The sequence below is a fragment of the Myiozetetes cayanensis genome, unplaced genomic scaffold, assembly GCF_022539395.1.
Source record: "Myiozetetes cayanensis isolate MyiCay16 unplaced genomic scaffold, myiCay2020 scf17, whole genome shotgun sequence".
NCBI lineage: Eukaryota > Metazoa > Chordata > Aves > Passeriformes > Tyrannidae > Myiozetetes > Myiozetetes cayanensis.
The window spans coordinates 14,456,161-14,698,742 of record NW_026087378.1 but is presented as its reverse complement, the minus strand read 5'-3'; the positions used below and the strand labels follow the sequence as shown (position 1 = coordinate 14,698,742).

Genomic DNA, 242,582 nt, shown 5'->3' with positions numbered 1-242,582 from the left:
CGCTTTCATCCTCTGGAGCGGAAAGAAAATGATGTAATAGGTCGGTAAATGTGTAGTCACGACTGTTTTATTCATCACAATAAGTCTCTTGAAGGAGAAAAAAAGTTCAAGAAAATAATCAGATTTCATGGAAAGCCATTTGGGAATCCTTCCTGGTTATTGCCTGGGAAAAAGATAAACCTCCAAGAAAATAATCACAGAATGATCTGGGTTGGGAGGGACCTTAAAGCTCATCTAGTTCCAAAGGCCCTGTCATGGGCAGGGACACCTTCCACTATCCCAAGTTCCTCCAAAACCTGTCCAACCTGGCCTTGGACACTGCTAGGGATGGGGCAGCCACAGCTTCTCTGGGCAACCTGTGCCAGGGCCTCCCCACCCTCACAGGGAACAATTCCTTCCCAATATCCCATCTAACCCTGCCCTCTGGCAGTGGGAAGCCATTCCCCCTTGTCCTGCCCTCCAGGCCCTTGTCCAAAGTCACAGCAGAGCATCCCTGTGACTGCTGGAGCACCATGGAGATGTCCTTGCTGCCAGGGGTGTGTAAAGGGATGGCTTGCAGGCACACGGCTTGGAGGTGGGGTGAGTGGCCAGCACAGCTGCTCAGCACATCCCCCAGAAACTGAGAAGAAATCTCAAAATGCCTGTAGAATCTCCCTCTCTTCCTGAAAAGGGCTGGACCGGAATATCCCACTTCAAAAAAGGGACCTAACAAAGGGTTCATTGTTTGGAAGGTCCAGTTTCATCGAGTACCTTCTCACTGCCCAGTTTCTGTGAGTTTGATTTATGTCACTTTGCTGGTGACACGGGAGGGTTTGTGTGACCCTCTCACTGCTGTGCCCGTGTTACTGGGCTTTGCTCTGAGGCAGGGGGGAGCTGTAACTTTTAATGCTCCTGAGCTGTCCTGCAGCTTTGGGATTTAGCAACGAACCCAGTGCTGTGTTACAAACCTGAAACACAGTGTACTTTGTTTGCTTTGCTAGAAAGGTGCCTGCAGAGGAGAGGTCCGGCTGCAGGCGGTACCAGCACAGCTTCCCACTGCTCTTTGTTCCTCGCAAGCATGTGCCTCCACCAGGAGAGGCTCCCCAGGCTGACTTTTGTCTGGGTGATGAATCATACCTCCTCATTCCAGCGTGATATCACCCAGCCTGCAGCAGCCTGGGAGTAGGCTGGTCTGAGGTTTCCTTGCTTGTGTTAGAAAATCCAAACAGCAAAATTCCTCTCACAGAGAGCTGGAGGAGTGGTTGCTGTCCCGCTCCTCCTGCTCTCACTGTTTGGTGACAAAGAGAATTCTCTAAAGCATCGAGTTAAAGATGTGCCCAAACACGGTGTGTCAGCGTCAGCATCTCCTTCCTCTCAGCAGGGAAAAGAAAAAAATCCTTTCTCTGAAAGACACGCAGTTTGCTGAAAAATAGGAAAAATAAAAACCAGAGATATGGAAAAAAGAAGAGAAAACCCGAAACCTGCAGTTGTGTGGAGTCAAACATTTCCCTGTGGCATCCAGTGGGGGTCCGTTCCCCAGGGGTGCTCTGAGCTGCACTGTGCTGTGAGGGGCAGCTCTGCTGGGCAGCAAAGCATCAGGGGCTCAAAGTGATTCCCTGGCACAGGCAATAGAGGATCAAAACACAGAAATGCCCTCTATTAAAGTATTCATTTCAAAAGCAGACAGGAAACTGCTGGCTCCAAGGCACTTTCTCTTCAAGGCTTTTTGAATGCTCAGCCCAGATCACCCCTCATGGAACTGACAGCTCATCGAGAACTTAACCCAAGTAAAACACAATTAGCCACACTGGTAAAAATTGGTAGGTGTGCTTATTCCAAATGACACTATATTACAAAATGCATCACACTGAGTGAAGTGGAGGCAGTTTTACTCTGGATAAAACTGTCTGCAGTTGAATTGTTACTGATGGAAAGTGTCCACATGCAGAGCAGCCCTCAGGTTTCAGAACTGTGTCAGGAATAATGTTGCACCCCTCTGTCATAGAGGTTTTTTCCCAGGATGCAGGGAATGAGAACATTATCCAAAGAGCCCCACAGTTCACAGAACCCTGTGTTCTCTCAGCTGCTCACACACCTTTTCACACTAAAGCCAACACAACTCTGCAGCCTGCAGAGGACCCACTCAACTCCCAATTCAGCCAACCAAAGTGGGCTCATAAATTTCTGATTTTGTCTTTGAATCATAGAGTCACAGAATGGCTTGGTTTGGGAGGGACCTCAGAGATCAAGCCATTCCAACCGCCTGCCATAGCCAGGGACACCCTCCACTAGATCAGGTTGCTGAGTCAGAATTTTTGAATTCTAAACTAATTTTATTTCTACTTCTGGCTGAGAAATCAACAGGACCAACAGCAGATGAGCTGAACCTTGCTGAGGGAGCTGAAATACAGGATCACCAAGGTGCTCATTCCTCATTTGAGTGCTGAAACCCTACAGCGAGCTCTGACAAAGACCACACATCATTCAAAGAGAGGTCAAACACGTCCATGAATTCAATCACATCACTCCATTCACTTTATCTTTCCCCTCGCTGATATTTTCCTTGATGTTTGTTTCCAGCAGTTTTCCACCCCAAAGCCTTATCACCGCTTTGTTTCTGTTTTCAGTATTCCATTCTGGCTCTCCTTTGCCACGGGTGACACTCTCAGCTTCCTTCCTCTGTTATCACAGCCCCACTGGGGAAACCACAGACAGTCAGCTTTGTGGCCCATTTTGAGTCAGCATTCAGGTTTTCCATCTGCCCCCTCCCAATGTCTGGCAGAGGTCTGTGCTTATCTGGGAGTCCTGGTAATGACCCTCCAATGCTGGTTTTGAGCATCTGTCCATATGGGAGTGTTTTAAAGCATCATTGTGGCTTGATAGTTCCTCTCCAGGTCTTTTCTTGCTCTACAAATTGTCTTCTTCTGGATATGGCTGTTTCTGCTTAGAGCCATTTCAGGAGGCTGAAGTCATCCATCCCTGGAAGTGTCCAAGGCCAGATTGGACGGGGCTTGGAACAACCTGGGATAGTGGAAGGTGTCCCTGCCATGGCAGAGGGTGGGACTGGATATTCTTTAAGGTCCCTTCCAACCCAAACCATTGATTTAAAAGTAGCTTTAAGCATCAATCCAGCTGTTACCCTGTGTCTTAGCCTTCCTAACAGCCACACTCCTGTTAAAATTGTGTGTCACATTCAGTGGCTCACGGTTTGTGTTTGAAAATCATTTGTTGTGAATGCTCATTTGCAGGTTCTAATGCTGGTTGCTCCTCTTCATATTTGTGATTGGAAACGATCCCTGAAAGTGATGCTGATCACATGAATTCAAAGTCCTTGTGGCAGCGAAGACTTTATGGCATTTGTGCAGTTTGTCCTCTCGGATTACTTTTCCTTTCTTACATTCATCAGTAACCCTTGACTTTTTCATGTTCATTTCCATTGTCCTTTCTGGTGCCTTCCTATCCTGATGGGATTCACATGCAACAGATTCTTAACAGTTCCTGTTTGTACCTTTAATTAATAGTTAAAAGATAAAAAATATCCAAAACCCCAACATCCTGTGAAAACAGTTAAATTTGAAGCTCATTATTTGGATTAAGTCCAAGCACATCTCAACCCTATGGCAGCTTTAGCTGCAGGTTTCCAAAGGATTACTTAATTTATAAGCTTTGCAGGATCTCTCAGATCTGAGTTATTATTTTGGCTTTTGGAAGTTCCTTAGCGGATGCCCAAGTGTTGGGAACTGTCACTCTGAATTCTGTTTAATTCATTTGTTTGTCTAAATCATTTCTAAGAAGTTTATCTCATAGATCTAAGCATCCCACAGAGAAAAATCCAGCTGTGATAGAAATCATTAGGATAATGAAAGAAATCTTGTTGCTCTAGTAGAATTTCTTCTTGGTAATCACCTTCAGATGGAGCAGCAGCTGCCTCCCAAGGCTTTGGGGCTTTAAGGAATTGCTATGGAGAAAAACTGAAAGACAGTAGGTGTAGTTTAGATATTAGGAAGAAATTTTCTGTTATAAAGGTGGGGAGGCCCTGGCACAGGTTACCCAGAGCAGCTGTGGCTGCCCCATCCCTGGCAGTGTCCAAGGCCAGGCTGGACGGGGCTTGGTGGAAGATGTCCCTGCCTGTGACAGGAGGGTTCAGAGATGAGCTTTGAGGTCCCTCCCAACCCATAATGTTCTGTGAGTCCATGAAAACTGGGTGCAAGAAGCTGCACTGGGCATGGCCAGATCCATCTCTGATTCCCTGGAACGCTGTGCAGCAGGAGCAGATTCACAGAAAGGACAAAGGCAAATCCTTTGCCTTTGTAAGATGAGCTCAGAGGGTAAAACCACAGCGGGGCCTGACACAAAATGCAGTTTATTGTTCTGTTCTGGCAAATGTTCACGAGACAACTTTTACACATTATTCTGAGTTTTGCTCATCAGGGTACCAGTCATCTACCAGAAATTCCTGTGCTAAGCGGCAAGGATGAGTCTCTACCTCCCAAACACTGCAGACTAAACACGAGATAAGAGCCTGTGGCTGGATTTCCCGAGGGGAACACCGGGAAGCAATGACACGGCGTGGCTGGCCCGTGCCAGAGCTCAGCAGCCTGTCCTTGATAACAGCAGCTCTGCAGGAGGCTGTGGACAAGGACAAGGCTCACGTCAGGGCTCATGGAAAGGTCATGACATGTTCAAAACATTACAAACAAAACCCTTTTTTTAAAAATATATTCGCTTCTTCCTATCAATGTTTCTGGAAAATGAGTTGGTTCCACGTTCACCCTGTTCCCGGTTCCAAATTTCCATCTCAGGAGTCAGAGCAAACAGATGCTTGTTAGGTCAGGTCTGACCTTACTCATGGCCTTAATCCCCAGACTGAGACTAACCCAGTGACGAGCCTGGGCAGCACCAGGCAGGCAGGTGGGGACTGTCCCTCCCCCCTGCCACTCACTGCTCTGCACCAGAGCAGATCCTTCCACCTCACCTGTGCAGCTGCAGGTCTGGGACACATGGACTGTGTACAGGGAGCTGCTCTGTTTGCTTTGGGAGCAATGACCCCCTCCCCACGGGCTCAGCTGCTGCTGACAACGAGGGCAGGATTAACCCTGGCTCCTGCCCTGTGCGAGCTGTAACCTTTTCACGGCGCTGTGACCAATGAGCGGCAATTGAGAAAATAAAGAGAAATATTGGCAGAATATTGTCAGCAGGAGATGGGATTACAAGCGATCTGCTTTTTCTATAAGGCTAATTGTTCCCATTATGGGATTAAACTGATTGATTTCCCGTCAGAAACGGTGCCTGGAAGAACAAAGTCGAAACCTCTGGTCTAGTGTGAGTCACTTTGCTGAGCAGCTAAACACTGAGATTTCTGTTGGCTTTTCTCTTGTGAAATCATGACAGATGGCAGCTGTTGGTCTATTCTGCAAACAAATTTGGCCCATTTTTAGCATCGTTATTTCACACAGCAGAGTCCAAGTGATTGTACCTATCCAGCAGAGGAGGTCCCCAGCCTTTCTTGGGGATTTCAGTATTTATCACCCTCTCTCTTGACCCTGTTTATAGTGATGCTTCCTTTTTTGGGTGTTGTACAGCTCCAGAATGCAGACAACTGGAGAAAATTAAGCTGAATGTTCCCAATTTATGCAGGTCAAGGAAAGTTTGCCATTTATCGTTCAGAGATAAGCAGGACAAGCTAACTCTTTTTGCAAGGCTCAGTTCCACACGTGCCGACTCTAAGGCTCGGTGATCACCAAGGTTTCTGGAGGTGGCTTTCACAGGAGCTTTCCCATTCACTGCTTGGTTACTGTACAGAAACAAATAGCCTAAGCCTTCCTCTCACTACCAGGGCTTGCAGGCCAGAATTAAGATGCTTTGGTGTCCAAATCCTGCCATTTCTGGGAGTGAATCTCATGGGCACTGAGACCAAAAAACAGGCAAATAACATGCAAATATAATTTTAAAGATTACCCTTACAATTCAAGATTGGTCTTCTGATTTACTATGTCTCTTGTCTTAGTTCTCTCTGAATATTCCCAAAGTTTGCACTTGTGCACCCAGATTACACAAATGTAACAGCACAGATCCCAGCCCTGATTATGGACAGTGACTTTACCGAGTAGGCAAAAAAATCAATGTAATTGCCAATATTTGTATTCTAACACATAAGCAGGAATTCATAAGGGCTTGCAGGAATGTAACATATCAACCTCCTTAAACAGTCATATCCTGTTTCTTTTGTTTCCCTCTCTGCCTTTGCAGTGACTGTTGCTACAACACCATCCATCACTGCTCCTTTCATCTGTCAGGCCCTCCAGCCTCCTGCCCGCTCTCTGTACCTGCCCCCTCAGGTCTGAGCTGTCTGGATTTCCCCAACGTTTCAGGGTGTAGATTCCCCTCCTGGGGAGCAGGAGCCGTGTGGGTGATGAGGTGATCCCCTGCTGTTCCCTCCCAACCTGCTGGGCTGGTTGCATGAATAGGCTTCAGTCAAGAGGGATGAGTTCCAACAGGTTCTGTCACAGGGTGTTTGAGCTGGGACCTCAAAGGGTGGTTAAATGGGCATGGTCTGGGCTGAGCCTGAGAACAGGGTGGCTGCAGTCAGAGGACAACACACATGCACATCCCTGGGCAGAGAGGTTCAAGCACATCTTTTGTCTGGTGTTATTGGCCTGTTGACACAGAACTGCGTGGCTGATCAGCTGCAGGCTCCTGCTGCTGAAGATGTTCCTCTGGTCTCTCCAGAACATTGCCCTGGGATATCTTCTGGAGCATATTCCTTGAAGGAACTGACTGTGTACAAACAGTAGTTTAATTTTCTTTTTCCCCTCATTCCAAGCATGCAGTTCCTGGGAGGTGGAAAAGCTGAGCCTGAAATAAACATTTAAAATATTTTGAAGGATTTGTCATTACTCAGAGAAATAGATCTGACATTCACTGGAGTGCAAGGAAGTGGAGAGAGCAAAATGGGTTACTCAGAAACTTCACTGGCAGGGCCAAAGTTCTGCCCTTGGCTGCATCTGGGCAACTCATTTAGGCTGAGAGAGCTGTGTCACATGAGCAGAGCAGAATCTGCCCTCAGAGTTTAAATAACATGCATGATATTTAAGAACCTGCAAGGCTGTTAGGTGATATTGTACAAAACCTTGCAGAACAGCACTGAAAACTTCAATCCAGGATTGGCTGATGTCAGCAGAAAAGCTCCCACCAGTGAGGGTGGGAATGTCGATTCAATGAGCAGCTTGACCACTGTGACAAATGTCCAGTGGGCATTTGGATAACCAGGGATTCCACATGAAAAAGGGTCAGGTCTCACTGTTCCTTTTTCACACGTGCAGCCTGTTACATTCTTCAGCTTTTCCTGCCTTTTTTTAGGAAAGAGTATGACCTGACTATGGAATAAAATGCCTTATGTCTGAAAAAATAAGAAAAATCACTTAAAATCCAAGGAGCATGGAAAGCAAATTATTAACATTGAAGTATTTGTCTACTACAAGAACAGTATTACATTATGATAATGAATTTATGTCTGTACCTTAATTTATTATTAAAAAAATGGCTCCCATTTGCTTCTCTAACCAAGGCATTTGAGGCCCTTCTGCAAACATTAGCTCCAAATCTGTCCTTGCACACAAATGGATAAATGATGTTTAACACATAAGTGAGATTGTGGCATCCAGTGGGTAAATCACCAATTCCAAGATGAACAGTCATGCTGGAAATTGTACCAAACCTTCTAATTCACTCTCCTGTGGTTTAAGTAAAAGATGGATGTGTCTGAAAGACCCATGAGGGACTGAGGGTCCTCTTCTGTCCCATCAGTGGTCCTGAAGTCCATCTGGATGCACTGCCAGTTCGCAGGAGAAGTTAATGGTGTTCCACCCAAAATATTTCACCTGTTAAAGATACCACAGAAAATAACCCTTGGTTGCCAAAGACTATGATATTTTATGAATGTTTAGGCATGCAGGGTGAGGTGTCATGAGATCAAACAGGTCCCATGCTCATAAAATGGGCAGGAAGGATGAATCGTTCAGCCTTTTTAATTCCTCCATGTCCCTTTGAAGATTTAATATGGGGTTTTTTGGTTGGCTTTAAATCTTCACAGTACTCCAGAGCTCATTATTTTTTCTCAGCAACCCTCAGGTTCTGCTGGGCCTGGCCAGAGGGTGCCCATCCCCATGCCATGGCCTCAGCCTGCCTTTTCCCAGGAAAACCTCATCAGGCCCAAGTTCCATTGTTTTCTTTAGTTCACCACAAGAACCATTCGCTGCTTCCTTCAATATCTTCATTTCAGCACCACTTTTAAAATCATTAGTGTCGCTGCTGAGGGAGAGAGAATACAAATACTTGGCCCAGGTGGATATTTACTTTTCTGTTTTCATGGATGTGGAGTCAGTTGTGCCTGTTTGGAATGTCTCAGGAGAAGCATGAATAGTTTAAACATGTGTTCAAGGAAACTTTTTAGTTTATGGATCCCCAGGTATTTTTCCAAGTTGTACTTTTGAAGAATTTCTCAAATAGGTGAACTGTTGTTCTTCTAAAAGAGACTGAAAAATAATTCAGGACACAAGGAGGATTCTGGACCTCACTTGGCAGAGGAGGTGACAGTGCTGACAGTGCTGGGGGCAGCCCAGCGTGGCTCCAGCCCCTCTCCTGCCTGGCTCCCTGGGAAGGCACAGGCTGGCCAGCTGCAGCCAGTGGATCATCCCTGCAGGGCAGGCTCAGGTTAGATCAGGCAAAAGGAAGAAATTCCTCCCTGTGAGGGTGGGCAGGCCCTGGCACAGGCTGCCCACAGAGGCTGTGGCTGCCCCATCCCTGGAAGTGTCCCAGGCCAGGTTGGACGGGGCTTGGAGCAACCTGGGCTGGTGGAAGGTGTCCCTGCCCATGACAGGGGACCTTCCAACCCAAATCATTCCATGATTCTATGAAGGAGAGTTGTATAATGCTCCTGAAATGCCACAGAAACCTGGAGCGTCTCGGTGGTTCCTAAGCTGAAACCGGGACGGAGCAGGCACGTAGCTGAGTTAACAGCAGAGAGCTTTCTCTGCATCCTGCACTCACTGAGCATCAACTGCTGATGAGTCATTTGGAAATGATTTGCTGGCAGCTTGTCCCCAGCCAGCACTCAGCCTCCATCCACTGCTCCCACAGCCCCCCTGGCTGCACACGCCGTTTCCGCGCTGTCGGGCAGGGCTGAGATCCTGATCTCTGTGCTGACAACAGCAGATACCAGGGGGAAAAGTCCCCACGAGTTTCTGATTCTGGGAGCGATCGGACAAAGGAAACAGTGGGAGTCCCTTCGCTGAACTTGGCAGAAAACATTTGGATGGTGCTGTTCAGGAAAATATTCTTCACTGAACGAGTGATCAGCTTATTAGGTTTTTTGTCTATTTTTTGACTATGAGGACAGAAATAATGAGTAAGAGGCCCTTGCAGGCAGTGTCCAGCTCACCATTACAGCATGCTGAGGGAAGCACGCTTTCTCTTTCCCTTTGGACAGCCACGGGCGGTATTTTTAGTCCTGACAGTTTTCTGCTCTGTGATGACGTAAGGTTCCTGTTAGCTCATCAGAGTGGGTCGCCCACTGCAAAAAGCTAAAAAGAGACAAAATTGCAACCCCATCATGTCTGAGCCTGGGCCCGAGGCAGGAGGAGACTTCTGGCTGCTGAATCAATCGCACCCAAGAGGAGGAGCGGGCAGGACACAGAACCCAAACAAACCACAAAGCCTGATTCTGGTTTGAACTGAGCTCCTGTTAATTTATCTCCATTTATGGAGTTATTTGATGTTAGACAGAATATTAAGCTACTTTATGGCCGCTTCATTAGAGAGGAAATATGTGATGACCTAAACAAATACCAAAATCCACAAATTATCCCCAGGTGGCAAATTTATTGTTCGTGTTTTTAGAAGCCTTTTTTCTATAATCCTCCTCGTGGGCGGCTGATCAGCGAGGCTGGATCCCTGGCTGGTGTGAGCCAGGGGAGCTGTGTCCAGCACACTCATCCCTGCTGCGTAGTGCCAGCTAACAGTTTGCCTCACGTATTTTCATGTTCTAGTGTTCAAGACCAGGTTGGATGGGACTTGGAGCAACCTGATCTAGTAGGAGGTGTCACTGCTCATGGCAGTGGGTTGGAATGATATGAGCTTTAAAGTTCCTTCCCACCCAAACCATTCCATGTCTCTATGATTCTCTGTGGCTGGAGATCTCCACTTCTCCCAGTTCCCACTCCCAGTGTTGTGTAACTCCGCTATAAAGCGTTATCAGGAGGGTTTTTTCTGTCTCCTGTTTTTTCCTCTCATAGGCAATCAAATCACATTCACCTAAAGCTTTCTATGCAAGAAATTAAAGTAATTTCCTTTGAACATTCAAGTGAGGCTTGCTGGTTTATAAAGAAATGTGGTTCTCTCCCATCGCCCTTCCGAGGCACTTCCTCCACATTCCTGGCTGGCCTGTCAGTAGGAAGTGCAGGTGCCTCAGCCTTTGGCTGCTGGCACTGTCACCGTGGGAGAACACAAGTGTGAAGTTGTGTGCCTTCCCAGCACGGAAAGTTTGCAGATTCTAATTAGAGATGCTAAGCACTCTCAAAAAATATATGAATGTTTTCCTATAGATCTCCAAAATATAGAGCGTCAGTTCCTGGTGCACTGTGAGCCAGCATTGCCCTGGGGACACAACAAATGGCTGCTGTGCCCTGCTCTGCATGGGGACACTTCCAGGGTGCTTTGTATAAAACTTGGGGTTTTCTTCGTTGGACATGTGGCACCTCCTTGGCTGACCCAGTCACTGAAAGCAGCAGGACATTTCAGGTGGATGAACACAGACAGATACGAGTTCCAGGGGGTATGTCCTTCACAGACATCCCCAAATAGTTTTGGGGGGTAGAGAAGACCTTGCTGTCCCTTTGGAGGTGCCTGAGAGGGAAGTTTCTGAGTGGGGCTGGAGCCTAAATAGGATTTACTGTTGCTGAATGCACTGAGGGGCCCCTGAAGACTTTGTGTATTGGCTCCAGTCCAAGCCACGTGAGCGTTCCATCAGCGTGGCTTTCGGGGCTGGCAGGAGAAGGAATGGGCTGCTTGCGATATTTCCCAGGCATTTGCTTTATAGTCACTGCAGACAAAGTGTATTTGGTTTCTAATGAAACAGGGATGTTTCTCAGCACAATGAAGTTCTTGCCCTTGTTTTTCTTCTTGTAGCCCAGCATTATGTGCCATATAAAACCACCCCATTTGTTTTCCATTGCCTGGGAGTAAATTTCCCAGTCAGACCACCACTGAGCAGATCCTATCACAGGGGCCAGCCCTGCTCCCACATTCCTGCCTCCCTGTCTCCCTGGACCCCCAGCCCTGGCTTATCTAGCTGCAGAGCATTAGTAGTGGGTGATGCTGGGTGCATTCAGTGTGTCCACACACACTTCCTGGCATGGGGTATCCCATAGCCCCAGCTCTGTCAGCAATGTGTCACTCTTATGCCACAGCACGTGTCTAGTCCTAATTTCCATGGGCCTTTTTCAGCCAGATAGGCCCCATACTCCATCCCTCAGTACAGCTGGATGTGCAAATGCCTGTAACATTTCTGGGTGAGTGCAAATGCATTTGCTTTGTTCAGAATGGTGCTTCATCTCCTCCAGAGGCAGAGCACACCTGTGTCATAAACCATGACCATAATAAATTATATGATGAATAAAATCATGGTGTGGATGTGAGTGGGGAGTCAGCGCCACTCCGGGAGGAGCAGCCAAAGCCAGCCAGGGAGAGTCACACCTGGAGAGGATGGAGGGTCCTCTTGGTGCTTGCTGCTCTCCCAGCTGGGTATTTCCAAAGCACACAGAGAATCCAGCAGGCCAGGATGGATGTTTTCCACCCGAATCCTGCTTGCCAGAGCTTATGGGCTACGCTGGGTCTCCATTTCCTTCGGTGTCTGGAAGTCACGTTAGGAGCACCTGCTTCTCTTCATGGACAATAACTAACACAGTCCTATATTTCTGCTGCATTTAATGAAGGAATTACTCCCTACAGGACTGAGTACGAAATTCCTGTGTTGTTAGAGATGTGCCAACATTTTATTCATGAATCTTTGGTTCCCACTGGAGTGAGTGGAAAGATGGCTTTTAACTTGCTATGGCTGTGCTGGGGCCCTAAACTGAGTTCATTTCAGGATAACCCTAAGGAAACCTGTTGTTTTCTAAATATGGAAGAAATCATATATTCCACTTGCTGCGATTGCCAAGGAAAAAATACAAAGGTTTTTTTTTTAGCTTTAGGCTTTTTGCTTTTATGCTGCAGGACCAGGTGCTCACAAATGCTCGTATGCTGGTCTAAACTGTCGGTGTAGTGCCACTATTAATAACAACCTGACCAGAAAAATGAATCTGATCCTGTTAAGAAAATGAGCTACACAACTCTCTATGTGTCTTGTGTATCTTGCTCTTTATTTACTTATTCCTTGAGCCCAACCTGCAAATGTTTTCCTTTTTTTATTGTGTGACTGTAACCAAGAGGGACGTTACAAATCTCAGGCTGCAGCATTTTGGTAGTCAGTCTGTTTTTACAGCAGGAGATAAGTCACGGTTGCCACTGGGGTTGTTTATCTGGAATCCTGTTAATTAATTGCTGAAGATACGCTTTGGGTTTACATCCCTTGGTTGTTGTTGGGCTGTGCTCACTCTGGCTAAACACGGTTTATTTTCAGCTGCTGCCCTCTCCTTCCCTTCCAGCTGTTCACGTTGCTGTGGCCCAGCATGAAATTCGTGGAGGCATTTTAGCCAGAACCCCAAATTTCTGTCACCACCTTCATGGTGGCTGCAGCTGTGAGTCCTGGCTCGGGAGGCTGGGCTGACCTCGGCCGCTCACGGGGGATCAGCCCCTCCACGGCCCTTCCCTGCGGCTGGAAAGTGCCCGTGGGATCAGTCACTCCCAGCTGCCCTGAGCAGCCCCCTCAGCCTCTCTGCTCGCTTTAGTCTGGGGAGCACCTGTGCTGATGAAGCTTTGCCAGTTTGTCTCAGCTAAGCTGCCGGCCCCAGGAGCTGACTCACTGCTCATTGTTTATTTGAGGGAATCAGCAGTGGCTCTTAAATGTGGGCTTTTACTGGCACAGACAACGCAGGAGTCTGGACTCTCCAGTGTAGCCTTTTCAGACGTGGCAGAGAGGACAGGCCCAGCCAAGGACCACGGCCAAGGAGGATTCCTTCTGCTCCTGAAAGGAGCCTGGTGGGTGCACCAGTGGGGACAGGATGGGCTGTCCTCTGGGGAGGGCAGAGGTGCAGGGGACCCCAGTGAGAGAGCAGGGAACACGTCCTCACTTGTCACCAAGCCCGTCCAGGGTTGCCATCCCTGTCTGAATGGAGTCTGATGGCTGGCTCTGCTGCAAACACCCCTTCCACAAACAGCTCCACATGGCTGGGCTGCTCGTGCTGTGCCAAGAGCAGGGTGGTGGTGCAGGAGCTGGGGCAGGTCCAGCCCCTGGCCTTGCCTGCTCCTCCCTCATCCTGTGGGACACGGGGCTTCCTCCTCATAAGGGTCATGGAATGGTTTGGGTTGGAAGAGACCTTAAAACTCACCTTGTTCCACTCCCCTACCATGGACAGGGACACCTTCCACCAGCCCAGGTTGCTCCAAGCCCCATCCAACCTGGCCTTGGGCACTTCCAGGGATCCAGGGGCAGCCACAGCTTCTCTGGGCAACCTGTGCCAGGGCCTGCCCACCCTCACAGGGAAGAATTTCTTCCCAATATCTAATCTAAACCCACCCTCCCTCAATTTGAAGCCAACCCCCCTTGTTCTGTCCCTCCAGGCCCTTGTCCAAAGTCCCTCTCCAGCTCTCTTGGAGCCACTTTAGGCACTGGAAAAGTCCACCCTGGCAATTCCCAGCAGCTCTCCTTGGGGCTGCTCCCTGCTTTGTTTTCCAAACTTCTCTTTAATAAATTCAGAGAACTTACAGAGACAGAAATGCACTTGACTCTAACTCCAGGGAATGTGATGCAAACTCAGGAGCAATGGGACCTTGTTTCTGGTCTCTGAGATGGACAACAGATGTGAGCAGGGACTTCAAGCTCTCCTGATAATTCAGTGTGATAATGGTGTTAGCCATTGCTAACTTGGTTGTGAATGAAAATGATCACCCTGCCAGAGCATTGCCATGAAAACTGTAAGAGCAATGAAAACAGACTGGTCTGGAATGAAACCCGCTCATTGTATGAGAATGACCATAACATGTTGTCCATATTCACTGCCAAGTACATTGGCTTTTGGGTTATTTGACAAAATATGGCCTCAGCTGCTCTCTGCTGCTTGGCACCATGTCTGGAAAACATGGAAAACAGGGAATCCCTCCTGTTCCACAGGCTTTTAGAAAGGTGGTGAAAAAAAAAGGAAAAGGTCAGCATAGGATGATTTTTACAATAGCACTGATTACGCAAGCAAGCGATTTGATGGATTTTGTGTGATTTTTGTTTCCTGGCCACAAAAGGGATTTTTTTTTATTTTGTTGGGAAGAGTGTTCATAAAGCCTCTTTGCTATTTATCCCTTTGACCTCTGCATTACCCCAGCTGTAGCTGGGATGACAGATGCACTCAGAGTTGTGAGGTTAAAAGGAAAAGTGACTCATCCAATACGAAATCCCCAGGAAAAAATCCCTTCAGATGGAGAGAGGTGTTAGACCAGCAGCTGAATTTTGGCCACTCTCTGGGTTGACCTAGTGCTGAGCATCCAGGGCTGTTTTGGAGTGGACTAAGTCCTTAGAAGCCCAAGTGCTCACTTCTGTTTGGAAGAGGTGGGGGCAAATAAATCCCCAGCTGCACGAGTCCTGCTGGGACACATGGCAGAGCTTGGTGAGAGAGCACTGAAGGAACCCTTCTGCTGTGCCTGCTGGGGGAGAGGCCCCAGCTGGTGAGGATGTGAGTCATGCAAGCTGGTCCTTTTTAGGGCACAGACATGAAGTAAATGGCCTTTGACAGCCTTTCGTTGACAATTCCACTTTTTGGCACTCTGGGCATGATCTCTCCATTTCTGTAGTTTGTAACTAATGATTGAAATCAGGCTTTTCCTGTGCTTTTGGCTTAAAAAAAATCCTGACTTTATTTTTAGGGAGCAAGAGTGGCATTTACAACTGTCTCTGTGCAAACCAGTTTTACTACAACCTCTCTGAGGACAGTGTCATCCTCTGGGTCACAGTTCTGTGTGTGGGGATGTCATTCAGTAACCCATCCACAAAGATTCCCATGGTGGAGGGAGCAGCTTGAACTACAGAACCATCCCAGGACAGGTATTCAGCACTTTTGATGCTGTAAATGAACAGACAGTAGAGCTGACCACCATCACCTACATCTGGTTTACACCCTTTAATTCACTGATTTTGGTGCTCTTTCCCAATGTCTAGAAGTTCTCAGCTGCCTGGGCAGCCTGGGGTGACTTTGGCACCACTGCTTGAGAAGCCACATGGTTTCTCTGCCTGTCCACCCAGCTTGCTGTTGGGATGTTACCACCACAGTCTGTGTTTCTCTAAAGCTGACCCTTCAGTTTATTGCTCTGTTTGCTCCAACACTGCCAGAATTCTTGCCTGCCCACATGCTTGGATCCCCTGGTCGCTCACAGAGCCCTCTGTCCCGGGGAGAGGGGAAATTGCAGGATTGTATGGAAAATCCCAATAATGTTGTTGAGTTTTGTTGCCATGGCAGCGGGGGCTTGAACCAGAGTTGCAGCACACGAGGGCGGGAGGCTGCCTGTTGAGAGGGATGCCCAGAATTCTGTCTTTAAACAATGACATGGAAAAGGAATGAGACATGAAAGGCCAAGAGCTGCTCTGCTGGTTAGTCTTCTGTTTCTTTTGACCTTTAACTATAAATTGTCCCTCTTATGACTGTCTCATAATATAATCTTATACTGTACGTGATTTTTCATGTGCTTGGACTAATAAATGAGGCAATGTATTCCTCTTTCTTTCTCTGTGTGACTTTCTGTGAGTAAAATGCTTCATCAAGAAATGAAAGATTCTGTTTGCCTCCAGCTCACATAAATATCTTGTGTTAACATACTAATGCACAAGTGTCTGCAGTCTGCACCCAGATGTTGGCCATGATGGCTTTTCATCTTTCAGTCTGATCACTGGTTGCTTTTATTCAGGAATGAGTAGGATTCAAAGAGGAGTTGAATAGTCCTGTGGTTAGTGAGCACATCTGGAGCTATGGAAAGGCCAGGTCACAGCAGGGTAGGAAGGTCACACTGCACCATCCATGTCCTGCAGACAGCAGGACTGTGTGAGCTCCCTGGGGCTGGTGGAGGGGCTTTGAACAGCCAGGGCTGGTTCCCACCAGTGCCAGCAGAACGGAGTTCAGTGTCACACCCAGCTCCAGACCCAACGTCCTCTGTCCCCAAATCCTTTCCCACCGCTGGGATTCACCCTCTGCTAAGGTATAGCTGGTCTGATGGGGTTAGAAGCAGACTATGGACTCCTGCAGCATTGCAGTGAGGTCATGGTGAGGAGCCAGATCCCATCATTTCTGTGTTGGGGCATTCCCACCTGCTCGAGTGAGAGGCAGGGGAGTGCAAGGCCCTGATGCTCCAGTTCAGCCGCCATCCCTGCTGTGCCAAGGCACAGAAAACACCCAGCAGGAGGTGGGCTCCCAGCAAGGCCCCTGATGAACACTCACAATGACTATTTCTTCGAAGCCGGTGGGAATTCTCTCTCCTGGCTCGCAGCACGCCCATCTGCGATGCATCCCCGCAGTCACAGCCGCCAGGGAGGAGCAGCACAGCTCGAGCAGCAGCAGCAGCAGTGTCCAAGGCAGGGTGGAGCCATCCCCCCCCAGCTCCTCGGGCTCTGGGTGGGGGTCCTGGCTGAGCCAGGCTCGTCTGCCGGCGTGGGGAGCAGCTCACGCGTGGCTGTCAGACCTGCCCACGTCAGGCAGCGTCACAGCTGGAGTCTGGAGAATGCTTTTCTAAAATTGTGTGGGGAGGTTGTACTAAACATACTGCCCGGCTGACAGGAGTGTCTGCTCAGGACTGGCTGCGTTCCTGCTGTGGTTTTAACCTGTTCATTGCCCTGTGTTAGCTGTCAGGGCCTGGGTTACATTTCTTTTTTACTTTGTCTCTCAAGGCTTTCAGCCCCAGATGCTCTGTCCTCTCCCAAGGGGTAGAGGTTACATGCAGAGTGTGTGCCTCAGGCTCTGCTTGTGCTGAGCGAGTGGCTGATGGTGGTCGTGCTGCATGAGGGGAGGGAAGGTCTGAGCCAGGGCAGGCAGCAGTGGGTCCCCCAGGCTCAGCCATGCTCCAGGATGCACACACAGGGTTAGCAGGCAACCCCATTCCTTCTCCCTGTCCATGATTCCTCTCTGCTCCCTCTGCACCCTCCTCCCACAGCCAACCCCAGATCAAGGCCAGGAGGAGAAGGGAGAGGAGCTGGTAGTCAGTTCACAGCCAAAAGAGGAACAGAGATGCAGGGGAATGTCCAGGCAGCAACAGGATGAACTTTGGTGTCTCTTCACTTTGCCTTTCTTGAGAAAGTGCCTCTAAGACAACAAAAATAAATAGTTCTGCCGTGTCTCAATTGCTTTTTCAGCCAGCAGTCTGTGATGCAACTCCTGGTTGGCTGGGGTGAGGTCAGACACTGAGCGGCTAACTCTGACTTCCTGCTCACCTGAATTCCCACCCACAAAGTAACTATGCCAGTTTAAGTAAATTAATTTAGAAACAGGCTCTTTCAAGCCACACAGTTTCCGTAGGTCCCTGGGGAGTGAGTGCCAAAGGGGAGCTCATTCTTTCCTGGCCACCCTGTCAAAGTGGTGACAAAGGCTGCATTTAGCAGGATCTGTGGCAGCAGCTGATGCCATCCAGATATCGCTCTGCTTGTGCCAGTGAGTCACAGGAGCTGTCACAAACTGCCCTCCCTTCGTGGCCAGCAGATTTCCCTTTCAGCTTTATCAGATTAATCCAAAAATAATAGTGCCAAGTTCAGGAGAGAGTAACCCTGGCATTACCCATGAGGATGGCTGAATTGATTACTGATCCCATCAATTCTATGCTTCACTGTCAAGCTGCTGAGTCAGTCACTGCTCTGTATTTGTGTATGTTTAATGTTTTTAAGGACAGAACCAAGATCCTCAGGTTTTGCAGAACACAGTTCCATCCTTTTGCTTTAAAATAAGCAGGGCATACACCCTAAACACAAAAAATACCTAATGCTTTCCAGTTGGGCTGTAACAGAACTGCTGGAACTGTTAAACCTACTTTCTGAATTTTGGGCCAGTTACTTTGTCAGTACCCAGCTACATATGGCAGATGCTGGAATCATGTTAAAAATCCTTAGTGTAACCTGTAGTGAAATATATTGCTTACGTGTGCAGCCCCAACATGCTGGTAGAATGTGAACTTTTATTTCAGTTTGATATGAGGTAACAAATACTTGAGTATTATCCACTTCTGCTTCCTTGGCCAGCCAAGGCTCTTCCCTTTGAGGGTAATAACCATTTTACCACAGCCACGTGGAGCCAGCACAGCTACCGGGGGGAACGGATTTATCCTGAGCACCTACAGCGAGCAAAGTGTTCGTTATTTCAGTGTTAACTTTCAGCTGTGGAGGTTTTTAGGCTGGGAATGGATTCGCTGGAATGTGGGGCTGGAGAAGGCATCCAGCCCCTCGCGCTGCTGCAGGGGGTGAATGGTCTGGCTGCTCCCGAGCGCGGCCGCTCCTGGATCCGGGCTCGGCGTGCTCCCTCCCGGCCGCTCCGGGAATGGCAGCGCTGGGATGGGGATGAGGAGCCTTGTTTAGTGCTGCCCGAGGAATAAAGCGGGGTGGTCCCCGGGGTGAAGGAGAGGGGGCTGCTGGCCGGCAGCCAGGGGGGAGAACAGCTCTGACACCCTCCTGCAGGGAAGGGCACGCAGCTGGAGCCCTTGGGGAGGACAATTCCCAGGGATGCCGGGGAGCTGGGTGGCAGCTCAGGGTGAAGACAATTCCCAGGGATGCAGGGGGAGCTGGGTGGCAGCACGGGGTGAGGACAATTCCCAGGGATGCCGGGGGAGCTGGGTGGCAGCACGGGGTGAGGACAATTCCCAGGGATGCAGGGGGAGCTGGGTGGCAGCTCAGGGTGAGGATAATTCCCAGGGATGCCGGGAGAGCTGGGTGGCAGCTCAGGGTGAGGACAATTCCCAGGGATGCCAGGGTTGCTGGGTGGCAGCTCAGGGCCAATGCTGTGCCAGACCCACATTAGAAACCACAGGGCTGCCCTGAGAAATAAGCTCCTGTGAAATGAGCTGGTGATCCTGCCACAGTGAGGCAGGACAAGTCACTTTGCAGGACCGAACGTGCTCTAAGTTCCAGAAGTGATTGGACAATCCCTCAGACACGTGATGGGATTGTTGGGGTGGCCTGTGCAGGGTCAGGAGTTGGACTCGATCATCCTTGCAGGTCCCACCCAGCTCAGGAACCCTCTATGGTTCTAAGGGAACTTCCCAACAGCCCAAGAGTGCCCTTTAGTTTCCTGCAGCAAAATGATCCCTGCAAGTGATGGGGAAGGGCAGCCCTGGCATGTGAGGCCCTGCAGGGATGCCCTTGGCTGCCCATGGGCAGGGGGTACAGTGGGGTGTAAAACCACGGCAGCAGAGCTGTGCCAAGGGCTGCAGCCATCAGGGCAACCCAAAAAAACAGCCATCAAGGCAACCCAAAAACTGCTTTTGCCCAGGGCAAGTCGCTTCATTTTTGGCTTCTCAAAATCATTTCAGGGACAGCTTGTTAGGCCACAATACCAGGGTCGGATCCACAGCTAATTGAAAAAGATCTTAATCTCTTGGGGCCTGAAACTTCGTTAATTAGAGTCTTTCTCCTGAAATTATTACGGGTTTGTAACTTGTGTGAGCTGAAGATTTGTCTGTAGGGCTAAAATTATTTACCTTGTGACAGTTGCCTCTGTCACACCCATGCATGCAATATAAGCCAGATTGAGCAGGCTGGAAAGGTGAATGAAGATTTATTTTGGGGTCTTTTAATGTGTTTTTTGAACCAGAAAGGAGACAATATAATTGAATTTTCTTCTGAATTTCCATCCAGCTCTAGACAAGTAAAAAGCCAAGGGACATTTTTTATGTTTACAGCAGGTATTGTTATCAGCCTCTTGCTTGTATTAATACACATTTTCCAAACATACTATTTTTCTTCATCAAACATGGAGCTTTAAGTCTTCATTAACCAGAATAGCTCGGCTCAGTAATTGCTAAATAGAGCTGAAGACATATTCAACAAAGAGCACACTAGGAAATAAACCCACAAAGTTATAGCACTGCAATTATACCAGGAGTTATGAAAATGCCTATAAAGAACCCTGAAATGTGTTCAAATGTCGGAAATTTTTAAGCTCACATACTTTTTACAGACATGCAACTGCATTTCTTGCAGTCACAGTTTAAATCTGTTGCCTCTCTACTTCTTTTATTCCTCTTCTTGTTGATGATTTTCTAATGTAAGGGAAGAACCCAGCCCATCCTGACTGAAGCTCTGGGGTTTATTCAAACGTGCTTAGTAAATGAGGAGCTGAATGTTGCTTCCACACTGCTATTTACTGCAGAACCAGCCACTGTGGGAGAAGGCTCTGCCTCCTGCCCTTCCCCAGATCGTGCCAGGAATGAACTGCCTTGTGTGTCCTATCACAGGCAAAGGAAAAGGGTTTGCTCTGGGACAGCCCCAGCAAACGAATGGTGTGACTTTACCCATGGAGTTGGAGCATGGGCACATGTAGAAGATGTGTTTTCCCCTTCCAGCAGCTGCAGTGAAAGTAGTTCACTGCCTTATTTAATACCTCCACATGAATGTCCGTGCTCAGGCATTCTCTGTTTACTTATGCTGAGTATACAGTGCACACACTGGACCTCTTCTTCTGCCTGGGAAGGAATAAAGATCTACTGTTCAAGTCAGCCACATATTTTTAGGATGGAGTGACGTGCCAGAAAGGATTTCAGGAACTGCAGAAGTTAACAATTCCACCGCTGCATTTTGCTGAGCAGATGTTGCTGCTCAGAGGAGCAGGACTCACACTGCCAGGCTGGCCCTGCTTCAGCACTGACATGGGAATTCAGGAAATACCCTTTGCAGGAGCAGCTGCAGATCAGACAGGAGAGGAGGGACCTCTGGGAAGAAGAGTGACCCTGCTCCCTTCTGGCCTGAGTGGCTGTGCATGAACCACGAACGAGATAAACCTCAAATGAAGGGACCTTGTGTGAGAATGATGAGAAGCTTAAGGACCAAGTGCTCTGCGGTTGGAGGAAAGATGTTCCCCTTGCTTGCTGGCTGCTGGCAGGCCTGGAGGTCAGGAGTGTGTCAGAGCAGAGCTTCCACCTGGGATGGATCACGTTGAGCAAGGATGCTGCCATCCTCCCCAGGATCTCTGTTCTCAGCACAAAGCTAACGAGTCCTCTGCAGGAGCTTTTTTCATCAGCTGGGTTTCCCTTCCAGGGTGTCTGTAAAGTCAGTTGTGCAAAGACAGGATGTGACAAGCCAGCACAGGCTGATAATGAATGAGTAAGGACATGGAGCTGAGAGTGCTGGAGCCAGTGAGCAGTGAAACCACAGTGAGCAGTGAAACCACAGTGAGCCAGGCTGCTCTCTTTAGCAGAAAAAAAACACAAATGTAGTGACCCTTTCCTCAGCTGAGGAATCTTTTCTGGATAAATATACCTCAGTTCCATGTGGAAAACCCACACACATAGCAGGAGCTATGCCCAGCAGATGATTGCCACCTAAAGTTTAGTGACTACAAATTACCCTCTCTCCAGAGAAGAAGATTTCATCCAGATCTGACTTCAGCCTGGTTCAATATGGGGTATTTTAGGTCTGTTTCTTCATTCACTAATTAGTAGCCTAAATAAAATGAAAATTGAGATTTTTGTGGATTTTTTTTATGTTTTTGTAATGCCTTTTACCCACATTTCTTAACTACAACTTTCCCCAAACCTAAAACTACTAATGTGACTGGCTGGCCTTTCCTATTTCTGGATTTGATTTATGCTGGAGTCTGTGAAGGAATGACTCACAGAGCCTTTACAGAGGCTGCTCAGCCTTGTCCAGAATTTGTGTTGAAATCCAGGGCATGCAGAGGAAGGTCCGCCCAGTGCAGTGTGGGATGACCCAGTCCTTTCACATCCCCTCTTGGACTTCATTCTGCAGCAGAATGTGCTTCTCCTCCACAAGCTCCTGTTTTTAAAAGTGTCTCAAGGTTAAATCTCTTGCAGGTTGCTTTCTGAGCTTCAGCAGGGGTGATCTGGCTGTGTTCCTTCCCAGCCTTCATTTCTCAGGTAGCAGAGATCCCTGCTGTGTGGTGAGCACAGAGTGCAGGTGGGCAGTGCTTGCAGGTGCCTGCTTGCCCTGCACCCAGGTACGTTCTGTACTGCTCACACCCAGCCCTGCTGGCTCAGGGAGATGGGAATGTGTCTTTCTGCAGAAATCAGCATCTTCCTCAGGCTCCGACCACTCACAGCATTTCCTTCTGAGTTCAAGCAGGGAACACAGGGTGATTCATCATCCCTGCCAGCGAAGTTTACAAAAGAGTTTATTCATTTGCTGAGACGGGGGACAAACTTTGATTAAAAAGCATAAAATGTGGATAGGATTTAAATAGGATTTAAAAATGTTTCAGCCTGCACAGTGCCTTCTTTGCAAGTAAACCACAGAGGCCACAGTCCCTCAGAGCTGTCCACCCTCAGTGCCCACAGAGAGATTTCAGAGCAGAATACCAGAACATCATTTACAGAAGCTGCCTCACTCCCTACAAGCCCCTCAGATGCTTTGCAAGGCCTGTGATTTGCATCCCTGCATCCCCTGGTGCTTTTGGGCATCCCTGACCAATTTGGAAAATCTAATTAAAACACGGGCAGTGTCATTTTAAGTGAGAAGGGGAGAATGTGAGTCTTTTCCCCTCCCTGCAGCCAGACACCTCTAATTCTGCATGGGTGCACTCGGGCAGTTCCAAGTAAGGCAGGCAGGCAATTACCAGTTATTTCTGTGTTTGCAGGAGTTCCAGTGACCTTGGGGACGTGCAGCTGGGCACGGCTCAGAGCGCTGCCAGACCAGCCCCGGCTGCACCACAATTACACTGAGCAGGAACACGAGCCCTGGGACTCCTCCCCAGCTTCCCCTCCTGGTGAATCCAGCTTTAGTCTCCCAGACCTGGCACGGAGACAGCTGGAGGTGCCGCTCTGTGGGACAGACCCTGTCCATCCGAACGCTGTGTGTTTATCTCACGCTGAGCCTCGTCTGGATTAACTGCAGCAGAATTTAAGGCATAAATCCCGTCCTTTCACTGCTCTCCATTGCACTTTGGTGTCCTCAAGGGGTGCAGCCCTGAATAACACTGAGTTATTCATGACTGCCTGCAGCCTCCCAGCCAGCTCAGCTCAGCTGCACTGGCACCAGGGTGGCTCAGGGCCTCACAGGACTGAGCTCCCAAATCAGGGCGAGGGCAAAGGGCCTCTTGCCTGTTCCAGGAGAACCCTGGCACAGGTCAGACTGCTCGGGAAACCCTCAGAGCTGGAGTTAGTTTGCAGCCAGGTTCTCTGAGTTTTGTCAGAGGAAAGAGTGGCAGAGTTGATACCTCAGTGTTTCACAGACTGGGGGTTGGTTTAGCCTGTGCAGAGACACCTGAGCTGGCCTGAGCTGCCTGCTGGACAAACTCACCTGCAGTCCAGAGAACAGGTGCTGAGCAGGAGCAGTGGGAGCATGTGGAGCTGTGGGTGGGCTGTGGAGCTGCACTGTGGATGTACAGTGACCTGGTGTAGCTTCTCATTGACACTGTGCACACTATGTTATTCCAAGAGGAAATCATCCCCAACCTGTTCACTGGGAGCTGTGCATGTCCAGCCACATAGCCTTTTTCCAGTGTTTGGCCAATCTTGCACCTTAGTCCCACCTTCTCCCTATGATGGAGATGTTTCTGCAATGCCCAGAGGGTCTGATTCAGGATGGCTTCCTGACAAATGCTCAGGAAATTTGCTGTCAGATGGGTACCAGGCAGTGCTGAGCTCAGAGGTGCAGCTGATGCAGGAGACCCATCCCAGCCCATACTCCCTTTTCCCACCTCAGAAGCCCCCCTGCTTCTGCCCATCCCCACCAATGTTTGTATTTCCCTTGGTGTGTGTGCCACATCCTCAGCTCGTGAGATCCATCTGTGCACACACTAAAGGAAGGCTAATGATTAGATGATACTTCAGCAGACAGCACCTCCACAGCCTGGCAAGACCTTTTAGTTATGGCTGATGCAAAGACACCAGTCAGAATTTTGGCTGGATCTTTGAACAGCAGAGACTGGATGTTGCCATGCCCTGGCTTTTGGCTTCCATCCTTGCTCTTCTAGGATCTGCTGTGATTATTTTTTCATTCATGAGAAACAAAGGGAGAGTGACAGACACACAGCTAAATTTAGAATTTTACACATGTACTTTTTAGCTACAGTTTCAGGGAGAAACCTGAGCTGTGCTGAGGTCAGAAAGAGTTCTGTTGTCCAGACAGATCTGTGCCTCCCCCATCCTGACTCAGTGCTCTGTTTTATGGGAAATGCTATACACCATGACATAAGTACTCTTCAGATAGTTTTGATATTTCCTCTGCTGAGGTCTCGGACAAACCCTTGTAATATGAGAGACAAGGGGGCATCCAGAAATACTTAGGTGTGCATTCGGCAGCCAAGCTCTCCACAGAGGGATTTTTACTCCACTTTTAAGGCACCTAAGGGCTTGAAACACCCACAGGATGTTTGATTCTCCTGGTTTTAAAGCAGATCTCCATGTCACAGCTCCCCAGGCCGAGTTGTTCCTCTCACATATTCTCACTCCTCTCTCTGGCTGCAGTTTTGCTGCTTTGTTTTTTCCCCTCTTAAACACATGAATGCTGCCAGCATTGCCCATGGGCTCAGCCTTGTCCAGCAGTGGGTCCCTCCTGGAGCCACTGCCATTGGCTCCGTTGGACAAAGGGGAAGCTTCCAGCAGCTCCTCGCAGAAGCCACCCCTGCAGCCCTCCCAAAACCTTGCCATGCAAACCCAACACACTTCTGCAAACACATTTTTAGTCCTTTCCAGTAAAACAGAGGAAGAAAAAAATCTATTTCTCTGTAACATAAGGGTAAAAAGTCTATAATATAAATAGGTTTACAAAGAAGCATCAGAACTAAGGAATCTGGCTCTGAATCATGTCATTGTCTCTGAAGACTAATGGTGTTTTTACAGTCTCTAAAATGTACTAATATTTTAGTGCCATTGCAGATTCACAGCTCACTTCTCTCATTGACAGTAATGCATTTTTTTCTAAATATGTGATGGAAATTAACTTCCTCCTAACAAATGTTAATGGACAAAATGTACGTACATGCAACATATGGAGCTGTGTTAGGATGTTCTGATGATAGGACAGCTGGACCCTTTTATTACGGTTTATGATATTAGCAGTTGCTAAAAGCTTCAGTGAAATTGCACCCTTATGTTAGATATTATTTCCCTATTTTCCATTTTCCTTATGGACTTTGATATAGTGAGTCATCCCTCAAAATCTTGCGTTTTCAGTTGGGTTTTTTTGCCAGATCTCTGTTTAGGGAATGGACTGGTGATGGAGTGAATTCAGAAGGCAAAAAGTAGCTTGTTTTTGCAATGTCTTGCAATGTCTGCTTTGGTTTCTGGTTCTATTTATTATTGGAAAGATGCTCTTTTTGGCAAAGGTAATCGTGACGATTGGGAATGCTGATGATTGCTCTGTATTGGTGGGAATACTGATTTGTGGGGAGGAATCACAGGAAGTCAGATGTCCTGCTGAGCTGGGGGATGTCCTGGTGAGCCGTGGGATGTCCTGGTGAGCTGGGGGATGTCCTGGTGAGTCGTGGGATGTCCTGGTGAGCCGGGGGATGTCCTGGTGAGCCGGGGGATGTCCTGGTGAGCTGGGGGATGTTCTGCTGAGCTGGGGGACGATCTTGTCTCAGTCCCAGCCGTGCCGGTGTCCTGTGCCGTCGGTCCGCGAAGCTGTGCCGCGATCCCAGCTCTGTCCTCGGGGAGCCCACGCGGAGCCCGCCCGTTCCTCCCCGGACCCGCCACCTGCTCGCAGGGCCCGGTCACCCTCCGGCACTGACATTATTGTCCTTCATTTCCATCCTTTTCCTCCTTCCCCGAGCCCCGCGGCTGTCCGGGGCTCAGGAGGCGCTGGAGACTGGGTGCAGTGCCGGAGTCGCAGGAGCTGCGAGCCTGCAGGGAAGGCGTGCAGCCCGGGCGGGCTGTCCCACGGCTTGGGCTGGGTTCCTGCGGTGTTCGATTCCCTGGGGATGCCTTTCCAGCCGGGAACACCCGCCGCGAGCCTGGGGAGCGCCGGGACGGGGGAGTTTGGGGTGTGCGCCGCTACTCGCGGCATTACGGCGGAGGGGAGGGGCGGGGGCGGGGCCTCAGACGTGGCGGCGGCTCAATAGGAGCGGGCCCGGCGGGGGCGGGGCCAGCAGGGGGCGGGGCCCGAGCGGCGGCGCGGCTGGAACGGCCCGGGCGCTTCTAGAAACGGGGGGAGCGGAGCGGAGCGGTACGGCACTGCGGTGAGGGAGAGGAGGAGACCAGCACGGAGCGGGACCCGGTGAGGAGAGGAGAGACCAGGTGAGGGGAGCGGGGACCCGGTGAGGGAGAGGAGACCCGCACGGAGTGGGACTGCGGTGAGGGAGAGGAGCGAGCGGAGTGGGAGGGGGACCCGGACCCGGTGAGGGAGCGGGAGTGAGGGACGGGACGGGACGGGGGCTGAGGAGCCGGTCCGGGGCTGAGGAGCCGGTCCGGGGCTGTGCCGGTGCCGCAGCCCCCGCGCTCGCAGCGGTCCCGCCTGCGGGAGCTGAGCCGGGAGCGCTGAGCCCTGAGCCGCGCTCGGTGCTGGCTCGGCGGGTCCAGCCCTGCCGTGCTGAGTTCAAGCGCTCGTCCGGCCGGGCAGTGCCCGCTGCGCTGCCGGGGGCTCGGCGGGTCCGGGGCCGCCCGGGCCGGGCGCTGCGGGTTCCTTTCCAGTAAAACAGAGGAAAAAAATCTATTTCTCTGTAACATAAGGGTAAAAGTCTATAATATAAATAGGTTTACAAAGAAGCATCAGGAACTAGGCGAATCTGGCTCTGACAGATCATGTCATTGTCTCCTGAAGACTAATGGTGTTTTTACAGTCTCTAAAATGTACTAACATTTTAGTGCCATTGCAGGCTCACAGCCTCACTTCTCCCATCGACAGTGATGCATTTTTTTCTAAATATGTGATGGAAATTAACTTCCTCTAACAAATGTTAATGGACAAATACGTACGTGCATACATACATGGAGCTGTGTTAGGATGTTCTGATGATAGGACAAGCTGGACCCTTTTATTACGGTTTATGATATTAGCAGTTGCTAAAAGCTTCAGTGAAATTGCACTCCTTATGTTAGATATTATTTCCTATTTTCCATTTTCCTTATGGACTTTGATATCGATGAGTCATCCCTCAAAACCTTGCGCTTTCAGTTGGGTTTTTTTGCCAGATCTCTGTTTAGGGAATGGACTGGTGATGGAGTGAATTCAGAAAGGCAAAAAGTAGCTTGTTTTTGCAATGTCTGCTTTGGTTTCTGGTTCTATTCTATTATTGGAAAGATGCTCTTTTTGGCAAAGGTAATCGTGACGATTGGGAATGCTGATGATTGCTCTGTATTGGTGGGAATACTGATTTGTGGGGAGGAATCACAGGAAGTCAGATGTCCTGGTGAGCTGGGGATGTCCTGGTGAGCCGTGGGATGTCTGTGAGCTGGGGGATGTCCTGGTGAGTCGTGGGATGTCCTAGGCTGAGCCGGGGATGTCTGGTGAGCCGGGGATGTCCTGGTGAGCTGGGGGATGTTCTGCTGAGCTGGGGGATGTCCTGGTGAGCTGGAGGACGATCTTGTCTCAGTCCCAGCCGTGCCGGTGTCCTGTGCCGTCGGTCCGCGAAGCTGTGCCGCGATCCCAGCTCTGTCCTCGGGGAGCCCACGCGGAGCCCGCCCGTTCCTCCCCGGACCCGCCACCTGCTCCGCAGAGGCCCGGTCACCCTCCGGCACTGACATTATTGTCCTTCATTTCCATCCTTTTCCTCCTCCCCCGAGCCCCGCGGCTGTCCGGGGCTCACCGGAGCGCTGGAGACTGGGTGCAGTGCCGGGTCGCAGGAGCTGCGAGCGCACGGGAAGGCGTGCAGCCCGGGCGGGCTGTCCCACGGCTCGGGCTGGGTTCCTGCGGTGTTCGATTCCTGGGGATGCCTTTCCAGCCGGGAACACCCGCCGCGAGCCTGGGGAGCGCCGGGACGGGGGAGTTTAGGTGTGCGCCGCTACTCGCGGCATCACGGCGGAGGAGGGGGCGGGCGCGGGGCCTCAGACGTGGCGGCGGTTCAGCAGGAGCGGGCCCGGCGGGGCGGGGGCCAGGCAGGGCGGGGCCGAGCATGGCGGCGCGGCTGGACGGGCCCGGGCGCTTCTAGAAGCGGGGGAGCGGAGCGGAGCGGCACGGCACTGCGGTGAGGGAGAGGAGAGACCAGCACGGAGCGGGACCCGGTGAGGGAGAGGAGAGACCCGGTGAGGGAGCGGGACCCGGTGAGGGAGAGGAGAGACCCGCACGGAGTGGGACTGCGGTGAGGGAGAGGAGCGAGCGGAGTGGGAGGGGGACCCGGACCCGGTGAGGAGGCAGGAGTGAGGACGGGACGGGGGCTGAGGAGCCGGTCCGGGGCTGAGCCGGTCGGGGCTGTGCCGGTGCCGCAGCCCCCGCGCTCGCGCGGTCCCGCCTGCGGGAGCTGAGCGGGAGCGCTGAGCCCACAGCCGCGCTCGGTGCTGGCTCGGCGGGTCCAGCCCTGCCGTGCTGAGTTCAAGCGCTCGTCCGGCCCGGGCGGTGCCCGCTGCGCTGCCGGGGCTCGGCAGGTCAGGGCCGCCCGGGCCGGGCGCTGCGGGTCGGCGGCTCGGCAACGGGGAGAACATCCCAGCGGGTGTTGTCAGTGTGTCAGGGTGACAGACACCGTGCAGCGGCTGGCTCCCCTTTTCCCTGCCCTGGGCTCGGTAGGGCTGGTGTTCGCAGCTGGATGTGCCAGCCGCGTTAATTGCCCGTGCGCGGTCCCTGCCTGCCGTAGGCTCGGCACGGAGCGAGCGATGCTTCGTGAAGGTGTTCAGAGCGCCCTTGCTCTGCTCACGCCTGGTTCTGTGCCAGCCCGGGCTGTGCTGTCCCAGAGCAGCCCGTCCCGGGTGTCGGGGCACACACCGTGCATGCCCTGCGCTGGGGCCGGGGCAGGGACCGCGGCCGGGGCAGGGACCGCGGCCGGGGCAGGGACCGCGGCCGGGGCAGGGACCGCGGCCGGGGCAGGGACCGCGGCCGCCGCGGGAAGGCTGTGAGAGCTGAAGGCACTCGGGTGTTATCGCAGCTCAGCTGGGCGCCCAGCAGCTTGTTATGTCATAGTAATGCAAAACATGCCTTTGACCAGACAGCAGTGATTTTATTCCAGGCAGCAAAGAATGTCCTTGTAACCTGGAAGCAGGGAGGATGTGTAAATAAAGACTATTTTGGAGCTGTCCGACTTTGTGATGTTTGGTGTTCTAGCCAGTAAGCACCCCTCTTCCTCAGTAGTAAATACTGAAGGTAAGCTTCCCCAGAAGACATTTTTTGTAACAAAATCTCTTTGCTCTTCAAATTTCATAGGTGCTCTGTGAGGGTGGAGCTGGAGCTGAGTGGCCACTGCAGCACATCTTACCAGGGTAATACTTCATCTTTCTGACACATTAAGGACTTGGAAATAATCCCAACAGGTATGAAGGGGAGATTTATATATACAGCAACCAATAACTGCCACTCACATTTCGCAAGCAGAGCGTTGTTCTGCAGCTGGTCCTGGTGAGCCGGGGGATGTCCTGGTGAGCTGGGGATGTTCTGCTGAGCTGGGGATGTCCTGGTGAGCTGGAGGACGATCTTGTCTCAGTCCCAGCCGTGCCGGTGTCCTGTGCCGTCGGTCCGCGAAGCTGTGCCGCGATCCCAGCTCTGTCCTCGGGGAGCCCACGCGGAGCCTGCCTTCCTCCCCGGACCCGCCACCTGCTCGCAGGGCCGGTCACCCTCCGGCACTGACATTATTGTCCTTCATTTCCATCCTTCTCCTCCTCCCCGAGCCCCGCGGCTGTCCGGGGCTCAGGAGGCGCTGGAGACTGGGTGCAGTGCCGAGTCGCAGGAGCTGCGAGCCGCAGGAAGGCGTGCAGCCCAGGCGGGCTGTCCCACGGCTCGGGCTGGGTTCCTGCGGTGTTCGGTTCCCTGGGGATGCCTTTCCAGCCAGGAACACCCGCCGCGAGCCCGGGGAGCGCCGGGACGGGGGAGTTTGGGTGTGCGCCGCTACTCGCGGCATTACGGCGGAGGGAGGGGCGGGGGCGGGGCCTCAGACGTGGCGGCGGCTCAATAGGAGCGGGCCCGGCGGGGGCGGGGCCAGCAGGGGGCGGGGCCCGAGCGGCGGCGCGGCTGGAACGGCCCGGGCGCTTCTAGAAACGGGGGGAGCGGAGCGAGAGCGGTATGAGCGGACTGCGGTGAGGGAGAGGAGAGACCAGCACGGAGCGGGACCCGGTGAGGGAGGAGGAGAGAGCCAGTGAGGAGCGGGACCCAGGTGAGGGAGGAGGAGACCCGTCACGGGTGAGGACTGCGGTGAGGGAGAGGAGCGAGCGAGAGCTGGGGGGACTGGGACTCCGGTGAGGGAGCGGGAGTGAGGGACGGGACGGGACGGGGGCTGAGGAGCCGGTCCGGGGCTGAGGAGCCGGTCCGGGGCTGTGCCGGTGCCGCAGCCCCCGCGCTCGCAGCGGTCCCGCCTGCGGGAGCTGAGCCGGGAACGCTGAGCCCTGAGCCGCGCTCGGCGCTGGCTCGGCGGGTCCAGCCCTGCCGTGCTGAGTTCAAGCGCTCGTCCGGCCCGGGCAGTGCCCGCTGCGCTGCCGGGGCTCGGCGGGTCCGGGGCCGCCCCGGGCCGGGCGCTGCGGGCCGGCGGCTCGGCAACGGGGAGAACATCCCTTGGGTGTTTGTCAGTGTGTCAGGGTGACAGACACCGTGCAGGGGCTGGCTCCCCTTTTCCCTGCCCTGGGCTCGGTAGGGCTGGTGTTCCCAGCTGGATGTGCCAGCCGCGTTAATTGCCCGTGCGCGGTCCCTGCCTGCCGTAGGCTCGGCACGGAGCGAGCGATGCTTCGTGAAGGTGTTCAGAGCGCCCTTGCTCTGCTCACGCCTGGTTCTGTGCCAGCCCGGGCTGTGCTGTCCCAGAGCAGCCCGTCCCGGGTGTCGGGGCACACACCGTGCATGCCCTGCGCTGGGGCCGGGGCAGGGACCGCGGCCGGGGCAGGGACCGCGGCCGCCGCGGGGAAGGCTGTGAGAGCTGAAGGCACTCGGGTGTTATCGCAGCTCAGCTGGGGCGCAGCGGCTTGTTATGTCATAGTAATGCAAAACATGCCTTTGACCAGACAGCAGTGATTTTATTCCAGGCAGCAAAGAATGTCCTTGTAACCTGGAAGCAGGGAGGATGTGTAAATAAAGACTATTTTTGGAGCTGTCCGACTTTGTGATGTTTGGTGTTCCTAGCCAGTAATCACCCCTCTTCCTCAGTAGTAAATACTGAAGGTAAGCTTCCCCAGAAGACATTTTTGTAACAAAATCTCTTGCTCTTCAATTTTATAGGTGCTCTGTGAGGGTGGAGCTGAGCTGAGTGGCCACTGCAGCCATCTTTACCAGGGTAATACTTCATCTTTCTGGCATTAAGGACTTGGAAATAATCCCACAGGTATGTTGTGAGTATTTATATATACAGCAACCAATAACTGCCACTCACATTTCGCAAGCAGAGCGTTGTTCTGCAGCTGTAAATTGGCATTGCTCTGACACTAACAGACGAGAATGTGGCTTCTTGCTAATGCCATCATTTCTCGAGATTCAATTTTTTAATGTGATTAATCATACTTTGGGAAGCAATGCAGGAATTGTGTACTTCAAAGGCAGTGACAGCAGAGGGAGCAGGATTTGCCAGTTAGCATAAGAAGTTTTCCAGTCGAGGTTTAAGTCAGGAATTCAATCTGTTTATAATTTCCATGTTGTGCACATTGGCAAACTTCCAAAGAAGCAAGCTGTAAACATAGATATTTTTCCTATGAGTAGTTCTGATTTTTGTGTATGGTTTTCTATATGTCAGAGACATGGGAACGTGGAGTATGGAAAGTGGGCACGTTCTAGGGTGATGTTAGAGCAAAGACAACCCCCACAGCTCTGAGATAATGTCTGATTTTAATTAAATTGCTGATATTAATGGGAAGAAACAGTTCACTGACAGAACTTTTAATATTAAGAAAACCCCCAGTCTAATCTCTGAACAGGAAGATGGTTTTTTCTGCTGTATGGGAGCAGGTTATGTTAAGTATGATGATATACCAAAGTTATGGGCTTTGCACAGTAAAATGCAGTCTAAATGCTAATGCTGAAAAAACAAGCTGTAGTGGAAAGAGAGCATGGAGTCTTGCTGCCTTCACTGGCAGTGTGGGATCTGACTGCAGGCTGCTTCATATGGGCAGAGCTTGCAGAGCAAGGTAAAGGCAGATTTGCTGTGCCTTAGACTGGCATCAATTTTATTGTCTACTGGAGTGTGGAAGAAACATTCTTTGCTGTGGCTTTAAAAAACTGTGGGGAGCTAATCAAGATGATTATGGCTTCTAAGGTAGTTGTAATTTATTTTGTATTAGAAGAAATGCCTGCAGTTGTGTGTGAATGTGCTGTATCCTTGTTAATGCTTGCAAATGAGCAACTTTCCCTCATTTTCTTTTGGCTTGCCATGAAAAATGCAAGGCAATTGTAATGTATTATTTGCTAGGCAATTATAATTGTTTTCAGGTGCACATTAAACCCTTTGTAAAGAAAGGTGGTGATGTTGGCACAAGCTGCTTTGAGCAGTAAAGCCAACATGCACTGGGGGAAGGGATTGGGATGCAGTTACTTGATGATGAGGAGAGAACTCACCTGTGAGGAGGCTCCCAGTGCTGCAGGGGAGCAGTGCCTGGTGTGTCCCTGGGTAGGACTGAGGGTGAGTGTGGGCTGCTCTGGCAGTGAGGTGACTCCTGGCATGAGGCCCAGAATAAACCAGCAGGGTCTGTGGGGCTCTGACAGGTGTTTAAATCAAGAGTTCTTTGGGTCAGAGGAGGGGTTGAACACTGGAGCATCTGAGTGCATGTGGGTAATGAATTCCAGGTCTCAAGTACTTGTTTCAGAGTCTTCAGGCAATGCTGTAGGTTTTTTTCTTAGGATAAAATGAATCTTTCCTTAGCATTTAATAGTTTCTAAATAGTTCTATAGCTGCTATCATGTGTCAGACTAATCTGCAAGACTTGAAATACTGCTACAAGCTGGATGGTTTTCTTGATTGATATTGAGAGAAGCTCTTCCATGGCAACATCTTGAAAATCTGTTTGCAATTAAGCCCTTCTTTTGGCTCTAAGCAAGCAGTCTTGCAGTTTTTTGTTTGTGCCATTTTCCACTGAAATCTAATTAGCCTTATCTGCAGTCAGTACTGATAGCAGGTTGTTGCCTCCTTTGGAGCTCCATTGTTTGTGGAGGGGATGGGGATGAAGCCATCTGCAACCACTACTTCTTGCTGTGTCTGCAAGCAATAGGACAGGGTGGGAAGCACTGGCATTTGGAGAAGCCCCAGAGAGACCTGTCTGGTCCAAGAGTCTGACCTCGAGCTGCTGTTTGAGGACGGGCCATACCTCAGAGCCTGGCCTGTGTGCACCGAGAATTCATCTGTGCCCTGAGGTGACCTTGAAGTAGTGATTTGCTTGTTGGACTTCACCAGAGTATTTTAAATTTAGATACATGTGGAAGCAGCTGTTTTAGGAGTGCTTTTCCAGGTGTCTTTGATAGCACAGGCAAGCACAGAGGAGGAGGCAGGCTGTAACCCTCGCTTGTCAGCAGCTTGTACATTGTATTCTGGTAGTTTGGAAAAATGGTATCTTAATCAGATTTTGACAGCATCTAGTTGGGATACTTTGTCTCCCAAACTTTATGCTTCAGTAGCAACCTGTGGGTCTGTAAGAATGGAGCCAGCCTAGGGAACAGTGGTTTACCTTAATTTCTTGGAAGAAACCATTGCTGTATGCTCTGAAAAAAATTCCACCCACACCTAGCCCTTGGAAAGAGAGGTGACTTTGGTGGTAGCAGTTTGGAGCAGCTACATCCCATCCCAGATCCACAGCTTCCCTAGAGAAGCCCCATAGCAAAGGGAGTGCTGTCACCCCGAAGTGTGGAGTGGAAGAACCTTATGGGGTTTATTCTGGAATTCATGTGAGAAAATGAATGTTCACGTAAGAGCACGAGTCACACTCTGGCCTGATTTACCACAATAAGGAGTATAACTGTAATTCTTTATGTTACACAGACTGATCTTACATTGGTTCCACTTAATGTGATTCTTCTGCCTGAGAGGTGTGTGCAAGTTTGAAGCCTGGATGAGGGACTTGCTTTTTTAGTCCCTGTTCCTACTTAGACTGTCAGGCAGCTGGAGGACTCTTGTTCTGTGGTGAACAAAGGAGATTGCAGCATATCAGTTTGATCAGAAGTTGAGTCCTAAAGGCACTGAATGAGTAATAGGTGTTTGTTTCCTCTTCTGACCTGAAAAAAAGTCCTCCCTCCTGGCTCTGGGAGTTGGCTCGAGTCTCCTGTGACTGGAGATTGGATTCTGAGCGGGTGAGGAACTGATAACCCTGGTAGGTGTGCAAGCAACTTTTCTCTTATGGGTCAGCTCTGTATTTTTATATCATTGTGATTAAGAGCTTTTATTTAAGAAAGAATGCAGTTTAACTTGTGAATTAAAATTCCAGCCTGGTCTATTTTGCCTAGAAGGACCTTCTTTCCTGCTGCCAGTGCTCTCTGAAGCCTGACAGCACTCTTTCCAGTGGGAGCAATGATTCATTAGGGTACTACACTGTAAAGATGTAAAAAAAAAAAAAAAAAAAAAGCCAGGAACATAGGCAGTATTTGTTCTACACAGGCTTATTATCTGGCATTTGTTTGAATAAACCAGACTGGCTTTGTAAATATTTGTCTCCGTTATTGAGGCAGGAGCTGTCGGTGCCCCTTCTGCCTCTCTTGCCCTCTTTGTTGGCAGGTGGTTCAGCTGGGCTGGGGTGGGCAGGCATACGTGTGTCTGTGCACACATGCTCCTGCTGTCTGAGACTGGGGTTATTCAGCCTCCTGTAACTCATTATTTGTGCTGGGTTTCCCAGTAACAGCTGTGAAAAGAATGTGTACAAACAATCTGCAAACCCTGCAGCCAGGTGTCCTGCTTGTTCAGCAAGAGCTGCTTTCTCTGTTTACTGAAGTTTCTGTTTATTGACTCAAGTAAAACTGAGTAGGATGGTAAAGCTGTTAAAGATCTGCTATAAAGACAAGCTGCTAGCTTGTAAGTGTACTTCTTGGCAGATATCCTCAGCCATGAGAGAACATGGTGAGGAGGTGCAGCAGAATGTAGAACTGTGTTGTTTTAACTGGAAAATTCCCTTGTAATTGTTCTCCCAGGCTTTCTGTTGTGCATCCAAAAAACCACTCCATTAAATGATGACAGACTATGCAGATGGACAGACAAGGCTTAATATATCCAAATTAATGTACTTCCCAAGTGTTCTCGACTCGCTGGGCTTTCTGCTACATCACTTATTGTGGCTTGTAGTATTGGCAGACCTCTGCATGGTACTGTTCACTCAGCTTTGCTCAATTCTCAGATTACCCATGTACTAGTTCTAAACTAACTTCAACAAGCAGTTTGGGAATATGTGGTTTGCAGGGGGGTGAGAAACAGAAGAGAGAAAGGAGAAGACTAGTGATGGTGCTGTGAGACATTTTCCTGCTTACTCATGCTTGCAAACTGTTGTGGTAAATGTTTCTGATTGCTTGTGTAGTCTTGTAAAGCAATCGAAAGAATAATTTAGAAACAATTATTTTGCCATATGGTAATACACAGCAGGGTAATAATTTAAAACCAATTATTTTGCCATGTGGTAATACACAGGGCTATTTCTGATGTTCTCAGTGATGCTGGTGGCACTGGTGTGTTTGGTGTTTGTGGCCCTGGCCCTCAGCTGAGGGTGAGGGTTTCTGCTGTTCTGTGGGCTTGATAATCCCGGAAGGAAAGGGCAATATCCACTTTTCATCTGCTGCCTCCTGTCATGCAGGCAGATGTGTGGAGCCCAAGGGAATAACAAGCTAGAGCTTTTCCAGAATTATCTTATTTTAATATCTTCCTACTTGCTACATTGCTTGAAATGTTAGGATATTCCATGTATTTTCCCTTCTCCCCTCCATTCCCCTTTCTCGTCAGATTAAGTGGTTCCATTTTGTCCCAAATAGCTGCATTTTTGCTGTGTTTGGTTGCAGGCTGCAGGTGGTCATTTGCAGCCACCGGTGTACCCAGTTCCACTGGGTAGGGAACAGGACTAATTGCTTGTTGGATGAAGGTGAAGAGCTGCCACCTCCCCTCTGACGCTGTGCAGGGGTGTTCCTGAGCTTGCTGTTGGAGCAGCTGTGCTCCTGCTCGGGGCTGGCTGTGCTGCCTGCTCCTGCTTGGTGAACAGGGAGCTGTGGGCTGATCCAAGTGCATCCAAGCACCTCATAAATCCACTGGAAATGGTGATCCTGGCCCTCAGATCTCCCAAGAGGATTCCAGCTCGCAGAAGGCTCTTCTGTACACACCTTGCATCCCTTACTTCACCTGGCCCTGTCTGCTTGGACTGCCTTTCCCTTCCCTGCTCCCCCAGGCCGTGCTTTTGGAAGCACAGCAATCTGCTTTCAGCCTCCACCTCTGGGGCTGGGTTTCTGAACTGGCACAGCCTTGGAAATACAGAAGTCATAAGGCCTGTGCCCAGAGGCCAGTATGCTGAGATGATGCATCTTGAATAAGCAGAGCTGGAAATTTCACTTTTAACTTTTCCAACCGTTGCTGCCACTCCCATGCTACAAAATGCTCTATTTCTCTATTTGGCTTTCTCACTATTTATGTTTCTAGACAGGTTTTATATAACTGAGTTTTATAGCATGCTGTAAGTCTGACCATTTAATTTAGACTTATTATTATTGGAATATAATACAATTTTGTGAGTCTCATATTTTCCAGCTCTAGTTATGCGTGACATGGAAGGCACTGAGCTGCTCTTGCAAAAGAGCTTGTTCTCACTGTCTCAGTGGACAATATATTGCTTCCATTCCTTCTCTCCTGTGGGCTTTCCAGTGCCTTTCATGTAAATCCCAAAGAGTATATGAGATAGCATTTAAGACTGTTAAGTAACAGCTTTTGTGGTTGAAGACTTTTTTTCAAGCTTTACTAATTAGAGTTCAGTCTTTCAAGGACATAAATAATTTTCATGAGGATAAAATGACTGAAGATAAAGATTAATGCCTTGGCTTGTTTTCTCACAAATAAATTAACTAATTTTACTCCTCCTGTTTTCTTTTAATTTGTTACAGGTTTGAGCTGTCTGGAAGATGAAGCCCTGGCTGCAGTTGGTGTTCTTCACCTGTGTTTTGCTCTGGCACACAGAAGCAGAGTTCTTCACCTCCATAGGTCTGGAAAGAACCAGTGCTGTGATGGGGTTACTGGGATTGCCAGGACTGTTCAAGTTTGCAGTTGAAGCATATGGCTTTCTTCACATGGCCTGTCAAACACTGTATTAGGAAACGCTGCTCTTCTGCAGCATCAGTGCAGTTTGTTTGCAGTTGGGTGATTTAGCACACTGTGACCAACAGGATACGAGTTTCTCTGGGGCCTCTGTCAGTAAAATGAGACAGGGTCTGTGTTCCATTAAGAACTGTGCATCTGTTGTTATCTTTAACACAGCACAACTTTATGCTAAAAAGTTTAGTCCTGAATTTGATTTATGAAAACAATTTAAATGATAAGTATGTGAAATATGTGTTTTCACAGTACCTGATGTCTCCTGTTTTCCCAAAAAGTTGGAGTTGGGTGTCAGACGTAAAAACTAATAACCCTCTTACCTTGTGTGTTTTGTTAGGCCTGAGTAAATCCTGAATTCACATTATTATAAATCCTAAAACCAAATTGATCTTTGTGACACTTTAGTTCCTGTGTTCTAATAGCTGTGATACAACCAAGTCTGATTGTGGTAGAGCCTCAAAATAAGCACAAACAGAGTTTTCTGCTGTTCCTTGGTCCAATGTTTTCCCATGGAGCAGTGTGGGGACTTCCCCTCCATAAGGGCATTAGAGGCTGATTAACTACCACTGGCTGTTCTCCAGGACCTTCTCTGAGTCCGTGGAGCTGTGTTTGTGAATGGCAAAGCTCAGAACTCCTGGTGGGTTATTTTGCACCCCTGTGGAACCGCTCAGCTGGAGCCAGGCAGAGCGAGCAGTGTTCCCCTGCCAACCTCCTCACGTGCTCCTGGCTTGGCTAAACAATATTTAACTGCATGTCCACTGTTTGGCTCTCATTTTCCCAAGTTAAGGAGATTTTTATACAAAGTTTCCCTGAAGGATCACCCTTTCTTTCCACTTACCTGTTTCTGAACCTTTCCTAACTCTGAAAATAGCACAGCCTGCTGCCTTCTATCTGCTTAATCATGCCTCACTAATAATGACTTTGGAATGCTGAAGCCAAAGCTGTGGCTGCATTTGCAAATCTCATCCGGTCTTTCGGTCTGGGCTTTGAAAAGCCAAGTTTGTCATAGCAATTAGGACAGACATGTTAGCAATTTCCACTAATGCTAATCAGGAGAGAGCCTGTGTGTCAGTCTGTGGACATTAGTCTGAAATTCCTCTGTACTTAATGTTAGGTTGTGTTTCCACAGTTACCCATATTGCAGAGCTGTAAATTTAAATGATGCCAGTGATTAGGTTAATAATTTGTTAGTGTGACCTAATCTGTATCCATATGTAACACAGATGCTTTGGCAACTCTGGCTCTTTTATTGCTTTGACTCAATAGCTTTATGAATATCAAACCTTTATTTTCATTGTCCTGCATACACTTGCAATAGTAAAAGTGAGTGGGAGGGTCACAGCAAAGCTACACGAGCCACCGAAGCTGGGACTTCAAAAACCCCTTGAAGGATTTGAATGCCAGACTTGTATGTCTAATAGCTGTTGTGGTTTACAGGCACTGAAGTGCACACCCTTCATTTGTCTGCTGTTTGTGGTGGTTTTCATAGCCCCAGAGCATTTAAGGTTTGTCTTCTGTGCACTTGGAAATCACCCCTTTTTTAGATCTGATGAACATTTGCTCCTGTCTCTTTTTAGGTCAAATGACAGACCTGATTTATGCAGAGAAAGACTTGGTCCAGTCTCTGAAGGAATATATCCGAGCAGAGGAGAACAAGCTCTCTCAGATTAAAAGGTAGGGGAGGAGGTTTGTATAATGAAAGGTGACAAAATAGCTCATCTCTGTTCAATCACCCCACCTTTCTGTCACCACTCTGTGCCGTTGGTATTTCCCCAGCAGATGATCACAGTGAGACCACAGGTACTAACTCTGCTTAATTTCTGTCCATAAACCTGCAAGGAAGGGTCCCTGCTTTAAATAGAATTTAGAATTTGCTTCTCTAGAAAGGGTGGTTTGCTGGGCCCTTCTTTGCCTGGTTCTTGTGCCATCACAGAACTCCCGTGGAGAGGACACAGGTCACATCAGAGCAGTCTTGCCATGTGAGCTGAATGCCTGTGTGTGCCAGTGCTCTGTGCTACCTGTTGTTTGATGCCATCAGCCCTCCTTACAAGGGCAAAGTGTGCCCCTGGCATTGTGTGGTGGTGCAGACTGAATCCCTGGATTCCTTCCCGTGCTGGCTTTGCCCTCAGACCCCCCTCAGGGGCAGTTCTCCTACCTTTTTCCCTTCAGTTGTTGACCTGGCTGTGGCACATCTCTGACATTGTCCTGATTGCTTGGATCACTTGAAAGGCTCTTGCTGACAACTGCTGTTTTCTGTGTCCCTCAGGAAGATTGTTAATGCTTATCTAGCCAAAAGCAATGTCTGCTAGGGTGTGACACTAGGGTAGTCTAAATGAGGGCCAAGTTCAGAAGAGCCCAGTGCTCTGAAAGGAGCCAAGCTTGCCAAAGAATTTCTGAACTCCAGGCTGTACGTGTCAGTCTGAGCTCCCCTTGGGAGTGCAGGGTGAGGATGGGGCTATGGAGTAGTGAAATTGTAGGAAATCTGGTGACATATACACAAAATGTTCTTTTCTTGAAAAGCTGCCCTTGGGAGGAGAAGCAGTCTCCTCAAGATTGATAAAGACAATGCCTGTTCATTCTGTGTATGAACTGGTGTTTTTATGACTCTTGCAAGTGAGATGCATGCCAGCTGTAGTAAGGTTTAAAACATGAAGCAGGGAAATTATTTCCTTTTAAGAGAGACAACTGTAATTTTTAAAAATCCTCTTTGTACTTCTGAAGTTGAAAGGTTGAAAGCTGCTTTTGATAGCAAAAGCAGCAGTAATTTGACTTAGGTGCGTAATGGGAATAACTTAAGGAAGATGTGCATTCATGAATTGTCCTCAGGCTGAGGTGCACACTTCTCATTCCAGCTGGGCTGAAAAAATGGATGCATTGACCAGCAAATCAACCTCTGATCCAGAAGGGTACCTGGCACACCCTGTAAATGCGTATAAGCTCGTGAAACGTTTAAACACGGACTGGCTGGAACTGGAAAACCTGGTTCTTCAGGACACAACAAACGGTAAGGAGTTCCTGGGGAGCTGCTGGGAGGCAGCCTTAGGACAGTTGTGCACCCCTCATGTTCTGGCAAACCACAAGCTCAGCTGTGCTTTGAATTGCCAAGTCAAACTAATGACTGGCCTCTTGTGTACTGGTGAGCCAGGGAAGTGAAAGCTGCCACTGAAACACTCCTCAGGGAAGACTCAAAGTGTTACCTGGTTTATTTGGGGAAAAGGGAGAAGTGGATATGCTAAAGTTGTCAGCTGTGGTGGCAACTGTTGTGTTATGTTCCTTTATACATAAACTACTTCATCTGCTTTCCCGGTCTGTTCCTTCTCTCGTTGATCTTTGTTTTTTTAATCATGTTGATCAATAGATAAGATTAAGAATCAAAATGAGTCCCACACTGAATTGGTGAATGAGTTTGTGTCACTGAGTTGGCAGATGTTCAGTCAGTCTGTTGATAACAGTGGCTATCTGTAAACTTATCCTTGTCAATCAAATGCTTCCAATACTAATCCTTGGGTTTGCATCGTATTGTCAAAGGGTCTGACTGAATTTGCCTCCCTAGTTTTTTGGGGTTTTTTAAAGGTTTATTTTTACTGGAGTCCTTGAAAGTGAGGGAGAGGTGGCAATGTTTTTCAGGCAGAACACTGCATGTTTTCCCTTTCTACTCTGCATATGCTAAAGTTTAGGTACTTGGAAGTTTTTTGCAGCCAAGACTTTTATTGCCTTTTGGAATAGTCATCCTAGATGGAAATAAAATGCTCAATTCTTTTGAGTACTTCTGTCACTAGTTCTTTTCCTAAAGGTTTCCTTTTATACTTTTTCTTGCTGCATGAGTGGAAATGGTTGGTTTGTTTTCCTTAAGGTGATGGCTCCAAGTTCTGCCCAGCCAGCCTTGGATATGTTATGTAGTGCATTTAATTTTATTTCTGAATGCCACCTGGCTTTACTTGTCAGATTTAAACCTCTCACTGGATAAGGTCCTACCCTACTAAGGGGATCCTGCAAGAGGGTCTCTGTCCCTTAAACTGAGATTTGAGAAGCTTTTATGGCTTTACAGGTTGGAGTTCAGAGCTGGATATCCTTGACCAGTACTATAATCCACAGTTGTCTCTATGGATATTGCAAGAGAACTGATGAAAACTATTTATAGTTTCATGCCAAAAAGAGACATTACAGGAAAATGAAGATTGCTAGATTCACATTGTACTTCAGTAATTGTGTGACAAGAAAACTGAGGGGTTTAGTTATTTATCCTTTGTCTTTTGCTCATTAAGTGTATTTCTTAAAATGGGACTGACAACAATGTGTTTATAACTTATGAGCCTAATAAGGCTCTAAATCTGGATTATTTGAATCTCATTTCCCAAGCCAAAGCAGATGTTTCCTCTTCTGTGTTAATCTGGTGCTCATATTTATTCAGGCTCTGGAAGTAACCTCTTTCCCTTTTACTGCAAAGGCTTTATTGCAAATCTCACGATTCAGCGGCAGTTTTTCCCCACTGAGGAGGATGAGACTGGAGCTGCCAAGGCTCTGATGCGCCTGCAGGACACCTACAAACTGGATGCTGAGACCCTGTCCCGAGGGAACCTACCTGGTCAGTGCTCCAAGGTCTCCTCTGCCTCAACAGGGAGTGGGAACATCCTCCAGCTCTCTCCAAAAGCCCTTTATGAAATGGGGATTAACAGTTTTTGCCACAGATGTTTTAGGAAGTATGGAGACGTGGTGGGATGTCTTGGTAGCTGAGACCTGATAAATGTTTGTGCTGCTGATGATGAGAGACTTACTGAAACAGCTTGTGGTTACTACCAACATGCTGCTTACAAACTGAATAGGCATTGTCAGAGTGCAGGTAGGGGAGCTGACACAATGGTTTTAGCTATTATATGTGGGGGTTTAACAATGAACTTAGTTTTAAGTCTTATCTGTGTATCTGTTGAGCTGGAGCCAACTGGAGAGCAATGCATTTACAGTCAGATGGATACCCAGTTTGTCCAAATAACCATCAGCTTGCTTATGCACAGATATAGATCTCCAGTAAAGAGAAACAAGCTGGCTCTGCATGTAGTCAGGCTTCTCTGATCCCCTCCCAGTGTTAATCTGTAGGTTTGGTGAGGTCTGTTAAGATGTTAGTCTGCTCTGCTTTTGTCTATAATAGAAAACATAATAGCTGAACACTATAATTTGTTAAACTTCTCTTGGTTTCCAAAGGAATTAATTAAATAGAATTAGGATAGAATTTTCTCTTTAATTCTGAAGGTGACCATTTTAATACTGAACTTTAAATATTGCCAAAGAGCTGCCTTTTAGAAACATTTTTGGACGATAAAAATATGTACTTACAGATACTCCTCAATGTGTCCCATGTGTTTGAAGGCAAAGGTGCTTGTGTGTGGATTGCTCAAAGCTGTCTTTTTGCTTTTAGGAACAAAATATAGATCCACCTTGACAGTAGGGGACTGCTTTGGCATGGGGAAGGCGGCCTACAACGATGGGGACTATTATCACACCGTGCTCTGGATGGAGCAGGCCTTGAAGCAGCATGACGAGGGGGAGGAGACAGCAGTCAGCAAAGTGGAGATCCTGGATTATCTCAGCTACGCTGTGTTCCAGTTTGGGGACTTGCACAGGGCCATGGAGCTCACCAGGAGGCTGATATCCCTCGGTAAGAACAACAGGCACCTTTGTCTGCCTGGGCAGTGTTGCCAGCAGAGCTGAGAGCAGTCCTGGCCCAAGCACGTTGTGAGCTGACTGGGGGGAGGTCCTGACAGATGGCTTAGAATAAATGTGGGTCCTGGAAAAATTTCAGTTATTTATATATGAAGTATCTTTAACAAACTGTTTTCTGGTCCCTGCTGTTGTTACCTGGAGCCCCAGGTGTGACTGCAGTACCTGTGTGCTTTGCTGCAGTGTGCTGAGCCTGTGCTTGGTAATGGTTCAAACATTGCTTGTCTCAAGTGGAGATTGGGGCTGCCACACACTTGGGCAGAGTGCTGCACCTTCTGTCAAGTCTGACTTCAGATACTCCCTTTTTTCCCCTCAGTGCAGATACTCTTTGATGCCAAATACTTTGCCTGAGATCTTAAAGTATTAATTTCTGAACATTCAGAACAAATTGAGTTTCTTAAAACCTGCTTTTATTTCTGGACTGTTTCTGACTTTCTCTTGAGTAAGCAAATAATCATTGCTTCCTATCCAGCTTTGCCTGCTTCCTGCATTGGAAAGGTCTGTCCTCCTCAATTAGAGTTAGCATTTACTGTGTTATGTAGTTGTTGGGTTTTTAATGAGCTGTGGTTCTTAGTTTAGATGTTAGCAGCATCCTGAGTGTGGGTGAAACCTTCCTATTGAAAAATGTGTATTAGTCTAATTTCTGCAGATATTAGGATTCTTAGATGAAAATTTACAATACTGTGAATATATATTGAGTCTAGCTCCCCCTGCAATGGGGTTTAGCACTGATAGAACGCAAATCCTTATCAGCAGCAAACAGTGAAGCAGACTTGGCATTCTCCCCTGGGAGCAGCAGCTTCCTCTGCTCTGGGCTCAGCTCCCTTATCTGGCCCCTGTGAGCCTGTGCTTTAGTGAGTGGTGGCTGCAGGGGCCTTTGGGGTTGGTTCCACAAGAGAAACACAATAAGCTTGGGAGGGCCAGAAAGGAAAGAACCTGTTCTAGGTGCCAGTGTCCAGAAACACTGGGGAACAGGTTCCTTCTTAGGTGTGCAGGTTAAGGATCTGTTGATGTTTGATTCATAGCAGCATCACTAATGACATGTCAAAGGTGCTGTGATCCCAGATAGCTCCCATACAAACCTGGGACAGCAAGGGATGGGTGCTGCAGGTGGGCTATAAGGTGGTAACACACACCTTGGAGCTTCCCAGTGCGGGGGAAGTCTTTGGAACTGAAGGTTGGCTGGACTCCACCACAGCCTCTGGAGGAGTGCAGCAAGAGTGCTGGCCTGATCTTGGCTGATGAGCTCCATGATCTGCTTATCTTGGGTAGAACTGGGCAGAAAAGTTGGGAGAAAAGGAGGAATGTGAAGACCAAAAACTTCTACATTTTTTTTTCTCGGAATACAAGTTTTGTGATGGGTTTTCTCAGAAAAGATTCTTTTGCACACCATGCCTGTCTTTCCTCTGCGAAGACAGAAACTTCCCAGTGCTGGTTTTCAGTGCAGACTGGAGCCTGATAATTGGTTTAGGAAGGGAAGAACTGTTGCTGTCTTGGTTCAGAGGCTTGTCTGTACTAACAGCTCCTGAGATTGCAAAAGTCACTGGCTGTGTCTGCTTTTCTCCCAATGAAGACAGCACTCACGAGAGAGCAGGCAGCAATCTGCGCTACTTTGAGAAGCTGCTGGAGAAGGAAAGAGAGGAGGAGGAGAGAGAAAAGTCAGTAAACAAGACTGTGACAACGACAGAAGCTGTGGTGCAAAGTGGAGCCTACGAGAGGCCTCTGGACTACCTGCCAGAGCGGGACATCTATGAGGCCCTGTGCAGAGGGGAAGGGGTGAAAATGGTAAGAGAGAGACAAGAATTTCCTGACTATGCTGCCTTGGTATAAGGGTGGTCAAGCTTGGTGGGACATGGTGAGTCTTTACTCCTGTAAAGCTGTTTTTAGAAGAAGTTAAATGTGGTTCTGCCCAGGCTGAGGTTTGTACCTTATGTCTTGGCTTCTCCATCTTTAGCTCTTAATCCTAAACACACAAACAGCTCTCAGCTGTACCTCTTAAAGGTTGTTGAAAAGTGATTCTCCTCAGTCTGTCTACTCAGCCCTTTCAAAGCCAGCTGGACAGATATCCAAGGAGGCTTTTTCCCCTGAGAGCTGGTTATACTTTGCCACACTTATGGAATAACATTATTCCTTCCTTTTTGCATCTTAGACATGTCCTTCTGTGGTGACTGTTTTGACCAACCAGTCTTCAACACCTCTCAACAAATATGGCTTTAATTCTTAGTGCAGGGAAAAGAATCAATTTATTCCATCTGCATAATCTTAATTATAAAACCAGGCTTTTTTTACAGCTGGTTGCTTGTGTAGTTCTTTGCTTAATGTGTAACCTATTATGATTTGATTCCCCTAAAGGTTAGTGTTTCAGATGTTGTTCAGTGGCACTTTGATTGGAATACCTTGGTTTTTATTAGCAGTAAATTGCAGAGTCACTCCTGCTTACCTCTCATATCTCCTGGCCAGCTGATGGCTTTTACAGTGTTTGTGGAATGAAGCTCATTTTCTTTACTTGTCTTACCTGTTTTTCGTTCATGAAGTGTTTGAGCAAACAATGCTTTGTTTGGCATTTTGTTTCAGACACCTCGAAGACAAAAAAGGCTGTTTTGTAGGTACCATGATGGGAACAGAAACCCTCACCTGCTCATCGCTCCCTTCAAGGAGGAGGATGAATGGGACAGCCCTCACATTGTACGATACTATGATGTCATGTCTGATGAAGAAATTGAGAAAATCAAACAACTAGCTAAGCCAAGGGTAAGTTTCCATTTTTCCATCTCACTGATGACTGCTAATTCCATGCTTTAATCTCCATTAGCAAAGGCTAGGCCAAGGATTTGCAAGCTCTGGTTTCATGCCACAGATGATACACTGCAGCTGTGAGCCTAAGGGGAACCATTTGGAAACTGCCTGGTGATGTAGGACCATAAAGCCCAGGCTCCCGAAGGTATTTATGCATTGTTGCACTTAATTATGCAAAGCTCTCAGTAAATGGCTCAGAAAGCTTTTAAGAAATTAATGACTAGACCTGAAAAGGTGGATGGTGAGTGACTTAGCGATAGCAGTAGGTGTGCAGTATGCCTTAAGTCTGCCTTTTGAAATGGAGCCAGACTTAAACGAAATTTAAGAAGCCCAAATCTCAGCAGAAGTGGGAAGGAAAAATAGGGATTTTTTTAAAATTGTGCTAGAAAAATACCTAGAGGCTTGTGTTTTTTGCTTAGAGGGTCCTGGAATCCACTGCTTCTGTTTTAAGCCATAGGTGTTGCCTGTTAGGTGTGATGTGAGTTCTGTGACTCTGCACACGATAAAAAAACAGCTGCCTAATGCAAAGGTAGTAACTACCTCATTGGTTCTTCTGGAGGTGGAATTCCCTCCCTGTCACCTGTCTGGCAGGAGGAGTTTGGCAGTGTGACAGTAGTGACAAATGCTGCAGCTGAGTCTTTCTGTCAGGTCTCAGAAGCATGTGAAACACCTCTAGATGAATGGTTCATTTTAGCCTTCTTTGGGCTCCTGCTCTGAAATATGGGACTAAAATTCCAGTGGAGGATCACCCTTCTGTATGCATTTCTAAATGCAAGCATAAATAGTTAGAAACGGACTGAGAAACTGATGCTTCCCAAGAACACTAATAATTTGGGATGTTTGTGAAGCTGGACTTCTCTGACTGGCAGCCAGCTCTGGGAGTGTTGGCAGAACACTCCTGTCCCAGGGAGGACTCTCACCTCCATAAATGGAGACTTTTTCCGATTACATCATACTATAAAACTTCAAGAGCTTCAGATAAAATGGAAGCATTCACATAGAGCATATCACTTAATCTATTTTATCAACTAAAGAGCTTGCTAAAGGCAGCTTCTTTTTCTTTTCCATTTTTATTCAGAATTTTATGGAAAGTCTTAAGTCTTGCTCACAGAGTTCTGCTTATACTACTAATGTCAGAGGAATTTTTCATTTAATCTGTGCAGTGTAGAACTGGGATCAGTCCCTGTAAGAGTAGGTAAATATTATAGTCTAAGATTCAGATGAAACTTTTTGATTAAAAAAAAAAGGCAACCATTTTGAGGGTGGGGTTTGTTTATTTGTTTGTTAGATCTGTCTATAGCTCAGCTGCAGGAATAGCTTTATATTCTGTAGTACTACTGAAAGAATGGAAAATGCAAGTCCTGTGGTGAGATGGTCCTTAATAATTACAGCTTGATTTTAGTTAGTAATTATGGAAGCTTTTAGACAGAAGTCTGAAGTGGTATTTTAGTTTTAGGCTCAGAAAGATGAGCACTTTCTTTATTCTAAAATACATTTGCAAGAAATTTCTACTTTTGAGTCCAAGCACTTTAACATTATCAGCAGTTTACACTTGCCAATACTTTGTGTAGAGAAACAACATCTGTATGTGATTGGGAGTAGCTGTAGTCAAGTGGGTTTGCATGCTTGCTTTGCAAAATGTAATCACTCTTACTCCTCTTCCAAAGAAGAGTTCCAGCTTTTCAGGCAATCAGAGCTGACTGGGGAGAGTCAAGGAAATTCTTAACTCTGATGTGGGTAGCATTGAGACAGGTCTGCCATCAAAGTATGAGAACCTTCTTCCCAAAATTCTGAATGTTGCCTGCACCCCAGGCGTGTCTGAAGGGGCAGAGCTCTGACCTGGAGCTGGGGGATGGGAATCTCTCTCAGCTTGGTGCTGCAGGGCTCCAGCAGTGCAGAATTTCAGAAGGAAAAGCCAAGGGAGTGCCTGCTAAACTAAACACAGACTCCCAGAGGAAAACTGGATGAGGTTCTGGCCAATGGAGTGTGTTATGAGGATTCTTCAAAGCCCAGCAAATGCCTGGTATAAAACTGATTTCTCCATCCTGAGAGAGGAAGCCTCACAGTTATCAGCTGATTATACCAACTTGTATGTCTTACATGAAGAAACCTGTCTATCAGAGCAGATGGGAAATAATATCAGTGTTGGTTCTGATTTATTTAGATCAAATGCTAGGTGCAGAAATCAAGCAAGCATAAACAAGCTTGAAAATGGCAGCAGAATGAAAAGTTTGGGAAGCAAAATTATATCCCCAAAGCTGTGCTTCACTGTACAAGTGGAGAACAACATTCAGTCAGCCTGGCTCGTCTGTTATGATTTATGCAGGAGAAATCTGGAACCAAATAGCAGTGAGTCAGAATTACAGCAACAGCTGTGCCAGGAACTCTTGTATGGGGACAAGACAGCTGACATGGATTGTAAAGTTGGCTGGAGGCTTATTTGAGGAAAAATGAAGGAAATAATGACTGCATGCTCCAAAGAAGATGGCTTTTCAAATAAAAGGCTTTCTGTAACCTGTAATTAAGTGGAAGGAAGGAGGCATGATTTCAAGTGTTTGTGGTTTGCAGGAGTTAAATTTAAATGTGGTCTGAGCTTACAGTCAAAGACAGGAGTGTCCCAGTTTTTGTTCTCAGCTGCAAGTATGAAACCAAAGTGACCTAGTGTGTTGTTAGCAGTCATCTGTCACTGACACCACAGCAAACCTCATCAGTTTTGCCAAGTTCCAGATTTTTCCTGCAAATCTGGTGATATGGCTTAAATGAGGTGATAACTGTTTAAAATGTATAGGTGAGCTGTGCTCTTTGCAGAGTTATCTTCATCATGTAATGACATATCTCAAGCTGTCTCTGAACTAGATGTTCCAGGTATCTTCCAGCTGGAAAATCTGAGCATGGGAATGTTGCCCTCAGGAGTTTTCTACCACTGTGGATTTGCCTGCCCTGTAATTTGTAACTCATTCTGTAAAAGTTTTCACTTGTTATTTTTCATTTGAGAATGAGGTGGGTTTTTTAAGTCCACATCAGGAGCAGGCTGGTTACATTTCTGGAGTGTCCAATGATTTTTCTCTCTGCCAGGAACTTGGGCTTCATATGTTCTTAGCTTTTGTTGTTGTTCTCCCTTGCTAATATTGACTCCAGCTGTTTAAAACAGTGCCTTCCAAACCTGTTCAGCAAGGAACTCATGGATTCAATGAATATCATGGCTTGTGCACTCAAGTCAGACCATTTTTTCCAGGATCAAATGCAGGTGCTGGATTGTGCTTGTGTTTCTGCATGTGCTGTTTGAGCATGAAATCAGAACCAACTCTAGGTGGGAGCTCTAACCTTCATCCAATGATATACTGAAGTTGGACAAACCAAGTGTTGATTTTGGTTGAGATGAGATAAAATTCCTGTGCTGTAGTTGATGTGTTTCGTCCCTCTTGGGATTTTTTTTGACACAGCTGGCCCGAGCCACAGTCCGTGATCCCAAAACCGGTGTGCTTACAGTGGCCTCCTACAGGGTGTCCAAGAGGTAAGAGAGAAGAGTTCAGCTTGAAGGTTTTTGTGCTTCCTGCCTACAGCTGAAAACTTGAACTGCTCTGCATGTAACCAAAGCTTCCCCAACAAATACATGGAAAGTGGCTCTTATAGCCATCTAACTGAGGGCAGAACAACCCTTCTGCCTTAGGAAACGTGTTCTTGTGGTTGGTATTCCAAAATGACGTGTTCTTATCCTTCCCTTATGCCAGCTCATGGTTGGAGGAAGATGACGATCCTGTTGTGGCCAAGGTGAATCAACGAATGCAGCAGATCACAGGGCTGACAGTGAAAACAGCTGAGCTATTGCAGGTCAGTGCACTGGCTTCATCCTGGGATTAGCTGGGGTTCTGCTGCAGGGGGCTGTTTTCCCTGAGGGTGCTTGGCAGAGAAGGGTGGAGATATCAAAGAAATGGAAGATAACTTTGTGCAGGAATCTGTGATTTACCAGTTTGAGAAAAATGCCTGCTGCTTTTTTTCAACTCTGCAGAAGCAGAACCTTTTTCCTATTTGAACCTTTCAAAGGCCCAAATACTTTTCATAGTCTCATGAATTCTGATCACTGGCTGCTGGGGAGAGGAAGGAGAGTAGCAGTGGTACAGCACTGCCAGAATAGCTGTTTGCTGCTTCTCTTCCTCCACACTCCTTGAGTTCCTGTTTCAGAGCCTGATTAAAGTCCTTTGATTACAGGATATCCACAGAAACCAGGTAATTGTGTAGGGATCTGGGAGATGTGTTAAATGCAGCCTCAGAGAAGCTAAATCACATGATTTGTGGTGGTCAGGTAAAGTGAGCAAAGGGGTGCCTTTAATCTACTTTTGAGCCTTCTGTGGTCCTGGAGGGGCATGTGGATGTAAGAAATCATACAACAAATCTAATTATCTCCCAAGCTGGACACAGAGAATTGAACACACTCAGCTGCCCTCTCCTCAGAGGAGGGAAGCAAGAGGATGGTAAAACTATTGCTGCTAATTCCCATGAAACAGGCTGGTTTAGTCATAAGTAGAAACCCTTCAACTACGAGAGGGAAAAGCACTGAAGTTGTTTCTCATCTGTGTACCTGCTGGTCTAGTGGTAAAGGCGCCGCGCTATCACCGCGGAGACCCGGGTTCGATTCCCGGTCAGGGCCACTCCCGGGCAGGTGGGGCTCGTTAGCTCTTAAAGGCAACCCACCTACGTCCTAAGGACCTCACTGCCACCGTCCAAGCTCGCTTGGCCCCGGCAGATGAACCTTAGGATTAAAGGGTGGGCTCAGTTCCGCGCACACTGTGTCTCACCTAAAAAAATCCAATGCGCAGGCTGGAAGGTGGAAAGACCTTCCCCGGATCTTCGCTCGCGAAGACTGGCCATTATTATTAAACCTCCCTTTTGGCAATCTAAAAAGAAATGAAGTGTGCTATAGATAACAATCTTGCCACAAAGGGCTGTTTCTCACAGCATGTTTTGGGTTTCTGTGAGCAAATGCTGTTCAGCAGCCCCTTGCAGTTCAGTGGATGTTTGTGCTTCCTTCCGTGCTGTAGGTTGCCAACTATGGAATGGGAGGGCAGTATGAGCCACACTTTGATTTTTCCAGGGTAAGATCACTTGCAATTGTTTCTTGGAGGGATGGGGAGGGGGGAGCAGCTCGATTTGAGAGAACACTGTTGAAAGTGTTTTTAGTTCTAGCAGTTAACGTGCAGGCCTGTTGCATGGATGGATTGGGACTCGTGAAAAGCCTTTGCTCTGCCTTCTCTGCTGAAAGTTCAAGAGAACAGTGAACAAATCTTCCTGCATACCTTTGTGACCTTGATTCCTTGCACAGTACAGGCAGTAAAGGAGCCATGGAGCACTTGAATGTGCTCTTTCCAGTGCTTCATTTGTAAACTGGGGTCTGCAAGCCCTGAGCTGTGAGTCTGCCTTGTTCCACTAGGCTTTTGAGTTCAACAAGGCTGTCCAAATCCTGTTTTGCTGGATGTTTTAAAGCATTTTTCAGGAGGTGGCTTAGAAGAGAGATCCTCCACCGTCCCTCCAAAAAAGCAGTCATTAAGGAAATCCCCATGGGTAACACAGCCCTTCTGGCAAAAGCCTTAATGTGACTGCAGCTCTGGGATCTCAGGAGGGTATTTTGATGGTAGTTTTTAGCATTTGGACAGTGTCCTGCTCTGTACTGTTCCTGCTAGGAAGGATTTCTTCAGAAAGGGTGATGAATGCTGGAATGGGCTGCCAGGGAGGTGGTGGGGTCACTGTCCCTGCAGGTGTTTGAGGAAAGGCTGGACGTGGCTGGTTCACACGGTGCTGTTTGGTCACAGGTTGGACTCGAAGATCTCAGATCTCTTCCAGCCTCACTGATCCGGGGTTTCCTGGGTCGGTGTTGAGGACAGTGCTGCAGGGAGCAGGGGAAGGTGCCGGTGGTGGGTGCTGGATCCACACCAGGCACTAGAGGGCTCTGCCTGGCAGAGAACAGCTCTGCTTTGCTCCGGGCTGGGAGAAAAAGAGCAGATTCTTAATACTTACCCCGAGCCAGTTCATGGACCTGCTCATTGTACTGAAGAGCTGTGGTGACTGGTAGCTTCAGATATAAACCCATCTGATGCCTGGGTCTCTGTGGCACTTCAGTGGAATCGGGCTGAATTCAGACTGGCTGGGTGGTTTTACCTGGTAAAAGGGACTGCTGCAGCACACAACCCAATAGCTGAGGGCAGAACTGAAGCCACCCAACTTAGCACTGTTTAAAAAATAAAACCAAGAAATCCCGAGTTTCCACTCGGGGAGCTCATATTCGTTAGCTTTGGCCACCGAGACGATTTTCCTGTGAACTTCGGCGGCTTCGTTTCCTGAGTCAAAACAAATGCTCTCAAATTCTCTTCGAAGCCTTTGAACTCAAGGGACCTCAGGCACCAAATTGGCCAGTGTGGACTTTGCAGTTGGAAGAGGCAGCTGGGGCAGAGCAGCACTTGGAGCACACCCCTGGCTGCGGTGTCAGCTGAGGCCAGGCGGGTGCAGAGGATGCCGCAGTTCTGGTCCTGCAGGCTCTCTGTGCATCCCAGATTTCCAGTGCTGGAGTGAGGGGCTCCTGTGTCTCCCCAGCTCCTGAGCAGCCTTGCAGCTTTTTGGTGCCTCACAGTTCTCAAGCAGGGGCACTTCAACAGTTGCATATTGCAACTTGGAGATTTTATTAATTGTTCAAGTTAGAGATTTTTGCTCTTGAAGTTCAGAAATTCATGGGTTTCACATCAGTGGCAGTAACTGGGGAGTCCCCTGTATCTCAGTGCTCCTATCTTGGCTCTTTTGGGTTGAATTTGCACATGCAGAGCCTTGGGGGTTCTGTGAACCCATTTCAGGAAAGGCCTCTTATTTCTTAAAATGTATTTCAAGTAGATTGAACTGTAACACCTTAGAGACAGTGGCTGTGGCTTTCCTTACTGTTTGTCTTTTTAAATACTGATTTATTCTTTAAATGTTAAATATTGTTGTTGTGTGTAAGAATGCACCCGAAGATCTCCTGACTGAAATGATTTCCTGGCTATTAGCAATGTAAATAAGCTTTTAATTTCATTTGTTTGAAGATAAGAGACACTGGTGTTGTAGGTGTTCTTTCTGCTCCTAAGCTGGCACCAGTGAGATCTCCTACTTCGACAAATGAAACTCAATTTTTCTTACAGATTAAAGACAATTTGATCCTTTTGATGTGGTCCTTAGTTATAGACAGGCAACCACCTGAAAGAAGTTCATTATTGCTACTCAACAGTTTTGTCTGCTGGCAAAGAAATGCATTTTCTCCTCTCATGACAGTATTTCTTTGAGTTGCTATGTTGATGAGAATCTGCTGTGTTATCTAGAGCCAACTGAAGATTAGCTTTTTTGGCTTCACCTCAGCTGTTGACTTTGGATCAGTGCCCAGTGGGCTGTTGTTGACCTTCCCTGGATAACGTGTGTGCCCCAGGCATCGCTGCTCTGCCCTCTGAAGGGCTCCCGTGCTGCTCTGTGCATGCAGCTGCGTGCCCTGCCTGCAGCTTGGCATGGCTTCCACGCTGCCCCTCTCCATGGCAGCTCTCTGGGCTGGGCTGAGGGGTCCCTGCAGAGCTGCCTGTGCCCATCCGTGGGAGCCGGGGTTAAAGTTGTTGTCTGTTGCAGCGCCCCTTTGACAGCACTCTCAAAGCGGAAGGAAATAGGCTAGCGACGTTTCTTAACTATGTAAGTACCTCTGTCTGTCTGTCTGCCGTCTGGGAGCTTGAAATTTGCAGTTGTTCTCATTTAATTTTATAGAAAGATGAGCCAGATGCTTTCAAGCGGTTAGGGACTGGAAATCGTGTGGCCACTTTTTTAAACTATGTAAGTATGATGATCCTTGTGCATCGAGCATAACTGAGCAGCATCTTGTTTACAGCCTGTGCAGTTGGTTATTTGTAGAGAAACCCTGGCATCTGCAAGTAGGGATTTCGTTATTCTTGCAGCATCAGGTGCTGTCCCATCTGAATTGATAGAATTCTGGTGGTATTTAACCTCAGAGCAGAAAATTTGAATTTAGGACCTATCATGCCCTTTTGGCCACCCTGCTATGGAATCCTTTACTTACTTTGATTCCACGGGGGGAGAGGAGAATTTGGCTTATTTCCCAAAGGCAAATGTGTGGGGTACTCTCATGTGGTATGATGCTGGAGAACTTGACTATCAGTCAGCTAATGAGACAGCACTTGATGGTGTGGTGTGTCAGCCTCCCCCCAAAGCCAGAGTTGCTCTGGCACAGCTGCTGCTTCAACAAATGCAGGAGGCAGAGCTGATTATGAACTTGGTGCAACTGTGTTACAAGTGCAGAATTGGAAGATCCATTAGTTGCATGCGTTCTCCAGCCCACAGACCATGTACACTGGAATCCTAAATCACTGCCACCACGGCCTCAGGCTTTCACAGCAGTCTCCTGACAGTATTTTATCTATCAACATATGCTCACTATATCATTAGGATCACCTAATCATCTGTGTTTAACTTCTGAGTGATACAACTTTAAAATTCTGTGATGAAAAATTTGTGGCTGAGCTGGTGTTTTGAGTGTGAAATACTGCTCAGAACAGAATCAGAAATCCTTTTGCTAGGGGGGGGAATAAACTCTGAAACAAGAACTGGAGTAAGATAGGTAGCTGTGAAATAGTCTGCTGCAAAGAGGTTTTCATTTTAAAGTTAACTCAATCTGTATGTTGTTTGCTTCTTGGAATTTTGGACAAGCTGTGATTTAGAGGGAATTACACACCCCTTATTCCCAGCCAGCTGTACATGGTCACAGGCTCTTTGCCCTTGTTCCTGCCACGTAGAACACACCACACATGTGCCAACAGCCCTACTGAAAAGCGTGACTGTGTTGCTGAGACACAGGTATGAACCTGCAAAGGAGCATGCACAGGTTTTCTGGTTGGAAGGGGCAAACACTCTGTACCTGTGGCACCTTTTATTGTAGGTACCAAGCAGGAGGACACCAGAGTGGTAATAACATCTGCTTTAAACAGAAACCCAAGTTAAAATAGAGAATGTGGGGGCTTGGGGAGTATATAAATGGTAGTTTTGAAGTTCAGTGGGAGCTGGATCTGAATCTGACTCATTTGTTTCTTTTGATCAGGATGTGACCCAAAACTTACTGAAATCAGTGGAAATGCTCTCTGTTTTTAATGGGAGTGTTTCCAGGAACTTTGGTGGGTTTTGGATCAAGTCTAGAATTTATAATGAATCTCTTGCTACTGATGGATTCAACAGGGTTAAATTCATGCCAGTGTAGAAGGGCAAAGCATGTGTTAAAGCTTGAGCTGCATAAAGCTCTTGTAGTGGTATAACACTGCTGGTGAACAGCACAGAAACAGTGCAGAAAGTGAGGTTTTCTAATAGCTTGTATAGTTTTTGAAGTGGTTGACCAAGATGCATAAACTAAATCATGAAAATTATTTCCAAAGGCATGGTTTCAATTTAGGAGGAAACATGTGGTTTAACAGACACTTGTTTTCCTAATTGGATCATAAACTGGAATGAAATTCTTGAAACACTGACTCTAGTCCTTTCTCTTGTCCTAGAGTATTAGCTCATTAACACTGCAGGTACACAACTGCTAGTGGATAGTTAAACTAAACACTATATAATCTAGACATATGTAACCTGGACAAAAGCCTTCAGCTGAAATAAAATTCTTCAGCAACAGGTACTGCTTCTTCTGCAGTTGGTGCTGGTTGAAGTGCATCCTTTCTCTTCAGTGGCCCCTGTAGAGGTGCAAGTAGAAATCCCAGGCTTGGGGCACTTTGGCTTGTGGGACTGCACATATAAAAAACCTTTAAATTGACAGTCTGTGGGCTTTGTTTTCTCAGATGAGTGATGTAGAAGCTGGAGGAGCTACAGTTTTCCCAGATTTTGGGGCAGCAATATGGCCCAAGAAGGTAAAGCCTGTTTGTGTTTTGGTTGGTTTCCTCTCTTAGTTACTGTCTCTGCCTCAGCACATGTAAAAGTCAGCTGATGTGACAAAGCGCTCTGCGTTGCTGATCTTGCAGACTGAAAGGCATCTCCCTTTTTTTGTAATGTACAAAGTGAACAGTTTCTCTGTACAGCTGCTTTTAACAGAATAAATGTGTGTTCAGATAGAACTCTGTGCTCTGAACATGGCTGTTAGAGTGGCACTAAAGGTTTCTCATGTGCTGTCAGTGGTGACCTCCCCAAGTGCTTCCTGAGAGCCTGTAGGTGAATTCAGAGGCACTCCCTGCCCTTGGTGTGACCTGTGCAGTTTTACTGACTAGCCCTGATTAACCCACATCTGATTTCACTTTTCAGGGAACAGCAGTGTTCTGGTACAATCTCTTCAGAAGTGGTGAGGGGGATTATAGAACAAGGCATGCAGCTTGTCCAGTACTAGTAGGGTGTAAATGGGGTAAGTAATTCTCCTTTGGAAACAAAACCTCAGGAAGGCTCATGTGTGTGCAGTTTGGGGATCTACTGACCCCTTGTAACAGCCTTTAATAACCTGGGTGTTGCTGTTTGAACTAGCAGAGTCATTTGGCCATAAGGAAGTTTCCCACCATCAGTCTCATGAAGCATTAAGCAGCTGCATTGTTTAGCTGTAGCTTTTCTAGTGAGTTTGTTTTGTTGTCAATGACAGCACAAAGTGTAAGAATGTCACTGGTTTTTGTAGCATCAGCATCAGGATGACTTGAATTATCATTTGACCAGAATCAGGTCTGTTCTTACAAAAATCTGTGCATAGTTTTAACTGCAAAAGGATGAGAGCTCCTTGTAATGTAGATGGGAATATCTAGGAATTTCTGCTTAATGCTGAAGCTTCTCAAGCTTCACGTCATCCCTTTCCACACCTGCCTTCCCCAGCCTCCCAGGGGTTCCCCTGGAGTGCCAGAGCGTGCTGGCCTGTCAGTGATCCCAGAGCACACTGCTCTGCTGCTCCAGAGCTGTGCAATTGGGAAGATCTCTTCTTCCCCAGCCCTTTGCATTTTGGATGTATTTCCCCTGGGGTGAGCAGAGAACTCCAAGCAAGGGTGCTTGTAGACATGAGATGAGATTTTACTTGATGTAACCATCTGGGTTGTGGTGATACTCACACTGTGTACATGGTGGTAACTAATTCCACTTCCTTCTCTCCACAGTTTCAAACAAATGGTTTCATGAAAGAGGAAATGAATTCTTAAGACCTTGTGGGAGAACAGAGGTTGACTGAACCCCAGCCCGCTGCAGACCTTTGTTTTTGTTTCCTTTTCTACTGTTGGTTGTTCCAATTCATTTCTAAGAAATGATCCATCTTTTTCTCCAAGAGTCCTGGCACTTTACACAAAAAGGACAACAAATTATGTAACACTTGTGAAAGAAAGTAAATGGCATTGTACACATCCCTGTGTTTTGGGTGCTGTTATTTCCATGTCCCCCTTCCTTCCTCCCTCCAGTCTTCCTCTGCAGTAGTGGTGCAAACAGTGCTGTGGGCAATTCAGTGTTTGGGTGCTTGGTCTTGTGCCTTTTGTACCTCAGAAGATTTAGGTGTTAAATATTTGTTTGAACCAAAGCTGTTTGTTTGTTTCTTTTTTTAAAGTTTTGTGTACATGTTGATTTTATTGTATTTCTATGGATCACAAGTTTTGAAACAAAAATAAATGTTCTTTCCGTAAGTGATTCTCTTATTTGGTGTCCTTAATAGGTGCTTGGTTTGGGGAACAGTGGACCTTTCCTTTTTTCTTTGAGGGCCTGTAGCTTTGTTGCCTTTTCCCTGTAGAACCTGTCATCCATTTACTCTGTCAACCATAAAGCAATGTGCCTCAGCACTACCACTTTGTGCCCCTGTATTTCATATGTGAGGAGCTGATGAACTTGAGGGTTATTGCTTTGTTTACATGCAGCCTGCAAGTATCTGTATTCACTCAAGTTTTAATTCCTCCTGCTAAACATCCACAACTTACTGAAGAGAGAGGTCTTAGACTGCCCAGGCAGGGACTTGCTGAGCTCCAGTTGTTCATGGTACAGAAATGAGAATTAGTCTTGTAGATAAGCTGTGTGTGGATGGTTACAGCAGGTAGCTGTAGCAATTGCAGTATTTTTCCCAAAAGCTGTAATAACCTGGCACAGCACAGCTCAATAGCTGCTCTCCAATCTCCCTGGGCGCTCCTTTGCTTGCCATGAATTTTGTGGTTGCTGGCTGGGTGTCCAGAATATTTCATTGTTGACCTCCAGTTTTCTTAGTAAAATCCCTCATCATAATATAAACTTGGGAAATAAGGAGCTTTGCTTATACCAAAAGCATTTAATATATAACAGTCTGAGATGGGAAGAACAACTGCTGAGGAGCCAGAGCCACAAGCTCTGCTTGGAACACATGGGGTTTCAGGGGGAGGAGGAGGAACCTCCTTAGACTTTCTGTCAACGTGGTGTGTTGACACATAAAGTTCACATCAGGGCTCTGGCCAAACACTGCACATCCCACTTCTGAAATACCATAGTTGGCTGCAAAATACCACTGTTAACTGTGTGTTATCACACTGAACTTCTAAAGATAATCATACTTGCTTGTTTTCTCTGGGAAAAATCCAGTCCTGTCCTCTGAGTTGTCTTTTACCTTGCTCCCATCTAAAGTAGGAGGCGATGAGTGTGGATGCAGAACTGCTGGAATGTTAAACTGCCTTTAATGCTGTGTGCAGGATTTGCTTACTGCTAATCTGATCTGAGGAATAATAGATAATAAATATAATAACTTGAGAGAAAAGAATGTATGTGGCTTGTGGGATTCAGGAACCTCCCAGGCATGTTTGTGTAGCCTGGCAGATTCTACTCCCTGTTCTGTCTCCTATCATTGTAGAAGATGACCAGAATGTGGCAGTTAACTCCTTTCTCCATGTAGGCACAGCTGATTTTCTTCCTGCCAATTTGTGAACCTTTTGCAAAAGCAGGGAGAGAAAAAGCATTTAAATTATCTCACTGATTCTGTGAATAAAACTAGACTGTGGGAAATGTGGGAGCCAAGAGAGACATGTCCCTTCTGGGTTGGAATGCAGGAGGGAAGAGCTGCGAGACACAACCTGGGCAAAGAGGGATGGAGTCAGGGTGTTTGCATGGCCAGCTCACCCAAGATACACAGCCAGGCTGCTCAGGCAGGGAGCACCAGGAATCCAACAACATTTGGTTCTTTGCAGATGCTCTCTGAACCACTGGGACACAAAGCCACACCAGTGCCCCCAGCAGTGGGATTCCTCTCTTTGGTAAACCCATTTTTGTCCTGTTCAGTCCTTACCTTGTGAACCTGCCAAGCCAACGAGCAGATCCCAGACTTGCACAGGTGCTTTGGCTTTGTTGGCCAACAAAAGAATTGGAGAGCTGTCAGGAGGAAGTGATTTAATGATGAAATGCCACTTTTAACTCATGCCTGGGAAACCACAAGCTTGAAGCTTCAAAGAGATCAGAAGCTGCTTGCCAACCCTCACCTAATCACTGCCTCTTTTTGGCACTTGGCATTCAGTTCTGCCAAGGTGCTGCTCTGACTGTGCTTGCACTTTCTCCTCTTTCAGAAACAGCAGCTCTGAGCTCAGGAAATCAGAAGTGTTTCTTGTACCAGCTGGGAGGTTGGATTTTACAAGTCTGGAGTAGGATTGGTGTTCCCAGGAATGCTCCTCTCCCTCAGCTCTCCTGCATATTTTAGTCCAAGGTCTGGCTTCACCTTCCAGCACTGCCCTGCTCCTGCATTCCTGGTGGGATGCTGCCAGCTGGGGTTTGTCTCACCCAGTGACTCCTTAGAGACAGAGGAGGGATGCAGGCACTGCTGACCTGTAGGGAACAGCAAAGAGCTTGGAAAATACCTTTCCCTCCATTGGATCAGAAAAGGCACCATCAGGATGGGATGAACCAGTGCATGATGGTCCACCTAACCACGAATAAACCCCTTCCTTTTCACAGCTATTCAGAGGCACCTCTCTGGTTTTTACTGAATCAGCACAGAAATTATTGTTAGAGCTGAAAACAGATAAAAAAGGTCAGGAAGATTTTTGTCTCTAAGAAACCACCATCAGGCACTCAATGTTCTCTAAGAAAGGCTCTGGGGATGGATGTACAGATAAAGGCAACCACATCCCCTCAGTTACCAGGGGGACAACTCAGCACTCCTCGGTGCCAGCTGTGCAGCCAGGGGCACTGGGGGGTTTAGCACCTGTGTCCCAGCAGGGCTGAGCACCCCGAGGCTCCATCCTGTGAACGTGCCCACAGTTACCCCAGCAGCACTGTGCTAATCCCACTTTTCTTCTAAATCCTCGTCAGGTCAGATCCCTCACGTGCCCTCGACCACAGAGATGGCCAAGACATCCCTTTCTAAAGAAAGGATCTGCCAGCCACGCTTGTGTTGTCAGGAAAATTTCCTGAGCTGTCAATACGTAACAGCCCCTGTTAGCTGGACACTTGACCCATAAAGTCACCGTGAGCTTGCAATTTGGGTTTGATCCTATTGGAAAGATCACTTTGGGAAATTCTTCAAAGGCAGCAACGTCAAACACATCCCCTTTGCCCAGAGCTTGTGTGCAGGGTGTCCCATCCTCGGGTCCTCTCTAAGTGCCCTGGCCTGTGCTGGGGCTGCCACGTTGTCACGAGCGTGGCTCGAGAGCTGTGCAGGGAACAGGGGGCTGATCCCATCCAGCTGGGCCAGCTGCTGGCCAGAGAGGCTGGATAGTGTGAGAAGGAACACTTGGAGCTTGGGAGGGAGGAATTAATGGAATTGTTCAGCTGGAAGGGACCTGCAGCAATCATCTAGTCCAACTGCCTGACCACTCCAGGGCTGAATCGTTTCCTAGGAACCAGCTTTCCTTTTTTGGAAGTACTTTCATAAAAAGCATCAACACCAAACAACTTTAAAATAAGCCAAGTGTTATTAAAAACAAATTCCTTGTCAATAAAATGCTAAATTATCTCCTGTGAGTGATGCTCATCCCTTGGGTGCCTCTGAGGAGCCTGTGCAGTGCTTGGCAGCAGGAGCAGTGGCCAGCATGCCATGGTGGCCCCGAGCCATGGCCAGGTGAAAGGACAAAGCAGCTGTTGGGAACTGCACATTATTATATGCACTAAATGGCACTTCCACAGAACAAGCTGAAGTACCTGATAGTTGTGCTCAGCCTACACAATGTCCTTTGGAGAGGGAAACAAGTGACCTTGTCTCCCTGGCATGTTACCTGGAGTAAATAGAAGATATTTTAGACATTTTAGCAGCTTTTATAACTCACAGTGGAGTTGCCCTGAGCTGTGAAGGCTGTGGGTGGGATCTGAGCCCCCCTGCAGTGGAAGCACAGCTGGGACCTGTGTTGTTCAGCACATCAGACAGGGCAGAGCGGAGCTGAACTTGTTCTAGAGCATCCCCCACCTTAGCCCTGCCATGTGTCAGTGCTCCTGGGGTACTGGGTGACAAGGACCCTGTGGTTGCCTTGGCTTGTTATCAACAGAACACTTTTTAACCCTGCTGACAAAAGTAAATCATTGAGGAGCAAAGTGGTGTGGCCAGGGCGAAGGGACAGGGGATGGAGAGGGAGCTTTCTGAGGGGCTGCCAGAGGAAGCTTTGCTCTTCTCCAAGTCCCTTCCCAGTCCTGCTGTGTGCTACAGGCTGTATTTCCAAGTGGACCCAGGATTTACATGTAGAAACTGGTACTAATATTCCATTAAAAATTGTTGGAAATTAAAATGGAATTTTGCTATCCAGAGCTACTGTTTTGCTAACACTGAAATCTGCACCAGGTGTGAAACAGCTCTTGCAGAAACTGCTGGGAAGCAGCTCAGGGGTTGCTGAGGTTGTGTCTGATGGCTTTAGGGGAGAGCAGCTGTGCAGGTTCTGCGAGTGTCAGTCTGGCAAAGCTTCTCACCTGCTGTGCATTGCCTGGGATGAGCATCCCTACACCCAACAGCTGCAGCCTGAGCTGCCCTGCAAGTGACATGGTGCTGGCTGTGGGGCTGAGGGTGAGTGCTCAGAGCTGCATCTTTGTGCCTTTTCCCTCAGATAAGGAGGTGTTGTTGTAACTGGAAAGCCACAGAAGCAGAAGAGCTGCTGGGCAGGGATGTGTTCTCTAGAACTGAGAGGCTCAGTGAGTAACAACTGGATAAAGGATGTTTGTGATGACTGATTTGAATCCTGATGAGACTGCAGAATGACAAGCTCGTTTGAGCTTCTGGAGATGGGGTTATACTTTCTGCTGGATTGCCAGTCTGCAAACCAGACCTGCTACTGGGGGCCTGAGCCTGCCCGGTGTTTGCAGGCTGGCAGAGGATGGGAACCAGCTGTGAGAGCCCTCCCTTCAGCGTGGACTGGGGAGCCAGGATCCATCCCTGGGATGCAGATCCCTCACCCAGGGTTGTCCATCCCCAGCCTTCCAGCAGCACTGCATTCGAGTCAAAAACTGAAGTAAGTTCATTTTAATTCCACTTCGTGTGCTGTTGGGGAGTGAACTGTGGAGGGGGCAGGAAGTGGGGAGGGATGACCACGGGCTGTGCTCAGCTCCCACCACCTCAGCCACAGCCTTATCTCACCCCTCCATCTCGGGGGGGAGGGAGGTCTCTCTCAGTCTATCACTCCTCTTTCTGTTTTGTTTTCTAACTTCCTTTATAGCTTTTCTAAAGGTAAAATACTTTTAAAACCTCTCCCATCACAGGCTATCCATGACCAGGGGTGACTCAGTTCTGTGGAGCATTTGGAAAGAACAAGGAAGCAATAAGGTAAGCCCATTCCCATGGTGTACTTTGGCAATTACCAGATATACCCAGTAGCCTTCTGGCCACCAGGAGAACGTTTGGTACCTCTGACTCTAGCAGTTGCATTTTTTCCACAATTTATTTGAAATATGCAATGTTTAAGCTCAGAAGAGCAATCATTATGGTGATGTGTTTGAATTTGCCAGCAGATTCCGGGGGCTGTGGCTTTTCAGGGACAGGGGTCTGGATTTATGGAGAGTGGATGCAGGTGATGTGTGTCCAGAGGCCGTGCTGGCTCTGCAGGGAGGTGGATGGGATGTGCCTCCTGCTTATCTGCAGGGCTGCTCGAGTCAGAGAGAACAGGGGTGATGCTGGTGCAGATAGCGGTGGGAGGCAGGGACGGGGCTTTCCCGTTCTTTCTGTTGGTTTCTTTGCTCATGGAAGGTGGTTAAAAGTGCACTCAGGTCACTGCAGACTTCTGTCCTGCACCCAAAGCGTAGACCCTGCCGTGAGGACAGAGCAGGAACGCTTAATTGCAAACAATAAAAATTAAAAGCCCTTGCATGTGAAGTGGATCACAGATAAAATATGCCTCGAGACACGCGGGCCCAGGACTTATGGAAGTTATTAGAACACAGATTGTGCTGCTGCCAAGAACATTAGATCCAGATTTCTTTTTTTTTCCATTGCCTTTGAGAATACTCAGAGCATTGCACTTAAGAAGCTTCAAAGTCTGGATGAGGATTCAAATAACTCAGGAAATTGGATGTAGAGAATTAGGGTTGGTTCAGGATTGTATCTGACCAGACTTAGATGGGGTTTCTGTAGGTCTCACATCTTTGGGAAATAAATTCTTTACACTTTTGCATAAGGTTACTGTTGATGATAACCAGACTTACAGTCTATGGATTGCTGATGTGCTGTGAGCACAACCAATGATTTAATACTTGCCATTTCTCCCACTGAATTTTTTTCCATTTCTTTTTTTTTTTTTTAATTAATTATTTCCCATTCTGTCCTGTAGTCAGGGCTATTATTATCAGAGAAGGTTATGGTTTCTTTTAATTAGAGTGTATTCTTTGCCTGCTGTAGCTCATGGCATTTGTGACTCAAGGATGTGGCTAACAGCTCTTTGTGTCTTAACACACAACAAAACCGAGTTTAAAATATTTCAGCTGTGACAAACAGGCCCTGCAGCCTCAGTGCCTGTTGTATTTCTCCACTCTGATAAAGTCACGGGAAGAATTTACAGGCTGGAGTTTTCTGACTGCATTTCCTTTGGGTTCAGTCCTGGGGGTGAGACTTGTGTGAGTCCTCTCTGACACAACTGAGAGCAGGAGGGCTCTGGAAGCAGCTTCAGATTGCTGAATGGTAACAGGAATCACCTGAAGTCATGTCTCTTCTTGTTTCTATAGCAGCACTGGCATTAGGTATAACCTGAACCAGAGTATTTGAAAAGCTTTGGTTGTTTTATCCCAGCATACACCCTGACATCTTAAAAGGACACCAGGGCACTGGAGTGGTATTAATTTTCTGCTTGGTTGTTTTACCCTGTAGAAGCACGAGGAACAACTGGGCATGGCTTTGACCTTGAGGTTCTGCCTGGAAAAGCAGATATCTGTACAGGGGGATGGCATGGATTCAAGAGTGGGTGTAGGAGGGCAGGGTTTTTTTTCTCTCGTTATGAACTTAAAAATCCAAATATGCGTCATGCTGGGGGTGCTACCGGACTTTCTGGTCAAGTCAGTGGGATACCAAGCCCAAATGTCATCTCAGAATTTTCAAAGAATCTTCCAGGAGCTGCTGCAGTAGGTGGGTGCCCAGCAGGAAAACCCAACAGTATCTCAGCCAACCTGACCACAGGTGATAATAAAAAGATGTTTTCTGATAAGAACTCCTTAAAACCATGAACCGCTGCAGGGTAAATGTCTTTCTGATGACTCTTGTGTTGACCATCCCAGTTGAAACACTGGCTGGGGTGGTATCTCTGATCCTGTGAGATTCTACAAAGCTCTGACTGTGTGTGTGTTGAACAGGGCCAGCTCGACAGTGTTGTGGTTTGATCTCTGCTTTCTCCTAGGGCTGGACAGGAGCACTTTGTTAATCTCTAGGATTTGTGAAACCAAACAAAGCACTCTTCAGTTTCTTTCTGGTTTTTAGACTGAGTTGTCCCTTGAGGTGGCTGGGCTGGGTGGGGGAGGGAGCTGCATCTGCTCAAGGAAACCCCTGGCACTAAGGTGAGGTCAGATACATAACATTAAACAGTGAGCCAAGAATGAAAAATGTTGGAAGACACTCAGTTTAACAGTGGTTTAAGTGTGTTTCAAACCCTCTAGGACTTGGGGGGGGGTGTGTGTGAATATATGAGCAAACTCAGGTATCGCTCAGCAGCTGCTGCGGGTGGAAGGACAGCAGTTGATTGCATTCACTGGGTGTGCTGTGAATGACTCCAGGACAGCTGTTCAGCTGCTTTGCTTCTTTGTGTCGGCTGTGCTGGATTTCCTGTCTGTGGGTCAGGGCTGGGTTTTGTGTCCCGTTGTGCAACCCCCCAGACATCGAGCCTTACTGTGCACCTCTGGTGACATAGCAACACTTCACATTTGATAACTGCTCAGAACGAATGACAATACTTGGCCGTGCTTGTTAGACAGAGCTTTAATCGCTGGGTGCAGTTTTCATGTGCATTAGCCAGCAAAGATTAGCATTAATTAGCATCAGAATATTCACATTAATTAGCAAAGACTCTGCTTTGTAAGAGCCATCTCTCCCCCTCCCCTTCCTCCCCAGCCCCGCAGTGCCTGGGCAGCTCTTCCCTAGCCCGAGGCTTGCTGGGGTTTCCAGGGATGCCGGCAGGTGCATCTGCCATCCAGGTATGAACCCCACTCGCTCCTCCCGATGTCTCTGCAGTCCAGCTCCTGGTTGACCCATCTCAAGAATTCTTCCAGACTCTCTTTAAATCGTGAGAAACTTGTTTTTGCCGTCTGTGAGCATCTTTTGTCTTTGGATGGAGATTTCTGAGAGGAAAGGGCACATACTGATGCAGGAGTTACAGAACAGTCCCTCCCAAACACTGCACGTTCCTCCTCAGCTCTCTGGGGTGGAGGATGAGGCTGCCCCTCACAGCCCCCAGGACATTCACACAGTTCTTAGAGCTCATTCCTCATTAGCCACTCTCTTTGCCTCTCAGGATCCTGCAGATTTTGCTGGGTGGTGTTCTGGGGGCAGGGAGGTCCCCTGGCAAACTGGGAGAAGGGCAGGCAGGTCCGAGGGTTTCTCCCATGGCACCCGGGGACAGGGAGGGAGTGTGGGCTGCTGGCTGGCTCCCAGCATCACACCTGCACTGTGGGGACCCAGCACACGCTGGGGGATGGCAGCCTCAGACAGGGCTTATTCTGCAGCTGCAGTGGTTACAAACTGGTGCTTCCCAAAGCCTGTTCCACTGTTCCAGGGAACTGGCCAAGCACAGTCACTGCTGCAGGTTCAGCCACTGCTCCATGCAAGCCCAATCTTTTACCCTCTTGGTTTCTCTGTCTTTCTCTCTTTGGCACTCAAAAGGCAGCTCCTTTCTCTGCAGTATTCCTGATCTGCATCTTTTCTGCCCTTCGTTGCCCTGTCCTTCCTGAAGGACCAGCTGTACAGGTCATTACTGATTGCACCTAATAAATAATCTTCATTACTGCAGGTCTAAATGAACTATGTTGATATCAGCTTTATAAGATTGATTTTGTGCATGAGACACAAAGTTTGATATCCTTCATTGGAACTTCAGCTGGTCCAAAATTAAAAATGAGTGACAATTTCATTGCTAAAACATGAACGTGGTAAATCCCTTGGTGTTAAGCGGATAATGGATAAATGGATAATTACAAGAAAATGTTGGAAAGTCAAATCTAACAAATAGTAGAAGCTTACCTTCAAAATGTAGCAGTTTTTCTCTAGCCTTTGCATACCTTTCTCCACTTTCCTCATGCATTTCCACTTGGGAATCTTTTTCAGTTCGTGAATAAATATTTCGGTGTTATTATGTGCACAGCTTAGATTCTAAGAGGAAAAGGGAAAATAAATAGTGTTCTGGTTTGTAACTAGAAAGCTTTTCTGTCAGTGGTGAACGTGACCACATTGGGAATTCGATTCAATCCCATCTAAATCAGAGAGTGATTCATTTTTCTTTGCCTTGGAAGTAGAACACTTATACAGAATATGGTTGAAGCAGCTCTTTCTATTGCCAGTCATTTGGAGACCAGGCTTTGCAATCACCAACAGAAATATCTCAGGGAAAGCATTTTAAAGAACTGATACAAGCTGAGCTGGGGTACTATGAATATTTGGTAGCAATTTGAACGATCAGTAGCCACATTCTCATATTATCTTAAAAATATGGCATTGCATCAGTATTTTGGGACAGCATTTACATCTACAGCAATTACAGCTTGCCTTTAAATGTCCTCAGACTTGCTATGACAAAGTTATGCTCCAGATTCCCTTTGGAGACCCTGAATGATAACAATAGAATGAGAAACAACAGGTTCTTACCAGTACGTGGAGTGGTCTGAAGAACTTCTCCTGGAAACAACAGAAATCCGTTAGTCAGAAGTTAGAAATCATCTCAAAAAGTAAATCTGCTGCAAGGGAAGTGGAAAATTATTTACATTTATGATCTCATTTTCAGCCTCAAGCAAACAGAGCATTTCATCAATCAGTGTGTATTTAGTCTCATTCTGCAGATGAGGCATTTCCTCCAGGGGGACAAAGTAACTGGACACCCCAGAGCTCAAGAGTAGCAAGAACAAGTAAGGGTGCATTTTAAAAGTGTTGATTTGGGAGCTTGACCCCTGTAATCTGAAATGGGCTTTGAATTCAAGCTCATCTCTCTTGGCAGATACTAAACTGGCTTATATAGAGAAGCTGAGTAAGTGCAGGATGTGATTACCATCTTATCTCATTCATAAATCATGAAAATAAGAAAGCAACAACAACTTGGTGAGTTGAATTAGCAGCATATCTGGTTTAAGAACCTTTTCTGGTTAATGTTCTGTTAAATTCCCTAATGCTGTAACCTAGGAGCAACTCTTTGATGCCACAGCCACGTGCAAGGGCACAAACAATATATGAGAGATCATAAAAGAAAAACATAATAACCATGAAATCATAGAACCACAGAATGGTTTGGAATGGACCTTAAAGCCCATCCAGTGACAGGGAGGGCTGCAAGGACAGTGGCACACTGTGTGGTGGAGAGCCAGGGGTGCTTTGGGGTAGGAGCCCAGCCAGCCCAGGAGGGAGCCAGGGCTCTGCCAGCACAGTCAGCTCAGAGCAAACACACGAGGCTGTTCCCTTCCAGAGAACTCTCTGGTCAAAAGTGCAATTGCAGAGCCAGAACTTTGCTGATGTGAAGGTAATGCAAAAGGCTGATTTGTTCCGTGCTCTGTGGCAATTAATATTTCTGTTAATAGAAGAAGTGAGAAGCTATTTCTGACCACCAAAGAAAGGGAAATTGTTGATCATCAGCCTGCCATCAGTGCCAGCCCCACCTGGCAGTGCAGGGGGAGGTTTCATAACCCGCCCTGGGGCACCTGGGCTGCCTCACCTTGGCCGGTGCTGAGGAAGTGGAAAGAGCTGGCAGGGAGCCCTTGTTCAGTGCCCGAATAAACTTGTTTGGAAAGGGTGAGGAAGGAGCCAAACTCTCAGCTGGAGCACATCAGCACCAAGCTTGGCCAATATCCACATCAGCCTGGGCCAGCTGATTTAGGGTCTCCCCTAAGTATTTCCAGTATGGCCCATTTTCTGTTCTAAATCTCTATTTGGTTTTGAGATAAGGTATTCCATAGAAAATGTCTGATCAAGCACAGAAGTGGTGGATGAGTTTTTCCGGGTTTGAGCGGGGAAATTTTTTGTTGAGTCAGGGATACATTTCCCTTTGGATAGTCTTCTAAATAATAATAGTATGAATATTTGAGACTGGATGATGTTCTAAGTTCTTTGTCTGGGTATGTTTCAGGTTGTCCCTACTTTAACATGCAAGTTTGCATGTTAACCATGGCCATGTTATTCACTATGCATTTACCTGCTTTGCACACTGGAAAAGTTATTTATATTTTCCAGCCCTATGTGAAAGGTTCTTACAGTATAACCCACGTGGGGAATGATTGTCATGGCTGCACTTTCCAGCCCTGCTTTGGTTCTGTTCTCTGATGAGAGGTCTGAATCATTCTCTCAAAGGAAAAACTTCAGTGTTTGGTCCCCTGATGTCCAGACCCCCTCATTTCCCACCCAGGCTGTTAGGAGACCAAATAGCATTAGGCATCTGCAAGCTCTTTTCAACAAAGTGGTGACAAATAATGGACAGTAAGGCCTGGCAGTTGTTCACACAGGGATGCCTCACCCATGGATTTAACGGGGTTCTGCAGGGGGGACCTGAGGCACACGAGCCCTTTTTCAGGTTGGCTCAGAAAACAGCTCATCTGAAATCTTCCTTCACCTTTCCGTGACACTTCTGCGCTCTCTGGAGTAATACTGAGAGCAGATGATGAAAAGCTCGAGTGGGGAACCCACAGGCGAGCTCCTGCTCTGGAGTGATGCACACACACAGAGCTCTGGAGGGATGCACACACACAGCTCTGGAGGGATGCACACACACAGCTCTGGAGGGATGCACACACACAGCTCTGGAGTGATGCACACACAGCTCTGGAGGGATGCACACACAGAGCTCTGGAGGGATGCACACACAGCTCTGGAGGGATGCACACACAGAGCTCTGGAGGGATGCACACACAGCTCTGGAGGGATGCACACACACAGCTCTGGAGTGATGCACACACAGCTCTGGAGGGATGCACACACACACAGCTCTGGAGTGATGCACACACAGCTCTGGAGTGATGCACACACACAGCTCTGGAGGGATGCACACACAGCTCTGGAGGGATGCACACACACACACAGCTCTGGAGGGATGCACACACAGCTCTGGAGGGATGCACACACACAGTTCTGGAGGGATGCACACACAGCTCTGGAGGGATGCACACACACACAGCTCTGGAGGGATGCACACACAGCTCTGGAGGGATGCACACACACAGCTCTGGAGGGAGGCACACACACACAGCTCTGGAGGGATGCACACACACAGCTCTGGAGGGAGGCACACAGAGCTCTGGAGGGATGCACACACACAGCTCTGGAGGGATGCACACACACAGCTCTGGAGGAATGCACACACACAGTTCTGGAGGGATGCACACACACACAGTTCTGGAGGGATGCACACACAGAGCTCTGGAGGGATGCACACACACAGTTCTGGAGGGATGCACACACACACAGCTCTGGAGGGATGCACACACACAGCTCTGGAGGGATGCACACACACAGCTCTGGAGGGATGCACACACACAGCTCTGGAGGGATGCACACACACAGCTCTGGAGGGATGCACACACAGCTCTGGAGGGATGCACACACAGCTCTGGAGTGATGCACACACAGAGCTCTGGAGGGATGCACACACACAGCTCTGGAGGGATGCACACACAGCTCTGGAGGGATGCACACACAGAGCTCTGGAGGGATGCACACACAGGGCGGGCTGTGCCGCGGGCCGGGGCTGCCACCTACAGAGCAGCGAGGAGAGAGGCACTCACAGCTCTGCCTTCTTGGGGGGAACCGCGGGACAGAGAGTGCGGGCAGCGACGGGCAGTGCCTGCCCCGGGACTGACCCAGAGCTGAGCATTGGCCGAGGAAGGTGACTGGATAATAGTGATAGTAATTTAACTCGAATTTGAACAAGTGATTGGGAAGGCAGTGGCTGGGGGGGGATTTGTGTCTGCTGTCCCCCTCGTGATGGTGGTGGGTTCAGCCTGCTCCAAGAGGACCATTAGCACAGGATCATAGAACCACAGGCTGCTTGGGCTGGAAGGGACCTTAAATCTCACCTTCCACCAGCCCAGGTTGCTGCAAGCCTTGTCCAGCCAGACCTTGGGCACTGCCAGGGATGGGACAACCAGAACCTCCCAGAGCAGCCTGCCCTGGTGTCTCTCCATTTTCCAGCCTTCCTTCCCCACCATGAGCGATGATCCACAGCATCTCCTGGTAGTCCTGGCCCACTGCTCTGTCTCCCTCTCAGAACAACTGTGCTAGCAAATATAAAACCTTATTTGGAAGGGGACCGAGCCTTTTGCTATCCTCCCATCCCACAGGGTTGTGGCCCCTTCCCTCCTCAGAGGTTTGTAAGTGTAGCTCCCTCTTGCACCCCATTCCAGAGGAGGGACTGGCTTTGGCTGCAGTGTTTTGGGTTGTGCTCCTGCTCTCCAAAGGGCTTTCAGCCTTTGAGCTGGAGATCAACAACCACCCTTTCAGACCAACTTTTCAGCAGGCTGTGTGCCAGCCCTGGGTGATGGGACCGGAACATTCCCTCGGGTCCCTCACGAGGCCTGTCCTAATGGGCCTTGCAAGCTCCATCCCAAAGCGTGGATGTGCCCAGTGTCACCCTCCTCCTGCCCTCTGACCCGCCTGCAGGATGAGCTGCTTTAACCTCAACCCACTAAAAGAGTTGAACCCCTTTTCCTTTGCACTCTGTGTTTTTGTAGGTATTGGTTAATGTTTTATTCCTGACTATTTGGGGGTGGCAGAGAGAGGATGACTGAACCTGTTGGTGGGTTGTGGTTTTCTCCCCTGTTCATACAATGACTGCTGTGTCTGCCTTCCCCCACGCTCAAGAAACTCCTCTTCAGGCATTGTTAAAAATATTGGCTGATTTCTCTTGAGTTACCTCAAGGAATCCCTGCAGATTCCAGCCTGGATTAACCCACCCTTTCCTGCAGACAGTGTGGTGTTTGGGGGATCCCACAAGCACACCACAGCGTGCACAACCACTGCTCTCTGCTACAATCTCCACGAATCATGGGGTTTAGGGAAATTCTTTGCAGGTGCTCAGTGATGCCGGCAGAAGTAGGGAAATATGCTGGGCTAGGTTGGATTGCTTCCTGCAGGTGAAATGCCAGTGGGAGAATCCCCTGGGAAGGCAGGGTGTGTGTCCAGCAGTCCTCATGGGCCCTGACGGTGCTGCTCCCCCATCCCAGCCCCAAACAGGATTTCTTTTTTTCTGTTTGCTACCTTTTTACTTTCTCCTGCATGGGTGAATCTTGCTGAAATCAGAATATTCACCTGGGTGGAAAAAGGGAGATGCTGGAGGGAGACATCCACAGTGAAGTGATGCACAATTAAAGTGCTACTTTTACCCAAATTTGAAAACACTGCTAGTCTCAGGTGGTATCTGGACCTAAGGATGGTGATCCTCTGCACACCCTTGTCAGTCTTCTATAACGATATAATCACCTTAGAGATTTCTGAATATAATACCCTGCTGACACTGTCCCAAACTCACTGGTAGAAGACACTGATTAAATCAACCTAAATTTTTTTCAGACAGAATATTCCTTAAATCACTATAAATAATATATATTTATACTAAAATATCTATCTCTTTGCAGTATATATGCCACAAAATAAAAACTGCTGAGAGTTACATCTTTGTGCAAGAAGTTTATTTTGCATAGATTCTGTTTAGAGTCTGGGTAGTTCCATAGAGTTCTGCATACAAGTTTCCCACGTGTTTGACTGCAGAAGATGCACAAGTCCTGTGGCAGCAGCACAGAGCTGCAAGGAGAGCAGTCCCGTTGACACCATTTGCACTTCACATTCTTCAGTTTTTGGGATGATTGTCGCTGCATTTGTGGCACAGTAGCAGTTCTCAGTTGAAATAAGTACTTAGGCATAATTTGAACCATTGCAGCCTTTCCCAAGGCTGTCCCCTGGGGGGTGACACTGCTGGCTCTGTCCCACGGGCTGGCCTTGCCCTGGCTCAGGGGACGCAGCCCTGGGGCTCTGGACTGGGATGATGTGTGAGGGAAATAGTGTGTCAGCAGGCCCCAAACTGGATGCCCAGAGCAGCACTTCACACACCATCACACAGCAGTCTCCTAAAGCAAATCATTGTTGCTTTTCTTCATTGTAAAAATAAATAATTTGCGGTTTTCTATAAATAAATAGAATAAATAAATAACGATAGAGATCTGAATAAATAACGGCTCCCACCAGCCTTGCTTGAAGGAGGATATGCTAAGCTCAGGTCTCCTGGCAGGCTGGACAGGTGCATTGAACTTCTCTGAAGCTTATGTTTTTTCCTCTGGGAGGGCATTGTGACTCAGGAACCTTAAGAAATATTCCAAATTATCGAAAAAATCGTACTCTTCCACTGCATTCCACTGGTGCTCCTTGAGGGCAGCCTGAAAGGAAAGGAGTTAAAAGAATCAGGACATTTAAATTACATTCTGTTCCTTGACTGGTTGTTTTTTTCCTAAATAATAAATTTCAAGACCATGAAGGCTCTGAGGAAGACATTGGGGTAGGAATTCTGGAGGAATGTGTTACAAGTTGCACCCTGTGCAGCTGCGTCTCAGCAAGAGCAGCCTCAGGCGGGGGCACGGCTGGGGGCTCCGTCCCCCCCTCACCAGGGCACCTCTGCCAGGTGAGGGAGTTCCTCTTGGCAGAGACACTGGCAGGAGGGAGCAGAGAGAGGGGGCAGCAGGGCCAGCTGCTGCTGGAAGCTGCTCCTGTTGCCACAGGGCCAGAAGGGAGCGTGTGCTTCGGTCAGGCACTCGTCCTCAGTGCAGGCAGGACAAGGACCCTTCACGGCCACCTGAGCACCAGGAGGGAGCAGAAGATCAGCCCAAACCTACCATCCACCCGGTGCAGGACTGCCCATAGGTCTGGATCTTCTGCAGGTTCAGAATTAGGAGTTTCTGCTCCACGCTCTCTTTGCTCTTTTCTAGGGCTTCGATAAATCCTTCCAGATAGGTGGTTGCGTTCCCTCCTGCCTCCATCGTGTTGTTCTGGAATAACAAAGTTTCGTCGTTTTGTCTTTTCTGTGCTGTATTGCTGGCACAGATTAATGCCTGCTACAAGAAATAATGTTGCACAATAATTTTAGGCCCGAATTATATCATAACTTTGGCACTTTAGAGTAGGTAACCAAATCTGCAAGCCAGTGCTTTCCTCCCACTGAAGGCTGACGTTGCTTTCAGAAGCTACAGAGTGAGCCTGTGGAGGTGGAACTGGGCAGGACTGGGCACCACTTGCTTTTTTATTGCCTCCTTAGTGCCCTCAAACATGGGAAGACAGTGATTCTGAGGGGCATCTCCATCCTCCAACCCTTCTACCTGTGCTTTGCTTCTCCTGACCTTCCCCAGATGTGCTGCTGCTGGCATTGGTCTCTAACAACAAAGATTTTGTTCCCCAAAAGGCAGGGAAAGAGCCTGTCCCCTGCTTCCCAACGGCAGCGAGGCACCTGCCTGCTCCTGGCTCTGGAAGTTGGTCAGTTCAGATTGCCCACCTGTGCAAAGAGAGGAATCCAGCTCTGCTGGGAGCCAGCAGTTCTGCACCCTGCTCTGAGGGCAGAGCCTCCAGCACTGAGGGTTCAGGGAGATCTTGGCTTGATAACTACAGAGGAGGAGGAGGAAGAGGAAGCCTCGTCCTGGGCAGCAGAGCCCTGCACATCCTCTCTCAGCACACACAACCCCAGCACTGCTCCCAGAAAGCCCATGGGGGACTCAGCTGATGGCTGAGACCTGGCTTTGGAGCAGGAGAGCTCGCATCCTGCAACAGCAGCTGCTTTCCCCTTCCCTCTCCAAAAGCAAGCAGCCACCCCACAAGCACAGAGCAACGTGAGACACAGAGGGACCTTACCAGAGGCACCACTTCACTGCTGCCCTGAAAGAGATGGATAAAAACCCCATTAGCAGGTTCCCCACTAACCCACACAGTCAGAGGTGGGGTGCAGAGAAAACAGACCAACCTCAGAGCTCAGGTCCTGAAGGACCTGCATGGTCTCCTTGAAGAGGGCCATGGCAGGGCAGGCTGTCCGTGGGGGCAGTGGCACAGGGGTTGCCAGGCACAGCCCAGCACAGGCCAGCACAGCCCAGAGCAGGCACAGCATCGTGGCCAAGGGGCTGCACTCCCCTCCTTGCTCTGCCTGCCTCTGGCTCCAGGCTGCCTCTTATAGTGCTGTGGTGCAAGGAAGTGATTAATGCCTCACCACAAATATGCCTAAACTGAAGGCGAGTAGTCACCTGTAGAATGGAAGCTGTTAGTTTCTTATCTGATTGAGGAAACTACCTGTTTCTAAAATAAGGGCTCCCCAAAAGTTCAATGAGAGCTGCGTAATTTGGATCTTTGAGCCCGTTAAATGCTGAAACCTTTTTATGAACTGATATTGTCTAAAGATTAATGCAAGTTAACCAGATCTCTCAGATCTTTACATCCACATTTGCCCTAGTTACTATTGCAATTACACTAAATAATACTCTCACTTTTATTAACTATTTCTCTGACCTTTTTCTGTGTGCTTGTCATTAGAACCCCATGAATTACTCAATGGTACCGTGCTCAGACATAAGTGACAAATTTGAGAGCCCTCCCGAGACCATGCAATGCCTGTGCTGGGAAGAGGGACCAGCCAAGGGCTTCTGGAGCAGCTCAGCATAAAAGGGGGCATAAAAGCTGCTCCTTTGCTGCTTTTTAAGGAGCATTTGTCCAGTTTCTGTGCTCTCCTGAGGAGGTTTAATCCATTTGGCTGGTATCTCACTACGCTTTGTCTGCAGGAAGTTTGGGTGATGGGGTGCATCCCACTGATGGCAGAATTGCTCCTCGAGCTGTGGGTGGGCTCTGGGGTGGCCACAGCGGGTCCTGGGTGTGCAGAGCCCTCTCCTGTTCCCCAGCCCCACAGAGCCTGCTGGGGAGGAGAGTGGGGCTGCCCTTGGCCCTGCTGCACAGCTCCTCTGGAGCAGGAGCCAAGAGGAACGAACCGTGCCAGGATTACACCCACAGGACGTTGGGTCTTTACCGTCCAAAACCTCAGAATGTTTTATTTACGTGTTTTTGCTGCAGTTTAATTTGTGCTGTTTCAATAGTGCAGGAGTTTTATTATGTAACTGACACTCTTTAATGTGCAATGGGTTTCCTTAACAAGACCCAAGAGGTTCATAGCTCGAGTGACTGCTCTGTGCTCCTCCCCCGGGGCAAGGGCAGGGAGCCCACGCACACAGGTGCCATCCAAGCCCTGGCTTGGATGCTGCTTTTCCCACACTCGTGGCATTTTCCTACTGGTCCCTAGAGGAACATGTGTTATAGCTCTGCTGGATTCCTTACGTGATAGTAATTAAAGCAGAAGGTGCTGTCGTGTTAGCTACAAACCGGGTCTTGGAGATGCTGCTGGGCACCTCTCTCCCCCGAGGAGCCTCCTTGTTCAATCCTTGGTTTTGAGTCATTTTGCTAATTGTTTGGTGGGTGAGGCACCTCCTCTGCCATTCCCACAGCTCAACCTTGGGTAGCCTTTGCTGGATGAGCTGCCCTGGAAGCAGGAGCTGGGTGTGGAGCAGACCTTGCTGTGTGCCCCAGATCTGCTGCTGTGGGAACTGGGGTAGTTTTCCTGCCTTGCTGGAGTCACACTGATATTCCCAATATTTCCCTGTAACCAGAAGATTGGTTTTAGTCCAGAGTTGAGGTTAACCCACTGTGTGTTCCCTCGGTAGGGCAGCATCCATTGGAATGCTGGTTTGTGCCATCAGGGGATTTGCATCAGCTCAGGCAGTGGGTAATACCGGTCTCTGTGGTGCACACATGGTCTCTTCTAAGAAAACACTGAGATTCTCTTCATTTTGATGAGTTCAGGAATAGTGTGGACCCTTCCTGGGACACTGTGCTTTGAACACCCCGGGAAGCAGAACTGCAGCTGAGACCCAGGAGCTCACTCCCATCTTCGCTGCCTTCGCAGGGAATGGCTGGTTCAGGACTTTGTGTGTCCCTGGCACCGCTGTGGCTGTGAGATAAAACAGATTACAGTAGGGTTTAAAGGGAAAGAATGGATTGGATGTATTGAATCATGGAACCAGAGAATGGGTTGGGTTGGAAGGACCTTTAAAGGTCATTTTGTTCCAACCCTCTGCACAAGACTGGGTTGCTCAGAGCCCCATCTAACCTTACCCTGCCTGGCTGGCTGTGCCTGCTGATACCATATATTGTAGACAAATTCAAATTGCAGGGAAGAATTTCTTGCCCTGGAAGAGGCAGCAGAAGTTAGGGCTGTAGCTAAATGCACCAGTGAGCACTGGGGATTTTGCTTTTATCTCCAAAATATCTAAAGAAATGAGAGTCCCTGCAGAGAGGGCGGGAGGGAAAGGTGTGGGCAGGATGAACTTCTACTGCTGGAAAAAACAGAATTGTGAAGGTGGGACTCCCCCTTTTTCTCTTTATTCTTTTTATAGCCACTAATGACAGGCAAATGCATTCTTAGATTGCAGCCAGGGTGGAAAGATAAAAAAAAAAAAAGGGGGGGTGACAAAACCAGAAAGGAAGATGGAACTTGCGGTCTGCTTGTGTGCGCACATCGATCAGTCCATCTCACACACTGACTCACCTGCAAACAGTCCCTCAGAGATAAAGCCACTGTGACCACCCTGCTCCCCTCATGGTGGGATCAGCAGTGACCTTTCTTTCCTGCTCCCTGCTGAGGGGGTAGCAGCTGCAGGAATCCGTCGGGGCAGCAGGGAGTTTCCAGCCAGCAGCACCTCCGTCCAACTCCACCTCCCCCAAAAAATCCGAGGAGGATTAGCACTGACGAGATGGAAATCACTGATATGATTTCACTTCTAGGCAGGGCTGTCTGAAATACCCACACCCTTGTCAGATATGGAATTAAATTAATGAACAGAAAATGGCCTGGCCCATTAGGAATTAACTAAAAGCTTCATAGAAAATTAACTGAAAAACTGAAAAGATAACAGAAAATTAACAGAAATGTTCAGTTTTCCAAGGCTGGAGAGATGGTGAGCTGCAGTTTAATGAGTTGAGCTCTGCATAACTAGAATGGAAATCCTGGTGAGAAGTCTCAGGATAGCGATGGGACAGAGACTGTTTTTATTGTGAGAAGGATTTGGAGAACTTCTGGTTCATCACCACCATAAGTCATCATCACACCCATATAACCCACTGGAGTGGAAGTTCAGCCAGCTGAGGGGTGACACGAGCATCTCTTGTGAGGCCTCCTGTCCTATCAGTGGGAAAGCAAACAGTTTTGGCAGTAGTTTTACTAATTTTGATGCTCCATCTCAAAGCTATCTTCTTGCTGTAGTTCCTCTGTGAAAGGATTGATCAGTGCCTCTTTTCTCTCCCCTGAGTATCCTCATCACACACATGCCAAGTTCACCTCTGTGCGATTTCTCTCAACCTTGAAGTGTTTTGATTTCTCCCCAGGCATTGCCTCTGCCACATTTCTGGCTGGCAATTGCACTTGGACATCTCTGAGCACACCAAACCATCAGGCCCCTCAGTCTTGATGGGCTCCCTATTCCCCTTGTTGAGTCTCTTCCACTTTGATTTAGTCTTGACCGGGAGGCTGAAATGATTTACAGTGTCCTTTGCAGCTCAGCATCGACACCATCTCCCCTGGTGCTGGAAGGAGTTAAGCAGTGTTGTATCTCTGTGGTCTGCCTCTGCAGAGAGGAGGAAACCTCTCCCTGCCCTGCAGAGTGGCTTTAATGCAGTTCAGAGCCAGCAGAAGCTGAGATCGTTGTCGCTGGTGACTGTGCTCGGCCGGGGCAGATGCAGCAGATGTGCAGCTCTGCTCCCCAGCCCAAGGACATTCCTTTTGCATTTCGTGCTCTGGCTGTGGTTGCTGGTCTGTGACCAGCTGTCTGGCCAGTGGGCTGTCATCCTTGGAAAGTGGCCCTTGGAGCATGGGGCCAAGTCAGGCTGATTGAAGAGCAGAGGCTGCGCATTTGGAAATAGGCTCTGGAGGCAGAAAGAATTTTGAGTTAATCAAAAGGTATTCCCCATGGTTTGTATGACTACTTGTGCAGCTCCTCAAGAAAAAGAAGCCTGTGAGTCACAAAGGCATGCCCTTCCCTTGCAGGACCCCGTGGGGGAGTTGTACAGACTCATGAAATCAGAAATGAATCCAAAACCGACTCACTCTGCACATCTCAGCCCTCTGCTGTAATCCCTTTGTCTGTCGAGGCTCTGCCGAGGTCTCCCTGTCTGATGGGGGTCAGCAGGGCCTACCCTGTCTCCTTTACCCGAGAAAGGATGCCTTAGGACTCAGAGACAGAACTTTTTGTAGCTACTTAACTTTGGGAAAGCAAAAACAATCTCCTTGCTTGCTTGGAGAGATGTCCTGGAGATCCTCAACAAATTCCCTACCTTTCAGGCAAAATTAGAGATGTGATAACTTGTGGATTTCCATGTTAAATTCTAAGAAGTGAGGTGCCTGTTTGATTAGGAAAGATCTCCTGGGCAGCCTCTGTGCCTCTCCAGCCCCAGTGATGGCAGTTTGGTGCTCATGGCACAACACACGTTATCACGAGCACACTTGACCCTCCAGAGAAAATAAAATAGTCTTCCCTTGTTTTTTGAAAGAAATCATGTCTGCAGTTTCTTATATCTTATCATCCATTGGGAGAAATAGCAAAACATCTCCAGAATTCAGTTTATAGTGTAAAACCCAGACAAGCTGCCTCAGGACCTCACGTGCCCCCAGGGAGCAGCCAGCACTTTGCACCTCTGACATCTTTGAGCTGAGCCTGTCACTCGTGTGCCCTGACCTTGGCGGTTGTTGACGAGCATCCAAAGGACAACTACATTTAATGATGAGTCATTGCATTCTCAGTCACTTGTCTGAAACCAAGTGACTGAGAGAAACACAGATGATCAATCCAAACAGTCTGTAATGGGTGTTTTCAAGTCTCTCTCACTGACCTGATGAAATTTGGCTCTAGAGATGGGGTGGCCAGAAAGGGACACTTCACTTTCTCAGTTGCAAAGACACCATGTATGAATGAGGTAAAAAAAAAGGGTGTTCCAAAGCCTATAAAAGTGGGATCATGTTCTGCAGAAAACAGAAACAATTTGTGAATCCTGACAAGTGACTAATGAGAACTGGAGGTGAAGGAAGTAAAGTATCAACAGAAAGTGAGTAATAGTATGTTTCAAAAAAAGAAAACAGGGGAATTACCCTTGTAGAGTATTAGCCCAGATTTAGCTGCTGATTGCTCCTTGAGGGAGCTGAGGCTGCTGTCATCTGGCCACGATGGCATCACCCTCCTCTGTGCACAGCTGAGCAGGGGAGCAATGCATGATCTCCATTTCCATCCTCAGTGCCAGGAAATGCTGGCAGGTAAAGCTGGGACAGGAGGGGAAGGATGGGGCATGGGGACAGCATTTCCATGTCCAAGCTGTCTTCTGTCAGCTCTGCCCTGGCACACGTGAAGGGGATCTCCCCTGCAGGCTGGGGCACAGCTGCCTCCCTTGTGGCTGCTCTGCAACATCCCCTGGTACAGGAGGAGCTCTTCCAGACCCATCTGCAGCCTGGAAAGTGGGACTCCAGGACAGACACCCCTGCACCAAGCTGCTAAACATGGTCTTTAAATGCCGGTGTCTGTGCAAGGGTGGGGTGTGTTGTGTGTGCCACATGCTCCAGAGCCCCATGTGTCTTGGGAAACCTTCCCCCAGCCCTGCTCACGGTGGTGGCACAGGACAGCTGCCACCATGAAGGATTTGGAGAGCATCCAGAAGACTGTGGCTGGTCCTACACAGGATGGACAGGTTTTTCCCACCTGGAGAGCTCATCATGGAGCCCATGGGCACAGGCAGGTCTAGACATGGGCTGTGCACCCCAAAGGGGTTGGGCAGACTGGAAGGGGTCTGCTGTCCTGCCACTGCGTTGGGGAGATGGGTTTTACCAAGAGTAATTTCTTGCTTATCAAATGGGGAATGCTAAATATAACTCACACCTACAGCTTCTAAAAGTAGAGCAAGCCTCTGTGAACAGACCTTCCCCCACTGTGCCACCAGCTCACTCGTCCTGTCCCCACCTGGGGCTCAAGGAGCTGCCTTTCCTGCCGTGGTGCAAGAAATGCAACAATCATTTTTTAACAAAAAATCTGCTTCCTATTCCAACCAGTCTGCAGCAGCCCTATAGAGTCAAAGGCGTGGCTTCACCAGACATCAAGGCCTGTGTGTTTACTGTGTTATGATGATGCAAGATGCTTATCAGGGCTGTTGAGCTGCCATGAAGCAGTCGAGGTTGCCGTGCAGTGCTGTCACGTGGGGGTACAACTGCACCTCCTGCTCGGGGCCAGGCACTCCCTGCACTCCCTGTCACCTGTCTGGTGACACTTTCTGGTTTAATGCTGTCAGGTTGTTTCAGGGCCTGTGTGGGATGGGAGATGGCAGCAGGGCTCTTGGCAGCCCCAGCCAAATGGACTTTGCCCCTGGCCAGGGCAGGGCAAAGTTCTCCTCTCCGAGAGGAGAAAGGGCCATGCCGTGCTGGAGAGCAGGACAGGGTGCTGCTGGCAGCTGGGCTGGGAGGCTCCATCTGGAGCTGGGACCCTGCATCCCTCTGCCTGCATCCCTCTGCCTGCATCCCTCTGCCTGCATCCCTCTGCCTGCATCCCTCTGCCTGCATCCCTCTGCCTGCACCCTGCAGGCCAGCAGACCATCCCGGTGCTTTCCCCAGCAGTCTGCTGCCCCGGCAACAGCTCCGGCTGCCTCTGCCTACAGCCAGCCCAGTGTTGACTTTGAGTTATTTAATGCTTCACTTTTCCCTCCTGTCTGTTTGTCAGAGTTTCCTGGACTGCCACGCCAAGAACGCTGAGCCCGATTAATGTTTTGTACTCAAGAGCCTGACGCTCTTCTCCTTCCCACATACCTGTGATTCTGAGACTGCCCATTTGTCTGAAGGGTGAATTTAAAATTTAATGTGAAACATTTAAATGTAATTTCAAATAATGTATCTGAAATATTAAACACCTCATTGCTAATGAAAACTTCGAAATTCAATGGCAGGAAGAGTTTCTTCAGGGTGGTTCTTACTACTCCTAAACTATTACAACACTGAATGAGACAGAGCTCAGGAGCAGAGAGTTTCCTGACTGTTTAACTTGAGGGAGTCCAGCTGGACGTTCACTCATTCCTCTGATCTTGGTAAAGATTCAGGGTTTGGTTTGATTTACAGCTTTCCTGGTTCCTACAAGAGTTCAGTACAAAGCAGTGCACCGTGACCTTGCCTGTGGAGCCCGGGCAGTTTGTGGTACCCAGGGATGCTTGGGGTCCTTGCCCCTGTACAGGGCTGGTAGTCATGTCCCCACTGTGGGGTTTTTGGAGCTGCTGCCCCAATGGTGGGGGATAAAGTCTGTCTGTCCAGCCTGGCTGGGCTCTGTCACACACACTGTTTGCACGGGGGAGATGCTGTGCCAGTGCAAAGCTGCTGCTTTTATTTTGACCACTGGAAGTGTCTATCTGAAAAATGGGATGTGCTCTGCAGCGTGGGAGGATGGAGGAGCTGCAGTGAGCTCTGTCTGGGGCCATCATGCCATCAGCAGGGGAAAACCACGTTTTTGGAGGTTTCTGCAGGGCATTCTGTGTTTGGCTCCGTGGGTGTTTGCTGTGGTGCTGCACTTCTCTGGCTCTTTGAGCACTCATTCCTGCCCCAGCTGGGCTGTCCCTCCATCCCCATCCTCTTGGTGGGCGCGGCTGCTTCGCAGCTTTTCGGTGCTCGGAGCTCCTGCGCTGGTGAAGGCGAGGGGACAGGTCCCAGCTGTGACAAGTGAAAGCTCTTCTGCTTTCACTGCACTGCAAAGTTGGCAGGGACGTGAGTCATCCCAGCTGCTGAGAGGGCACCTCGTCTGAAAAGCTCCAGCACAGGGTGACTCAGTAGAGATGAGCTGCGGGCCAGGCTGGGCTGCAGGGCTCTGGTCCTCAGGAAGGGACACGGCAGGGCAGATGGGGGTGCTTGTCCTGACATCCCCCTTTGCTGGCAGCATCCCTGTGTCCATCCCACCTGGAAATCCCACTCAGCTCCCCTGAGTAGCACCGAAACCCCTCACCCTTCACAAATAAAGCACTCCTAATTCTGGAGGAAAATTTGTTTATTTTTGTAAAGGTCCATTTACATTAATGGAGGGTTGCAGACATTCAGTAACGGATAGGAAAGTACGGGCGGCACATGGAAGGTGTCCTTACAAATCAGCCCATGCAGGGACATTCCCCTTCAATAGTCTTTTATTAAACATTAACTTTTGGAATCTCAACTGATAGCTTTACATGGGCATGCACTTTGTGAGCACCTGCCATAGCTATGGCTACTTAAACAGTTGCAAAAACAACATTGTCTGATTCAGTTCAGTAGAATTCAGCTCACACGAGACGTAGGAAACACCTCATATCAGCTGAGTAAACTTGGAGGAAAAACAAACAAGACCTCTTTGCTGTTGTGTCACCCGGATCTTGGCTGGCTTTGGCTGCGTGGCTCTGCTTCCTCAAAAATAAAATGTGTAGTGGTTGAAGCTGTCCTGGATCTCAGCGCTCGAGGAGGGAATGGAGGTGGGAGTCAGAAATGAATCTTCTCCAGCCCAGGGATGGTCCAGGAGCAAAGGGCAAGTGAAAGTGTGGGGTGGCACCAATGGCCCATGGAGTGGCTTTGCCCCAGCTCTGAAAGCCCTGTGGCTTGGGACAGTGAGAGAGAAATAGTGTGACAGCAAACCCCAAAGTGGAGCCCCAGAGCTCCTCCTCACACACCATCACACAGCAGTTCCCTAAAGCAAACACTTAAATGCAGCAGCATCACAATAAATATCTCAAAATCTCCATAAAATAAATAAATAAATAAATAATTTCTCTTTCTTTAGGAAAAACAGACATAAGTTAAAATATTAAAACAATATAAAACATTTAAATATTTAAATATTTGTCTTTTAAAAAAGCAGCATGTTTCAATCATTATAGAGAACATGGCTGCTGTGATAACATCACTTTTTACACGTATATATTTAAATAACTTATACATATATTTATATATATATATATATACAAATGGCTATATTCCTGAGGATAAGTTAATTAAATCACATTTTGGTTGCAGTAGAGTTCAGGTTCTCCTTTTCTTCTTGGGTTTGCTGTAGCTGTTTTATTCAAGTGTCTTGAATTTTCTCAGAGAGCAATCTCAAGAACCTCTCTAGTGTGTTCAGGAAGTCATCCCATGTTACTTGTGCAGTCTTACATTCCTTATCGAGATCCTTTAAAAAAAAAAAAAAAGAGAAGGTAACATAATTCAGCCACAGAACTTGAATGTCATATTTAAGTTTACAGTATTTGATACATCCACTTTCTAAAGAACATGGACAAGTGGGCTGTAATATCCCCAGCACGTTTTGGAAAGCTGGGTGAGCTGCTCCCTGGGAGCAGGGTGAGGATGACGATGTGCTGATGGGATGATGTGCTGATGTGATCATGTGTGGGTGATAGCTGATCACCTGGCAGCACTGCAGAGGATGCCCTGAGCCCCACTGCTGTCCCAGCTTACCCTCACATTTGGGTTTTTTTCATATTATTATCACTCTTGCAGTGGAGATTAGCACAGGAAAAGGTGTCAGAGAGCGCTCCAAGAAAGGCAGCAGAGGTATTTACACTCTTCTTAATCATATCAGTCTCCAGAAGAGATTTGCAGTTGCTCTGTGCCATCCCAGCTGCCGTGTCCCATCATTGAACAGCCTCTGGTGAATATTTTGCTCTTAAACAGCACAAACTTACTTTGGGGAGGATGTTTTTGTGGATGCTAACGCTGTCCAGTTTTCTGGCGATGAATTTGCTGTGAGTGTTGAGAGCTGCCAAAGTGCTAACAAAGGTTTTCAGGTGGCTGTGCATGCATCTCTCCACCTGCAAAGAAAGCAGTGAGTTATTGCAACAGTAATCACTGGTAGCACATAAATAAAACAACCATAAACCCCAGGAATTTACATACCCATGAAAAACAATAACCTACAGGAGTTAAGAGCTGTGTTTCCAAACACAAGCCCTGAATCTGTATTCAGCAATTTACTGGACACCAAACTCAGGAAAGCATGTACAATCTATAATTTTCACTTAAAAGCAGGCCAGGGTCCAAAAACTCCCCACTGCCCTAGGTGGAAGTTGCAGGTGCCACCAGAAACTGGGCATATAAAATTTGGAGGTGTCCAGTACTGGAGATACTTCTTCCTCAAGGGAAAGGAAGGCCAACCCTGCACTAAAGCTTCATGCTTTGCTATCATGTCTCTCTTGAAACTGGATCAGAATTGTCTTAATTAAATACAAGTAATTATTGCTGCTGGTGTGAATTTTCCATTTTTCCCCCTGAAACTAAGAGGGGCTGAAGCCATTTGTTTTCTGTTCACTTTAATAGTAGATTGGCTCCTGTTTCTCGCTGGTAGTGCTCGGTGTTCTTCATAAAAAGCTCATTTTTTTCCACTAGATTGCAGGAAAATACAGAAATGAATGGGTCTGTATGGGACACAGACCAAACAGCTTTTCTAAAACTAAGAGATCAAAGTGAATTTGTGAGGCTTCCAAAAAGATGGTGCACACATAAGACCTTTTCCTACTGAGACAACCACCGAGGGATTTTAGCATGGGCAGCAGCTTTCTGTAGGTTCTTGCAACAGCTTTGCCTTTCCCTGGGTTTGTAGAGAAACTCCTGGTGCTATCAGAGTTCTGAAGTGGGAAAGAAATTTGGGGACTTGAGAGAACAATTTGAAACAGAAGTTCTGTGGTTCCTTACCGTAGCATTCACGGTTACAACGCTGGGAACCTGTCCAAGAGAAAACAGTTAGAAACTTCAGAACACAACCTGCCTCCGAGGGACAGCCAGGGGAAAAGCTGGTCAAAACAGAGCCACTTACTGCATTTAAACTCAGTCTCTTCATGTCTTGGAGGAGCTCTCGAAGGATCAGCCCCACCAAGGCCCTGGAGTGCTGGTCCTGCAGCGCGTCCCCCCCGGGGCCGGTGGGTGCTGAGCTGCCCAGCACCCCCAGACCCAGCAGAGCCAGCACCTGCACCAGCATCCTCAGCTCTGCTCCTCAGCTCTGGACTGTGTGTGGCTCTGCCTCGGGCTCCTCTTATATACACAGTGCTGCAGGAAATGATTAATATCTCACCACAAACATGCTCTTGCTAAAGGGGAGGCGGGGAAGATTTACCTGAAGAATGGAATCTGCTGGTTATTCAAATGAGTAAGAGCCTCTGTGCTTTCTGCATCAGGAGCAATTTTATAGACTGTCCACCTGAACCCCTTTGCAGTCTGTGATTCCAGGATGAGCTGCAGAACCCTTTGGAGTGGGTAAAGTGTAGACAGATACCTGCATCCATCTGTGAAGTTATTGATGTATTCAGAGATTGTACATAGACATATAGACACATGTGCACACACTTGTGGATGCTGGAGAACTAAATCTTGGTTTGTATGAACTCATCAGCACTTCCAAAAATTTGGAAGTCATTTAAAGAAAGTATACAGCCTGCCCCAGAAAACTGGGGTTATACTACAGTATTTACTTTTTTTTTTTTTTTTCCCACGTTTATAATAAAACTACCAGAACTATCCTGTAGAGTTTCTATAGGGAATTCTGTGCCTAATTCAGGAAATATATTGCAACTTACTAAGTCAGGCCAGAGATTCCAAGGTGTTGGTGTTCTTAGGAAAGGCACTGTAGCCACAGGGTAGATTTCTCAGCTGTCTGTGGAGAAAACAACTTGAATAGCAACTGAGAAAGTTTGCAATCAAACTTCACTTAATATGTGTAAAGCTGCACAGGACACACTAATTATGAATATCAAGTGGAGAAACTTGGTAAAGAATGATTCAGAAGTCTGGTGACCTGTGAATATAAAAAAATCAGATTTCACAAGAGCAGCTGTCCTCTGGTTGCATTAGAGGGAGATTCCCATGGATGTTGGAGCCCTGGCAAAGAGAGCTTAGATCAGCTCTACCCTGCACAGAGTGGCTGTGTCATCTCTCACTGACTTGGGCTACAAGTGGAGATGAGAACCAAGCAGTAGTTTTCCATGTTTTATTCTAACATATGAAAATGCAATTTCCAAATCAAAGTATTGTCAGGATATTTATTAACTCCTGGATGCACTTGTGGGTGCTGGATGAGGTTCTAACCATCTCCTGGGAAGGCAAAGGAACCCTGTGCTCAGCGGTTTCCCCAGCACAGTTTGAGAACCAGTAGCAGGAGTGCACACTCTGTCATCCAGAAATTTTATTAGGATGTACTTTGCTCTTTAGTCCAAGAAAATCCTGTGAATGAAAATCCTGTGAATGAAAATCTGACTAATGCTGGACCCAGACCAGCTCCTTACAGCCAGGGCTAGGTATGACCTTGCAAGCTGATGGTGAGCTGTTTTGTCCCTGTTTGTTTGAGCAGTGATATAATTAACACAGCAACTGCAGTCCTTTTCCCCTAGTTTGTGTATGAAAACATGCTGTAGTCTTGGGCAAAAATGGGAATAAATGGTTTTCTACTCACCAAAGCAGAAGTCCAAAGAGCAAAACGTTATGTTTGACATGATCTGCTTCGCTCTCTGTGTGTTTGTTATTGTCCTCTGGAAATGAAAGAGCTGTTAAAAGCAGGTTGTGCCTTGAGGAGTCGAGTCATTATTCTGGATGGACCGAGCTGAGTGATCTTCAGGGAGGGCAACACTCCCTTGCCTACCTGCAGGTGCTTTATCACCTGCAGCTCAGGGAACTGGATGCTCCCTCTCATTTTAGCTCCTGTGTGATCAGATATGTTCAAGTCACACATAGTTTTGCATTTTCCCATCTCCCAGATCCATTTTGTTGAATTCACTGGATACATTCCTCTCCTGAAAAGTCAACCCCATGATAACAGTCTGCTTTTCTCCTGTTGTGTTACTCGACCTTGCATTGAGACAAGTGTTTTGTAGATGACTCTGTGAATTTTTATAGTCTTTAAACAACGTGAAATCAGAGGACAAAGGAGAAATCATATCTCATAAGTCAGTGTTTTATCACATCATCAGTAAGCTTTCTTCCAGCCACCTCTCTTCCTCCATATCTGTATGGTTCATCTCAGGGGTAGTTTCCAGCAATGAGCTAAACTTTCCTCATCATTTTGCTAATATTTCAGCTGTGATTAACAATTCCTTCCACATTCCTTCAAAAATCTATGACACTTCTCTGGTAATTCCCAGCTTTTTTAGTGCAGCTGTCAGGGTTGTTAGTATTCCAGGGTGAATTTTTTAGAGTCCTGGACATACTTTCACGGCAAGGCAGGGGACAGGTGTGCAGGGCAGAGGTGGAGACTGGCTGAAAGCCAGCTAACAAGTGTAAAATGTGTTAGTAAGAATACTTCAGATACAGCAAGTGATTTACAACAGGCCAGCACAAAGCAGTTACTCACACAATCACTTCCATCCTGCAATCAGGACACTTGCCAGAAACGACAGAAGCCAGTGTTAAAATCTGACATGATAATCTGAGATAAATGCCAGGACTATGACTTTTACAACTACTTTAGTGGACTCAGTCTAGAGCATTGGAGTAAGCAAATAGCTGTGCTGAGGAGGTGGTGGAAAAACAGCGTTGCCATCCGGTGAGAGCATCATTGCTCTGAGGGAGCCTCATCAGCCTTGTGCAGCACAGGAGCAGGAGGCTTGGTTATGTTTCCAGGGATGTGCAGGGCATAATAAGTGTCTGTCATGTCTTATATCTCCACAGCCTGCTGGTATGTCCCACAGGGAGTGTGCACATTCATGAAATGGGAAGCAGGAAGAAAAAAAAATGGAAGGAAAAAAAAGAAAAAAAGGCAAAATTCTGCAGCAGGCAAACCTAGGTGGTGTTTGTGATCCCCCAGTGATGTTTGGCCACTCTGTGTGTGTGTTTTGGCCATTTGCCTCCCCAAGTGTCACACTTTATGCCTTGTCTTCCCAAGAAAACATCACACTCAATTCTGATAAGGATTGTCCCTGGTTTAGGATTCAAACTGTTCATTGTTATTTTTTTCTTTTTTTAATCATATCTGGGTCAGGAAACTGCCTGTGAAAACCACAGTGTGTTCCTTCTGTTCGATAGGAAATTGTCCACAGTGATGAGACATTTCATCCTCTGCAGAAAATGTCTTCAAACATTTCAACATTTCAGTCTCCAACCCGTCCTACCAGTCCCTGCCAGAGCTCAGCAATCCCTTCGCCACATCAAAGCACAGTGCAAGTGTGAGGAACAGATTGTGTCACCCCAAATCCATACTGACTATTTTAAAATGCCCCAGCCCTGGAAACGTTCAAGGCCAGGTTGGGTGTGGGTCTGAGATACCTGGTCTAGCTGGAGAAGTTCCTGCTCATGGTTTGGACCAGATGACCTTTAAAGGTTCCCTCCAGTGCAAACTATTCTGTGCTACATGAAAACTCATCAATCACTTTATTTTTAGTAGGAGACTGACAGAGAACTGGTTCCCAAATCCTCCCACAGCTCAAGCTGAACTGGTTGCTCTATAAGCACCTCAGCTTTCTACTGGTCCCAGGCTGTGTTTACCTTTCTCCACTCCCAGAAATTCCCAGAGTCCTCTGGGTTTCCCAGGATTGTTAGCAGTCATCCACCGTCCTGCTGCAGAGAGCTCAACAATTAATTGCATCATGTCCTGCAGACTCAGCTCTGGTTTTCTTATTCAAATAGTCTCTATGGGGGGGATTTTCTATGAGGAGAACTCATGGTTTTTGTTGACCAGATCACCTACATACATCCTGGTTTACAGAATCTTTGCTCCAAGTTTCTGCAATCGATGAGTAATAACAGCTGTGTGTTGGTGGCAAGGGAAGAGCCTCAGAGAGACAACCCAGTTACAGAGGGCTACGTGGTCAGCACACAGGTTGTCCTCTACAAACACAGCTCAGAGTCTGGCCCGTTTGGTGTTTAGTATCTGCAGCCCTAAACTTGAAACTGAACGGTGTTTTACAGCATCTTGAGCATCCAATCACCCTGCCAGCTTTTGCAATGTGTGAAACTACAGATTCCTCCCAGATAATGTGCAAGTCTGTTCTGAGAAGCCTGCAAAAGCCCTTTCTAGGAAACAGGGCACCTGTGGCAAGTTAGCTGTGCTGACCTACATTGGGGAGCGGTGGAGGGGCGGGTTTGTGCACAGTCACTGGTGGCACTGACACCAGGCCATGGCCATTCCTGTGGGCTCAGAGATGTGCAGAGTCCAAGAGGATCTTCTGGTCACGGAGAACAGGGCTGAGGACGTGGGGGGAGGAAGGGTGCCCTCTGTTCCGGCTCCAAACACAATCCCACGAGAATGAGATGGATTTAATTTCCCTGGACGTAGCCTGTTGTACCAACCTTGTGCTCTCAGTGCAGTAAATACTGAAAAATCCATGTATTTCAGTCCATAACCCACGTGCACAGCCGTCAGTGCTGTCCACTACACACAGCCATGTAGGGAAGTGTTTGATTTCTCCAGCAGTGTTGGGGTTACTGGAAACCAGGTGGTGAAACGTGAGTGAATCAATGATCAACTGTTGCCCTGCATGACACTGAGTTGCTCTCACACTCAGCTTCCCACCCAGCTGAGCCCAAGATTTCATTATTTTTGGGATGCCCACTCTGGAGGGAGCTTGTGCAAAGTGTTACATTTCTTTAATGCTCAGTAATCTTGATTTATTTACTCTCCTTCCAATGACTTACTCTGAAATGTGTATATATTTGCAAACATACAATGCTTTCTCCCGGGACTATTCAGACTTACTATTGGGTGATCTTGATTAAATAATGCCATTGATTATATTTAATTAACCAAATTCCCAAGGGAATACAAGAGTGGAATCACAGAAACATGGACTCAGGGAATGGTTTGGGCTGGAAGGGACCTTAAATATCATGTCACTCCAACTCCCCTGCCATGGGCAGGGAACCATGGGCAGAGTAACAGAAATATTTGTGTCAGGAAATAAATTCAGCACACATAGGGTTTATTTCCAGCCTCCTATGGAAGCTTTACAGATGCTTTGTCATAAAAACCACAAGTGCAGATACCAACTGCACTTCTGTGCTCTTAGCAAACCCTGTGCAAGGTCAGATCAGGACACCAGATGTGCAGTGGTGGGATGGCAGCCTCAACTGCCAGCCCTGATGTGCAAGCAAATTGTTGTTGCTGGGGAACGGACCTCTGAAAAGGTTGCTCTGAGTCACATGAAGGTTTCCAGAGTTTAGGAGGGATGTCCTGGGGTTTCTCAGCCCGATGTGAAAATGTTCCAGCTGGCAATACTTTGGTGCAGTGGCTGTGCACAGAATGGGGAGTACAGTGGGAGTTGGCACTGTGAGAATGAGGGACACCAACAGCAGCAGGGGAGGAAAATGAGCCCATAATTGTGATCTGTCCAGAAACACAAATCAGGGGAGGTCCATCAGGTCGACCTGGCAGCCAAGGATGATTTAAGTACAGCAAGTAGTTTGGGATATTTAGCATAATAAATGCAAAATAGAATTGAAATTGTGACAACCTGATGATGTTCAGGCCCTTGTCAGCAGTGAGTGTAAAAATCACTCCATTTTCCTCCAAACCCCTTGTGATGTGTCAGGCAGCCTGAGGCACACTGGGACACAGGTGGTGGAGGGAAGGGGCTGGAAACTCCTCATCCCCAGTGGTGGTGAGCTGATGATGCTCAGAAAACATGCGGTGGTTTCCGTTCCGGAGGAGGAATGTCACCCATGCACAGTGACTGCAGAGAGAATGGAAAGGTCATTTTTACAACTACTTGTGGATTTATTCATGAATATATTCAATTCAATGAACCTTCAGACCCCAAGAGAAGAGTTATCAGCATAAAGCCACAGCTGCTGACAGGGTCCTTTTAGCCAAGGGTTTCACCTGAGCATTTTTTACAGGTTTATCTAGGATAAAAGAAACCTGATAACAGGTTAAAAAATCCATCTTTGTCTTCTTGTCTGTGTGTTGAATCCTTTGACCACTTTTTATACCTTATTGCTAATAACACCAAAGTTGAACACTCAGGAGCTTATCTTAAAGGTCTTTTCCAAAAGAAATAATTATATAATTTCTAAGAAAGAAAATCCTAAAATGAGATTTGCTTATGTCACCATATATTAGTTTCCTTACATTGTGCCTTCAAACTTTCTTATTTATATTTTGCACATTTTTTCACATGGAAAGTTTGTTCAGCCCCTACTTTGCTCAGGGTAGGCCTTTCTTGGGTGGCAGTTGTCTTGCTGTAGCATTTTCTAACACTTAAGTTGTTGCTTGGCAACCTTAATAATCCTTTCAGGTAATTCTTTCCTATGTCATTTTGGTTTGTTTTTTTTTTAATCAAGTAAACCAAAACCCAAAATCCCAGGCAGAGTACCTTGTGGAGTCACAGTGACACCACCATGGTTAGAAACTCAGTGAACTGCACTATATAAGGCCGTAGAGATTTCAAACAAAAAGTCATTTCACGTTTTCAGTCTTACTAAGCAACTTTTTGAACTTGGTCCTATTTTTAGAACCTACTGAACTGACGACTTCAAGATGAGCTCCCAGTCAGCACTGCAAATCTTGCCCTGGTGATTAAACATTGATAAGTCTGTTGGAAAAAGAAAACAACCGACAGTACGTGAGGCTTCCCAGGAAAAAGGAAAAGATGCAACTTTCGGAAGTGCATTCAGAGAGAGCATCACCTTCAACTTGGTAAAACCAGTGGGACTCAGCACGGTGGAAAAAATACCTGTGGCTGTGTGGGGGCTGGTGATGCGCCCCAGCATCTTGATGACAAAAATGTCAGGGGTTAAAGAGCCCCATATGGAGTTTGTGGAGTGAGGTGTCTGCAAGACACAGCAGCTGCAGGAGACCCTGCTCGGAAGATTAATCACATCCTTTGGAAGCTTCTGACGTCTCCAAATCAGCTGAGAGGAACACCAGTGTTTAGAATTGCTATGCTGTTTTTAAACAAACAAAAAGAGAGACCATTTATTCCTGACCCCTTTCGAACAAGCAGGGTGTTTTTTCCTCTCTGTCCCACAGCCTGTCCTCCCCACAGAGCCACGGGGGTGGCAGCGATGCCCGGGCCATCGCTGGGCACTGAACAGGCCAATCTGCAGTCCCATTTCTGCAGGAAAACTGCAGAGACAACACAGAGCTGCCAAATCAAACATGTCTCAGAGTTGGTTTATTCAGCAGAGAAAAAAAAAAAGGAGGACATTTCAGGTTGCTGTGAGGATTTCAGTCTGGTTTTCCACACCTGAGTGCTGAGAAACAGCTTTCTAGATCTCCTTTGACTGCCTAATAAACTACAGCGTTTCAACACCTCTCAGCCTTCAGAGAAGAGAAGGAGGCTGTGAGAGTCAGTGTGTTATTTTAGAGCAAGCAGCAGACAGTGCCTGCACCATCATTAGGCAGAAGTGTCACAGGCAGCACAAGATGCTTTCTGCTGCAGTGCTGCTGCCTGGCAGCTCCAGCTGCTCCCGCTCTGCTCCTCTGCAAGGCAGCAGGAAACGCTGCTGTCCAGGGAACAGCTTGGCCTGGCTCAGAGAAGATCTCAAGGCCTCCTGTGCTTAAAGGCCAACTGCTTTAACGTTCAAGAGGTGCTTTTAAAATACTACCATAAATGGAAAATAGAAGCCCTCAGCCATGGAAAGCAACACGTGCCTGCACTCGGCAGTGACCTGAGCCGAGCTGCCATCTCCTCTGGGGCACAAGGGGTTTGGCTCAACAGAAGTGCTCCTGGTGTCATTAACAGAGTTAATTCCCTCTCTGTTGTACCTAGGGATGAGATGTTTCCTGGTGCCTGTCTGTGCTTATCAACACCGAGATCTCTGTGCCATCTTCTCGCCCAGTCACTCCTGTTTGTGAGATCCTGCTACACCTCATGCTCAGCTTCAGAGAGCACTTGGCTTCACTCCACGCTTTCTTACATTACACCCACCTCCTTTTCCAGAGAATATTAAGCAATGCAGGTCTTTGCTACTGTTAATTCTGGCTTTAAATGCTGAAACATGCTCTTATGAGTAATAACTGTTTCATGTAATGGTTTTTCCCTTCGACAGAAGCAATCCAAACCTCTTATCACTTTATTTTATTTATGCCCTTTTTTTGCACACTCATTCCAGCTAGGATTTCTTCCCATTACATTAATTTTATTAGACCATACAGTTTATTTCACTCCCTTGAGAGAAATATCCTTTGATTCAAAATATTAATGAAATATTTACTCTTTCACGACTACTTTTGCTGTGACCTTGGTAAACAGTGAGTTTTTAATGTGGAACAAACATGGTGCTGATGCTTCTACAGTACTCCTGTGGTAGCTGCCACATTCAGGTTCAGCTCTGATGTTCATACCTTCTTTACCTTTTTTTTTTTATTGAGCAGTTTTCTAAATTCTTAACTCTGGTATTATAAAAATTCCATGACTTATCAATTCTACTTTTTAATTAAACCAATAGGCAACTGGCAGCTGATCATGGCAGGAAGGCAAATGTCACCAAAAGCCCTGATAGAGCAGCTTAAAGAGCTTCTTATCTGCTATGCAAATGCTTGTTTAAAAGATGCTCTATTTGAGGACAAGCTAAGTATAGAAAATCATGAATAAATGTGTGAGATGATAGACAGGAGTCAAGTAAGAAGTCATATAAAAAACATTTCAGCCTGCACTCTCGATGGGGCCATTTCTGCAGCTCTTTGACTTCTGATGCTTTTAGTGGAGTTGACTCTGTCCCAGCTGTCTGAATGAGCTTCTGTCAGCAGATGGCATCTTCCTCCAAAGCAGAGTCCAAAAGGGACTGCTACAGGAGCCAGCAAGGCAGAAAGCTCTGCCCTGCTCTGCCAGTCTGCTGCCAGTGCCGAGGGCACACCGTGGATCAGTGGCACAACTGAGGATGTGTCCCCTGGCAGAGGCTGGGGAAGCAGAGAGCTTTATTGGAGCACTTACAGCTCAAAGGAGCCTGGGTGCATTTGAAACAATTGGAATGACACTTCAGTGGCTCAGAGAAGAGTCTGTAGCTTTGCAGCCCCTGCACAACCTCAGTGCCCACAAAACGCTGCTGGGAACAGGTCAGCAGCAGCTCCCCATTCTGCTGCCTCCTGGTGCTCATCCACAGGCTGGGCACGAAGGGACAGTGAAGCACAGGCAGTTTAACAGCTGGTATAAAACCATCGTACTCTGGTGAATCCTCCAGCCAAAATCCGTGTCAAAATTACTTAATATACATAAATTATAATTTAAATCTCTACTGAAAGGAACTCTGAGCTTTCCTGTGGGCTCAGGAGAGGTGTGGCCCACGAGCCTCAAGCTGAATCTCAACCTGTATTTGGCCATTTTCCAAATCCAAAGCAAAAAGCTTCTGTCTAATGAAAGCTCAAAGGTTGTTACAATATATATTTATGTTTATGTTTATGTTTATTTTTATTTTTATATAAAGGGGTTTAAGCTTTACTTCCAGGCTGATGGAGGTCTAACACAATTTCCTTCAACAGCATTAAGCTCTTCTGCCCATAGCAGAACTGTGACCAGAGTTTGCTGCTCTTTTGTTGACAGGATCCTTTTGGATTCGAGCTGTGAGTGTGTCCTCTAAGCCAGGAGAGGCTGAGCTGAATATCACTTATTTGCTTTATGTGATTTCAGCATAGCTGGCATGAAGGGTTATGGGATTAAATGACTTCTGGCCAACTCTGATATCTTAATTTGTTCCGTAACAACTATAATAGAACTACTTGTTTTCTCCTTTCTTACTGTAACATAGGAAGAGTGGGTCTGGGATTTGTTTTTTTCTCAAAAAAATCTCTTTTTGCTTTGTTTTTGCAGCTGGGAACTCACTGGGGCAGCATCAGAGCAGCACTGGCACCCACACTCTCCTCATTTAACCCATCCAGAAGCAGTTCAGAGAGTTCATGGTGATGAATGGCTGTAAACAGAAACCAGAAGATCAAACTAGGTCATCATACCATTTAATGCCTGTTAGTATTTTTTGTATCCCCAAAATGAAATATTCTGGTTCTCCTACTTTTTTTCAGAGTCAATCAAATGATTTTTCCTGTGAATAGTTAAGTGGAGGTTTTGTCTCCAGCCTTTTCCTTATAGCCAGGAAGATTTTTGGCACTAAAGCCATTGATCTCAACTGACAGTCATGCTTATGTTAAATTTTACTAAATTAATGGGACATATAAAAATTTGCACTCAAAAATTGCTTCAGAGTCAAAAAGTTATAATTTCTCGGTGTGTGTATACGCATTTACCAAATGAAATGTATTTACTGTGAAAGTTTAGCAGCTAAAAGACTGTTAATTAGTGCTATTACAGAATCACGTGGGAGACAAACATTAAGAGACAGCTCCTGCAGCAGGAGGTTTTCAGCTGTCAGAGTCCTGAGGGCTCTAACAGGCTTTGATGGTCCTGGCCAGCCTCTCCTGGGCTCCTGCCACACCCTTCCCATGGGCAGCTGAGATGAATAATGCAAGAGCTGGGAATGCTTCAGGCAAGTCTGTAGGGGTCAGAAGTAGTTGTTTCTATCAGCTTGAGGGAATGTTTATCTTGGATTTCAAAGGGTTGATTTCACCTCTTTTATTTAGCCAAAATACGTTTCTCTAAATCTTCAAGGTCAGGCAGGTATGGAGAGCTGGCACCATGTAGTGTGTTTGTGTAGCTTTCAGCAGCAATTTGAACTGTTCTCTTGGCTCTGAGATGCAAAACAAATTTATTGGCATGGCAGTCCTACCTCTTCATCCTGATTTGGGCTGCCAGAGAGCACTGACCTGTGTGCTGTGCCCCTGGTAAGGAAATCCTCTGCTCATCCTGGACGTGCATGCTGCCTCCAGGCCTCATCTCATCTCTGAGGTCACCACTGGGAAGTCTGAGGAGCGGCTGGGGGGGCTCAGCCTGGACAAAAGGTGGCTCAGAGGGGACCTTCTCACTCTACAACTCCCCGAAAGGAGGTTGGAATCAAGTAGAATTGGTCTCTTCTCCCCCAGAATAAGCAGCAGGACAAGTGGAAATGTCCTCAAGTTGCACCAGGGGAGGCTTAGAGTGGACATTAGAGGAAAATTCTTCACTGAAAGTGTGGTCAGGCACTGACACAGGCTGCCCAGGGCAGTGGTGGAGTCACCATCCCTGCAGGGACTTAAAAGATGTGTCAGTGTGGCACTTGGGGGCATGGTTTAGTGGTGGCCTTGATGATCTTGGAGACATTTACCAACTTAAAGGGTTCTGTGCCTCCAAGTGGAAGATGGATTTAATTATCTTCTCTTCCACAGGCATCAAGAAAAAAAAAATGGCCAAAGAAGGGTTCGGTGCTGAAGCAGAAGGTGGGGAAGGAACTGCAGCTTCTGGGGTAAGTCATTAATCATGTCGCTGTCTCTGACACCGGAGGTAACACAGAGCACAGCGGGAGCCCATCCCAGCCGTCAGTGGGGGTTAATTACTGCCGGTAATTACACGGGCCGCTGTCCGTGGTGCTGGAGGCGTCCCCGCCCCGCTCCGGCCGCCACCGCCTCATCTGCCCCCTGAAACACCCCAGCAGCTCCCTGGGGGAAGGGCCTCGAGCTTCCCGTGGGATGGCAGGATTGGGACGGCTCGGAACAGCTGAAAGAAAAGTGAAAGAAACCTGGGGAGCTCGACAGGAAAATATTCTTCCTCAGGTGTGTTTTTGCCTTCCGTATATGAAAGAGCTATCTTAATGTTCATGAAGTGCACTGGAAAAGTACCTTGGCCCTTCCCACAGATATTTGCTAAATTGTTTGTTGTAAATCTGTCAGTTAAAATTTAGAAAGTTAAGAAATGACCTCAGCTGAGATCCCCAGCCAGCCAATTTAGACTCACTTTCTTCCAGAATGTCACAATACAGATAAAGCAATTACCTCAGCTGCAGGAAAAGCCATGATGAGAGAGTTCACACCCTTCTAGCTCTGGGGAAATCCAAGCATGAGATGGGGAAACCACAGGCTTTCCAGGTTCTACTCCTATCAGAAAGAATTATTTCTAAACTGATAACTTGCCAAAATCTTTTCATGCTTTTGTATTTGACAAATTGGGCGAGTGCAGTGTACAGGGAATTGGCTGGGTGGTCACACTCAAAGAGTTGTGGTCAACAGCTTGATGGGTGTGATGAGTGGTGCTCCTCGGGCTTCAAATGATGGAGGGCAGAATTAGACTGGACAAAATTCTTCCCTGGGAGGGTGGGCAGGCCCTGGCACAGGCTGCCCAGGGAAGCTGTGGCTGCCCCATCCCTGGAAGTGTCCAAGGCCAGGTTGGACAGGGCTTGGAGCAACCTGGACTGGTGGAAGGTGTCCCTGCCCATGGCAAGGAGCTTTCTGTACAAAAGGAAGAGGGGCTTCCTCTCACAGTCAAAATATCCCAGTGTGTTTGGAGCTGGGCATGCTGTGGTTTAATATGAGATGAACTCACCTGGCAGTGGGTAATATAAAGCTCCAAAGAAACACTGGGAGATGATGGAAATAGTTCAAACATCTTTGTGACAAACACAAAAGGAAAGCTGAAATAGCATCCTGAATAGGTATGATCTTTATTTAGCAGATACTCTGCATTGATCCCATCAATAACTGCTGAATTTCACAAGGGAAGAATTATCTTTTAAACATCATAATTCTGCAGTGAAACAATAAAGAGAAGACAAGGTTATCATAAGAAACCAGAAGGGCAGACAGAGCTGCTACTGAAACGTGGGGGAGTGCTGAGTCACTCTGCATTAGGTGCTGCCATAGTAACTATTTACCAGCTGGTTGGGAATGAGGAGAGACTGAAAAATCTGAAATAAAAATCAGGCAAGTCACAGCTTGAAACATATTGCATATGCTTTTTGAAATATTTAACAGAATGGAACACTTCTGAAGGTTTTTTTATATTGGTGTTACTTGGGACAAACAGACTATATTGGATTACTGAATAGACACATAAGTGTATTCAAGGAGTAAACTGATTTCTTCCCTGCTAGGCTATTGTTACTGTATCTAATTGTGAGAGTGAGCAGGAGTCACTTTGTGTATTCACGGGGAGGTGCCACAGCACACGTTCTCTATAGCCCAGCCCAGGCTGTGATGCAGCACAGAACAGGAGGGTTCTGGCAGTAACAGCTCTGAGGGTGAACTGGAAAACTTAACAGAGTTTAGAGAGGTAGAAGCTCAGACTCCTTGGCCAGTTTTTTTCCTGAGGCTGTTCTCTGCTCTGTTAGGAAGATCACTGTTGGTCTGTGGCTGAAGCGTGTCCTCTGCAGGGGAGAGAGCTCTGTGGTGTGACAGTGGTTTGGGGCACTTCTGCCAACCGTAAAATTCTGGGTAGTTTCTTATCATGGAAAATTTCAGCATCATGATGACAGGTGTGTGTCACTGTGACACTTCCAAAGGCAGAATCTCCATTCCTATAATGGCAGGAGGTGACAGCACTTTAACTGACAGCTGTCGAGGAGTGGAGAACTTGAGAAAACAATAGCTGGGCCTTTTGCGAGTCACTTGGGCCAAGCTTGCCTTGGGCTCCAGTGTACAGAGAAGCAGAAAGCTAGTAAAGGCTTTAAAGTCAAGAACTAGAGAAAGGTTTATGAAAACGCTGCAGAGAGGCAGGAAGTTTGTGGTGAAACGCAGGAAGTCACTTGTCTTTTAATCTGCAGGAAGCTTGGAGGAGCTGCTGCAGGAGATGCTGAGGTCAGGAAAGCTGTGCTTTGTAGAGCACAGGCAGACACCTTGTGGCTCCCCAGAGCAAGAGCATGGAGGTCCAGGGGGATTTGTTGTGTCAATGATCTTCACTCTGTGTTAGATGGAGGAAAGGTGTTTTCAGGACTCACTGTGCAACTGCATGTGCAAATCTGTTTGCTGCAAACCTGCTTAGTGGAGCTCTGGGAGCAGAACTCTTCAGCCAGTTTCTACGGGGCCTTCAACTTCCCCAGGGAAGTATTATTTGAAAAGGTCCATCTCCTGAAAGATCAAGAGATCCCGAATCATAGAATGGTTTGGTTGGAAGGGATCTTTAAAGGTCATCTAGTACAACCCCTCTGCTGAGAGCAGGGACACCTTCAACTGCTCAGAGCCCTGGCCAGCCTGGTCCTCAATATCTCTAGGACAACTTGTTTAGCTGTATCTGTTAGCTTCAGTATTGTCATTTCTAGCTAACAGAGGCTTTCAGGAACCCAGGAGCAGGGCTCAGGAGACAGAACTGGTGTTTCAGGGAGAAGTGTGGGCTTGCTTAGACACAGGAACAGTAGGATCTGGGTATCCTGAAGAAGATAAGACATGCTGACAACCTTGCATCCCAAAATTTGCTGCTGGGAGGCAAGTCAAAACTGGTGTGGAGACTGTTTTTTCCTTCTCAAGAAAGAGAAGGCCTTAGGAACAGCCTACAAATGCTCTTAAGTAAAATAGATTGTGCAGTATTTAATCTATAACCTATTTTACTCTTAAGCAAAATAGATTGCTGTAGATATGATTTTACCAAGTCCTATTTTATAGCTGTTTTATTTGACTTTGACACTTGAAGGTGTAGCTGAAGTCCCAATTGCTTTAGAAGCACTTACAGTGAGGACTGCAGTCTGAGGAATTAGATACAGTTTTTCTGGTTCCCAGCTACTTTGTTAGTGTGCTTGATGATGGTTTTCTGCCTCGACCATGGATCTTGGAAGCCAAGTAGCCCTTGAGTAAAATGGATGTGACAATTTTATAAAAGCTTTCAAGAGGGTGCAGTGGTGACACTAACACAGATTACATCAGGTTTAATCAGCTGCTGGGCTTCTATGCACAGGGAAGTTTAAGTCCTCATGTTGAATCAGAAGGAAACTACATGGTGAAAAATGTTGGTCATGGAATGGAAATTCTTTGTTTCCATCCGCTTCATTCTCGCCTTTAAGGAAACCAAAAGCTTTTTATCTCCAAAGGAAACGTGTGCTCTGCACAGCTGTAATCATACCCCAGCTAGTGCTAATTCCTGGTACAGGCAGGGAATTTTATAGGTTCACCAAGAGTTAAACAGCTGCGTGTCACAGCCTGGAGCAGGCAGAAGTGCCTGCTGTGCAGACCTGCCATGTTAGTCACTCAAAAGGCTGAAGAAAAAGACAGCATCTCTTCCACCCCTTGGCATTCCTGTCCTGTTTACCCCAGTGGCACTCAGATTCCCAGAGGGATGCAAGATGTGCTCTCACCACTGGTGCAGCTCTTTTAGTCTTTTTTTGCAAAGCCTTCCATGTACCGTGGAGTTGGAGATTAGTTTTCCTACAACCAGCTTCAGGCAAAGACGGAATCCTCAAGAACACAAATTTACTCTTCTCCCTACCTATTTAATATCACATGCACAATTTGCCTGCCTTTTTTTTTTTTTTTTTTTTTTAAGTAGCCACTGGGTGTATGATGGTGAGACATGTCTAACCAATGCCGAGCTGCCTCTGCTGATGAAGCTGAGCGTGTTTCAGCATCTCTGATGGTCTCTAGTACCGCTGCTGTGCCGGTCCCCGCTCAGCGGCAATTTCTTCGGCCCAAGGCGACAGTAACAGCCGTAAGGGTGTAAGTTTATCCCCCTCGCCTCCCTGTCCGCTCCCGCCGCCGCTCATGGGTCCGAGGGGACAGGGATGCTCTGACGAGCACCGCCGGCAGCATCGCCCCTTTTAAGAGGGATCTGGAGGGCTCGGCAGGGATGGGGAGAGGAGGAGGGCTGCTAAAAACACCGCCCTCCGCCGGGGGAGCTGCGGGGAGCGTGCGGGCCCGGCGGGCCGGGCCGGCGGGGTGCGCAGTGCGCGCCGCAGTGCGCGGAGCGGGGCGGAGGGGCCGCGCCGCAGGGATGCTCGCCCCGCTCCTGGGCTCGGCGGGCTCCGGCTGCCTGCTGCTGGGTGAGTGCTCCCCCGAACCGCCTCGCCACCGGGGCTTCGTCCCCTCCCCGCTCCGCTTTTCCCGGCTCCTTTCCCGCAGCGGGCGGGGACCCGCTCCCCGCCCCGGCGCGGTGATACCGGCCCGAACCCTTCGGGACGGCCTCTGGGCCCGCGGTCCGGCTGCCCATCGCCCTCGCTGCTCCGGGAGAAAGGGTATTGCAGGCGCTTTGGAGGGAAGAGGCAGGCGGGAGCGGCACTGTGCCGTGGGGAGGGGTCGGGCTGGGATGATGCTCTGCGGGATGCGTGCGGTGGCGAGCGGGCACACGAGCCGCTATGGCAGCGGGGCGGGCAGCTCGGCCGCTGCATTACATAATTTCTCTCAAACCCTCTTGCGGGTTAATTCTGTCGGTCCATCTCCGGTGAATTTGTCGGGGCACTTTGTCTGTAGCGGGTGTGTGAAATAGGGCAGCGCGCTCGCAGCGGGGTGTGTGCGGTAGAGCTGTTGGGCAGAGTGTGATGCTCGATCCCATTGTTTTGTGGGCAGGCGGTGACGATTCCAAGTGTGTCTGCATTAGGAAATTCTTGCAAGTCTGAAATAGGAGGATCTCTGTAAGGTATTTAACGGTTCAGCTTGAATTGATCTGCCAATGTGAAATCTGGTCCTTTGAATTTGTGCAAAGTGTCTTTCCCAAGCAAAGGTAACGTTCAATGTCTGTGCTATTTCCCTCTTTATCTGTGAAAGAGCTTCCCTCTACACAGGCAGACTTTCAAGGGGAAGAAGTACAAAGGGAAAAATGTCTTTAAAAGACAGCATCTTAACATAATTAGGTAAATAATCCGAGGGGGAGTGTTGATAACAGAAAACATCGTAATTATTTATGTTCATGTCTACTTGCTATTTTTTGGTTATGAAAGGGATGTTTCACACTAGGGGAGAAAGGAAAAAAAAAAAGGGAATTTAATATTGCTGGCCTGAATTTTGCCTCTGAAAATATCCTGGTGGCTCCCATTAAAGGCAGTGGCTTTACAGCTGCTTATATCAGCAGCTTGAATCAGCTGCTTGACAACTGTAGCAAAACTCATGCAGTGAAATATGGCCCAGAGGGAATTACCTGGGTGAAGCAGAAAGGAGCATGTGGCTGGGAGGCTGTGGGCAAGTGTTTGTTAAAATATTTTGGGCCCCAAGGCCCCAGGGACTGCTCTGAAGCACACTACTGGCTACACCAGGCTTGTTTATGACAACAGGAGGAGAACAGGACCCACTGGGGACAAGTCTCCTGTGTGAGCTCCTGCCCTCAGGCCTCCACATCCACCCTGGGGTATTGATTCCTGTGCTTCACACCTCAGAGTGTGTCTCTGCTGTGTCCAAGCTCCTCTCCATTGTGCATCTTGCTCTCCCAAAATGTGTGTCTGTCCAGATACGGCTCTGACTCAGGGCCAAGGTTTAGGGTTTTTAATGCCATGCTCACTTTATTTTAGTGTGGACATGACTTTAGCCTAACGATTTTGTCTACAGAATAGGGGCCCTTAGAAGACACATGTGCTGTTGTTGCCTTTTGCAGTGGCACCCTCAGCAGCAGCCAAAATGTTTGTCAACACAGGTCATCTCTGGGAGATGGATCCCAGTGGGTCTGCCTGACCTGGCAGCGTGGCACTTGCTCAGCCCTGGAGCAGTGGTTGTTGCTCTCATGCCTGGTTTTGGTTTTCTGGTGGCCCCCTCCCATCAGACACCACTCTGTGCTGCAAAGGAGCCACTGTGGCTGTGCTGATTTACTGAACAAGGAGCTCTTTGGCCACCACAGCCCAGTGCAGCATTCTTCTTTAATTTGATATAATTTCTGGCACCAATAGAAAGGTTTTAACAAGCTGAGAACAGGTCTATAATATTCCCCTCAACGAAATAATGGTAGAAGTCACCGAAAGACAAAGCTAATTATTTCCTAATGTGGAGTCTTGGACAGACTGTAGGATGCAGAGAGTGATGTAGCAAACAAAACACAAACTTAACAACAAATTACCCCAGGGATTTGCACCTTGCTGGCTTGGTTGAAGCAGTTCCACTTTACCCTTTGTATCTCTGGGATTTCCTGCTTTTACTCATCTGCTCTTCTCCCTCCTGTGCCTGCAGCCCTGAACTGCCCTGTCAGTCCTGCCTTACAGTGAGGAAGAGGGAAGAGGGGCCTTTGCTCTCTTGACTCCTGGCAGCAGCTGGAGCCCAGTGGGCACCTGCACCCATGTGTGGGGGCACAAGAGAGGAACTCTGCCAGCAGTGTCTCTTCCCACCAGCACCTCCAAGTATTTCCCAGTGCACGCTTGCAAAGGGAGCGGGAGGTTCATCTGGGGTCACAATAGACTTGTCCCACTCCTCATCCTGGCTCTCACCCCGTGCCACAGGAGTCCTTGGTGATGCCAGTTCAGGTCTCTGGATAAGACCTCCTTCCTGCTGTGCTTTGTGTGTGGAGCAGAGCAGATGCCCAAGGCTGCTCAGCCCAGCCCGTGGAGCGCCGGCTGCTGCTCGAGAGGCAAAGCCCGTGGTGTTTGATGAGGTATATTTAGTTGCTTTTATTCTCCATCCCTCTATTACTGCTCCACTTGAACAGTTGCTAGATACCATCTGAAGGAAAGAGTAGATGTATTTGGATTTCCCTGCTCCCTCCCAGAGACAGCACAAAGCAGTTTTTCTCTGCTGCTCTGGACTAATCTAGACATTTATGTGACTCGTGTTTCCATGCTACTATGGATATTACAAATATATTTAAGTAATAAAAAGAGGAGAGGAGCTTTGAAGACAGATGGTAAACTGAATTAACTGCATACCCACAGAAATGGGAAAGCAGACTTGGGAGCGAGCCAGGAACAAAGAAATACAACATTACCTCAGCAAGGGTATAATTGGTGTTGTTTTGATGTCACCAAACACTGCAGAGCACCAGAGGGTTTAAACCTTTCATCATGAGTACATTTCTGAGAGCTCTTTGAGAGAAATACCAGCATCTTCCTTCTTCATCACTGCACAGCAACCAGCACATGGATGTGCTGTAGGTAACTGGAGACAAGACTGGGTGAGATGAAGAGCTGGTGGGTAACGTGACACAGTCGGTTACCTCCTGATGGGTGCACAGGCATCCAGGGCAGCTCCTTTCCCACGGCCCTATTCCTGACTCTGCCAGATCATTTCTTCATACAGACCCAAACAAAGTATCTTTATCACCCTCTTTCTGATCAGAAATGAACAGAAATGAAAAACATTTATGAATACACTTTTTAATTATTTTTAAGTGCTCTGCATGCGTTCTTTGGGGATGGGTCAATACAAGTAACGAGGTTTTTTTCCATCATTGCTATTTCTGTCTCCTGTGCTTCCATGCGAAGCCAAAGCCCTGCAGGTCCTTGGCACTGGGGACCCATCTGTGCCTGCTGCCATCCCTGCAGGGCTGCAGGTGCCAGGAGCAGGGACAGGGCCACCGCAGTGGCTCCTGCAGCTTGGCCTTGTCCCCTCTGGAGAAGGTACCCGTGTCCAAACTGCTTCATCCTCTCTCCTCTTCTCCCTTCTGAACCCAAGGGCTTACAGACACCCTCTGACCCTGTGAAACCAGTCAAATGCAGTGGAGAAAGGTGTAACAGGCAGCATGTGGCTATAAAATAGAGATAAATACACTTGAAGGGTGTCTGTAAAACCCATGAATCCCCCGTGGGAGCCCTCACGCTCCATTCCACACTCTCCTGCAGTTTGCTGTGAGCCATGCCTGGCTCTCCAGGGGCTTTTCCTCCCAGATGTGCTGATTCAGAGTCTTTGTGAATCCTTTTTGGAAATTCCAAGGAACTGAGCGCTGATGCTGTACGGTGTGACACAGGTGAATGTTTTGCTGGGCTCGGATTGATTGCTATTGTGTGCCATTGACAACAAGCCATGTACTGTGTCAAATCCTCCTTGCACTGTAAACATTGTCACAGAGCCTCCAAGGTGACCTGAGGCTGGTGGGGAGGGAGGGGACCAGAGGCTTTGCCTTGTTCTGCTTCTCCCCTCGTGCTCTGTACACAGGTAGAATTATAAATATTTTCCTGTTCTGCTGGAGGCTGTGCTGTGGAAAGCGTGGTGGCTGGTGGTGAGAAAGAGGAAGACACTGAGATGAGTAGGGATTTTCGGTCAGGAAGGAGTTTCAAAGCAGCAGGGGTACTTCAGCTCCTGGTGAGCTGGTCCCAGGTCCCTGTGCTTCACCACCCTGCACTCACTGCCTGGGCTTTTACAAGCACTCCTGTAGCTACAGTGTGGAGCAGATGCTTTGGAAAACACAGCTAAAAATGCAGCCCCTGTTTGATGTCCATGGCTTTGGAAAGACCCCACAGTGATTCCCCCACAAACCCCAACCCAGTGCTCACTGTCCCTCAGACTCCCCTGTCAGCCACACAAGGGGCTTTTCTGTCCTCTATGCTGTGTGGGATATTCCGCTCTCAGAAACATGGGAAGAAGATAAATCCAACCACCTTGTCCAAGTCATTTTTTCTGCACCACAGGAAGAAAGTGTCACTTGTTAATTAAAAAAAAAAAAAGAAAGTGTATCATCCAGTGGAAATCACCATGTCAGTAGGAAAGCCCCAGCTCAGGGAGGAAAAGCCTTTCTATTTAGGCCTGTGTGCCGTGGTGTTGCAGAGAGCAGCTCTCATTTCCATTTGCTCACGAAGTGGCTGTGGTGGTGCAGATACAATCTCAGAGTCACCACATGTGAACTGCAGTGAGGAGTTTCCACGTCAGCACTGCACAGTAACTGCAAAATCAGTGCAGGAGGAGTTGGTCTCCTTGGGGCTCCAGAGGTACTTGGGGTTTTTCAGGTGGCTTTTCTTGCTGAGGTCAAATGTGTCACTTGGCCCAGGAGCAGCAATTCCAGGTGTTGGGTTATTTGGAAAAACACCAACCCCAGCAAAGGGTCTTTTGTCCCCTGTTGTCTGTGGCAGAGGACCTGTGAAAGCCCATCTTCTAGTGGCCAAATTCCAAGAGAACCTTCACTGCTCTCACTGCTGAGGGTTTTGGTGATGGCAGGAAGGTGAGGAGCACCTGCCCCACACCTGGGATGTTCCACCCAGACACCTGAGGTTGTGCTTGGACCACAGGTGAAGGACAGAAACTTCAAAGCTACCAGCCTGATCACAGCCACTGCAGTGGGACTTTTTTGTGCCAAAGGGGGCTTAGGAAAGATTTTTTCATGGAAGGGGTGGTCAGGCATTGCAATAGGTTGTGCAGGTAACTACTAGAGTTGCCATCCCTGGAAGTGTTAAAAAAACAGGTAGATGTGGCACTTGGGGACATGGTTTACTGGTGGTTTTGGCAGTTCTGGATTAACAGTTGGAACTGATGATCTTCAGGGGCTTTTCCAACCATAATGATTCTGTGATTTCTGAGGTGCAGCTCTGGCTCCAGGAGTAGAAGTGCTGTGGTGGCAGGACCCTGGTGCGTGGTGTCACCTCGGCTGGCCCTTCCACAGAAGTGTGACTCTCCCTGCTGTAAATATACTTTCACTTGGCAAACTTGTTCTAGAAACTTTATCTTCAAAGTCTTCCAAGTTACCGCTCAGATTTGCTTATGACTAATCCAAATCCTGCTTATTTGGATGCCAGTAGCACGTCTCAGCCAACCTATTTGTTTTTCCCGTTTTCACCCCGGATCATGGCACAGCCTCCTCTCTGGGACAGTTTCCCACATGGTAGATCTCTGCCCATCCTGTCTGCTGCTGGGGTTGTGCCCTCTGTTCAGGCTGGCAGCTTTGGCCCTTGGAAAGGATGAGTTTTTCCTGCTGTGGAGAGCACAGGTAGTGCATGGGTGGGTGCAGAGGGCACCGTGGCTTGCTTTGGGCTGCTGCTTGACCTGTCATTAACTGCGAGGCTGCACAGCCTTCCTTTCCTGGGGAAGCCACTGTGCTTGTTCACAGCCAAGAATCAGAGGGGCTGAGAAGATCTGTCCTTCACCCTCCAGACATTAAGAAATTGAGGCTGAGTTGCCTCCACGTACCAGGTGGAGCACCCCTGGGCTGTGCCCAGGAGGAGACAGGGACCCTGGAACAGCCTCCTCAGGGAAGGACCTGCACTCAGCTCAGGTCAGAGCCACCCTCCCCTCTGCCTCCAGAGCAACAGGGAGCTGCTTTCTCAGGGCTACCAAACCCCTAAAACCACCTCACAAGCCATACAGACATCGCTGTGACCACCGGGGGGTTCCAGTCACGGCGATGGCCCCAGCCAAGAGCCACAGCAGGGAAGGCACCGAGCTGTTTGCTAGGCTGCACAAGTATGAGCTGGTCGGCACAGGAACGAGCACTGAGGTTGCTAAACTGATTTAATTTACTGTTTTTTAATTTATCCTCCTTGAGAAAGTATCTAGATAAAGAGCCAATCATTCTGCTGTTGATTGAAGTGAGTTGGAAGTGATCTAAGCCAAGCTTGCACTGAAATTACAGAAGATGTGAATGATGCAGATTTAAATGTCTTTTCTGCAGAGAAACAGTATTTAGATATAAAAAGTGGAGAGATCATTATTTAGAGTTTGCTTCAAGATCCTTTGCAATGATGGAGAAAGAAAGACAAATATATTAGAATCCTTTTGAACCGTTAAATATACTTTATTTAGTATTTTTAATATAGCTCAGTTTTAGATAAAACAATTCTCCTGTAACTCCAGGTAATCTTATTCAGAATTATCTTTTCTTCTGCAAAATGTTCAAATAACTTCTTGGAGCCAAGAGCAGCTTGTGAGCACCAGCCTGTGAAAGGTCACCCAAGGTATGCCAGTGCCCTGATGTCCCTGAAACCTTCATTCACTCTTTCTCCCTTGCACACTCTGCTCGTGCTTCCACAGGGAAGGGACACCTTCCACCACCTTCCACCAGCCCAGGGTGCCCCAATCCCCATCCAACCTGGCCTTGGACACTCGCAGGGATGGGGCAGCTTCTCTGGGCAACCTGTGCCAGGGCCTGCCCACCCTCCCAGGGAACCAGCCGGGCTTTTGAGGTGTCGGGAGAGCCGTCCCCAATGACCTCCTCCCTCTGCCCCCTTGGAATAGCCAAGTCCTGGTTTTATTCTGCCTGAAAAGGGTTTTTTGTGCCTCCTTCTCTGGCCCGGCATCCCCGCAGCTGAGAGGCTGCTGAGGGTGGTGTGATGCTCTGACCTGCCAACAGCAATTCAGGGCTGTGTTTCCTTTCGGAAAAGGCATTTGCATATCCTCTATTCACTTATTTGGTTAAATACATTTGAAAAGGCAAAAGCTCTGGGTCATTGAGACTGAAGAATGGGCTGTCTGGGGGCCTCCCCCACCTTAACCCTTTGGAACCTTGCTGCAGCGTCTGGGAGAGACACGGCTTAAAACATCCAGAGAAGCGAATTTAAAGAGGGTTTTTTTGCAGCAGGGATGGGGAAAGAGGCTGGAGGTGAGGGAAGCCCTTCCAGAAGGAAGCAAAAAGGTGCCATATACCTCTGAACTGAAAACTTGCTTACGTGCAGCCATGGATAGACTTGGAGAGAGTTTGCAAAATTTAGCATGCACGGAAATGTCTTCATGGGGGACTTGAAAATACCTGTGGAAACAGGAGAGCAGAAGCAAGTTACAGCAGTGTCAGGCACAGAGAGGTACAGGGTGCCTCAGGGTGTGGAGTCAGAAAGAGCAACTGCCTAGAAACAAAAATACAAATAGCCTAATTGCTGCTTTAGTTAACAAAATAAATAAATAACCCGGAAGCAACAACAAAGATCCTTAAACATAAACAGAGTGTTTAAAAACATTCAAACAATGTAACCGCTTGTTATTACTGTCAGGAGAAAAAAGGTTTCAGCGAAGTATTTAACTTGGAATATTTAAGGACATCTCAAATCACAGCCCAACCACAGATTTCTCAAAAGCCCTCCGTGGGATGATGCCAAACCCCCCTTTTCCCTCATTTCCCAGCACAGTGCCAGGCCCTTGCTGCCAGGGGAACTGGAGCTGGGTGTGGGATGAAGTTGGGGTCCCTGGCTGGTGGGTGCCAGCTCTGCTGGTGTGTCAGAGTGCAGAAGGGGCCCCTTTGGTGCCCGTGTGCCAGGACATGTCCCCTGCACCTCTCTGCACCCACCAAGCTCAGCTGCAACATGGAGACTGTGCTTCGGGATGCCTGCAAAGTGTTTGGAGGATGACAGCTGGGGAGAGATGAATAAGCAGTAAATGCATCATCGTGGGTTTATTTTTGTTCCTTTGCCATCCATTGGCATCCCTGCAGTGTAAGGAAATTGAGGGCTAGAGGGAGACAAGGCAGAAACACTTGCCTGGTAGCCTCTTATTAATGTCTCTAATTATTGAATTGATCCTCTATTTGTGCCCTATGCTTCCTTCCTGCTGCTCTTTGGAAGTGGTCAAAATATAGGCTGTGTAATCATAAAAGCATAATATCTGACCAAAAGACTTAGAAAGGAAAAAGAGGCCACTAAAAAGAAACACGAGGCAGAAAAGTTCGCCCATCTTACACAACTTACATTATTTGAATTAGTGGCTGTTTTTTATCTCTGCTTGAGGCAGGATTATCCACAGATGGATCTTAAGGAATGTGGAGGTACTGTTGGCTTTCTGTTCTGTAACCAAAGCTATTGCCCTGGTTTATGGGAATGTCCTGAAAGACAAAGCAGCAGTTTTTATTGAGTTTTCCTCAGAATTTTGGAGGACCATTTGCGACTGTTCCATAGAGTGTTCTTTCATTTTGCATTTGGCTGGGAGCATTAAAAGCACTATGATTCACTGACACACCTTTTTTTTTCCGCCTGGACAAGTGAGATCTCGGCCAAATCCCATAAAAGTCCTTTGAAATCTTTCCACTGATTTTACTGGTAGTTGAGTCTCACTGGGCTGAAGACTGAGCACAAAAGGTGAAGTCTAATTTCTTTTGTACTTGTATAAGCACCCCTGCTACTTAATGTTCTAAGAGGAGCAGAAGCTTGGGGCAGATTTCTACAGAAGCAGAAGTCACCTAAGTCCTGGTTTGAAGCTCGAAGGGCTTTGTGGCTCCTCTTGCCTTGGCTGGGTCCTGGGTGCTCAGCTCCTCTGGGCTCAGCCCCACCAGCCCTCAGCCTCCTGTTCCACAGGGCAGAGCTCAAACACCTGCAGGAGGATCTGAAAACAGCCTTAAACTGCCCTCTGCACTCCCATGCCAAAGGATCTCAGAGTGAATCCCTGTTTATGGAGAACTGCATGCTTCCCTCAGCTGTGAATCCAAAAAGGACATTGTCTTCCCACAAAGCACTGTCCTGACCACTCTGCTCTGCAATCACCCGGCAGAAAACGCTGGGGCACAAAAAGCTGAAGCTCTTATTCTGTGTATTACTTGGAGCATGCTTACATCTTTTTTCCCTGGAGGTAGGCAGCCTACATGCAGCTTCCTTGCTTTGTTCTCCCTCATCTTTCTCTCTCGACTCTCTGAGAGTTGTTCCAGAGAGTGAGTCCATATGCTGTGTGTATGTGCAAGGAAGGCAAGAGAGAGGGAGTTACTGCTCAGAGTGTTTATGGAGGAGGTAAAAGGGTCAGAGGCTGTCCTGAAACACATGTTTTACTGAATCTCTCCACATATGCTGAGAGATTAATGGAGGTAGGCAAGACCATCCCTTAATAGCGGGAGCTTGAAAGAAGAGCTCAGTAGCACAGTAACTTGCTTTTAATCCAGTATTTATTTAAAATCAGTATTCCCACATCCCCTTTGGGGCACTCCATCAAGATGTGTTTGTGGGATTCAGGCACTGAAGGGCCCAGCCAGCCCAGGGCTGCTCACACACCTGAAATATTTCCTGGCTACAAAGTTTCTCTCAAGCTCATAAGGAAGAAAGGGGCAGGAATTTGAGCTGGTGGATATTGCTGAGGCCCCGTTTAGCAGCACTGTGATGCTGATTTGCACCTGCAGACCATTCAGTACTCCCTGCCCTACCCTGGCAATTTGATGAATTAAGCCTGATTGCAGAACACCCCCAGTGTGAGCCAAAGAAGTGATATTTAAAAAGCTTGCCTGAAATCTCACTGAATATTCTCTTCGTTCACTAGTGTTAACTGTTTTTTGAGAATTCTCCATTATGCACTCCAATATCATAAGTACAATTTAGGACAGGTCAGACAGAAATTTTATTAACTATGGTAAGAGTGAGTGTTCAGACAGCCTCTCCCATCTGCTCCCCACTTTTCTGCTAAGCAATTGTGGAGATGCAGCCTACATACAATTTCAGGAAAAAAAAGAGAGAGTTGAGGAATACAATAATTTCAGTGTTAATAAAGGCAGATATCCAGCCCCTGAAGGGATGGACTCCTCAGGTGCCTTCCTAATGGCCAGAGTTCTAAGAAGAGATCGAACAGTAAATAATAACAGTAAATAACGCAGTGATATGGACCGAGGGCTCCCGGGGGGCCCAGGGCTGGCACACCCTGTGTTATCTTTGCTCAGAAGCTGGAGGGAGTTGGACGCTGACAGACACTGCTGGCTTTCAGTTGAAAGGAATGTTTTTTTAGTTAGGAGAAACATCTCAGCCAGACCTCTCAAATGTAAATATTAATAGTTTACCGACACTTGGACACTTCCAGGGATGGGGCAGCCACAGCTTCTCTGGGCAGCCTGTGCCAGGGCCTGACCACCCTCACAGGGGAGAATTTCCTCCTAACATCTAATCCAAAGCCTGCCTTCTGTCAGGGAGAAGCCATTCCCTCTTGTCCTGTCACTGTCTGCCCATACTCAGCTTATAAAGTTTTTAATCCAGCAGACCAGGACTGGCAGTGCAGACTTTCTCAGTGTCAGAAACTTTCTTTTATGATGACTTTTCCCCAAGAGGGAGGAGGGATGGCTGTTTTTAATTTTAAATTGAGCATTTGCAGGAAGGCTTTGCAGTTTTACACCCAAAAGCCTCGCTCGGAGCCTGCGAAGCCTCCAGCATCCCACAGGCGTGTGAAAACCCTGCAGCATTCGGGAGCCGAGGGGTGGGCTCTCTCCCGGGAAGGCGGCTCCCAGCGCCGGGCTGCGGAGCCTCAAGGGTTACAGCGGGCACCGCCGCTGCTGCGCTAATACAGCCTAAGCCGATATTAGCCAAGCTTAACTTCTTTCAGCCGCTCGCGGATGGGAGGGGGCGGGCCGGGCTGCAGTCAGCACTTTGAGCGGGGAGCGGGCGGGCACAGCCGGGCCATGAGCTGAGCGGCAGCGGCGGGCGGTGAGTGCTTGAGGGCCCGGCCCTGGCCGGCGGGCGGGGAGCGCCTCAGGGCCTGGCTGAGGGAGCCGTGCCTCCTGGGAGAGGAGCCGGCACGGCCCGAGGGCTCCGGGCGGGACCCGGGGCTGCGCCATCCCCCGCAGCCCCGCTCCGGGATGCCGAGCAAGGCAAGATCGCCAAGAGCGGGGCTGCGGGAGAGCCGCTGTGCGGAGGGACCCCGGGCGGGTGGGCTGGCCGCCTGCCGCGGGGGGTGCGGGACAGCCGCGGCACGGGGGGCACCGGATTGTGGCTTTGGAGGTTTGCTGCTGTTCGGGGTGTTACCAACAGCCTGAGAGGGGAAAGAGCTCCCGCCCGGCCCCGCCTGGAGCTCCCCGCGCTGGGGCAGCGTCCCCGCAGGGAGCTGCGGGTGTGGGGTCGGGGATCCCCGGGCACCCCCGGGCTCAGCGGTGAGGGCAGCCCTGCCCGCACCCAGCCCCGCGGGAAGGGCACTGGGGTGATGCGGGGCAGGCTGGGGCTGCCCAGGAGGACTCGGCCCCTTTGGGCTCATTCCCCCGGACCCCTGGCCCCACAGCAGGAGCTCTGCAGAGCCCCCCACACGTGTTTAGTTGTGGTTGACCTCGAATCCTGAGATGAGTTTTGGGCCCCTCGCTCCAAGAAAAACATTGAAGGGCTGGAGATTGTTCAGAGAAGGGAACAGAGCTGGGGAAGGGTCTGGAGCACAATTCTGATGAGGAGCAGCCGAGGTAGCTTGGGAGGTTCAGCCTGGAGAAAGGAGAAAGTAGGCTCAGAGGGGACCTTGTCTCTCTGCCAGAAGGGAGGGGTAGCCAGGTGAGGGTTGGTCTCTTCTCCCAAGTAACAAGTGGAGGGACAAGATGAAGTGGATTCAAGGTGTGCCAGAAGAGGTTTAGGAGGAGTTATCCAAACCTGGAACAGGCTGCCCCGGACAGCGGTGGAGTTACCATCCCTGGAGGGATTTAACAAATGTGCAGATGTGGCACCTGGGGACATGGTTTAGTGGTGGGCCTGGCAGTGCTGGGGGAATGGTTGGACTTGATCTGAGAGAGCCTTTCCAACCTGAACAGTTCTGGCATTCTGTGACAAGCTGCTGGTCTCTAGGCTTTCTGTGCCCCCAGACATCAGTGTAGGCTCTTTGCAGTGTATGTCCCTGCCTGAGGGATCTCCTGCTGCTGGTGCCATGAACCTCTGCCAAAGCTATGCAGCGGTGGGTGGTTGCAAGTGTTGGTATCCTGTCGTAGTGTCCTGTGTGATGTGCATTCACACCTTCCTCGAGCATGGAGCCACGAGTGTGCAGCACCCCCAGGGAAGAGCCTGCTGGTGTGTTGAGTGCTGATGGGGGTGTGTTCTGGTGTCAGGGGCAGACCCTGGAAACCTTATCAGTAGCCATGAAATCCCCACTTTGGTTTCTTGCTTGCCGTGTTGTGTTATCATGTGCCAGTCCTTGGTGCATTCCGTCCTTTGGCGTGCTGGGGACAGGTGGGCTTGGGGATGCGAGGAGAGTGGGAAGATGATGCTTTCAGTAGTTTCAGCGAGGCTCCTGGAAGGAGCAGGGTCCCTGCTGGCTCCTGTGGGTGTACAGTGGGGTGGGTCAGGCATGGCCCTGGGTACAGCTGCCAGGGTGGCTGCTGCAGCTGAGGGGCCTCCTTGGAAAATGTTCTGCACCAACCCAGACGTGGTTATTTACTGTTTACCCGGGCAGGGAGAGCGGCCCCAAGTGCCATGGCTGTTTCTGCAGTGATCAGCCTGGTTTTACTGACCTCACACAAGAGAGAAATGTGAAGTTGTGCTGGTTTAAAAGCAGGGTGACACTCGTGCACAGAGGAGGGTATTTTGAGCAGCTCTGGCTGTTTGCAGGCAGTGTGTTGGTGCTGACCAGAGGCTGCTGGCGCGGGGCCCACGCAGGCAGAGGGCACGGTGGGAGCCGGCAGGTCTGTGCAGCGGGCAGGGCTGCTGCATCCCGCTCATCCTGCCCCACCTGCCATCCCACTACTGTCCCCCCACCTGCACGGAGAGCGGGGAGTTGCTTTCCTTCGGGGCTTTTTGGCACACGACCTGCCTCTTAATTTCCTTGTCCCTTATTGCACTACAGGGTTGCCAAATAACCCTTGAACAACTTTCAAAGGCGCCTTCAGGTTTGTTTTGGGATAAAACCTGGACCAGAGTCAGGCAGTCATGTTCTATGTGCACAGGGTCTGGATAAAACTGTGCTCTGTCCAGGTGTACTTAACCTTTGGGGTCTCCTCACTCCTTCCCATCTGCACAGACAGGGTCCTTTAGAAAAGCACTGCAACTACAGGGACAGGTTGGATGGAGCCCTGAACAATCTGATCTAGTGGGGGGCATCCCTGCCTGTGGTGTGGGGAAGGTGGAACTGGATGATCTTTAACCAACCCAAACCACTCTGTGATTCTTTGAACTTGCAGGGCACTCGATGGGTAATTACCTGGTCTAATTATGGCCAGATTACTGTAAGTGAGGGATACACTTAGATTGTATTTATTGTAGTTAATGACACTACTGTCCTTTCTTTATAAGCTCCCATTTGCAATGTCATTTTCTAGTTTGTTTCCACTGTGACAATTGTAACACCGTCCTCACGAGCATGTGTTTGACAGAGAGCTGGCAGGTCTTTGTTCATATGGTTCTGCTTGTACTGCAGTGGCAGGTCAGTAAGTACTGGAGCTCTTTGAGCTGTAAGATTGGCTTCAGGAGAATTGCTCCTTAAAATAATAAAGGCAGTGCTTAGCTATGATATGGCACAAGCTGGGAGGCCTCTGTCTACCTCTTCTGCAGCAGCAGATGAGAACCTGTGGTGTGATAGTGCATGGGCAGCATCCTGCAGACAGCAACAGGCCTGGTTACCAGGATCTGCCTGGCTGGAGGCAATGCCAGCTGCAGTCTGTCTGTGTCATGTCTTAACTGTAGTGGAAGGTTTTCTGTTCTGAGCCTGTCCAGGTTTCTGTGTCAGGCTGATGAACATTCCCAGGGCCGCTGTGCTCTCCTCAAGGCAGTGGCCGGGCAGGATGCTTGGACTGTTATTCAGGAACCACTTTGTTCTGGTACTGCTGCCAAAAGAAATGGCAGCATGAACCCAGAAAGGTTTGCAGCTGGATCAGTAGCTGTGGGCTGGTGCCTGGGAAGGGCAGGGTTGGGTGTTGGAATGGTGGAGGAGGCAGCTGGTCAGGAGGGCTCCTTGCATCCCGGGGCTGTCACAGCCTGTGAGTGCTCCAGGCAGGGGCAGGTGGGTGAGTGGTGGGTCAGGGAGTCATGCAGGGAGGGCACGGCACCAGGATGCCATCTGGTCGAGCCAGGTGGGGATTTGCTTGGAAAGTAACCATATTTTCCTGGTACTTTAGCAGGACGGTTAGTTTTGTGCCAACAGCCACGTGCCCCAGGGTGGGCATAAGGCAGGGGGGAGCTCCACAGCCCTGGCCAGCAGTGGTGTGGATTGGGGCACCCCATCCCACTGTGCAAGCAGCCAGCAGGAATCGGCCCTGTGCAGTGTGAGACACTGTGGGAGAGCAGCCAGGGCTGTCCCTTCAGCTGTCCCCCTATCACTGGGACCCGTGTGGCCTGTAGTGACCTGCAGATACAGCCAAGGGCAGGATGTGAATGGTCAGGGAGAGCTGGGAGCTGGCAGTGCAGGGACCTGCCTGTGTGTCTGTCCTTGCCTGGCACTGACCTGCCATGGGGACAGCAGAGCCAGCCCCCAGCAGCCAGGGCAGTGTGCGCTCATGTACCCGCCTCATTCCTGCCTGGGCACGCAGGCGTGGAGAATTTCACCCCAAATCTCCTTTCCTCCATCCAGCCCTGGCTTAGGGGCTTTGCACACTGGAATGGTCTGGCTCTGGCATGTTCAGGTGGAGAGACTGAAAATGAGCCCTGCAGTGAGCTGGAGAGGAGAGTGCATCCCACCTGGGCACACTGAGGGGGTGTCCACCAGTGGTCCCTGCACGTCTGCACTGCCCAGCACTGATGCTGCTGCAGAACCTTCAGGTGACTGGGGTTCTTAGCTGGACCAGGGCCTCTACAGACAGTTCTATGGCTTCTTTAAATCCAACCAGTATTTAAAGGAAAGCATAAAAACTTTCCCTGGCAACAAGCCATCAAGGTCTTTGTGGAGCACCTTCGCATCTCTGCTCTTCCAAACCAGCTGTCAGGGGTGCAGCTCCCTTCTCGCTCTCCATTCACTGCTTCTCTTTGTACTCTGCCCCAGATAACTATTTTTATGCCACTTTCTAAGCTGTTTGTTTGCTGCATGACACAGAGTATTCAAGAATCATATGGTATATGGGACAATCGACCATCAATGTCACTATAAAAATATAAAAACAACAAAAACCCCAATCCCAACCCAACAAACCTCCCTCTTTGCAAGAGCTGAGATTTACAACTGGGAACGGGGGAGCTTTGCAGGTGCTCTGTGAGCAGTGTCCAGAACTGAGCCCCAGGGCTGGCAAAGGCAGTGCAGGGTCAGGATCCAGCCCTTGTGACGATGCCAGCACAGGGTGCTCCAGCATGAGCCCCAGAGAACATGAACAGGGTTCCCTGCCACCTGTGAACTTGCCTTCAGGCTGAGGGGCAAATTCTCTCCTGCTTCAGTCACCTCCTTGGGATGTTCCTGTGGGCTGTGCTGCCTGAGAGCCAAGGAGCAGAGGGAGGGATCAGGCTGTGGTTTCCCCAGATGGAACCTTGCAGCCCCTGTGCTGGTTTTGGCACAGTTGTGTAAGCAGGCTCCACAGAGCTGCAGGCAAGAGAACAAGGAGCCAGAAAACCCCACAGCTTTGCAGTTTTGCTTTTCCTTCTGGCTGGGTTATGTTTTAGCTTGGAGGAATGGCCTGAACCCTCTTGGGGTAAACACAAAGCTTTTCCCTTTTGGTAGGAAACTTAAAATGCATGCTCAGGCTTCCTAATGCTTTGTTATCCAGAGGAGTGGCAGGTTTGGACCAGGATCCCAGTCCTGGCTCTCCCATACCCAGGAGACATGGGGACTTCTGCTCTTCTCAGGGATGTGAAGGATGTTTTTAGGTGGGTCCACATCTGTGAACTGTGCTGAGGGGGTGAGGAGCTGTGGGGTGAAGAGTGAAGTTTTCCAGGAGGATTTGGCATCAGTGGATGAATAGAGATCCGATGCAAAGGGATAAGGATGAGCTGGTGCTGTGGTGCCTGTGTGGCTCCGAGCATGGGGCATTTCCAGCCAACTGGGGGCTGGATTTTGCTCTCTGAAATATTACAAGTGTCTAAAGTAAGATTTCAGCACAGCACTGAATTATTTATTGAATAATTTCTCTTGGCAAGGGATCTGGTATGCTGTAGATATTTCAGATACTTTAAATACCTCTGTTTACGTGTGATTACTGGGCTCTCTCAGGACACTGAGCTCCTTGTTAGCATTTTTCCCTTTTTAGTGGACGCTTGCAAAGATCTTGTGTTTTGCAAATGCATTTCTCGGCAGAGCAGGGGGGAGCAGAGGCCAGTGCTGCTCCTCCGGGTTGCTTGGAGACTTCCATCCTTTGTCTGCGCCCTGCCTTTGGCGTTGGGGTGGTCGGGAGGCTGGAGGGTCAGCAGAGCCCGTGAGCCCAGCGCTGGGGTCTGCCACCAGCTTTGTCCATGGGAACCACAGTGGAATGTGGTGCCACGGCCACACCGAGCCCGGGCTGTTCTTGCAGCACTTACTTGGTGAGAAAGAGTGTTTTGAGGCGTGAGATGTCTCTGCAATAAATGCACATGCACACACGAGCATTTCCAGCCATGCATGCATATATGTCATTATGCAGGTGTATATATCATATATATATCAGATATAACAGTACCCAGTACTTTAGCAGCCTTTAAGACAGTTTTTCTCTACTGAGTGAAACTGCCTGCCTCTCCTAAAAAAATAACGCAGTTTACATCAGTGGGCCAAGTTAACACCGCAGCCCCAGCCACATGCTGGTGCTGAACTGGTCCCCTTCATCCATCCCTGTCCTCTCCTCACTCCTGCAGTCACCAGAGGTCACAGGAAAGCATGGCTGGCCTCCCTGCCATGAAGTTTATTTGCCTTATTCCTGTCCGGCAGATCCGAGGCTTGACCCGGATGCAAAGCCTTTTTCCACTGCAGATCACTCTGCCCTGCTGAGCAGGGAGGGACAGCCCTGGGAAGGGCAGACAGGGGCACAGGGATGGTTCCTGCTGGCATCACTGCAGCCCCACTTCCGCTCCCGGTGCCCCAGACACCCAGTTCGGGGGGCACTGACCCCCGGCACGAAAGCAATTTGAGCTAAAGAGGCTTATGTACCATTGAAACCCTGTTCTTTAATAGTCTTGTTGGCAAGAGGCCAGTTTCACAGATTGGAAGGGTCTGATTCTCCAAGGAAAGGGAGAGGAACGTTCTTCATTTTTAAAAGTAAAATATAAAATTATAAGCTGCTTTTGTTGCATTTCTGGCTTGCTGGGTGCTTTCTAGTGTCCACTCCCTGGAGAAGTGGTGCAGCCTCACAGGCACTGTGTGCCTTTCCTCCTGTGTTTGCTATCCATCACCTCTCACACCCTCTTATGTTGCCTGAGCACTGGTATAATAATCCAAAAAAGCAATATTATCCCTAAACTGGTTCTTTTTTGTTTGTTTGTTTTGTTTTGTTTTTGGTTTTTTGTTGTTGTTGTTTGGTTTTTGGTTTGTTTGTTTTTTTCCTCTTTTTTTCCTCCCTATCCCTTCCCAATTATAACTCCTTGAGTTATAGTGGAACCAGAGTCAGTGAGGTCTGGGTAGTGCATTTGTGACTGGGGCACAACTCTATCTGTGGTTGGAGATCTCATTAGATCACTTGTTCCCATAAAATCTAGGGAAGTGTGAGCCCAGCTTGCTGTGGTGTGGCCGTGTTCCCCCCCTCACCTGAGCCCAGCCCAGGCTGGCCTCAGGATGGGAACTGAAGGCTCACCCAGCTTCTCATCCTCTGTGCACACACAGTCCAAACTTGTGGAGCTGCTCAGCAGAGGCTGACTTGGCAGCACCTCTCCAGTTTTAATGACAGCAGTGATTAGGAATTCACAGCCTGTGGTGTCCCAGGAGCTCCCTGGCCAGGTTGGAGAAGGTCAGAGGTGTCTGAGCTGCATTTAATGGCAGTGGTTCCTCCCAGGGTTGATGGCCCCCTGCGTGCCTGCATGGAGCTTGGGAAAAAGGAAAAATAATGATTGTACTCTGCAAACAATACACAAGATCCCCAAAATGCCTCTGCCTGCACAGTTGTGGCAGCCTCTGTGCATATGTTTTCATGAAGATGTTAATTATTGCAGCAGCTTTCATTTAAATTAACAAATGGTTTCCAGTGGTGCAGTCTGGCAGTTTCGTGTGTCCCTGGGAATGCTGATGCTCCCTTCCCTCTGTAAATGCAGACTCTCTTATAGTGACATAATCATGATTTGAATCCCCATCTCAAAGTCTCCTGAACCCTCTGTACAGGACACTGAGCATAGTTTTGTTCTTCGGGGGGCGGTGAGGGAGAATGATCCAAGTTGGCTGCTTCCTTCTGCAAATCTTCTGTCACCGACCCCATTTCAGGAAAACAATTACAAATCTCAAGGTCTGGGGCCTGCAGAGCTGGATGTGAGAAAAGAGTTCAAAAAGCTCGTACTGTTTCACTGGAGTGAAATCCCTCTAAATCTGCCTGTCTGGATTGAGATGTTTCAGCTCCTGTAAATTCCGTTTCCTCAGTGAAATGAGTGAGCTGCCAGTGCTGTAGCCAAGGACACGGATCCAGGGCACTGCCGGGATATTCCAGCTTGCTGGGAGAGAAGGGGCTGCGGGCTCTGAGCCATCGCGTGTCACTGGCTGCCCTTTGCAGTTCCCCACTGCAAATGGTTAATTCTCTCAGACATGCTGAAAAGCTGCTTATTTGGGTTTGGTTTAGTGCTCTAAAGTCTAATGTAAATAGCCTTTTTGGGGCCTTGAATACAGGGATGGTAACGGGACACTTTGCCCACTTTCCAAGACAAAATGAATCACCCTCCTCTTCCCCACCCTGCTGTGAATGAAGGGGGCAGGAGGATCCGGGTGTCCCAAAAGGAGTTGTTCTTCCCAAGCAGGCACTGATGGAATGGTAGGAAGGATGTGATTGCATGGCTGCACAGGACCGGTAAAATTTTAATTGCATTATGCATACACCAGCAGTCTGAGGCTGTTCCCACACTGGCTTATGTCACTAAAACTCCATTGACTGGAGTTACAGAATCACTTCCAGCAGGAAAAGATGAAAACCAAATTGCACAGTAGAGCCATTTGTTCCCAAAATAAATAAATAAGGCCTGTCCTGGGGGTGATTGCTGTGAACACAGGCTGGTGGGTGATTCAGAGCCCAGTGCCACTGCAGGAGCTCTCCTCACCCCAGACCCGGGCTGGGAAGTTCCAAATCCCCAGCTCTTACCCATGGCTATTTCCTCCTGGCAGCTCCCCAGCACTTCTTCCTTCCTCCAAACCACTTTCTTCTGTCCCTCCTTGCATTTTCGTTTCTCTTTTCTTTGCCATGGGAATGCTTTAGGAATCCGGTGGTAAATCGGAATAAACAGAAATGTCAGTGTTTCCACATGCCCCAGGCATGGGTGCTGTGCCACTTGCTGGTGGGGAACACGCACCACAGCAGGGTGGTGATCCACTGCAGGCAGCAGGAATGGGCCAAGGGGGGCAGAATGAGAAGGGGGGTGGAGACCATCCTGCTGCTGATCCTGAGCCCGAGGGGAGGGCAGCGGCTGCTCCCGGTGCGCTCTGGGGTGTGACACTGCCTTGCTGATGGGTTTAAATTACAATTACTTATTTTCCTGATCACCCCAGAAATGCATTCCCAGAGCATGTGACTGTGAGGGGCTCACCTGCCTGTCTGGACTCGGAGGAGGAGGCTGTGATCCAGGCAGCCCTGAGCCCTCTTTCTGCAGACACAGTGCTCCCAAACACACCTGGGCCCCTTTCCTGGCCACCATCCCACGGCAGGTTGGCTGCTCTGAGCAGATCAAGTACAGGCCCATCGTGAATCACTTTGGAATGCAAAAATCAGGATTAACTGTTGCTAAAGGTAAGCTGGGTGAGGTCTGTAGTGCAACAATCCAATGTGAGCAGAGACTGCAGCCCTGACTCTCACTATCCTTTTGATGATGCTGTGAGCTCCAAGATGTTTGTGGACACCCTGTACCTGGACAGATTAAAGGCTTGGCCCTGCTTCCCCCCAGGCAATCCCTGCAGTCGAGCAGGGCAGCAGCAAGAGGCTGTGGCCAAGCATCCCCTCATGGCAGTGCTGTTTTCACAGACACCTTCCCAGCTCTGCTTTGAGGGAGTAATTCCCAAGATTTCAGTGTAACCAGCAACTGTGGCAAACTGGGTGGCTGCCTTTGGTGGGACAGGCTGTTTCTGGGAGCAGACAGTCTTAAGTGGGACTTGCTGAAATGCTTTTGCACAAATAGCCAATTCATTGGTAAATGAATAGCTCTCTTGCTGAGCTCTCTCACTTTCTGTAGTAAAAGTGTGTTTGGCAGGCTGCTTTTGTAGTCTGGTGTGGAGAAATACTGAGGGGAGCGATCAGTACTCCTTCTCAATTCAAAGAATCCCAGAATGGTTTGGGTTGGAAGGAACTTTAAAGTTCATCTAGTTCCAACTGCTCTGCCGTGGGCAGGGACACCTTCCACTAGACCAGGCTGCTCCAAGCCCTTGGACACTTCCAGGGATGGGGCAGCCACAGCTTCTCTGGGCAACCTGTGCCAGGGCCTGCCCACCCTCACAGTTCACCTTCACATCATTACAGCCACACAGTCAGCGTTCTATTAGATCTGAAGATTGCTGAAAAGATGCTCAAAGCTCAGGAGAAAATTACCTCGTGGGTGGGTATTGGCCAGTAATGTCATGTGGATGTGATCTCTGCAGGGGTTCAACCATTCTTGAAGGGCTGGTTGTGGTTCCAGAGGGTCTGTAGGGTCAGGAGCTCTCGAGGGAGCAGAGGTGGCTGTGGGATGCTGGGCTGGCACTGGGGTGCAGCATTGGGCCCAAGGGATGATTGGGGTTGGGCCTGAGCCCTGAGGATGGAGATGGACTGGAATATGGGCTCTGTGTCACTGTCCCCTCACTGCTGCCCTCCACCACTTCATAACCCAACAGTGAGTGAGGTTAATTGTAATGTTGTTTGTTGTATTTTTTCTTGTGCAAACTTACAAACCTCCTCCAGAGCCTCGTGTGAGGAGTGCCCCCCGTTTGCTGCCTGGCCTCTCTGCCAGCCCCAGCACTTGCTTGGCACAAACACAGGAGAAGGCTGAGAGGGGGCAGCCCTGACCTTCGGGACAGAGCAGCCCAGAAGCTGTTCCCAGGAGGAAAAAAGCTGGTTTGTGTTAATGTTAGTGGTGCCATTGTGTGGGAAGTCCTGGCCCCCTGTGGGAGTGAAGCCATGTAACTCCACAAGCTGGAGCAAGGCCAGAGGGCAAGAGGAAAGGGGCTGCCTGGACTCCTGTGGCTGAAAAACTTTTTTTAAGACCTTGACTCCTATAAAGTCATAAATAGAGCTGTGTGAAACCTTAACTGTTTGGATTCCCCCTGGGCAGCACCTGCTTGGCTCATCCCTCACAGGGCTGGCTGATACTGGAGACTCCCCACTGGGGAGTTGATACTGGACCAGCACTGTAAACAGGAGTTATTTAAAATGCTCCTTGTGTACTCAACACCCAAACAGGAGTCCCCTGAGGACAGCCCTGACCTCGCACCCTGGAGCAGCGAGCCCCTGCCTGGCTCCCACTCTCCGCTGTGTCTGTATGTGCAAAGCAACCTGTTGTGGCGGTGTCTGGATCAGTGCCTGACCTGCAGCTTGCCCTTGGCTCTCCCAGGAGCAGGTCCTGCTCCATGGGCCCAGCACAACCAGACTGCCCTCCCTGTTGTAGCCGGATCCTGGAGCTCGACACAGCATGTTCTGCCCTCCCAAACCGCGCAGAGACCTGCGCTGCCCGTGCCCATCCCCTGCCCCACCTGACCTGCCCCTCGCTCTGGCTCTTGCAGAGTTTGCCGTTTCGCTGGCGGAGAAGATGCAGGCGCAGGAGATCCTGCGGAGCCTGCGGCTGCCCGAGTTCGATGACCTCAGCCAGTTCTTCCGCAACCTGCCGGCCACGGCCCTGGTCGGCATCGGCGCCTTCGCCGCCGTCGTCGCCTACTGGTTCGCCAGCCGGCCCCGCGCCGTGAAGCCGCCCTGCGACCTGCGCATGCAGTCCCAGGAGGTGGAGGTGAGGCCGGGGCAGCCTGGCTGGCTTTCCCCGAGGTTGGCGTGCCTGGGAGTCATGGAATGGCTTGGGCTCGAAGGGACCTTAGAGAGCACCTCGTTCCACCCCCCTCACAGGCAGGGACACCTTCCACCAGCCCAGGCTGCTCCAAGCCCCGTCCAACCTGCCTTGGACACTCCCAGGGATGGGGCAGCTTCTCTGGCCAACCTGTGCCAGGGCCTGCCCACCCTCATAGGGAAGAATTCCTTCCAAATATCTAATCTAAACCTACTTTCTTTCAGTTTGATGCCGTTGCCTCTTGTTCTGTCACTACGTGCCCTTGTAAAAAGTCCCTGTCCAGCTGTCTCTTATAGGCCCCTTTCAATAAGGTCTCCCCAGAGCCTTCTCTAGGGTGAACAACCCCAGCTCTCTCAGCCTTTCCTCTTAGGGGAGGTGTCCCATCCTTCTAATCACCTTTGTGACCTGCTCTGGACTCGCCCCAACAGGTCTGTGACCCCAAGGTCATGCCAGGAAGGCATTTTTTCTTGTTTCTGTAGTTCCCCAACCCCATCCTGAAATCAGCCACATAATGCACTGTGCCAGGGATCACTTCACTTCTTAATTCACCAGTTCACCTCTTTCTGAAAACTGGAAAACTAGAATGCAGCACATTAATTTATTCTCTTACCTTCTCAGTAACATTTTGGTCTTAACTTAACCATTCATGACCAAAAATTAGAGACACTGCTATTGCATGGGAGAAACCACTGAAAGGCAACAGCTGATAAGACCAGCTGGTACTCCTCATGTGTGCCCTTTGCTGAGTTTGCTGCTGCAAAGTTGGTAATAGTAAGACAAAGTAGACCTGAATCCATGCTTAGAGGCTGAACAGTTATTAATTTTCATGCTTGCAAAGGTTTTAAAGTTTAATGAAGCTGCTCTGTTTTAAAGAGCAGAAATATTTCTGAAAATTGTCTCCACTTAATTTAATATCTGAAAGTGGGATGAGAATTTTTAAAGCCTTTTGTGATGTTCCCTCTAAGAAGTTATTGTCTTTAATTCCAACAGCTTTTTAAAAGGGTGGGAGGAATTTACATTTTTCAAGGCAGTTTTTCCTTTGTGGTTAGGGCTTTAGTGAGATTTTTTTCTGGCTCCCAGTGTGGTCTCTCCCACGCTGGCTATCTCCCCTGCCAACTCCTAAAACACCCCTGCTGAGCCTCTGCCTTAGTCTGTCCTTCATGTCGGTCTGAATGTCCTTGAGAAGGTGCCCATGGTGCCAGTGCTGGGGATCTGTGGAGCCCAGAGCAGTCACTCCCCCCGGCACAGCCCACTCCATTGCCTGCAGATCCATAATTCCTGCTTCAGTCCCCTGGGAAGTATCAGCCATCTCCCATGACAGTGAGCTCCTCCCTGGGCAGGTGGTTCTCGGTGTCACTGGAGTGCTCAGGGGATGTCCCACCTCTCCCATCCCTTTCTGGGGCAGGGGTACAGTGGTGGCCACAGAGGTCTTACCGCCCTTTGAGGAGCTTGATGCTTTGTGGTGGGGGTTCCCCTGTCCCACCCTTGGGCAGCCCTGATGCCTGTGTCACCTGGTGTCACCTGTGTCACCTGTGTCACCTGGTGTCCCACAGGGCCTGGCCGGGGCGCGCCGGTCGGTGATCGGGGACAGCCCACAGCTGCTGACGCACTACTATGATGACGCCAGGACCATGTACGAGGTCTTCAGGAGGGGATTCAGCATCTCTGGTGAGAGCACGGTGGGGAGGAGGCCTGGGGGCAGAGGTGGGGGACCAGGTGGTGCAGATGTCCTTACCCCACGGCTGATGGCACCATCAGGGAGCTCTCAAACACTCCTGAGACATCATGTCCCACTCCTAAAAGCCACAGTGACTCTTCCATGCTCTATCATAACCATTTTTGTGTCTGCTGTTCATGATGTCATGGCTCATTGGACACAACCATTTCATGGTCAGATTATTATTTTTGGTGCCACCAAAAACCTCAGTGGAATTGCACGTGTTCCACCCCACAGGACAGGGGTGAATCAGTGACTCAGTAGGTGTATGGAGGAATGGATCTCGTGAAGGTAAGTACAGTCAGCAAATTATTTAAACTTTTCAAATCTTCATCCTGTCATGCAGTGCTGCACGTTGTTTTACCTTCCTCCAGAGCAGGCTGGGCTAAAAATAGCAGTTTTCACTTTGAACTGTTTTAATCAAAAGGCAGTGCAAGCAGTGGGAGGTGGGGTTTGGGAGGAGAGCCCTCTCCTGACACTAACGCTCACACGACCTTCCGAGAAGTGTCTTTTAATGAAGCTGTTTGGGGCAAACTGCTGCTGTCCCTCCTGTAGCTCAGGGGGGAGGATGAAAGATCTTTGGGATCCCAGCAGCTCGATTTCCATCGGGTGCACCTGTGTGTGTAATTTGCTGGAGTGAGAGCCAGCCCCCCAGTAACTGTGGATTTACTGCTGGAGGGCTCTGCCACATCCCCTCAGTGTGGCACCGAGCAGCACATTAACCCCCTCAACTTGTCATTTCTGCTTGTGTTTTCCAGAGAACGGCCCCTGCCTGGGGTTCAGGAAACCCAAGCAGCCCTACCAGTGGCTGTCCTACAAGGAGGTGAGCTGGAGATGACACCCCTGTGCATCCTGTCCCCCTGCCCAGCAGAAGAAGGGGTGTTGGGGTGCCTGTTGGTGACACACGTGCTACACCAGGGTGTAGCTCCTGAGCTCTGTGAGGGTCCCTGTGTCCCTCCCTGCACACCCAGGTGTTGTATTGGTGTGCCAGCTTTCAGGGGCTGGCTCTGTGCCATGAGCCCACTCCTGACTGCAGCACTGACACACTCTGTCGCCAGCCAGACATCGACTGCTAGTCAGCTAATGATGGCTTATGATAAGATGAAAATTGGACTTTTAGATAGCAAATATGATAATCTGAGAGCCTCCCTGTATAAATCTTTACTTAGTTTGGTATTGCTTATGTTCCTCTTTTTTTATGTATTTTTCCTCTCCAAATTCCAGGTGGCTGAAAGAGCAGAAGCTCTGGGTTCAGGCCTTCTGCAGCAGGGCTGCAAGCCATCCACAAAGCAGTTCATTGGGGTCTTCGCTCAAAACCGCCCAGAGGTGAGATTCTAAGTTCAACTTGATGTTGTATTCATAATGTTCCTGTCTTGTCAGCTTGTTCTCAGTGTGTTAAATCTGCTCCCATGGCCCCTTCTCACCTCTGTGCTTCCCTGCCCTCCTGCAGTGGATCATCTCTGAGCTGGCTTGCTACACCTACTCCATGGTGGTGGTTCCTCTCTATGACACCTTGGGTCCTGGAGCCATTCGGTACATCCTCAACACAGGTAAAACCAAACTGGATGTAATCTTCTCAGAAATCAGTTTTGTTGCTCAGAATGAGTCATTTTCTGCTTCTAAAAGATAGGGCATCATAGAATCCTAGAGTGGTTTGGGTTGGAAAGGACCTTAAAGCTCACCTAGTTCCAAGCCCCCTGCCATGGGCAGGGACACCTTCCACTAGCCCAGGTTGCTCCAAGACCCCTCTAACCTGGCCTTGGACACTCCCAGGGAAGGGACACTGTGACTCCTTGAGTGTCTTGAAGTCACCTGGAGAGGTTCCTGGGGAGCTGTGTGTCCCCGTGCAGGGTCAGGGCTGCCTCTGCCATGTTTCCCACATGCCCAGTTGTGCATAGCCACGGGTAGGGCTGCTCTGGGTGTGGGAATTACTCCACGGCCACCCACTCCTGTGCTGCTTCATGTTTTGCCTCCTAGATTTTATAACCCATGTGAGGAGCAATTTTAGTATTTTGAACTGAATCCCAGAATAGCTGTGGATGTCAGCTGCAGCTCTGGCATTGATTTAGGTTAGCTAAGATTGCAGTAATTTTTCAAGAGAGTGCTGGGATTTCTGATGTAGCCTGGAGTGACTATCAGAACTGATACAGCGTTAGCTGTGAGCCAGAGCCTTGCATTAGAAAGGATTTACTGCAGACAGTTTGTTTGGCTGCTCTTCTTCCAGCTGACATCTCCACGGTCATTTGTGACAAGCCTGAGAAAGCCAGGATCCTCCTGGACCACGTGGAGAGGAAGGAAACACCGGGCCTGAGCTCCATCATCCTGATGGACCCCTTCGAGAAGGAGCTGGCAGAGAGGGGGAGGCGCTGCGGGGTTCGCATCCAGACCATGCAGGAGGTGGAGGTGAGTTTGCTCTCCCCCTCCCTTTATAATTTTTTGTGATTTCTATAAAAAGACAGTAAAATATACAGGGACTTGTGAACCATGTGGCAGGTTCAGTGTCTGGAGAGCACAAAAGAGCAGTTTGTGGCTGATAATGCTGAGCTGGTGGCTGATAATACTGATGCTTGGCGCAGTCGCCTCTTGGTGTTGTTCCTTGTTGATAGCAGAGCCAAGATTCCAGTCCTTTCTCCTCAAATACTCTGTCAGCTGCTATTTAGGCCTGGGAAGAGGGTTTTTATTTGAGATGCTGTCCTCCTACATGTAAGCCTACAGCCTCACACTTGTATGAAACACCCTGGATCCAGCTCAACCAACCCAAGCACTGCTTGAAATCCAAGGATGGCATTGCAGTTAAGGCAAGAAAGTCTGGATAGGAGAGATGACCTAAGTGCCAGCCATGAATTTTTCTGCTCTGGCTCACGCTCTCCTTTAGTGGTTTGCAGATGATTAGCAAGTGGGTTACACTGCAGGAATTAAAGTGGAAATCACTTTCGTTACTTTAATCTCTTCCAGGACCGTGGCCGTGAGAGTCGACATGTGCCTGTGGTGAGTCTTGGCATGTTGCTTTTCCCACTGCAGCTGACAGTGGGACATTTATTGCACTGACAAGAGAGGGGAAGGTTTTCTCCACGAGGGAGGCAGTGGAGGAGCCCAGGGACTGCTGATGCCATGCAGTGGAGATCACAGAACCATGGAATGGTTTGGTTGGAAGGGACCTTAAAGCTCAGCTCGTTCCCACCCCCTGCCATGGGCAGGGACATCTTCCACTATTCCAGGTTGCTCCAAGTCCCTTCACCTGGGACACTGACCTGGCTCATCCCTGCTGAACATGTCAATGGCACAGCCATAGTTAAGCCACCCAAATTCCAGTAGTTGCCCAGGTGGCACTGGGGGAATGTCTCTGCACCCTTTGCTTTCTGCTGGGGTTTCTATAGCTCAGAAAAGCTATTTGGCAGTAGTTATATGGGATATTTCTGGAAAATTGCCTTGATATTTTTCACTGGCTGCTCATACTCGTGCAAAACTCTCAAAAGCAGCTTCTGATGTTCAAGCTTTTTATTTAGTCATTCATGACCCAAAATAGCACACACATGAGGTGGTGCTGAGAATACAGAGATGCTTCTGGAAATGGGAGCAATCAGCAGCTTTGGAATCTGGTCCCATATTGTAGAATTGTTTCCAGAATTATCTGGAAATCAGTAAATTATCTCAAGTCTCCCACACACCTACAGGTGTAGATGGTGTCTTTGAAAATATTAATAGCAAGACAAGTATTCCATCAGTCTTCTTACCCTAAAGCATGTGCAGCTGGAGCAAAGCATAAAGAAAAGAGTCTGCATCAACTGAAGAAACCTAATAAAAAGAGTTTTATGATGAACTGCAATATTTACTGAGGGAAAGGAAAGCTTTTTATGGCAAAGCTCAAACATAATTGGTTTAATCTTTAGGTTTACACAATGACAACAGTCTCTCCATTAACCCTTCTGCATTTGGTTGATGTGATTTTCTTATTCTCCTTGTGTATTTCTAGCCTCCTCGACCAGAAGATCTATCAATTGTCTGTTTTACTAGTGGCACTACAGGTAAAAGAGGCATTTAAATCTTGAAATGTTAGAATAGATTATGAGATTAATCATTAATCCCACCTCAGTACATGCAAACTTGCTGTTATACTGACATGGCAATGCTATTTCTATGCACTTTAAATATCTAAGATCATTTTTCTTTTTCACTTGAATTCTGTGGCATACACTTTGCCAGTGCAATTTTCCAGTTGTCTGGGAATCTGCCCATGTTTCTGCTTCCTATTTTGCAGTGTACTTGTGAAGCACTTGGTTGATTTGTATTTATCTTCTGCAGATGTTTTTTTAAAAACCCTAAAACACTGAAATGTGGTTCCACAGCTTCCCATTTTCTGTATCCTAAGCACACAGATGTCCCCAGCCTCACCAAGGTCCTTGTCACCTCTGTCCCCTCTGCTGGTGTGTTGCCCATGTCCTCGGGCTGGCCCTGGGCTGGGGAGGTCGGGGCTGAGCCTGGGCAGCCCACGGTGCTGGTACCCATGTGCCACTGGCCTCCTGTCCTTGGGGATGAGCAGCATCATTTTCCTGCCTGTTTTTAGCAGAGGCAGTGCTTTCTCCTCTCTCCAGACCCTGGTTTTCATCAGCTTGCAGGAATTTCCTGCTCTTGAGAACTCGACCTCTGTAACATCTCCCTAAAAGCTGTACAGGGTGATGCACAAGACATCACTGCTTGGGAAACTGCCTTTACACTTGCCATGCTCCAGGGGCTGCTGGAGCAGCTCTTCCATGTTCACCTGTGCTCTCAGGATTGTCTGATGCTTGGCCCTACCCCAAAGCATCCTCGGTTTGGCCTCGGCCCGTTTAGGCCAGAGAAGACGCTGGAGCTGCTGGTGCTGCCCAGCCTGCGGGTCAGGCTGAGTACAAGGGGACCTTCATCTTCCACCTGCCAGAGAAGACCTGTGCTGCAGACCAGGTAGGCAACTGCTTTATCAGCCCCAAGTACAAACTCCAGATGTATTAAAAGGGTTTGGGTATCTTACCTTAGTACATTGTTGTTAGTTTTGGGATCTGCACTTCAGAGTGCCCAGGGAAAGCCTTGGGGCAGTGCAGGACACGGATGTCACAGCCATGTACAGGGTCAGGGCAAAGGGGCTGGCACAACTGGCACCTGTAGGAAGCTGAAGGAGCCGTGCCATGGATACAGCAGGGCACAGTGTCTTCGTGTGCATTTTCAAGTGCAGAGTGACTGTTTATTTCAAGCCACATTTTTGTTGTATTTTTATTGCTAAATAAGAAATTCTGCATAGAGAAGGGGTTTTTTTTAATTTTCTTATTTGCAAATGCAATCATGGGCCAGCTTGTGCTTTTCTTAGAAAAATGCTCAAGGTTATAGAAATAGGACAACCAGGGAGCTCATTTCCTTTCTCCCATCCAAACCAGAGATTTCAGATTTTGCAAATCTCTCCCACTGAACTCTCCCAGAGCAATGCTTTGTGACCCACCAGCCTGGGTGGGTCCTGCTGCTGCAGGACTTTGCACGCCACTCTCTGGCTTTTCCAGAGGTTGCATCAACACTCCAGTCTGTCTTCCACATTGTGTTTATTTTGGTGTAAAACGCTTGGAGTTCTGTTTAGCGCATCAGTTTTAATGATCAGATTTAGAATTTTCTTCCAAAGAATATGGTCTCTAGGGTTTTCTTCAATTCTGAAGGACTCTAAATATTTTTAGTATAGTTTAAAAAAAAAAATCTCTGCTGTAGAATTTGTAACCTGGAAATGGGAAAATCGGAAACAATTCCCCAGAAGTAGACTTTAATGTTTGCTTTTCTTTGATAGGACCAGATGTCCCAATGCCTCCCCAGGGAGCAGGGAGAGTCTGAGGTTGTTGAGCTCCGATGACAAGACCAACTTTCATGGTTGTGCCAAGAAACCATCAGCACTTGGAAACGGGCCCAAGGCACACAGATGTCCCCAAACTGTCAGGATAAAATTTTTCATGCTGGCTACTCCAGAGAAGTCAACTGTCATTCCCCCAAGGATCCACCCGTAACCAGCTGGATAAAAATCACTTCCCAGCAGTTTCTCCCAGCCTGGCAGTGCATGTTCCTGTCTGCCAGAGCTGCTGGGGGGAGGAAAGTGCTTGCATCCCAAAACGCTGATGGATCGCACCACTAAGTTAGTGCTGGAGCTGCCACTTGAAAGACCCATTTAGCCATGTGGAAAAGGTTCTTCTGTTGCTTATGAGAACTGTCAAACCAGCCTGGCACCAAGAGGAGGAGGACCTGACGTTCCTGGGCTATCAAGGGATGGGATCACAGGGCATCCGTTCCATAGCAGGAGACTCACTGGGCCTGTCTTTATGAGGAAATTCAAACAAGAGCAGCATTACAGACCTGGCATTGAGTTTTTAAAATAGAACTGCAGCATCACTGCCAACCTTCTTCTCTCAAAGTGGCAGTTCTGGGAAAGGGCTCGCAGAAAGGGGCAGCTGTCTTGCTGGGTTAGCTCCTAAAACAGAACTACTAAGGAAGATTAGAATTTACAACCCAAGAAGCTGCAGCTGCCCTGTGGCAGCATGGTTTGTTCTGGATTTCTCCCGATGAAGGCTCTCCTGGCTCCAGCACTGCTGCTCTGCTTCAACACTGTTATCCCACAGCCTGAGCAGGAGGGGCACAGGGAAGCAGCCAGGGTGTTCACTCTGCTTCCAGCCGTGGCATGGTGACTTAAACAGAGCTACTGAATTGCATTCAAGTCAGAGATGGAGTAAGTAAATGAGTCTGAGATCTGAGAAATCTTCTCACAGAAACACAGACTGGTTTGGTTTGGAAGAGACCTTAAAGCACATCTCATTCCAGCCATGGGCAGGGACGCCTTCCACTGGATCACGTTGCTCCAAGCGCCAGCCAACCTGGCCTTGGACACTTGAAATCTTCCAAAAAAAAAATCTGAAGAGTTTTGTCAAGGTGCAGGGACCAGATCTGCTGTTGGTTAAGCTGGAGGGCACAGTTTTGAGTTTCCAAACCAGTTCTCAGCACATCCTCTCCGAGCTGTGTGATGCTGCAGGAGCACGGCTGCAAGGGCTGCCCACACGTGTTTGCCTGGACTCGACTGAAATAACACCAGCAATTTCTGGGTTGTGATGTGTATTTACAACTGACACTGGTTTGTGGAGTTTTATTGAGGTCTGGATCCACGTGTGCACCCAGCTGTGAAAATAACCTGGCAGGCTGAGCTGGCACCCACCAGCCCGTTGGCCCAGCAGGTCAGGGCAGGAGTGGCTGTGACTGGCAAAGCTGCCAGCCCCAGCTTCACCCCTGAGCTTCGGATGAGGATCAGTGTCAGCGACACCAAACCAGCCTCCTGTGCACCACGTTCATCTACAGGTGTTTGGAACTGAATTACTCGAGGCACTCGGAACAGCAGATGCGGATTCTCAGTAAAATACATTGTGTTAAAAATATCCTGCTCTGGTGCAATAAATGTGTGCAACAATTGCTCCTGCTGTTTGGGCCTGCCTTCAGTTAGTTGTGAGGTTGAGTAGGAGCGATGCTGGTGACACTGGCAGGGCACAGGGCTCAGTGCTGTGTGTGCCCGTGCCCACCCTGAGGGCTCCCAGCGACACAGCCTGCAAAACGCTCTGAAGTGAGAGGATTAAACATCTTTTGCTGTGCTGAAACATGTTCACAAAGCACCTCTGCCCTTCTAATCTGAGGAAGGCAGGATGAACTTCTGGCTGATTTGCCAGTTAGTTCCATCTCCTGTAGGAGCTTTGCCAGGCTGCCCATGCCCACCGTGCCAGGCCATGCAGGGCACCCGCAGGTAAAGCTCCTCAGTGTGCTGCCATGGGGAGCAGCAGGAGCTACGTGGCAGTGGCGTGACTGAATTAAAACAATCTGCTTAAAAACATGCTGGGGAGAGAGAGGCTGGCCCTGTAATCTTTATTCGAGCTGAGCTACTCCTTCTTTTCAGAAATAAACCCTTGGAGGGTGATGGAAAGGGACAGTGCTGTGACAGGAGGACGTGCAGAGCCCTCTGTGCCACTGGTTTGTGTGCCTGGAGGGTCCAGCCTGTGTTTGCTGCTCAGCAAACCCTGTGTTTTGGCGTCTAAACAGATATGAAATGCAAGAGGGTGTCAGCTGAGAAAAGAGGGTGAGAAAGCAAATACTGGTGGTGCAGAGTTGCCCACCAGTGGTGGGTGAAAGACTGCAGGGGCAGTGCCAGCTCTGGGGCTTTGCTGGCTCCCTGGTGGATTTAGGGCTGTCTCCAAGGCATTCTTCCTCTGCTGCTGACACTATTAATTACTTCCTTTAATTGCAGTCTCATAGGGTCTTTTTGTAGCCTAATTTTTGCCATGTATTACCTGTTTTCTGCATTGTTCAGGTTATCTGGAGTACTGGCTAAGTAAGAGTGTAAGAGCCTTTTAAATGGCGTTTCTTGGTGTTCGATATCATTCTTAGTCAAAATCTGGATGGAATAGATCCTCCCTGGAGAGGCTGGAACAGCCAGCCTGGGCAGATGCCCGTGCTTATCAAGCGGCTCCATCTGAGCACTCTCAGAAATGGCAGTTGGGCTATTTCTGCTGGAAACTGTTGTGCAGAGTCTCCAATAGAAATATCTGTGTTTACAGTATCATTTCATTACATTTTGAATATAGCAGTAAATGCTTTTGGTGCATGTTACTGCGGAGAAATGACAGTGAAAATGACGTAAGTTTTTAAATTCAAGAAGAGAACTTAATATTTTAACTATTTCTGGTTTCTTTGGTGGTTTTTTTTTTTTGTGTTAAACTTGTGAAAGTTGCCTTCTGGCTCATTGTTTAAACTCCCTCTGTGTTTCTTCCAGGAAACCCCAAAGGTGCTATGCTGACCCATGGGAACGTGGTGGCGGATTTTTCAGGCTTTTTGAAAGTGACGGAGGTGAATACCCTGAGCTAGAGAACATTGCCATGTGCACAGTGTGGGGGTTAAGCTGTGGCCCTGCACGGGCTGGAGATCCACTCTTGCAGATAAGAGGTGCCATTTCTCCTGCTCAGAGGGCCAAATCCATGGGAATGGGAGCGAGGCTGAGCCTACGGCACCGGAGGGCATTAAATCCCCTGTCCAGCCCTGGCTCCCAGGCTCTGTAGGGCACAAAGTGCTGGGAAACAATGCTGACTCCTGTACATCAATTAATTAACTCATTCTGAAGAATTAGGAGAGCAGACAAGTCCTGTACAGTTGCAGTTGGTGCTTGAAGAGGAGTTCAGGGTGCAGTTGTGCTCTTTATGTCCCACTGTGCCCAGCAACGTCCTCATTGATTTGAAAACTCTCTGCATACCACGTGGGTGTGTTGATATATAAATATGTAAAAGAACATACATGCTTTCTAACAAGAATGGTTAATTTAATTGATATTCCAGTGTATCTTAGTTTCTGTCATACATATTTCTAAAAAAGCATAGTACTGGCCAAGTGCCTTTATAATATGTTTCACACAATGAGTAAATTTGTGTTTAGGAACAATATAGGGAGCAGAATCACTTTACTACAACATAGTAAGGATTAACAGCTTATATAGAAAAAGTATAAATAATTTTTGGTAGCAAACAAGCAGTTCTGTAAAGTAGTGATATGCATGTTGGAGTTGGTTACCTCATACCCCTTGCTGGTCTTATTGTTGAGGTTGAAATTACTGCAGTCTCATTACCCTAATCCTTGAACTTTCTGAGATTTCCTGGTGTAAAGGGACTCAGACATGTGATGTAAGCAATCCCCCTGAGCTCCCTGGTGGCAGTCCCTGCAGGGCTGGGAGTCCAGCCCTGTGCAGAGGGGAAGGCCAGGGCAGCTCTGCTGCAGGAGCCCTCGGGCTCTGCGTGGCCTCAGAGGCACAAATGCAGGCTGAGGCGTGGGGAGGTCTGAGCTTCAAAGGGCAGCAGCGTTTATTTTGGAAGAGACCTAATTTAGAGCTGAGGGAGCTTGGCATCTTTCAGGACTGGCCCATAAAAATGGATTTAGTGTTGCTGACGGCAGTGGGGCTCCTTGATTAATCTCGAGGTATCAGATTGAGACCAGAGTCTGGTGGAAGTGGCTGTAAATTTGAGAGCTCCAGTCACCACAGTACTGCAGGCAGGGGGTAAAGGTCTGTAGCTGATCCCCGAGATTTGGGCAATGTCTGACTGCATGAAATTGAGCAAAGTGCAAAACCCTTGAAAAGAGTATCAAATTAAGGAAATGAAATGAGAAGTCCTGTAGATTTGCTGTTTACATACCCTTGTGCCAGTTTTGCTTAGTTCAGTGATTTTTACAAATTGAGCATATTTTGAAGCGAGCCCAGAGCTTCATTATAAGGTTGGTCTCAAATGCCAAGAGGCAGTTTTCATTTTTACAGTTAACTGTGCCAACTGTGAAACACTGTTCAGTGCCATCATTTTGGTCTGATTTAAAAGCAAATTATTTTTTCTGGGCCTTTAAAGCAGTATATAAAAACCCTGGCGATGTTAAAGGTTTTGCATTACTGTGCTTGCAAAAAATGAGGCCAAACTGTAACAACATATAAACAGATCTGCAGGCCCTAATGGCTTCATTCAGACTGACAGACAAAATAACATGAAATGGGTGAAAACAGCCACGTGGTCAATGATGTTTGACTTCAGTAGGTGATGGCTGGGAGGCCGTACCCGAATCTGACCAGCCCAGATTTAACTTCAATAAAATATCCCCTGAGGGAGGAACTCCTGTGCCTGCCCCCACCGTATCCCTGCTCATGGGCTGTTGGTTCCACCCGAGCAGTGGAGGTGCAAAGTGGATATAAACTGGTACTGCTGTGACCTGATAGATTTCTATACCCATTTTCCTCTAACCACTGGCCTTGATGCAAATTACTGGGTAGTCAACCTTTCAGGTTTTGTAATCCATAATAGTACAGCAAGCCTTACCCTAGGAAATTCAGGTAGAAAAGCTGTTTTCTTTTGGGGCATGGGTTAGGTAAGGCTCTTGGGGCCTTTGTTTATTCCAGCTTGCAGGAGAGAGTTAAAAGCTTGGCAAACTGAAGGCTTTGATCAGTTATTTTCTTAATAATTTGCCCAACTTTCTCTTTCCCCACTGTGCCTGTCTGTGGGACGGTGACAATGCCCTTAAAATCACATTTTAATCGCTTAAAATGATGAGAAACACTAACAGAAGTAAATAATTTTTGCAGCTAAAAATGAAATAATTAGTTTTCCCAACATACTCTGATTCAAATCAATGATTAACCAAAGAAAAAGAGAAAAAGCCACCTGTAACTTTGACTGCAGTAACACTGTGACTCTCAGATGGGCTCTGTGCAGTGTGGTAAGCCCTGCTGGTGTCCAGGAGGCTCCTGCAGGTTAGCACAGGGATCCTGGAGGCTCCTGCAGCTTTGCTCCAGGCCCCTGCTGGTCTGCACCCAGCTGAGAGCACAGGCTGGGGGCTCAGCAGCCCTGGGGAGAGAGCAGTGAATACAAATTGCTTCTCTGCCAGGGGAGCCCCCATTCCCAGCTGTGTGGGTCCAATCTGCCTTCTGCCATGGAGACCTCTCCGTGCCCTGTGTGTCCATCTCTCTGCTCCTCCTGCTAACCCAGCTCCATGACGCTGTGGCTTTAACGCTTCCCTGTGTCCGCCGCTCCCTCCTCTCTTGACAATCTTTACCCTTTTGCTCCTCTGGTGCCATTTTTCTTTTTATTGTTTTATGACTTTCTTGTTGTCTTCCTGTCAGTGTTTCTTTCCTTTCTGTCTCCCATGCCCTTCACCTGCAGAAAGTGATCTTTCCGAGACAGGACGATGTGCTCATCTCCTTCCTGCCTCTGGCTCACATGTTTGAAAGAGTTATACAGGTAAGAAACCTGCCTGAACTGACGAGGCCTCGTGGGGCTCCTTGTGTTTTCTTCCAGAGTCAGTGGTCTCCTACTTGTGAGGATGTACACATTTCCTATTTGCCTTTAGCACACATGTTTGAGAGAATGGTACAGGTAAGGTCCTGGTGTCAGTGGAAATCATCTTTTTTCCACACACGCACAAAAAATAGATAAAATGAATAAAATACTAAATAACCAGTGATATTTTGTAGCACTAAAAAAGCTTGTACTCCAGAAGTGCCACATGCATAACACCAGGGCCCAGCTGCAGTCTCAGTGACATGGCTGTGAGTGTAGAGCCATTCCAGGAGAATTTCCCAAGTTTTCCAGCTTACACCTGGCTCAGAGATTGGAAAACAGCCCTTCAGCAACGAGCTACCTGCTTGTTCAGCTCATAGCTGCTGCTGCCTGTGCAATTTGGGGGGCAGCTTTTCTAAGCACTCTAGGATGAGGTGTCACAGGGGTCAAGATAATTTGATGCCATTTTGTACATCAACTAAAATCATTTCATTGCATAATTAAACCAGATCTGCAAAAAAACCCCACCCACCCCAGTTTGGCTACACTGCAAAAGAGGCAGCTGAGATCATGGTGTGAGACACGTGATCCTCCCGGCAGGGCAGGGTGCTGTGCCATCCCTGGAGCTGGTGTCCCCTGGGAATGGTGGTGGATCCAAGCACAAGCTCTTGCCAGCAGCAGAACTGACTCCAGGCTCTTTCTGAAAAAAAAAAAAAAAAAAGGTGATAATTGTGGTAATTTGTGCTGCAATTGGTGTGTTAGGCAAGCCAGGTGACACAACGACATCAGGTCTGCTGGCCTGAGAATCTGCAAACTCAGAACTAATCCAGTATGTGAAGATTGGACCTGGGTCCAGTTGCAGCTTTGTACTTTCTCAGGGAGGACTGTTTCAGGCTGAAAGCATATTTTTTGAGTCAGACAAGTGTCTGAATATAAACCTCCCACTTCTTAGTGACATCTGTGCCAGAAATAATAAATTTCTGCCCTGTTAAAAACCTCACAAATTGGAAGTGAAAGCCCATGAAAGATTTGGAGAATTACAGCAGAGCCTTTCTCCACTTGCAAGGCAAGTTGGTCAGTGTGCCAACACTGCTTGGGCAAATGGCTTTGCCAGCAAAGAATACAATTATTCAAAAGTCATCTGGTGGGGGGTGGGAAGAAATTAAAAACATCTGAAATGCCCTCATTTCACAGGATGTTGCTGTACTGAAAGGGACAGCCTCCAAAGGATGTTCAGGTTTATCCTCCCTGCTGAAAATGCTCAGTAATAGAAATATTTTTTTCCAAAAGGGCTAAAAAGTAATTTTCAAAAACATTCTGAACAGCAAGCTCTGTGTCAGCATCCCTAGTTTTAGCCACCATTATTAGTTCCTGGAATTTGCAGTTAAAATTATACAGATACATTCTTTAAAAATTTCTAGTTGTTATTTTTAATTCCCACTGAGCAAACTGACTTATATTTTCCTTTTTTTTTTTTTTTAATTCATGTGCAGTGTAAAGCACAGATTCAGCACTGTGATGTTTATTAAACCCGCATCACATGTATAAAATTCCTGTGGTTTCAGCTGATGGAGACAGTCTAACTGCCTGACAGAGCAGTGAGAGTGCTCAGGTTCATATCACAGATTTTTAGGAGCAGCACAAAAATACTTGGGTGTCTCCTAAGGAATTTCCCACTGGTTTAGTTGTTTGGGGGAGACAAGCCCCCCGAAGGGAGCTGAAGGTCTCAGTCTCCTCAGGAAGGCTGAGCTCAGCTCTGGCATCGTGGTGCTTGCTAAGGATGCCTTCTCCTCCTTGCAGTCTGAAGCAGGGTAGTGGTGCCGGTCTCCAAATGCTCTTCAGTGATAAAATGCCAGTTTTAACAAGTGCATGACTGGTCCTCTGCAGGGTTACTGGTTACTGCTTCGTGGCCAGCAGCCCCCCTGCCCCATCCCACACATCCAGCTCTATTCTGATCCAATTAAAACATCCTGCTTTCCTTCCAAGTACAAAACTCCTGCACTTGTAGTTGCCCTACAAGTCAAGCACCTTTTGTGACGTGGGCTTCTATTTCTGGGATACAGGATCGGGCACTGTATTGCTAACGTAGTCTGTACTGTTGTATTTAAACAAAACTAAAGTATTAACCTCTAAAAATCAGCTGCTGCTCAGTGTTTGACCATGTTCCTTAGTGTACATTTCTGTATTGACAATAGGTCCTCATGCTGTGAGCTGCTGTGGGAGGGCTGGGCTTCAGGGAACTTCTGATCCAGAATCTGACCACAGCTGGGACTTCTCCATCCCTGTATGCAGGGGATGAAGGGAAAGCTTTGATTCCTTGTTCTTCCAGAACAAGTGGCAAATTTGGTGGATTCTGAATTGCCAGCACTGAAAAGTGCCCAGAACTGTCCAAATATTTCTGTTCAGTGCAAAATTTATTGTTACTTCTCTGTGTATTTCTAAAGCCCCGTTTTTGCTGTACTGCAGAGTAGAATTTCAAGAAGGGGGCTTCTGTGCTTGGGAGGGAGGCTGTGCTGTGGGAATTAAAAGCAGAGGGGTTCCATGTGCTCTTTTCTCTCCCCATCAGTCTGTAGTGTACTGCCACGGAGGGCGGATTGGGTTCTTCCAGGGAGACATTCGTCTCCTGTCCGACGACATGAAGGCCCTGCGCCCAACCATCTTCCCCGTCGTGCCGCGGCTGCTGAACAGGATGTACGACAAGGTGAGTTTGGCTGGGCTCTCTTTGGAGCAACCAACTTTAGGTCCCCTCAGTACTTATGTGGCAGAATTCCCTTAGTCATGGAGATTTCCCAAGCAGATCACAATGTTGCTGCCTTTCTGCAAACACATTCTCACCCTGTGCAAACGATACAGCTCCTCCCCTCTGTAAGTCTGTATTATGATGATTTACACAGACTCCAGACACAGCTGTGTGAATATGAAATCCCTCTTTTTTAGCCTCTTACCCTGTTCTCACTGAGCTTACCAGTGACATTTCTAGACACAAGGGATTTGTTCATCACAGAAACATCAGTCAAACCTGGCTGCACAAGGACTTTTTGTGCCCTTCAACCAGTTCTGAAACTTGAATCTCTCTTTCTGGTGGCAACAGAAAATCAGTAACTTCAAAAAGCCTATGAGGATTTAGGCAGTGTAAATATGAGAGTGGCTTTTGGATTTAGAAATCCTTAAAACTAAGGTAAAGGTATTGCAAGGTATTTAAGACAGGCATGTCTGGTCATCACGCTAAATCTGTTTGACGAGCTGGGAATATTTATTCCTCGGAAGACTTATCCTCTAAAGACAAGCTTAAGCACAAGCTACCGATTTAATTTTTCCCCAAGGTCAGGACTGTTGGGTCAGGGGTTCTGGTACCTCATTAGAGGGATGGGCACTGAGGGTCTCTTGTTTGTTGGGGTGTACAGTTTATGCTGGTGCCTGATTAAGCTTAGGTAAGTGCGGCCCCATCACAGCATCAGGCAGCACCGAGACCTGCTCCAGTATTCACACTGCTCATTCCCTGCTGTTCAAACTGGATGACTTCACTGGATCCTATTGTGGAAAAAATAGAGTAATAGTGGCCCTCTCAGTCTAGTCAAAACCTGCACCACCATCCTGCCTTTTCTCCCCAGAGGAACAGCAGGTACAACAGGGAACGGAGTGGAACTCGCCGCTCCTTCTGCCCCCTCTAACAAAGCCCCAGGGTCGCCTCCTTTACCTGTGCTGCAATGCAGCTGTCCCCCTGGCTGGGTGGCTGAATGGTAAGAACAGCTGTTGATTGCTCTCTCTCCCTGGTGCCACCCTGCGCTCCTGCAGATCTTCAGCCAGGCTGACACGTCCCTCAAGCGCTGGATCCTGGAATTTGCTGCAAGACGGAAAAAGGCGGAAGTTCGAAACGGCATCATTAGGAATGACAGTTTGTGGGATAAGCTTTTCTTTAACAAAATACAGGTGAGTGATTTAAGAAGTGAGTCTGAAGTCAAAGAACTGTTGTTTCTTCTGGCAGTGACTGGTTTTCCGTCAAGTGACATTTAGATATCAGGAAAAATTTCCTCATGGAAAGGGTTGTCAAACATTGAACACTGCCCAGGGCAGGGGTGGAGTCACCATCCCTGAAAGGGTTCAAAAAATGTATGGAGGTGGCACTTGAGGACATGGTTTAGTAGTGGTGGTGCTGGGTTGGCAGTTGGACTTAGTGATCTTAGAGATCTTTCCCAACCTTAGCAATTCTGATTCTATGATTCCCTGAAGTCAATGTGGTCCACTTGCCTGGTGATGAACTTTGGGCAATTGCTACCCACTAGCAAAGAGCAGACTGGAAAACTGAACAGAAAAAGGAAACAGAACACAGTTTGTTGTTCCATGAAGTTTTCCCACGTTCGTTTTTATTTATGTTTTCATTTTTAAACAAACACCACACATAATGTCAAAATTTCTTATCTAGAGGCATGCCACTTTATTTTTAACTAAAGAAACTGCCTGTACTTGTGGTCTGTGGATTAGCTGTCCTCAGTGTGCAAAGATGGCAGAGTTCACCCAGCCAGGAGCAAGCCAGGCTGCATATTGATGTAGGGGCTGGCGAGACGGGCAGACTCAGTCAGCAGTTGTTTGCTTTTGTGCTGGGTTTTCTTTTTCACTTTCAGAACAAGGAAAAGGAAATGAAGGGGGAGGAGAAAGAAGTAAAATGGGACACAGGAATTGATGTAATACCCTCCAGAAATATTTGAAGGTCATCTGCCTTTAAAAAGGGACAGCATTACTTTAGAGGCAATTCATTAAAGCCAGCGAGGTGTAAATAAGCAAAGAAAACTGGATGGGGGAAGAGTCTGCTTTTTCCCAGCAGATCCCAGAGCCAGGGCTCAGCCTGCCCGGGCACAGCAGCCATGGGAGCTGAGGCTGCGCAGCTCGTCCTGCCAGGGGTGTGGGGACTCCTTCCTCTGTGCACTGAATGGGGGTTTATCCCTAAGGAAAGCTTCAGAGCCAGTCTGTATTTCCACATCACAGAATCATAGAATCACAGAACGGTTTGGATGGAAGAGGCCTTGAAGATGATCTCATTCCACCCCCTGATGGGCAAGGGAACCTTCCACATCTGTCCTAGAGAGAGCCCTTTGTGCAAGCTGTGTGTAAGCAATGCTCTTGCTGCTGCTTTTGCCATCTGTGGTAGCTCCTGATGCTTTCCTTTGCTCCCAACAGGCGAGTCTGGGGGGCTGTGTCCGCATGATAGTGACAGGAGCTGCCCCTGCCTCTCCGACTGTCCTGGGCTTCCTCCGCGCCGCCCTCGGATGCCAGGTGGGCTCGTGCGGCTCTCCGGGGCTGTTCATCCACTGCTGATGAGAACACATGGGATTTGAGAAGGGAGAGGTTAGACCCCCAGAACTGCAGCTGGGGCACTCCACCAGGATGGGCCCAACAGCTGCACCAGGGCTTGGGCGGCCACAGAGCCCTCAGTGGGGCTGCGCTGGGAGCAGCAGGCAAGAGCTGCTTTCGCTGTGGGCATCTCCCAGAGAAACCCCAGAGGCTCATCCCACCTGCCTCTCAGTGCTGAATTATGTGCAATTAAATGTGTCTGTGCTGGGGAACTTCATTACACGAGTTTTATTCTCTATGTAAATGGAGAGATAATCTTCAGACATCAGCCTAACCCACTTAAGATGTCCCACTGCATTATTTCTCTGTGATTAGGAAGCCCAGAGCAACTAAAAGATCTCATTCAAGAGCCTAAAGTTAGGCAGGAAAAAACCTGAAAAGGTGTATTTTCAAAATGTCCCACAAAAATACCTTTTTTCCCCACTAATAAATTCCTCTCACAGAGCAGCACATTTCCTTACTCAAAGGCTAAGTGTTTACCTGGTCTTCTCAGTGTTTTCAGCTCTACAGAGCCACGGTCATTTCTAGTCATGGAAATGAAATGTTGTACACAGCAGGAGCCAGGGACAGTGTCCCTGTGGTCAGTGTGCACCCGTGCATTGCAGCTGCAGGATCAGCTCCCAGGGCTGTGCAACACAAGGCAGTGTTGGCATTTCAGTGGAATCTTCTGTGCTCTTCTAAAGATACCCATCTCTTTGTCAGGTTTATGAAGGCTATGGCCAAACAGAATGCACAGCTGGATGCACCTTTACAACTCCAGGTGACTGGACATCAGGTAATGATTCTCTTCCACCGTTTGCAGAGATAAAAGAAATGCACATTTCTTTAGAGGATTCTGGACTGGGACACCAAGGCCAGGTTGGACGGGGCTTGGAGAAAGCTGGGCTAGTGGAAGGTGTTCCTGCCCATGGCAGAGGGGCTGCAACAAGATGAGTTTTAAGGTCCCTTCCAACCCAAACCATTCTGTGCTATTTGAAAATAGGTTTTACATCTGAAGAGGAGGTTTGGGTATTTAGTCTTAATAGTGCAAAACCTTAATTGAGGAAATTATTTCTGCACACAGACACAGCTCTGCAAGAACACCCAGTGTATCTACAACTATGCAAGTAACTAATAATAAACTGCTAATTATTGCTTATAGGAGAGATGACAAGTGACTTGATAACTTTGATTTCCAGGTCATGTAGGAGCCCCTTTGCCCTGTAACTTAATCAAATTGAAGGATGTGGAAGAACTGAATTATTTTGCTTCCAAAGGAGAAGGAGAGGTAGCAAATCACATTTTTATATCAAATTCTCATTAGTTAACACTGTATGAAGTAGTTATGTAGTTATAGAAGTATTTTACCTTTGTAAGGTGCATGGTTGCTGATGTGTTACATATTGCAATCAGGAAAGGAAAAGGTCATTTAGCAACAGAACAGCAAAGCATTAATTAAAAAGGAGCTGTGGCAGTAGTTCCAGCCTGATTCCTTGAACAGCTAAGACTGAATTAATTAGTTCAGCTAAAAAGAGCTGAATTGCTATGATTTCTACATTGCTGTTATTTCTATACTGCACAAAAATTAAACTTATTGGAATAACCTTGTTATTTTTAACTGCAAATTGAATGCAAATCAACTTCAAGCAAATCAGTTCTGTAAACCCTACTTCATATTTCCTTTAGCTTGGAAAAAAATCCATTTTAATGGATAAACCTATTTTAATTTTGTGGAGCACAGTCATTAAAATATTTCAATATTTGTGAGTGACTGCTTAATTGGTATTTATAGCAGAGTAAGAAACTAATTTATCATCACCCCTGGCTGTTTTTCAGATCTGTGTGAAAGGACCCAATGTGTTCAAAGGTTACTTGAAAGATGAAGAGAAGACAGCTGAGGCGCTGGACCAGGAGGGCTGGCTTCACACAGGGGACATTGGGAAATGGTTACCTGTGCGTACCGGTCACACACTGACTTCTCATGGCCATTGTATTATCCCATGGAAACTGTCAAGGACTGAACTTACATTCCCAAGCAGATCTGTCTTTACAAAGCATTAAGTTTATGTTTGGCAGAGTAAGCTCGATATGTCAGTGAAGTATTTGAAAGCTCAACAGGCAGTGGAAAGCTCTCTTAAAGCCAGACTGCTTGCTGAGTCTCAATGGTTAAATAACTTCTCTGGGAATTCTCATTTCTTTCTCCTAACAGAATGGGACTCTGAAAATTATTGATCGGAAGAAGCACATATTTAAACTTGCTCAGGGAGAATATATTGCACCGGAGAAGATAGAGAACATCTACATCCGCAGCGACCCTGTGGCCCAGATCTACGTCCATGGAGACAGCCTGCAGGTAAAAAACAAGCTTTCAGAAGGCCTTACTTTTCTCTTTGTACACAGAAGACAGGGAGCTGGGCATGAACAAGGGGGAAGTGTGAGTGGATCACGCCGTAACGTGTCCATCCTGCTCTGGAGCTGGCTGCCAGCCAGGCGGGAGCTGCGCTGCCAGTGTGACCCTGAGCAGCTCGGAGCAGGCTGTGGCCAAAGATCAAGCCCTTAAACTGGCTTTGGTGTCACCCTTCGGGTCTCTCATGCTGTCCTTTGCACTGTGCCTGTGGTAAGCCAGGTGAAGGCAAAGCCACTGCTGCCTTCCCACCACTGCCTGCTCATTCTGACCAACCTTGTCTGTTTATTTGCACATTTATACACACATGTACAGCTCCTGAAACCATGCAGTTCATCCTCTGCATTCACTGCTCCCAAACATGAGCTTTCCCTTGGCATCAGAGCTTGCCTGGGACTTACAGGGCTGTGAACTGCAGGTGTGTAAATGGCAGGGGCTCTGTTCTGCTCTGGCTTGTGCTTCTGAAAAACAGGAGGTATTACTGTCCAAGCACAACACAAACCCAGCTGAGGGTGTTAAGATTGTTGCCAAATGCAGGAACAGTGACAAAGAACCCTTTAACTGAGAAAAGGCACAAACATCAAAATACACTCCACTATGGCACGTTAGCAAATTATTGACATAATTAAACACGAATGATAAACACACAGAAATTCACTGGACTTGTGTATTCATTTGAATGTGGTTCAGCTTTTGCCTGCAACTCTCCTTCTCCTCCACCTGCAGGCCTTCCTGGTGGGAATTGTGGTGCCTGATTCTGAAGTTATGCCAGGCTGGGCAAAGAAAAGAGGGTTTGATGGAACATATGCAGAACTCTGTAAAAATAAGGTTTGTACCTGCAGGGTGGACATTCCTTTCACTGCAGCATTATGTGTGCACCATACCCTGTCTGAGTAAGACCTGTCACTGTTTTTTTTCTTGGTGACCAGTGACAGGACCTGAGGGAGCAGCATGAAGCTGTGTTGGGGGAGGTTCAGGTTGGATATTAGGGAAAGGGTTGTCACCCAGGCAGTGGTTGGGCACTGAACAGGCTCCCCAGGACGTGGTCACAGCACCAAGGCTGCCAGAGCTCCAGAGGTGTTGTTTGGACAGTGCTCTCAGGCACATGGTGGGATTCCTGGGGCTGTCCTGTGCAGGGCTGGGAGTTGGACTCAGTGATCCTTGTGGGTCCCTCTCATCTCAGGCCACTGTAGGATTCATGTAAGATCCCAGCCTCATTTACACGTGTTCTGTAATCCTGAGTGACTGCATGGGATCACATCAGTAAACCCTGGCGCCACTGAACCATCCCACTGGTGTCTGTGGGCAGTGATTCTGCAGCACAGTTTGGCAGGTGGCTGAAGCACTAAATCAAACAGCTATGTCACATAGCTGGTTTGAAAGTAGAACTTGACTTTTCATACCAAGGAGACAGATCATATCACTACACAAAGTTATTTAATGTTTGTACACTTCTTTAATAGCTTATTTGTTAATTATGTATTAACTCTCAATAAGGCACTTGAACTTTACTCAGAAACATGTTTTTTGATGAGTCATAGAATCAACAATGAATGAACAATGAGCAATAGAATGAACAATGAGCAATAATTGCATGCAAGGCTGACTCTGATAGTTCATGAGGAATTTGTGTTTTAACCCAGGAACTGAAGCAAGCAATAATGGAAGACATGGTACGGTTGGGGAAGGAGAGTGGGCTCCACTCCTTTGAGCAGGTAAAATGAAACAATTAACACATCATTCAGTGTGGTCAGACAGGCAATTTGTTTGTATGGAAGGGGAATTTGTCAGCATTTATTACGTTACTACAAAGCCTTTTTGCAGCTGCACATGATGTTTTTGGAAAGAGTTTTATTGCTGGCAAGTTACATTTGTTCCTTTGAAAAAATGTATATGCTGTGAGTCTGCATCCCAGGCGTGCTTGAAATTTGAATTAAAGTTCTGGACAAAAGTTTTGGGTGCAGAGGTCAAAATCTAAGTCAGGGACATGGATAATCTCCAGACTGACAACCAGAGGTCAAGATAAACATCTGTAGGAGTCTGACTCTTCTGCCACTGAAAGCTCTGTTAGAAACTGGGTCACTAATTACCGGTCTTATACATGACCTCAGAATGCTTCTGGTTTCTTTGTCTTCAGTCTGGGCACTAATTCTTTCCTGGTGCTTGTGGAAATACTTCTGCAACAGAGCTACAAACACCTCAGGAGAGATCTGAAATCAACCATGGATTACATAGCATTAAAACCACAGCAAAATTATCCACCCCATTTTAAAATGTCAAATGCTTATTTCTGTTAAAATAATGAACGTCTTAATTGTTACATATAATTAGCAAGGGCCCTTTTTCTTTTGTTCACACTGTTCCTGGGTGATAATTCTAATGAGTAATTCACCATATTGGAGTGGAGCAGAAGGATCGTTAAACATAACCCTGTTGTTCTTCATTTCTCAGTTACCTGTTCAAATGAAATGATAGCAAAAAGAAATTAATTAAAAAAATTCTATATAGAGCACAGTTTGTAATGCACATAATTGTCTGTGCTAATAGGTCTGGTTTGCCTTTGCCATGGTTTTCACAGTATGAAATATTCTCAAGTAATCAATTCTACCAGCAGTTTGCAGTTAATAAAATATGAAGTAGTAGGAAAGCCTTGCCATCTTTCTAAAAACTAGAATAAAATAATAATAGATTAGAATAAAAAATACATGTTTTAATTGTCAAAACTAAACGGCTTCATAACTTGATCTCTCTTGCAGTGTGTAATCTTAAAATCAAATTTTGAGCCAGATATTGTAGCTAATGTTCCGGTGGGATGGGATCCCCTGCTTATGTGGGATGCTCTTTATCATCCCTGTCCTCATCTGCACTTGGATCTCTGTCTTGGAAATGACAGCTCTGGCTTCTAAAACCATCAGCTTCCAGGCTCTGAAAGCTGGTGCAGCAAGTGGGGGGAGCACTAATAGCATGAATTCTGATTTTATGAAGGATGTCACAGGGGGAGGAACAGGAATAGAAAATGGATTTGCAGCCTACATTCCTGCAACTCCCAGCCAAGCAAACGGCAAGGCAGCCTGACTTGGGGAATCACGAAAGCAGCAGATGGCTGGGGAGTTTTGTCTTAAATCAGTGGACTATGACCAGTCAGGCAGCAGTTGTCTGCTTTCTCCCACACCAGCAGGGGAAGGACAGGCTGGCTCCCATCTGTGCTGCCAGGCTCCTGCTGTGCTGGGAGCCACTGCCTCCAACAAGGGCAGCCCTGTGCAGTGCCGTTTGCACAGGCTGGGGGATTTCATATGGCTGTAATTAGCTAAAATCCTCTCTGAACATCATGTACACACTTTGTGCCTGCAGAGCTTCATGATAATTTTGCAAGACTGAATCAGTGCTTACTTCTGCAGTGGGGTTGAGGTGATGTTCCCTGGCACAGCTCCCTGTCCTTGCCCTCTCCCCCATCGCCCTTCAGCCGTGTGACACTGCAGGGACGACCTCACATATGGTGACACTGTCCCTCCTGTGCTGCCTCGCTGTGCTCTGGCCTTGGTTTCATACAGAAAAGAGGTTCATGTGCCCATTTTCTTGGAGGGCTCCCTTCTGTGGGCAGGCGAGGGAAATGCTGGGGAGGAGTGCCCTGGGCTGCGGGCACCGCCGGAGGCAAGCACAGCATAAAAAGTGACCCTTATTGAGTGTGATGCCTGTAGCCTTCACTATAAACATGTCCCCTTTTTGTTTTAGGTCAAAGCCATTTACATTCACTCCGATATGTTCTCGGTGCAGAACGGTTTGTTGACACCGACGTTAAAGGCTAAGAGACCAGAACTGAGAGATTACTTCAAAAAGCAAATAGAAGAGCTGTATTCAAGCATCTCCATCTGAAATCACGGGAAGAATCTCCTGAGTAATGGACTTCATAGCAATATTAGAATAATACTCAAAAAGTACAGAGCCAGAACGACACTGCTGAAATGGATAAGCACCTGAATCTTATATTTGAGCCTTTCATTGTTCTAGGATTTTCCCACTAACCATATTTTTCCTTCTTTTTTCCATCAGGTGTGATACAATTTCTTTTTTACTCTATGCACAGGGTACTACTAAGAATCATGCTGAATTGCCACAAAATATACAGACATTTCAATCTATGACTAAATTATGGAAACTTATTAATAACTACAAGCATTTCTAATTAAAATAGGGAAAATTTCAGGTATGTCTGTTAATATTTGATTGTATATAACCTAACACATTAAGAACTAAAATTATGGATAATTCAATAATGTGGTCTACCTCAAACAATCAGTGATTGATGGTGAAAGTGAAAATCTATTTTCTCTGATTTGGAACTTCAAGCTGGATATCGGATTATATATGAAGTGATAGTTTTTATATTTTCCAGGACATAAATGACATTGATTTGATTTAATCATTAATGACCTAACTAACAACCAGAATAGAAATAGGAAGGAATCTCCTGCTATCTGAACTTAATAGACCTTTTAGTGTATTCCACCTAACGGATAAATGTTACCTTGCACTTGCAAGAACAGGGTAGGCAGCGATAGGATAGAGTTCCCTCTATTTCCTTTTCATCCCAACGCAGTTTATCCATGGCATGCTGATCCTGCAGCCCAGTGCACTCATGGACATCTGAACTGCTCAAACTGAGAAGGTTGCAAAAGCATTGCTGGCTCTGAGGCGGCTCTTGGTGGGAGTTCAGGATAATCCACCTGCTCCCAGTCCCTAACTGGTTACTCTACACGCTGCTAACTCTGCGTAGTCCAGCTGGACTCACTCCCCTTCAGAAACAGCGCCGGAGAAACAGAGCACAAGGAATGAGCTGGGATTGTGGATGGGGCTTAGCAAGAGGAAGGGGTTTGGGAAGAGGCCAGCCTGAGGCACAGCACTGCGGGGCATCCTTTGTGTGGCCACGGTAGGGAAGGAACCCTGCTCCCAAGGGCCCATGGCATGCTGAGAGGCTGTGCTAGCCACCCCTGTGCCAGGTGTCACGGGATGGCAGAACGCTGGATGTGGGGGCAGAAAGGCCTGCTGAGAAAACAGCTCCATGTCCAGACGTCTGGGAGCATCAAGTCACGCTGGCATCACTTCCAGTGGCCTCTCTGGAATAAACAGGAAGTTGTCTGGATGAAACCTTAGATTTCTGTGGTCATCAGAAAGGAGAAAAGTCTCACAAGGAACAGGAACAGACTCTAGAGCTCTCTCCTGATACAAAGCACGGTACAAAACAATGAGAAAACTGTCATGTCAAGTCGCTTGAATACGTGGACTGTCGATGGCTTCTTTCTGCTAAACTGGATCCTAAATATCTGTGTGTATTGTACTAGCTGCTCTTTGTTGCACCAGTGCATACTAGCATGGAGCTGTGCCTGCTAGACCTTTGCTAGGACAGTGAAAGCACACTTATTTTTTTCTCTTAAACTGGAATCCGCTGTAGACTTTTAAAGCTAAAAGTTAAAATTTTTAATCTAAACGGTCTCTTACTTTCCCTCTGGAATTCCGTTGCATGCTTCCAAATGAAATAAACCGAATGAACGGGTTAGTGTCACACGAAGACTGATTTATTGAAGTGATTTCAGAATAAAACGATACAAAGGAAACCGCATCAGTAACATGATGACTCATACGGAATGTGGCGATTTGATTTATCAAACGTGCGTTTGTCTGAATCCCTCTTTGCGCCCGATTCCTCATTTGATTCCAGTTCAGTGATTCACATCAGTTCAAAGCAACTGCGAAATATCTGAGATCTGCTGGGATCACACATTCATTTTTCACCAGGGTACACAGCAGCAGCATCCCTGGGGAGTTTGTGCACCACGTCTGCAGAGCGCGGGAATTACTGTGTCAAATGCGGCTCTTTAGGTCAGAAAGGGTTCTTATCTCGGCACAGTCTGGTTCATCTCCTTTTTGGACCAGCCAAAAGACAGTCATTACATGCATAAAGCTCCAGAGCAATGGAGAATTAGATTCAGTACAATTTCCTGTCTGTTTTAATGCAACAGGGTTTTAAAGTAAAAAACCCCAAAGCCTAGTCATCCCTATAAGCAGAGAAAAGCTGTTTTTTCACTGACCTTTTTCTACCGTTTGAGTTTAATTTACTTTTTTCCTAAGGTGGTTGCAGGCTTTCCGTGACAACTAAACTCTGTGTAAGTATAAAAGATCTCACTATGAGTTTATTTACAGCTTAAATGGCTGTTGTTTTTACATAAATAATGCTGAATAATAGATCTGTATTCTTCTTTTGGTATTTCATGCAAAATGTCAGATGCACTAGAGCCAGAGATGAACACCAAAAGAATAAGAAAGGAAAAATACAGACTTGGCCACTCGAGGATGGTGCAAAATCTGGGAGAAATTGTGTTGTCACACCAAAAGTGTGAATACTTTCAGAACTTGTGAAAAGTTACATAAATAAACTAAAAGCTCTCTTTTATACTTTCTGGTGTAATCAGATTTTCCTCTGCAGGTCGCTCTCTCTTGCCATAATCATAACGATGCTGTAAGAGATTAACACTTGAAAAGCAGACAGTGTAAGGCATGAGCTCAGCCCAATCTTGCTTCTCTTCAAATTCCAGGAATATTTATTTTGTACTGAGCTTTCTTAAACTGAAACACTTCTTGTGACCACCAAGGAAAAATCCCCAGGGCTGTCCAATAAGCAGTTGTTCAGTTTTTGGGGTTTTTCCCCCTCGAGATAACTAGTTATAAAATTAGTTTCTATTATTCATCTTATTTAAAGAGTGGAGACTCTTTTTGCAGAGTACTGTGTTCTTAGACGTTGTGAGGCATGGGAGGTTCTTCCTGAGCCTGGTGCTGTGCCTCTGGAACCACTGCAAGACTCTCAGATATAAAAACTGGAATAAAAAACCTTTTCCAGGAAGAGAACCTCGCTTAGTTCTGTATTTTGTGTGTTCTTAGCTCAGTGTATTGCACCAGGCGTGAGCAGAAACCAGAGCAGGGTCCTGACCCCACGTGGGCGGGAAGCACATGGAATAATCTGTCCTGAAGGGCACATTTGCCGTTGGACATGCTTGACGCACACCAGGTGAGAGAGAGAGGGGGAGTTTTTATTGACCAAGTACTACTTTGCAGTCTGCCCTCACTGTCAGTATCTATCAGCATCAGTCCAGTCTCGTTTCTGCCATGAATACGAAATCCTCGCATATAACAAAATAATCTGACTTAATCTTCTGGAATTAAAAAATTAACTTAGATATTTTTTTTTAATTTTACGTGTGTTAAAAGCACAAACTGCTGATCTATATGTAAATAAATGCTACAAGATGAATGTAAACTGGGAAAGAATATACTATTTTTGCATGGTAATAGGTTACTTAAAGACCTCTTGATGCCTTACAGAGAACTGGGAAAAGCATTTTATTTAGAGGCAATTCTATCGGCGTATTTTTTGTATTTTAGCTCACTTTGGTTTTCTCTGGAGGAAGAAAATCAGAATTAGATCTTTGTTTCTTCTTGGAATTAACTTTCTTCAGCATTTTGCACATGTGGTGGTCTCTACATCACCTTTGCTCCTGTGAAATGGGGAAGCTTTTCAGAGAAGAGACCTGGATGCTTGTAGTCCAGGAAGGAAAAAGCTTTAGATCCCTGGAATTGTTCCAAAATAAAATGTTTTCTGAGGCATCTGGAGCCCCTTTAAGCCCTTCATTTCAGCTTTTTGTTATGTATTTTAGCAAAGTAAAAGCAGTGAACAAATGAGGTATTTTGGTGAGTGTTGCTTATTCTATTTTCAAATGAAAGTGAAGGGGGTTAAAATATAACGTATACATTTGTGTAAAAAAAAATTAACTGTAATTAAAGGTTTTTCACCTTTGGTATATTAGCATGTATATCAAAGAGTCATCTATGGAAACTTTTGTAAAGAACTAACTTCTCACCTTTCTCAAAAGTGCTCATGAGATTTTCTTGTGGACTGACATACAATAAAAGCTCTTTTTTAAAATCTGTTGTTCCTCCAGCTACGCTCTGTCCTCACCATCGTTATGAAGTTTGTTCAGAACGCGTGCCTAGACTAAACGTGTTGTAAAAACAATAAATTATGTAAAATAAAATAACAACCAAAGGAATATTGGAACATGAGATTGATTTTAGCAATCTCCTACAAAAAAAAAAAAATTGTTGCAAATCTCTCTGAAGATGCTGAAGTCTTTCTGTAATGGTTTCATTTTTTTTTTTTTTAATAATTTTAAATCAGGAATAACATAACTAAATGTATATGCTTGTTTAATATGAATTGACAATTGGGAATGCATAGTATTTTTTCAGACTATGTGTCTAAACCAATAAAGTTTCAAAGCATTTGGGCTCTCCTCCGGTTCTTGCGTGACTTGCATGTCCTTCCACCTGGAAACCCAGGGATGCCTGGAAGTGTCGGAGGCCAGGCTGGACAGGCCTTGGAACATGTGGGATAATAGGGGATGGAAATGGATGGGCTTTACAAAGGTCCCCTCCAACCCAACCCGGACTGTGGTTCTGTGAGCTTGCTTCGTTACATGAGGAATCTGAGCTATCAGATGAAGAATCTGAGCTATCAGATCCCTCACGGCTGGAACAGGGGAGTGATCAGTGAAGGGGGTACCACGCACGATTTATTCACTCCGCTTTCATACACGGTATTCTTTACTCGGAGGGTGGGCGGGCCGTGGCACAGGATGCGCAGAGCGGCTGTGGCTGCCCCAGCCCGGGCAGTGTCCCGGGCCGGTCCAGGCCGGGCTCGCACCGGGAGCGCTCCCGGCCCTCAGGGCAGGCGGGGGGGCCGCCCCGCGCATGCGGGCGGGGCCGCGGGGCGGGCTGGGCTGAGGGGCCGCGGGGCTGGGCCCTTCGCTCGTGTGGCAGCCTGCTGTGCCTGGGCCAGGCCCGGTGTGCCCGCCCGGTGTGCCCGCCCGGGGCCAGCGCCGCTGCTCCCGCCGCCCATGGAGCGGGACCGCGGCCCCCGCGCCGCGAAGGCGCCGCGCAAGAAGCGCCGGGAGTCGCCGCTGCCGGGCCTGGCCGCGCTGCCGGGCCGGCGGGCCGTGCCGCCCCAGCCGTGCCGCCGCAGCCTGTTCGGCAGCGCGGGGCCCGAGCCCCGCGGTGAGCGCTGCCCGGGGCCGGGGCCGGAGCCGGGGCCGGGCCGGGGCCGGGCCGGGCCGGGGCCGGGGCCAGCCGGGGCCGGGGCCGGGGCCGGGGGGATCCTGCGCTGTGCCCGGTGTCGGGGCCGCGGGAGGGGCTTTATCAACGCCGGGGCCTCGCACTGCGCCCGGCGGGGCTGCGGGAGGACGGGAGGTGGTTTGTTGTGGTCCGTGTCCCTCACGGCTCGGGGAGGGCAGGCAGCTGTTCTGGCAGCAGGAGTGTTTCCTCTGGTCTGGCTGCTAGTTAGTCATAAAAAGAGATTTTCCCGTTGTGAAGTGGCCTCCCCGCCGTCCGATGGGAGAACATCGCGAGGTGGAAGGGGCCCTGTAGAAAGGGCCAGACAAAAGCCTTGCTCCCCTTGGGAGTATTCTTTAAAAACGGCTCAGTTGTTGCTCAGGAGCTGCCCCGTTGAATGCAGTCTTAACCAAGTTAAGAACTGCAGACCTTTAAGAAACCAAATGCAGTGTGAGGGGAAGGGATGGGATTCAAGGCTGACAGAGTAGCTAAAGTAAGTGGGGAAGACCAGCATGGGATGTGTTGATCCCATCCTGGGCTTGGTAATTTAAAGGTGAGGCTTTCTTGTTAACAACATTTGTTTGTGATAATACGGTCAAAAAGGTGTTAGGGGCATGGAGAGGGGAAATAGCTAAAGGTGCCCTATGAGAAATAGTAATCTAAGTTCTAATACTGAAATTATCATTACTGAAGTAAATACTTATTTTTCTCTAGGCCTGAAGAAAAAGGTCAGTGGGAAAGCCCTACCAAAAATTAAAGAAAATGTTGAACTCACTGATGAGAGCCCTTCACGCAACCAAAGGTCTGTTAGAACTCATTCAGACACACCATTATTAACATTAGCTAATTGTTTTTATTGTTTTGCTTTGTGAGGTGGCTCTTGGAGCTACGCAGTCTGAATTATCAGTACACTGATGTTTGCCAGACTATTTATTGGCATCCCATAAAGATACTTTGTAGTCCTTGCCTTCTCTTAAGACAGTGTAGCTCTGTGGTTGAACTTAGTTCTGTTTATCAACTGCAGCAATCAAGTGACTGTCAGAGAAACAAGAGATTTGGAAAAAGAAGAAGAGGAATCAGAAGAAAGCAGTGTATCACTGAGGGTGAGAATGGTGTCTTGCTTTTTATCTGCTAGTAATTGTCTGGAGGATAAATCAAATGTGACATGGTAAATTGTTTTTATAATCAGGAGAACACACTCGTTTTTCAGGCTGAACTTAGAATCTACTGCCTACACATCATAGTTTATATTTAGAGAAATGGTTTAGGATTCTGAGAGTAAGAATTGGGTCTCTAAAAGAAACTTCAAAAGGCAGTGAAATTCATTACTCCATTGCTGTTGTGCATGACCTCACTGGCATCTCATCGAGGAAAGACTGATTGTAGGACCAAAGGATGACTTTTAGAACTAGAAGTCAGATTGCAGATTTGTTAATGATGCAAGAAAAAACGTGGCACAAATTACTGTGAATAGCAAGTTTAAGTGGTGAAGTGCCAGACAATGAGTTTCTAAGCATCTGCTAGTGTAGATGACGTTTAATTGCATTTCTTTGTCTCCATCCAGTTTTCTCAAGTTGTTTGTATTGGTCCTTTAATTTTAGAAATCCTCAATGATCAACATCGAAAGTAAAGAAAATTTGCAAAATGCTGAAATGAATTCAAGTGAGTATAATGGCAACACATGATGTTATTAAATATACTTTTATCTCTGTATTTTATATCTATGTAAGAACGAGTTGTGGACATGAGTTCTTCAGTTTACTCAAACCTGCATTTTTAAAAGCTTGTGATGAAATAGTTTGTCCTGAAAACAAACCTGTTGAAGAATTACCCTATCAGAGGCTGAGCTCTTCAGGTGTGTCTTGTGAGCCTTGGGCAAGGAAAGTGTCCTCTCTTAGCTTATGGTGATGTAAATTTGGCTTCAGGATGCCCTTTGCTTATTGAATTGCATTATGACTCAGTATAAAGTACTGACTTTACAATATTTAGCTCATCACAGGAATGAAACTTAAATAAGGAAATCCTGATGGTTTCTACAAGATGATACTTTTCTTTAGCCACCTTTTTTGTCTCTTTCTGTAGGTACAGAAATGACTCTTCCCACAGGTGTTTCAACCTTTCTCATTGAGTGTTTAGATGTCGATTCAACTGCAGATTCTAACAATACTAGTGGCAGCCTGCAGAGTTACTCATCCCCTGAAACATTCAGAGATGATGATTCAGGTGAGACTTTGGGGGTTTTTTGAGCTTTATTTGATGTAGAAAATGTGGGGAGACTGTTGACAATAGAAAGACTGGTGGCCTCTCTGGGTGTGCCCCACCAGGTCACAGCTTTGCTTTAAGCCAGCCTGTCCTTAACGTGGAATCTGTGTATCTGGTCCTCCAGTCCAGATGAATCAGGTCCAGGTGTAATTTGCATCACACTTTAAGCTTGAAGTATTCAGAGTTGACACAAGCTGTTTATTGGGGATGTCCCACCACAGTGCTTTGAGTCAAATTCCTTCCAAACTTTTCTGCAGCTGTTTGAGCCAAGACAATGCTTTCATTTAGTTCCTGTCCTGCAAATGTGATTGCTTCAGTTTGTCACAGATTTAGTCACTGGATGAATTTCAGCATAAGAAGCCTGCACTTATATCTTTTATATGCAGAAAGAAGTAATTTTTACTCTGTGGACCTTGGCAAGTACAAGAACTCTACTCTACTGGACTCCAGCAAAGCAGTGACCATTGATAAGATAGCACAGCTCTCAAATCTTTCAGCAATATTAGGTAAATCTTTTCTACAATTGTTCAGGATACATACATAAATTTCCTTCTGGTGCAAGAAACTGACATAAAGTATATAATGATCATTTTATGTAAGGCCTGTCTGCATAATGGGGAGCAGCTCCCTGCTACTGATCTGTGTTTGCTGTGTGTGCTTTAGAAATTAGTTTGCACTAAAACATTGTCAGGTCTAAGCTGTCTTAGCCTTTTTGTTTAAAGTGTAGCTTTTATGTTGTTTTTTTTTTTCTTTTTCTTAGAACCTGTACTAAAGGATTTTCAAGACCAGGGCATTAGAAGGTAATCTGCACAGCAGACTCTCTGATGCACTTAAATGTTCAGGCTTTTCTCTTTTGACTGATGCTTTAAAGAAAGGCCAATATGAATAAGCCTCTGCTCCTGCAAACCCCTCTGTGGAGTCTGAGCTACCTGTGTCCTCACTGACTTTGAAACTGGTGCATTAAGTCAGGGAAGACTTTGCCTTACAGACTTCTGGCTTGGCCTTGCAGCTCTAGGGAAGCTGATAGAGGAACTCAGTGAAGGATTTTATGGAGGAGGAAGGTGACGTTTATTTACAAAACCCCCAAATAAGTTGCTTTTATCCAGTTGCACTAATCCTGTCCGATTCAGTCAGTCACAGGCAGCAAGAGGTGTGTGCCCAGCTGTCTGGCCAGGCTTGCTGTGCAGCACAGACTATGAGGGGTACCTGTTGTCAAGTCCTTCTTAAGTCTCTGGCATTCTGTGCTTCCCCAGGAAAAAATCAGGTTTGGGGGCAGATCTCTTATGTTCTTAAGGAATTGCAGGTATCCTCAGCATAAGCTGTGAGTTGATGATAAACTATCAGATAACTGTAAGGTGTGATGAAGCAACTCCGTAACAATATTTTTTAAAATAAGCTTTATCCCTTTTCACTCAGCCTGTATTTTCCTAGGATTTCTTTATTTGTAGGGTTTTTAAAATATTAACATTCATTCAGAATAGTTGTTCACTTTTTTTTCCTCTCCTAGAAAGAGACCATCAAATTGCAATTACAGTTCTTCAGCATTAGGCATTTCAGCTACTCTGTCAGGTAAAATATGACCAGAAGCAGTTGTACTAGCTGTGAGAACAGAATATGCTACCCAAACTTAAATGATGGCACAGTTTCTAAACCAGGCTTCTCCTGGATCATTTGTCCTCCAGCACAGGCTAAGCTCAATTGTGTCTAGAAGGAAAAGTGTATATTGAGAAAATCTTCCCTATAAATAAAACTTGTTTCTAATTTACATGTTAGGAGAAAAAAAACAACCAACCAACCAAAGTCTCAAACCCTGCATTCTTCCATTTAATGGCCCATGATGCTCAATGAAAATTGACATTTCTTACTCAACTTACCCAGGAACAGAACTGTTTGTGTCATGGCCTTTACTTATGTCATGCCAGCTTCACGAGTCCCAGTGAGTCCCTGGTGGAGCTCAGTTCTGACCTGTGCCTGATGCAGTTCTGTGGCCCAGGTGCCTGCTTAATCTGAACGGTAACAGCAGCAGAAGTTGCCACTGGCAAAGAGTGCTGTGGTTGTGCAGGTGTCTGCTCCCACAGTGTGTGTGTCCAGCAGTGAACAGCCAGGGGAAGATAAGGTTAATAAGCAACCTTGTTTCCTTAAGGAACGGGAGAGCAGTAAAGCAGTCCTGCTGGTGGGCAGAGGGAGAGGAGGACTGTATTGAAGGGAGTAGCTGTGTTTACATGGGTGGCTTTGGAATTATTCCTCTGTGAAAACCATCCTGTAAGACGTGGGGTGGAGAGTAGCTCTGGTCTTTGTCTCAAAGTTAATTAATTTGTTGGAAATTTGTCACAGGAAAAAAGCTCTATAAAATTACAGCTGCAAGAGAGAGAACTCCAGACCTAGAAAGTGGTATGCGCTGTGCTTCACCCTTAGGACCGGACAGCAAGGTGAAAGATCCTTAATAAATCAGCAAGCTTGTGACACAAATGACTTGCTCCTGCCTTCAGTGGGTGGAAAACTCCACCTAGAGGAGGAGTAGTTGGTGCTGCACTTGTGGCAGGGGTGCCTGCAGCCAGGGCAGAGAGTGAGGACGTAGCTTGCCTCTCCCTCTCGGTAGAGTAACAGTCATGGAAGCCCCGAGCTCAGTGTTCCTCAGACTGGCTTTGCCAGTGCTACTGAGTCAGTGTGTAGAGCTTGACTGTGACAGAGGGACTCTTTTTTAATGCTTGCCAGGCTACAGAGATTCCCTTTGTAATACCAGATGTGATTGTTTCCCTCTTTAGCCTGACAAGCAAACTGCTAAACCCAAAAGGCTGAAGCGTAAGAAAACAGAACACGCTTCTAATCTGGCAGGAGAAGGTTCATCATCCTTCAGGCAGCTTGATGCCCCAGGAAACACTTCAGCCAGATCAGGGGGGTTGCCTGAACAAGTTGTGCCAACCAAACCAACAGCTGCTGTGGTGGTGAGTATCCCCATTGTGTCCTGCTGATTAGCAGTGGCATGAAATGAGAAGTGAGAGTTTTGAATTCTGGCAAAAGTTACAATTAAATAGGAGAAGTGGCAGGAAGTGCCACGCCTGAAATGTCTGTGCTGCCGTAAACTAATTCTGTGTCTTAATTTTGGAAAGCATGAGACAAAAAAAAAAAAAAAGTGAATGACAGGAATTCAGTTCTTAAATCTGAAGAAGTATTAGTAATTCTAAATGGAGTTCTTATACTATTGTGCACTAAGGGGGCATTGTAGGAGTAATAATAAACAGCATAGAATTTGAATCTGATACTGAGTTCTTCTCTGCTTTTGTTTAGCAAATTACTTCCACCATGCTGGTCGTTGAGGAAAATAAAGCCCTAAAAAGTCCTGGTAATGCTCAGCTTGCAAAGCTAGAGGTGAGTGTCTATCCAATGCTTTTTTTAATGATCCAAACCAAAGAAGTCATTCCTTGTGGCACAGTCCAGTTGTGGCTATACATGTTACTATGCAAATTGCACAACAAACTGTGATAAATTCTATTAGCTGGACAATTAGAAAACCCCAAGCAACCCAACCTAGGAATCTGGTTTGTATTTTTACAACGGCTTCTAATGTAAACCCAGAAGTAGTAGCCTTAGTTGCACAACCACTTCAATACAAATTTGGTATTTAAATGCCAGTTTGAATTCTGTGGCAGTGCAGGTAGTACAGTACTGCCCCTTGTCTCTGCCCACTTGAGTTAATGCATGCTAGGTTAACAAATAGAGAACATCAAGGTCTTGTTGCAGTCCTAAATAATTTTTCTGAAGCAATAGAACATCTTTTGCATAAACCAACAAGCATTAGCCAGTCTGAATTGTTGTCTGTTATTTAACTGGCAGTTATTCCTGTATATTTTGTATTTTGATGGAGCTGTAGCTCAGCTTGTCGCCAGTGTGCAAAGCCTCACCTGGGGAAAGCCTGTTCCTGAATACCACAGGTCCATATGTAAATTCAGAAGAAATTGTTCCTGCATCTCTGAGCTCAGAAAAAGAAATTATTCCTCAAAGTCCAGAAGAAAAGAATATTTTTAAGGTTCTAATTTTATTGCACTTTTTAAATCCAGCTTTAGCATTCTAGTATGTACTGTATATTTAAACCTTACAGTGTTAAAAGAGCTGAAGAGAATGTTTAAGCTTTGAAGCTTTCTCTCAGCCTTTAAAATAGCATATTAAGTGTACACAAGTAGCTCTAAATGTTTTCTAGTGGCACCCTTTGAAATCTGCATGTCATCTCTGATTTCCCTAGAAGAAAGCTGAAAGACTATTTCTTCAATGGGAATAGTTGTGTGAATGAAATGTCATTAATTTCTCAGCCTCTGTATGACACAGAAGAAATCTGCTCCATTGTTAGACTGTCACCACACCAGAGGCCTTCCAGGCTCCTGCGAGCTCCAGTTAAGAGGGAAGAGTTCTCCCTTCCCAAAGGAGTGCCTGAAGGTAAGAGAATGAAGATTTGGTTCACTGTGCAGATGGTAACTGGTTAGTTAAGTGGTTAAGGGTGGTTGTTTTCTTTTTGAAGTCTGAATATTTTGAAAAGTCACAAGGCTAAAAAGATGCAGAAAACTTCAAATTTCTGACTTAACAGTGTTCTTGTGCAACAGTACTTCACTAACACTGCATTAACACTTTCTCCTCCAGGGATCTTTAGGACAGGAATCGATACAGTCATAGGCTATATCCTAATCAAGGCCAGAAGGTGCTCTAGGTGACTCTGGGAATATCTGTGCCTCTTCAACTTACTCTTGAAGTGACTTGTTGCCCAGAGAAGCTGTAGCTGCCCTGCCCCTGGAAGTGTCCCAGGCCAGGTTGGAGGGGCTTGGAGCAGCCTGGGCTGGTGGAAGATGTCCCTGCCCGTGGCAGGGGTGGAATGGGATGCTCTTTAAGGTCCCTTCCAAGCCAAGCCATTCAATGGTTCTGTGATTCTAAACACAACTTCAGGTTTCCCTGCTGGTGTGGAGATTCCCTAGAAGAGTTACCTTCTTTAATAAATTATTATCCTGTCTTTATTTCTAGGGTAAGTCTGGCTTGAGCTTTCAGCCATTGGTGTGGTTTATATCACACTCAGTATTCCCCCCCCATCCTCAAAGTGGTTCAAGTTATCAGTTATGTTTTTCTTTAAAAATCACCAGTTTCCCTTAAGGTTTCTGTCCTTTTCTCCTGAAACCCTTAACACAGGGGAAGCTCCTTTCTTCACTTCCTAGATTTTTGTTAAACAAAACCGAGAACTGTGAACAGAACTGTCTCATCACTGCCACAGAGGTAAAACCCCCTGCCTTTCCCAACCTGGTGAAGTTTCTCGGTGTGCCACTGGATGGCACATGTCTTCCAAAGTTTAAAGTAGTTCTTCACAATGTCTGCAAGTTTTCTGCAAGCTGTGTGTCATTTAGTTCAATGCAGAGGTACTGCCTAAGTGTGACAGCTTTCAAAAATACAGAGATTTTCATTTGCAGTCTCTTAGCTCCAAATACTCTCCAACTTTATTACCAGTGGAGTTACATGCAGCATCTAGAATGCAGAGAAGTGCTTTTAAGTGTGTGTATGTATTAATTAATGAACTGAATTAATGAACTTCTGCACAGGTCAAAGAACTAGGATGTTAGGTCATGTGTCCTAGGAAAATTGTGGTAATACAGAGCACAGGTTGTACTTGGTAGTCACAAATAGGCAAGTGGTGGTGTCAGAACAAAAGTTTAGGTTTGTTCCTGCTTTTCTAGAGGATCCTGGGATCAGGTTTTATGCTGAATGTTTTATTCTCTGCACAAGGAGTTTTGAGATGATGCTGGTTTTCATTAGGAATGTACATGTACTCAAAATTACTGTTCTCTCCTCACTGGCAAATGACCTGCAAGATGCAGACTCCTCCAAACAAATGGTAGCATGGATATCTAGTGACCATCTCAGCAGCTGGTCAGATCAATGAGCTTTCTCTGACACTTGAGAATGTGCCACTTTACTGATGGTTATTTATCCCTTTTTTTTTTTCCCCAGATTCTATTACAAGCACCAAAAATTGGATCTGCTGTAAACAGAGATGAGGTTTCTGGGTCTCAGCAGGAGTCAACAGAAGAAATGACCATCTCGTTGCTGTGTCAGGGTGATGAAACAGAACTAACAAGTGGCTGTTGTTTTTCTTTTTGCACATACATTGTTTGAAATTTGGTATTATGTGTTCAGTAAGCTTGTAAGTACTTTACTCAAGTACTTAACATTAAATTGTTTTGTACAGCAACTAGATCCTGTTGTGGGCATCATTCTGCAAGGACTCCACAGAGATGATTCTTCAGTTTGTTTAGATTTTTGGAAAGCACGACTCAAGAACAGCAGACCAGAATGCATTAATGGAGTTCTATTTGGCTCTTGCTCTGCCAAGATTTCTAGTTTTCTCTAGCAGCATTAGCATTTAAAGATGTGACCTCTGTTAAATGCTGACACTGATTCTGTGGTGGGTGTGAAAGCTCTCCTGTGCTCTCAGGGCCCCCCAGGTCAGTGGTGTGCTGCCACTGAACTCCCTGAATGCTTAGGTGTGCAGAACTGTGTGCTCTGCTGTAAATCCATTTCTAACCATGAATATAGGTCATCATCCCCCTGCCATCGCTGTGAGCTGGCTCTGGTGGCCAGCACTGTCACCCTTCTGGGCACATCCACAGCCCAGCCACCTGGGAGTGCTGCCCGTTCCCCCTCAGTGCTCTGTGATGTCACAGCCCTCAGTCCTTACATGAGTACAGTGGTGGGGAAACCCACAGGGAACTGTGTGAAGAGCTGGGTGTTGGCATTCTGGATTTCCAGGTTACTGTTCACACCATGTCCACATCATTTCCAGTTCAGCTTGTGGATGGTTAATTCATAAATGTCATTCTCAGTGTGCTGAGTGCCTCAGAAAACACTCTCAAGAGCACAGTTGTTTCCAGTTGAATTCACTGCAGGTTAAACTAATTTGGATCCCTACAGTGTTCTCACTACAACACCCTGAGCTTTTTCTGGACAAAAAGGGAAGTTTTTTGATGTTTCAAAATGCCAGTATGGCTTTCAAAAGTCTGTTTCTCATGTGTTATACAATCTGGAAATTGTATTTCCAAAAAGGTTATGCTGAGAAGACAAAAAATACACAACTTTAGTTTGACTATGTTTGAAAATACCTGTGAAAGTTCAAACCCTGAGCCTTTCCCCTTTGCTCTGGGGTAGAAGGAGGTGCAAATAAATGCAGCTGGATTAGTCTGTGAAGAAGTATTGTATAAACATAACTATATGGCTCAAGGTTAAAAATTATGCTATTAAGCTATTTTTTTCTTTTTTAAACATCAGTAGAATGAGTTCTACCAGTAACTCACTGGAGTCCTCTCAGATATCACATATCTTCTAATTATCAATCTCCTTGTTCTTGCAAACAGTCACTAGTAATTATGCAAGAATCTAGAGCCCTTAGGACATAGAGGTGAACTCCTTGATGTAGTTTTCAGCAAAATTGAAAGTTACTTATCTTGTAAGTTCTGATGACGATGATTGTTCAGGTAAAGGATGGTCCTGGATAAAGATGTGTTTATTGTAAGGGTATTCTAGAAGTTCTAGGAAAAAACACTTCCTTTGCCCCAGACCATCTGGTAGTTTTGTACAAGAGACTGACTAAGACTGGCAAATTAATTGGAAAGTACAAGAGAAAGAAATATGGTCTGTAACTGTGGAGGTGGCTGTAGCAGCCTGAATATTGCTGTGTTTTGCTTCTGTTTTTCGTGATGTGATGAGGCTGTACAGGAGGGCAGAAATATCAGGAACCACAATCTCTTGTCCTTCCCTTCAGCTGTGAAAGTGCTGCTTCTTATTTTCATCTTTTGTCTGACTCTGAGAGAAAGTGTAATTAATTACCAGGCTAGCTCCCTGCCCCAGGGAAGGAAATTCATTTGGAGGCCGGAACAATCCCTACTCTTGTTCTGCTTTTCTCAAAGGAAAGGCATTTTCCCATAGTTTGGGTTTCAGCTGAAGAAGGACTACATAAAATTTCATTGAGAGTGAAACTGGCTCTTCCATGTTGGTAGATAAAGGTTATGGGTCGTGGCCAGTGAATGGGCAGGACAGAGGAGGTTATTTGTGCAGTGATTCAGGAGAGGAATCTGTTCAGTGTCACCAGGGCTGCCCTGTCACGTCCCAGACATGATGAAGCCTTAATGGCTTGAATGGAATTGCTCCCAGCGAGTCAGTCCATGCAGGAACTCTGATAACCCTTTATCACTGGGAATTGTGCATGGCAGATGCATGTTGAGTAAATGTATTGTACATAAATCTGTAAGAGGTTTTTCATTAACACTGTTCAGTTATTTTTGTTATCTGAAGTGCACTTCTAGGAGACTTTGACTTAAAGTGTTCAGAGATGATGGGAGATGTTTGCTTCTTGCACTGGAGTGCTACAGGGGTGCACGTACAGGCTGGTGGAGGGTAAAGACCGTGATGCAAATGGCTCTGCTTCGGTTCACAATCTTCAGACACAGAAGGGAGAGGTTTGGGGCCCAAATCAGCACGTACTGAATGGACAACGAAGGTCACGTTGTTTGTGTAGGTATGAAAGTTTGCCTGCAGAGAGGTTTTTATGGGAAAGTGGATGATTAAATTTGTACCCATCTTTTTCCTCTCACTGTCCTTCCTCCCCTCCCTCAATTAAGGTCTGACAGTCAAGCCTATCAGAATCAACTGTTGTTAATTTAGGTGTTTTGGAACAGGTTAATATTTACTCTTAAAGGGACTCTATCAGCTGGAATTGATGACTAAATTGATAGCTAAATCTTCATTGCTCTAAGTTGCGAAATTAAGTTGAATTACACGTTCTGGCCAAAATTTTATTAGCTTGTAGTGTTCCCTGAGGGCTTCTTGTATTCAAGACTGTATTTACATGCCCACCTTGAAACCAGGAGGGTTTTATCTGGTGAAAGGATGTAAAGGTTGGTCATGTACAAACCTATGTCAGACAGGTGTGTCTTCCATACAGATCAAGGGGAAAGGGATGCATCTAAACATTAATTCCTGTTTGCTGTTAGAATTATCTTCAAGTTCTGCTGGATGAAAAACAAAATTCCTAGAGATGGGTGATTGTGAAGAATTGTTGTGTAGATATGTTACACATGCACTAAATTGTGCCTTAAAAAGAATCTGCTTAATTTAATCTTACGTCATAGGTTGTTTTAGTTTAATTCCATTTTGTAGGGAAAGCAGATGAGTCAGTCAGTTTTGTCAGTCCTTAATTAAACTCCCTAGCAGTGTTGTATCTGAACAGTGATACACTGAAGGAGACTGTTAACTGTTCACAGGATTCCTATTTCACTTCAACATTTATTAATAAAGAGTTTTGCAAAAATCCTCAGGTCCTTTTGATTTTATAAAATCTATCACACTTTTTTTTTTTCCCCTCCTTATAATTTGTTCTGGATTGACTTGTAGGGCTTTATGTCCTGAACGCCGTTTTGTGGCTGGGTATTTTACCTGCGATGATGGCTTCCCGTGCCAGCACCTACCCGCGTCCCACCTTCCCTGCGGGGTGCGAAAGGAGCGCGTCTGAGCTGCGCCGTTGTCTCGGCCGGGGAGAAGGGCCGGGTCCCGGGAGGGGAAGGGAGGGCGTTCCAGGCCTGGGGAAGGGCCGTGGGCGCTCTCGGTGCCCCCTGCAGGCTGAGCTGCCTCGCTCGGGACCTCCCCCGCCTTCCCGGGGTTCCCGTCCCGAACTTCCGTGCGGAGAAGGAGAGCCCCGCACGGGGTTGTGGCCGCCGGGGTTCCCTCGGCCCTGCCCGCCTTCCGCGCTCCCCCCGCGGCCGCGGCACCCCCGAGGGACCCCCAGCCCAACCCATCCCGGCCCGGCCCCGCTCCCGCAGCGCTCCCTCCGCACGTGGGGCCGCCCCGCCGGGCCCGCCCGGCCCCCGCCGCCTCCGGCCCGCCCCTCGCTGCCCCCGCCCCTGCTGGCAGCGGCGGGTGACTAATTTCTGTCATATGACTGTGACACCGAATGGAGCGGGGCGGGCGGATCTAGAGCCGCGGCGAGGGGACGGCGCTGCGCGGAGCCCGGCGCTCGGCGGCGGGGGCAGCGGCGGCGCCCCAAGATGCCGCCCACCCTCTTCCAGAAGCTCTTCAACAAGAAGCACGGGCTCATCTCCCCGGCCAGGGACGCCCGCGACGACTGCGTGTTCAGGTGAGCGGGACGGGGCCGCGCTCCTGCCCTGCCCCGAACTTGTGCGCCGAGTTCCCCGCTCGCTGCTCCGCCGGGGGACGCGGGGCCGGCCCGCCCTGCCCTGCCCTGCCCTGCCCGGGGCCGCTCGGACGCGGTGCCCCCGCTCCCCCGGCCCCTCCGGAGCCCCCGGGACCGCCACGTCGGGGCCGCCTCCCCTCGCTGCCTCCGAGCCTGCCCTGCCGGGGCCGCTCCCAGCGCCGGCCGGGCCCCCAGCCCGCCGGGCCCCCCTGCCCCGGGCTGTGTGCGGGACCCGACCCCGCCGTGCCCCCCTGCCCCGGGCTGTGTGCGGGACCCGACCCCGCCGTGCCCTGCGGGCGGGTCCCGGGGGAGCAGCCGCAGGAACGGGGAGAGAACGCGAAGTTTTGGGGCAGAGAGGAGCGGGGTGTCTGCTGGAATTGGTGCCGCTGGGCCGGGCGGGGACACGGCCCGGGCCGGGGTCGGGGCTCTGTGCGGGGCCTGCGCTCCCCCGGGCCCTCCCCGGGCCGGGCTGGGGGAAACAGGCGGTGTTTGTGGCTCTGACACGAGTGCCGTGCCACGGGTGGGGAACGACACGCCGTGTCCGCGTCCTGGCCGGCGTGGAGAAGAGAGAGCCGGCACAGTCGTTTCAAGGCGCAGTCTGGCACCTGGATGCAGATGCCACCTGCTTCGTTAGTAAGAGTTCTGCGCCTCTCGGAGCTCTTCTGGCAGGGTGGTGGAGCTCCCCTCCCACCCGCCGCCTTGAAATTTGTACCTACAAATGATCGGCCCTCGGGTTGCTCTGTAAAGGGAGAGCTCTGACCGATGGGTTTCGTTTTCTGTGGTGAGACACCGCTTTTAGCTGCAGTATTTAAGTAGTTTAGGTGGACAATAGTGTATCTGCAGTTACTGAAGCATCGGGATTTTCAAAGAATGTTGATGGGCTTTGAGTTCCCCATGGAGTCAGGACATGCTCCTGGACACTATAACTTTTAAGGACACTGGTCAGAGGTGCTTACACACTCTTGAGCTACTCACTGTGAAAGTGGATCCTTTTTAAAATTATCTTTTCTAAGAAACAGGATGTTTTAATGGTGTTGGTGTCATCTTACTTTCCAAATCAGCTTAATACTGGCCCAGAGCCCTTGGCAGTGAAGGGGCACCAGGGCTGCTCAGTGTAATTGTCTTCCCTTTTCCCTTGCCTTGGTGATGGGTTTGTCTAGGGGCTGGTGGTTAAAGCAGCAGCTGCAGAGCAGAGCTGGGGCAGAACTGTGGGGATCACACCTCTGTTGAAAGGAGTGCTTGGCAAGGTCTGTGCTCCCCTTGTTACCTGCATCTTTCTGTGGCAAAGCCAAGCCTGAAATTTAAAAAGGATGTCCCTGCACCTGCTCCTCCCCTGGCACAGTGCTGTTCCACTGCGTGATGCAGACTGTCCCTGGGAACTGGGCAATCTGCACTTGGGTTTTTTTGGTGGACCCACAGGTATAAACTGCAGGGAGAGGCTCTGGGGAGGGTGGGAGACCCAGCTCTGGCTTAGGAGAGCCAAGCAGTAGTTTTTGAAGACTAATACAGATGCCCTCTAGGCACGTTGCCCAACAGCTGCTTTCATTTTCCAAATGGGGATAAGTCTGTAGTTAAGATCATACGTGGTGAGGATTATCAGTTCCTGGTGAAACTTTGGGATAGTACACAAAATAAAGACTGTTATTTATGACAGCTTAGTCTTTAGGCACTGGGAACAAGCACTGGAGTTGAGACTGTTCCTGGTTCCAGTGAACCTGAATGCAGCAGCCTCACCAATTCCATTGGGGCAAGGTGATATTTGTGGATTGATACGTTATTATCTGTTTATATTCTGAATAACAGAATGTTTTCTAGATATTCTGAGCACTCGTAGTTTTGACTGAAAGCTTTGTCCTCCTATTGAGGAGACTGCTGTAGAGCAACCACAAAAATGCATACATTCTCTTACTGTATTTTGTGAATAATATGTACTTGGAGAGAAAAGCCCAACTACTGTGGCAGTGACATCAGTATAGCAGGACATTTAAGGAGGATTTAGATGCTCTTTTTTTTTTTTACTATGAATATATTTTTTATTTCTATCAGGCTTATTGTGAAAATTTACTAATTCTACTTACCTGACCTTACACTCATTTTACAAAAATGAAATAATGCTTTTCAGGGGAAACGTATTTTGGTTAGTTGTTGTTTTGTTTGTGGTGGGTTTTTTTTTTCTTCTTCCTTTTTTCTTTTTTTTTTGTTGTTTTTTTTTTTCTGTTTCCTGCCCAGAATCTCTGCTGTGGGTGTGTGAAATTTTGTGAGCCTGGGTCTAGCCAGACAGTGTAAAACCCTTCAGAACTGGGTGCTGGAGAAGTTGACAGGATTAGTAATGTGACCAGTAAGTTAGCAACTGTAAAATATTTGCTAAGGTGCCAGCTTGCCATTTATAGATATTTTTATATGTATATATGCACTTTATTTTACAGAAGAAACCTCAGGAAATCACAATAGATCCACTACTTATTAGTCTTTTAGCTCTTCAGTTTAATCCAGGGCAATTGGCAGGCTTGGCCCTTAGACTGAAATCTCTCAGCACAGCTTCACATTCACGTGGTGAGCAAGAATATTCAGAATTTTAGTGGTAAAAGCTGTTTACAAGAAACACAGAAACACCTGCAAGTATTCTAGGGAAGAGACAAGCCCTTAAATTCCAAGGTGTAGAGTACCTGCTGTCTACTGCAAATAATAATCACGTGCGTGGATTTTCCCCGAGGGTAACTTTTACTATAAATAGGAGCTCTTGGCCATATTGTAGCATCTGGCACTGGCGGTGCTGGTGACAGGAGAGCTCAGCCCAGGCTTGGGCTCCTACAGTTAGCAGGAATATAAAATTTCAGGTAAGCAGTTTGCTAGAACTTTATGATTGCTGTTGTAAAAGTACACGAAGCTGTTCAAAAGGGGCTCAGTGAATTACTGCGAGGTTTCTGTCTTTGTTGTCAAGGTGTGTGGGCAGTTTTTCCAGTGGTAAATACAGCTGCAGGGACTGCAGCTCTGCAGGACAGGGTGTGTGTTGGGGTCCTGGCTGGGCTCAGGGCACTGTGGCAGGGGGAGAGGGGGGGTCTTGTGCTACCGAATTGAGGGGCTTGTACGTTTTGTAGGAGGGAAACTCAGTGGGGGTTTTCCATCTTCTGTATAAAGTTCAAATACTCGTTCCCTTCTCTCTCTAGACATCCTTCCTGCCATAGAGGGGTTGTTGATCAGGAGTTCTTTCTACACTACAGCTCAATAAAAGCTTCAGTGTCTCTTTTTTATTTTAATCCAGGGAGTTCTAAAGAGCCCTCTCCCCCCGAGGGGCATTCCAGTGCTGTTTGCAAACTGCTTTGCTCTTGTTAAAGCACCTGTTGGAGAGGTACAGCTGTGTGGTGATTGTTCAAGCTTGACAGAACCCCTTCCAGTTTCGAGTCTTACCAACAGTGTGGGGTATCTTGGGGCACATTCTTCCTTTAGGGCTTTGCTTTGGTTATCTGGGTAATTTTGAGAACCAGGGCAGTTTTGAGATACAGCAATAAGTGACTCTAAATGTTCTTTACTTACGGAGAAAGCCATTTTTGGTCCTCCTGGAAATGTGCTTTCTGGGGGTCTTTGTGTAAGAGGTGCTGCTCCTTCATAGGGAGAATACTTTGGAGGTTCCTGAGATAGCCAAGGCCTCAGGCTGACTGCAAAGTAGTATTTCCTGAAATCTGTCTAGGCAAGCATCCCCCATCAGCCCAGACTCTTTCTGTTCCCTGTGGCAGTGACTTTAAATGGTATCCTGAGATTTGTTTCCTTTCACATCATTTTTGGCAGCAGGATTCATCACGGGAATTGCAGTAAACCTAGAGCTGGAAAAGGGTAGCTTTTCCCTTTTCCAAGAAAAGAGATGCTTCACCAGCCAGTTCCTCTGCAGAGCTATTGTTCTTGCACAGTAAAAATGGTACAAGCTTCTTACAAAGGCATAATTGCTTCGTCAACCAGAGGCTAATTTCTTGAAACGAAGTGCAAAGAGACTCAGAAACATTTAATAACGAGTTACCAGGGACTTCTTAAAGTGCAGGCTGGAGTAAGGTGAAGGAGGGACATAAAAGTTGTCTTGACATTGATTTTTCCAGTGAAAAGTTTTACCCACAAAATGTCTTTTCTCTCAGCAGCAGGTAGCTTTGTGCACAGCCCAGCTGAGCCCAGGGAAGCAGATCTCTTGCCAAGCTGTGTCAGTCCTTGGGAGCAATGCAGCCAGCAAATTCCTGATCCTAACAGCTCTGCACAAGGCTTTCCAAAGCTGTTCCTCAGCAGTGCTGTCAATGCATCCAGCCAGTCTGACCAAAACCTGCTACTAAAGAAATAGTGTGGTTTGATTTTTGTTCATTTCTGGCATTCTGCAAGTTTATTGCCAGTATTTGTAAAACTCCTGGAATTTCACCACCTCAAAATCTATCTTCAAAAAGAGCTTTAGCTGGACTTCATTTTGTAATGGCTCCAGCTTTTCATCTTTTCCAGTTATCTGATGAATTTAAAAAGCTTTTGCCCCATAATTTTTTAAGACTATTCAAATTCTTAAACTTCTGAAATGTTATTGTGTTTTTATTAAGCTCATTTCTGTCCTTTAATGTCCTTTTAAGTTTTGGATTTTATAAAAAAGTCCAGCTCTTCTGCATTATCTCTGGAAGAGTCTGGTTTTGGCTTTTTGGTTGCCTTCATTAGCTTGAGTGTAGCAAGTTTTAATAAATACTTCACTTTGATTTATGTGCAGTTTTCTCTACTGCTGTGATGACTTTGGCTTGTATTTTGAAATATATTGCTGTTTTCTAAAGTACTTCATTTTGCCAAATTCTGTTTTGCATTTCCTGTCATCTGAGCTTTTATGTACCTTCCAGTGCTTTAAGTCAGCTTTCATCTTGGAAGCAGAGCCATACAAACTGCAAGGCTCCAGTAAGCACCTCTGGAGCTTGGGGATAGTTGGCTGGAGGGGCCACTCTGAGCCCTCCTTGCCACCACTCTGTGGGTCTCCCAGGTGCTTCTCCAGGTGGGAACGTGCTGCTGCTAAAACATCCAGCAGCTCCTTGAAAATGAGGTGCTAGCCCTGAATAAGGCAGTGCTGCAGGCTGGGTCTGTGCAGGGGCTGGAGGAGCTGTAGATCAGAGGGGTGGCAGTTCACCTGCTGATTATTTACTCTATCATCAGATCCACAGGAGTTCACTTGGATTGGTATCCCCAGCATTTTAGGTGCACGTGAATGCAGAGAATGACCAAATAATTTCTGAAGTGTTGGGGGCTTGTGCCTACCTGACTTTGTGCCCTGGCCAGTTTTCCCCTGCCCTGGTGGGAACTCACCCTGCCTGCCCCTCTCTTCACCTCAATGTCTTCCCATCGCCCTTGGAACAGGGAACACGGAGTGGAAAACCCTCTGCTTGTTTCTCTGCTGCTTTTTTAGAAGGAGTTGAAGCTCCTCACAAAGTGAGCTGACGGGTGAAGGGTCACCCTGATTGCCTTTCCTCCTGGCACGGCCCGTGGTGGTTGGGATCTGGAGAATTTGGCATCACGAGGTCGCCCTGCCCGCGCTGGGCATCACGAGGGCAGTGCTGCCCGCTGGGCTGGGAGAGCTGCTCTGTCTCTGTCTGCTGCAACAGGCACCTCCTCGTTGCCCTTCCAGCGTTTCAGCTCCTTCCTCGAGATGAGGAAGCTTTCTGAGGAGAGGCTGGAGTAAGTGAATCACGGACGTGTAGATGTCCTGGAGAGGAAACGCTTCCTTACGCTTGGGCTGCCCTGGCAAGTGTTGTGGGAGGGTGTTCGTGTGAACCTGAGGGTTCTGGTTTTCCCCTTCCTTCTCCAGGTGAGGTCACAGGGCACGAGGATGTACCGAGAGCATGGGGTGCACTGTTTGTGCACTGTGAGGTCTCCTTTCCCAAAACAATTCCACCATTCAGGTGACTGAAGGTGTGTTGACATGTGTCATGTTACAAACCTTGCTGCCTTGGGATCATCAGCTTCTCTGGCTGACTGGTGGATTGTCCTTGTGTTTTCAAAGGGCTTTATCCCTTGCTGGGCGTATGCTTTGAGTTAGAGCGTGCTCATGGTGACAGCTTGGATGCATCCCGGCTTCTGTGCTGGAATAAACTGGTCCAGTGTGACCTGGAGGCTGAAACTTGTGCTGCAATTTTGGCTGAGTGCTGGAGGTGACCACTTTGGAAGCGTGTTTTATGAGTGGAAAGTAACTCAGGCGGTGGTTTCATGCTCAGAGGTTGTGTTCCCTCCCTTTGCTACATCTGGAGCTGGATGTCTGCAGCATCACATGGCCCTGAGTAACGTCAGGAAAAATGCAGAGCTCAGTTGCAGCAGCGAATCCACAGCGTGGATTCCAGAATTGGCCAAGAGCAGAATTTGTCTCTGAGGACTTGAAAAATTTTCTGTTTGTGGTATTAGATAGAGAACCTTAATCTATAAAATATCTGCTGGAGGGGGAAAAAAAAAAGTTATGCCCATTAGAAACAGGAAGTAATTTTATTTATCTCTAAATGACTTGCTAATGCACTGGCTGCTCCACCTTACACTGAGAAGTAGCAGAATTCATATATGGGAAATATTCATATGTGGGAAATATATTTGCACAAAATACACTCGTGATTCTGTTGTGCCTGAGGAATGTGACCATAACCACTGCATTCAAAAGGGGCCATCCCTGCAGGACTGACCACCCATTTCTAACCATACCTGCCCAAATGTGTTCTGCTTCATAGAAGTGTGAATGGTTATTATGTAGTCTTTGTATCGAAAAGGATTTATTTATTTTTGCATCAATGTGTGGTGCTGTTGCTTAGTGCTCAGCCGAAGCTTTTAATTGTGGGAATTCCACACATTTGCCTAAATGACCTCCTCTTCTCTGAAACTGATAGCTTCTGGAGATACTGTTATTCAGAACACAATACACTGCAGAGAAACTTGTTCAAACACGTGAATTGCAGCGCAGAATACTCAACAATCTACATATAAAATATTAACAATGCATGCATATAACATGCATCTGCAAGTAAAACATGCTTGTGTAAAGCTTTCCATGTTTTCTGGAAAACTAATTTCGTAGTCCTTATCATATCCTTGGACTTAAGCAGTTTGGCTGTATGTAAAAATTCTTTGTAACAGTCTCGTCTGGTATTTTGGGGTGATAATCTGGGTATCTGCCAGCTTTTATGTATTGTCTGCCCTTGAAACTCTGGCCCTGAAAGAAACCCCGACTTTGTACAGGTGAAGGACTCGGCAGTGATGCCACTGTCACTTAGGGAGTGATCTGTCACACACCACTGGTGCTGCTCTGGTTCTCCAGGATCTTTTCACAACATTGTCAGTACTGATTTTGGCCTAAAAGGAGTAAAATACGTCATATTTCCCTTACTGTGAGTACTGATCGTGCCCTGTGCATTCATGGTGTTTGATGCTCCTCCAGATCCGTGAGTGCCTCACTCGCAGAGTCTTCAAATGTTTTTTCCTTTGCTCCAGCCAAAATGTCAACAAAACATAACACTTGTAATAGTACCAAAAACCTTCTACTCTTTCAGTTTGTGTGATACAGAGCTGGGAGGGAACAGGAGCCAAACTACAGTTCTCTGCCATCTGTTTCAGCTGATAAATGAAGAAACTTCGAGGGCAGTTCAGCCCTGACTTTAGGTCCTGGCATTGTGCCTGTTTGAGCCAGAGCAGTATCTTCACCCCAGTTCCTGTGTCATTTTCCACTCACTAGAGAGGGAAGGTAGCTGGTGTGAGCATTGCCCAGAGGAGCAGTTGCTTTGCTGTATGCCTCCTTATTTTGTTTTATTTTAGCCTCAGTAGCCATGGAAATGGTGGCTCACAGAGTGCAGTGTTTGGCCCTGCACTCCGCTTGGTAATTTCTGAACCTTCTGATCGTGTCTGGTGGAGAATGTGAGAAGTCTGAGTGAGCTTTCTCTAACTTCAGTGAAAATCCTGTGGGTGCTCTTGGGTGCCTCTTGCCCAGTAGTACCAGTGAAGCTCTGAGCTGGCTGTGCCTCGTCACAGTCCTGTTTCCAGGGGCATGTCAGAAGGGACCAGGGACAGCCAGAGAGGGGGCACGTTGGAGGAAGACAGTAGGTATGTGGCTCCACAGTGTGCCCAGAGAACAGCTGCAGTGTGACCACAAGAAAGGCCAGTCCTGGAGTACTGTGAATACCAGAATATCAAAACCTTTGTCTGCTGAATTATTCTGCTTTCTGCTCCGTACCCATGTTTCTCTTGTCCTGTGCATGTCCCAGGGAAAATCAGGCCTCCAAAGCCAGTGGGCTTGGCACTTAGTTTGCCACGTTCTGCTTGTGGAAGAGGACAGGCAGGCAGAAGGAAGCACATCACGTGCGAGCAGTTGGATGGAATGAATGAGATTCCTGCCGGGTGTTTTTGCACTCCCCCCCCAAGGCCCTGTGAAGCCCTACCTAGAAAATGTTCTTGCCATTTGGAGATTTGGCTGAATGGTTTGTTTACTCACTTTCATGGAATCTGACACCAGAAATTGATAGAAAAGCCATGTTAGTTCAGGTGTTAATGAAAAGCGAGTGCAATGATAAGCCGTGGGGTTGGCTGAGCAGGGCACAGGGTGCAGATCACGGGGGGAGCGTGTGCCTCTGCTCAGAAGCTTGTTCTAGTTGAGTGACATTATCTGAGCAGCTTCTGAGAAGCTGTTAAAGAAGAAGTCTGCCAGACTTTTCTTGTTCCTACAGGAAAAATAACAGTACTACCCCTGAAGACAGAGTTAAAGGAATGCCTCAAATGTCAGGGCCGTGAATTGGCTTACAGTGCTAACTGTGTTTCTATTTAAAGGCAGCCCAAACTCTGACATAAAACTTAAATAGTCAGACAGAAAAAGGTGGTTGGTTTTTTCAGTACTTAAACATATTTCAGCTGCTGTGAGTTACTGGAAATTACTTGCTTAGTAGAAAAGGAAATTGTTCTACTGACGGCATGGAGGGCTAAGAAGCTGTGAAAATGAGCACGGTGGTTTCTTAACTGAATGTATTTTCTAGGAGATGCTAATCATGAACTCCTGACTTCTTTTTTTTTTTTTCCAAAACAGACATAATTAAAAAATATAGAATTAAAAAAAAAAAAAATCAAAGCAACTTCATCTTCTTTTGAGACTAAAACATAATTATATCTTTATAAAGAAATGTTTATCAAACTTCTTTCAGATAAACAAAAACATCACTTTGGTATAAGATTAATTTACTTGCTTTAAATTTTAAGGGTTTTTTCATAGTATTTTATGTGCAGTTATCAATAAATGAATAATTTTGATTAGCCTGAACATGTAGCTATTTTCAAACATGCTATTAGACTTCCTTTTGAATTGAAGAAGGCTCCCAGAGCTGGGGGATAGTTTGTGTTCATGTGTCGTGGAAGACTTCTCACATTGGGGTCAGAGGGTAAGACACCAGGTGGCATGTTGTTTGTTTGTTTGTAGTTTTGTTGGTTTTTCCCCAGTATTTAGTATATATTCATTTGAAGACTGATCTTTTCTGTCAGTAGCTAGCAGGACAAATCAGCTGAATTACATTCAGGGCGTGACATTAGTCTGTGCCCACACTGGAGGAAAAAAACAAACAGGATAATGTAAAATTCACTAATGACAATTGTTCTCATCTGTATGGATAGAGAAAAGAGAGGAAAAGAAAATTACAGGGAGCACCTCCTGCATGGTGACAGTAAAGCAGGGGGGAGAGGGGTCCAGTGGGCTTCTGTTTGGAAAGAATAACATGAAGGATGACAGCTGCTAAGTGCAAAAAATTAAAGCCAGGCTGGAACTGCTGGGTGTGAAGTGAGTGTAATGAGTAAAGTGGTGGCGTTTTGGAGTTGCTCTGTGTTCAGAAGGTTACAGAGGTCCATGTGCAAGTGTAGCTGGAAGCAGTTGGATGGTGCTGCTGTGATTGAATACACACATTTTACAGCATTTAATGGTTTAGTGGGCATGGTGGTATTTGGTTGAAGCTTGGACTTGATGATCTTGGAGGACTTGTCCAACCTTAATGATTTTGTGACTCATTTTGCTTGGGATTCCTTGTTCCTCCTAATGCCTCCCTTACTGTCACTGGCCCTGTTCATGCTCTGCTTTGGGAACCTGTATTTACACACACGCACACAGGGACAGAGGAAGAAGAGAATCAAAGCCCAGCTGGCTTTCCCTTCCATTTTTCTGTTCTCCTTTTAGTTTTGTCCTGTCTGAGCCCTGCAGTGCTGCCTCTCCTTTCGGAAGGGTTCCCCTGGGTGCTGTACTGTCCCCTACTCCTCCTGCCACGAGCAGTGGGGTGCATCCTGTCCGGGGTTACTGCTGTGTCACATCAAGTGACATGCACGAGCAGAAGGGGAAAGGGAAATGCAGAGCCAAGGGAGCGATGACTTTGCCAACAGCTCCTTTCAGAACACAAAAAGTATCCAAGAGAACAGCCCAGTCCAAAATGTCCTGGTGGCACTGACAGCTCTCGCTGTCCAGCACGTGAGCCTTTCTTTCCTGTTGATGCAGTGGAATAAATGGCTTCATGTGGTGCTGTGGCTGGTTCACAGCAGGATACCTGCAGCACTAGGCTTCTTTGAGTTCCCACATCTTAGGGATGCTCCTGTGCACAGTCTAAAATCTGCTGGCAAGCTGTGGTGGCTGGGAGTGTCTGGAACTGCCTTCTCATCAAATCCGTTACCACTGGGAAAAAGGGGTTTATTGAACATGCACTAAATATGTATATATATATATATATGTGTAATCTTGATTAAGTACAGCCCCTCCCGGTGGAACAATGTAGGTTTTATCAAGTGATTCTGTTGATTCTGTGAGGCAGAGCTGGTTTGGACTGTGTGTTCCAGCTCAATCCCGTGATAAGCAAGGTGTGTGTTTGGAGTGAGTTTCTGTGCTGATACCCAGGGAGGGCACACCGGGCTGAACCTGCAGTTTTGTTATCACAGACAAGGATTTTAGCTGTAAGAAAAGCTCGGTGGACATGTAGGAGCTGTGCTCAGCTGATGCTTAGAACTTCCATGTATCTGTGCTGTGGGATTCTCAGTAACACTTGAGCAGTTCAGTTGTTCTTCAGTGGAAAATCCCTCTAGATGGATGGTTGTGTTGAAAAGCTTGGGCAATGGCCAGTCCTGTATTTTCCATTCCTACCATTCTTGGAAACCCAAAACTGTGACTTAGAAAACTGAAGGGGATGGCAGAAAGCCTGAGGGTGCAGTTCCCCCTGGCAGTAAGCAAAGCACAGTGGAGCAAACCCAGCAGAGCACTTCGTTAAGCTTGGTTTAAAGGTTGAGCAGGTTTTAGCTGATAGCTAAAACCATGCTTATGTGCTCTTCTGCTTCTGGGAACCAAATTGTTCAGGTTTTAGTGCATTTGTTTGCAGGTGCCAGGCTGCTCCATTATTCTGTCAGTCTGTGTGTTTTTGCCAATATTAAATGAAGTTGGATGGCCATGTGGCGTGTTCAAGCATCTGATTTTTATTTGTCCTCATGTCCTTATGAGTTACATAAAAGCGAAGTCAAGCAATGTCTTTAGTGTCTGCTCTATATAGATCTACCTGAAATAGTTTCAGGTCACCTTTGCATGCTTAATTTGGAAAACAGTTGAGCAGCATGACTCTTGCCTTGGAGAATTGAGCAGTCTGGGCTCCTCACAGTAGTCTTGGGGTTCTTCAATATCTGTGCAAATCAAGATCTCATCCCCTCTGCAAATTAAGTAGAGGCCTGTTTGACTTGTAGAGCCAGTAAGGGAGGGATGTTCAGTCCATGGGCTGGAGCCAAGAAAACTCTTCCCTCCTGAAAAGCAGCTGTAGGATAGATCCAGTCCACCTAGATATTCATTAGTGTTATTTGGCAGAGCTATGAAATCATTCCTAATTGTTGCTGGTCCCAAGCCTGGCAGTAGTCTTGAAATGCAGGAACTTGGTGGTTAGTAGCTGTGAGGGTTAGCTGAGGGGATGGGTTAAGGGCTCCTGGGATTCCAACTGCCACGGCCGCAGGTACCACTCTGTGCAGAAGGGTCGCAGAATTGGGCCAGGTGTTGCCCTGGACATGGGGAGGTGTTGGAGATGTTTAGTTGGCATGTGATGGTGCCAGACAGATGTGGATTCACAGGGAGGATCTATCATTAGGGCTCGTGGGATGGCGGTCTAAACGAGCATCACGTACCGAGGGGCAGCCTGGGATTTCAGTCCGTAGATACCAATTTGTTCTGCTTGTTCGTACAATCATCCCCTGTCTTTAGTTTGCAGTTGTTCCTGTGTAACTGAGAAGGGGTTTTGGTGCAGTCTGAGGGGCAATAAGGCTGAGTCAGCACTCTGCCTAAGCATGTGCTTTAAGTCTGTAAGTGGTTTGACTGCTCCCAACGAAGCCGCTCATGTGCTTAGCATTAGGCACGTGTTTGAAATAAGTGGTAAAATCTACACAAATGAGGAGGGTGAGACTGTAAACACACAACGTTTAAAATCAAAGGTTTAGTGTAGTATTCTTCAGGAAAAGAGTTTTTGGCATTTAATCCATTGTAGTGACACACTGAGCTTAAATGTCACCTTCATTGGAAAAATGATCGTCATCTGTTAATTTTATGTGACTGTCTTGATAAATGACCTGGTAACATAGCAAGCTCAAGTTCACTGTAGTCCCCTACAACCCCAGGCTTTGGACTGAGAGCAGCATTTTGGGATTATCCCTACGTCAGACCTTGGTTGAACTGAGTACATACAAATAATTGTCTGCCAGCTTTTCCTATTACAAACATACACAGTTTGTGAAATTGGTTTACCATGTGCTGAAAATTTCTTTGATATTTTTAAAGCCTGTTCCTATGGCAACCGGACCCCATAACAGAAGAGCTTTTTGGTACTAAGAAATTCAGTTAACAACAGGAATAAAGGCATAGCAAAATAGCTTGTATTCTTTTTCTAAAAGCAAACAAACAAACCAACCCCAGAAGAAAGCCCGGTGTCCTAAAGCAGCTTGGACCTGGATTACCAGATGGAAGGGCACACCCTGCTCAGCCTGACCAGAGAGCTCACCCTTGGACACTCACACTGGTCCCAGCTCTGACAGTGGAGAACAATCAGGGAGTTCACAAGCATCTTCCTCTGAAGTAATCCATGGGTCTTTTTTTTTCCTTGGTTTTTTTTTTTTTTTTTATGGAAAGGCTGAAGTGATTTGATGATTTGGTTTATGGGCAAGGAAACACGAGTTTTGCTTCTCAGAACTGGATGTCCCCTTTGTGCTTTGCTAATACAGAAACTGGCAGAACAGGCATTACTTTTTCTTTGACGTTGGGGCTTGCAGCCCTGTTTCCTTGTGTCTCATGACTGAGTGAATCAACACCTAATTAAACAGTCACATGAGGGACAGAGTAAAATGCTGCTCAGGCACTGATCCCTGTGAATCTTTAGAGAATAACTACTTACATCTGTCTTCCTCCTCTTCCAAGGAACCCTGAACAGCTGCAGCTTTGCTTTTTTAGTAATTTTTTTTTTCCAAGGAAAGAATATCACGTAAACCTCGGCTAAAGCAATGCTGCCTGTGCAGATAAATGAGACCTGGGGAAGGGAGACTTGGAAGTACTCAAGAAAATGTTGAGAAATTGGAGTGATTTGAGTTTGTGCTGGGGATGACTTAGCTGAAAGCCTGAAGGTGTAGTCCTTGTGCATTTGACACTCCTGGAAATGTAACTGAAAATGTGAATGTTGGGTAAGGAGGTTGGGACTGATCGGGGGGGTATTCCTGATATTTTTAATATCAGTTGTAATTTTTTTGCTTGCAGCTCGTTATGAAGGTCCATAGCAATTTCTTTCCATTTCTGAGTGGCAAATACTTGTGTGGAGATTTATGGGGCTCTCAATTATCACTCGGTCACAAGTGCAGCCACCTTAATCAATTACAGGGCCGTGGCCTGCAGCCAAGGAATGCTCCAAGCCCCACGCTGCCTGCACCGGATGACTTTCACCACCGAGGCAATATTTTTTGCCTTTATAAAACTCACAGAACAAGTATTACAGGATGTTTCAATCAGCACGAGCAGATGGCTCCCTGCACCCCGACCCTGTGGAGGGCTGTGCAGCAGGGCCAGGGTCTGCACCGGGCGGGCGCGCTCCTTGCCCCGTGTGCTGGCACTGGGTGTACCGGTGGTTTGGGCACTCCATGGAGTGGCACTTCCAGCTGAACTCTCCACCAGGGGTTATCCTGGCTGCCTGCTGCCAGGCCAGGGGGTTTGGAGTGGAGAAGGGGTCTGGGCAGGTGCCCTGGCAGGGACCTGCTGCCTCCTGGGCACAGCATCGCCCACACCAGCCCAGCTCACAGTTAAAAAGCGTGACAGAAAAAAATGCAGCTGTTTACATTCTTTTAGCCTGTAAAAATTTTTAGATATATCTGTCTGATTAAAAAAAAAAAAAAAAAAGCTTATTTAGATGTGTTTACTTGGTGCAGAAGTTGCCTGGCATGTCAGGCATAACTAAAGTACACCAGCAATTTGGTTGTGCATCTTGCAGCTTTTTTTTTTTATTATCTCCTGAAGTAATGTATTGAGAATTTCAGTTTTCAGTGGTACCAAAAGAAGAAAACTGCAGTAGTCCTTACAGGTTGCTGGAAAGTGAATGAAAATAAAAGCCTTAAAGACACTCTAAGCTGAAGATAAATACAGACAATAGAGTTTTAATATAAGGTTTAAATAGAGGGTTTTAATAGACAAACCCAATGTTTGCCTAATAAAAACAGGAGAATGTTAGGAGTCCTCAACCAAAGTACTCTAGTTCCATCAAGAATCATTCAAGGATATATTATTAATATTGGTTGATAGCAATAGTGAAGCTACAGTGATCCCTCTAAGATGTCGTCCTTTTCATGGCAAGAGAGGTCTTGCAGTCAACCTTGACTGTAATATACCTTCTTTCCTCCTCATTGTCTCATCTACTAATACTCATGATCTCCAAAATAAAAAGCATCAATTCACCACTAAGTTCCTCAAGCAAACTTTGCAGTTGATAAATCCAAGCCTGTGAGCTTGATTTTGTTCTGCTGAGTTAGTTTTAAGTGTGGATTTAAGGACTGTTGAAGCTGTCGTGACATCTCCAGAACTGTACAGCATAAGGGAGGGAACACAGACTTCCCCCCACAACCCTCCTCTGCTGCACTACACAATTCTGGGTGGTTTTAGAAGGCTCTTTATTTCCAACAACTCTGTGTGCTCATCAAAAGCAGTTTGTATTGGAACTTTTTTCTCCCCAACTTTTCATTAGACGCACACAATACTGAGCTATTTACACTTTATTTTTAATAGCTACAGCAGAAGATTCTGCTCTGCACACCCGAGTGCACACAATAAAATAACTGTTTGGCAGGGGGAAAATGCCCTCTTGTCCTGCAGTACCAGTTGGTATTATAGAGGTTTGTTTGGTGTCTTATTTATAGTAGATTGCGATTGGAAATGTGATACAAAACAAACACCAATGTTCCAGTGGCTTAACCGTGCATCAGATTTTTACTTTGATAGTTATTTTTATTTTCATCATCTTTTATCATGACTCGAAAAATTACAGCAGTGAAGGGGACGGTCAATCTGCTGAGGTCTCAGCATCCATGCTCTTAAGAGAGAGATAATGTTCCGTGTCCTACCCTCCAGGAATGCTCCGGGCAGATTTGTAGTTGAGCTGGTGCTCCTTTACTGTGCTGGTAGAGACAGTTCATTCCAGTCATGAGACCTCGTGCTGGTAGTGAGAATCCTGTGAATGGAGAGTTTATAACCTTTGTTTCTCTGTTGGTTTATAGGGTTTTTGTCTTATTGCATATCAAAAGCCCTTTTTGAAGTGTTTGTTTAAAAATCTGGTTTCCTTTAAAGAAAAGGGGGCCAAGTTTTGAAACTCCTGAGGGCTGCTTGCTTGGAATTTTTTTTTTGGAGGGATAAAAAAATGCACAAACCCCACATTTTTTTAGAAGTCTAGCTCAGTGGCAATACTACTAAGGCAAGTATTTTGTAGAGAAATGGTGTCCAAGTATTTCTAGTCAGGTTTCAAATAAAATCCTAATTGGTTTTCTCTCTTTTGGTCTGCTGTGGCTTCCAGCTCCTACCTTCGTGCATTACTAAGCAATAAACATTTCTTGGCTCACTTACTGGCTCTTTGTTGTGTGTGCTTCCAACATGTGTGAGGGAAGCCTTCCTTCAGGAGAAGGACTGAAAAAACTGGTTAAGGCAGCGAAGACCAAAAATGAATCATTTCATTACTTTTTAGCCTGCGGTTGGAGCAAACTCTGTTGTCTGCTCGGTTTAAAATCAGATGATTTATACCCAAAAGGTGCACATGAGCCTTTGCAGTAGTTTTAAACGTTTTCAGAAATGCCTTTGGATAAAATGAAAGGGAGAATTCTTTTTGGTGCTGTTTGGTTTTGAGGATGTTTTTGGCTTACGTGTGTTTAAGAACGTGTCACAGCCCTGGTCAGGCAGAGCCCACTGGGCTCAGGGCGGTTGGATGTGGTTGAACACCATCACCCACATCTTTCCCATCTGCAGTCAGGTGGATGTGCATGGATACTGCGGTATGTCCCTGGAAGGTGATGGGCTACAGCAGGAGATTTTGATAGTTCTATTTTGTTTAATTTCAGTGTTTTTCTGAACTAGAATAATCTTACCAGCTTTGTTTTTCAAGCTCGTATTTATACACACACACAAAGGAAAGCCTTCACCCTTTCAAAGAGATGCCTGGATATACACCTAGGGAAGAGGATGGTGCATATCTCATCTCACAAAGGCCTGACTGTTTTCTTGGATATGGGTATGGTGTATGAGCAAACACTGAGTATCTGAAGTCCTTCCCCAAGCAATAAATATTCACTGATCTGGCTAAAGCACTGTTTACTCTCTGAACAATTTGAGTCTGTCTCTATTTGCAGAGAAATTCCTTCCAATATTTTTCCTGGTCAGTTGTTGGATGGAGGCTGGGTCTGCTTTCAAAGCACTTGTCTTTGAAGCGCATCAGGTTACCCTGAGGTAAAATGGAAACCTTAGATGTTACTCCTGTAAATAAATGTTTACATAATACATGGCACTGAACTTCTCAGCATTGCATGTCTAAGAAAAAAGGTCACTTTTGACATCAGTAACCTTTAGAGAGAGGTGCCTTTGCCACACAGGTAAAGAAAGTTACTGTGCACAGCACATTCCTTGACTAGATCAAGAAGGTGGGAGAAGTCAGATGTTACTGCTTACATCTCCCAAAGCTTGGCATTTTAAGCTTTGAAGGCAAGACTGGGTTGAAGGCATGGGTCTCCTGTAAACAGCACATGCCCAATTTTGCTCATGTGAGTAATTCCGTTGAATTCCCTGGCACTAGTGGTGTATGAAAAGCCAAGTGTGTAATGTATGTGTTTGTGGGGTCAGGGCCTCAACTCTTCATTTCTAAATGAGAAACTTCCTGTAAAGCATTCATGGTAACAGAAGATAATGGTTTTATCTCTCTTTAGGTTTACCGCTTTTGTGTCAAAACACTTGCCCAGCAGCAAACATAAAAATATTACCTTCCTGTAAAACAGCAGCAAAACTGCTGTGGTGTGAATAAATTAAGGATTTCTGCCTGAACTTAGTCCAGATGTGTAGCAGAAGAGGGAGTTTGGTGTTCCCCCGTTCCACAGGGCAAACAACATCTGGACTCTTGGGTGTGTTGGGTGTTGATGAACAAGTACATCAGCTCAGCCACTCTGTGATACAGGTGAACCATCGGCAGTCCTGTGCTTTGGGTTGTGGGATGCAGTGGAACAGGAGATCCTGATGATAAATGCATTTTTGCTGCTTTTCTGTTTAAAATATGGGCAAAACCTGTAGGTTTTCAGACACTGGGAAAAAAAAAAGTAGTAGTATTTATGATGTTGCAGCCTTCTGCCTTCATATATTAGTTGAGTTTTATTCAAGGAATGCAGAATTAGTAGCACAAGTGATTAGCCCCACACGTACCCGTGACAAGACTTTTGATGTGCACTGTTTTTTGGATTGCACAGTTCCTTTGTCACTTCCCTGTCCATCTCTCTCATTCCTCCCCTACCATTTAGAGATAAAAGTTTGTTCAATTTCAGTCGCTGTTGTGATGCCCGGGCAGCCTTCCTCGCACGGCAGGAGCAGTCAGGGAGCCTCGTTTACAGCTATGGGGCTGGTCGGGTTTTCCTTGGGGGGCCTTATTTCACATGTTTAATTCCCCCCCCCCCCGTTGCCATCCAATTGTCTCGCATGTTCGCGGTGCCTCCCGTGTGATATTAATGAGCCCTTGCCGAGCGCACAGTGCGCCCTTTGTTGGGGCGCGGGCGGGGATGGGGCCGGCGGAGCGGGGCTGTCCCTTGAGGGAGCGGGATGGCGGGGGGCCGGTCCCTGAGGGAGCGGGATGGCGGGGGACGCGGGGCTGTCCCTGAGGGAGCGGGATGGCGGCGGGAGCGGGGCCGTCCCTGAGGGAGCGGGATGGCGGCGGGAGCGGGGCCGTCCCTGAGGGAGCGGGATGGCGGCGGGCATGGCGGGCGCAGGTGGCCCGCGCTGACGGGCGGTCACATGATGGCGGGGAGCGCCGGCCCGGCCGCCGCGGCCCCGGCGCGGTGCGGGCTGTGCGGGGTGAGGGCTGTGCGGGGTGCGCGGGGCCCGCGCTCTGACCCCCGGGCGCGGCTCTGAGGGGCAGCGCGGCTGCCCGGGGACCGTGTCGTGGGGACGCGGCCGCGGCCGAGCCCAGGCGGCGCTCGGCTTGCCCGCGGCCCGCGCTGAGCCCGCCGGCACACGCGGAGCGCGGCGGAGGCGGCGCCGCTCCCCGAGCAGAAGCCGCGGGCGGTGCGGATGGAGGGGCCGGATCTGGGTTATGAAACTGCGGGGCAGCGCGAACGCAGCCCGGTGCAACCCCCGGCGCCGCTGCCCTTAAGGTGGTTTTTGTGATCCTGTTGCTAGGATTAAGCCTTTTGCGTTGCCGCATGGAGAGTCTTTTGTTTGAGTTAAATTCAGACCTCTTGATATGTCACCTGACAGTCTTGTGGTTTTGGATGAATATGGCTCATTGCTATTATTAACCTGAGTTGGCAGCCGGGCACAACAGGAGTTTATAGGGATTTCGAAAAGTGGAACTGCTCGGGGGACAAAGATGCTTCCCAGGTACGGTCACTGCACACTTCTTGAGATTATTTTGATTTTTTTTGAAAGCTTATTTTCCCTACGATGAAAATATTTCTTTTCCAGAGATATGAATATTTTCATATATTTTACAGACTTAATTTTTTTAATTAGTTTTTATTATAATTTCATGCTAAATGGCACGAATGATTTTTTTCCCTGAATTGATTCTGTCTGTTGTAATTTTGCAAAGGGAAGTGCAGTCTGCTTGAATAATGTAAAGCATTGTGTTCAGTGCTAGTGAATTTAACTGAAATGAGCTGTCTCGCTTGTGTATGGTTTTAATTAAAACAGGTATTTCAAAAGAGCACGGAGCTTGTGTGTGTATGTGCAAATATTTGCATGCATATGTTTGACTAAATCAGCTAAAAGCTGAGCAGGTGATCCTTAAAATGACGTAAGTGAGGTAGTCCGGAAAATATTTTATGAAATTGCTAATACTGATTGTAAATTCTGAAGCTGTGTGAATTGCAAAGTTACTCAACATGCTACACATTTTTAAAAAACCTTCCCACCAACTTATTTTCAATATCACACTCCAGATTATGATTAATGCATTGGCTAGGCTGCACCTAACCTGTAAATATTATGTCTTTTTGCTTGTGAAAAGGCATCTGGCTCATGTATTAGACTTTAGAGTATAAATTAGGTATCTTAATGAGAGTCAAGTGACTTGGTAGAAGGGAGAAAAAAATGAAAACAAACTAAAGTCCGCTTCATACACAGTTGAAGACCTGGCCATAGCCAAGGAGCTTGGAAGGCAGTCCAGGTCAGGTTTATTATGCTGCCTGTGGAATACCTGGCTGGTGCACTCTGTGCCTGGTGTACACTGTGTGCTTAGGATAAGCAGCACAAGTTTCCTGGAGCTCAAGAAGTGCAGCTATTCCAGGTGAGGATTGCTAAGCTGGTAATGCCTGAGGCAGACTTAGGGATGGAGCAGGGAGCTGACCTGCTGTGCTGCCGTGCCTGTGGACAGGTCACCCTCCTTCAGGAAAGGAAGAGGGGAGCGCTGGGGTGTCATTTATGTCACAGAAACATCGTTCCCATGTGATAACGCTGAAACGTGTCCCCGCTGGGAGCAGTCAAGGCTGGCTGTCCCTGGGGTGATCCAGAATGTGTCTGCTCTTCCAGGCTACCCAGAACACGGGTCCTGTGACTTGTGTGGAAGCCTGGCCGAGGTCATGGTGGCAAAGGGCAGCGTCACCCGAGTGCTGGGCGAGCTCCTTCGCAATCCACCCTCGAGGGCTCCTCCCTGGCCCTGCCGAGGCACAATCGCTGGTTTTCTGTGCAGAATCAGCAAGTGTTCACCACCAGTCACTCAGCCCTGACGTGACCTCAGCTCTCATAAAGACAGTTATCTTGCAAAATTTTTGCTAAGTGAAGGCCCCGTGGTTTCTCTGCTCTAGGGATCTTCTTCCTCCTCACAGCCTTGTGGTTGTGTTATGTCACCAGCACTTATACCCTCTCCAGGTATCCTGTATAATGGAATCTCTCTCTTAAAATGCCAACTTTGCAAATTGGTGGTGCTGCCTGGATCATCCTTGTCATATGAATCCTGAGAAAGTTCTTTTGTGTTTCAGGTGTTATTGCTGAAAAAAAATAAATAACCTGCCCATACCTCTAAAAAAAGATGGTCTTCAAAGGTGGAAGCTTTATTAACATGCAGTACAGTTCTGTTTTCATTGCTTCCAGATTATCTGTGCTCTTTCAGAATGGTCTGTGCAGCTGTTTTTGTACGATAATGGTCACATAATAAGTGAATTATTTAAATGCAATAGGAAGGTATTAAAATATGTACAATATCCTCTCCAGGTATCCTGTATACTTGACTTTTTTTGTATCTTCTCAAAGCCAAAGGAAAGAAAATCCAGTAACAGAGAATAGAAATCTGCAGAGGAGTTTGGGCAGGAGAAAGGAGTTCCTTGTTGGAAAAGGCATCTCAGTCAGGAGTGAGAGGAGTATGATATGGTGGTTGGACTAGGCAAGGACCATTTTTGTTCTGCACCTGATCACCCTTCCCTACAACAAAGCAACTGCAGGATCCTAAATACTACTGGGCTGTGTAGGTGCAGCTGAGCACGCGTTGGTGGGGATGTCCATCTCCATGGAGCGTGGAGACGGATCTGCATCCGACATCCCAGGGCACCCCGCGGAACAGCCCTGCGTTTACAGCAGCTCTTCAGGACAGGCACGGGCTCTGTCAGGTGCTTGTGTGGAAGCTGGCTGGGTCTGAGCACCACTGCAACACCGGTAATACCTGGAGAGTCACCTGCAGGAGCTGGAGATAAGCCTGGAGTCCCTGTGCCTCTGCTCTGATGCTCATCCCGCAGGAGCCTGCGAGGGGAGCGCGGGGCAAGGTGGACCCGCCGGCTGCTCTGCCTGGCTGTTCTGTCACCCTCTAAAAAGGTGCTAACATGAAAACCACGCAGAACAGATAAGCTGGCATAAACTATAAATATCATTTGCGTAGATGCATTTAAAAATAGTTCCAAGTGATTCATCACCAGGCAATTTTTATAACTATGGGTAACATGATGTAGGAAAACAATAGTTTGATAGTTTCAACTTACTTTTTCAATGTTTAGTCACGTTCTGGTTTTGAGCAACTTTACTTTTTAGAAAACTCTTTTACAGTTCCTACCTGCTTAATACCTTGACCAGCTTGCCTCAGTTGCTTTCCTTTATGACTTCTAAAATATCTGTGTTTATTAAAAAGTATTTGATACTATCTAAGCTGTGTTAATATAAAATAGTTTTAAAACTAAAGTCTCAGGCAGAAGAAAAAGTAATACTAAACTAAAGCTTTCACGTAATGAAGAAGCACTGTTTGTATTGAAGGTGGGAATGAGGAGGAAGGGATGAACTTGCATTCAATTACAGGGGAAGATCCTGTATTTTGATTGATGGAGGGGCAATGAAGGATTTCTGTGTCTTGTTGTTTCATCTATTAAAACTTGCCCAGAGTGAAATAATACCAATTTACAGTCATTCAATTCTTGCTGAGAAGTGTCAATAGCGGTAGTAAACTCCAGGAATTGGATACACAGAAAAATCCATCCTTGGAGAACATTTGGAATTCTGGATTGCCATGAATCTCACAGTACAGGTGTCAGGAAGTACGTCATGGATCTGGAAATGTCAGCTCCAGGTAATATTTCTAGTCATTGAAGGTAAAAAAGGCAGGAAAACAAAAAGAGGTGAAAGAGCTGAACAACAGTAGGGCTTAAGTGTGAACATACATTAAAATATCATTTTTCAGGCCTTGGTTTTGTTATCATTAGTTTCTAATAATTTCATCTTTAATCATGTGGAAGTTTTCCATTCTGTCCCAAATAATTCCTTCCCTTTGCACTTTGTACTTGCAATAGCATCAGTGCAAGGGTGTTGGACTCCAGAAATCCCCTCCAACCTTGACCAGTCTGTCACAGTGTGAGATCTGGGTTTGTGTCATTTGTTTCTGAGACATCTGATACAGCATTTACACATCAGCGGATTTCTACCCCATACAGGTATTTCTGGACATGTCATTCTAGAAGAATCCCCACGTGTAGTGGAGATCTCTCAGGAGCAGTGTCGTGCTCAGAAGGAATTTGGCTTTTGTTTTTCCCCCCCTCCACGAACTCACAGCACTGTGTGGAAAACATCTTTCCACTGGTGAAAGATATCTGGGTTTTTCTTGATGGTGGTTTTTGTTCTGGATTTGTTTTTGTGTTTTCCTTTAAATCTAATCATTTTCAAGGAAAAATCAAAGAGTGGCAGATAGGTCATGCAGGAGAAAGTTCTCATTAAGAGTGTCATTTCCAGAGAAATGGAGAGATGGAGACTCACCTTTCATTAACACTGCCAGAACATTTGATTCCACGTCTCCTGGTTTTCCTGTAAGAATCTCAAGAAAACATCAGTTAAATGTCAAAGTTAGTTTCCATTTATAAACAGAACTAATTATATTCAGAAGATCTAGGTCAGTTTTCATCTGCCTGAAGAGGAGCGCTGGAGTGCTGCCCTGGTGTATTTGTTTTGAGAACGCGCCCTGCCTATTGCACGCAGGAATTTCTCCGGTTCTGGGGATAATCTAGCCAGATATCAAGCTTAACGGTATTTTAAACCTGCTAACAACAGAAGCAAAGCTACTCTGTGTCCTGCTTCCCCCTCGCCGGTGGGGGCGAGTCGGAGGTGCCAGGCTGCCTCTGTTTACTGTCTGTCTAAATGAACTTTCCCCCAGCTCTCTGAAAGGCCCTTCTGGTTTGGGAAGTGGCCTGCTATTGCCAGGGAATGTTTTTGCAAGGCTGAAATGTGCTTAAGGATGCTATTATGTAACAGAGATAACGCTTCTTTGGAATTGTCACAAATTATGATGGATAATAGCTACTAAATGCTTGTCTAGAGAAAGTTAAAATGTCATGTGAAGAAGCTGAGAAGTAAACAAGCTCTTGTTACCTTGATCAGATATGTTTCTGAATACACCAAGAGTTTTATATTTAGCTTTCTCTCCTCTTAGTGTGTAATCTGCTCTTGGAGCTTTTTATAAGTAGACTTTCCTAAGATCTGGAACAGCTACTGCCCTTCTTTGCCAGTAATTTCAAAGTCAAATATCAAAAGTACTAGGTAATGGAAGACATGCTTTTGTCTGAGTGTGAAGGAAATTCAGATGCATTGCAAGGGTGGAGCAAGCGATAGCACCTTTTTGGCAAGCAGTTCCTTGTTATTGTCACACACTGTTTCTTTGTAGGAACCACAGTGGCCTATCTGGAAAAAAAATTAGTTTCTAGACTTCCCCTGATTTCATTTAAATATATGGAGGCTGTTCTTCCAGTAAGCCAGTTTATCCAGAGGTTCTCCTCACCTCTAGCCAAAGTCACACTCTTACCAGTTACCATCCCCCAGCATTAGTGCCTTTAAGCCTCTCAGTTGGTAACCCCCAGACATGTATAAACCCAGGGATTTGGGTTTCTTTTGTTTTCGGAAATGCGAGATGGGGCTCATTAGCAGAGACCTCCCATAAATGTAGGCTGGGTTTTGGTACAGAATTTGCTCAGTTGGGTGTCTGCTCTTCATTGTGGGCATGTCCCTCTGCTGAGGACACTTGGCTTTAGGTGCCCAAACGAGAAGGTGCATGGCTCTTTGACCCCAAATCTAGACATCAAGTTATTTCAGCTTCAGGTTTCTCAAGGTTTTTTCTTGTAACAAGTTGATTTTGTCATTTGTTGCACACAGGCTTTTCTGCAGCTTCTGTTTTTCTCTCCTGTTGCTAAATGGTGGGGCTGGGCAGATTAGGAAATGGATTTCCTCTCTCAGGAGACTGAATAACTGTATGTCTTGAGGCTTAGTTTCACCCCACTGGACTACACTGGTTGTAAAGACTTTGTACCTATACTGGGCAGTCCTAAAAGCTTCTGATAGGCAGTGATGACTTTGGTGATCAAATTGATTTTCTGCTGTCATAGGAGTTGCAGGGTCATAATTCATCATGGGTGTATTGGTCACATAAGGCGTGGGTGTAGAGGAGGAAACCTCTTGGGTGCTGAGTTAGAGGGAAAAATTCCCTGTTGTCTTGGAGTCCAGCATGCCAGGTTTGCCTTAATCCATATTATGGGTGTCTTTGCTGAAATAAATGTACAGCTGCTTCTTGTAAATTGGGAGCCTGTATGCTTCAGTAATGGCTGGAAAGTTCCAGCGCCTTGTTTATGGCTTCTTGGGGTTCCATGCTGCTGCTGCATGCCTAAAAGCCAAGGATAAGGAAGCTAGAATTTCACTTGATCTAGGAAGTGGCTTGTAAACTAGCTGAAAGATGATTCCTGGTGGTTTCATGGACAGAGCAGGTGTCTAGTTTCCTATCTTCCAAGAACAGAGAAGGTATCAGTGAAAATGGATTCCCAAGCCAATGGGCAACAATGCTTGGTGGGCTTTAAAGTGATGGCTGGCTTCTTAAAATGGAAACTTAAGATGAGGGCTACAAAGCACCCTGAAAGGCAAGACGATGCAGTGATTCTCGAGGCTGAGCCCTGTGAGTTCTCCCTTTGCAGAGCTCCTCTGGAGCAGTGGCACTAGGGAGGGCAGAGGCTCAGGAAAGCTCCTTCTCTTGGCACTGAATGCAGAACCAGTTTGGGAATAGGTGTGTCAGGACTGCTGTGTGTGGTTTGCTGACCATGGCCTGGAGTCACGGTGGCTTAAGTGGAGAGGACTAGGTGCTTGAGGTCCCTTCAACCCAAACCATCCTGTGATTATTATTCTTGGTGGTTTTTCGGTCTTCAAACACAGAAGCTGAGTTCTTCTATGACTTTGATTTTAAATAGCTGGAACTTGAGGAAAACACATCACAAGACAGAGCACAAGATCTATTAATGCTGCAAAGATCATTTTGTGTGGTTGTAGTGGATTGGTGGAGTTTATGACAGTGTAATTTGGCACGTGTAGGGGAAAGAAAAAAAAACAAAAGGCTTCGTTCTGGCCGCGGCATCAAAGGGTTTGATGAAATGGCATTGCATTTGCTTGACTTTCTGTTTTAATCAAGTTGTATATACAGATAATGTAGGAATAACAGTGTAATAAAGAATTGTGGTAATTGATCCTTCTGCTCTTTTCTTCTTTAATTACAGCTGGCCTTTGCCGGAGTTTGACCCAAGTCAGATCCGACTGATCGTGTATCAGGACTGCGAGAGAAGGGGACGGAATGTATTGTTTGACTCCAGCGCTAAAAGGAAAATAGAGGATGTTTCAGTGTCGGTGAGTATTGTGCTGATTTACATGTTTGTAGTCTGTATTTTTTCAGATGACCAGGTTGATAAAGCACGTGTTCTGTTTTATTCACGTTAACATTTAAATGTTGGTTATATGCAGGGCTATATTTAAATGCCTGTTAAGTTGCAAATTATTCAGGCTTCAGTAGTTTCACTCTTACCAGCTTTAAGTACTATAGTGATCTCTTTATTCTGGGGCTCATCTACTTTCTGCTCTTTCAGTGAGGAGGATTCCTTCCTTCCTGGGGCTGCAGCAGGCAATGCTGGGGGTTAAGGCAGGGCAGGAACTGGCATTTATGGACCTGCTTTTGTACTGTGGTGGGGTCTGCATTCATAACCAGAAGGTCCTCCCAGTCCTGTGTCCTCTTGTGTCCTGTTTGTTTAGCTTTTGCCAATTGTTGTTTGTATGCTTTGCTGACAGTTTTTTTCCCCACAAAGTTACTTGAAAACTTTCCTCTGTTTTTCGTTTTGGCATGGTTTGCATGGTAATCTATTAATTGAAACTGTAATGGATGCGGTCAGATGAGGATACTTCCTTCTAAGGGCCCTGGCCAGAAGATTAATTTCTAGCCACAGTGCTATTGTAAGTGGTGGTGTGAGGTTGGACAACTTATTTCGCTGCTTTGAACTTCCTTTTTACCATCTCTGAAAGCATCCACAAACCATTTAAGCTCTGCAAGCAGAAAGCACGGTGTAAACTGAAATTTATGATTCCAGTTGCTTTTACCTGGAGGACCTACTGAGGTCCTTCTGTAAGCAGGAGTACACAAAATAGGTTTTCCTTTGGCTGTTGGAATATAGCCAGAAGATTGTTCATCCGGCTTTGCAGACTCTCCCAGCCTGTTGCTGAGGGCTGCCAGCCTGATGCTCCTCACCCTGGTCCTGGGTGCTGCCTGTGTCCAGTACCCAAACCTCTGAAGTCACTTGGTGTCTTATCAGGCACAAACTTCGAGGCTTCTCCATCGCTTACTCCAGTGCTTTTATAGCCGTGAATCAATTTCCTAGTTCTTATAGAGAATTTTTGAAGCAAAGCAGGTTTCACAAATGTTGGGAAAAAAATGCATCTTTCTTTTTAATTTAAACTTTTTAGAATGGTTTCATTAGTTCCTGTTCTTTCAGGTGTTCTTGCCGGGAAAACAGGTTTTTAAAGACAAAAGATCTTTACTAATGGTTTATTGGTATGAATTGCTGGCTGTGCTTCTCACTATTACCTCATTAGTTATAAAGCATTATTTCATTAATAAAAAAGATGTCCAGTGTAAATCCTCTTGCTGTATTTAAGTTAATTTCTTGAAAGCCTAAAGCCTCCTTAAGAGAGTTGTGAATTTGCACACTGAACTTGCAAACTTCACTGTTTTGGGTTATTTCAGGAGTTCATTGACTGTGGCAGCTCAACAACAAGAGGATAAATGGCTGATAATGGAGCTGATATGGTTCCATATTAATCTCTCCTTTCTTTTTCTATGCTAAGGGGGAGGGAGACAGCTGTAGTCACCATCTCTGTGAAATGAGTACTTGAGACTGGTGCAGGAAAACTGTTCCCAGGGCACTTGCAATATCCAGAATTCATCTCTAGGAACTTGATATATTTCTTTTTTTTTTCATAATATTAGGAGACTCTGAAAGAGGGTATATTGAAACCTTTGCTTGCTACAGTACCTGCCTTCTGCAGCACTTAGAAAATGTCATGTCAGGCAAAACTTCTGGTAAAACAAAACTTTGCAGGTAAAAACGTGCAGGAGAGTCCTCGGCTGGGCTTGCCGTGAGCTCAGCACAGGCCCGTGCAGTCAGCAGGACGTACTGGCCATTTTCAAGGAATTGCATTGTTTATTTTTCTCCCTCTTTATCATGATTTTCCTACCAAAGACACACCCTGCCTGTACAAAGCCAGATCTTGGCTCTAAGCACATTCCAAGGCACCCTTGCCCTTTTGCAGCCAGCTGTGTGTGGGCTGGGCACTCTCCCTTCTGAAAGGGTGTCTGTTCAGCACCCCACAAGAACCAGTGCTTTCTGCATCTCTTCCCCCGACATTTCCTAACAGGATTTATACCTCTGGATTTACAAATGACACTGAGGGTGGGCAGGAGATCTGCTAAAGTGCCTGTCAGTGCCCAACCTCTTCTGGTTGAAGGCTCATCAGTCTAATGTGGAGAATCAAGAGGGTTTCAGTTTGCTTTGTGTTGCTGTGCACTTCAGTTCCCATTTTCTGTTGTCATGAGACATGAAAGCAATTATAATTTAAGAGTTGTATGCCTCTGCAGCAAGGTGAGATATGTTTGGTCTGTTTTATGTGTCTAATCTCTACATATGTCGAGAGCTACGTACAGTGGAGCACGGTTGAACATGGCTCAGGCATTTGAATTCTGTTAAGGGAAGATAGGGTTGTAAAATTTAAGGAGCATCAGAGCAAACCTTTCCAGACTCAGATGTTTCAAGAAATAAAACAGTAAGCTCTGACTTTTTGATGAGTGAAAACTGCTGAATTTGTGCTCACACGAAGCTGGGCTCTAATTAGTTAAGCATTACTAGGTTCGTCTTATCCATGAGGGAAATGTGACTATAACATAAATAAGGACTCTGTGTTTTCACTGGATATTAAATCAGCCTCTTCATGTCTTCAGTAAAGCTAAATATTAGGTAATCAAGACTTTGGGGAGGGTGTTGCCCAGCGGGACACTGAAGGCAGCTCGGAGTTTGAAGCAAGGCCATTAAAGTATCTGAATTGCTCAGGAGAAGTTGTGTTTTGCCCAGGTTTTGCTAGAGTTAAACTTGGCCAGGGAAGCTGAGCAGCAGTCTGGTGACTTGGAGGGCTGGCAGCTCTTCCCAGCGCCGGGAATGTTGGCCCGGGGCTGTGCCAGGCGTTTCCACCGAGGCCAGGCAGAGATCCACCCCGGGCAGCTGTGGCCACTTGGCATGGGGGAGGCAGAGAGATCCCCTTTGTGAGTCCTCTACCTTTTTTGGTGCTGAGCAGGAGAGGTCCTTCCCCAGCTTTCCAGGGGATGGGCCATTGATCAGCCGGGCTCTGGAAGCAGAGGGGAAAGGCTGTGCCTCCCTAGCATCAGAAAATTGGGTACCTCCCATATCTGAGTTCTTCCAGGCTATCCCAGAAGAGAGTGTCTGCCTTTCCAGCCCTGTGGCACCAGGTCATGAGCAAAGGGATCAGAACAGGCATTTGGACATGGAATGTACCAGGGCAGTGTGGGGTACAAGAAGCAGACATTACTGATGCCTTTATACACAGCCTCAGTCCCCACCCAAGCATCACATCCCTTGGATTTTGGGGTATCAAAGTACTCCTACGGGCAAGCTCATGGGTTTGGGACACTGTCTCCTCTAGAGAGTTATTTCTTTTGTTCCTCATGCCAGTAAGTGTTTCGTTTCTAGTGACACTGTATTACTTGATTTGCAGGTGATAGTGTTACACCCTGTGACTGGTTTCTGCTCGAAGAGTCATTTCTGTGCGTGTCTGCTCCTGTCCTCCAACACCTCCTCTCCTGCTGTCCTGTCCCCCCTGCCAGCCCCTGCAGGTGCCCGGGGGGTCTCACACACGTACCCCGTGGGCTGGACCGGGTTCCCAAGGCAGGAGCTGTGGGCACAGGTGTGCTCCTCTGGAGCTGTGGGACCAGGCAAGACAAGGAATCAGAGAAGGGCAGTGACTTGTTGCCAGCACCCAGAGGCAGGAGGGGATTTTCAGAAGGAGCATTTGTTTCGTTTTTTTGAAGAAATGAAAGCGTGACCTGGGATGCAGAATTTGAGACCTAGAGGTGCAGTAATGAGCTTGGGTTTGGGGAGTGGAAAGTTCGCTTTTTCCATGTAACCTAGTTGTCTTTATATTCAGGATAATTTCACTGAAAGGTCACATGATATTTGATCTCCTACAGCAGCAATTTCTTTTACTCCAAATGTCATATTTATCCCAAAGTAGAGAAGTGGCATGCTGGTTGAAACAAGCCAGGATTAGCCACGTGCTCTAATATACTTCAGCACTGGATAAATGTTGAACAGCAAATTGCTTTGAGGGATTAGTAATTGGATAGTGAGCCTTTTGCTTTTAGGTGAGTTGTGTGAAATGGAGACTCTGGACTCTGTCTGGCTCTCAGGACAGGTTTCCACTGAGCCAGGCTGAGCAGATGGATAAAGCTGTAAGCACAGAGATCAAGTCCCACCTTCTTAGCTCTGCTTATTCTCTCTAAACAGAAATGGAAAAATACTAGTGGAGTGGGGGAGCACGGGGTTGTCTCGACTTTTTTCAGTGACCTCTGAGTAACAGAGGAACTTGACAACCCTGGAAGTAAAGGGAGATTGTAGCACTTGACAGCTGCATTTTAAGAAAGATACCTGAATTTTTACAGCTGCACTGAAGGGGAGAGATGAATGCCTGTTCAGGTTACTCCCATGTCCTAGGTGGATGCATACATTTAATTGCACATTCAGACTAACAGATATTAATAAAGCAAAAGACTTAATTTATCTGTTTTGGAATAATTTTTCAGCTTTGCTGGAAATCCTGTTCTGGAAATGAGGTACAGAGCTCTTGAAGAGTAGCAACTTAGCTTGGAAATACAGATTTCTCTATCACTGCCACCACAATGGTATTTGAGCTCCTGCTGTTCAGAGAGGTAGAAAAGAGTAAAGCATACGATGACATTTCTCTTTCCTCCTGTCACTCACAGCCCTAACACACCTACACACAGTCTGATTGAGTTCAACACACCAGGCTCCTTTCAGCTTTCTTATTATCCCCAAACCAAAACCTGCCCAGCAGAAATCCAGCACTGGACGTGTTTTTTCCACTTATTGAGGAGATTATTGACCTTGTAGCAAAGAGTCAAAGGTCTTTGCTGACAGATGTGGAGAAAAGAGACTCCAGAAGAACTGAGGAAGAAAACTCCTTTGTAGCCCGTCATACTATAAAGACATTTTACTCCAAGTTATCTTCAGAACTACCTGATAGGTCTCCAAGACTTTCAGCAAACGATGACCTCTAATGTCAGAACTGGGACTGCCAGGAGTCTCTGGAGCTGGGTGGTATCTGCAGTGAGCTGGCAGGGAGAGAACAAAGAGCGTGGCCCCAGCAGGGAGAGCAGTGTGGCAGCCAGGAGCCACGGCATCCTTCCAGCAGATGTTCTGCTCTCCAGCAAAACAGGGCCTTCCAGAGCACTCTGGCAGCACCTTGCCTGGGGAGCTCGTTTGATGCAACTCTGTCTAATTGGAAAGAAAATTCACAACTTTGAAACTTTCCCTCGTACAGTTCTTAAATAATTAGGTTACCTTTGTATTTTTGGAAACCTGGCTTGAATGTCTTTGGACTATTATATTGGAATGCAGGTAATCCCACTCCTTTGATGCATAATATCTTGAGATTTGTAGCATCTAAAATTTCATTGGCATTTGCAGTCAGAAATTGCAGAGGAGAGAGTCACTGCAGGTACTTGATCTCATTGTTAACAAGTTCTTCTTAAGCATATGCTAAGTTTGTAAGAGAGCAAACACCAAAATTCATCCGTGATCTGCATTTTAGGAGGGATTTACTGTTCACAAGGTTCTGAAAAGTGGTGGCTGAAAGACCATGACCTCCTTTAAAGACTCCTTGCAGGAGTTTTGGTTCATTAAACTCCACTGCAAAGACCAAACAGCCATTTTGCTGGTTTGCTATTTAAATTAGGCAACTGTTACTTCAAGTTACCAGACTCCCCAGTGGATCTGGGGAAAGCTGCTGTGCAGAAAAATGCAGTGATAATGAGAATAAATGATTTTAAAGTAATTAATTTGCAAAGTTAGCCTATTCTTTTTAATGGACAGAATGTTTATTCTCTTGTAAAGCCAGTGAATTCATTTCTTCATTCTCAAGGAAGCTTAGTTCTAATTGTAACTTTTTAGAAGGAACTTTCAACATCTGATGGAAAATGCAAGCTGAAATGTGGTTTGCCTGCAAAAGCTGCTGTAACCCTGTGGATTGTATGTGGTTTTATCACATGATGCTTGCCTAGCCTAGGACATTGTTGTTTGTGTCAGAGATAAAATGCAATTCTAGTTCACGAGTTCCTACTGAAGTCATATGATGATCATTCACATGTTCCAGCCATTGTGCACTGTGCTCAGGCCACAGATCCTCACCAGCCATTAGCAAATCCACTATTGCAGGAGTTCAGCAGCTCCCCAGGATGTCGTAAGGAGAGGATATTACAGTGTGTCAGGAAGGCACAGGGCTCGGTGGGCAGTGACTGCTCCTCTCCCTCTGCCACCCAGTTACTGATTCCTCTGCACATTTTTCCTTGAGGCTTTCTGGGGCAGCAGCTCTGAGGGAGCAGCAGTGCAGGCTGCCACGTGGGGCTCTGCAATCCTGGACATTTTCTGCTGCTTTGCTAAACCTCACCCACAATCAGGGACAAATTACAGTCACCTCTCCCAGAAAAGGTCACCTGGACAACCTAGGACAGAGGCATGGGGTTCCTCATCAAAATCCATCCTCAGCAGTAAGGCAAATGATCTTTTTGTAGAGTTGTTCCTGATTATTGAGCAGAGTCATGGAATTGCCACCCTGTGCCTTGGCTATTTCACACTTTTCTTCATGCCTTTTTCCCTTTTTACATAGCTATTAAAGATGAGGCATGTTAATGTTTTTGGATGAAAGGAGAGCTTGTGATGTGGGGCTGTGAGTCCAGAGGTGAGGCTGTGACCAACAAGAGCAGTCCTGAGCTTCCCTCTGTCCCTTGAACCTTGCTTCCAGCAGCATTTACTTCCAGCTTGCTCTTACCGGTTTGCTGATTGTGTAGGAAATGTGAATTGAGGAAGTCTTAGGGCAGAGTTGGTATGGAGTTCTGAGCAGTGTAGACTATTTCTGTCTCCTAGTGCTGCCCACCAGCAGATGTAAATAATGCCAACCTTACGTGGGTGTGCTGAAGTGTAACGAGTGTGTGAAAAATACATTGAGATCTTTAGGTGAGGAGGGTTGGCAATGCCAGTGCTGCTTTAAACACCATTAACTTATGTGGATGCTGATTCTGCTTGGGCTGCTGAGGCTCACAAGGGAAATCACAAATGTTTTTAAACTGTGAATGAAACAGTAGTGGAGCACCTCCTGTGCCAGTGATTGATAGTACTGGGTGTGGGGAGTGGATGCAGATCCTGCCCATCCTGTACATCAGCCCCAGCTCCATCTGGGCCCTCCAAACTCCCTTTTCTGCTGTGCTTTGTCTGAATCTCCATCAGAATTCACCCTTTGGATTGATTCTTCATTTTTGGAACTTTTCTGGCTTCCCTGTTGATGCCTAAAATGGAAGAAAAAATTCTCCAAACAATATTCTCCGAACAATATAAGCATAGAGAAGGTAGACAGCAGTTCTTTAATGAAAGCTGTCAGGTGCAGGGAGTACCTAGGCACCCACACACACAGAATTCTCACTCTTTAATTTTTACTAATTTCCATATCTAGTTGGTACATCCAACTCAAAAACCATTTTTGCCCCTGCTACCACCTTCAGCCCCTCCAAGGGTTCTTGGCCCTTTGTCTTGTTTTGACTACAATATATCTTATTATTCTGGTCCAGGTGCACATCCCAAACAGGATATCCTTGCTAAAATCTCTTTCCTTGGAAAGATCGTTAAACAGAAATTCATTGGAAAGTAGCACAGACCAGGAGAAAACACTTTAGTAACTGTCTAAAGTGAAAGCGAGTTATACAACTCTATTAAAATCTACAAAAAGCCTAAATATCTTTAGGCATCACTGTAACACTGACTTTTTCAGCATTGTTCATTTTCAACCTCACAATTCTCTCGTACTGAAAACATGAGGAATGTGTCACCTCTTCGAAAAGGCTAGGGGGCTTATACACAGCTAGGGAGAGATCTGTGGAAACCAGGATTTTTTCTCTCCATTTGTCCCTGTAACATGAATCTCCTGATTATTTGTGGTGAGCTGCCCCTTCCCTGAGTGCCCATCACTGTTGTGTCACCCCTGCCCTGGCGGGCACAGGGAGCAGGGTGAAGGCAGCTGGAAATGCTTTGCTGCCATCCTCTCTCCTAATCCTGGGTCTAAAAAAATAGTTTGTAATGCTTCAGAGATGGATGGCTACTTAGGGAAACGGAGTTGGAGCGACCTGTTGTCTCCTGGCTAATTGGAATGAGAGGAGCTCAGCTGTCCTTTGTGCAGCCAGGCTGCAGTGGACACAGGTAGATATTCTCTTACCTGTTTTTCTGGGCCATAAGCCTTCCAGCTGTCAAATATCTTACCTAAACAGGTAAGTACAGTGCTGCTAACAGTGATTTCAGGTCGTGGATCTTAATGTGTCACATGTATTGTCTTTATTTCAGAAACTCTGCAGTGATGCTCAGGTGAGGGTGTTTGGGAAATGTTGCCAACTGAAGCCTGGAGGAGACAGCTCTTCTTCCTTGGATAGCTCAATCAATTCATCCTCCTCGTTCTCTGATCCAAAAGAACAATGCCCAAAATACCAGGTGAGTCACTTTAATTCCTTTTGTTTTTTGCATAACCCATGTCAAATACCCCGAGCAGGTGAGGTACCGTCTGTTTTCAAGTGCTGGGAGTGAGGCTGGCGGTGGAGTGCAGTTCCCAGCCAGAACCAGGCTTTGCTTCTGACTCAGGAATGGTTAATGCTGTAGCTTTGGGTTTGAACAACTCTGAAACCAACCAGCTGGTTCTCTGGGGATGTGTCTTGAGTGGCAGTGATTCCTCCAGGGCATTTGTTGTGCCTCAGGACCCGGGTGGTAACACTCGTTCAGTGCGATCAGACGCAGCACAAATACCTTGGTGTAGGTGAAGTAGTTTATTTTACTTTGTTGCTAAATGCCAGAGAAATAACAGAGAGACACACTTTCTATAGAGACTGTCTGTGTAACAGCTTTATAACAAGGGATTCAGTGCACTCGAGTTCCATTTTACATAAGAGATTTTGGCCATGAGAGTAGCTAGAGTCATCTGACACAGATATATTTCTGTCATCTCTCCTTCCATGGATCACAAGTGTTTTATATTAAGCCACCCTAAAATAGAACTAAGCCCTTCCACTCTTTGTAATGAAGTAATTGTGTGTTTGAGGGAAGCTGCTATCTCCACAACCTGCTCTGAAGTACAGTACTACTGATGTCTTAATCTCCCGTAGATAGAAATGAAGAACCTTCCAGTGCTGACTCTCCCCCTGTCACGTTAGCTCCTGCTATATTTGGAGAGCTGTGTATTCCTGTTTTCTCTTTCTCATCACACTCTTTTCCACAGCTTTGGTAAGGTGGCTGAAGATCTGTTTTCCGTTCCTCCCTTCCTGGAAGGGCATTTCACTGCGGTTCTGAAAGGAAGAGACATTTCTGTCAGCAGCTCCCTTCCAGCACAGAGTAACCTCCTGTGTGCACTGTGTGCCCAAGAAAAACCATGTCCCCCACTGTCCAGAAACTGTCTCTCCACCTGGGCAGGCTCTGTCTAAACAGTGGTCAGTGTTACTAAAGGAAATTAATTTTAGTGGTTAGCATGACAGTGTATTATAAAGCCATGGAAAGTTTCCCCTTTTAAGTCCCCACTTCCTCATGTGTATCACTCAGAGTCTTGCTGAGTTGAACTGATGTGTGGCTACGTGACTGTGCCACAGACTTCCAGCTGAAGTAGGTCTTCCACAGCACATTTGTTGTAAACTATCTGCTGCATTCATCAGACTCCTCCCAGGCTTCCCCAGCAAGTGAGCAGAGAGCTGTAAACACGAGAATTCTTTAATGCCCAACAAAATTTTGTATCAGGTATGCAGAAGGGGCAGAGTAAGTTTGTCCAGACATCACTCAGCCTGGCATTTCCTATGTTCTGACGGCTGTGTCTGTAACCTCAGAGGTTACTTAATGTGTTTGCAGTATTTATAAGTTGTTTTGTTTGGGTTTTTTGGGTAAAGCTGTAAAATGGAAGCTCAAATAATACAAAGAAGCTGTGGGACTTTTAAAATAGTTCTTTATGTTTTCTTGTTTAAATACACTTTGACTATATATGAGCAACTTTAATTGCGATGTGAAACGCAGGGGTTTTGTTCCAGGCTTCCATACTTGTAATTATGTCCCATCCAGATCCCTCAAAATATGATTAGAATCCATTAAGATGAAGCTGGACATGGTTCCAAGCTCGCCCACAGTTATTTGCACATCATGGCAGTGATGTTGCCTCTCGTGCTTGTCAGTGCAAGCAGCACTGAAGGTCTCTCAGATTTGTTGATCACAACATTTGAGGTTTATTTCTTCATTTTTAATTTTCAGATGCACTTAGTTACTGACAGGACAGTATGTACGGCGGGGGGAATATTAAATGCTGTAAATATATCCAGAAATGTAATTTCCAAATCATGCACATGTTAGTGCCTCTAATATGCTAATGTGCAATCACAAACACTTGTGGGTATTTTATGGTCAGTTTTTATGTGAGCTCATAACCATGACCTGGGGAGCTGGTTTGTGGCCAGGCTGTCAGTGCCCCGGGTTGGGCCCTTTTTGCCAGATGCTCCTTGGCTACTTTTTGTTTGAGTTTTTAATATTTAACCCCTTTCCTCAGTTGATTGCACTCTGCTTTGGTCTTGAGTGACCTTTATTTTGCAGCATTAGAGGCCCGAAGAGTTGAGCTGTAACAGTGTTTCCATATTAAGTGCATTAAATATGTGTCTTCTGTTATGCAGGGTAAAATTATTGTTATTAAGTGTAGATGAAATGCCAGACAGAACAGGCCATGGGCACATCTTATCACGCTCTTTGCCTTCAGCAGTGCTTGTCTGTCTTCCAAAGGAAAGGGAAACCCCTATAATTAAATTTGAAAGCAGCTGATTTTCACTTTCATTTGGTTGCCTGACAAAGAAAATCAATACTTTAAGATAAAGTATTTTTCCTCAGCTTTAGAATTAGATTTTCACAACAGCAGAAAGTTGAAATCAAAACCGGCCATCAAGGGCTTGACATTTAATCAGAATTGTGTCCTTCATTTGGAGATCTGCAACAGATTTAAAACCAGCAATCATAGTGTGTGGCTGTAGTAATTTGCAGTGTTCTTAAGTCAAGATTTCATGATGCTGGCAAACCTGTTATTTCCTAGAGCCATTAACATCTATGCTGGGATTTCCTTGGAGCTGCTGGGTCATACTGACTGGTTTTAAATTCTGGTTTTTCCAGTACTGCTTCCAGTGCACCTGGGCAGTGGGATATCCTGGGAGGGAAAGATGGAAATTGCACTGAGGCCCAGCTAACGATCAGGTTTTGCACTGTTACTGAACACTAACAAACCTTGCAATTGTATCCTCATTTTTATAACTGAGGTTGCTGCTTTTAGTCATTCTTGCAGGGATAGCAAATTTCAGAGGTTAATAGTATGGCTGTTAAAGTATCATCATCTTAATTGAGAGTGCTTGAGAAGAGCTAAAAATTGAGATGTGTTGTAAGTGTGTTGCCTTTTGGCTGATGAGCATTTCCTTGTTCCTGCCCTTGTTCTGCGGGTGAGTGTGAGCAGAAACCTCGAGTGGGGTGTTCACAGCCCTCCCTGCTGCTGGTAGGAGCCCGTGGTGGGGACACCCTGTCCTTGGCTGTGCTCTGGGCTCACTGTCTGACACTGGCACAGGCTGCCCAGAGAACCTGTGGCTGCCCCAGCCCTGGAGGTGTTCAAGGAAAGGTTGGATGGAGCTCTGAGTAACCTGGGCCAGTGGGAGGTGTCCCTGCCCAAGGCAGGGGGTGGGACTGGGTGAGCTTTAAGGTCCCTTCCCACTAAACCATTCTGTTATTCTATATTCCAGTCCTGGGTAGCAATCTGGGTGAGGATCCTGCTTGTTCAGAGCTTGGATAAGGAGTATGAAAACATGGCACTTAGCATTTTCCAAGCATGGGGTTGTTTCTGTGACTGGTTTTAGGGATCTTTGGGAAGGATTACTCCAAGGAAGTGGAGTGCTATCACACATCTTGAAGGAAATATGTTGCTCTCTTGCACAGTACCAAAGTACTCACCTGTGAACTGGCTGAGCTCTGTGAGTCAGTGATCACCACATTTTAAATTAGTCAGGGCAAGGCACAAGTAGAGACCAGCACTAATACTCTGGAGATGAGACAGCCCTGGAGGAAGGGACAGTAATCTCAGCCACTGAAAGTACGCAAATGAGATGACTGTCAGCAGAGCAGTCATCTCCAGCTGATTGCCCTGAGTGATTTTTTAAAATTAGGGTTTTGTGTGCAGAATTTGGCCTAGCCTGTGATGCAGCACAGTGACATCCCTCCTTGGTATTTAGCCTGTGTGCCTTACAGCAACCCCTGCCAAGGGAGCAGCAGGAATGGCACAACTTCAGCCTGGCATCACGATGCTGCAGCTCTGTGCTGGTACCATCACAGGAGCACCAGGGAAAGAGTCATCCCACAAAAACACCGTCCAAGGATAAGTTGTGAGTCAGTGTTTGTCAGGAAAACACTGGTCCAGCTTGGCTCCAGTGCACGGTCTGTCTAAGACCTCAGGTGAACTGGTGATTCTTCTTGTCAAGGAGAGGCAAGGTTTAAGCTTAATGGTTTTTATTCAGCAAGGTGTGTTATCTCATTCTTAAAACTTTAGTCCCCTGGCTCAGTGCAGTTGGAATCTGCTTCCCCTCACCCACATGGGTTAGGTTTTTTGGATAGTTTTACTGGTTGAGCTCACAGCCAATATGAAGATCACTTTCTGGGCTAGCATTATCTGTCATTAAACTGTTCAACTTAGTGTGTTCAACAGCATTCTAGGAAGATATTTTGCATGTTTATCTTTTAAATAAAGAATATTTTCCTGTCTTTTATGTCCCCTAATAGAAGTGTGGTTCTAAAATGCTTAAACCCAAATGTTGCTGGGGTGGTTTGTTGCAGGGTTCTCGGTGCTCCTCAGATGCCAACATGCTTGGAGAGATGATGTTTGGCTCTGTGGCCATGAGCTACAAGGGCTCCACATTGAAAATTCACCAGATCCGGTAAGATTAACGTTTTGCTGCTGGTGTTTTCAGAAGACTCACTCCTTAGTGCTGCTGCCTGCTGAACTGAATGGCACAAGTGCAGAGTGAAAGGCATTTCTGTGTTTGCCTTACAGTTATTCTGACGTCACTTTTGAAACAAAAGGCCGTTGTGTCGTGTGAAGGTCTATAAAATCTGGGGGAGGGGGGTGTGAAGTGGAAAGCACAGCCTGTCTGGGCACTGTGTGTGTGACTGCCTTCTCCCCTGCTGTCCTGCAGCTCCCCTCCCCAGCTGATGCTCAGCAAGGTGTTCACGGCGCGCACGGGGAGCAGCATCTACGGCAGCCTCAACACGTGAGTGCCTCATGTTGTAGCTGTTGCACGAGAGCAGGTGAACGTAAGAACACACCAGACTTGTTTTTGGACCCTCCAGATTCTTCCTCTAAAAAAGTAACTGGTTGTTACATCCTGTCAGTGGCGTCCTCACCTTCCCCTCACGGTTGTCTTCACCTCAGTTTGCTCTAAGGGAATGAATGAACCATTCCTTCTGAGCTGATATGGGGAGGCTTGATACTGTAAGGTACACAAGTGCCTGCAACCTGGGGAATTCAGTCCAGGATGAAGAAAAAGGTGTTACAGAAATACCTGCCTTCAGAGTTTAGTTTTCTATGTGTTAACTGACCCACCTGAGAACATGGCTTAGGCTCCAGAAGCTTTTCCTGGTGGAAGCCTGTGTTCTTACCTGGTCTATTCCATTCAGGCTATAATGAACTAACATTTTGTTCTATTGAAATGCAAATCACTGGTTTTGTTCTATGTTTTATATTTGTTATAGGTTGCAGGACAGTCTTGAGTTCATTAATCAAGACAGCAATACATTAAAGCCTGACCACAGTACAATTATGAATGGACTTCTTGGGAATATAGGTAATTACAAACAGATTTTATTTGCTGGTATCTTTAACTGAGGGATCATAGATACTAGAATATGTAAGTCTTTTAAATAGAATCAAATTTTAAAAAGCTAAAGATGTAATAGAAAATTAATGGTGGAGTTTGGAGGAGAATGAATCAGACTGTTCAGGGGATTAGCAGTAGTTCAGTACACACAGCTGTATATGTGTATATAAAATACATAATAGAAATATTGAGATATACTTCAGTGTGAATACAGAAAATGTTGGAAAACACCGTTCTGTAGAACTTCCTGAGCAGCACATCTCGGGTCAGGCAGATTGCTGGTGCCTGGCTCGGCTCCCCCGTTTTATTTTCGTTAATAATTCTCACTCTGCTCTGTACTCTGCCCACCTGAGCACGTGTGGCCACGTGTTTCCTCCGAGTCTGGGTTAACCTTGCACAGCTGTGCTGCAGCCTTGGCTCGCATCAGACAGGGTGTCTTTGTGTGCTCTCCTCTGTCTGACCACGGGAGTTGAGCAGTGCTGAGAAGCCATCTGGCATCCTTGGTTCCCAGCCTCTATGGAGGAGCTGTGGGTGGAGGCCCCATGAACATTAGATAACAGAGAGGGGAAGCTCTTGGCTTTTCCCTTTGGGGACAGTTGAGTTGATAGTAAAGATACTGGGGTTCAGTGCTTGGTTCCAGTAGTAGCCACCTGATTCATGGCTCTACAGTACGGCCTCCCTTTCCCTTCACTTTGATTATTGACTCTCCAAGCAAATGTCTGTTGTAGATGGAATAAGGGGGGGCTTCTTTTTACAATTGCTTTCCAGAATATTGCTATATGTAAAATCTGCTTTTATAGGGTTGGAAGTAAGGAGTGGATTTGATGACTGTGTTACTCTTAGCAGGGTTTCTGACTTTGATGTGGTCCTAATTCTTGGGGGTGTTTACTTCTCTCCTTCACACTGACTTTAACAGGACTGCTCCTGGGCATGGGCTTAAATGCTTTTCAGGCTCATGAGCTGTATACCTCATTAAAGTTGTTCCCAAAAGTCCACCTATAAGGGAAGCCAATTAAAATTGCAAGAACCTTTTATCTATTAAATGCTTCCTGAATTCACTAAGTCAGAATAGTTTAAAAGGTGGCATTTTTCTTAATATTCAGTATATTCCTTTCAGACTTCATTTGTGATTTTTCACAGTAGATGAGGTGCCTGATCTAAGAGAGAGGAGATCACTTCACCTACTGTTGGGGTTTGCTGTGGTTTGTGCTTGGCAAAAGTTTGCTGTATCACCAGAGAGATCTGAACTGCAAGTTCCAATTCAGACAGTGCATCTCTTAGGAGAGGACTCGATGTGATTCAGGTTTGGCAGTGCCAGCTGTGCCCAGCTCTGAGGTGAGGGTGACTCTTCCCCTCCAGGCAGCCCCGAGAGCCGCCCAGGAGGCGTGGGCTCCTGGGAGCCAAGGGCGTGTGGCAAGAGGCACGAGGTTGCCTGCAAGAAGAGGATGCTGAAGTTTTCTTTGTGACTGAACTGCCCAAGTTTTCAGCAGTGTTTGTTTACAGTTCCCATCTGAGCACCGAGGGAACCCTGGGCAAAGCGGGGAAAGGAGTTAATCTGTTAATCTGTAACCACCGTGTTTCTACCCAATGTGCTCAGCAGCTCCTGACTCACCTGTGGCAGGAGCAGGGTCTATGTGTTTTGGTTGGGAACTATTTACAACTTGCTTTTTTTAGATACGCTGGTTGAAAAAACAAACCAGCAGCCCTGGTCATGTGTTCCCTTCAATGAGTGAAGGCCTGAGAGAATGGAAGGGAGCTTTGAGGTGCAGCCTTCGTGTTTTGTATAATCCAAAAACTTTGAGTGGGCATTACCTTCGAATGTAGGAGAGGGCCTGGCAAATGACTCCTTAAAGTGCTTTTCCTGACTTTGTATACAATAAATACACTGTTTTCTTGGTATATCTACAAGCCGGTATTACCTTTAAAATGAACTACTGAGACTGCTAACATTTATTTTCTGTGTGATCATTTCACTCAACTGATGTACTGACTGTCCTCAGAACAACAACTTCAGCCCATAATTTTCTGTTGGTTCTACTAAGATGAATTCCTGCCTGCCTCCTCCCCCTTCCTCCCTCTCTTCTTCAGCACCAGTGTTCCCAGCCACCCCACCAGTGTGGATGTTAAAACAAACATTATACTCCATGATGAATCTCCTGTTTGTGATCAAGTTAGGCTTTGAGCCTGCATAAATTAATCATTTTTCAACCTTAAAAAAAAAGCCCTTTTGAGAAACCTCATCCTTGTATGGGAGACACTGGCAAGCTGGGTCTATTATTTTAATTCTATAAGTACCAACTGCAGGACTTACCCTCCCATCAGCGTTCTTGTTGGGCCTCAGAGCTGTTCTCTGCCTCCATTACTCTGCATTTCTGTTGGCTCCTATCTCCTCCCTGCCCTGGCCCCCTCCCTAGGGACTGTTCTGCTTTACTAACCTCATTCTCTCCTGTGTATTTTACGTTTTGCCATGTAGGTCTTTCCCAGCTTTGCAGCCCCAGGCGGGCATTCTCAGAGCAAGGTCCGCTCCGCCTCATCCGGAGCGCCTCTTTCTTTGCAGGTTTGCAGTGTGCTGTGTGCTGGGGGCTAGTCTAGCTGGGGGACAAACGGGGGCATTTGTAGTTTAGCCCTGGAAATAAGATTTCTTTGTTTGTTTTGAAATACAAAAGGGACAGTGATGTCTGCTCCCTCACCTTTTTGGATACATTCCTTAAATCCCCAGAGGACGACAGGCATTTAATGCTCCTCTTTGGGGCTGTTTGTGCTCTTTTGTTTTGGAAACTTATATATTTAAATACAGATTTCGTATTCCTGGAAATAATATTTCACAGTGGTGTCAAGCTATTTTGATCTGGACTGGTTTCAACCAGACTGTAAAAACTAAAGCTAACCTAGATTCAATCAAAATGGACATTTCTTGCTTTCAGTGGCTGGGTCTTATTTCCATGGCTGAGTAGTTTTATTTCACATACACATTTGTAAAATATGTCACATTTAAAGACCATTGAGCCTGAGACACTTTTGATCTTGAGTATATGCAGACTCTGAATCTGGACAGCTTTTGGCTTAGTTGAACAAGCAATGCACTACTCACAACTCAAAAGTATTGTTGTCTTCAAGACAGCATTGAAAATTATTATGAAATTACATTTATAATACCTGAGAGAGCTGGTATATGAATGAAGTTGTGATAATTTTGGATTTTGGTGGGTTTTTGTCCATATACTGAATACTACCAGTAGGACCAACATTGTCTTGGTACATTAAAACTTCATTAAAAATTATCTATGTAAAGAAACAAAGTGTGCTAGTTCCAGTTTGCACTAAAATGGGTGTATGGACTTGAGAAAAACACATACAGGCTTCTCAGATAAGTGTTTTGGCTTGTTCAGCTAAGCAGCCTTTCTTGGTGATGGCCTTGTGCAGTGCTGTTGATCTGAATTAATGAGCATGTTTTTGTTTCATTAATTACATGGAGATCTGCAAACAAGAAAGGAACTGTATATTCCCCTGCTAATTGGTATTCCTTGTTTTACAGTTCATAGCAACCCTATGGATATGCCTGGGAGGGAGCAGAATGAGGACAGAGACAGCGGAATAGCAAGATCTGGTAATGGCAGTTCCGTGTGTTAACCCTGTGCACTCCAGAGACACTCTAATATTGGTCACTGGGCTCTCTGCACATCATCAGACAGTGCTGAAATGGGGTTGTTGTGGCTTGTTCTGTGCAACATTAATGCTACCTCTCTGTGCACGAACAAATGGTGCTTTAGGCACTTCTCAGGCAACCTGACAGCAGGGCCATTTATTAAAGCAAGGCAGATTAAATACTGAAAGGAGCTTGCAGCATTTCTAAACAATACTTTCTGTCATCTCTTTTAATCAAGGGGGGATGCTGGATGGGCCCTGAGTCTGGTGGAAGGGCTTGGAACAAGATGGAATTTAAGGTCCCTTCCAACCCCAACCAGTCTGTGACTTTGTGATTCCCTGACGGTGATGTTAAAACATGAATTCGCCTCCACAACACCCCTCTCCTCCCCTCAAATTTGGAATGCTGGGTATTTGGGTTTGGATTGGAAGGGCTAATAAAGGATGTGATCACCATTGCTCCTTTCCACAAAGAATTTATTTCCCAATACTCAGGTTGCTGAGCAAGGTACAGCCCGTATGATGCTTATTATGTAAAGCTGCAGGACTGTCCCACCCCTGTCGTGCTTGTATGGCTTGTTAATGTCATTATAAACTGGTTATTTTTAGATAAGAAACACAGATAAACAAAAGAGAAAGCACTCGAGAAGCAACACCAGTGTATCTTGAGGGGCTTCATTTAGTTGCTGGTGTTATTTTCCAAATGCTCTTTCTTCTGAGGAGAGATTTTTATGTATTCCTCTTGTTCTTGCAGCATCTCTTAGCAGTCTGCTCATCACTCCGTTCCCATCCCCGGGCTCCTCGTTTAACAAAAGCTGTGCTAGCAGCTACCAGCGGCGTTGGCGTCGCAGCCAGACTACCAGCCTGGAGAACGGGGTCTTCCCTCGATGGTGAGCTGGGAATGCAAATGCTGCTTGCTGCCCATACATTTTCCCCCGTTGTCAGCTTGATATTCTGCTCTGGCATATGTACATCTGCGCCTGCTGCTGCTTTCCGTGGGGTATTGACAGAGGTGCAAGTCAGGCTGATCTTTTTTAGTCTCTGTTTTCCTCATGCAGCTCATTGTTTTGCACTCACTGGAAAGCCTTCAGCAGCATGTAAATCTGTAGGCTGTAGTTTCGAGGATAAGAAGCCCTAAAATCCTACTCAAAACACAAATTCTTGGCAGAGATGGGAGAGAACTAGACTACCATATTCTGATCCCACAAACACTTTGAATCGGGTTCCAGCTCTTGTGATTGCAGGATCAATTAGTGGTTGCTTGTAAAAAATCACGAAGTGGATGTTGTCAAAGGTGATGATTTGACAACACACGCAAACAAAAGGTGTTTGTTGAAGTTAAATGTTCGAGAACTGCATTACACAGGAAACCAAGGTACAGCTTGAAGCAGTGGAGCACATTAACTTTCTCTTTTTTTCATGCTCCAAGGTCCATGGATGAAAGTTTCAACTTGTCAGATGACAGCTCTGGTCCAAGCCCGGGAATTGTTAGGAAGAAAAAGATAGCAATTGGGGTTATTTTTTCACTCTCAAGAGATGAAGATGAAAACAACAAATTCAATGAGTTCTTCTTCTCACACTTCCCTCTTTTTGAGAGCCACATGAACAAACTGAAGAGTGCAATAGAACAGGTAAACACGGTCCCTTTGCAATCTTGCCCTTGTACTGCTCTGTGTTCCCCCAGCCCTGTCAGATTTAATTCCTAACTCCTCTTGCTAGTTACAAAAGGTGGGATCAACTTGCTGTTGGGTGTAGGAATTGCATCACTGCAGTCAAAACTTTGACCCCTTCTGTGCCTTAAATGATGAAATGCACAGAGGAGGCAGAAGCTGCAAATGTGCCTCACCTGGCTTCCCTCAGATAGGAAAGCTGGCACTTGTACCGTCATTTTATCACTTAAAAAAATTCTTTTTCATGACCAGTTGCCTGAAAGATAGAGGCAAACACATGACTTTGTTTTCCATTCTGTGTGCTGCTGTAGCCCTGTGTTACTTATCTGTTTAATGATTGCTTTCAAGGCTATGAAAATGAGTCGGAGATCAGCTGATGCCAGCCAGCGGAGTTTGGCCTATAACAGGATTGTGGATGCCCTGAATGAATTCAGGTGAGCAGTGTGACTCCTGCCTTTTGTGTCTGATCCTTCAAAAGTAGAGTCTGTTGTAGTGCAGGATAAGTGACTTACAGTGTGGGAAGTCTTCTGCAAGTGTAAGTACGGCAAAGGATTGGTGATATCAAGCCGTTCTGATCTGTCTGTGTTTTCACATTTTGCCAAGTGTGTGTATCCATCAGGGCCTGATGTGAACAGGACACGAGTGATCAATGTTTTCTGTGCTTTAGGTGGTAATGGAGCTCACAGTGACCTCTTAAATTATCTCTTATGGCCCGTTGAGAGGTGGAAAAGCATTACAAAGTCATATTTGGGAAACCCAACTTAGTGTGCATTTTCCTGATGTGTGAGCAAAGCTCACCCCGCTCTAAATTGTGCTCTAAAGGTGTTTCAGATAACCAGCTAGGAACAAGGAGAGCTGTCTTTTCCCACAGTAAAATGCAGTGCTGTAATCTCTGGCTATCAGTACCTGCAGAGCCTCTCTGTTCAACACTTAATACACAAAGTAACACAGATAAGCACATCCCTGGCATTTAGCTGTATTTTCTTTCCATAGTTGAAGTCATGGGGGGGGGGAGGGAATTAAGATGAAATCCATCTGTTTTGAGTGATTCATCTCCTCTCAGATGGGAGTGGCAGGGTGCTTCCTTTTACAACCACTGTAGAGCTACTTTTTGAAGACATTATTGAAGACGGTGCTCTGATGTTATAAAAAGAAAATCCTGACATCAGGATGTATTTCACTAACAGTGAAGAAGGATCCCGAGGGCTCACTTACTTTTATACAATTCCACTTACTACCTGAATGCCGTGGATTGGGTGGTGCTGCAGGACGAAGGCACAGTATATTTTTTATTTTTTTAGAAGCTCCAGGCAGTCACAAGGAAGGGCAGAGGATATGTTCTGTAGGGACAGGAGGCAGGGAAGAGGGAGCACGTGGGCCTGCGGTGAGAGGTGGATGGGATCAGCTGTGCCAAGAGAGGGAGCAGAGGGAGCTCGTGACTGGGAGCCGCTGATCCTGCCCAGGGGCCCGAGACGAGTTCAGCAACTCGGAGCAGCCGCCGTGGTTCCTCTGCTGCCCCAGCTCTGCCTCTGCTCCCTGAGCCATTCCTCTGCCTCCCCACTCTGTTACACCATCTGCCCAGCTGTTTGCCCAAATCCTCCCCCAAAACATTGCCCCTCAAGATCCCTTCAGCGGACTTTGCCCGTTCTCCTTTGTCCTTCCAAGTTAAACAGTTCCAGAGGGCTGGAGAGGGGCACCTATCCCGAGTCAAAAGTAGGAATAATAACCGTGAAAACACAAGCCAAATCCCCCACGCTGGCTTTTCCTGCTGGAGGGAAGCTCAGCAGTGCTGAGCTGGGACGGGATGAGGAAGGTTGCTGTGGACAGGCTGAGGAGGAAAGTGCAGATTGGCACTCTCCTGCACACCAGGAGCTGGGATCATTCCCATGACACAGCCCTTGCGTAACCAGCACTGGGAGCATGTGTCCAACCACCAGTTTTATGCAGAGGTTTCCATGGTGATATAAATATTACTGCTTAATAGTGTAATGAGGTAAATTAAATCCAGTTTAATTTCATGGAAATGAATTTCCTGGGGCAGCAGCCTTTGGGAATTCTGGGTTTTGTTGGTTTTTCTAAGGGATTGCATTCAGAGGTGGGCAGCAGCCGGTGCCCCCAGCCCAGGCAGGGTCCTTGTGCCCCTGTGGCAGCCCCATTTCTGTGACAGGCAAGAGCCCCTTGCTTTTCCAAGCCATGCAGGATGTGTCTGGTAAGGAGCAAGAGGCATATTTAAATACTGAAGGCTGGATGCAAAGATGCTTTGGCACGGGTTCAGCAAACCCATTTAGGACACTATTATCTCTTTAGGCGTCTGCTTTCCCACTGAAGTCACGGGGAAGTCAGGAGCCGAGTCCTTTGGTGAACCTGAGACTTGTGTTGATTCCTGCCCTCTTAGCAAATTGTGCTGCAGGGAAGAAGGGTGCTGACTTCAGTGGGTTGGTGATTCTAAAATGTAATCCCATGCTGGTTTAACTCATTGCAGTCTGGTTGGTTTTGGGGTGGGTTTAAAGGAGAATCTTGTTTGTGTGTTTGTTTTTCTTTAAAAGCCCCATGTTTTCAGAGGTGCCCAAGAGTAGCTGATGTGCACTCTGGTGATCAGAATAACCTCAGATCAGTGGGGCATGGGGGATTGCTGCTGTGCTGATCAGAGAAGGGAGGAGGGAGTGTGCAGGAAAGGGGCTGTGGTTGTAGATCACCCCACTACCTGCAACAGGAATGTAAGGACCTGCCTGCGGGGTCAGCTACTACAGGAGGATAGAGGGGGAGAAGAGAAGACAGCAAAATAGAACCTTGCTTTGCTCTTATTGTCTCCTGTAGGGAAAAACAAAGCTGCCTTCTCTGGAAGGCCCAGGGTGCTTCTGCAAATGGATGCTGTTGATAAATTTGCCATCGATTTGGTGTCCAGCTCCAGGCCTACCCTCGCATCATTAGTCACTTTACAGCAATTTTTAATTTTCTAAAGCACTGATGGATTTAGCCATTAACACCTGACTTAGAGGCTTAGAACTCTCTCTGGATGTCAGCTGTGCAGACACATGACTTATGAAATAAGCTACTGTACTTGCATAAACATTTCGGCTCCCCCGGTCCCCGAGGCCAGCGCAGCACATTGATAACACAGATTATGCATCTGACTAATACCTGTGTGGCACAGACGCAGGCTGGCAAGGAAACACTGATCTCAGGGCCTGGGGAAACACCTCTCTCTGCTTTCTGGCAGACAGATTTGATCCTATTTTCTGCCAGTAATTTTTAAGCAGCTTATGCTGCTGTGAACTGCCTGGTGCGTTCTGCTCGGTGGTGCCAGCATGGGCACGGAGTCTCTCAGGGGCTCCCCTGCTCCTGCACTCCCTGCAGTGGGGATTGCCTTTGTTTACTTGCTTCTTTTTAAGGAAAAACCGTCTTTGGAAGGAAGAAATGAGGATAGGGAGGAAATGCGTGTGAATTAAGCTTTATAAGCCTCTGGTGTTTTTTCTTTGCCATTGTGTGGCGGCTCTTAAATAGCAGAGCAGCTCTGGGGGACAGTGCTGGGGGTCCCTGTGTTTTCCCTGGGGAGGAAGGGGTTGCAGCAGGGTGCTCTCATCCACGAGGAGCTGTCTGGCTCGTTTGGTTTGTAGAGCACCAGGGAAAGATGTCTCAGACTGGTACTGAAACCCGTGCCCAAGGCCAGGGTGGTGTGGGGTGTGTGTGGGTGAGGGGAGGCAGCAGCAGCCGTGCTGTGGCTCTGCAGGAGCAGGGCTGCTCGCCCTGCTGCCATCTGTGCCCGCTGGGGCAGACCCCAGAGGCCTGAGGAGGGGTTTGCTCAGGGCTTCCCTTCCCCCTGGCTCTTGGCTCTCCCGCCCTGTGGGATGGGAAGGTGTTTCCTGAGGGGCTCCCCCGGCCCCTGTAGCCGGTGCTGCATTGCTGGGGCTGAGGTGCCTGCAAGCTCCGGGCTGCAGTTCAGCCTCCCAGAGGCGTTTCCAAATATAAACCAATTTCAATGCGCTGGAACCCTCAAAAGAGCAGAGTCTCTCATTAACTGAACTTTCCCTCGCAGGCTGGTTGTGTGGGGGAGGGAGGGAGGGAGGGGAGGGGGCTGCTGCTGCAGATGGCTGAGAGGAGAGGGGCCAACTGGGGTTGTAATGGTGGTTGTTTTTAAATCCAGTTAACTTCCCTGTCGTGTCTGGGGAGGGTTTCTTGGTTTTTTATGTTTTGTTTTGTTTTCGTTTTTGCCCTTTCCTGAACTGGCAGGAGAGCGTTTCCCTGGGTGTCTGCAGAGCTGGGAAGCAGTTAATCCTTGCCCTTGGTGTCTGTGCCATTGCTGCCTGCGCTGGCATGGAGGGTTCCCTGCACTGCAGTCACATGCCTGCTGGCCAGCAGCCAGGGCAATCTGATCTGGCTCGGAGGAAACACTATCAGCTGCAGATGCAGCCAGGGTTACCAGAATAGTAAATAACGAATCACAAGACTCGGGCTATCTTTTCAACGAAAACAAATATTTTAATATGTTGGGTTTAGTATAGAAGTAGTTTCTTTTTTCAAAACAGCCAAGCTGCAAGGGGCTTGGCTTGGGTTAGTTTGCATAGGAGGGAGAAATACGCTGTATTTTACGTGAAGTTGTGCTGTTTATCTTCAGCTTCTCGGGTCAGCTGTGTCTGGAGATTGTAGGTTTTGAGACTTGTTTTGAGCTTTGAAGTCCCTGGACTTGGAGTCTCTCCTTTTTTGGGGGCCTCTTTAACATCCACTCCAGTTAATGAGCTGTGAACAGAAAGCTTTCCCTTAATAATCTCATCCCTAGTCCCAGTTTGCTCCTGCAGAAGAATGAAATCCCAGTGCCCCGAGCCCCTGTGCCACCAGAGACCCCCTGTCCCCTGCGTGTGGCGAAGCCTCTGGGGGCTGGGCACTGCAGAGGGAGCTGAGCTGTCCCTCTCTCCAGCCCACTGACTGCCTTCTGGTGTTCTCACCATGCTTGTGGCAGTGGAGGGGCTGGAGCTGTAACCTTTGAGCAAGGCAGGGTTGATTTGGACTACTGTGAGCACACAATGGATTTTGTGTTTGATGAACACTGGTGGTAAAAATAAGGCAGAGAATGGCACTGCCCCCTCACCTCCTTCCTCTGGAGCAGCCCCAGTGAGTCCAGTCACCTTCACTGCCCTCTGGGGGTCTTGTCACCACCCAGCTGCTTCTCTGCCAGATAACTGGGGGTAACTCCCTCCTCCCCTGGGAGCCCCCGTGCCAGGGCTGGGATGTGCTGTGCTGCTGCTGACGTGCTGCTCTCACTTCCTGGGAGTTTCACTCTAAACACTAAACCACAGAACATTTGGCAGCTGCTGCTCGAGTGTGTTTGCCTGCCTGGCGTGCACAGCCATGGCTTTACTTCTGGAAGTGTCCATAAATTCTGAGACCAAGATATGCAGAGAAGAGCTTTATAAATCAGGGGGTGGTGCTAGGGATAATGGGATAATGTAAATCCTTGTCTTGTAAAACAAAAATACCCCATCTAGGAAAAGTAGTGCATTAAGTGGGGAGAAACTTGATCAGGCATTTCCCTTGTTCTTTTGGGGGTTTTTTGGGCTGACATTTTTACTGTGATAAAAATACAGGTTCTTGTAGTGTCTTAATGTAGGCTTTATACTTTAAACTATAGTTTAGATTTTCAGGAGTTTAACAGTAATCTGAGGGGTCTTTATGTGGTATTTTACTGCAGAGCCCAATTTTTACTCATACATTTACTGTCCTCTGTAGAATCAAAAAGGATGTGGGTGAGTGTGTAACCTGAACAGCCATGGGGTGACTTTGACTCTCATACTCTCTATTTAAAGCTAAAGAGGTGAGCTGCTCCCCTGCTCTGCACATCACACTTGGGTGGGTTTGGCCTGGAGATACACCAAGTTTTTAAAGCAAGGAGGAAGTTAAGGTATAAGTCAAATGTAGATAAACTTGTCCTAGTCATAAATAAAGCAGAAGTACGTTTTGAATGAAGTGGAGAAAGCAAGGAGATAACAGCAACAAGAAATCATTCCTTCTGCAGTCAGAGCAGGGCAGCTCTTGACTTGAGGCAGGGAGTGCTGCTGTGTTTGGGATCAGTTCAGGTGGATGCAGGAGGAACCTGTGAGGTTCAGCTCTCCGTGGTGCAGGGTGAGTTCCTGCTGTGGAACAGACAACATGGTTTGGATAATGGTGGATGAGAGGAGTTTTGTTTCTGACAGAAATGACAGCTGGAACTAAATGTTGCAGCGAACTCTTTAAGCTGGGATCTCTGCCTTTCTTTTTTTGTTTTTGTTCAGCCTGCTGGATGTTGTGGTTTTGTTTTCCAGAACGACCATCTGCAATCTGTACACGATGCCCCGGATCGGGGAGCCCGTGTGGCTCACCATGATGTCAGGGACACCCGAGAAGAACCAGCTCTGCCACCGCTTCATGAAGGAGTTCACGTTCCTGATGGAAAACGCTTCCAAGAACCAGTACGGTGGATCTGAGTTTCTAAATTACAGATGGGATCGTGCCTTTTTACTGCAAACCACCTTTCAAATGGGTTGTTAAAACCAAAGAATCAAAAGGCCATCCATAAATACCTTCTTTTTAAAACAAAAAAAGAAAGAAGAAATTATCTCATTACATTTCTGCTTCCCCACAGTCCTCTAAATCTTGGTAGAGGCTGAACATCTGAAACATGTCCATAGGAAGCATGTGATGGGTGTGGGTGTCTGGAAGTGGGTGAACATACCTTATGAAATGCACTAATCTACCTTTCAGAATCAGTTGTCATATGATGAGCAGGGTTAGACATTCAGGAAGAGCTGTTTCTGTAATACTGTCTGACCACAAATTGCTCTTAAACCTTAAATCATTGTAAAACGCCACTGGTGTGCTCATTAGTGCTCACCTCTCTGGCCTCAGGCCCCAGCCCTGAGCGGGTGCTGAAAACTGAGAAAGTTCCTGATAAACTGGGGAGAATCTGATAAATGTACTCTTTTGTCAACACTTCATCCCCTTTCCCCAGGGCACGAGTAGGGGAAGTTTTTAAAGCGTTTGGCTCCACTGAGGTCCTGAAAGGAGCCCGGCCGTGTGCTGGGTGGGAATGGCACTGGCAGACCAGCTGCCTCAGGGAAGGGGCTGCTGCTCCCATCCTGCAGCTCTGACCACCACCTTTGGCATCTCTTCTGTCCCCACGTGGGAGGGTGACAGTGGTCAGTGTGGTCCACCTGTTCTTGCCCTGGTCCAAGGGGAGAAACCTCAGGGAACTGTGAGGGGTTCAAATGCATTTTCTTAACATTGGTTCCTGCTTCAGTGGAAGCTTTTTCCTGGGCCATCCTGATCCTTGCCATTCTGAGCCCTGCACATCTTGGTTACATTTAAATGGTCCTCTATTTGGGTTTGTTTGCTTTATTTTGAATGCAGTAAGATTTACAGTGATGGAAGCAAGAGGAAATTAAGCTCTGTATCCTTTCCAATCCAGTTTTAATTTTCCTCTCCTCCTTTGGCTGTCTCCAGTGAGGAATTGGCTGCATGGGAGCTGTAGGGTTCCTGATGCTTGTAAACTATTCAAATAGTGTTATTTTGAGGCATTTGACTGTTCTCCTCCCTACACCTGAGCTGCTGAGGCCACCAGCACCATCTGTCGGCATGTGGAGGCTCCTGGGCCCTGCTCCTGCCGGGAAAACTGACTGGGAAGGGAAGTTCCCTCCAAAGAGCAGAAACCATGCTCTGTCATTGCAGTAAATCAGATAGTTAAGCTTTTCCAGAAAGGTTTTTAGCCTCAATTTCTTAGCTAGTGAAAAGTGTTTTGCCAGCATAAGGGCACAGCTTCTCTGGCTGAGCTACAGAACTTTGGGGGGGTTATTTTTTGAAAGGAGCAGCCATGTGTGCTGAAATTGCACAACAGTTATGTGGAAGAACACAGCACCCAGCTGTTTTACAGGTTTGGTAGTGATAACCTTCCTTCTCATCCACAGTCACAGATCTTATGGGGTTGGGATCTCCTGGGAGCACAGAGGCCACACAGCGCCACTGCTTTCTTACAGTGAACAAAATAAGTTGGGTCTGAGATGTTCCACAGCATAAAACTTGCAAAATAGGAAGTCTCGTAGTTATTGCCCAGCAGAGGAACTGAGATGCCACAGAGTTAAAATATTTCATTTTACTTCAAATGCTAGTTCTAAGAAAGAGCTTTGCAGGGGTGGGAGGGAAGGCCCAGCCACCCCTTCTCTCCCTGAAAACCAGGACTGAAAGATGATCTGTGCTGACTTTGTCAGGCTGTTTCTGCAGTGCTTGATCCATCTAGACTGTGGAGGTGCTGTCAGTTTGACATCCTGAGTGTGTACCTGGAAAAACCCCATGCTGGACGTTTTGCTTTCAGGTTTTTACCAGCTTTGCTGACTGCAGTGCTGACTAACCACCTGGCCTGGGTCCCCACCGTCATGCCCAATGGCCAGCCGCCCATAAGGATCTTCCTGGAGAAGCATTCTTCCCAGAGCGTGGACATGCTGGCCAAAACCCATCCCTACAACCCTCTGTGGGCACAGCTTGGTACGTGGCAATCACCTCTACACCACCCAGCAGCTTTACAGGAATGGGTTTATGATGATGCTCGTTACTTCCCTCCCAAGTTATTTATTTCTTAATTCAAAATGATACAGAAGTGTGTATTTCCAGCTTAGAGGTGGTCACTGTATTAGTTTATGTGTGCTCTAGTTTCTTAAGGCATTCTGCACTGTAAAAGGTTAGCCAAAAAGTAAAGCCCTCTTTAGTCACCAAGTGGGGTCCCTTAAGGTCACCTGTCCTGGTGCTGGGGGAGGATTCCAGCTGTCCCCTGGCCCTCTACCTAGAAGAAAAATCCATTTTTAGTTTTTGGGATGCTGCCATCAATAAGCCTCATTCTAGAAAGAGAAAATCGAGAAAGTTCTTTTGATCAGAAATGAACACCCTCTTAATATAATGGATTGAGGCAGAACAGGAAATCGTGGCTCAGCAGCCTCCTGGGAAGGTCTCAAAGCCCAGTCGGTGTAGCTGGTCACTGTCTGCCAATTGCCAAGTAGAGGAGGGGAGGTAAGGTCAGATTGTCCTGCTCTGCACACACTCTGATGGAATTTGGTTAGGGAAGGGAGAGTTCTGTGAGGTTGTCCTGTTCTGGTACAGGCAAGAATAGTCAGGGAGTTGGCAAGAAGACTTGATTTCAGAGCTCATGGGACTTGAGGGACCCACTGTGGTTAGAGTGGCATTTGAGGGCTCTTGGGCCCCTTGTCCCCTCACCCCTGCAGTGCCCTCATACCTCCAGAACACACAGGCACTTGCCCAGGTGACAGTGGAGTACAGTCAGAACACCCTATCCAACCCACAGCAGAGCTCAAGGAGGGGAACAGGAGGTTGGCTCCAGCCATGCACCTGCCACCATCACTTTTTGCCCTCATTCCTGGCATAGGTTTGCTGCTTTTACAGCTTTCTCTTGTGGGTAAAAGTTCAGCCCAGTTTCCAGACTCTCCAGGGCAGGTGGATGCAGATGCCTCCTCTCTCCCATGGCTATATAAGGATCCCAGCAGATGAGCCTCCAAAGCTGGAGCGAGGTGGTCCCTGATGTGTGAGATCAGATGTCCCCCTGACCAGTGGCTCACCTTACAGATGATACCAACAGCATCTCTGGGATTCTCTCTATTGAAAGCAAAATGCAGCATAGCTGTTGTCACTCTGCTGCTTTAGTATTTCTCTGGTGTTGACCTGGCCTTTGAAAACCAGTCCCAACAATTGCTGTTAGAAGAATAATTTATCGCAAAGATGCCAAATAATTGTGTTTATTTCCTGTCCTAGGTGACCTCTATGGGGCTATTGGATCACCTGTGAGATTAGCAAAGACAGTCGTGGTTGGCAAAAGGCATGACCTGGTCCAGAGATTGCTTTACTTCCTCACTTACTTCATCAGATGCTCTGAACTCCAAGAGACACATCTTCTGGAGAACGGGGAAGACGAGGCCATCGTCATGCCCGGCACTGTCATCACTACCACGCTGGAGAAAGGGGAAGTGGAAGAGTCTGAGTATGTGCTTGTCACAATGCACAAGAACAGGGGCAACCTGCTGCCCACGGAGCCTGAAGAGACGAGAGCTCCCAACTGCAGCTGTAAATACTGCAAATGCCCCCCTTCCCTCGCACAGAACATCGAAGGCGTCTCACAGCTGGAGCGAGAGGACACGCAGAGCACTCCCAAGGGAGAGCTGGAGGCCTCCTCCGACGAGAGCAGGACCATCGTCGCTGACGACGGGCAGGAGGAGGCCGTGGATGGGAACCAGCCGAGGCCCTGCGCGGAGCCCAAGCTGGAGGCCGTGCTGTGCACGGGCTCGGCCCCTCCCGAGGCGCGTGGGGGGACAGAGGGCGGCCCCGAGGGCGCGGGGCAGGCGTGGGGGGGCGAGGAGGGGCTGGAGCCGGGCAGCCCCGCGGGCGGGGGCACCCGCGCCGCCGGAGAGAAGAAGCCCCCCGACAAGCTCTTCTGCGACGCCTTCCCGTGCGGCGCCGAGGCCCAGCCAAAGGTGACTTTCCTCATCGGAGATTCCATGTCACCTGACTCAGACATCGAGCTGAGGAGTCAGGCAGTAGTGGAACAAATTGCCAGGCATCACAGCCCGCCAGCAGCGGAGGCAGCAGTGTCTGCTGATCAGAACTGCGAAGCTAAACAAACTGTTGAGGACCAAAATAGAGACTGTGGGACAGCTGAACCCTTTCCTCAAGTTGCTAGTGAGCATCAGAGCTGGAACCCAAACCCGTGCAGTGCTGAGAGCATGAGCCTGTTTGATGAGTATTTCACTGATGACAGTTCAGTTGAAACCCGGACTATTGATGATATTCCAGGGCAAGCAGCTACGGACCTTCTTGCTCACAACAGTAGTTTAGAATTTTCTAAAAAGCTGTGTACAAAGGCTTGCAAACCACCTAGTGAATTTTGTAAATTCATGGACTCTGTTCGACAAGAGACCTACAAAAACTGCTTTAATGAGCAGGACCAAAGAGAGAAAATCTCTATTCGTGTCCCCCATGGGGACAGAGAAAACGTAGAGAAAAAAGTCGCCCCGGGAATTGATTGGGACATTCCAAGAAATGAGAGTTCAGACAGTGCCCTGGGGGACAGCGAAAGCGAGGATACAGGCCACGATCTGACTAGACTGGGCAGTAACTATTATGGAGGAGAGCAAGAAGATTGGGCAGAGGAATATGAGATTCCCTTCCCTGGGTAAGTACTGTTCAGCAGTAACACAGCCTAAAAAAGATGGAGCCTCTTCTCATGTCACACGTTCAGAGGACTGTAGCCTAACTTGGCATCAGGCTTGGAAAAGTGTCTCTTGAGCTTGCTGGTTGTTAAGGAATATGGAGAGATCAGTGGTCTGGAAAAAAGTATTAATTGTGCATTGTGATCTTGGCTTGGGTTCTCTGGTTCCACAGCTGCAAAAGCTGACTTGAAACTCCTTAAGAAGTGCTTGAATGGAAGTTAGAAGAGCTATGATAAAAGAGGAAATGCAACCTCTCTGCAAGCTGAATTTGCTGTTTATTGTTGTCCATCTCTTTGATATGCCTTTCTTGCAGGTCAAAATTAGTTGAAGTGAACTCTGTCCAGCCCAGTATTGCCAATTTTGGAAGATCCTTACTAGGAGGCTACTGTTCATCTTATGTCCCTGACTTTGTTTTGCAAGGAATAGGAAGTGATGAAAAGCTGAGGCACTGTTTGGTGTCAGATTTGTCTCATGCTGTGCAGGTAATTAAGCTATATTTGGTAAATGTATTTCTCACAGTAGGGAAAGGTAAATGTTTTTGAACATACAAACCTGCTGGTAGTGGAAATATTTACCGTCGCAGCTGCTGGCACGTTTCCCCAGTCCCAGGTCACCAGTTTTTTCTCCTCTCTCAATTCATGTATCTGAAAAACGGGGGTATTTCACTGCAAATCTGGATCACAAAAGATTAGAGTCCCGCTGAAGCCAGCTGGGAGGCCCTTGCCCTGGGGAGGTGGATCTTGGTGCTAAGCCATGGAGGAATCATCGCCTCCTGTAGGCATGGCAGGTGATGGTTGTGTGCCCACAGGATGGGATGATGTTAAACAAGCCCAGAAGCTGAGGTTGTGCATCTCTTCCTGGGCAGGGTCTTGCTGCAGAGGGGCAGAAGCTCCCTTTGCTCCCTCCTCTGTCCCTGCACGTCTGACCCATGTGCTTGTGCAGCAGAACGTGCTCTCCATGGTTAAGCCACCAGGAATGTTTAGTATTTTGGGGACATTTCTCCTTCTTTAGGATTGTAGTCCATGTGTCCAGTGGTGATGGCTTCACTGGAAAAGGAGAAGCCAATGTAAAGATCATTGTCCAAAGGGGACTTGTGCTACTCACGTGTGCTGGAGATCATCTCTCCTCCACAGAAGCTTTTCCCCAGCTGAACTGGGGCATGACTGGGAAGAGTGGTATTTCCCAACTCTTTCAGTCCCCAGGAAAGGAGTGGAAAGCAGATTGTCACTGAAAAGTGTGATTCTGCTCCCCTCTAGTTTATTCCCAAGGGAATGGGGAAAACCCCAGATGTGCACAGACTGGGGAGCAGCCGCTTTCCTGAGAGCCTCCAAATCATCCCCTTTTTCCATCTTCTCACATTAACCACGTGCACCAGACCTGTGACTCTTCCCCACGTTCCTGTCTCCTTTCCTTGTGCCCAGCTCCACTGGGAGTGAGTTTTGCTCCCTGGGTGGTTGTTTCAGGGGCTGCTTTAAGCCAAATGTTTAAGCCATTTGGGAAGTGTAATTGAATTTCAGGCGAGAGAGGCAGCAGCGTGAGGTACCTGCTGCTGTGGGACAGATGTGGCTGAAACACAGCCTGGCTGAGCCAGATTTTTATGCTTCTCTTCAAGTACAGCAGTAACTGCATCCCAGCACTGTGTGAGGTCTCTGTGGGACTCTTTGGAAGGAGGTGCTTCCCAACAGTCCAGGCCAAAAAATGTATTTTTCAACCCCCTGTTCACGGCTTGGGAGAGGTGCAGCACCAGCTGGAAGGAATGGCAAGACACAGGCTTGGTTCCTGACTCCCTCTGCTGGCCTCCCATGAAGGGAAACCAGTGACAACTGGGAGTAACCCGACCTGGTTAACTCAGCCGTGCTGAAAGGCGCGTTGGATTTTTGGTACTTTCGGTTTTAGGAGTTTGGAATATACTTTAGATATGTCAGAACTCTTTATGTCAAACATCAAAATATGTAACTGTCAGCCAGTGACACGCTTCTTGAGCCTGGGAGAGAAGGTAGAATAGCCACTGTCCCTCTGAGACTGTGCCTTGCTCCCCAAACCCCTCTGTTTAATGGATGGAGTGCAGTGTGGGCACATGCAACTGGATTTCAGGGGAAGCAGTGTCTGGTGTTATACTGCTATCCTGCTCTCCAGGATGGTGATGTTTTGGGAAAAGACTGTTGTCATTTGTCATTCTCAGGGTTCTGCTCTTCCTTTTCTGTTCCCAGCACCCTGTTCTGGACGAGCCCATTGCAGAGGCCGTCTGCATTATTGCAGACACGGACAAGTGGACGGTGCAAGTGGCCAGTAGCCAGAGAAGAATGATTGACAATAAACTGGGAAAAGAAGTGTTAGTCTCCAGTCTCGTCTCCAACCTGCTCCATTCCACTCTTCAGCTTTACAAGCATAATTTATCTCCAAACTTTGTAAGTCTGAATGGCAGTCGAGAGGGAGATGGTTTTAAAGCACCCTTTCAGGAGGTGTAAGGTTCTGCCTAGTGTTTGTATCTGTAGCCACAATTTTGAGCTGCCTATTGAAATGCCACTCTGTAATCAAAACAGCTGCCTCATTAATTCTAATTTAACATGTAATCAAAGGCTTCTGCTCCAAAGCAAGAGTTCTGCCAGTGAATCTCTCTCCTAGACACAAGCACAGAACAGGCAACAGGCATGTGGGGTCTATGCTGCTCTGCTGTGAGGCTGCTTTGGTTCAGAGAGCCACTGTCTGCCCTGACACAACTCCCTTTGCTTTCTAGTGTGTGATGCACCTGGAGGATCGGCTGCAGGAGCTCTACTTCAAAAGCAAGATGCTGTCTGAGTATCTCAAGGGCCAGATGAGAGTCCATGTGAAGGAGCTGGGCGTGGTGCTGGGGTACGGTCACAAACACCCGGGGTGTCCTGCTGCCAGTGCTCTGCCTGGGCTTGTTCTGAGCTCAGCAAAGTGGATTCCCAAGTGGGACTGGAACTCATAAGTTATCCATGGCCACAGGCTTCTGCTTAGCCACTGCCTGATGCCAAGGATCCCCCAGCCTGTGCCTTCCCCCCGGGCAGGAAGATCAGACTCCCTCCTTAGGGGGTCAGTCACCTCTGAACAACGTGGGCACCTGATTCCCCAGGCTGGCTTTCCCCAGTGTGGCAGAAAACACCCTCTGTGTCACGTAAGGCACACAATAGCTCTCTGTGGGTGTGGGGCACAGGCACAGGAGCTATTTAAGGGGTGTTTATAGGAAGGCAGAGCAGTACAGGGTGAGCAGGAAGGCACAGGGAGCACGTGTGGTGCTGGAGCTGGGGGAGCAGCTGCAGCTGCCACTACTCGAGCCCAGTCCTCTGCTCCTGCACTGTGTCCCCAACATTCCTGCCTTTACTGGGAGCTTAGGAAGGAGCTGGGGGGTTCCCCTCCCTCCATTTGCTTCCTCACCGGTTTGCTGGTGCTGTGAGGTCCCCGCAGACAGCAGGAGCTGGGGCAGTGCTGACAGTGCGTGAGCAGGCGCAGCTGGAGGTGTTGGGAGCAGTCTGGCAGCTGCAGAGCGTAACCCACGGCCCAGGAGCACGGGCTGGGCGGGCTCTGTGGGCACTGCCACGTGCTCGACGTTTCAGGCTGGGTTAAACGTGACTCTTGTGCTTCCTTCCAGGATCGAATCCAGCGACCTCCCTCTGCTGGCAGCTGTAGCGAGCACTCACTCTCCCTACGTTGCCCAGATCCTGCTTTAACGTGCCAGAGGCCACAGACTTCAACTTTTTGCCTCTCTGGAAACAAAGTGGAAGACAACTTGTTCTGGCTCCTTTCTCTTTGCGGTAATTCAAACAAACTGCTGGCTGAGCTGCAGCACCTCCATATGTGACTGCACAGGGTGCAAACAGCTGGAGACTTCTCCTCTCCCACTCGGCCATGGATAGAAAAGGACAAAGAAAAGAATCAGGAAAACTGAGTAAGCCCGAGCTTTCAGCCACGGAAAAGTGAAGATTTTAGCAAAGCTGAAGATCTGCATTTTTTAGCAGTTTCTGCCACAATGGCTGACTGTGACTTACACTGGGGAAGGGAGGAAGAACTGCTCTGAGAAACACGTGATGCCATCACCCCTCAGGAACTGAACAGGAGAGAGCAGCTGCTGCCTCCAGCCCGGCTTCAGCTGAGGAGGATCTCCTTGGGATCTGATTCTCAGGCTGCCATGATTTGTAAACAACTTCTTTTTTTTCATGTCACAGTCCAGTTCTGGATTCTTCCCAGAGGAAGGACGGGGCCCGGGTTGTTTTGCAAAAGGCTTATTAATGACAGCTCCAGAATTTATTTATGATCTTTCTCCTGGGAAGAGGGAAAAGCAGGGGACAGAGGGGGACAGGGAGGAGGGAGGAGGAAGAGGCCAACAGACAAACTAGCGATGGAGATCCTTTCTTGGCTGGATGCTGTAACTAGTGTTAAATGTTTATAATGTTTAAATGTTGCTTTATACTAAGTGATGCTTTTCTTCCACAACGTAATCAAAATGTTAAAAACAAAAATAATCTAAAGAGAATGTTGGCTGAAATTTCCCCACGGGGTCCCCAGAATGACACGACAATTACCTCTAACTTTTTTATGATCTGTAATGTTCTTGCAACACCATATTCTTTTTACAGCAGTCAGTCAGCCAGCTATTGAAATAATGAACTAGAAATTATTGTACCAAAGCACTGGGGACAAAATGAGTAGACTATTACCCGTAATTGCTCAGGTAACTAATTGATATATTTTTTAAAACCATTCTACAAGGAAAAAAATGAACATTGATTACACCATAGTGTAGTAATATCCAAATTATTTTTTGACAAATATACCCTGCAGATGACTCTAATCCCTTTTCTACTCACTCGTGTAATTACCAGCAGGAAATGTTGTTTATTTTATTCTCAGCATTTCTCTTTTACTCAGCCATCACTGGTTTGTCATTATATATACAATAGTTGTATGAGTAGCTGATGGACCCAACCTGGTGTAAGTCATGTAAATAGACAGTGGGAGGTGGATTATGTTTTCAAAGGCTCTACTACCTCAGTTTAACTGGACACTTCATTCTAGGCTTTGCTTTGCATATTTGTCCTGGCAGCCAATTAATGTTGCTGATTTTTAGCTTCTGTTTTCATTGATTACGTTCAGTATATTGTTTCATGGCTTATCCTCACAAGTAGGAGACACGTGGCTAAACTCTGCAAGAAATCCTATAAATGCCTCGTTCTGTCATCATCCCTTCCACAGCACAGCACATCTGCTGTTGGGGTTTGCAGAGTTCCTTCAAATACAGATCTGTTTTAACCCTTTGATAAACATAAAAACAATAGGGGAGCTCCCTGCCCCACCACTGTCAGCGACAGAACTCTCCTCCCTTCCCTCTCTGGGGCCAGGATTCACCCAGGGTGGTTCTTCAGTGCTGTTTAAAATCTGTTCCAGGGGAATGGCACAGCAGAGCCGCCCCAGCCAGGAGGTGACCCCAGCAGTAACCCAGGGGTGTCACTGGGAACCTGTGTGCACAAAACCTGACTGACTGCTGCAGGGAAGAAACTCGTGCTTGATGTGTGACCCAAGGATTTGTTTCTCCCCTGGTTTTCAGATGTCCTTTCCTCGCCACACAATTGTGTTACATCTGGTTTTTGGAAGGAGCACAAAACAGGGCCCGTTGTGTAAACAAATTGTAAGGAGCTACAGGGCTGAGCTCTGGGGCTGGATGTGTGCTGGGGGCAGTGTCAGCACCCTGAGCTCTGGGGCTGAATGTGTGCTGGGGCAGTGTCACCACCCTGAGCTGTGCATGTTGTAACTGCTGGCTGGATGTGTGCTGGGGCAGTGTCACCACCCTGAGCTGTGCACAGACTGCCGGGGGGGCCTGGCCGTGTCAGCACTGATGGTGAGGGGGCTGAGGGTGTGTTCCCTCCTTGGGTGGGTTTGTCTGCAGCAGTGCCCAGAGAGCTGGGCAGCTGCCCCCTAAGCCTGGCACCCCCAGGACTGGGCTTGCAGAGACCCTGACAGGAGAGCTGCGTCCTCCTCTGAGCCGGTGCTGCCCCAGTCGTTGGGGTTGCTGGAAATGGGTTTGACTCTCCAGAAAGGCTCTGGCACGGCTTGAAATCGGTATTAATGTGAGAGGGGAAGGAGGTGGCTGTTGGGTGGCACCTTCTGCGCTGTCCTGTGCCCGCTGCTGCTCGTCTGTGGTGTTGAGGATGTGCTCAGTCAGTCCCAGGTGGAGCAGCCTCGGATGCAGCTTCCTCAGCATCCTCCCCGTGCCGGGCCCTCCTCTCAGCAGCACCGTGGGCAAAACACAACCAAAGCCCTCGTGGCATGGGAAGTTGTCCTGTGAGATAATTTTTTGGGGTACATGAACAATGTGGTACGTATGTCTGTCTGTTAAATAACACAAAAAGGGATTTTTACAGGCTAGAGCGTCGACCTTTTAAAATATATCGCGATTGTTTTATGTGAATAGAGAACTAATGTTTGATTTTTTTTTTCCACTGTTCCCAGTCTCCATTATTAACATGTCTTAATTTTCTGGCTGAAAACTAAGTGTACTAGAAACACAAATTAGCAAATTTGGTTTTGTTGCAATTGGCAAACACTGGGCTGCTAAGAACAAAAGCTGTTTAAAAGAACAGATTTTACACCTTGCATATGTTTTCCCTATTAGTTCTTAGAGATGTTTTATGAGGATTTTTTGCTTTCTCTAAATTATTTAGATGGTGGTACTTGTAAAATGCTGGGTAAAATGTACATACTTGTTATCTCTTCTGTTTTTGTATATATTTCCCAAGATGTGCACTTGTATTATAATAACCATTCCCAATTTTAGGGGAAATTTGTGCAATAAATACAGTATGTCAATTTACTCCTGGTACCTTTTGTGTCCCTTTTTTATGCATGTGGTATGAGAGCGTGGGTGAGTGTGTGAACCAGAACCATCTCCTTATTAAAGTTCAAATTGTGGTAACAGTGCTGCCAAGAAAAGTGAAGTGATAATCATACAACAGGAAAAAGAATTAACTTAGGAAGTTGTAGCAGAGCACAGAAATGAGGCTTTAGAGCATCTCAGTTAAATCAGGTGCTCCCGAAGAGGGGGGAAAGAACAAGCAGGAGATGAAATCCTTTTCCTGAAGCAGCTGCATCTTGTATTTGTGATAAACGTGGTGGTTTCCTCCCTGGCAGGTTCCTTCCCCAGGAGCCCCACCAGCCTGAGGTGCAGGACAGGCAGGGGCAGGCGGGGTCAGTGTCCCCGAGCTCTGTCCCACAGTGACCAGCTGTGGGCAGGGGATGCCTCGTGCGGCACAGGAGCCTTCCAGGACTTCCACCTGCACCTGCCAGTGCTGTCCTGGGAAAGGTGCCTGAGACCCAGCACTCAGTTCCATCTCCAGGAGGAATGAAAGCCCCAGAGCAACTCCGAGAGCTGTCCTGGAACACCTTTGAGAGCTGTCCTGGAACACCTTTGAGAGCTGCCCTGGAACACCACCCAGAGCTGCCCTGGAACACCACCCAGAGCTGCCCTGGAACAGCACCCAGAGCTGCCCTGGAACAGCACCCAGAGCTGCCCTGGAACACCACCCAGAGCTGCCCTGGAACAGCACCCAGAGCTGCCCTGGAACAGCACCCAGAGCTGCCCTGGAACAGCACCCAGAGCTGCCCTGGAACACCACCCAGAGCTGCCCTGGAACACCACCCAGAGCTGTCCTGGAACACCACCCAGAGCTGCCCCCACAGCAGGGATGAATCTCTCAGCCTGTTCTCCATTCCCATCCCAAGCAGCCCTGTGTCAATGGCTCAGTGCTCAGTGTGGGTGAGTCAATATGGATGTACTAACACAGAACCGTTGCCTTTTAATACTGATAACACAGGGGTTCCTTGCTGGCCTGGTGTTCCTGTGCCCTGAGGGATTCCCAAGGCAGAGCCTGCGGTCCCACAGCAGCGCTGGAGCTCCAGCAGAACCTGCAGCAGGAGATGCTCAGCTTTAGCTGGGAGCAGGTGAGGCTGTGCCTGGGATGCTGGGGACGTGCCCTGTGCACTGCCAGAGCTCCTGCAGGGCTCCTGGGGCAGTGCACCTGACAGGGCAGAGAATTCGGTGTGACCGGAGTCGATGGTCATGAGGTGTCCTCCTGACAGGGATGGGTAGCTGGAGTCACGTGTCTGGGGGTGTTTGGCAGTGATGATGTGAGTACATTCAGCACTATAATCATTGCAGCATCCAGAAAACGCTGATGTTAATGCCCGGAATTGATTTCCTTTAACTCTCCAGCTAGACTGGGACGTAGCACTTGCTAGCCAGTATTTTTAATGTATTGTTACTTCTTTTCTGTAATTCTCTTAAATTTTCCTGAAACAAAGGGGAAAGCTAATTTACTTTGCTGAGGCAAAGGCAGGAAGGGAGCCACAGGCACCTGAGTACCAGAGTGTCTCTCATCCCTTGTGTGATTCCCAGGGTCTGCAGGAGAGGGGATGATTCTTTTCTGTGTGGCTCAGTGCAGAGTAACCACAGGATGATTTCTGGATCCAGGGCTGGGAAGCAGCTCGCTGTGTTGGCTGCACAAAAGCAAAGAGCTGCTAACAGCTCTCTGCTGAGCTGCTGTTGCTTTCTTCTCTCTTAAACATTCGTCGTTAAAAAATACTGGCCTTGTAGCGGGAGGTAAAAATGAGCAGAGGGCCTGGAGATGCACGTGTCTTCTGAGTGCCTGTGCTGCAAAGAACATCTCTGTTTATGTGCTGCAGCGTTCACATTCTGTTCCAGCCATGCCCTCATTTATTTCATGGTGCAGGAGCAGTTACAGGCTCCTCACACCGCCCCTGCAGCCCTCCTGCCTTCCCTCTGCACAAAAACATCATCCTGGCTGTTGCTACAGGCAAATCTAAACACACCAGTGCTTGGGGTTTTGGAAAGTGTTGCTGTGTTGGCTGGGGATGCTGCTTTACTGGAATCAGCGCTTTTCCGCTTTGACAGTCGAAGAACCACAAGTTGAAATCCTGAGGATCTGCCCAGGCTTTCGGAGCAGCATCTGGTTCCCAGCAGTGGAGGCTCTGCTTTGGGAGCCCGCTGGCAGAGGAGCTGGCAGGTAAATCAGCTGTGCCCAGGGTGCCTGGTGGCTCCCTAAAGGGGTGCTGACTCTTCCCTCACTGGGGGTCAGGGGGAAGGAGCAGACACTGCAGGGCAGCTCAGCACCGAGGGACAGGGTGAGAGGTCCTGCCCCAATGGCACAGAAGGTGCCAGCACGGAGCATCCCATGGAGCTGTGGATCCCCTGGGAACCCGGCTGAGGAGCTGGCACGAGGGGTTGTGTGTTGGAGGGGTGCTGGGGCTCTCCTTCCCCCCAGGGACCACTGCTGGGCAGCGTTTCCTGCCTCAGCAATGCCTGCTGGCCATCCTGCAGGGCTGGACCTGTCGTGTGGCCTCTGGAAATGAACGGCCTCCTGTGAGCCATCACCCTCCTGCCACCCGCTTGCTCTTGCTCAGGCCCTCTGCTCCCTGGCAGCTCATCTCCTCCTAGGAGCATAGTAGCAGGAGGCAGCATGTTACTCCCATGTCTCTGTTTATTTTCATTACCCAAAATATTTGTACAGCGGCAGAACTTGATTTCCAATCCTCTGCGTGTTCCAGCTGTTTGTTCCCAGCTGGAGCTGAAGACATCTGCTCCCAGGGTGGGATCACTGCCTGAGCTCCTGCCTTCAGCTGCACTCCTGAGAACCAGCTGCACCCGGGCACAGAGGAGGAAGGTGCAGAAGGCAGGCAGGTGACAGCAAGGAGCTGGTCCTGTGGTTTGGGATGTCACTGCTGAGGAAAGGCTACCTGGAGCACATCAGCGGTGGTTTTGGTGAGGTGCATGGCAAGCACCTCCTGCCGTGAGCTCAGAGGACACGACGGTGCCACGGCCCCTTCCCGGCCGTGACGTTGGTGCCCGTCCGCTGAACGCCAGCGCTGGGCACTGCCCCTGTCCCGGCCCTGTTGCTCAAAGCTGTGTGGGTTGAGCAATGCCCTCGGTGGCCGGCAGCTCTGTGGGCAGGGCAGCTCTGTGGGCAGGGTAGCTCTGTGGGCAGGATAGCTCTGTGGGCAGGGCAGCTCTGTGGGCAGGGCAGCTCTGTGGGCAGGGTAGCTCTGTGGGCAGGGCAGTTCGTGCACCCAGATCCTGGCCCATTGGCACCCACGGTGTCTCCGTGACCCGGGCTGGGGCGGGCGCGGGGCTGAGTAACCGGCCCGGTGTTTGTGGGGCTGCTTCCCACCGGGATCGGGTGCTCCGGTCCTGCTGCAAACACCTGCTGCTGTTTCAGGCCAGGGCTCCCCACGGCTCTGTCCCTGCAGGACAGCCCAGGCAGCCATGGGGTGCCCCCAGCAGCGAGGGCGAGGGCCGTGACCCCGCGCAGGGCTGCACCCGGCCCAGCCAGCAGCTCCTTATTGCAACATCCCAAAGGAAGCATTCGGGCTGTAGGCTGGTCCCGGATTTCCAAAGCAGCACAGGAGATAAGCAGATGCCTTTTTCTTGTGACACAGCTGCTCTGCCTGTGCCCCAGCCTTGGCCAGGCCCCAGGCAGGGAGAGGAGCCCCCGGTGCGAGTGCTGCTGGTGGGTCCTGGGACGATCCACCTCTCACTGCACAAACACCTTTGTGCTTCCTGTTTGCTGTCGTCTTCCCTAAACACCCGCAATTCAGTTCCTTTGGTAACAGTTCTTCTGTAGATGGAGCTTCTCAGAGATGAAGTTATAGACCAAGAAAAATCTTCAACCTTTATTATCTGGGAGGGGAGGTGGCAGGAGGGAAACGTCCTGCTGTGGCTCATCCTTTTCCCATTACAAAATCAGAACCTTGTGTGAATAAAAGGGAGCCACCTGTCCGATGGAGGTCACTGGGGAGCCCCAGGGGGCTGCAGTGCCACCCAGGCCATCCCTGGGCCGCTGGGTTTGAGTCTTTAAAGACACTGTTGAATGCTGATATTTCTTGGTTTGAAGATTTCATCTATCCCGTGCTTTCTAAAGCACTGAGAGAGAGGAACTCTCTCTGGCCACCGTGCCTTTGGTTGCCCCCATCGTTCAGTTTCTACCCCTGTAACCAGAGTGTTTAACTGGAACTTGCTTTGCCTTCCTCCTCAGCTCCTCAGCATGAGTTCTGGTGGCACTGGTGGGACAGACACGGCTTTTTTCTTCAGGAAAAGCGCTAAGGAGGAAGAGGGAGCCGTGCAGGTCACGTGCAGCTCTGCTGTGCTGGAGCAGCTGTGACCAGCGCTGCTCTCATCATCGTTTCCTTCTCGAGCAGGATGGGCTGAGGCCGCAGCTCTGGGACATGAACGTGTCACGTCGCTGGGGCCGGGTGGGAGAGCTGAAGGCACAGTTTGTCCAGGTCTGTTCACAGAAAACAAACGTCCTCCTCAAGTGGCACTGGAAATGAAAGTGGTGTTTCCTATGGAAGTGCCTGTAGCCAGGCTGAGGAAAATGGGTGAGAGCATTTCCTTGAGAAAAGAGCTCCTTACTTCCCAAAGCTCATTATTTTAGTTTCCTTGGCTAATTGAAAAAATTTCTAGAATGTTTCCACTGAAGTCACCAGAAGAAAAGTGGTTTATAAACGGCCCAGAGCGCAGTGGGGAGAGCACCTGGAGGCACAGCCCACGTCTGGGCAGGGTGATCCCAGCAAGTGCCTCGGTTGACCCCTGGTGCTGACACCAGGCCACTGGTGGGACCTCTCCTGAGCAAACACCCTCGTCTGGGGGCTCTGGGGTGGGGATTGCAAAAGGTCCCTATCCTACAAAGGTGTCAATAGACAGTGATGTTAGGGCAGAGGGTACAAAGGGTTTGTGTGCTTGATTTTCCTGCCAGGGATGCTTTTTATTTTGGAGAACTTCGATGTGCTTGCAAAACTACATTCAGCAATTCTTCTGTAATTACTTCAGAATCACAGCCACGAGCAATTACAGTTTTCAATAGCTTAGTGAGTGCACTGAATCCTAAAAAATTAACTACTGCATTTTCAAGGAGTAAATTTATTAATAGCAGCTGTAACTAGAAATCTTGTCTAATTTTGATCACTACCAGAAGAGATGAAAAAATAAGGGCTCCTGTTTGCATGTATTAACAATGGGACTGATAAAATTTGAGGGAGATATTCTGGGCAAACAAGAAAATTACAGCTGTGTTGCTTGTGCTGCAATAATTAATGATGGTGCACTTTATTCTCCAAAGCTGTTTTTCTTGTACAGTTTAACTAAAGGTCTTGATCTCTGTCATTTCACATGACATTGTTCTGAGGCTGGTCAGGCTGTAAAAGCCATCAGCCTGGAGGAGAATTTATTTTGAAAATACAGTTTAAATCTCCAAACTATTTCTTAAATTATAGGTTAGTGAAAAGCAGGCTCTTCCCACGGAAACAGATACAGTTTTTTAAGAACTATAGGCTTGAACTGATTTAGAATTAAAATGAAGGGCTCTGTCCTGGGCTGGTGAGACCCCCTGTGGCTCCTGGCAACCACAGCTCTTCACAGCTGTGAATTCAGACACCCATTTTCAGGGGGAAAATAATCCTTGACCTAAATACAACTTTCCAGAGATGCTGTAGTTGACTGTTGCATCCTCATCTGCTTTTTCCCAGGCTGGCTGGCTGGGAAGCTGCTGACCCTGCTGGATCTCAGGCTCCTGTGGCAGCTCATCCTTCCAGTGAAGGAATCGCTGGCTCGGCTGGAGCCCACGCGGGGTTTGTCCAGCGCACGTCACCAGTGTCGGAAACACGGGGGGGAATTCCTGCTTTTCCAGGCTGGGTCCAGCAGGGGCAGCTCTGGAGGAAATGTCTTTGTTGGCCATGTCTGTCCTCTGCCTTCCCCACTTGCAGGCAAAGCCTGGGAGCTCCTGAGGCGTTCCCAATGGATGTGACCCGGCTGTGTCCTGTCCGGGCTGTCACCCGGGGGCAGCTGAGCAGCTCTGCTGGGCACGTGGGGGGCTCAGGAAGATGTTTTCTGCAGTGAGGGTGGGCAGGCCCTGGCACAGGCTGCCCAGAGAAGCTGTGGCTGCCCCAGCCCTGGAAGTGTCCAAGGCCAGGTTGGATGGGGCTTGGAGCAACCTGGGCTGGTGGAAGGTGTCCCTGTGGGGCTGGGACTGGATGATCTTTAAGGTCCCTTCCAACCCATCCCATTCTGTGATTCTGTGATTCTATGACAGCTTCATGTGCTGGACCATTGTTGCTGGTGGGCTGAGCAGACACTGCACCTTCAGGCTTGGGGTGTCCCAGTCTCCTCTCACAGTCTCACCAGACCCCAGGAGATGCCTTTACTGGTGATTCCCATCCTTTACTGGTGATTCCCATCCTTTACTGGCAAATCCCATCCCAGGCTTCTGCTGAGCTCTGCTCTCTTAGTTTCTTTTTGCAATACTCTGCTTGCCATTGTTGATTGCAGACTCTTTACCACGTGTGTGCACATCCTTCTTTAGACCACAACTGAAAACACCCGGGTGGTTCCTGCTACCTCAAGGTGTCTGCAATCCCACAAACTGTTTCCATTTCTCTTGGTACCTTCTTTTAAAGTGCATCACTTCTGTAACACCTCCTAGAGACAGGGTGTTTGTGGCAGTCACTGTGCTTCCTACAGGCCAGGCAGGTCACTGCAGGAATTTCATTGTGTTCCCCTTTTTAATGGAAATTGCAAATACATTTCCAGACACAGCTCTGCCAATACCCTGACAGCAGCCTCTGTCACCTCTTCAGTGTTCTGGACTGGGGAATGCTTGTGTCTCAGCTTTCACTTAGGTGCAATGAAATGCCTAAAAATCTGAAGAAATTGTGTCTGCCTCGATGTCATCACTGCCATCCTATCTAATAAATATTTTCCTGATTGTTAAATTCACAGTATCACAGTAGGAAACCAAAAAACCACCAGTCCCTTCTCCCTGAGCAAGATACTTACTTCCATGTGGGTAAGCAATCATAGGTAAGTGGTATTTGTGTACTTAGGTGGCATCTGGTTTGTTGGGCGGAGCACTGACCACACACTCGATGACTTGCATCACCCTCTGATTCATACAATCATCTGACCTTCATCTAACTGCTGCTCTGCTTTTATTTCCTTTGCTCCCTACCAGTTCCAGTAAAGGAAGCTCTTCCTGTGCTGCACACACAATGCTTCCTTTCATGCAGGGAAGGGTTGCGCTTGTAGCATGTAAAAAACAACCAGCAGAAGCATCTGCTGGACAAGCACAGGACAGAGCTCCACTCCCCTCTGCCCCCACAGGTACCCCTGCAGAACACACGCTCTCCAGGGGTTGGACACGGCCTCCCCCCCCGGGGGACACCCCAGCCCCTCGGGGTGGGATGAGGGGGCTCGCAGTGAGGGTCCCTCCCTCTTTGTGTGTGCCAAAGTGAGCAGCTCTGCCAGGAGGAGTCTAACTCTGCTGGCTCTCGCTGTACCTTCAGCTCCTGCTCTGCCCAGCGAGGCCGTTCCTCTGGATCCACACTCTGCCCCTCCCCTGCAGCTGAGGAAGCGCAGCCATCTCCCTCATGTCCCAGAGGAACTCTGGTGATCTCTCAGCAGGAGCATCTCAGCTGTCCACTGCAGCAGAGCTTCTGGGAGGTGGGAAGAGGCCACCACAGGCTTTGGAACGCTCCTGGGAATCAATATCCCCTGACACAGAACTACTGTGTGACATTACCGAGGGCAGGGTCCCTAGAAGGAAGGGAGGGAAACCGCATCGAGTGGAAGAAGAGTCATCTGCAGATCTTTTTAAAGTTAAAAATAGCCAGGATTTTGTCTGCAGAAGACAGTTTGTTCTGTTATGCTGCTGGCATCATGTGAGCAGGCCCTACGCTTCTGCATTTGAAGGCTAAAACTGACATGCTGAAAACAGGAACTTTCTGGATATTCCGCATGCCTGAGATTGAATGGTTTCAGTGAGTTGCCTGATATCATCTCCTCCATATGCCTTCGCCTGGGTGGGGGAACTAAACATCTCATTAGCTCTGTGGGGTCATTAAAAGCCAGAGAAGAGATCATAAGGAATAATAAGGATGTATGACATCCTGTGAAGACAACTGATAAAAGCAGCCGCCTCTGCCACCGAGCGCTTCAAGGCGAGGGGACCCAGTTTAGCAGCGTGGAGGAGCTGAGTGCTCGCTAACTCGTGGCAGCAGGAGCTGTTTATCCTCTCTTCGTCAGGAAAATCAGACTGACAGCATCGAAACGGGACTCAAACCAGAGGATGATACAGGGAATTTTGGCCCACATAACTTTGCAATGAGTTCACCAAGCATTCCTGGCTCCCAGGCCTGCACTGAGGCTACTAAACTGTGCAACAGTTCTTCGTAATCAAATTACAGTTTATACACACACAAAACACAACCGCACAGACCTGTGTCTTCCTACAAATGAACACAATGTCTGCAGATGGTGCAAAGCTGAGGTGATGCTGCTGAATTGCTGCTCTGGCCTCAGCTGCAATAGCAAAGCTCATGGTGGCAAAGTACCCTGACACCAGCAGCGAGAGAACGGTAAGACATGCAAGTGTTCCCCGGCCCTGGTCTCGGTTCAGATGCTGTAACAGTTCTCGTAGGATTTCACAAACAAGTAGCCTGTATTTGATTGCATACAGCAGCGAAATCGAGTGTCAGGCTTTTATTCCCAATTTCTTAATCTAGATGATTGCCAGTCAAGAAAAAGTCTAGACCATTGGCCTGTTCTTTGGCAGAGGAGAAGTTGTTTATTATTTTTCCAAATGCTCAGAGAATTACTCCATTTACTTAAAAAGGGGAAGGACTAAAATCCTATTTACTCTAATCTTTATCATATTTAAACTGGCTGTTCTCTGTAGGCATGCCCCTTCTTTTACTAGCTCAATGTTGTTGGCCAAAGTGTTGTCCCCTGAAAAATGCCACAGATGCACAGAATGGTCACATTGAGTTATGCAAGTGTTTGGCTTTTTGCCTCTGAAAATAGCTGCTCAGTAGAAAAATACAAATCCCATTGCATGTTCTCTCTGGGTTATAACAGGTCACAGACACAAAATCCCTGCTGTTTGTGAAATCTTCTTGCAGCTTACAGTTGTACAACATTTAATGACCCCAAAAAATTAATGAAAGAGACATTAAATCTTTGGAATTAGATATGTTAAGTTGGTAAGTGATGCCAGATTACCGGTGGGGAGTTTTCCATGGCAAGAGTGTTCTTTCTTTTTGCTATTTCTTTTTTAAGTCTTCCTCTTTATCTGTGCCCAGCCCATTCTTTTCCCCACCCTCCCCTTTCTAATGCTTTTTGGCATGAGGTTTCCTACAGCAAATGAAGAAAATCTTTCAGCTGAAGCTGTAACCTGATTATAGGAACAAAGAACATGCAAATGGGGCAGTCACCAGACTCCACATTGCCTCCTGTCAGGGCAGGTTTTCCCCCGCCACCCCCAACTTTAATTTTTTCAGGCTAGAGCACGGACATCTGTATACTGTTGCTGGATACCTCTGATATCTAGACAGGCCCATATGCTCTTTTGGGTTTTGCCAGCAAAGTGCTGGGGCTGGAATCACATATCTGTAGGTTGTGTGTAGTAAAAATAAAGCGGCAGCAGACAGACAAAAAATTTGATAAAAGAGCCTGTTTCAGACAGAGCTGCTCCTTTGCAAAGCGTGTATCTGTTTGGGGCAAGAACTCGTGGCTTGGAGCAAACCAGCTGGTTTTTAGATGGTATTTAATAACAATTTTGAATGTTTTTGTCAGTTCTTACTCTGTTTCACCAGGCACTGTTGATACTGTTGTACACTTGGCCGTGCCTGGGGCAGGTTGGATGCTCCAGGGGCTTGGCAGCAGTCCTTTCTCACCCCACTCACATTTGTCAGGGCTTGGTAACTGCAGCAGGGTGGTGGCGGGCCCTGGGCAGACCCTGTCAAGTCACTCAGCAGTGGCAAGGGAGAGGAATGTCCTTCTTCATACCTGTCTTTTCCCATCTGGACCGGGCAGAGAAATGAGGAAGATGGGAACACACATGTCCGTGTCACGGGACAGCCGGTGCTCTTCCAACACAAACAGCTTGCACTGTCCCCACTGGCAGCTCTCTGAGAGTCCATATCAATGCCAGGCTTTGTGTTCATGGAAATCTTAGTAAATGAATAGTAAATAACCCAAGTCACTGCTTCCTTTTGCAGATTGCTCCTGACTTGGGAACTGGGATTCCAGAAGCTGCTGCGTGACTGGCCGAGGATTACCTGGCACGATGGTCAGGGTGTGATGTTCCCAACACACTGTGCACCCTCAAGCATAAAATACTTGCTATTTCAGAGTCTGAACCTGCCCTCCATGAAGCCTTTCCTGTGGACATCCCATAAACTGCCCTCAGATCAGAGATGAGCCCTTCAGGTGGGAGCTAAGATGTAGGAAATGGTTACTCTCTCCAGCTGAGCTATGGCTCAGGCTGCTCCAGGGAGCAGCTGGGGCTTGTCATTCCCTCTCTTTGCATGTTAATATAATCTTAAAACCTTTCAGTCTTAAGGCTGACTGTATTCCTAGTCCATTCACACCAGCACTCAGCACATTAGAGACCATCAGCTGGGTGACAGGGAACATGGAAAGCAAGGAAAGTCTCCCCTGGCAGTAAAAGATGAGTATCTCTACTTATGTACCAAAGTGCTGCATCCCCAGTTTAAAAGGTGTCAGGATCCCCATTTGTTTCAGTCTGGTTGATAAAGGCTGGAAAGTGATTGTTTGACTGTCACAAGGAGCTTATGTGCACATGGCTTTTACCTTTCAGGAAAAAACTGCACATGGAAGGAAAGCTGAGCTTGTCTTTAGTCAGAGAGAACAAAGATGTGGTTTTAGCTTCTAAAAATGTTATTATGATAGAGAAGAAAGATAGACATCTCACAGTCTGATGCTTCTTTTCCACCTTTTACCGTTATCCTTTGCACTGAGGCTCGGGGAATATGCACAGAGGGGAATTTCGCCTCAGGAGGGGCAGAATTAGCAGTTCGATACAAAATGACCACTTCATTTTTGGGTTTGATTTTGCAAAAATAATTTGGTATTTCATATTTAATCTCAGAAATGGAAATGTTAAGCTGCAAAATGCTGTTTTAGCCAAGAGATCAATGTTCTTATGCAGCTGCCTGAGCAGTGTTGTGCCATTTGCAAAAACATAACTTTCCTGCAAAAGGTGAACTTCCACAAAATTCCCAGTGATGCCTTTGCCTCCCTGATTTCACAGGCTTTTACTGAACCATCACAAACATGTTCTACTCAGGAAGTTCATCATCAGAGTAAGCATATATGGTAAAACTGTCTGAAGAGGTTCTTCCCCTTGGGAATCCCAGAATATTTTGTTTTCCTCTAGCCAGGCAGAGAATTAATTTGTGTATCTTCCTTGCTGTGTGTTAACCACATACTTAGCTGGTAGTTGTTGCCAATGAAATGCATGAATCTCCAAAGGGAATTTTTTTTCAAAGGTTAGAAACCAATAGCCCAACAGCCAGATTGGAGAACAAGAGGAAGGAAATTGCCAGGCTGTAATAAAACTCACAGGACAAGAAATACATAGAATCCTAAAAATACAAGTTAAAAATATTTCAGTGCCTGTTGATTATGAATCTTTCCTGGTGGGAGAGGTGAGGAAGTTGAGTTTTACCCTGAGGAATCTGGGATGTGCACACGGTGGTACAAGGCGTGAGATTAAAAGGCATCTCCGGGAGTGTCAGTGAACCAGAACAATTGAGGGAACATTCTGGGAGGAGGAGAAGTACTCCTTAACTCAGCTGGTCTTCTCAAATTCACGGATGTCTGAAGCAGAAACATTTAATCTCCTGAGACTGAAACTCAATAACAGCAAAGCACCTTTGATTCTTATATGTGAGCCTACAGATACTCTGTTAGCTTTCAATAAAAAAACTGCGTGATAAGGCAAAGTGATACAATCCAGACGAAAGGGAAGCAAATTTTCCCCACTGCGTGGACAATCAGCATCCTGCTTGGCCACATCCTTCAATCCCAGTCCCAAAATTACTCACTTGTGAAAGCCTCTTAATTGTGTTTAACTGCCTCGGCTTTACCGCTGGGAGATGTTGGCTGTAACACCAGCGAGCACTTGGGATCGTGACACTCGTTTCCATTGTTCTCCAGATATTTGGGAAAATAAACCCGACAGCTAAAATAACCCTGGCAATAATTGCAGCTATTAGAGCCATTACCTACCCAAATTCGGGTATTTTTGGAGTGAGGAAAGTCGTGTTTCACGGGTCAGTTGTGCCAAGCAATTAAGTTGGAACGGCAGCTTTGATTCCTATGGAATACCTCTGGCTCCTGTACTGCTCCGTGCCTGTAGGCTGGTGTACAATAAACAGCAGAATCCGTGTGCAAAAGTAGAAGCAATTTTTAGGCTACTAGCTTTATTCCCATCTTGTGTGTCCACCTCAGTGTTCTGTTCATTGCAGGAATGCTAAACAGCTGGAATAGGTGGTAGAATGAGTTCCCTTCTAAAAACCAAGAACAGGGCTTAAAT

The 242,582-nt window shown here is 47.5% G+C and overlaps 4 protein-coding genes across 15 annotated transcripts; all 4 read left to right on the top strand.

Annotated features, from left to right (window-relative positions):
- The first annotated feature begins 28,413 nt into the window (after positions 1–28,413).
- Positions 28,414–57,505, top strand: P4HA2 (prolyl 4-hydroxylase subunit alpha 2). Of its 7 annotated transcripts, XM_050311975.1 has the most exons (17): positions 28,414–28,503; positions 31,604–31,706; positions 37,424–37,520; positions 39,209–39,305; positions 40,484–40,635; positions 42,079–42,216; positions 43,045–43,284; positions 44,920–45,131; positions 45,921–46,097; positions 49,586–49,656; positions 49,874–49,973; positions 51,182–51,235; positions 53,775–53,834; positions 53,907–53,972; positions 55,985–56,053; positions 56,442–56,538; positions 57,266–57,505. In XM_050311975.1, the coding sequence occupies exons 3-17, from the start codon at positions 37,442–37,444 to the stop codon at positions 57,334–57,336; spliced, it is 1,683 nt and encodes a 560-aa protein (XP_050167932.1). In that variant the 5' UTR covers positions 28,414–28,503; positions 31,604–31,706; positions 37,424–37,441; the 3' UTR covers positions 57,337–57,505. The 7 variants fall into 7 exon arrangements, with proteins under 7 accessions (XP_050167932.1, XP_050167928.1, XP_050167927.1 ...); XM_050311971.1 differs by lacking the exon at positions 53,775–53,834; XM_050311970.1 differs by lacking the exon at positions 53,775–53,834 and having other exon boundaries at positions 28,437–28,559.
- A 43,871-nt stretch (positions 57,506–101,376) lies between these two features.
- Positions 101,377–153,588, top strand: ACSL6 (acyl-CoA synthetase long chain family member 6). 4 transcript variants are annotated; one of them, XM_050311851.1, is made up of 21 exons: positions 101,377–101,509; positions 123,690–123,910; positions 125,518–125,632; positions 126,440–126,504; positions 126,906–127,007; positions 127,132–127,231; positions 127,906–128,084; positions 128,637–128,669; positions 129,655–129,706; positions 134,488–134,561; positions 137,534–137,611; positions 140,082–140,216; positions 141,311–141,445; positions 142,691–142,786; positions 143,567–143,639; positions 144,043–144,131; positions 144,680–144,796; positions 145,053–145,196; positions 145,974–146,075; positions 146,891–146,962; positions 148,980–153,588. In XM_050311851.1, exons 1-21 carry the CDS (start codon positions 101,461–101,463, stop codon positions 149,118–149,120), a joined length of 2,172 nt encoding a protein of 723 aa, XP_050167808.1. In that variant the 5' UTR covers positions 101,377–101,460; the 3' UTR covers positions 149,121–153,588. The 4 variants fall into 4 exon arrangements, with proteins under 4 accessions (XP_050167808.1, XP_050167807.1, XP_050167805.1 ...); XM_050311850.1 differs by lacking the exon at positions 137,534–137,611 and adding an exon at positions 137,399–137,476; XM_050311848.1 differs by having other exon boundaries at positions 137,399–137,611.
- Positions 153,589–154,192: 604 nt separating this feature from the next.
- Positions 154,193–162,888, top strand: MEIKIN (meiotic kinetochore factor). Its single transcript, XM_050312118.1, has 13 exons — positions 154,193–154,349; positions 155,118–155,205; positions 155,428–155,506; positions 156,005–156,065; positions 156,486–156,626; positions 157,052–157,171; positions 157,426–157,465; positions 158,173–158,234; positions 159,000–159,094; positions 159,431–159,610; positions 159,954–160,034; positions 160,973–161,096; positions 162,648–162,888. Exons 1-13 carry the CDS (start codon positions 154,193–154,195, stop codon positions 162,692–162,694), a joined length of 1,275 nt encoding a protein of 424 aa, XP_050168075.1. The 3' UTR covers positions 162,695–162,888.
- A 3,760-nt stretch (positions 162,889–166,648) lies between these two features.
- On the top strand, positions 166,649–229,993 carry FNIP1 (folliculin interacting protein 1). 3 transcript variants are annotated; one of them, XM_050312553.1, is made up of 18 exons: positions 166,649–166,821; positions 192,589–192,715; positions 201,046–201,189; positions 205,576–205,676; positions 205,935–206,009; positions 206,491–206,582; positions 209,089–209,172; positions 210,151–210,222; positions 211,015–211,150; positions 211,690–211,891; positions 212,279–212,364; positions 218,227–218,373; positions 220,269–220,438; positions 221,714–223,127; positions 223,478–223,646; positions 225,375–225,572; positions 225,902–226,017; positions 226,778–229,993. In XM_050312553.1, exons 1-18 carry the CDS (start codon positions 166,733–166,735, stop codon positions 226,854–226,856), a joined length of 3,501 nt encoding a protein of 1,166 aa, XP_050168510.1. In that variant the 5' UTR covers positions 166,649–166,732; the 3' UTR covers positions 226,857–229,993. The 3 variants fall into 3 exon arrangements, with proteins under 3 accessions (XP_050168510.1, XP_050168512.1, XP_050168511.1); XM_050312554.1 differs by lacking the exon at positions 166,649–166,821 and adding an exon at positions 185,676–185,974; XM_050312555.1 differs by lacking the exon at positions 209,089–209,172.
- Positions 229,994–242,582: the final 12,589 nt, after the last annotated feature.

What these genes read in the sequence shown, in the direction of transcription:
- P4HA2 (XM_050311975.1), top strand. Translation starts at nt 37,442, where the DNA reads ATGAAGCCCTGGCTGCAGTTGGTGTTCTTCACCTGTGTTTTGCTCTGG. An exon ending in CACACTTTGATTTTTCCAGG is followed by an intron (nt 51,236 to 53,774) that starts GTAAGATCACTT and finishes TGTCTGTTGCAG; the next exon opens with CGCCCCTTTGACAGCACTCT. An exon ending in ACTAGTAGGGTGTAAATGGG is followed by an intron (nt 56,539 to 57,265) that starts GTAAGTAATTCT and finishes TTCTCTCCACAG; the next exon opens with TTTCAAACAAATGGTTTCAT.
- ACSL6 (XM_050311848.1), top strand. Translation starts at nt 101,461, where the DNA reads ATGCTCGCCCCGCTCCTGGGCTCGGCGGGCTCCGGCTGCCTGCTGCTG. An exon ending in TGAACAGGATGTACGACAAG is followed by an intron (nt 140,217 to 141,310) that starts GTGAGTTTGGCT and finishes GCGCTCCTGCAG; the next exon opens with ATCTTCAGCCAGGCTGACAC. An exon ending in GCGCCGCCCTCGGATGCCAG is followed by an intron (nt 142,787 to 143,566) that starts GTGGGCTCGTGC and finishes TCTCTTTGTCAG; the next exon opens with GTTTATGAAGGCTATGGCCA.
- MEIKIN (XM_050312118.1), top strand. Translation starts at nt 154,193, where the DNA reads ATGGAGCGGGACCGCGGCCCCCGCGCCGCGAAGGCGCCGCGCAAGAAG. An exon ending in CAAGACCAGGGCATTAGAAG is followed by an intron (nt 157,466 to 158,172) that starts GTAATCTGCACA and finishes TTCCTCTCCTAG; the next exon opens with AAAGAGACCATCAAATTGCA. An exon ending in CTCAGCTTGCAAAGCTAGAG is followed by an intron (nt 160,035 to 160,972) that starts GTGAGTGTCTAT and finishes TTAATTTCTCAG; the next exon opens with CCTCTGTATGACACAGAAGA.
- FNIP1 (XM_050312553.1), top strand. Translation starts at nt 166,733, where the DNA reads ATGCCGCCCACCCTCTTCCAGAAGCTCTTCAACAAGAAGCACGGGCTC. An exon ending in GAGCGCCTCTTTCTTTGCAG is followed by an intron (nt 209,173 to 210,150) that starts GTTTGCAGTGTG and finishes CTTGTTTTACAG; the next exon opens with TTCATAGCAACCCTATGGAT. An exon ending in AACGGGGTCTTCCCTCGATG is followed by an intron (nt 211,151 to 211,689) that starts GTGAGCTGGGAA and finishes TCATGCTCCAAG; the next exon opens with GTCCATGGATGAAAGTTTCA.